Source organism: Botryllus schlosseri, chromosome 6 (genome assembly GCF_051294905.1).
Source record: "Botryllus schlosseri isolate E-star chromosome 6, Bs_hap1, whole genome shotgun sequence".
Lineage (NCBI taxonomy): Eukaryota > Metazoa > Chordata > Ascidiacea > Stolidobranchia > Styelidae > Botryllus > Botryllus schlosseri.
Window position 1 is genome coordinate 21,272,067 of NC_137241.1, and position 277,291 is coordinate 21,549,357.

Sequence of the window (277,291 nt, forward strand, 5' to 3'; positions counted from 1 at the left end):
ACAATCGGAACACAATGACCAATCGACCATGATAATGGAAATTATATCGAGCGAATATTCGGAAAATTGCCGATTTTCAAACCAGGATTTAAATTGTATTTCCGGAATCAGGGCAACGATAGCTTTCGATTACGATCAGTATTGTTAAATTTGACCGCACGGAGGGCCTGGCCAACTATAGGATGACCATGACCAATTATGCTGCTTTTAACTGTCTCATCAGTAGTGTCTGGGTAGTGGGTATTCAAGTGTGACAACTAAGTTGCCCACCTATCCGTAGGTTAGTGATCTATACTTTGGGTTACGATTGGGGTTTGGCAAAATCGAGTACCTGAGTGATTCGATTCTGAATCACTTATTAATAATAATATGCTTCGAGTCGAGTCGAGTATTCCAATATCCCTCTATATGAGGTCAAAACAGAATGCCATATGTCACAGTTAAAATATGTACCTTTTATCCCACCACAAAGAATATAATGCCTGTTATACATCACATTAAAGATACTTTGGTATTTTTTCGACCATACTGATTTCGTTGCATTTTGTGACAATGTTGAGGGGTGATCATGACTTCTGAAATGTGGTATTTCCACTAAACTTAATAACTTTTGCACTACATGTTTTGTATGCTGCGATACGGCCAATCAATGTTTCAAGGCTTCCACAGTGGAAAATAGTATCGAAACTATATTTATCGTTGATAAATTGGTTGATAAATGGCGAGGTGCGTATAATTTCAGTACTCGAAAAAAATCGTCTTTTACTACTCGACTTGAATCCTTAGATTGGAGTACTCGAATCATTGTGCCCAGCCCTAGTTACGATTTGGTACAGCAGACCGAGATAGCTGTGAAGGTAAACCGGTCCTAGGAACTGTATAAGTTGGTTATAATTGTCAGATTGGGCTTAAATTTATACAAGTGTTAATTAAGACTCGAAAATGAAATACATTCGTTCGCTATTTCTTGTCTTTATTATTTTTGGCGTTATTAACGTTGAGGCTGAGACGCGGCATATTATTTGTAATAAATTTTTTGAAAAGATTGCTTGAACATGAATCTATGTAGAAATTTGCTGCGGTCTACTGAGGGGGGCGGCATTTTAAGCGAGAGCCAGGGGCGGCAGCACATGCTGCTACGCCAGTGGTAACAGAGGTAATAGCTGATAATTCCAAACCTCACACGGAATCAGAGAATAAAGTTCTTATTCCTGCCTGCAATAAAATTGTAAATAAATGTTCGCTAAGAATTGAAAACGATCATTCCCATGTCAAATGATACCATTCGTAGACGTATTTGTGACATGTCCGCAGAGATAAAAGAAAAATTAAATTCTTCTTTGAAGCAGAGAAAAGCCTACTTTAGTGCTTCGAAAAGGTAGAAGTACTTCGTCAGTGACCATTTATGTAAGACTGTGGTTGCTGCTATACGTAATCACGCATTCTGGAAGTTTGCCTTTGCTGTAAGCCAAAAGAGTTTAGAACCACTGTGCTAGTGTGCCGCGAACTATTTTTCATTTTCAAAGTGTGTCGCGAGGTCAAAGAGGTTGAGAACCACTGGTCTATTATTACGCCATAAAACTGATGCGAAGGCTGTTGATTAGTAGCCTATCTCGTACTAAAAGTAGCAGTTGGAGAATGTATGTAGAGTAGTAGACTAGACCAGTGCTTATAAAGTGTGTGTATCGCGCAACCATAGGTATACCATACTTTTTAAGGGGTTGCCACTCTGATAGGGTGCGACATTAAAGGTGCGGTTCCTCTGCTTCAAAAACGCTTGGAACATCTCAGACGCATTGACAAAATCTCAAACTTTCCGTTTCATTTGGGATAATCAGCCTCCGTAGGTTAGTCATCTGCAGTTTAATTCACCAGAAGACAGGCTAAGTAAAGCCGATGAGGCTCCAAAATCGGCACCACTGACGAGGACGTATGGAAGCAAGCAAGAGAAGAAAGATGGTGAACGAATGGGTGACAGGAACTCAGAAAAAGCTTATCAAAAAGCAAAGAGACCCTTGAACTTTAAAGCATTTATGTTGTGGCGCAAACAGACGATCATCATCATTGGTTTATTAGCAATTTTATCAGTTCAATACACCACAAAATGCGATACAATGAAAAGACAGGAAGATGTCGAAGCGACTTGGAGTAGTCTATGGAATCAGACACCCATCTTGACCTAGGCGATGTAAATAGGAGGCATGCACAGTAGGGTGGTTCAAAAATAACCTTTTTTCCTGAATCTTGCAGGTTACTTGATTAAATCGTTAGGTTGCCTTAAAAAACGACGCACACCAAATTTGAATTCATTCCAACCAATATTCGCGGATTTCGTAGAGTTTGAAAATTTTGAATTTGCCTAAAAATGCAAAAAAAAATTTTTTCAAATTTTTCTGCCAACCCCATGAAATTGTTGCGCTGTCTTCGAAAACGATGCAAAACAAATTTGACTCAATTCGAAGCCGTAGAAGTGGAGTTATTTCAGTTTTTCTTTGATAATTCTGGGATTATCCTTGATTGGTGGATCATCTCAGAATTATCATCAAAAAACTTGAATAACTCCGCTTCTGCAGCTTGGAATTGAGTCAAATTTGTTTTCCATCGTTTTTGAAGACAGCGCAACAATTTCATAAGGTTGGAAGGAAAATTTGAAAAAATTTTTTTTTTGCATTTTTAGGCAAATTCAAAATTTTCAAACTCTACGAAATCCGCGAATATTGGTTGGAATGAATTCAAATTTGGTGTGCGTCGTTTTTTAAGGCAACCTAACGATTTAATCAAGTAACCTGCAAGATTCAGGAAAAAAAGGTTATTTTTGAACCACCCTAATGCACAGTGCACACTGAATGAAAGTAAAGAAGATAGTATTTCCACCTTTTCAGAGTACTATGTAATATTGCATACTTGCCGAAGTGTTATATTTTTTAAAGTAGTTTTAGGACATGTTTGCGGCACTTTTGTGATGTGTGTATTGATGGATATCAAGTGTCCCTATTCTACCAAATCAAGATCATTAATAGACTTGAGCGTTTAGAAGAAAGTCTTCATTTTGAAATGAGTCGGTGATACTATAGTACCTGCCCAGCATCACAAGTACTTTGACAAGTGCAGGGCAGCTTGTGCATTGCATACTCAAAACTTATGCCATTTATTCATTTTGGACCCGACGATTTCCTCAAAATTCTGAATAGAAGAACTACCTAATTCTGATATAATAATATTTCCACAACAATACTTTCTTAATCTTGCATGCGAGCTAAGAGTGCTGACGAAACCAATAACTGGCCAATAAATTCGACAAATTCACAACTTGAGAATGTATTTCCTTTGTACCGAGAATGAAACAAATAGAATGTAGGTATTGGTCACAGATTAGGTATTCCTGATTAATGTTGCCAACTTGCCATAAACGGATGCAGTTTTGACTTAAGCTATACACTGCTACTGTGGAGGTAGTCTTAAACTGACGACTCACTTAAACACACAGAGTTGGCTTGAAAATGGGCAGCCATAAGCAATACAAATGATAGGACTGTGTTGGTATATCGAAATTGACGAGAATAACAGCAAGCAGTGTAACTGTGAGTACTCCATGGCAATCTGTAGTTATTGCGTTTCTGCATCGCGTCGACGTAAGTATCTTCCATTGACAAGCCAAGATCCTGAACGGCGTTTGTGTGAATTTAGGGTGCTCTGGCCCTGAGAACGACGGTAAGGGATACCAGTGTTGTTGGGTCCGTATGGTTACGAGGCTGGTCTCACACAAATGACCTACTGGTGGCATTGATGTACCATATGTCGACAACAATGTCAGTTCCTTCCCAGCGTTTTGGGTGGATTTCTACCAAGTTCAGGAAGTATATGTGGTCCCGACTTTTAAGGCCGGTAGCGTCTTGAAGTGTTCGCTCCACCTCCCTACGGTGACGTCATTCCGTGAACAGTTGAGCTGCATTTTCTCACAGTTCAAGGGGTAAATAGCGTGCGTGTGCTTCTCGTTCTTGCGATAAAGGAGATGGTGTCTTCTGGAGAGCAGTTTTTGGCAGAGATACCAATTGCATCATACAAGATGCCGGGATCAGAGATGCCCCGGATATGGTTTACATATAGCGCACAGTGCACCTTCACTAGCACAGCAATCAGGTACAGATTAGTGAGGCTAGCATCAATGTTTGCATTGATTTGTTATACATCTAAAGTATCTATAAAGAGAATAAAATGGTTATGAATTAGCCTAGGGCATCCCTAAAAGACGGAGAAGCGGAGGCAGCGGAGACAGCGGAGGAAGCGGAGAACGGACCCTAAAACGCGGAAACAACGGAGACGGCGGAGAGAGCCAAAAATGCCGATTCCTAAAAGACGGAGATAGCGGAGAGCGGAGCTTTCGGTCATTGGCCTTTATAGACACGCGCATACGCAACTCTAACACGTGTAGACGGCGGAACATATAAACTTCGAGCTAAATAACAATTAGAAGACAACATATGAAGCTGAGATCAGAATCTATGTAAGCGAATAGTCAGCCATTCGAGTTCGAGGGATGACGAAGCGGACGGTTATAATATACTGAAAGCGGAGTTCGGGGCGTAGCGAAATATATTTCGAAACAGCAGAGAATAACGGAGAAGTCAGCCATACGAGTTTCAGGCCAATTTGGCGACTGATTGCCCATCGATGAGATGACATAGCGGACGGTTATGATATAGGCTACCCTGTGTGACAGTAACGTAACTAACGTTAGATGAGCAGTTTCGTGTTTTTAGAAAATATTTGAAGTGAATTATAAGTTCTCAGATCGAAAAAATATGTGCCGGTTATATATTGTGGCATACTTTGAAATACGCCTAATTGGCCAGGAACTCGCATGGTTGACTTTTCCCTTTTTCACCGATGTTTCGAAACATCTTCCGCTACGCCCCGATCTCCGCTTTCCTTGTATTATTTAACCGTCCGCTATGTCATCTCATTGATGGGCAATCAGTCACCAAATTGGCCTTGAACTCGCAAGGCTGACTTTTCCGTTATTCTCCACTGCTTCGAAACATCTTCCGATGCGTCACGATCTCCGCTTTCTATATTATATACCCGTCCGCTATGTCTATTTCGCGGGGCCCCGAACTCCGCTTTCAGTATCCGTCCGCTATGTCATCTCATCGATGGGCATTGGGCAATCAGTCGCCAAATTGGCGTGACAATCGTATATGGCTGACTTCTCCGTCTTTTAGGAATCGGCATTTTTGGCTCTCTCCGCCGTCTCCGTTGTTTCCGCGTTTTAGGGTCCGTTCTCCGCTTCCTCCGCTGTCTCCGCTGCCTCCGCTTCTCCGTCTTTTAGGGATGCCCTACCCTCTGATTTTTGTTCAAGAAATTTGTGTAAATTTTGTATAGGGCAACGCAAAAGCTACTGAAGGTAGAAAATTTTAAATTTGGCTAAACTAGCCCAATTTGCTATACATTTCTTTGAAAACTCAACCATTTCATGGCATAGCCAGTAAAATTTTATAAAACAATTTTATTTTTTCAATGAGTTAATTTTTTTGGAAGAATCTGATAGCTTCACTTCTGCATGTTGGAATTGAGCCAAATCTAGTGTGCAACCTTTCTTCGAGCCAACCTAACAATTTTGTTCATGAGACAGTGAAATTTGGAAAAAAAGTTGTTTTTGAACAACACTGATGTATAGAAACTTGACCAAAATTTAGAAAAAACATTGGCAACAGTGCCAGTACTAAATTATACGAAGTAGTGTCATGAGTAACAGCAGGACCTGGTCTTCCATTAAAAGAATATTTACATTCCAGTTAGAATGATACCAAATTGTAAATCGCTGCATCAATACAAAAACCAAGTCGAAAGTACGGTACTCTTGTCCTTGTCCGGCAATAGCAGTCTTCTCAGCACTATCCTTGAAACAATCAATAACTTCCTTCTGATTGGCATGGTTAAACTTAAATTTGGCTGACCGAAATTCTTGATTATCTTTTTCGATAAATGACACAGATATCTTAATAGCTAACCGATGCCTGCAGTTGATGCATCTATTCTTAGGCCAATTTTACTATATAAACACTTTAATAAAAATCTAATAATTGTGGGTTATCTTAAATCAGTTGCTATTGAAGCTGACTCGATTACGCTGTCTTGGGGCACACAAAATACCGGTGTGACATTTGATGCCACCAAACAAACAAGTCAACATAGATCAAATGTTAATTATATTTATCATTCCCACTAGCTTTATTAATTTCAGTCACTTTCCTGTCGTTTTCTGGCAATTCAGAAGACGATGGAAAGACTACTCCGAATTGTTTTCTCATCCATTATAACAAATTGGCACGTTATACCCTGGCATTTTGCGCGGCTGCAAAACAACATAAACCTACCTAGTTAGTGTCTAAAAGTCCTGAAACTAGCTAATAAGTCATAGAAGATAACATAAAACCCAGAACTTTACTTCAAACAACCTCACTGACACAGAAAATACGATTTGAAAACAGACCAATATCGCAAATTAACACAGGGAGCGGCTATCTAATATAGTTGTTTGGCCCCAGCGAACCACAAGTCACGTGACTTTCGAGCCCAATTAATCGCCAGTAATTCCTGTATTATTTCCGGACTAAGCCAGTCGACCTCATGATCTGACACTGACATATTTAATGTTAATAGCTGCATAGATGGAAAGTTCTATAAGTTGCAGAAGAATGCGTGAAGGTTTATAAGGTCCTAATGCATTCTGTGTACCACTATCCTTATACAGGTCAACGAAAGGCTCGTAATGTGTGCGACTATAGAAAGTATCGACACCCGCCATCAACAGCGCAACCTGCCTCTCTGGACCGACACATGTATATTAGGGCTCTTCAAAAATGACTTTTTCTCTCAAATCGGACTGGCTACTTGATAAAATTGTTAGGTTACCTAATTTAAGCCTACTCACCAAATTTGGTTCAATTCCAACCAGTAGCCGCATTGCTACAGGAGAAGAAAGTTTCTATTTATTATATAAAAATAGATAACAAACAATTTGAAAATTTTCTGTTCACCCCATGAAATTGTTAGGTTGTCTACAGAAACGATGTTCACCAAATTTGGTTCAATTCTAAATAGTGGAAGCGGAGTTATTGCCGTCGAAAAATTTGGATTTGAATAAAATAGTATTTACGGTGGGCACCACTATAATAAATAATTAAAGAATTGGTCACCGTAAATACTATTTTATTCATAATCCAAATTTTCGACGGCAATAACTCCGCTTCCACTGGTTGAAATTGGACCAAATTTGGTGAACATCGTTCTATATTTCCCTGAGAAAATTGAGACAGTCGCGAGGAAAACACTGATTAAAAGGAAAAACGAGGGTGAAATAGCAATACCCTATCCTCGAAGAAGAATACTTGCAAGTAAGCTAATCATTCTAAAATGATTAGCAAAGATTGATTAGCCATCAGAATTTTGGCATCGATACCTTATGTATCAATTCGGCTCTAAAATCAAGAGCATAAATTCGGAACTTTATACAAACGAAATACCTCATAAAAACAAACCCGACAAGCATTGGCTTGATATCATCAACGAGAATAAAAAGCTGGGGTGGAATAGAGATGAATGGAGCGAAACGACTTTTAAGTCACTCTACTTGAACCTAATTAAACAGTACGAAAAAGAAAACGAATATACAGGAACAAACAAAAGTTGGCTGAAAGTAAACAAAATAAAAAGGAATGATAAAACATACTTAACGAACAAAGAAAGAGAAATAAATTTCAGACTTGCAAACAACGGGTATATATTTGGGGACCTGAAATACAGAAGAGGAATGTTGAGGGTGAGGAATGGTAGAATGGAAATCTACCATTGTAAATTCTGTGGAATGACTGACACCATCGAACATGTCTTCCTTTATTGCGCAACGACCAGAGACGTACTATCGAAGGCCGAAAAGGCGATAGGTATAGATAAGTTTGGGAATGAAATAATTCTATACAATGAGGGCGATCGAGTCGACATGGTGACGACGCTAACAGCAGTTTACAAAAAGAGGATATTGAAACGAAAAGAAGCTTGGATATTGAAAACTCGCCACTAAAACAGGAGGAGATTTGGAAGGAAAGTATAGTAGCAAAAATACTAACAAAAACGTATAAAAGATTGGAAAACGTACACCAAAATCCAAAAGAAGGAAAAATCATCAAGAAATGGAAAGACAACATCGAAAAATTTATGATGAAAAAGAATGGAAACCATCAAAACCCACCTCTTACCACCACTGACGAGCGACCGACCAGATGATCACCTGAAGCCGATCGAAACAGACGAACCTATCGAAGAAAGGGAAAATGACGAACCGAGCCCGAGCTCGAAACACGACGAAATTGCAAACGACGACGAGCCGCGTGAAGAGCCCGTGCTCGGAACAAGTGATCCCGATTCAACGACGGATGACGAAGTGAGCGCGTGCTCGGACCGGACGACGACGTGCAGAGATGACGAATGTTCGAATCCGGGAAGATGAAAAAAGTCGATTTTTGCAATACTATATATAGATTGAATTTATTTGTATTGAAATTTTAAAGCAATAAATTATGGCGGAAGGCCGAAAGAGAAAAAAAATGAACATCGTTTCTATAGGCAACCTACCACTTTCATGGGGTGAACAGAAAATTTTCAATTTTTTTGTTATTTATTTTTATATAACAAATAGAAACTTTCTTCTCCTGTAGCAATGCGGCTACTGGTTGGAATTGAACCAAATTTGGTGTGTAGGCTTAAATTAGGTAACCTAACAATTTTATCAAGTAGCCAGTACGATTTGAGAAAAAAAGTCAGTTTTGAAGAGCCCTAATGTATATAGCTATACCTAGACGGAAGGTTCTCTATAAGTTGAAGGATATTGCACGAAGATTCGTAGGGCCCAAATGCATTCTGTGGACCCAGTTCTACCCTTACAAGTCAAGGAAAGGCTGGTAATGTGTGCTCGGCTGCTCGCTTTTAGCGAAGCGCCTATAGAAAATATCAACAGCGCCACGCGTCTCTGGAGCCCTACGCAACAAGCGGGCTGAGGCAATCGATATCATAATAATCTGACATATCCAATGTAGACTACTTAGACGTAGCCTAAATATCTCTATAAGTTGAAAGATAATGCGCGAAAATTCGTAGTGCCCAAATACATTCTGTGGACCCAGTTCTACCCTTACAAGTCAAGGAAAGGCTGGTAATGTGTGCTCGGTTGCTCGCTTTTAGCGAAGCGCCTATAGAAAATATCAACAGCGCCACGCGTCTCTGGAGCCCTACACAACAAGCGGGCTGAGGCAATCGATATCATAATAATCTGACATATCCAATGTAGACTACTTAGACGTAGCCCCAAATACATTCTGTGGACCCAGTTCTACCCTTACAAGTCAAGGAAAGGCTGGTAACGTGTGCTCGCTTTTACCGAAGCGCATAGAAAAAGTATCAACAGAGCAGCGTTTCTCTGCGACGCGATTGCACTATAGAATGTAAACGGGCACATTATATAATTTACATTATATAATTACACATTGCCATTAAGCCCATTTACATGGTCAAGTCGTCTTGAAGCCAAGTCGTCTTGGAGCGACGTCATGAGACGGCTTGCCAAAGTGATCGAGTTTACATGGTCATGTTTATCGCAGCTCGAGTGATACACAGCACTGTGGGATTCGGCTCAGGAATATGCTACGGCAGTTGAGATATCCAGAAATACCTTCAACACAATTCTAGAATGACCAAATACGCCGCGTATATATTCTTTCTGATTGTGAGTTGTGCAAGTTATATTGCTGGCTGTACTCGCTTCATAAGTTGTGACGCTGAACAAATAAGACCACGTGCATAATATAAAAGCAGTATCATGTGCTGATAGAGCTTTCATATTCACCCATTTTAAATACGTGCCGGTTTCGTGAAATATGAACATGAAATGTTAGTATGTTGCTGTAGTCTGGATTCGTTTTCAAGTACCGGTAATGTTCAAGTCGTCTCCAAGCGACTCTGCGGAACGGATTGAGCTCAAGACGGATTGAAGCCGTCTGCCTTTTTCTCTTTTTCAAAAACGAGAGAGTCGGATTGACGAGTCAGCTTCGAAGCTGACCCAAACGGCCATGTAAATGGGCTTATTGTCAGCTGATCTCACTCTCGCCGCGCAGCCGCATCCCTGGTCTTGAGCTACTCTCTCATTTCGCCAGACATCATTGTTGCGTCACACTGCCAATATCCTCAACAATGAATAATTTGGGGCTGATTGTGGGGGTTCCAGGGCCACGAGCGAAATAAAATTTATATTTTCGCAAGCAATACAGCGTTAGCTTTCGATTGATACCCGTTTTATCAAATTTGATGCTCGGCAAGTCGGTCAAAAATTACCGTCAAATTGCGTTGAGCCAAATGAAAAGTGTGACGTGGTACAATTTCACTGAGCCGTGAGATTTGTTTGTGTCGAGATGATATAGGACACTATGGTTACAAGTAGTTATTTCACTCTGTGTGATGGCGGGTCACAGCTGAGAGTCACTATAACATTAGGCCCATTTACATGACGCTTTAAGTCAACTTCGAAGCTGACTCGTCGATCCGACTCTCTCGTATTCGATGAAGAGAGAAAGGCAAACTGCCTCAAGTCGACTCGAGCCTCAAGCTGTCGGGTAATGTGGTTTACGATCGGCTTGAGTGTTCGGCCATCGGCGCCCCGCGATTTTCGTTCGACGGCGCTGGCTTTTGCCGCGCTGGCTCTTGGCATCGTAATTCATGTTTTTCATCTGTTGTTGAGAAATTGGCCAAACATGGAAAGGAAAAGTTGGGTTACTTTGTAAGTGCTCGCTTGTTTACGATGGAATGCATATAATACACCAGTACCGGTGTAGCAACCGTGCTCTTTTATGACAGTTTTATTAGCGATTCCCTATGTGTTCTGTGATATTTGGCTGCGACGCTTCGATCTGTAGTAGCCCAGTTACTGTCATCAGCTACATAAATGGCAGACAAGGTAAAACGTTACATCTGTATTTCTGCTTCTCAGACTACATTTCGGAAGATATGTGGATTGTACCGGTATTACAATTCGACTACGACATGCATAGTGAACTGTGCAGTGTGCTACATCGATACGGGAATACATATACGATTGCTGCATTTCGTACATACTGTTCCACTGGCTAAACTGATGCGAGCGCGCGTGTGATGGGATGGAACTGGTGTCTTTCCCCAGAGGATGATATTGAGATTTGTGACTCTCCTGGTGATGATGAAGCGCAGCGGTGTTGAGATTATTGCTTTGTTTTTAGTTCTGGGTTATGGTGTTCTGCTGATATGATGCGGTCGTGCGGGTGTTCACGATTTTCAACTTGCCCTTTTGATATTGTTGATTTTGAGATTGTATTCATGGTAGCCTATGTGTTTGTTGTGAGGGTGCTGAAATTGGCACTTCCCAAAGTTTAATTGGTGTGTTGTAGCAGTTTAGTAGTAGTGCTCTATATTGCTCTTTGTGACAGTTTTTATAGACATTCTTGGTATTGTTAACTTCCTATATGGTATATCATGCCGACAAGATGCTTCAATAAAGTCTCTGCAGTAGTTGCTAATCGTGACTCTTGAGTCACCGTCACCGGCATACATGGGCTAGTCTGTTACAGAGGAGCGGCCGAACAACTAGAGGCCACATGGGGTTTGCAAGTGGGTCACTTGAGTGTTAATGACCTTATTTTAACCGCATCGACAAGTGATGCCTGAAATATCAAAACAGTCGTTACTCCCGCCTACTCCACGGCCCATCTTCGTTGACGCCGAAAAAGCTAGATGATAACTTATACTTGTTGTTTTCCTCTAAAATCATGATATGAACAAGATTATTTTCCTCTACAAATATCGATGTTATGAGTATCTCATCATCCTCGTTAATTTCGAGGATAAGAAACGTTTCAGAGTACGACCATAACATAACATAACATGGTTGGGTTTTATTTTTATCTGAACAAGTCACACACAATGTACAATGCGATGTCATGAACAGATAGGAGGATGTCGAACGACACGCATCAGTAGCGATCCTTTACTCTAACATCCACCTCGGCCTAGAGTGCCCGATGTCACACATTGTCGTTGTACCTTTGCCCACCAGACTTACTACGAATATGAATTTGTAAGCGGTAAAGCGACACCCGGTCGTCCACGGTACAGCTTCCTGAAGGATCATGTAAACAGCGCCCTTTTACGAGTCAGCTCGGAGATGAGGCGTGACGTCACCGGAGACGACTTGAACGCCAAGTCGAGTTGAGCATGTAACCAGGCCTAGTGATTCTCAACCGGGGGTCCGCAAAGCATTTTCAGGGGGTCCGCGAAGGCTCTAAATTTACAACGTAGTTGATAACGTAATTTGTATTTTGTTAATTAGGAAAATCACGATGCAGTTTTACTTCATCAAAAACAAAATAGCCGTCTGAGATGAAATATCCTGCTGTGCAGACTCATTTTAACTGCTAAATTGCCAATAACCTACTGATACAAATATTTTGCTGTTTAGGGAGGTTTTGTTGGGGATTGTGTAAAAATTAAAATTTGAATTAGCAAGGTCAATCACGGTGACTTCGAAATGTTGACAAAAATCCATTTTCTCTTGTGATATACATAGGCCTATACATAGCCTTTTTTCCACAGGAACTTCAAGATGAGCTGCTAGATAGAAATGGCTATTGACCAGGCTTGCTGATATATGTTCATTGTTCATTTAAAAATTTGTTAGTCAATTTTGGAGCCATTGTTGCGATCATACCCAAATGTGTCGTCGGAAGCGCTACACCAGTGGTTCTCAACCGGGGGTCCGCGGACCCCTGGGGGTCCATGAAGCATTTTCAGGGGGTCCGCGAGGCCTCTAAATTTGCAACACGATCGATCACCAAATTTTCTAAGCTAGGGAGATCATAAGGCAGTTTGGCTTCGTAACTTCTAAAACTTCAGGACGTTGTAACAGAAGGCTCGCTGCCGAACTCAGGGGCTCCAGGTAACAGAAGGCTCGTGGTGCCTGAAGCTAATGCGTAGCTGATGGCGACTTGCTATCCTGTCGTTGTGAGTATTCTTAGCCGGGCAGATGCACTCGTTACAGATGTATTTCGGAGAAGCGTACGTCGATGTTGCGTAGATGAATCTCAAGTCTCAAGGGGAGACTTGAGAGAAAACGTGGGTTTTTATACCCGTAAAATTCGTAACAATGCAAGTGATTGTAAGGCTTTAGCCAATGAGAACGGACTATTAAAGTTCTAGCACAGGAAGAAGGCAGCACTATAGCTAGGACTGTTTGGCGTAACAATGCCTACTGAGCATGCGCAATCTAGAAGAGATAGTAGCGTTCTGATGGTTGCTGATATAGTAAAATCCTAATAAGAGCACAGTAGCCTATATTTCCTTCATAGCAGATACCAGGCGTTATCTAGGGACATTGAATCAAAAGGACCAGCGGTCCGCTACAACGTACATAAACAGAATGGCCGTCTGAAATGAAATATCCTATACCAGTGGTTCTTAATCGGGGATTGGCGGGACCTCTAGATTTGCAAAATGACTGATTATCAATCTATAAGTTGTTTTTAAATTAGGGAAATCACGAGGCAGTTTTCACTACGAAACTGCTTATTAAGCTCCAAGGCTCACATGAATAGAATAGCCGTATGAGATGAAATATCCTACCATGAAAACTAATTTAATTGCCTATAAATAGCATGCTGCTAGAAGCATATTGCTGTTTAGAGATGTTTTGTTGAGGTTTGTTGAAAAATATTTTTCCTAAAAAAGGGATAAACCCACGTCACGGAATCCATTTTCTACAGTGATCGACATATTTGGCAGCGTTGCTCTACATTACTGTATCTTATATCAGTTGTATTAGGATTGCGTCGTGCTTTCACTTGCTCTTTTGTATCGAGCCGCTTCGGCGGTCGGACACTTGATAGTTGATAAATTCTCTGCAGCAGTTGCTGAATCGTGTGTGATTAACTCAGGTATTTTACACATATAACCACTATATTCCAAAATATCTTGAAGATGAGTTGCTAGACAGAAACGTGATGACTTCACTGAAATCTGTTTCTCAATTTTGGTGCCAAATATGTTTTGATCACACATAAAGGTGTCGTCGGGAGCGTCAGGCGGTTATGGTACATTCGCCGCCACCTATACCATTTTGGAAATGGATTTTCCGCACTCGTTCATCTCAAATCGATATGCTTGAATTTTCAAGACACGACCACATATATGCAGCTGATGCAGAATTCGCTACGGAATGATAAAAGACCAGCCAATTCCTACATATACTATGATAATATTGTCAGGAACGATCATTTTGTCGCTGTTTCTGACATGCCTAGAGTTGATATTTGCACAAGATAGATGCCGGTTGCACGATTATTGAGCTAAATTTGAAATACAACGTTAGGGGGTCCGCGGGGTTCCGTGACGGATCAAAAGGGGTCCGCGAAGACAAAAAGGTTGAGAAGCACTGATCTAGTAGAAGCAGAAGTAACGCTGTAAATGCACGCTCGATTGCAAAAATTAGAAGTAGTAATTTTCAAGACTTGTCAAAACCACTTCGAGTGGAACTAGTTTATATGTTTGGGTCAGATCAAATCATGATTCATGACTCTACCTCACTGAGATATATGAACACCTATGTCCTTGGCAGTTCTCATTGTCTTCTGATACGTTTACATTTTCAAGTCAAAACCCGAATTCACTTATCCTCTCTGTTCATTCACTCATTCATTGGTTTAGTAGCAATTTTATGAGTTCAATACACCACAAAATGCGATACAATGAAAAGATAGGAAGGTGTCGAAGCGACTTGGAGTAGTCTACGGAATCAGACACCCACCTTGGCCTAGGCGATGTAAAGTAGAGGCATGCACACTGAATGAAAAGTAAAGAAGATCGTATAGAAAAAAAAGCAAGCGACAAAAATGGGGTGGCATGTCATGGAAGGCGAGATCGATAGGTCTGTGGTGTGTTGTGTGGTGAGAAATGTCCAGTGAGCTATGAAAATACCGAAATATGATATTTCACGCGTCTTGAAATTCTAGTAGTAGTCTAGTAAGATCTCGCACACCTCAATCGTGATTTCATTATAGAAAGTCACTTTCTATAATTTCATGAATCGCCTTGGTAAATGGTATGCTTCAATAACCCCTGTATCCAATGACTACGATTGTGACCTATAACCTCAGTCAGCAACAAATAAACAAACAAGATAGAGGGTATTTTGCCTAGCTGGTCGGTGGTCTATCTATATTCGAGCTGAAAAACTCCAGGCTTTCTTCAATCAATTTATAGATAGGCCGTAGTAAGTATGCGTGGCAGATCAAGAGTTCGCATTATCAGTCCAATTCCCAGCATCCCGGAATCCGAAGATTCGGGCGGAGACGATCATCTCGATTCCGGAAATCAGGAGCCCGATGTTCCAGCCCACCACCAGGTCAGTTTCAGTATTGCTGTCGTCCCTTGTGGTTACGAGCATTATATTAGATAAATAAGGGTTGCTCGATGAGGATTATTATATTTTAGGGTTACCATACGTCCTCTTTTATAGATATTGTCCTCTTTTTTGAGAATTTTGGTTGAATATAGCGCAAATTCAACTGAGATACAGTAAATCAGCGCTGAAGTAACGCACCGTAGTAGCCCTATTATATTTATTCAGTCAGGTTCATAGCAAGAGTATACCAGTATCAAATGCCAGATGTTCGTAGCGTTCAGCGAAGAGATGCTATTTCCACCAAGTGAAGCGGTGTCACAAACAGTCAGGAGGTCTCAAGAAGAGGGAAAACAGTATGAACAAAACTTCCCAGTCTACTTTGACTCGAAAGTTATCAGGTAGTGTACAACACAGCAACATAGATGGTAAACATAGATCGCTCAATAGGCCTAGTTATGGTCTCAGCAACACTACAGGGTTGTGTCTATAGGAAATATAGCCAAATTGTTTTTACAGGAACTGGAATATTTTCGAAAGTCCAAACTCCGAGGCAATCATCGGTTCGCAGGGACATGAAGTAACAAAAAAATCATTTTTAGGTCCTCTATGACTTTCTTGGCAAAGATAAAGCAGAATCATTTCTGAACCCCAAAATCGAAGAACCGTCAGCACGGAGGCAGAGCATTCATCCAGATGGGCGGCCAGCAAAGCTTCTTCCTCGTATCGATACTGGAATGGGAGCTGAAGTGATATTGCACACGCTGAAAGTACGCGTCGTGCCCCTCATCTTTGTTATATATGTCCTAATTTTGCTTTGCATTACAGGAAAAATCGGATAAGAAAATACTACGCTTAGAAAGAAGGATTCCTGAGGAATGGAAACAAGCCTACAACTCTTATTTGCGAGATAGACTTGCTAAAGACAAACCATTGCACTTCAGAAGCTTTACAGGTAAAGAAAAGTGACGAATAAAAAATTGTGTAGGCCGTATATCGTATTTGTGTTGCCATTGACTGTCACTTGACATTGCATGGGGGGATTATGGGCTTGGTCGTAATTTTTCTTCGTTCTCTTGGTAATTTGCCTTGTTGCGTTACGAAACACAATTCATGTTTTACTCAATTGTCAGGTGTAATCAAAGATGATCGGTAATAGGGTTGTCATACGTCCTCCTTTATCAGGAAATCGAAAATGTCCTCAGAGGACGCCTAAATGTTCTCCTTTTTGGGAATCCGTCCGCTTTATAGCTTCGACAGCCAGGCTAATGGACAGGCACAACTAAAAGACAGAGTGGGACTGGAAAAATTACCTTTTTTTAGTCAACACGACTGGATTTCCCGTGCAATCTAACTTTTGTGATTTGCAAAATGGGTCCTCCTCTCAAAATATGCTATAGATAGAGGGTTTCTATTTTTCATCCAACAAAAATGCATAAACAGACGGCAATGTTTGTGATACAGAAAATATGCATGTACAGTTTTCGCTAAGAATGATCGATACGACCTTGAAGGTCAACTTGTCTGATCACGCCCGCATCTTTTCATTGTATCGCATTTTTGTGGTGTATTGAACTGAAAAAATTGCTAATAAACCAATGATGATGATGATAAACAAACATTTGTCTCTGTACACATGCAGTAAAAAATGTTAAAAAGGAAAAGAAAAAATTAGTAGCAAATGACCAATGAAGCAATGTCTGGGCGAGGTCGGGCAACAGTGTTAATATGATGACAGGAGGTAATTAAGTCGGTCTTTTTTCAATCTATTATAAAGCGATTTACGGATATGTTGTGGCATGCATTCCAGGATAGGACCTGAGTGGTCTATAACCGTAATCGGTACTGAAGTACGTCTACTTTTTTGGGATACCTGCTTTCACTGCGTATTCGAGTGATTACTTTATCGACTACTTCCACTCTTCTACTATTTCCTACCTGACCGTGATCATTTCCATGCTTCTAGTCGGTCACAGAAATGTCGTTTCCTTGAATATGGGTGTCCTTACGGTGAAAGATTTGGATGCTACGATACAACCAATCACGGTTTCAGGGCACCGCCAGTGGGTAGAACATATTGAGACTGTATTTCCAGTTGAAAAATACTCTCAGTCCCAAGAGTCGGTAGATTCATTGCTCGAAACAGACCGGTTCTCACTGGTCTAATAGAATCAGTTTAGCTAATACCTGACCCAGATTCGAATACCCGAAACGTTCTGCCCAGTCCTAGTCATTTCTCACAAATTAGTCGAACAAATCAACGCTGAAAACATTCGGTGTCCTAAACATAGAAGATCTGCGGAAAATAGAAATTGGCAAATCCATGTATCAGTTCCATTGTGATCACTGCCTTCAAAATTTCAATGACTTCTTTACCTTGGTATCATAACCCCATAAGTAGCCTACAACACAACACGCGTCCACCTCGCCAAACTGTCATATGGTTGATGTCAAAGATCCTCGCTCAATCAAGTACGCCGGACCTGAAGTGTGGAACAGTATCGCGCCGGCTATCCGACAGTCGTCGAGCATGTTCACATTCAAGTCGAAATGCAAGCAATGTCGACGGAATGAATACTAGTCTTGTGGTGTTTTGAAGTATTGAATGCCAGTTCAAGAGACCGCTACTGGTCGTTCGGCATCCTCCTATCTATTCATTACATCGCATTGTACATTGTGTGTGTGTCTTGTTCAGATGTAAATATAATCTGACAATTACTGATTATTGTTGATTTATAAACTGATACTACTAATGGTCAGCTCTCAAGCGTGCCAGACCACGACCTGACGTATCGATCTCGCCTTCCGTCACATGCCAGCTCATTTTGTCGAATGTCCTTGTATATTATCTTCTTTTACTTTTCATTCAGTGTGCATGCCTCCTCTTTACATCGCCTAGGCCCCGGTGGGTGGGTGATTTCTTTCGACATCTTTTCATTGTATCGCAGTATTGCGGTGTTTTGAAATGATGAAATGGTTGATAAATTGATACTTCACAGAAAAACCGGACGTGCCAGACTTGAATGTCTTGACGCGGCACGACTACGTTTACAAAGTTCGGCGGATTCGCAACCACTCCAACGTCATGTTCCGTAGCTCTGAACAAAACCTCGATCGGACCGCCCTCCTTTTGAACAACAACCCACCGCCAGTGTGTCGCCAGGAAGAAAAACTAGCGACGCTCGATAGATATTTTGACAAGGACACCCTGAAGCCGACAGAGCCCAGGCAGCTTGCTATCGAGCCGCCAGAAGAGACAGCTTTCCGGGAATCTCCGAGAAATCTCCACTTTTTATCGGAAGCCGCAGCTCGTTGCAAAGGCACATTCTACGGGAAATACGCCCGTGAGTATTACATATCCAGATCAGAGGTCAAAGTATTCAGCGTGTACTATCTCAAGTAGGAGTAGCAATTCGCAAAAATTGTCAAAACCACTGGAAGTGAGAATAGAAAATGGAAGGTCTGAAGACTGCTCCAGTAAGTAGTTCGTAAATGATGATACAGATAGGTGGAATTTTCGAAATTAAATTCGATTCCTGTAATTTGAGAGCGTTTTCATGCGGTTCTTATGTGAAGTTTACTCATCACAAATCTACATTCTACTTTTGAAAATGTAAAGTACAACAAATAGTTAGTTTCAGTAGAAGTGAAAATAGTCCAAAACATAACCACATGAGCAAGTATTGCCAGTAGGCAAAACCTGCTCGATTACTTGGAAAAAGTACGTTGCTACTGATCGAGTAGAAGTACTTTGCTAATGACTATTTCGGGTATGTGACCGGAAGTACTGCTTGGCAATGATCGAAACCATTGGTGTTCATCCTTTTTCACCTTGAGGTCCGTTAAAACTTCAAAATCAAAATTGACCCTAAATTTAATTGCGACAAATGCATGCAACTTAAATGTAATATTGGAAACTTCATTTAATGATGCCTTTTTGGTACTAGATATTTATGTGGTGCTATTGAAGTTCTGCAAGGTGAAGCTTGCGAAGTGCTGTTAAAAACTGGTAAACTGATTGTGATTGTCTGGTATTCTTTGAAAGAAATGCGACTGATATGGTGTCTGTTATCAGAGGTGGTCAGTAACGAAGTACTTCTACTTTTTCGAAGTACTCAAGTAGTTTTCCTCTACTTCTGGTACTTACTCAACTAGATCTGATTTTCGCTACTTCTACTTCGTAATATTTTGTGATCTACTTACTTACTTTTCGCTATTTTCAGTTTGTCAAGTAGAAGTAGTTCAATCTTCCAATCAGCAAGATAGCCTGAGGAATTTCGGGGCTGTTTTCACGGAGCATCAACATTTAATTTTCATAAAAGTTGAGTAAAGCCCAGAATTTTCGTCGCGCTTCGCGCGCAGTGGATACGGAGTTGCCAGTATGATTTCACGAAAGTATCGATGAATATAATTTGGGTAGCGGGTTGGCGTGATTCCGTTCACACAGGGATATCTCGAACTAGATATCCCTGCGTTCACACCACATTGTCGCCCTTCGCCCATATGAAATAATTCATCACAGTATATATAGCTCATCATATCGTTTGAACCTGATGCTTCGCAATCTATCATTTACTTGTCATATCGTAATCTAACATGTCCATGGCACGTCCTAACCTGGAAAAGTGGACTCCGACTTTTATGTTAGTTTTAGTGCTGTTTTAGCATACCGCCTTTGAAATTTTCTGGACTGAAGGCATGAAAAATGTGTTCCGCTTTTAGAAGTAGTATTTATGTTTTATTTTCAATTCCCAGTATCATATACTTTGAGTTATAATTAATATCAGTTCTTTTGTCCGGATGATAAAATACATGTTGAAGTATAAAAGCAAGTATAGTAATGCCTTTAATTACCGGAAATAAAGCTACACAATATGGCATTTTTGCCATCCTCCATATTTTTATTAACATTTAATAATCGCGCAAAGTGTTTACACCGTATCCTATACAACTTCTCCGCATTGCTCTTCGACTGAACTACGGACCTTATAATATGGGGGATGGCGCCATACCATGCTATTTTCTAAAACGTGCTGTTCGAGAAAACAGAGGATAAGTATCGCATTTCCATAATAATACTATAATTTTCATCCTATGATGTGGACGAATGCTTATGCTATCGCAAATTGGATACCTGCTGGTATGCATCAATATGAATCAAGCTCGTCACCTTTCGCATAGCTCAATTTGCACCTTTTTACAATCCATGTGAACGAATTAGGATCGTTTTTGCAACTACTTACTTACTTGAGTACTTTTAAAGTCAGTAAATTCTACTTCTAGTTCAAGTAGTTTTAGGTTGCTTATGGAAGAAGTACTTCTACTCGTACTTGAGTCGATTTTTTCGTGGCTACTTCTACTTGAGTAGCTTTCTTGACTACTTTGACCACCTCTGTCTGTTATACTGACAAGTGTTGTGTAATTGCATTGTCGTAATTTAACCAAGCTTGTTTCAAAGTCTCCGTAGCTTTCACGTATAACTTGTCCGAAACGAGTTGCGGGTGACTTTTAAACAGTTTCTTATAACACTTGCACCGTTGTGGCGTGCGGCCGAAGTACACCATGAACTCTCTATTGCGACTCCATACAAAAATACGTGCCTACTGCCCTAGGTCACGGTAACTGAATATATTTTCGAAAATTGCACCTATTCGTTGTGTTGTTGGTCACAAATAACAAATCCTGGCATCATCGCACGGCTAAAGTCTGTAGTTTTATCCTCACAGAATGGATTTACCTTTCTTATACAGATGAGGATACCATGAAAATGGTGACTGACGTTCCAGGCCATAACGTGAAATTACCTGACACAATGACTGAACGTATATCGATAAGCGCTCCTATGAATACTCCAACAGCCAGAAAAGTATGGCGCACACACGCAAAGAAAATAACTCCATCCCGAGAGGCAACTTGGCATCCGTTGACTTTCGGAAGCCTGATGGAATATTCGTCGAGCAAGACGGTCGTCGGGACTGGTGAATATTCGCACGGCATTGCGTCCAGGTGGCACAACACAGCAACTGCTCCTAATTGAGGCAGTGCCTGAAAGTACGCCACGTTTGGAATTTCGCAAATCACATTGTCACCTATGCATGTTGTGTGAGATGTTGGCCCGGTTTGTAAAAGGAATTGTGGTCAAAATATTTTGATTGTGAATTTTATTAGATCACCCATATTTGATTTATATCATAGTAGTCTGCGCTGGAGAGTAGGCCTACCTGACCACGATCTGGTGTATCTATTTCCTCTACTGACACATGACACTTCGTATCCATTGCTTCAACTGTTACTTTTAGTTCAGTCTCTTATTTGTATACTGTTTCAAGCCAGGACAGGTGTTCGACACCTTTTTATTTACCACAATCTTCTCGTGTTTTGAAATGATTATATTATTTATACACTGAGCTAATCTAAACCGCATTGGCTTCCAGCTTTGAAAACTTGGTTGACATCACCTGTTGTATTGAAACGGAATCACATGTCATGCGGACACCAACCGTGCCATTCTCAGTTTTGAACAAAATTTTATCATGTAATGCCAAACTTCTGTATAAATATTGAACCTTTGTGCGAACAATATTTTACTGCATATAGTTATCACACTCATGTTCATGCCTAAAAAAATTATTTTGATGATTGCTTGTGCCAAAAGAATGTAAAAATTTCTGATATCTTCTCTTATGAAATAAGGCATGTAGCAAGCAAAATTTTGACAATATAGTATGATTTGTATCAGCGAGTAGAAGTCATGATTGAATCAACGGTAAAGTCATGCAACAGTGATGAATCAGCACTGCAACGTCAGCATCATTACAGCCATAGGAAGCTCACAATGTGCCCAATCTGACAGTTTCACTTTGAGGATTTTAGATCATTCTCCGATTTGCCAGGAAAATACCACATCATTGGCGGCTGGTCACGATATGTCCAAACTGAGGCTCGGTTTGAAATTACTTTATCTGCCATTCCTCTCTCTTTCATCAGCAGTGTTGTTTTGGCTTCAGCGTCATTTTCTGAAATATAGGCCAATGTTAGAAACATTACTACAATTCATGGAAAGCGGCTTGGTAACCATAGCTTGGAAGGTCTACCAACATAGCACTGTTGCTTTTGAAGGCAAGTCAATTCTACAATGAAAATTACTCACGCCAAGTCAAGGACACCTAGAACTCGTTCTGGGCATGCCTGAACCAACTAATCATATCAGGTAGTGTAGGAATATGTACATTGGATTGCCAGCTTAATAGATAAATGGGCTAGGACCATGGAGCTGGAGTAACTGTATATCTGTGAGATTTCAGAAGACAATTAGCCTACCATGGTGAGCGTTTGAAACATAATTTGTGGGAGTAGGAGAATTGCATTCGAAGTACCACGAATAATTAATCTTCACATGAGCTGCTGTTCTTTGATGCTCAAAGTTGTCAGTACAAATATTAAACTTTCCGATCTACCTTTGGTACATCTATTACACAGTTCCAACATTTCTTTCCAGTGTTGGCAGTCTTCTTTCTTCTGATAGTATCCAAACGTGTAATACGTTTGAATTCTGTTTGAAAGCGAAACACAAGCTTGGTGTTCCGCCAGATACTCCGCACAATCTCGCACTTTGAATTCCTTCTTTGGATCTGGCATTGTTACAAGTAAAGTAGCTATGGCGCGCTATTTCTATGAATATATATAGAAGCAAATCATTAGGTATAAAATATATCGAGAAATGAGACAAGATAATGACGCACTCGTAGAATACTTTTTTAATAAGTTGCATTTAACACTAGAATCAAACATGGTAAAATATATCGAGCACAATTAAGTTTTAGAATAGCTTAAGCATTGTTTCAAAACACTTTGAGCATCGAGCGATATTTTACTACGCAACACTTCGGCGAGGGACCGTCCAGGGAACAACCTGGAAGCTAACGGGACGGCCTCGTCATTTTTCGGATTCAACAGAAGTGCTATGATAACATCTTGCTGGGCGCTTTTCAAACTGTGAGTCATATACCTCGCACGGGCGCGATGGACATAAAACTGCGATATCTTCGGGTTGTGATCGATTGCCAAAGTGAAATGTTTCAACGCGTCCTGATATTTTTTGTCCTTATACGATATTATGCCGAGTTCATTGTGAACCACTGCCACGCGACACCTAGTCTCCCAGTTTGAAGGATCCATTTCTAACGCCTGTTGATAGTCGGCTAGGGCAAACGTCAAATCGCCTTGTTTCACAAAGCAGTCCCCTCGATTTATATACAATCCTTTCTCGGTTTTTTCGCCTTTGATACTCTTGTTCAGAAGGACGATTGCTTCATCGTAGTATCCTCTTTGGTAGCAATATATGGCAAAGTCATTGTAGGTTAATAACAGTTGCTTTTGCGATTCCAAGTACACGCTGTCCGTCTCGACGTGACCGGCTTTGTCCATGGCCAGAATGTAATCGTCGATAGCGGTGTTGAAGTTTTTCAAGCGGCGGTGTAAAGCCCCTCGAAAAATATGATATTCTGCCATGGCAGGGTCGGTATCAATCGCTGACGTCGTTCGATTAATAGCTTCGTGTAGCTTTCCTTCCAGTGCAAGGACAGAAGCAGTTTTCCGACTAGCAGCAGCTCGGTCTTTCAGTTCTTGGAGAAGCTTGCTGGCTTGCGGTTGCAACGGGTCAAGTACAATGGCATCCTGAAGGTCATAATAACACAAAGATGAATGACCGAACAGTTCGTGAAGTCTAGCTCTCATTACGTACAGCTCCGGGTTCACGGTAGACTGAGATTCTAAAATCCTTGTCAGGAGAGCTAGGCATTCCTTGTGCTGCCCCAGCGACGCGAGAGAAGCAATCGCTCGCATGTGGTATGTGGTGTTTAAGGGACGCATTTCAGAAGCTTCGGTGAATGATTGTAGAGCGTTTGAGAATTGACCTTCGTCGAACAGACATTGACCTTGAAGGAAGTACAAAAAGGCTAAACGATCAATCAAGTGTTGGTCCCGCGGCTCGAGAGATCGGGCGTACTTGTAGTTCAGGATGGCAGAGCTGAAATCGCAAAGTTGCACCAGCGTTTCCGCTTTTTCAACATACAAATTCACGGATCGACTCTGAAGGTTCGTAGCTTTGCTGAAACACACAACAGCCGCTTCGAACTGTCCCTGCAGAGTGTGCTCCATGCCTTGATAGAAGTGTTGTTTTGACTTGCCGTTAATCACTCCGTCCATCGAGAGTGCCTCTTTAACAGGGTTCGTGATTGGGACTACAGATGTGATTGCTTTTTGTTTTTGATTGAAGTTCTTGCCTTCATCGTGTACGACCAAAGCTTTCTCGTCGTTTTCATCCTCAGATGTTGTGGGTGGTTCGGATAGTGTTTCTTTCAATTTCTTTATAATGACTTCTGTTTCGGAATCGGTTCTGGCAGGATAGGCATTCTGGAGATTTGTGTCAAAGGCTACCAAGTATTTGGTATTGATAACCTCCTTGCTTTCTTCCTCCTCCATTTGTAGCTAACTCAAGAAAATGACGGGGGTAGATGCGCCTGTATTCACGTTACAACCAGAAGCTTAGATTCGACACTTGTGCATTACATAACCGTCCCTTTCCACAGAATTTCACAACCGTCATCAGCCACAGCTGTAGCTCAGTCTTCACAACATTACAGAGTGTCATCCGTGACGGTTACCACGGAGACAGCTTATTCTGCTCAAAGCTGTTTGTCTATAGATAACTAACCTCCGTAGGTTAGTTATCTATAGTTTGTCCATTACATGTCGCCACCGCTGAGCTGATAATATACTGACATGTACTAATTTTAAACTGTGGAAATCGGTGACTTAAACCGCCGTGTCTATATTCTCCCTATATTACCAGCCGTCCGCCATTGCGAGCACAAGCATTGCTGATCAATGTAGTAATCATTGGTACTCAAGTAGAAGTAACGTCGTAAAAGCAGCGATTTCCAAGTAGTGTTTTCTAGGCTTAATTTAGCCGAAAAAATGAAAAATGATGTCAAAGCAGCCTAGAATCACAGTCACTTGAGGCAAAACCTACTGGGAGTAGGCTACTTCCAAAAGAAGAAGCAGGGAGATGGCGTTAGGTGACGATAAGCGCCTACCGCCAGGAGGCATGGGTTCGATTCCGTGTCGGAGGTTTTTATGGGCTTCTCTTTCCCCGCGTCGCTGTTCTTACGTCAAAAAAAAACCAGAAAAAGGCCTAATGAAAGAGCGCACTCACAAGGAACGGAAAGAGCAAGAAAGAGCCGCTGAATAGAGATTAACATCGAAAAAGAAACTGTGAAATCGGGCACTAGGCCGAGGATGCCAGTTTTAAAAAGGCCGCTACTGCTACTGCAACTGGTCGTTCGGCATCCTCCTATCTGTTCACTACATCGCATTATGTCTTATCACAATGTACAGTACAATGTATATTGTTTGTGTCTTGCTCTGACGATTATTATTGATATTTTCGGTACTGACTGTAGAGAGGTCGACTCCCATATACCCATCACGCACCCCTGAACCAATGTTCCCTCTAAGCTACGCGCGCCCAGCTGACAATGTCAGAAAAATGTGTGGCGCGCACAAAAATGCCGAAGTGAAGACCTCTTTTTTAGTCCAAGGGACCGCGCGCAGACTCGTGATAAATGAGGGAACATTTCCCTGGAATAGTCCAATTTCAGAATAGAAAAATTCCGGCATCAACACCGAACGGAGCTACAATGTTCCTAACGAAAATGATATTTCATTTTCTTATCGCCAAAAATATTGCCCTGAACTGATACTCGTAAACAACAAGATATGCTGGTGTGCGAATAGCTGGCACTAGAGTTGAATCGCCACACAACACATATTTTAGTCAGTAATATACATTTTAATAATATATTCATATTAGAAATATATTATTTAAATGTATATTTAAGTTCTGTACCCCAAAAAGTCTCTTTTGTCAGTAATTATGCTGCACTAATTTCAACACCACAATATCATCATAAATATTCATTTAATAACCAATAGCTGGCCACTTCACGTTCAGTTGAAGCCTCGGGATCAGAAAAATAAATCAGGATAAATCCATGATCATAAAAGCTCACTCTACTGCTGAGATGAAGAACCTGCAATATTTACAGGACCTCAACTGCCTATATGTAACCAGTAAAATAAAGAAGGCAACTAAAGATTATATATACAGGTGGAGGATACTACAATGTATAAATAGCCTCAAACGACTTGAGTACATAACTGCGCCCAACAGAAGGTGAACGAAAATTGGCAGCACCAATTGCCTAAGTCCTAGCATGTCTAGGATTCATGGGTTAAAACCAATTGAAATATTACTGCTGTAAAATGCACAGATAAAGTATAAAATGCACCTCGGAAATGTACTGGACCACAGTGCACACAGATAATTCCAACTACATCCCCACAATGAAGATTTGACAACTCAATTCAACAAATATATCACTAAGTGACAGCTATAGCAAATCTTGGATGATGCAGTGACGAATGTAGGACGGAGAAAATACAGTCACAAGTCAAGACAACTCCCCAATCGGTGCATTCTTCAGCCACAAGGAATGCAGGTACATGTACATTTCATCGGAAACCGAGACCTGTGATAAATGCAACCGGTCAGATCATACAAAAGTGGAGACAAGACAAACAATCATAGCGTCATTTAAAATTGCAGCCCACCTTGTAAGGAGTCGGGTTCAACTCTCGTTTGATATCTTGCCGGATAGTCGCGAGAGATTGCATCGCACGTTTCCTAGTTGAAAGCGCAATGTTATCAAAACGATAAATTGCATAGACATTGTGCTACCCAAGTGGACACGTTTTCAGACTACTTCCACACAACTAAGTTCAAAGCACAACTTTGATGAACTTTCAATTTTGTGTACTAATTTACAGAGTTCCCACTGCCCAAGTATTCTCTAACTACTTGTAGGCATACTTGAAGTGGAAATGTTTTCAGAATTCTACCGCTTTTAATTAGTATTTGAAGCTAAGCTACTAACACTTTACGCGTTGGATTTTGTAAAGTAAAAAGTAGATGTAGGATAGGTCTGCACGATATTTTGGAGAGGAATTGAAACTGATTAAGGAACTGAATAAGGAAAGGACGTAGTTTATTTTTGTCCTTGATGTTTTTTGCGGCATATACACCGACTCATGATACACATACACACAATATGTGCATATGCATACCATGAGTGCATGATATGCATATGTCGCTGGACAAGGACGAGCAGATATAGCCTTTACGGCTTCCTAAGTCATGCACCACCCCTCCATGCTATCCCAGTAATGCATGAGTGCCAAGCAGGGAAGTCATGGTTACCAGTGTTAATCAGGTCTTTGGTCTGACCTGGCCGGGGATCGAACCCACGACCTACCGATTAAGAAGCCGAACGCTTCACCATTACGCCCCTACAACACGGTAATTGCATATTTTTTTTGGAAAGTGCACCTGTTAGTCACGCAATCACACATTTTGAGCATTGTGGATGTACTCGAGCATCACTCATATATCGCAGACTCTGTATCATGTCTAGACTGTGTCTAAATTGCGGTCACCGGTCACATCTGCTTGTCACACAGCATCTATCACTTAGGTATCAGGCCTGGGCCGCATCCTGTTCAACACTCCGGCATCGTATTCAGGATGTGCTCAAGTTGATGTAGCACTCAGGCAATATTGAACACACCCCAGACACGATACCTAACGCTCAGGTATCATGTTCAGAGTGTGTCGGGGTATGTTCAAGTATGTCTACTGTTCAGGTACCGTGTCTGGGGTGTTTTCGAGTCAAGGTTGTAATGACTCGAGTCTCAATTTTTAGTGACTCGACTTGGACTTGACCCTCTACTAGCTGACTAGGGCTCGGACTTGACTTGGTGGTGAATTGAAAATGATTGTACTTCAATTGAGTTAAATTTTTATAAGTGAGACTGACTTGTGACTCGGAACCTTGTGACAACCCTGGTTCGAGTTGTGCCGTCTAGAAATCTAGATATCCCTGGCCCATCTACCACTGAGGAGTCGCCTCTGTTTACCGTTTATATCAGTTTGACACTAACATACCGCAGTTATCGCTCAGCTATCATGCGTTACTATCAAATTATGAATCGGGGAAATTTTGCTGCCACACTGAATATTGTGTTATTGTGTCACCGCCTCCGACTCCAAACATGATACCTGAAAAGTTTACAGACTTGGACACACCCCTGACATGATACATGAATACTTGCCGGACTTGAAAACACCCCAGACACATCCCACACATGACACCCGAGTGGTCAACAGACATGAATGCAATCCAGGCCTGATACCCGAGTGATACATGTGTGCCAATCTGATGTGAACACACCCTAGAGCCAAGATGCAGTCTAGCCGAGATACTTGTGATGCAGTGATACCTGCTATACATGGGTGATACCCAAGTATATCCAAATGGCCCACATTTTGTGTTTATCGCGAAAATGGATCCAGCACTTCCGGTCGCAACCCACCTACAGTCCTACAGCAGGACTACTAAAAGTAAGCACAGCCTCAGCCAAATCTACTTTTTCAAACTACTTGATTACTTGTCATACCATTTTCTACCTCAAATTGAGCAAGCTCATCTCGGGAATCACAACACTATTAGACTTCTGCTCGAGCAGCAATGCTGACTGCTTCGACACTTCACCAGGTGCAGTAACACGCGCCTCAGAACACGGCTGAAACGGAGAGGAATCTCAATCTCACCTCAACGCTTTCAGATCGTCGAAAGGCTTCATCAATCCGTTTTTACCCCAATACTGACACAACAGCTTCTCCACGCGATGGGCCGACACGTACGCTCTTTTCGATTCTATGAAGGGATGCCGAACGAGTAGCCTCACTCCGGCCTGTGATGTTCATTTGGAATAGATCAGTGAGATGGTAAAAAATTTCACGTCCCCCTCAAGTTGTCAAGTCAAAAACACTCAAGAGCTACCAAGGTGTCTGCAATATTAACATATAGTTTTTCGATAGTGAAGGCTATAATAGTTTCGGAAAGACAAGCTGGACTCTGTAACCCAGGGAGGTGCAACTTTTCTGGTCAGCAGGTAACATATGGACCGATGTAAAGTAGTCTAATGTAGTTGATAAGGCCCATCAAATCATTAAAAATGTTAACGGTGCTGACATACTTGCCAATCAAACTCTCGACATAATTTGCTTTATTACAAAACTGACAAACATGGAAATTACACGACCAATGTCTTTACCGCTTATTCAATTATATATTTAGATAGAAGAATTCATGACAAGCAACCAAAGTTTTTTTTTACTTCAAATAATCATCGGTATGAGAGGAGTGTAGTGTTGGTGGCATTCCTGTGAAGATTACCAAAACAAGTGATTGTAAATTTATCATAGTTAAACTAAATATACTGGACACTGTTCGTAAGAAGATCTGCCAACACAATTCTTTTAATTGCGAGCACCAGACTCTCATAAATTCCAGTTCTAAGACTGTTATTAGCAAACACACAGATATTCTGACAGTAAAAGGATCGTTTGCTGATCACGTCGGGTTGAAAGGATTATCTGCATGCCAAAATCCAGCGAAACTGCTAAGGTAGGTCAAAATTTGCCCAGGGCTGTGCTTATATTCGGCAAACTCTTTACAGCACAAACTGCTTAAAATTCAACTCTATGAACCAGAGAAACAAACCACGAACATACCCAAGCAATATCGTCAAACAGGCTTGAACAGACATTACGGAATTTAGTGGATTTGGTCAACAACTAAAAGCTACATGTTAGAGTTACGGTTTTGAGCAAACATTCAAATAACTGTAACTGCGTTTCCAAGCATCTAGCTGCACTATTCACACCACAAGGCGGTGCAATGCACAATACAACAATCCAATGTCCGTTGTTAATTTGCCTCGCAATCAAAATGAAAGGATCGAAGCATTTGCGATCGACCGAGAAATAGAAGCAAGCCTCGCCCACCTGAGGATGTTTTTCGTTACTGTGCTGCAGCAGATCCACAATCGCCATGCCGTCATCGCCATAGAGACGAAACACTTCTTTACGTCCTGGAATGTTGATCTTCTGAACGTCCTCGCTCAGTTTAAGGCGAGGTTCCCCGTTGACCTCGACAAGCTGGGAATGCGACAAAAACGATTAGCACATGTCATTTCGGCAATCAACGACTTACTTTGAAAACGCAGCCGAGCGCCGGTTGCTTTTGACAGGTCACGAGATGCGTGCCGATACCGTAGCTGTTGATTTCGTGACCCTGACAAGATGAATTCATTTTGAGTCATATTGGCCGTCTGTGCTTAGGCCGAATGCTGAGCGCCACATTACGAGAGCAGAGCTTCAGCGCATTGACATTGTACAGAGGCGCCATGCAAATGAGCGTGTAGTCTGTCTCATCACGAAATTAGTCTCTAGAATTCGCAATCAGCGATTCAAGTACGATTTCATGTGCACGGTTATCAAGCTTTTACCGAGGCAACCGAAATTTGACATCACGACCAGAACGAAATGATAATTTCAGCTTGCCGGTTGTTGCCAAAATTACCGCGTTCAGTTGAGAGATCGTGAGTAACAACGTGTTTCTACATCTTCAGAGTACTCGAGCATGTATTGTCGAACTGGCAAAACTTACTCCAGCAGTTATAGTGATAGACTACCTCCACTTCAGTTTTTAAACCTTGAATACTCACTACTCTACTACTCACTACTATATCAATTGGCCTCTCCCGTGTGTGGTTTTGCCACAGCGGATCACAGATCAGCATCATGATTTGATCAATGTCAAGAGGAGTGACCGAGTCAAAAATCTCCAGATCATCTGAGTAAGTCATTTTCTGCAACATTCCGAGCACCGTGCAACCTACTGAACTCATAGACGTTGTCTTGTTGCTGAAAACTTTACCAAAAAAACTCTCAATTAGAAAAATTAAATCTTAATGCTCATGGCTATATCACAGGTCTTATGGACATATATCGGTGATCAAATCTTTCAATGCAGAACCTGCACAAGTAGTTCATACACTTTTACAAGTGAAGCGAGGGTTAATGATTATAGTGGTCGAGCCAGGACCACTGATAAAAAAAATATAAAATCAAGTTACGCTCTCTTTAGAAATGTATGTTACTGCCTCAGTGGGCATCCTTTAGCAATAAATTTTCAATGTTGAGCAATTGTGTTACAGTATTTGAAGTCCGATACGCAAGTAAAATGTCATTTCGAAACAGGTCCTCAGAGCGAAGACGATTCCTAACCCCTGTTCTAATAGACAAGACTCGCAAATGGTTATCACTATTCTCAAAACGAATCCTCACAACTCCAACCCACCAACCACATTGGCAGAAGTAATAGATGGTGCAAATGCTGAGTACAGCCAACTACGGGAATTATACGAGGAGCACACTGGCGCCGTCACTTGAAAATAAAATGCAAAAGCATGCCATGCGGAATTAATCAGACTATCAAAGACGCGACCCGTAATCTCTCTCGGTGATTTCATGATATTTATAGAAATAGTCAAAGAAATAGGTCTATCACTTCACAGGCCCATGCAACGAGCAGTTATGAGTAAATTATTCCGACAGGATGAAATACCAAGCACACCTTGAAGGTTGAATTCTGCAGAGGCCTCTGAAACACATGAACTAAAATTGAATCTCGAATCGGGCAATCGATTTAGGCATCAACGCTTTGTATTCGGTCAGTGACCAACATGATCCATGCCACAAGCTGTGCAATTGATTCAGTCCAGAGAGCAACGTGTTTACGTCACATACACAGAACTCGCACTCAATAACTGCTTCGAGACGATGCATGTACTAAACATCACTAACATATCCGATAGTGCCGTGGGAATGGAAATATATTGCTCAATATGCCCATCATTATCTTTCAATCTTACAATACCACCAAAAAGGTTGATGTTGTTATACCTTTTGCTCCTACGAACATTATGTTACAAGCATTATTAAGTTACTCTGCTCAATAACAGATTAATTACATAAATATTTCCTCAATCTCATGTAAGGAATAATTGTGATCGAACTGAGGACTTCTGAGAAAGACTGACAGATTAATTGGTAGAAAACGACAGCCATAAGACATCAAAATTGCGACTACGCAACTAAGTAGGTTATAATAGGCTACGTTTTAAATTACGAAAGCCGGAGCTACAGGTTTGAAGATGTGAGATGTCCGAGCGTATGAAGAGTATCAAATCGAAGTGTTAGTATTTGGAATGCAGGAGTTTACCATTGCAAAACTATACCATGAAAATAACTGGAATACAAACACATTTGTGACTAACACTGATCGAATTCCAGAAAGGAGTCGAATCATACCTGTTCGTTCAAAGACCGCAAAGTCTCTTCGTTGATGTCGTTACTCGCGACGATGGTAATGTTTTTAAACCACGGTAGTTTGTATCTAAATAATTCAACCAACAAATGTATGTTTGATTTCTGAAAATTGCAAAGGTCCATGACCATGAATGGAACTTACTTTCGGGCGATTACAACAAACGCCTCCCTGCATTTTACAGAGAGATAGGCCAGATCGCCGCTATCAAGCCGTACACCAACAGCTTTATAACCGAGATCATTCAGAGCAAGCGAAACGGCCACGAAATTCGGTAAGCCGCTCCTGAAAAATATAGCATAACTTGCCGATCTACAATGAATATAACTGTCACATAGTCACTCACCTAGGGGAGTTTCAGTCTGAATAATGCTATTTTTGTGGCCATAGTGTTGTTACCGCATAAATCATGCTACACTGTACCGTAGTTGTACAATGTACATGAATACAACTATAATTGTCACGGGTTACATTACACTTATTCTGTTATTAATATAGTCACACTGAAGCGGCAATGAATAGGAAAATATCCATTCTATATTGGAAATGATAATATATTGCACGCTTAATTCGTTTTCTAGCCCTAGTAAGGACTGATGTGTGCCTACTGGTGGGCACTAAAACAAATACCGCACCATGTTTACAATGGACTGTTCAAATTTGAATGATGCCGGCCAAGTGGGTTGGGTTGGGTGTGAGACAGATTTGCCATCCCAGGATTATGAATTTCATCGAAATGTCACTTCCTGACAAATCCACTTCAATTTCTTCCCACGTACAACATATCTCATCATCAACTTACCTCAAAACGTTATACGTGTCCAAAAGACACAAGAACAGTTTGGGAAACGCAATCGCATAAGCAACAAACGCCGCCAATTCTCCTTCGTTAGTCTCGTTCGCAATGATCCCAAGGTCGGCGGAAATCTCGTCGCGATACCGTATGCACAGATCCACAAAGTTCACTTTTTCCGTTTCTTGTGTCTCGCAATTTCGACGTAAAGTCTACAAGCAATGGCGAATTAAATTTATCGGAACCCTGCCAAGTATCAAAATACAGAAAGCGATACGAGGGAAATCGCAGGAAGAATTCTGGTGCTGTCCAAATTTTCATCGTATCTAGAGCTTAACCAGTGTTCTTCAACTGAACTGCCGAGAGAAAATGACGTAAATAGTGTTGTATGTGACATTGAACAAAATTACAGAGAGGCATTTGGAAAGCTTAAGAATAAAAAAGGTCGTCAAGTTACACCAAGTCATGTCCAGGCTAATTCTGATGGCGGTAACTAAAAAATTCTCAGTATCATATCATCGTCTCATTTCCGGTGATGAATTTCTTTTCTTAGCCCAATCAAAATCTGGTACCGAACGGGAAAGTAGCTTGCACTTAGAGTACCGGAACTGGTCAGGTGCTACAAATAATGTTTCTATTTGGTAGGGTGCCACAAAGCACAAAAAGGTTGATAACAACTGCGCTAAACCATCAACAACAATCACGGTGCACGTAAAATCACAAGTCAAAGAGACCCGCCTTGATTGGAATCTCAGACAGTCCCGTGAAGCTGTTCACAAACGCGTGGGCATGAGTTCCTTTCACGGGTATGCCGAAGCTCTTGCCGGCCAGGACATTGCTGGTACCGTCAAAACCTGTAAAATTGAAACTGCGTCAGGGACGATGCTGGAAGCCCATACGTATCTCACAACACTCGCTCGCTAGTTAGGAAATTGAGAACAGAAAACTTCGACAAGAAACGAAAATTGATAGCCTATTTAAGAACCACACCGGCACAGTAGCCTACGCCGATTCACAGAGAGTGAGAAGGTGTTCACGAACACTTCAAAAACATCGAATAAATGAAGCTCGCGCTTCGATACGGCTACAGTTGCAGTAACGTTACAAGGTTAGGGCAATCGCAAAACGATTTGAGTACGCAAGTAGAAGTATTGATCGCAATGACTCGAGTAGACCAGTCTGATTTCTGAGTAACAAAACCACTCGATTCAGAATCACATCACTGAGATACAAGAATACCGACCTCCCATAAAGCAGTATTTCGACGCTGACAAGCCGCCATCGGGTCCCTGCGCTCGTCTTAAACCAAACTCCAGCAGTTGAATATTGTCGCCGGCCACCATACGAAATCGGGAAGCGTTGGTGGCGACAAGGCTGCAGATTGAAAATCGTAATTAGCTGTGTAACAGGTCGTTTTCTCTACTTCATAAACCAAAGCAACAAAGTACTTCTACTTCGTGAGAATACTCAAGTAGGTGTTGCCTAATTACAGTACCAACTCACATGGTTATGTTTTACACTACCTCTACTTCTACTTCTACTTGGATTGTCAGGCAAAACTACTCACATTATACACTTTGAATTTTATAAAGTTGAAAGTATAGGATATGCTTGCAATACTTTTATGATTGAGATTGTAATAACTACTGGGGCGAAGTAGCCCCTGTGCCACGGTCTGCAACTGAACACATTTTCGAAATCCGCACCTATCTGTGTAGTGTCGTCAGTCGTTTTGCATCAGTCACGAAAATGTGCCCTGCAATATTGAAAGCGCCCGCCTCCAATTGACTGCTGAAAATAGTGACCTGTCGACCAAATCCACTTCTTAAGTACTTCTAATGCAGGGGTCGCCAACTCAAACTGGGTCGCGGGCCACTTTTCAAATTTCGTAGCATCCGCAGGCCGCATGTATTAAATATCGATATAAACTACGCAACAACGTTTTAAAAGTCAACGTCAGTACAACGCCGTGCTACCTAACTTAGACAATTGGCATAGTGACCACAAAAGAAGTTCTTTTGATTGAATGAATACAAATACAACAAAAATCATTATCATCAGTTTCATTTTATTTTGAACTCTGAGCTGTGCACGATACCTGGAAACGCTTTTCAGCGACCAAGGAATCGATATTGGGGCTGACGAGATACATTACTATAGCTGAAAGACCATCTCCACGTTAAGCTTGACCTTGCGGGGAAGCCCTAAGCCCTCAAACTTTTTTATACACGCCCCCTTTATGATACTGACAAATTTCGCTCCTCCCTTACCGTCATATCACAAAATGCAACCAGAATGCTAGCAATCCTAACGGATAGTTTGGTGGCATGGAAGGTTATAATAGTTAATTGATGACAGAATTCTATTGTACGAATTCTGGACTATACACAAAATATGAATTTGATGTAAATCGCACCGAGCGCAAAAAATTTTTTCAGTTGACAGCAGCTCCGGGCCCTTTTCAGATGCTTTCACACCCCCCACAAGAGGGGTGCGCGCCCCCAGTTTGACAACCACTGCCCTATGCCGTTTTCCAAACGTTTCGGTCTTGGCAGTGTTTGGGCCATTGCACGTCAAGGCAATAGGCCCAGCCCATTCATATCAGCTGGTTATTCTCCCTTGATGGAATGCTGTTGACGTCGTCAAAGCCAAAGCCAGTGACGAATGGTGATGTTGGACACCGGAGAATACCCGTTTTTTGAAACAACAACAACAATATGTTGAAACTGTAGTCAATTTCAGTATTTCAAAATGTTTTCTTAGCTTTCATCCGAAATTTCAAATCAAGTCGCGGGCCGCAAAATATGACCTCGCGGGCCGCGTGTTGGTGACCCCTGTTCTAATGCCTTTAATTTCTACTTACACTTGGAAGTAGTTTTGGGATGTCTTGGAAATCGCAACTATAATTATAATTTAATAGGAAGTTTTTATGATACTTCTACCTATACTCTGAGCACCAACATTCACTACTTTGACCAACTCTGTTTTTAACATGAGCCTTATATCAGCATATCGCTAGGTATGCGCGAGAGACACCGCATTGTCTGGCTTCAGGAGGCAATACGTCTCGAGCGCAAAATAGAATCAACGCACCTGGCGTAATTTACTAGATTCAGAAGTGTCGTTTCCATGAGTTGCACCACCGGCAACGGTCCTTCGATTCGGATTAAGGGCACTTTCGGAAAAACCACACATCCCTCCGGGATCGCCCATAATGATACCTGCGATTACAGAACTGCCTCACAAATTCAATACGAACAATATAAAGAACACAACATTCATACCTCGGACGCATCCAAAGAAGCGAGATATTCAAAAAATTCCTCTTCGATCGGGCCAGGTAAAACGTCCCGGAGATAGTCGATATCTATCGAATGAAATATCGGAATGTAAAGTGGCAAATCGGAAAATAGTGCGTACTGTGCAGCATGAAACGTTTTGAACGGGATTTGAGATGGATAGTGGCTGACAAAGAAAGGACATTAGGGCTATGCACCAAGACGGATCACCAACCGTTCAAATGTATGGTGCATTTGGCTCATATGTGAGCTCTAGCATTTCATAGTAGACGGCACAATGTTCAAATACGGTATGGTATTTAAAATGAAGTCACTTCAAAAAGCATTGCTTTTAACTTGGCCCTCTAGTATTCGCGTGCTCAGCCATACGGTAAACATGGAAGACATTAGGAAGTGATATCAGAGGCTATAATCTCCAGTTAAATGTAATTTGTCAAAGGAGTTTGATTTCAACTATTTTAAACCAAATACGACCATACGTCCTAAGATGCCGCAGCGAACAAAATTATGAAGGCCATATTGAATATGTCGCTACACACTTGACTGTAACAACTTTACAGCGTTGAAGATGATCACCTGATTTTGAAAACTGGAAGTTCATGAGAAATTTAATACACTCCTCAAGACCAGCGAAAATTGTGTACTCCCCTTTGAACGGATTCCTTCGGAAGAAAAGATCGAAAACGGCATGGTCGTCCATCTTGCCATTCTTCCAATATGCATAAGCCATCGTGATTTGATACAAATCTAATAAAAAACATTGCAAGCACTGGTAGAACATTGTATAATCACTAACACTACATATTGATAAGCAGTTTGAATATCTCGAGGGAGCTGTAGGCCTACAGAAAAGTCAAACAAATGGTGCATATAGAAATAGCATATTCTGTGATGTTTCCTGGACATCAATCGGTTATTATGGTAAAAAGCTTATTGCTGCCCATCGCCCATTCAATAATTATAATTACTCACCGATGCGTCAGAGCATACCTACAGAGTTAAGCTTGTGGGTCATACCTGTAAGAAGGGCCTGTACTACACCATTGTTTGGCTTGTCGAATCTGGTTGAAGAAGAACCGTTCTGATGAATGTCTCCTTGAGAATGCAACTCCACCGCATCCATCTTAGCAGAAACCAATCAAAGTTCTCTTTTCTGTGTATACGACTTCTTATGCTTTCGATATGACCTGGTAAACATTCAAGTGAAGAAATTATCTTGAAGTGACGAAAACAGCACATCTAACATTCAGCGGCAGACAGTATAATATTGTTTACGAGGTAGGGATATATATCACAGATACTGAAGTTATACCCTAGGTTATAATATAGAGAGAGAGAGAGAGAGTCTTTATTTTTCATCAAACCAAAATGCATAACACTCGGCAGTGGTGGTGGTACAGAAAATATGCATGCACAGTATTCGGTATTAGATAGGAATGATCGATAAGACCGTGAGGGTCATCTAGTCTGATCACACCAGCATCAAACAGGTACACTTGACTCTAAACAGTCTGGCTGTAAAAAAGTTACAGTAGTTAAAAAAATAAAATAGAAGAAAAATTAAACAATGGTAGCAAATATATATAGTTGGTGTGCTAAGACAGTTACCAGCGTCACACCTGCGTAAGTGTTCTGTGTAGTGACTAGAATCTTGGGTACGGTATGCACGAGACACTGATTCCATGTTGGTCAAATATACCTCACCAGACGCCAGACCACTAATCTAAGTACCGGTAGGCGTAAGTACTATAACCAGAACCCGGAGTCTAACTTCCCTGTTCCCTGTGCTGTGGTACATGGGGAGCCACTTCTCAGTTATGGGTGCATTGTGTTGTGCATATAAAATAAGTGTAAATATTCCCTTCACGATCTGACACATTTCTCGTTATTTCGTACGTTATTTTGCAATAATGGCTGACGAAAAAATATTCCCTCATGATACTACATAACATAACGGCAGAACTCCTGCAACCTGACTGCCGTCTGAGCGAGTGATGTCTAACACACTTGCTACAGCACAGCAGTCCAAGCCAACGACTCGACACCAGGGTATCGGTTCCTGTTTTGCGAATTCCGCTACAGCTGGTGCTCAGATATAAAAAGTTTGCACGGTTCAGACGCTGCATCATTGTCATTGCAACGCTAGTAACTAATGTTAAAGGCTAATCAGCGCACCCGTACCCTATTAGAGCGGACACGGAAAAATTGTCGAAGCAACTTTGTGACACCGATTCTGCCGCTCAGACACGCCATGCACAATGCGATACACAGGACAAATCCGATATATTGTGATGTTAATCTTATGGATGCCGGATCGGAGCACTGCACAATGCACATTGCACAATCCACAATGCACAATTGCACAATGCACAATGCACATGCATATAATTATTCTCTGGACACCGGATCATCAATTGCAATCATTGATGATAATTTTTCGCGACCCGGTCTGGAATTCAGACTCAATCAATCAGGTTTATTAATATTTTCATCGTTTCAATACATCACAAGACTGCGATACAATGAACAGATAGGAAGGTGTCGAAACAACTTGGAGTGGCCTTTAAGATCAGACACCCATCTTAGCCTAGGCCAGTGGTTCCCAACGTGGGCGATATCGCCCCCCAGGGGGCGATTTGGCGGTCGAGGGGGGCGAAAATGACGAAGGGGGCGATAGGGGGCGAAAATGGACAAAGCGGGCGACGGGGGCGAAAAGGGCGAAGGGGGCGATTGGGGGGCGATGACGCGTCAAAACAGCTGACCTTTTTTATTTTTATTTTTCAGTCAACCCACGGAAATTTAGGTACAAAAGTGTCAAATTATTAGGCTTCGAGCCGAAAAGTTGACCTTATTTTTTGTTAGTCAACCCGCCGATGATTATAGTTTGTATGCCCCATTTTCGGTACAGAAAATTTGGGGGCGATGATCGGTATTGAGCTTGAAAAGGGGGCGATGGGTCGAAAAAGGTTGGGAACCACTGGCAGTAAAGAAGAGGCATGCACATTGCACATGCACACTGAATGAAAAGTAATGCAGAGAATATAAGACGCAAGCGACAAAATGAGGTGGCATGTGGCGGAGGGCGATGTCGATGTTAGGTCGTGGTCCGGTAATCCTGAAGGCTGGCTAGCATTCATTTAGAAGAAATTGCTTGTTTTTCGACTTGAATGCGGACATGCTCGACGACTGTCGGATAGCCGGCGAGATGCTATTCCACAATTGGGGTCCGGCATACTTTATAGAGCAATGCGTTTTCAAATATTCCGCCGAGCGAGATAGTGTAATGGTTATGCGTCCGGCTTCTCGAGCGGTAGGTCGTGGGTTCGATCCCCGGCCGGGTCATACCAAAGACTCGAAAAATGGTATCCGCAGCTATCCTGCTAGGCGCTCAGCAATCACGGATAGCATGGAGGAGAAAAAAAACGGGGGCGCAGACTAGATGACCTCATGGGGCCGTATCGCAACTCCGTCGCCAAAGCATCTCGATGATGCAGGCGAAAAAGAATATCTTATCTCTCTCTCTGATCATATGGTCGTTGTTCTTTGTGTACGCGCGTGTGCTGTACTTGTGCGTGTGACTATTTAAAGAAGCGGAGACCGTCTTTCGGTGCATGTCGCCTTACTGACGACCGAACGACGCGGTGCGACCAATGCTATTTATTAAATCCAATATTTTTATCCTTAGTCCGTTGATGTTTTCTATTGTTCAATAAAGTGCAGGCCAACGTATCTGCCGGCTCTCTGTTGTGACTAGGGTTGGGACTTCGGGATCAAATTTGAAATCCCGGGATCGGGATTTCCCGGGATTTGCGGTTCTCAATCCCGGGATTTCCCGGGATTAGTAAAGTAGTAAAATACACATACAAGCTACACACACAACATTTATTCCTTGTAGTATTGACGAAAAAACATGCTCCCGTGAATACGAATGAAACCCAGCCACCAAAGGCCACCCGGATAATGAGCGTTTAAATTCATGTAGGCCTACCGCCTGTTTCGTGTAGAAAATGATTCGTCAAACGTGATCGAAAAACGTCCAATGCTGCGTTTCATTGCCATAAGCTCTTCTTCCACACACTTACGGATTTATTTACTGTGTTCGATCACCAAGTCACGAACCCGTTTGTGACATCTTGACAAGTCATAGCCATAAGCCTTGAAGGCCCGACGAATTCGCTCACTTTAGGTAATTGAATAAATGTTAACCTGTCAACAGCAGTTAACTGGTTAAGAAGTTCATCGAGGCGAGGCTTATGCGACTTATTTTATAGGAATCGATCTTCCTCATCTTCATTTTTAGCTGATGTTGCTTTGACGTGTCCGATTGAATCATGCATGATTTAATTACTATCATTTGTACGGACCTTAAATGCGTTATTATAGTCCCTTTGTGCTAGACACTGAAGCTTTCAAAACGTCTTGACACAAGTTGCATTTGGCTTTTTATGTAGATTTATAAAACAAACAGTTTCGCTAAACATGCGATTTTCTCTTTGTATTGACATCTTCGAAATTCGCCATTATTCGACCTGTATTTCACCTCCACAGCACCGTCCTTGTGACTTTCCGATACTCAGTTACACTGCTACGATTCGTAGACTACGACGGAAGTGATTGTGTAGTACATTGTTATGCCATAGCTGGCTTTAATATCAAATAATTGTGAATTGTTTTAAACTATCAGCAGAGTTTGTGACATTGCTTTATCACCAAAATAAGAGATATGGCGCTACGTGAGCCTTGGAAAATGCTCTTTACAAATCCCGGGATTTCATTGGGAGTAATCCCGGGATCGGGATTGCTTCAAATCCCGGGATCCCGGGATCGGGATTTCCCGGGGTCCCAACGCTAGTTGTGACCCTAGCCTAGAGGGAACGCGACGACGTCTCTCAGTGGACACTAGACAGCCTGCTGAGGCCACGCCATATTCCTTAGCTTCTGGATAAGGATACTTATAGCTAAGTCTCAGTGGTTAGCAGAGGTGGTCAGCAGCGAAGTACTTCTACTTTTTGAAGTACTTGAAGTAGATTTTGTCTACTCAAACTACTTTTTATTAAGTAGTTATGGTTTTGACTACTTCTACTTCTACTTGACAGTTTTCAGTTTTGTAGGCAAAAATAGGCGCAGAATATCTACTTACTTACTTGTGAACCACCACTTCTACTTCTACTTGAGTAGAAATTCCGGCGTTACTTCTACTTCTACTTGAGTAGTGACGGTGACTACTTTGACCACCTCTGGTGGTTAGATGCCATAAATATAGATAATATGTAGAATGACCAATGACAATAGCTTAAATGCTATCGCTACATTATGCATCTATAGAGACTACAGTCACTATAATGCAGGTGTCACCAACGTGGTACCTGCGGACTACCGTAGCCCCCGAGAACCAAATGAGCAGAGGTGGTCAGAAACGAAGTACTTCTACTTTTTGAAGTACTTGAAGTAGATTTTGCCTACTCACAAGTAGTAATAGATAGAGTATCGCCATGCGAACCAATGGCCTTCGAGTATTTAATCACGTGACACCTCTTAGCCAATCAGAACGCAGAACAATGTGGGCGTGTTTCCAATACGAGAGAGGTTTTGGTTGTGTGAGAGATAGCATAGTTCCAGTTCAGTAACGCTGAGATATTATTACATCATTATTGCGTAAGTTTATTACCTTCATTATGATTGCGTATTGCAGTTGAAGCATGTTCAGTAATGATTACGTCATATGCGTAGTTGATTACTTTGGTTAGTAATTATGATTGCGTATTGCGATTGAAGCATGTGCAGTAATGATTACGTCATTATGACTGCATAGTTGATTAGCTTAGTTATTACGAGAGCGACTTTTGCTGCATGAGAGATTGCTTGGTTCCAGTCCAATAACACTGAGAAAGATTTAGAAAGTGAATAGAACAAAATGGCGGATGGAAGCATTTTGTCGCGTGGTATCACTTATAAAAGTATTGCGCTGATTTGGTTGGTGCACATGAGCTCACTGTTATCTTCAAAGCCATGGCATCATTGCGAGTATCACCTGCGCTCACTGAAGAAAAGGATGAAATTATATCCACGGCATATTCCTTAGCTAGAAATTTTATCATGTACGAAATCGACGGCTCAAGCGTTAAAGCAAATACGCAGGTGGAGAAAACCTTACGACGAGTTGCTAATGAAATATTTGCGATTTGACCCGATGAACTGGTATAGGTTTGCACGTCCCACGTGAACACTTGCTCATTGGAACTTAAGCCCAACGCCTCAACCACTCGGCCAACCCAGTAGTCATTTACGGCATTTAGCCTCAGCTATGCAACTAGTATTTAGAGATAGCAGTGATATCCACCGAGTCATTTGCGTTTTTTGATATTATAGAGTATACGATTGAATCGCTACGAGTAACGCACTGTTATCTAACTCATTGGGGAATAGATTTTTCAATGGAGTATTTAGAGCTAGTAATGCTGTATGGGATCCGCTAAGTTCGAACAGCTGCGTTTTGTTATTGTTGAGTATCGCACAGTTGTCATTAGGGAATACATTTTCAACGGTTTGGATACGCTTAGTAGATAAACTGCGATTATGGCTTGATTAAGCCTACCTCTTTCTGGATGTTTCGTGATGTGAAAAATGGCTCTGAGATCATGGCTGAAAAGTACCCACTATCATTTGCCGGAAAAAACTGTTGTCGTAAAATTTGGAGATAAACTAACGATCCGTCAGTAGAAGCGTTGAATAGTCATGGTCGTACACTCTTAGCGAAAAGAGTGGTTATACACACCCCAAAAGGTGGTACACGAAAACAGAACTTACGTAACCCTGCCGTTGTATATGACCAGATTCACCCCCTTCCTTGCGGTGTACATCGGATATTTCACCCTACCCATTAGAATTGATAGGGGTTCAATTTTAATATATACACCCTACTTGATATCCTGTATCTTCTTCCAAATGGCAAACTATTGCAAATAAACAGTCTTGATTGCATATATTCGATATCAATTGAACCATAATAACATAAAATGGAAACATATTTCGTGAAATAACAAAAACAGAGATCCCGGCGACGGAGAAAAAAAAATTCACTGAAAATACTGCTCGAAGAACGTCGCCCATGTAATATCGGGAAGTCGCCTCCTCCAGGTTTTCGCAAAACACTCTTGTACGGCGAAGGTTGAGTCACTATCTTTAGCAAGAACTTGTGGCATCATCCTGAAATCAAAATGCATATTCACAACCCAATTAACAGGCACATATGTTAACATGCATAACTTAACGAATGACCACATAAATAGAAGCCGTTACGAAGTATATATATTTTCACAAAGTACTTACAAAAAATCAGATGTTTCACTTGCTAAGGCATTGCAGCTCAGACTGTGGCCGATAGGGTGAACTTACCGCTATAGGAAACATATTCACACACGATCACTGTACGTGTGGGCAATTAGGCATCGACAAGATGGAAATTTATGGATAGTTTTCATGAAAACCGCCTGTAACAGGCAGACTTGGACAACTAGAAAACGTTCCCTTTTTCCAAATTAGATTGGAATTAGATTACAACTACAAGTTTTTTTGTTTTTTTTTCGAATTAGAGTAGAATTAAAATTATAGCTACACAGTTTGAAATTAGATTAAAATAATATTTCTAGCTAACAGTTTTGTTGTTTTTTTCAAATTAGATTAGAATTAGAATTACTGAAATCGTGAAAAGTTGAATCAAACTCCGTTAATATCAAATCATAGTTCATCTTATGAGCACGAGAATAGCAAATGTCTGTACACTGTTCAAAAATGACTTTTTCTTCCAAATTCTATTGGCTACTTGATAAAATCGTTAGGTTACCTAATTGAAGCCTGCACACCAGATTTTATTCGATTCCAACCAGTAGCCGCATTGCTACAGTAGAAGAAAGTTTTTTTATTTATTATATGAAAATGAATAAAAAAGATTTAAAATTTTCTGTTCACCCCATTAAATTGTTAGGTTGTCTATAGAAACAATGCTCAACCGATTTGGCTCAATTCCAACCAGTGAAAGCGGAGTTATTGGCGTCGCAAAATTTTGGATTTGAATAAAATAGTATTTACGGTGACCGATTCTTAATCATTTATTACAATTGTGCCCACCGTAAATAGTAATTTAGTCAAATCCAAATTTTTCGACTGGTTTGAATTGAGCCAAATTTGGTGGGCATCGTTTTTATAGACAACCTTACAATTTCGTGGGTGAACAGAAAATTTCGAATTTTTTTTTACTAATTTTTAAATAATAAATAAAAAACTTTCTTCTCCTGTAGCAATGCGGCTACTGGTTGGAATTGAACCAAATTTGGTGTGTAGGCTTCAATTCGGTAATCTAGCAATTTTATCAAGTAGCCAGTAGAATTTGAGATTAAGAAGTCATTTTTAACACCCCTACTGTACAGCAAGCTTGGCTTGTTTCGCACTATACAGTTCTCCTGTAGCATTTCCAGGAAAACCAGACATTAGATTAGAATTAAAATTAGACCATAGAAAGATTTCATACATTCGATTAGAATTGGAATTAGAGCATAGACATTGCGCATTACGCAACGCTCAGCGTTGGATGAATATTCTGTTTAGAGATAAATTTGCAATAAAACGTACATTTCGATCACATCATTTTTATGCTTGGGAGATATTATTAACTATACATGTGTATTTGATTGTGTAAAATGTGTTATAGAAGTCAGTCGACGGAAGTGAATAGACAAGTCTGAACATGTATATTACAGCATATTAGAGATAGATTGTGCAATAACCGTTTTCGCTGAGTCATAAAACAAAACAAAATGGGAAGTAGGAGTGATTTGCTAGTTTGACGCACGTGAAATCGATATCATTATAGCGTTCATTTCATAAAAAGTCAATTTTGACTTGCATAAATCATCCTCGAGACTACTCAAGGGTTAAATTACACTCAAAAGCTACGCAAGACGCTAATTTAGTATTCTAGAACTACTGAATTTTTTCGAAATCTACAACTAGAACTAGAATTACTCATTTTTCAATATCCGTAACTAAAACTAGCTTTTCCAAATTATAAAAACCGTAGTCAATGTGTATGACAGCTTTGGGTGTAAATCAAGAAGTAAGCATAAAATAGGTGGCTACTATACTCGATAATGTTACATTGAATTCAACATCTTTATAACGAAACCGCTTGGAGACTGCGTTTAGCGCAGTGCGATATCGCTCAAATATTCCATTAGCATCTCATCGTAAGGAGTCAGACTCGAGTCACGATTTTCTGATAACGTTCATTGTAATTTTGAAATCTGTGGTTAACAACACTTTAATATTTTCAAATCCAAATCCTGTTCCTGCGGAAATCTTTTCGGCTATATTCGCATTGGGCATTACGCAACGTTCAGCGTTGGATGAATATTCTGTTTAGAGATAAATTTGTAATAGAACGTACATTTCGATCACATCATTTTCATGCTTGAGAGATATTATTAACTGCACATGTGTATTTGATTGTGTAAAATGTGTTATAAAAGTCAGTCGACGGAAGTGAATAAACAAGTCTGATGTACACCTACAATCTACATGACTATACATTATGCTTAAATAATTATACAATTGAATAGTATATTCATATTGAAATGAACCCGAATATTTTCGGCTGACACTCGTCAGGGGTAATCGTCAGCAAGTAGTAGAGAATTGGAAAGAACATTGTATATCAACAGTCGTATCACAAAATAGGTACCAATAGCTCTTGGGATCAATAATAGCTCAAACAGGGATCCGAATACGCTTCCGAATATACCTTCGACTGTTTTACCCATGCATTAGCTTGCAAATGTAATCTAATATTAGGTTGTTTGTCAGCCTTAAATTCAGTGACGTAAATATCCTTGTTTTGACACCGCTGTCTAAATGTCATAAATTACCTTACTCGCCTCACGTGCATCCACCAAACAATACCTTCGCTAATTAGTATTAATATTGTTCCACGCATTAGCTCGCAAATGTAGACTAATATTAGGTGTTTTGTCAGCCTTTTCGTTTCACAACATCGGAGTGAATATTAGCGTTATAATTCATTAAGTTGTAGTAGGCAACTGTAATAGCATCTGTATTGCATCCGGTTTCTATGCATCGGATATCGAGGGCTCAGTTGGACTATAGATTACTAACCTACGGATAGATACGCAAGTCCCATCGTTACGCTCCGGCAAGCAGTTACCCTTGTTGCTGAGCAATCCAAAAGCAGCATAATTGGTGGAGGTATAGCTTGCGGCCCGAGGGCTGAAATGTAATGGAACTGGTCTTAATCGAGAGCTACTGCCTCACTGATTCCGAAAATACAAATTAAAATCGTGCCGGGATATGGAACCACCTCAAAACAGCCCTCAAAATCTGAAAATCGGCATTGTTCCAACAATGGCACCACCGCAACAGGATGAACATAACAATGGCCAATTTCGTCAAGCGATTGTTCAGAACAATGCCGATTTTCAGACTTTGAGGGATGGTTTGGCATGGTTCCATTTCCTGACAAGATTTTAATTTGTATTCTCAGAATCAGTGCGACAGTAGCTCTCGATTAAGACCAGTTTCAATAAATTTCACCCCTCAGGTCGCAAGTTGTGACACCACCAATTATGCTGCTTTTAGATTGCTGAGCAATAAGTGTAACTGCTTGCCGGAGCGTAACGACGGGACTTGCGTATCTATCCGTAGGTTAGTAATCTATAGTTTGACCACACCTGCTCTAAACCATAACCATAACAACTTGAGTAAGTACTGTCACTAGGCAAACCCTAGCAGAGTTATGCTCAAATTATATCAAATATTGCATGGAATATGGCAAATGAACACGCTAAGTATTATCAAGTGAAGGAAAACGAACGCCTAATTCCCTCTAGATACATATTTATTCGGAAAATATCTCCTTACCAGGTGAGTACAGTTGCTTTCTCAAGGTCTTCCTATCTTCCCCACTCAAGCGCGGTAAGACGAGTTTGACTTCGCGGCATTCAGGATTATATCTCACGAAGCTCTGAATGGAATTCACGTATTCCAAGTCGACTATCGTTCTGTTGCTATCACTGAGGTCGATTGCCTTTAGCTGTTCATTGAATAATAGGCGATTTAGATCAATTAAAAAAATACAGAAACGAACTGCATCGCTACATCGGATCTACTATTGAGCAGAAAGATCTTACTGTAGCGCATCGCTTTCCCGTCTCTTCGCTCAGATTCCTGATTTGCATGGAAAGCATCTTACAATTACTCAGATTAAATTCTTCCACGTGGGAATTGCACAGGACTTTAGTTAGTGTTTTGTAGCAGGATGAAATGCCAGGATTTCTACTTAAATCCAGCGAATGCAGCTAAAACATGGTGTAATGTTCAAATATTTTACGAGACTACAAACGACTAGACACCTGTAATAGATTAGTCATAATATTATTTATCAACAGTTGAGCAATTTTTGCGAATTCTGCTCCTAATAGCAAAACTGATGCAACACCGAAGACAATAATGAAGCTCGAAAGGTTATTGAAGAAACCATCTAAACTAGCTTTAAAATGAATGAACGATTGAAAAAACCTCTTGCTTAGAAGCAGTGATAGTATTTATTTTCAGATGTGATCATAAACACTTTATTGATGATAAAAGTTCTATCGATCGATGAAATGTCATGCTTGAATATGACTAAAACTCACATAAGCATGACACTGTGATTGATTATTTCAGTTAGAAAACATAACGGATCTTGTTCAAATGATCACCTCATGAATTCCGAGACCTTTATTTAATGAGATTAGTGAGTCTTCGTCCAATTCGCAAGCTGAAAGTCGAACGTTTTTCGTGTTATGCTTTCTTACAAAGCATCCAACTTCTTTCAAACCTGTCGGTTCCATATCCGTATTATAACTCAGATCAAGGTTTTCGACCTACAAATACAGTAATTTATTTCAAAATGACACACAAAACTATAGAAACGAGTGAGTACCTCGATAGAAGCAAAACTTTCAAAAGCCCGCATTTCCTCGGGTGTAAGGTCACACCCCTTCATGATAAGAGTAACCGCTTTGTCTTTACAAAGTAAGGCAGGCAGCGCGGTCATACACTCTTCATCCAGCTGATTGTAGCTGATGTCAAGATATTGGAGCTGAACAAATATAGGAAACTGTCAATTTACGATCAGCATTGATCAGATATAAAACATTTCAAACTGATAACGGAAAAATATGTTGATTAGCCACTCACGTCATAATATACGCGAAATGTGCTAAGATTAAACTAGAATTTGCTCTATCCATCCATCTCCGCACAATCGCTCATACAGAATGTGATCATTAACGACTATACACAGCAATAATCGCGCATACCTTACTGTTTTTGAGCTGTAGAGCAACGAAATCTTTTGACTGCAAGTGCGAGTTCACAAGTGACAAATAGGTTAGATCGTTCGAAATAATAGTCGCGAGTTGCGTAAAGTTAATGTTTTCCCCGTAGCTGAGATTGAGGTTTCGTAATTTCACCTATAGGAATGAGGTATTAGGAAATCTCACTTCGAGAGGTTCTATACTAGATTAGCGCCTAGCTTTTCCCATCATCAATACCTGATGCTGCCTGATAAGTTGATCCAAAATGATTAGAAAATCTTCGGATCCATCACTTTCTTCCAGATTGAGCTCCGTCGAACCACACTCCTTCATCAACTCGCATATTACTGGGAGGAGTTTTTCAATGTCGTCGTGTGCTGTAACGCTGAGTTTTCTTATTTCGACCTGAACGAGCGCAAAACTTAACGCATAAAACGCTAAATGAGCTATGAACAGTTTAACACTGATCAACTTTGGCTATAGCCTATCTAATAACGCTATTGAGACTGATTCCTATACAAGTAGCAATTGAGCATTGTTCGCTACGTTACCTTCAATTCTCGCCTTAACACATTAGTAATAGGGAACAACGCGATTACGATGAAAGTTATTTTAAAGTCGTATCTGAATATTATACAGATAACATACTTATATTGAACGTGAATTTATAATGATCAGTGACTACGAGTGGAATGTGTGAATGCGTTTACCACAAATTCAAATCCACGAATTTTATCCAGTAGTATCTTTACGAGGTTTTCATTGAGATCGCATTGACGAAATTCTAACTCATACACGCGACATTGCTGAATAAGACCATTCGCGATATTATGTATATCCAATTCAGTCGTAGTTTGGTGAAAGAGCCCATAAGGAATATTCACTTCATCATGATCCGTAAGTACTAATTGATGGTACATCCTCTTTTCAGCTTGAAGATGTAAACTATAAAATGTTGTATACCGCCCTGATGAGTTTAATTATAATATACTTATCGTGTTACAGTGATTTTTCAATAACGAAACTCTTTTACAGCATAAGCAGAGTAATTTCATAATAAACATAAAATACCTGCTGTCGATGATTTGTACTAATTTGTGGTGTGTTCAATTAACTCATGCGGCTCTAAAATATAGTAAGCAGGGCGATGGGTCTTCGTTGAGTTGAATAAACATAAAAATATTTCCGCGTCCTCCTAAACCTAATTCCTCCTAACCCTACAACCGAGAGCGCGGAAATATTTTTTATGTTTATTCAACTCAACGAAGACCCATCGCCCTGCTTACTATATTTTAGAGCCGCATGAGTTAATTGAACACACCGCAAATTAGTACAAATCATCGACAGCAGGTATTTTATGTTTATTATGAAATTACTCTGCTTATGCTGTAAAAGAGTTTCGTTATTGAAAAATCACTGTAACACGATAAGTATATTATAATTAAACTCATCAGGGCGGTATACAACATTTTATAGTTTACATCTTCAAGCTGAAAAGAGGATGTACCATCAATTAGTACTTACGGATCATGATGAAGTGAATATTCCTTATGGGCTCTTTCACCAAACTACGACTGAATTGGATATACATAATATCGCGAATGGTCTTATTCAGCAATGTCGCGTGTATGAGTTAGAATTTCGTCAATGCGATCTCAATGAAAACCTCGTAAAGATACTACTGGATAAAATTCGTGGATTTGAATTTGTGGTAAACGCATTCACACATTCCACTCGTAGTCACTGATCATTATAAATTCACGTTCAATATAAGTATGTTATCTGTATAATATTCAGATACGACTTTAAAATAACTTTCATCGTAATCGCGTTGTTCCCTATTACTAGGGTTGCCATACGTCCGGAATTTCCCGGACATGTCCGGAATTTCACTGTTTTTACTGCGTCCGGGAGGAATTTCCGAAATATGCCCAAATGTCCGGAATTTTGAAGACAGCTCATAATATTTTCGTAAATGAACACAAACAAAATTGTTTGTGGGCAGATTTATGAAATTTTTCTTCGCGCTGCGCGCGATTTAGTATCACATATCATCGTTTGGATATCGGGACTACCACCCTCTCAAACACTGCGATAAAAAATATAAAATAGCAATTTACAGAAATAAGTCTAATTGTTATCGCAATTACGAGGTAACGGTATATTCATAGAGTCGGTTGGTGCCGTTTGGATGCTTTATTCAAAGATAGTTTGCCTTTATTCTGGGGTTTACGAAGATGTTGAACGTAATCAGCTTCCAAAATAGGCTGTGAGTATAAATCTGGGCAAATTTGCCGACCATTAATTAGTAATCAGCTGGGCAACACCAAGTTGGAAATGGAGTCGCGACCATAAAAGGTTGGAAACCACCGGATGTGCGGTGCTGCAGTGCGCACCAGCGTTAGGCTGATAAATAATGTTATCGGTGTGACATGATCATGACGACGTACAATTATACGCTACTTGCATTTTCGAAGTCATCATCCTCCACCAGGCACCAGCTCGCCCGCTAACTCTAATCATGTGGGCGGAGAGAGGATCAAAATTATATAATAATATATGGAAGAACCAATATTATTGACATAATTCATAAAATGTCAACATCTAAAAGAACTGTGACGTCGGGCACTATAGGCCTATCTGTTCATTACAACGCATTGTGTCTTATCGCATTGTAGGCTACCTTGTGTGTCTTGTTCAGATGGAAAAAAATATCCCAACGATAAAGTATTATCATTATCGATATTGCTTATCGATTATCGAAGAGGATTAGTTCTCCGCACTCTTCTGTAATTCATTCAAATCATTTGCGACCAGATGCATATAGTAAGCCCCCAGAAGTTGCATCGATTACCGTACGGTGGGCCGATCAGTGTTTATTTGTGCCGGAGTAAGGTGAAAAAATGTGGCTTCGGCCGTGGTTACAACTTACAACACACAGCCACATACTCCTGAACCGGATCGTGACCACCTCTAGTCGGTAGACAAAGCTTTGCTGGTGTGACGTCATATTGATCGAATGTGCTCATGACTCATTTAAAATCCGCTAGTGGGCGCTATAGAGCGTCCGGAATTTGGGTTACAAAAATATGGTAACCCTACCTATTACTAATGTGTTAAGGCGAGAATTGAAGGTAACGTAGCGAACAATGCTCAATTGCTACTTGTATAGGAATCAGTCTCAATAGCGTTATTAGATAGGCTATAGCCAGAGTTGATCAGTGTTAAACTGTTCATAGCTCATTTAGCGTTTTATGCGTTAAGTTTTGCGCTCGTTCAGGTCGAAATAAGAAAACTCAGCGTTACAGCACACGACGACATTGAAAAACTCCTCCCAGTAATATGCGAGTTGATGAAGGAGTGTGGTTCGACGGAGCTCAATCTGGAAGAAAGTGATGGATCCGAAGATTTTCTAATCATTTTGGATCAACTTATCAGGCAGCATCAGGTATTGATGATGGGAAAAGCTAGGCGCTAATCTAGTATAGAACCTCTCGAAGTGAGATTTCCTAATACCTCATTCCTATAGGTGAAATTACGAAACCTCAATCTCAGCTACAGGGAAAACATTAACTTTACGCAACTCGCGACTATTATTTCGAACGATCTAACCTATTTGTCACTTGTGAACTCGCACTTGCAGTCAAAAGATTTCGTTGCTCTACAGCTCAAAAACAGTAAGGTATGCGCGATTATTGCTGTGTATAGTCGTTAATGATCACATTCTGTATGAGCGATTGTGCGGAGATGGATGGATAGAGCAAATTCTAGTTTAATCTTAGCACATTTCGCGTATATTATGACGTGAGTGGCTAATCAACATATTTTTCCGTTATCAGTTTGAAATGTTTTATATCTGATCAATGCTGATCGTAAATTGACAGTTTCCTATATTTGTTCAGCTCCAATATCTTGACATCAGCTACAATCAGCTGGATGAAGAGTGTATGACCGCGCTGCCTGCCTTACTTTGTAAAGACAAAGCGGTTACTCTTATCATGAAGGGGTGTGACCTTACACCCGAGGAAATGCGGGCTTTTGAAAGTTTTGCTTCTATCGAGGTACTCACTCGTTTCTATAGTTTTGTGTGTCATTTTGAAATAAATTACTGTATTTGTAGGTCGAAAACCTTGATCTGAGTTATAATACGGATATGGAACCGACAGGTTTGAAAGAAGTTGGATGCTTTGTAAGAAAGCATAACACGAAAAACGTTCGACTTTCAGCTTGCGAATTGGACGAAGACTCACTAATCTCATTAAATAAAGGTCTCGGAATTCATGAGGTGATCATTTGAACAAGATCCGTTATGTTTTCTAACTGAAATAATCAATCACAGTGTCATGCTTATGTGAGTTTTAGTCATATTCAAGCATGACATTTCATCGATCGATAGAACTTTTATCATCAATAAAGTGTTTATGATCACATCTGAAAATAAATACTATCACTGCTTCTAAGCAAGAGGTTTTTTCAATCGTTCATTCATTTTAAAGCTAGTTTAGATGGTTTCTTCAATAACCTTTCGAGCTTCATTATTGTCTTCGGTGTTGCATCAGTTTTGCTATTAGGAGCAGAATTCGCAAAAATTGCTCAACTGTTGATAAATAATATTATGACTAATCTATTACAGGTGTCTAGTCGTTTGTAGTCTCGTAAAATATTTGAACATTACACCATGTTTTAGCTGCATTCGCTGGATTTAAGTAGAAATCCTGGCATTTCATCCTGCTACAAAACACTAACTAAAGTCCTGTGCAATTCCCACGTGGAAGAATTTAATCTGAGTAATTGTAAGATGCTTTCCATGCAAATCAGGAATCTGAGCGAAGAGACGGGAAAGCGATGCGCTACAGTAAGATCTTTCTGCTCAATAGTAGATCCGATGTAGCGATGCAGTTCGTTTCTGTATTTTTTTAATTGATCTAAATCGCCTATTATTCAATGAACAGCTAAAGGCAATCGACCTCAGTGATAGCAACAGAACGATAGTCGACTTGGAATACGTGAATTCCATTCAGAGCTTCGTGAGATATAATCCTGAATGCCGCGAAGTCAAACTCGTCTTACCGCGCTTGAGTGGGGAAGATAGGAAGACCTTGAGAAAGCAACTGTACTCACCTGGTAAGGAGATATTTTCCGAATAAATATGTATCTAGAGGGAATTAGGCGTTCGTTTTCCTTCACTTGATAATACTTAGCGTGTTCATTTGCCATATTCCATGCAATATTTGATATAATTTGAGCATAACTCTGCTAGGGTTTGCCTAGTGACAGTACTTACTCAAGTTGTTATGGTTATGGTTTAGAGCAGGTGTGGTCAAACTATAGATTACTAACCTACGGATAGATACGCAAGTCCCGTCGTTACGCTCCGGCAAGCAGTTACACTTATTGCTCAGCAATCTAAAAGCAGCATAATTGGTGGTGTCACAACTTGCGACCTGAGGGGTGAAATTTATTGAAACTGGTCTTAATCGAGAGCTACTGTCGCACTGATTCTGAGAATACAAATTAAAATCTTGTCAGGAAATGGAACCATGCCAAACCATCCCTCAAAGTCTGAAAATCGGCATTGTTCTGAACAATCGCTTGACGAAATTGGCCATTGTTATGTTCATCCTGTTGCGGTGGTGCCATTGTTGGAACAATGCCGATTTTCAGATTTTGAGGGCTGTTTTGAGGTGGTTCCATATCCCGGCACGATTTTAATTTGTATTTTCGGAATCAGTGAGGCAGTAGCTCTCGATTAAGACCAGTTCCATTACATTTCAGCCCTCGGGCCGCAAGCTATACCTCCACCAATTATGCTGCTTTTGGATTGCTCAGCAACAAGGGTAACTGCTTGCCGGAGCGTAACGATGGGACTTGCGTATCTATCCGTAGGTTAGTAATCTATAGTCCAACTGAGCCCTCGATATCCGATGCATAGAAACCGGATGCAATACAGATGCTATTACAGTTGCCTACTACAACTTAATGAATTATAACGCTAATATTCACTCCGATGTTGTGAAACGAAAAGGCTGACAAAACACCTAATATTAGTCTACATTTGCGAGCTAATGCGTGGAACAATATTAATACTAATTAGCGAAGGTATTGTTTGGTGGATGCACGTGAGGCGAGTAAGGTAATTTATGACATTTAGACAGCGGTGTCAAAACAAGGATATTTACGTCACTGAATTTAAGGCTGACAAACAACCTAATATTAGATTACATTTGCAAGCTAATGCATGGGTAAAACAGTCGAAGGTATATTCGGAAGCGTATTCGGATCCCTGTTTGAGCTATTATTGATCCCAAGAGCTATTGGTACCTATTTTGTGATACGACTGTTGATATACAATGTTCTTTCCAATTCTCTACTACTTGCTGACGATTACCCCTGACGAGTGTCAGCCGAAAATATTCGGGTTCATTTCAATATGAATATACTATTCAATTGTATAATTATTTAAGCATAATGTATAGTCATGTAGATTGTAGGTGTACATCAGACTTGTTTATTCACTTCCGTCGACTGACTTTTATAACACATTTTACACAATCAAATACACATGTGCAGTTAATAATATCTCTCAAGCATGAAAATGATGTGATCGAAATGTACGTTCTATTACAAATTTATCTCTAAACAGAATATTCATCCAACGCTGAACGTTGCGTAATGCCCAATGCGAATATAGCCGAAAAGATTTCCGCAGGAACAGGATTTGGATTTGAAAATATTAAAGTGTTGTTAACCACAGATTTCAAAATTACAATGAACGTTATCAGAAAATCGTGACTCGAGTCTGACTCCTTACGATGAGATGCTAATGGAATATTTGAGCGATATCGCACTGCGCTAAACGCAGTCTCCAAGCGGTTTCGTTATAAAGATGTTGAATTCAATGTAACATTATCGAGTATAGTAGCCACCTATTTTATGCTTACTTCTTGATTTACACCCAAAGCTGTCATACACATTGACTACGGTTTTTATAATTTGGAAAAGCTAGTTTTAGTTACGGATATTGAAAAATGAGTAATTCTAGTTCTAGTTGTAGATTTCGAAAAAATTCAGTAGTTCTAGAATACTAAATTAGCGTCTTGCGTAGCTTTTGAGTGTAATTTAACCCTTGAGTAGTCTCGAGGATGATTTATGCAAGTCAAAATTGACTTTTTATGAAATGAACGCTATAATGATATCGATTTCACGTGCGTCAAACTAGCAAATCACTCCTACTTCCCATTTTGTTTTGTTTTATGACTCAGCGAAAACGGTTATTGCACAATCTATCTCTAATATGCTGTAATATACATGTTCAGACTTGTCTATTCACTTCCGTCGACTGACTTCTATAACACATTTTACACAATCAAATACACATGTATAGTTAATAATATCTCCCAAGCATAAAAATGATGTGATCGAAATGTACGTTTTATTGCAAATTTATCTCTAAACAGAATATTCATCCAACGCTGAGCGTTGCGTAATGCGCAATGTCTATGCTCTAATTCCAATTCTAATCGAATGTATGAAATCTTTCTATGGTCTAATTTTAATTCTAATCTAATGTCTGGTTTTCCTGGAAATGCTACAGGAGAACTGTATAGTGCGAAACAAGCCAAGCTTGCTGTACAGTAGGGGTGTTAAAAATGACTTCTTAATCTCAAATTCTACTGGCTACTTGATAAAATTGCTAGATTACCGAATTGAAGCCTACACACCAAATTTGGTTCAATTCCAACCAGTAGCCGCATTGCTACAGGAGAAGAAAGTTTTTTATTTATTATTTAAAAATTAGTAAAAAAAAATTCGAAATTTTCTGTTCACCCACGAAATTGTAAGGTTGTCTATAAAAACGATGCCCACCAAATTTGGCTCAATTCAAACCAGTCGAAAAATTTGGATTTGACTAAATTACTATTTACGGTGGGCACAATTGTAATAAATGATTAAGAATCGGTCACCGTAAATACTATTTTATTCAAATCCAAAATTTTGCGACGCCAATAACTCCGCTTTCACTGGTTGGAATTGAGCCAAATCGGTTGAGCATTGTTTCTATAGACAACCTAACAATTTAATGGGGTGAACAGAAAATTTTAAATCTTTTTTATTCATTTTCATATAATAAATAAAAAAACTTTCTTCTACTGTAGCAATGCGGCTACTGGTTGGAATCGAATAAAATCTGGTGTGCAGGCTTCAATTAGGTAACCTAACGATTTTATCAAGTAGCCAATAGAATTTGGAAGAAAAAGTCATTTTTGAACAGTGTACAGACATTTGCTATTCTCGTGCTCATAAGATGAACTATGATTTGATATTAACGGAGTTTGATTCAACTTTTCACGATTTCAGTAATTCTAATTCTAATCTAATTTGAAAAAAACAACAAAACTGTTAGCTAGGATTATTATTTTAATCTAATTTCAAACTGTGTAGCTATAATTTTAATTCTACTCTAATTCGAAAAAATAAAATAAAACTTGTAGTTGTAATCTAATTCCAATCTAATTTGGAAAAAGGGAACGTTTTCTAGTTGTCCAAGTCTGCCTGTTACAGGCGGTTTTCATGAAAACTATCCATAAATTTCCATCTTGTCGATGCCTAATTGCCCACACGTACAGTGATCGTGTGTGAATATGTTTCCTATAGCGGTAAGTTCACCCTATCGGCCACAGTCTGAGCTGCAATGCCTTAGCAAGTGAAACATCTGATTTTTTGTAAGTACTTTGTGAAAATATATATACTTCGTAACGGCTTCTATTTATGTGGTCATTCGTTAAGTTATGCATGTTAACATATGTGCCTGTTAATTGGGTTGTGAATATGCATTTTGATTTCAGGATGATGCCACAAGTTCTTGCTAAAGATAGTGACTCAACCTTCGCCGTACAAGAGTGTTTTGCGAAAACCTGGAGGAGGCGACTTCCCGATATTACATGGGCGACGTTCTTCGAGCAGTATTTTCAGTGAATTTTTTTTTCTCCGTCGCCGGGATCTCTGTTTTTGTTATTTCACGAAATATGTTTCCATTTTATGTTAATATGGTTCAATTGATATCGAATATATGCAATCAAGACTGTTTATTTGCAATAGTTTGCCATTTGGAAGAAGATACAGGATATCAAGTAGGGTGTATATATTAAAATTGAACCCCTATCAATTCTAATGGGTAGGGTGAAATATCCGATGTACACCGCAAGGAAGGGGGTGAATCTGGTCATATACAACGGCAGGGTTACGTAAGTTCTGTTTTCGTGTACCACCTTTTGGGGTGTGTATAACCACTCTTTTCGCTAAGAGTGTACGACCATGACTATTCAACGCTTCTACTGACGGATCGTTAGTTTATCTCCAAATTTTACGACAACAGTTTTTTCCGGCAAATGATAGTGGGTACTTTTCAGCCATGATCTCAGAGCCATTTTTCACATCACGAAACATCCAGAAAGAGGTAGGCTTAATCAAGCCATAATCGCAGTTTATCTACTAAGCGTATCTAAACCGTTGAAAATGTATTCCCTAATGACAACTGTGCGATACTCAACAATAACAAAACGCAGCTGTTCGAACTTAGCGGATCCCATACAGCATTGCTAGCTCTAAATACTCCATTGAAAAATCTATTCCCCAATGAGTTAGATAACAGTGCGTTACTCGTAGCGATTCAATCGTATACTCTATAATATCAAAAAACGCAAATGACTCGGTGGATATCACTGCTATCTCTAAATACTAGTTGCATAGCTGAGGCTAAATGCCGTAAATGACTACTGGGTTGGCCGAGTGGTTGAGGCGTTGGGCTTAAGTTCCAATGAGCAAGTGTTCACGTGGGACGTGCAAACCTATACCAGTTCATCGGGTCAAATCGCAAATATTTCATTAGCAACTCGTCGTAAGGTTTTCTCCACCTGCGTATTTGCTTTAACGCTTGAGCCGTCGATTTCGTACATGATAAAATTTCTAGCTAAGGAATATGCCGTGGATATAATTTCATCCTTTTCTTCAGTGAGCGCAGGTGATACTCGCAATGATGCCATGGCTTTGAAGATAACAGTGAGCTCATGTGCACCAACCAAATCAGCGCAATACTTTTATAAGTGATACCACGCGACAAAATGCTTCCATCCGCCATTTTGTTCTATTCACTTTCTAAATCTTTCTCAGTGTTATTGGACTGGAACCAAGCAATCTCTCATGCAGCAAAAGTCGCTCTCGTAATAACTAAGGCTAAGCTAATCAACTATGCAGTCATAATGACGTAATCATTACTGCACATGCTTCAATCGCAATACGCAATCATAATTACTAACCAAAGTAATCAACTACGCATATGACGTAATCATTACTGAACATGCTTCAACTGCAATACGCAATCATAATGAAGGTAATAAACTTACGCAATAATGATGTAATAATATCTCAGCGTTACTGAACTGGAACTATGCTATCTCTCACACAACCAAAACCTCTCTCGTATTGGAAACACGCCCACATTTTTCTGCGTTCTGATTGGCTAAGAGGTGTCACGTGATTAAATACTCGAAGGCCATTGGTTCGCATGGCGATACTCTATCTATTACTACTCTCACACTACTTTTCAAGTAGTTATGATTTTAGACTACTTCTATTTCTACTTGACAGTTTTCAGTTTTGTAGGCAAAAATAAGCGTAAAATACCTACTTACTTACTTACTTGTGAACCACCACTCTTACTTCTACTTGAGTAGAAATTCCGGCGTTACTTCTACTTCTACTTGAGTAGCGACGGTGACTACTTTGACCACCTCTGCAAATGAGTCGCGGGCGGTCGCAGTAGCAAATATTCAAATGAGAGATTTGAAAGTCGAAGCGTCGAATGGTTTCATATGAGCAGCAGTTGAACATGAGTCAGTCGACCCTGAGGAACACACGAACGCATCAGTTTTCGATCGGGGCGTTGCTCGTCTTCGCCCACGCGGAGAATTAACGGGAATCTAGTAAATATTCCCGAGTCTCTAATATGCGGAGATTGGCGCACAGTGCGGCAACACAACGGAGCCAGCGGAGACGCTGGTGTGAGTCCCGGTGAGTGAGAGTTTTCTGTTGTTGGTAAGGGGCGGAAACCCTGCCCAGTGCTCTGAATGTGTACGTCAGTGGTTCCCAACCTTTCTCGTCTCGTCGCCCCCTTTTAAATCTCGACACAAACTTTCGCCCACATATTTACGGATCCGAAATCGGGAAGTTTATTCACCCAAATCTGATCGCTGGTGAATTCACTAAAAATAAGAGGTCATTTTTCCGAGGTGACATATGCTCGGAAAACCGATTTACGTGTTCCGTTGAGTATAGCATGAGTTTTTTCGCGTCACAGGCAGAATAAGCCGTCTTCACATACATTTTTTGACCGTGTTAATAAAATATATCTCATTGGACGTGCTAAAATTTCCGCCTCGTGGCCCCCTATCGCCTCCACCCCCCCTCAGTCAACCCCTTGGGTATTTTGGCCCACTTTCGACCGCTGCGGTGGCACGTCGTGTGAACTCGTCGCGAAACGCAGATTCTTCTATCTCCAATAACTATTAACCATTTGTAATTAAGCAATTACTATCACACTGTTTCGTTTCCATCGGACTATAGACGTATGGGAAGAAACACTTTTGGGGATGCGAAAAAGTAATTTCAAATTGACCGTAACCCACAAGTGTATTATCCGGAATTACAATGCACGTAGTGGCTTCAACTCACTACTCGGAGATTCAGCAGAATAACACTTTATCCGCATTTGACTTTAGATGGTAATATATTTATAGTGACAACAAATTTAAGCGGACACACTGTATCGAGTTCCAAAATTATTGCATTTGGCTCTTAAACATATATGGGTAGTAGTTGGTGATGTCCATTCTCGTTATTGGTATAGAATAAGGTTACCATACGTCTACTAAAAAATATCGCCCACGTTATGAACCATTGTGTTAAGCGGGGCCAATCTTTTTGCTATTCACGGCCGCATTTCGATTAGGCCTACTCGTGTAGCCTACGGCTGCATTCCAGAACATGATCGTATATGAGCTAACTTGACGCCAAACACCCATGCAAAACTGTCCATGTTCATTTCTGAACTGTCCACTTTCTGGTGAAGTCCAGGCTATTTTATTTATCGATATCGGCTTAGCATACTGCGCACCGAAATCGCGGGTGGCCAATGGTCATGGTATAATGGCTACTGAGGATCCGTTATAGTCGCGGTAAGCGCGAACATTTTTTCTGGTTCACGAATGCATTGATTCATTAATATTAGTAGATTCAAATATTGCGATCAAACACATCCTTTCTCAGTCCATGTGATCTGATTAACTGGTAGAGTTGAGGGAGAGGGTCATCTTTTCGAAAAGTTAGGGGATGTTGTAAATGATGATGCATCTTTGGGTGGGCCAATTGTTGATAGTTCCTTTGTTGCATGCTGTTATTTCCTGACCTTCCATCAGGATTGTCGGTGTACTGTAGTGCAGGGGTACTCAACCCGCGGGCCGCATGCGGCCCGCAGACGTTAATCTTGCGGCCCGCGACATCTTTAATGAAGAACGCATTTACTACTGGCACTGTAATGTTGCTTGATAATTTAGCCACTTATTTCTCTAATGTCATTTGAATACTTATTCTTTGATGTGTTCTGGTTTCTTGATATCTGTTCGAGTTTAGATTTGTTTTAATTGGCATTCCTCTGGACCCTGGTTCGGCGAAAATTGTGTTGGTAACGCTGCGCGTGGAACAATGAATTTTCTTTCTCATATATAATTGGAAAACTGATTTGTCGAAGAACAATTGTTGTAACGAAGCGAATAAGCTTAAAATGTTACAACGAAAGTTTCTTCTGGACTTATACATATCGTCGGATCTTGAAAAACAATGCTAGCTAGGTGTGAATCCCAGCAATCCATATTTTGAGGCATTGTTAATATTGCCGACGACGTTACAGACGCATTGGAATGTCGCTAATAGTGCGGAGCATGGACCGACGCAGGATTGGCTATCCGGCCGGATTTTTACAATTTCGGCCGGACCGGATCGGAGCCGGATCAGTACTTTTTCTGTTACGATCGGAGCCGGATCACTACTTTTTTGATACGGCTGGAGTCTTTATGAATAAGCATGACTTTTATAACTAAATAACTACCAACCAACCACACGCAAGTAACCGCCAAGCCGCTGCGAACATAAACCAGGCATATTTATCAATTCACGGAACCCCCGTACCGTGTAGGGCCGGATTTCTGGCCGGACTTTTCATTTTTGGCCGGAGCCGGATTGGAGCCGGATCGGTACTTCTCCTGATACGGCCGGAGCCGGATCGGAGCCGGACCAGAGAATTTGTCGATCCGCTCCGCACTAATCGCTAAACCCTAGAAATCTGCTAGAGAAGGTGTGATTTCAATAAAACTTTAACATACTGTGCTTATACCCGGTGTTTCCGGAACAGCAAGGACACCATTAGGCCTACATGACAAATTTCGAAGCTTCAGTTGTCTGATGCAACCGCCAGGGCATGGTATGGTATGGTATGGTATGGTATGGAAGTATGGTATGGTATGGATCGATATTTTGGTATGGAATATGGAACAATGCAAGTATGGTATGGAATGGAAGATTTTAATCTATGGTATGGAACGACATTTCCATACTTCCATACTTTGGTGTTTTATACATTTTATCGTGATCTGTGCAAGCTTCATGAAGCGTACGTTGTTCGCTGTTCGCGGAATACTATCGCTTTTATTATGTGTGAACGTGAACTACTGAACGCTGTGTAGGATCAAATACACGTTTGTGCAACGGTTTTAGGAGCACTCGGAATGACATGATTTTGTGATGTAATAATGACAACAGTAATGTTGTTGTTGTTGTTGTTAGTATTGTTCATATGGTGTTCGGCTACTATGGCCTTTTACACCAGGTCTCAAGAGTCTGATAGATCCATTAGCGTCACAACTGTCTGTAATGTTGATCCGATATTCTATTGAGTCTAGACTAGGGTTGCCATATTTTTGTGAAGCAAATTCCGGACACTTTTTAGCGCCCACTAGCGGATTTTAAAATGAGGTGTTACACATTGACCGTCAATATGACGTCACACTAGCAAAGCATTGCTCATCGACTGTATACACTATACAGGAATGAAGTGGAGCATAGGTCATGAATTGGGCCATCTGTAATGTGAGCTCTGGTGATTGCTACTTGCTAGGGTTTGCAATAGATTCCTCCACGGGCCGGATGAAATCATCCGGCGGGCCGTGTTTGGCCTGTCAGGTTTGTGTTTGACAGCCCTGCTATACAGCTACGTCGGTGCGGCTATCTGTTTATGTGTTTTAATCAGGTCCGAAACAACATTTTTTCTCCCCCCTTACTCTTACTCACGGCCTAGGAAGCTGATTACGTCCAACATCATCGCGATCTCCAGCTAAAGGCGGACGACCCCAAGATTTGGAGCCACTGTCTGTGATTGAAGCATCCAATCGGCCTTAACCAACTCTAGGAATATACCGTTAGCTTATAATTGCGATTACAATCAGACTTATTTCAGTAAATGATGGTTATTTATATTTATTTTGATTGCGTTTTTTGGCGAGGGTGGTTGGTGCCTGGATCCCATACTAATATCATTATACACTGCATTAACTCGCCCGCGCCGCGAAGAACAATTTTGAATAGCATAAATCTGCTTGAAAATACTATTGTTTATGTTGATTTACGAAAAACTTTTGAGCCTGCTTCAAGCCTTCAAAATTCCGGACATTTCGGCATATTTTAGAAATTCCTCCCGGACGCAGATTTTTCAGTGAAATTCCGGACATGTCCGGGAAATTCCGGACGTATGGCAACCCTAGTCTAGACGCGACGTCTCCGATCATAGTCTATCATGTGACGCAATAATTGGTAATGTTGGCTACTCCAACGACCTCATTCCTTGAGTGACGAGAGCTTACAAGCAATCATGATGCAACGTACTTAATGCTCAATGTGATTGATGATTACATTTCTTCTGAAACATTATCCGCACATTTATTCTATTCACATACCGAGATATCTTATTGATCATATTTCAAACGCTCTCGCATTAGGATTATAGATCAGGGAGTGGGGTAGATTTAGTTTGAAATTCTCGCCACACTATCCCCAACCAAATACTGTACTAATAATCAGATCGCTGCAGTATTGATCGCCTGCAGCTGGGATATTTTATGGGTGCGCCTATATAAGCTATATTATAAATTATTTTGCGAGTATTTACTTCAAACTGGCATGTGCCTCATGCCAAGCCAATGTACCGGAAATGCGATATATTCTTATGGAGCAGGGGCGTGCAACTTCTCTAGTCAGCGGCCGGATACAGGAAAATTAAGTTTGGCGGCCCGATTGCTGAATGGATAAATTATTCGCCCATATATACAAGGAATAAATCGTATATATTAAATGTATTTTATCGACAGCAATGTCACTTCAAAGCCATTTGTCGCCGATAATGAAAATACAATGTGGATTTGAGAACAGCATTGTCATACAGGCGCCGCCATGTCTGCTTCTCTCTGATCAACTAACTCACAGTGCAATCCCTAATTAAGATTTCAAAGCGTTTGATAAGCCCCTTTACCCAAAAAGATATCAATTCATTAGGGTTGAGTACATCGTAAATGCCGATAATGCAAGTCTTCTCGCTTCGAAGAACTTACCCGTAAGCTCCACTCTCGCACGCTGCGCAGTGCGCAGACCTATGTAATAACATGCGGTCACTAAAATTTGACGTTTAGGCAAGTAGTGGGGAATCTCGGCAGACTGGGGCCGCGGGCCACATTATCATGTAAGACGGAAAACTGTCCGCGGGCAGGACAAAATCTCGTTGCGGGCCGTATGTTGCCAGTCCCTTTTATGGACGGTCCTAGATAACAATCTGCTGACTATCTCAATTTGCTCGCGAGAGCTGTAGAGTAGAGGTACACGGCACCTCACCAATGTGAACTATACCTCACCAAGACAGACTCTGTGAAACTATTACCAGGAGTTAGATTCGCATCATGACATCCAAAATATCAATAATATAGGTGCTAGAAGAGGTACTATACTTACGATATTGAAGTATTTGAAAGTATGGAATATGTATCAAGTATGGTATGGAACAATGTTGGTATGCTATGGAAAATTGCAGGTATGGTATGGAGAGAGTAAGGCAAGTATGGAGTATGGAAAATTCTCGTTCCATACCATACCATACCATGCCCTGGCAACCGCGACCAGTAGAGTAGCAGCAATGGCAGTCTATCTTTTATCGTACGTTGCCGCGTATACCATATTAGCCTATAGCATTGGACGAATCCGCCGACGTTGCATAGCATTTTATCAGAGTGGATAGGAAATGCTGAAAAGGCAAACGTGGGGGGCATGGGGCCAGCGAAAAACATCAACTTGACAAAGCAGACTTCTGGAACTATTGCTGACCCCGAAACGCCAGACTTCTTTTCAAAGTGATAATGGCATCGGTAACGAAAAAGTTACCGTAATATGCCGCTGGGAGATATATATTCTCACAAAAAACGGCAACTCCTAACTTACGAACGCAGTCCATTATTGCTTAAAAATGCATTAAAATGTACTTATCGTCCGTATACGACTGGTAAATAGGCTACAGTAGCCTAAATTTAATAGTAGCCCACAAATACATATTAATAATGATCTGCGGCCCGCGACGTCTTTTGCTGGTAAAATGCGGCCCGTTATACATGTGAAGTTGAGAACCCTTGCTGTAGTGGAAAGTTAGGGAATCGCTCAAACTTAGGGCTACCTGAAACATATTTCTTTCGTGGGGAGTGAAAGATTCCGAGTTGGTATTTTTATATGAGGCGCATCCTATTCCTCTGCTGCTCGCATCTGTAGGCCTACTGTGGGGCTTAGATTTCATAAGACACTGCTATATATTAAAACCGAAAAATGAAGTCGCATGGAATCGCGCATTGAATCGCCAACACTTACTAATTGAATAACGCGTCGACGGCGGCCGTATAAATTTCCTTCTACGGCCGCAGATTGGCCACCCACCCCTGGGTCAGACGTTGTATAATAAACAAAACTGATTTTTTAAACGTTAAGAAATCATGCCGCTATTGCGCAGATATTTTCAAAAAAAGTAGTATGAGCCTACGGTCAAATTGACTTTGTTGGGTAAGATCACCATATTTTGGGATCTGGAAATGAGGACGCTCTTTACAAATCAAAAAGTTAGATTACCGGACTAGAAACCCAGCAAACACATTACGGCAAGCGGTTATCCGTCGGATAACTTGTCCTTTGGCCCAGATTCATCCTAGTGCCATCCGGTTGCACCGAGCGTGTCGACTCCTGGTGTTATCCAATGGGTGACCACTGACCATCCAACAAGTCATTTCTGAGTCACTTCCTGGCCACTGTAGGGACAAAGTCCGGTTGGGACCGATATCCATACACTATCCACTGATCAACCCTCTGAATACTAGCTAGCTCCTGAACCTGCATATTTCCTTACCACAGGTTAGGCGACGCACAAATACACTTACACAAGATTGATTTTCAGGCAAAAAGCTTATATTATCGAATTGTCAACAATAAAAACTAAGCAGCAACGAGTAAAATTAACAACGGCTCTAAATCACGTCAAAATCAATCACTCACTCACTCAAGTTCAAGACATACAATAAAGCAACAGGTGGACTCAAAAATATCACAAGCAGTCGATCAATTAATCAATCAGGCTAAAAATAGGATGACTACGAAGTATGTACACTGGGAGGATTACAGAATACCACACATACACAACTTATCAGAAATACCAGAGGTTGGCAAGTTTTGAAAATCATTATAGGCAATAATAAAAACTGCAGCAAAGTAAAGCACAGCATTGAGTCAAAGCAACAATAATTGTCAATCAATCAAGGTAAAGAAGCATGCACACTAGAAGGATTACAGAATACGACACACGGACAAGTGTTGAAAAATTAGGATAGGTCGAAGCAATTGCCTAGAATTATGCCTATGAGAATAAAACAAGACACGCACTGCATTACACATGCACATTAGGGCTCTTCAAAAATAACTTTTTTTTTTCAAATCTACTTGATAAAATTGTTAGGTTACCTAATATAAGCCGACACACAAAATTTGGTTCAATTCCAGCCAGTAACCGCTTTGCTACAGGAGAAGAAAGTTCCTATTTATTATATAAAAATGAATAAAAAATTTGAAAATTTTCTGTTCACCCCATGAAAGTGTTAGGCTGTCTATAGAAACGATGCTCACCAAATTTGGTTCAATTCCAACCAGTGGAAGTGGAGTTATTGCCGTCAAAAAATTTGGATTTGAATAAAATAGTATTTACGGTGAGCACAACTATAATAAATAAACAAAGAATCGGTCACCGTAATTACTATTTTATTCAAACCCAAATTTTTCGACGGCAATAACTCCGCATTTTTTAAGAGCCCTAATGCGCATACACAAATGTATCAGAAAAACAGAGGCTGGCAAGTTTTGAAAATCATTATGCCAACAAGACATAGCGATACATTCAAAATTGCAGTGCAGTAAAAAAAGCACAGCATCGAGTCGAAGCAACAACTGTCAAATCAAGTTGCAAAATTACGTTCACTATATGAGAATACCATAGGAAAAAAAATTCAAAGTGGCAGGTTGAAGTTCTTCAATGACAGTAAAAAGACATGCACCGTTGCACACTAGGGAAATATCCGTTGATATTTAAGAATTAAGATGGCAAGTTTTAAAGGTGAAGAGGTAATACGAATAGAGATACAAAAAAAAACTGGATGTTTTATTCTGGTCAATTGCTCGTTACGACATCCTCCATGTGCAGATCTGTCACACATTGAGCAAGGTGCAGTATAACAAACAAAGCACTTCTACTCGGGTTTCGCCTACTTGTACTGCATGTTTTTTCACTACTTCTACTTAGGTTTGTCAGACATAACCAGTTAGATAGCTCCTAGAATGTAGTAAATAGTGAATGCAATTTATAAATGGCACTATAATTGGAGTGCCATTATATATTTTTCGCGTACATCCTGCAGTTTTGAAAGCGGCCTCTACCAACTGCAGTAACCTGCAAGTGTGCGACTCGTTCTACTTTTGGAAAATACTCAAGTAGTCACAATTTCAGATCCACCTTTACTTGAGCAGCAAGGATGACTCACTTTCACCACTTTTTGATCGTATATACCGTGTCTAGAGCGGATGAAAATAATAATCAGCAGATTCAACTGTAACTTGTAAAAAATTCCACAGCAAGCAATGCACACTGTCAACCAACAATCTCTCTAGCTGGAAATATCTTCAATCTTCATACAGGTTCAACTTGCAACGAGGTCAAAAGTTGGTATGAGGGAAATGACTTTATACTGCATCCTCTTCCTTGTTTGCGTAAGACTGAGACAGGATACGGACTTGTTCTGCATTCTTGTCCTAAAATAATTAGCAAGAAAATCATTACAAGCGAACATGAAACGATCCTTCAAAATGCTACCAATTCCGAACGCCTTGCAAAATTCATTCAGACACTGACAAAGTACAGCATACTATGCATAAACGCACAAATCATGAATATTAAAATTTATGATCATTATGGAACAGTGGACACTAGGGGTGTTCAAAAAAAACTTTTTTCAAATTTGATTGGCTTAGCTGGCAAATCATTAGGTTACCTAAAATACCTTGCACAAAAAATTTGACTCATTTCAATTCGCAGATGCTGAGGTCATCCAATTAGAAATTTATATCATTTTTCAAATAATAGTATTTACGGTGAAAAATTTCACCACTCCGACATGATCAAATTGCCCAAGATGTAGGGATGCTTTTCCCACTCATTTCCATCTTTACAGGGGCCTATGGTAGAGTTTGGATGAAGACATCGCCAGTTGACCAATAAAAGATATGACACGGATTAGCTGGAAATTAGTAGACTTCATTGAAATAGCTAATAGACACGTTCAAATGATGGTGATATACTTTGCAAATAAACTACTTTTCACACTAATATTAACGACCACGAAAATGAAAAAAAAAAACTGACACATAGGTAAAACAAGGGTAAATATATGAGTATGGTCATGGTCATAGGCGCCGAGTTACGGGGTGGCACCCCATTCAATATGCGGAAACGTCGCCGTCTGCGATTTCAAATTTTCGTATATCTCTATTGTGTAGTCATCTCGATACGACATCAGCGCTGTCAATGAGCAAGTCCGTGATATCGCGTAAATGCCAACAATTTACCATTAACCGATACACACGCAAATAATTGAATACGCAGCTTCGTAGGCGGCGACAAACTAATGCTTGAAACGCCCCAATAAATTGTAACCCGGGATTTCGACATGCATTTGTCGTGTTGTCAGACTAGGTTCCGACCCATTGTGCTGTATTCAAGTTGGTGAATTACTGATTAGATGCGCCAGGTGAGGCCTACAATATCCGTATCGTAGGCCTCGGATGCGTGCTTTTTCGTCTGCTATCATCTGTAGGCTACTAATTCTTGTCTGGTTTATACACTCGCATTTTCTCAATGTCACGTGTCGGTGTTTGATTCGTTGATAATACTGCGCATTGTGCAGTGCAAGGCGTTGAATTACGTTGTCAAATAGTGATGCAACACGAGGTTTTCTGTGGCGTAAATTCTGAATTTATTCGATTAGTTCGAACGGGAACCTTCTATTTTCCAATACAATAAACTTCATTGCTGGACGGACTGGAGCTCAACCATATCGCGGATCGAATTTCAAACCATTTAGCGCGACGCTATAATCGCTGGCATGAAATATCACGTGCGCCAGGCTATGCCTGATATCGTTACCAGCATGAACTATCGAGTCTACAGCAGGACTGGCGCATGTGATAACATCGCTGGCTTAAACTATAGCATCTGCTACAGACATCATATGATTTGCCTGCTATCTCTACTTATTTGATTGTTATGTTATACTGGCTTAAGACTGCCAGCGTCAAATTGAATAAACCTGAATCTGCGCAATTGGCCACGAACAGACGCAAACGAACGTAATTGATTCGCGCTAATACTGAAACATCAGAAGATGCATGTACTTAACCGTAATAAATGATGCTAACTTGGTAAATTTGAAGAAATTTCAAACCCCTCCCTTGTTTCATCTGGTCACCCTATGTAGAAATAGAAGTCGGCGCCTATGAGTATGGTTATGCAATATAACCATTATCCCCTCTGCGCAATATATTAAGACAATCAATATTGCACCTACCTCGTACTGCTGATTTCTGTTTTTGGATGGTGCATGGCGCAACACCGATCTGACTTCAATCTCGTAGTCCTTTTCCGGAACAGTCGTAGGAATATTGCAACAAGCACCTAAACAGGAAGATTATAGTAAACAATTTATAGAGACGACAACTAGTTCAACCTACGATATATAATATATTGTATAAACTCAGTGCAAACAGAGCTTTTTTCCCAGTTCTGCCCAACTTTATCAGTTGCCACACTATTGGGAAACTCAGGGCTACTCAATTAAATATACCATATACTCACCATTTCCAGTAGGAAATTCCCAGCAGAATGAACCTAGACGACTCTCCAGGAAGGGCTACTTGCTGAGACAACGTATCTGAACAGATAAATAACAGTCAGTGGCAACTCAAACACGCAATAACGGGCATGGGTTGATTAAACGCAGTCAAATAATGGTAATCTTATAGCTGGCGAACAGAGCGCAAAATTTAATAAAACAGGTCTCAATATAAAGCTACTTTCGCACTGATTCAGAAAATATAAATTAAAATCTGGTACGGGCACTAAAGCCCCCCGAAAATTGCTTTTAAAATCTGCATTGTTTCTAACAAAGGTAGCGGCAGTAGACAATGACAAATCAAATGTCTAGAACTGATTGTGACATCATTGAACGCCTTGGCGAAGTCGTGCTGAATATAAATTACAATGAAATTCAAGAACCGCTGGGCCGAATGGAACAAACTGTTTTGTAGATCGGCCTGTTGCGTACCAAGAAATATGCGTTGATAGTAAATTCTACGATATATGTTTAAGCTTTTGTGCTATAATTTATACTTATCCAAAATTTTGAATACGCGACGACGCATAAAATACACAAACTATTCACATTACGACTTATTTGCGCTACAGCCATTGATACGACGCGCTATACGCTGAGAATCACGAAGAACACGGCAAGCGACTTCGCCAAGGCGCCCGCCCAATGATGTCACAATCAGCACGAGACATTGAACGGTCATTGTCTACCGACGTTACAATTGATAGAAAAAATACCGACTTTGGCCTTTCGAGGGCGATTTCCGGGGCGTTCCAGTGCCCGGACCAGATTTTAATTTCTCTTTTCTGAGTCAGTGCGAAAGTAGCTTTCTATTGAGACATGTCTAATTAAATTGTTCATTCTGGTCGCCAGCTTTAACATCAACGCTGAGTTATCAAATTGGAAGTTTCTACAGTCATCATTGCATGAGCTGAGCATAGAAAATTTCAAATAATTCATAACTTACATACGGTATACCCAGCTCAGCTTTCTAGACTATAAGAGTTGAATAATTTTTTTACAAATCAAACGGTCACAACTGCAGATGCTGTTTTGATACCACATGGAGGAAATAAGCTCTAACCTGCATTTGGTAAATTGTTGATGCACTGTACGTAAAATCATGACATTACTGGCAGATTTCTTCCTTCACTTTTCTTCAAGATGCTGAGATTTCTTTTCGAACTGTTTCGCACGAGCTGCAGCAAGATCAGTATCACTGGCCGGGTTGGAATCCCGGTACGTTTAGCGTAATATATTTGGTGTGCAGTATCACACCGTGAGAACAGTTAGTAGAATCTTTGGTGTGCACGAGACACCGATTCCATATTGGATCACTGGTATCAGTGGAACATGTGCGTTTTCTTTGAATCTTCTCGTGACCACCCGAATCAGACCTTGAATCGGAATCATATTTGGTAGATCTTCGTATCCGTCGTCTTTTCCCCGCATCCGATGCCGAGCTATCCAAGTTAGTATTGCAATACTCAAACCATAGCGCTGGGTAGAATTGAATATCGGTACTTCAATACTACAATTTGGAAGCCAAGCATTAATATCATGATTGAAATACCAGCAATCACGACTCTTGAGTAGGGATGCCTATCACTCAATTTGGGTTACGGGTCTCATTCAAAAATTCTGATAGCTTGCGGTCAGTCAAGTGTTACCTTCCAATCCATTTCCAGTTATTAATCACAAAACAGTAACTCTTACCTTATGTTGATCAAGAAATCAGGTTTGGTTACAATAAAAGGACGTACTATAACAGTATCAACTCTAAACCTACCTACCTACCTATACCGAACATCCGTCATAATAGCTCTTTAATACTATATAGGGATTCAATAACCAAGCGCATTTTCGTTGTGCACATACGCCACTTCTGACTATGGTTGCCAGTGAACTCGGCCCATGACGAACTCGGCCTATTGAACTCGGCCCATGACGAACTCGGCCTATGACGAACTCGGCCTATGACCAACTCGGCCCATGACGAACTCGGCCTATGAACAACTGGACGAACTCGGCCTATGACCAACTCGGCCCATGGTGAATTTGTTAATAAAAATTATTATAAATGTCGTGAATTGTAATAATTGTGTGCAGACAATGGTGAATTGGTGGTGATGGACATGTCGTATGAATGTTATTACCACTGGGGGCAGTATCGTCAAGAAATAGGCCCTAGACTGAAAAAAACCTCGCACCAACTCAACTATTAATGTGAATTATATTACATAATTATAATATTATCAAGTGATTAGGAGGTTAGGGTTATGATCAGGGTTATGATTAGAGTTAGGTTAGGGTTAGGATTAGTTAGGGTTATGATTAGGGTTAGGATTAGGGTTAGGGTTAGGTTAGGATTAGGTTAGGGTTACGTTAGGATTAGGTTAAGGTTATTATGATTAGGATTAGGGTTATGATTAGGGTTAGGTTAGGATTAGGTTAGGATTAGGTTAAGGTTATGATTAGGGTTAGGTTAGGGTTAGGATTAGGTTAGGGTTAGCTTAAGGTTATGATTAGGGTTATGATTAGGGTTATGATTAGGGTTAGGTTAGGGTTAGGTTAGGGTTAGAGTTAGGTTAGGGTTAGGTTAGGATTAGAGTTAGGATTAGCTTAGGGTTGAGGTTAGGTAATGTTATTTTCTCCGACAAATAATACAATTTACGACGTCTATAATCATTAATAATAAGTAATTCCCCACGGGCCGAGTTCGTCATACGCCGCGTTCGTCATGGGCCGAGTTCGTAATAGGCCGAGTTCGTCATGGGCCGAGTTGGTCATAGGCCGAGTTCGTCATGGGCCGAGTTCGTCATGGGCCGAGTTCACTGGCAATCACCACGTGTTGAAACGGCGGCAAGTAAAATTTCCAATTCCGAGAACTGCAATACTGCCCCCCCCCCCAGCATTCGTACGTCATGTCCATCACTCCCACATTAACCATTTTCTCCGACAAATAATACAATTTACGACGTCTATAATCATTAATAATAAGAAATTCGGGTCAAGTGTAGAATCCGGCCAGTGTTCCCCATGACCACCACCGATCAGTGTTGCACCTGAAACTTCAGTGTTGCACCTGAAACTGTCGGAATTCATAGTGCTTCACGTAGTTACCGACTATGCTCCCCACTAAACCCTATAAATACTTTCAAGGTTCCATATTATATCTTATCATATTATTATATCTTGAATTCACAGATACACATGCCGGTGACGAGCAAGATTACATTTTACATCGCTCGCTCGCATACCAGATGAACGGCTTGTACAAGAAATCGAAGGAAAGGGGAAAGGAAGCGACTTACTCCGATCTCTTCACCACATTATGTATTGTGTATCGCATTTTATCGAAAATTTAAAAAATAAAAAAAAAATAAACGCACGACGCCTATGCTGTCGAGTGTATCTAGTGTACTTTGCGGCTACTAAACTCATGTACAGACACTTGCAAGATGTGGGGAGATGGTAATGGCAACGATAAGCGCTCAAGGAAGCGACTTACTCCAATCTCTTCACCACATTATGTATTGTGTATCGCATTTTTATCGAAAATTTAAAAAATAAAACGCATGACGCCTATACTGTCAAGTGTATCTAGTGTACTTTGCGGCCACTAAACTCATGTACAAACACTTGCAAGATGTGGGGAGATGGTGAAGGTTTATCTGGGCTCCTCTTCACCCGCGCCGTTGCCCAGAAAAGACCCGACGTAAGAAAGCACTCATGTATAAGAAACCCCCATAGTCGTGTATGGTATCTAGTGTACTTTTCAGCCACAAGACTTATGTGAAGACACTCGCATAGTCGCGTATCATACCAAGTGTACTTTTCAGCCACAAGACTTATGTGAAGACACTCGCATAGTCGCGTATCATACCAAGTGTACTTTTCAGGCACAATACTTATGTGAAGACACTCGCATAGTCGCGTATCATACCAAGTGTACTTTTCAGGCACAATACTTATGTGAAGACACTCGCATAGTCGCGTATCATACCAAGTGTACTTTTCAGCCACAAGACTTATGTGAAGACACTCGCATAGTCGCGTATCATACCAAGTGTACTTTTCAGGCACAATACTTATGTGAAGACACTCGCATAGTCGCGTATCATACCAAGTGTACTTTTCAGGCACAATACTTATGTGAAGACACTCGCATAGTCGCGTATCATACCAAGTGTACTTTTCAGGCACAATACTTATGTGAAGACACTCGCATAGTCGCGTATCATACCAAGTGTACTTTTCAGCAACAAGACTTATGTGAAGACACTCGCATAGTCGCGTATCATACCAAGTGTACTTTTCAGGCACAATACTTATGTGAAGACACTCGCATAGTCGCGTATCATACCAAGTGTACTTTTCAGCCACAAGACTTATGTGAAGACACTCGCATAGTCGCGTATCATACCAAGTGTACTTTTCAGGCACAATACTTATGTGAAGACACTATCATAGTCGCGTATCATACCAAGTGTACTTTTCAGCCACAAGACTTATGTGAAGACACTCGCATAGTCGCGTATCATACCAAGTGTACTTTTCAGCCACAATAGTTATGTACAGACACTCGCATAGTAGGGTATGATACCAAGTGTACTTTTCAGCCACAAGACTTATGTGAAGACACTCGCATAGTCGCGTATCATACCAAGTGTACTTTCCAGCCACAATAGTTATGTACAGACACTCGCATCGTAGGGTATGATACCAAGTGTACTTTTCAGCCACAAGACTTATGTGAAGACACTCGCATAGTCGCGTATCATACCAAGTGTACTTTTCAGCCACAATAGTTATGTACAGACACTCGCATAGTAGGGTATGATACCAAGTGTACTTTTCAGCCACAAGACTTATGTGAAGACACTCGCATAGTCGCGTATCATACCAAGTGTACTTTCCAGCCACAATAGTTATGTACAGACACTCGCATCGTAGGGTATGATACCAAGTGTACTTTTCAGGCACAATACTTATGTGAAGACACTCGCATAGTCGCGTATCATACCAAGTGTACTTTCCAGCCACAATAGTTATGTACAGACACTCGCATCGTAGGGTATGATACCAAGTGTACTTTTCAGGCACAATACTTATGTGAAGACACTCGCATAGTCGCGTATCATACCAAGTGTACTTTCCAGCCACAATAGTTATGTACAGACACTCGCATCGTAGGGTATGATACCAAGTGTACTTTTCAGCCACAAGACTTATGTGAAGACACTCGCATAGTCGCGTATCATACCAAGTGTACTTTTCAGCCACAATAGTTATGTACAGACACTCGCATAGTAGGGTATGATACCAAGTGTACTTTTCAGCCACAAGACTTATGTGAAGACACTCGCATAGTCGCGTATCATACCAAGTGTACTTTTCAGGCACAATACTTATGTGAAGACACTCGCATAGTCGCGTATCATACCAAGTGTACTTTCCAGCCACAATAGTTATGTACAGACACTCGCATCGTAGGGTATGATACCAAGTGTACTTTTCAGCCACAAGACTTATGTGAAGACACTCGCATAGTCGCGTATCATACCAAGTGTACTTTTCAGGCACAATACTTATGTGAAGACACTCGCATAGTCGCGTATCATACCAAGTGTACTTTCCAGCCACAAGACTTATGTGAAGACACTCGTATAAGTCTTGTGGCTGAAAAGTACACTTGGTATCATACCCTACTATGCGAGTGTCTGTACATAAGTATTGTGGCTGGAAAGTACACTTGGTATGATACGCGACTATGCGAGTGTCTTCACATAAGTATTGTGCCTGAAAAGTACACTTGGTATGATACGCGACTATGCGAGTGTCTTCACATAAGTCTTGTGGCTGAAAAGTACACTTGGTATCATACCCTACTATGCGAGTGTCTGTACATAACTATTGTGGCTGGAAAGTACACTTGGTATGATACGCGACTATGCGAGTGTCTTCACATAAGTCTTGTGGCTGAAAAGTACACTTGGTATCATACCCTACGATGCGAGTGTCTGTACATAACTATTGTGGCTGGAAAGTACACTTGGTATGATACGCGACTATGCGAGTGTCTTCACATAAGTATTGTGCCTGAAAAGTACACTTGGTATGATACGCGACTATGCGAGTGTCTTCACATAAGTCTTGTGGCTGAAAAGTACACTTGGTATCATACCCTACGATGCGAGTGTCTGTACATAACTATTGTGGCTGGAAAGTACACTTGGTATGATACGCGACTATGCGAGTGTCTTCACATAAGTATTGTGCCTGAAAAGTACACTTGGTATCATACCCTACGATGCGAGTGTCTGTACATAACTATTGTGGCTGGAAAGTACACTTGGTATGATACGCGACTATGCGAGTGTCTTCACATAAGTATTGTGCCTGAAAAGTACACTTGGTATCATACCCTACGATGCGAGTGTCTGTACATAACTATTGTGGCTGGAAAGTACACTTGGTATGATACGCGACTATGCGAGTGTCTTCACATAAGTCTTGTGGCTGAAAAGTACACTTGGTATCATACCCTACTATGCGAGTGTCTGTACATAACTATTGTGGCTGAAAAGTACACTTGGTATGATACGCGACTATGCGAGTGTCTTCACATAAGTCTTGTGGCTGAAAAGTACACTTGGTATCATACCCTACTATGCGAGTGTCTGTACATAACTATTGTGGCTGAAAAGTACACTTGGTATGATACGCGACTATGCGAGTGTCTTCACATAAGTCTTGTGGCTGAAAAGTACACTTGGTATCATACCCTACTATGCGAGTGTCTGTACATAACTATTGTGGCTGGAAAGTACACTTGGTATGATACGCGACTATGCGAGTGTCTTCACATAAGTCTTGTGGCTGAAAAGTACACTTGGTATCATACCCTACGATGCGAGTGTCTGTACATAACTATTGTGGCTGAAAAGTACACTTGGTATGATACGCGACTATGCGAGTGTCTTCACATAAGTCTTGTGGCTGAAAAGTACACTTGGTATCATACCCTACTATGCGAGTGTCTGTACATAACTATTGTGGCTGAAAAGTACACTTGGTATGATACGCGACTATGCGAGTGTCTTCACATAAGTCTTGTGGCTGAAAAGTACACTTGGTATCATACCCTACTATGCGAGTGTCTGTACATAAGTATTGTGGCTGAAAAGTACACTTGGTATGATACGCGACTATGCGAGTGTCTTCACATAAGTCTTGTGGCTGAAAAGTACACTTGGTATCATACCCTACGATGCGAGTGTCTGTACATAACTATTGTGGCTGGAAAGTACACTTGGTATGATACGCGACTATGCGAGTGTCTTCACATAAGTATTGTGCCTGAAAAGTACACTTGGTATCATACCCTACGATGCGAGTGTCTGTACATAACTATTGTGGCTGGAAAGTACACTTGGTATGATACGCGACTATGCGAGTGTCTTCACATAAGTCTTGTGGCTGAAAAGTACACTTGGTATCATACCCTACGATGCGAGTGTCTGTACATAAGTATTGTGGCTGAAAAGTACACTTGGTATGATACGCGACTATGCGAGTGTCTTCACGTAAGTCTTGTGGCTGAAAAGTACACTTGGTATCATACCCTACGATGCGAGTGTCTGTACATAACTATTGTGGCTGGAAAGTACACTTGGTATGATACGCGACTATGCGAGTGTCTTCACATAAGTATTGTGCCTGAAAAGTACACTTGGTATGATACGCGACTATGCGAGTGTCTTCACATGAGTATTGTGCCTGAAAAGTACACTTGGTATCATACCCTACGATGCGAGTGTCTGTACATAACTATTGTGGCTGGAAAGTACACTTGGTATGATACGCGACTATGCGAGTGTCTTCACATAAGTATTGTGCCTGAAAAGTACACTTGGTATGATACGCGACTATGCGAGTGTCTTCACATAAGTCTTGTGGCTGAAAAGTACACTTGGTATCATACCCTACTATGCGAGTGTCTGTACATAACTATTGTGGCTGGAAAGTACACTTGGTATGATACGCGACTATGCGAGTGTCTTCACATAAGTCTTGTGGCTGAAAAGTACACTAGATACCATACACGACTATGGGGGTTTCTTATACATGAGTGCTTTCTTACGTCGGGTCTTTTCTGGGCAACGGCGCGGGTGAAGAGGAGCCCAGATAAACCTTCACCATCTCCCCACATCTTGCAAGTGTCCGTACATGAGTTTAGTGGCCGCAAAGTACACTAGATACACTTGATAGTATAGGCGTCATGCGTTTTATTTTTTAAATTTTCGATAAAAATGCGATACACAATACATAATGTGGTGAAGAGATTGGAGTAAGTCGCTTCCTTGAGCGCTTATCGTTGCCATTACCATCTCCCCACATCTTGCAAGTGTCTGTACATGAGTTTAGTAGCCGCAAAGTACACTAGATACACTCGACAGCATAGGCGTCGTGCGTTTATTTTTTTTTTATTTTTTAAATTTTCGATAAAATGCGATACACAATACATAATGTGGTGAAGAGATCGGAGTAAGTCGCTTCCTTTCCCCTTTTCTTCGATTTCTTGTACAAGCCGTTCATCTGGTATGCGAGCGAGCGATGTAAAATGTAATCTTGCTCGTCACCGGCATGTGTATCTGTGAATTCAAGATATAATAATATGATAAGATATAATATGGAACCTTGAAAGTATTTATAGGGTTTAGTGGGGAGCATAGTCGGTAACTACGTGAAGCACTATGAATTCCGACAGTTTCAGGTGCAACACTGAAGTTTCAGGTGCAACACTGATCGGTGGTGGTCATGGGGAACACTGGCCGGATTCTACACTTGACCCAGAAATTCCCCACGGGCCGAGTTGGTCATAGGCCGAGTTCGTCATGGGCCGAGTTGGTCATAGGCCGAGTTCGTCATGGGCCGAGTTCAATAGGCCGAGTTCGTCATGGGCCGAGTTCACTGGTAATCCTGACTATAACCGTATCATTATCATTGACTGACTACACTGCTACAACCAGTGGTTATGGTTATATAATCACCGAGATAAGTGGCACACAGCAAATGTCGAAAATGCTTCTCGCCGCTGACAACAATTCACTTCAAAGAATCACGTTTCAAACTTCCCAGACGAAAATTTGAATCACGTGAACTGGGCTCACTGCGCAATGCGCCACTGCGCATATGGATGAAAAAGGCTAATGATCTCATTCACTTCACGCATGGCGCGACGCACGAGGAAAGCTCGTCAATCGTTGAGTGGTATTCAGTGGGGTAACATCACTTAGCTATATAACATCGGTAAAACATTATGAGGTACAAAAATTGTAATTGTCAAATTGTAAAGTTTATTACATGCTCGAAATAAAAGTACGAAAGAGAATGTACCATTATGGAAGTCGATAATAGAGTATACCAATATTCAATATACCAGCATATAATCCCTGTAAATTATATGGCGATCAAGTCAGATTCACTGTGCGCAGTCGCAATTTCTGCCGACCCATTGAACGCATTCAAGTGAAAAACGCTAAACATCTCACGGCATGACGCACGCGAAAAGTTCGTAACATCTTTCGGAATTGCGAATGTTCACCGCAGGAACAAACAGTAACATGACAGCTAAAAGGGCACAGAAATGGCAATGTTTAAAAGCTTGAAATGTAGGCCCGACAGTGAATATTGACCGTTCAATGCCAGCATGCATAATCCGGTTACGTGACGTCGCTATGAAAAATCACGTCCAGTGACGATTTTCCTTCAAATTCTATTGAAATATTTTGAAATACTGAAATGTGTGCAATTTGTGCATATCAGCGTCGGGAGTTATTGAGAGGTTGACTTTATAGCTGAAACAAAATGGAGCTATCCTCACACTGTCCGAATATGATATCCATTGGAATTCTGATTCGCGCTTTCAGTGGACTATCCCGAATATCGGTGTGTAAACGTGCGATTTTCTTTCGAACTGTACTCTTGAAACATTTTGAAAGGATGAAATATGTGCCCTTATCAGCAAGAACTTGAGTGGTTGACTTTTTAGCTGATACAACATGGAAATATCCGCACACTGTCAGATTATGATATCCATTGGAAATTGAATTGGGACTTTTAGTGGACTATCCGAAATGATTTTCTGTATGTATGTCCTAGGATATCCGAACTGGACATTTTCCAACTTGGATAGCCAAGTATTAGCCCACGTCTGTCCAACCGGACACTGGGACACTAGGACACTGCTTGGATAGCCCTAGGCAATTATGTGTTTGCTGGGAAACTGCTTATTCTAAAGTTTTACGGGACATCTTGTGTGGACAAATAAAGAGGTCGTTTTTCCGACTCGACTCCGAATGACCCACTTTATAGTAATACTGCTGTGGGTGGTGACTAAAAAAAGTCATTTTTTCCAGTCCTACTCCCGAAAGACCCGCTCGAACATCCACATTACAGAGTTCGTGTCATTTATGCCGATTTTTAATGGCGGCTGTCCATTAGCCTGGATGTCAGAGCTATATAGAGGACGAATTCAAAAAAAGGAGCACATTTAGGCGTCCTTGCTGGACATGTTGTAATCCTATAGTAGCCTACTATATAGCCAATAAGAATGAAACGAAGAAAGGCTGTTACTACGGCACGGCTTGGCCATGAAAATCTGCCAACCTTAGCATGACACAAATTGGTTGAAATTCACGACACGATTTTTCCGACATTGGTTTCTCGGGGAAACACAGTCAGAGTCCTCTGGGATGCTTTATTATTTAGTGTATGGGTGTGCAACGTGCGGGTGCGGAACTACGAGACACATGTATTTCGACGCCAACCCCTTCTGCCCTGTGACGCATGAAGTTTTGGCCGGTACTGGGCAAAGTGCGCTGCCAAAAAGATCGGTGGCGATAAAACCTCGGCGAATAATAACCGTCGCTGGTCGGCCAAGACCTTCGATATTGATATGCTCAGTAGTCAAAATGGTCGGCAGTAGGAACCGAATTCCCATCCTCGCAATCTGAGTAGACGAAGACAGTATAGTATGAGTAGGGTTACCATACGTCCTCTTTTAAGAGGATTTGTCCCCTTGTTTTTACTTTATTGAAAGTGCCCTTGAAAATGTCCTCTTTTTTGCAATTTTCTCCTCAATTTTGAGACTTTTGAATAAATGTACGTGTAAATGGAACTGAGATGTGAAACATCAGGGGGAAAGTAACGGACTGACGGACTTTTTGGGACTCTTAGCCAGAAAAATGACCTTTTATAGAATTTATCATTTTCTCAGGATTTTAGTCCAGTATTGTAAGTCTGGAAATTTTGAAAAAGTGTCCTATTTTCAGATTTCTAAAATATGGTAATCTAGTATAAGGGCAGTACGGATGCGCGCGACGCGCAGAGGTTAATGATGCACTCGAGAGATACCACTAAAACTCAGATTTGGGCCGCGGTATAAAAATTCAAGAACTTTGGTGTTAGTAATCACTGTTTAGGTAATTATTACGCTGCCTTATATTGCACCCACTGTTGTGCCTGTTATAGGTATGGTCATTATTGGTCATTCCTTATTTGCCGAGATGCTGCTAAATTACGTCTCTCTACTATTAAAGTAGTATCGGAGTTAGCGTTATGCGTTCCTAGTCATAGGGCAATCAGGGCAAGAACCACTGACGCTTACGATGTGGTATGGTTGCCCTCGAAATCGTCGTCGGTTCAACATTTAAAGCACGTAATTTATATCATTGGCACGAATTGGGTGATGATCGTTGACCGTAAAAATCCTGCACAACGATGTAGTCCAGGTCAAAGATATTTCAAGTCCGTTTAAGATATGGGTCTAAAGCATTTTTCGTCGAAGGGGCCATATTTACGCTATTTCTTCAGTTGTCAATGTCAATCCACTATGATCGCACAATTAAATATTCCTGACGTGATGGCTGAAATAAATAAAAAACATGTTTTAAATAAGGGCCTTGTTTTAAATATGCTTGTTTTAGATTGATTTTAGTTTTAAATGCAAACCTATATACATATATTCAGGTTTTATCTATACTAACAAATTTATCTCGAAGACAATATTTCCCTCGAGTTTCCAATTACTATTTTCCATTCATACGAATGCTCGGAAATGATCCCAATACTATATCTATCTATAGCAGAGATGAGCATGGATTAGGATTAGGTTTTGAAAAATCAGGATTTGTGTTATTTTGGCGGATTTGGATTGGATTTGGATTAGACATTTTTTTCGGAACAGATTAGGATTTGGATTGGATTTACCTATTTTCTGGGAGATTGAAATGTGGTGTGGCGAATGGCGACAAACTTTATTCAGGTCAGTTAATAATGTACTTATGGTTACTAAGTTATCTTGAATCAAGTGAATCGTTGGTTGAGAAAGAAAATTTTCGAATCTCTCCATTGCATAAATTAGTATTTTTTCTGAATTTCCGGTGGGAATCGGATTAGGATTGGACATGGACTTGAATATGAAAAAGTTATGGATTAGGATTTGGATTTGGATTTGAAGGTTCGGATGTGGATTGGATTAGGACATAGAAATTTCAAATCCGCTCATCTCTGCTATCTAGCCATTCTTTTGGGGATAAATGTACTTGAAGAGAATCGCGAAATCAAATTCAGTACAGAACGATCATTAATTGTATAAATTATAACAAACTGCTACTGTATTTCTACTAAGGGTCTTAAAAATGAGCAATCAAATTTAAGTAAATGGGGCATATTAAGACGAAATTATAATTGTCACCGTAATCTTACTTAATTGACTAATTTCTCATCCAGCGACCGCACATAACGTCGGAGAAGCCGGAAATTCGAGTGAACACGAACGATTAATATCATTTGTTACATGCTCAAAATATCAGATATGACATTCAAATTCACAGAATCTTAGACGTCATCAATGTAAAGCGACAACATACAGATCAGCGGTCGATGTAAGGAATAATAAAGACAAGCCTTTTGCCGTCAATATTGTACTTCTGTGCCTCGTATAGGTACTAGTGAACCGAACTGAAATATTGGAAACCTATATGGTTCGAAGTGAAGCATTTCGCGACTCGCAACCTTGATCTAAAGTCATGTAGGCCTATACATACTTATGTTTCATTTCAATTTATATGATGATATCGTATACGCGTCTAACGGGACATCGAACAGTCAGAGACTAAAGGAATTGTCATTTCATCCGTATTGAAAATATATTTCAGACCTAAGCCTATCACTAATACGTTTTCCTAATGGAAATTAACGATTACCCTAAATAATGACAGTCATCAAGATTTCGGCGCGAGATGATTGTCCAAATTTGTCACCAAACTTCTCGGTGTCAGATCATTAGCACCAGATCAGATAACCCGGCAACTTAATATTACCGATGACTTTTTGAGTAATTGAATTATTACAAAAAATCTCTTTGGAAATCGTCAGACCAATTATCCTCATTATCCGCTCAATCATTGTTTGAAGTAGCTTGAAAGATGATCTGGTTACAGTTTACAGCTCATTAGCAGAAATTATTACCGAATCTCCCAAAATATTCCTCAAGTATAAAGTGCTACCTTCAATAGCATCGAATAATTTACCCATCGCACCTCATAAATATACTCGGGCAGTACGAAAATTTGAAATCAATGCCCATATATTCTCTTGATGACGCATCCAACCTCTCCGTCACTGGGGACGGAGATTAGTCAATTAGCATCGTGTTAGAAATAGATTCTCGGCACCGAAAAAAGAAATATATGATTCCTCAATTGCTATAAAAGGTTACGACGATCGGGATAAGGCAGCAGAGCACGGGAAACATCCAAAGACATTTTAACCTACAATACTCGGCGCAAAGCACAATGAAGTTAGCAACAGCCATCATCGCAGCCATGGTTGGCAGCGTGATGTCCTTTCCTTTCCCGCAAGGTGAGAACTTTTCAAAGTGCGCATAGACGATAATCAATGTGCTCCGGTTCAAAATGTTATTTCATAATTTAGAGACAATAATCTATCTTTGCATTCGATATTTCAGTAGCAATTTGTTTGTTTATGTGCGGACTGTTTGTAATCCAATTTCTAGTTATTTTCGAAGTGGGATTCGCGAATATGCGACGCAGTAATATATGTCTGTAGTACAAAGTATCCAGAATCACAAGGCTTCCTCAAGAAGGGCGATTGATAACGTGATGATCTCAGGCTTGTGACAATCAAGGCAACATGGTCATCATCACATTGTTTTGAATATGGCATCTTGATGCTTAATCTTTTTGATCGCTCAAAGTATAGATAAATAACCTATGTTAGGCTACTTATCTATAACCAAAGCTACCACCGACCAGAGTTAGCTGGGGATTGAAAGACCTGTGGATTTGTTGGTAAAAAATTATTGAAGTGCTATTTTGAATATGCGAGTCGCGCATTGTTCAGCAACAGAGGTCGTTATCACTTCTTCGTATAGTTGCATTGTTTGTTCCCTTTCGGATAGGGCGTATCGATATAGGCATGTATCTGCATAATCGTAGAAACCGATAAACACCCCTTAATCATGTAACAATTAGAATATACAGTATTAACTGGTGACGATCAATCACAGTATGTAGGCCTATGTCAAATTTCTTTCCTTTGTGTAGAGTTTTCGGAATACATGAAACCACAAGAACACTACCCAAACATTCCTCCTCCGGGTCCTCCTCCGGGTCCTCCTCCGCAACAGAAGCAATCGCATTGTGAGGAAGGCCAGACTTTTCACTTTTGGTGCGATGAGAAAAAGCAAGAACATCTGTATGTCAAAATATGCAAGGTCGATTCCAATGGAATACACTATTTAGACGGCGACAAATCAGAGTGCCCTACAGCAGGTAAGTCTTTGCTATCAATATCACCAAAGACAATTCGTCAAAGCTTTCCCTATATTTAGGCTCGCCACCAGTCATGCCGCCGCCACATAAACCATCTCATCAGCAATACCCGAATGAATATCACCAAGCACCGAAACAGCAACCACCCCATCAGCAATACCAGAACGCAAATCACCAAGCACCGAAACATCCATCCCCTCCTCAGCAATACCCTAGTCCAAATCACCAAGCACCAACTCAGCACCATCAACAGAACCAATATCACCAAGCACCGAAACATCCATCCCCTCCTCAGCAATACCCTAGTCCAAATCACCAAGCACCAACTCAGCACCATCAACAGAACCAATATCATCCTTATCCTCACCCTCCTCAAAACCAGCAACAAAACCACTATCAACCCAAACAACAGGGACCTCGTCGACCACATGAAAAATCGCCAACTGATTATTCTACCCACCATCAGAGCCCTTATCACCCGCAGCCAGATAACTCCTATCATCAGGCACCCCACAAGCAATATCCTCATCCCGGACAGCAAGGAGGATACAACGGTCACCCCAGCAACAACCATCACTACCAACAACAAAAACCGCAAGGTAAATATAATCGAAGTTTGATGGAATGTAAGACATTGAACGGAGCAATGGTGAAATGAGCAATATATGAATGGAAATTTGGCATAGAGCAGCCTAACCCAATGTAAATAAATTTTAGGACCGAACGATATGATCAAGAGTTTGATGAGACTGCGTATGTTACAAAAGTAAGTCAATTATATTGCAGTGGGCAGCTGGGCAATGGACGTACATGTTCACTATTCGTAACGTGCGCGTGGGCGAAATACGACCAATTTTCAATTCATAACCATAAACCAGGGGTTCATAAAGTATGGGTCGCGACTAGGGCTGGGCACAATGATTTAAGTACTCGAATCTGAATCGAGTATTAATTCTAATGATTCGAGTCGAGTAGTAAAAGACGATATTTTCGAGTACTGAAATTATACGCTTCTCACCACTGAAAGTTTATTTATCAACGAGAATTATAGTTTCGGTAATAATTTTCACTGTTGAAGCCTTGAAACCTTGATTGGAGGTATCGTAGCATATGAAACATAGTAGAAAAGCTACCAAGGTTACTGGACGTAGCACATTTCTGAAGTCATGATTATTCCACAGCATTGTCACCAAGTGGAATGAAATCGGTATGGTCGAAAAAATACCAAAGCACCTTTAAGTGATGGATAACAGGCATTAAATTCTTTGTGGTGGCATAAACGGTACATAATTGAACTTTGACATATTACATTCTGTTATGACGTCATAATGAGTGATACTCGATTACTCGACTCAACTCGAAGCATATTGCGTGATTCAGGATCGAATCACTCAGGTACTCGATTTTGCCCAGCCCTAGTCGCGACAGTGCATACACTGTAGGGGTGCAAAGAGTGGTTGCGGTACTATGAGATAAATGTATTTGAGACCAGTCCTTTCCGCGACGGGACATATGAAGAAACGAAGTTTTGGGCAACATACGGCTGGGTAAAGTGCGGTGCCGAAATTATTGTCATACATGTTTCATAGGGCTCTGTTGCTTACAACTAGGGTTGCATTTAAAACAAACATGTTTGAAACAATGCCCTTGTTTAACACAATTTTTAGCCATGGCGTCACGCGTCTTTAATTGTGACGTCATAGTGGATTGATATAGTATAGACAATTGAAAATATAGGGTAAATATGGCTCCTTTGATGAAAAGGGCTTCCGACCACTGTCATAAACAGACCATAAATATCTTTAACCGGGACTACATCGCTATGCAGCATGTTGACGGTCGGCGCTCATCATCATCAGAACACCCATTCCGTACCAATAATATATGTCTACTTTACTAGCCTACTTGCTATATCTGTTGAACCGACGAAGATTTTGAGGGTATCAGCCACTCCACAACGTACCATATACGTCGACTATATTGGGCGCAAATCGTCCGTAGGCTCATACTACATTTTTTCGACAGTTTTTACACAATTATGCTTTAATTATACAAAATGTGTGACATTGTTTTGTTTTGGAATTTATAGTTTTAAAGACCGACATAGAGTGAGATTTGATATAGCGTTCATGATCGCTGTGTTTTTCGTCCCTCCATCGCAATATTGACCATACAGCAGTGTTGGGATCAAGTCACTACCTTCGAGTCACGAGTCAATTCGAGTCATTGCACATTTTGACTCGAGTCAAGTCAAGTCAATCGCTTTTCGAAGGTGACTCGAGTCAAGTCAAGTCAAGTCACGAGTCAAGTCACAATTCAAGTCAAATAGCCTTTTCGGGGTACGAGGCGTGATTACGTCATTGTATTTTGCTAGCTGTCTGAAATACAGATTGTGTGGTCATTGAATTTGAACCGATGAACGAATATAGAGTTAAATATACACGCAAGTAAGGCGCTGTATCGCTCACATATAAGGAGAACTTATAAACTGCGTAAGTAATTGTACAGCCCCAGTTTATAGTTACCAGCCAAAATAGAGAATAGAGAAACGAATTGATAAGATGGCAATACATTACCCTTTTGCAAATTGATATGCCTTTTGCAAATTGATATGATACAATTCGAGCCTGCGCCAATGGTTGAGGACTATTATAAACTATTTGCGAATTCAATTTCAATAAAACAAGAGGTTTGGTTAAGTTAAGGACACGGAACAGATATAGACATTTTGCTATTAAATTACTTTACTATACTATAGTTTACGACAACGTATGCTGTCAGTTCGATCACTTCGTTTGCGATCAATATATTTGTGAGAGAGCAATGGAGGCTTAGTAAAACGTACGATCATTGAATGATTGGTCGCTCTCAAGCGTTACACCAGCGTTGCGCGAGCAATCGATCCGAACATATGTAAGATACAGTGATTTCTATCGACACCGATTACTTGATGACTTGAAATTGACTCGTGAATTTTGCTCCGAGTCACGAGTCAATCCACATTTCTGATACGCCGAGTCAAGTCAAGTCATTTTAGCAAAGTGACTCGAGTCAAGTCAAGTCATACGAAAAAGTGACTCGAGTCTGACTCGAGTCAAGTCATGACTCGAGTCATCCCAACACTGCCATGCAGCAGGGTGATTCAACGTTTGCCGTCGCGGTTTAGCCAAGGCTGTATGGTATTAAGCTCATACGTTTACTGAATGATGAGTTTGATGACTATATATAGTCTGGTACCGTAAATCGGGATTTTTCTTGTAGACTAGTCGACAAAGATGATTCTGAACCTGCAGACGGCGACGACGAGGACTCCATGTTCCAAAACCTTCTAAAGTGAGTGACAACTTATGCTTCTTATAATTTGTTCTGCTGCGGTTTAATATTGCTGCATTATTCGTCTGGGATATATCGCAACACATATTAGCTGGTTACAGAGAAAAATATTCCATACTATCCTTATTATTACAGATACTACATGTTTTCCCAAGGAAGCGGAATGCAAGGGTAAGAAATTGATTCACGAAATTTATCTAATAATCATGTGATGTCAATAAATATATTACAATGAATCTCACCGTGTTCGTGTTTTCCTTCACAGAGGTAACAACCCGCAGCTGTGGGCGATGCTTGCAGGGTGAGTATGGGTGCAAGATATTAAATCATGTTCCGAACCTCATTGCCGGATTTCATGTTTCAGATTACCTGGAATGGAAGGTACACCATCCAGCGATTTGGGAAATATATTCTCGTGAGTAAATTCTGACGCATTTTTCACCTGGACGCTATCCCTGTTAACACACCCAGCAGCTATAGAAGGAGTTTAGATTTATTAATAATGTATATTGTCAAGAAATAATGCAGATAACCTGTTCACTGCTCAGTTCTAAACAGTGCGGTTTAATGCGCATAATCGTTTTTCAGGGGTTTACAAGGCAATCCTTTTGGGGAAATGATGGGAAATCCCGCGATGCTGTCTGTTCTGAGCGGAATGGGGGGTGATAATCCAATGGGATTGGGCCCAATGGCGGCAATGCTGGGAATGGGCGGTGATGATTCGATGTCGGGATCCAACCCGTTCCTGCAAATGCTCGGAATGGGAGGTGGCAATCTTCCGCCGATGGGGTATGATCCACTCTCTGCCATGTTAGGAATGGGTGGTGATAACCCAATGTCTGGATCCAACATGTACGAGGCATTGCTCGGAGGTGGTGATCCTTCAATGATGGCTGCTATGTTGGGAATGAGTGGTGACAATCCAATGATGGGTGGTTCTGACCCGTTGGCTGGTCTATTTGGAATGGGAGCCGGGAGCACTCCAGGAATAATGAGCATGCTTAATGGTGGTGGATCCACAGGTTTCAACAGTCCATTGATGCATATGCTAATGGGCAGCATGAACAAAGATGAATGAGCTGCACAGAAACCTACTAGAAGCCGCCCTATCACGTTGTATTGCTCCCAACTGCTTTCTACTGAACTCCCATTACAAGTATACGGAAAAATCACTGAAGCGTAACGTCATAATCGAAAGATGATTATTGTATATTGAATCTATTTGTAGTTTGCTCATAATTTATTCGCCAAACCGTATTTAACGAATACATTTGCATAAATCTCGCATCGGGATGTGATACAAAAAAAATTTACAGTTAGCGCTGTTGTCAGGTGAAGTACCTGTTTAGGTAGATGAGTAATAGAACACAGTGAGCAGTGTGTGAGAGAGAGAGAGAGAGAAGGGGGTATTCGTTCTCGCCTGCACCATCGAGATGCGTGTTTGACGACGGAGATACGATACGACCGTAAGGTCATCCAGTCTGCATCGCCGATTTTTTTCCTCCGTGCTATCCGTGGATGCTGAGCGCCTAGCAGGATCGCCGCGAATACCAGTTTTCGAGTCCCACGACCTATACCGATCAGGAAGCCGGACGCATCACCATTACACTATCTCGCTCGGTAGAACATGCGCATGTTATGCTACATAGAATATACCCTATTAGGATGTAAGCGTGTGAAGCGTCTTTCGTCAAGCAGACAACCCTTCACGACTCGAAACATTCAAAAAGCTCGCTTTTCGAATCCTGAAATCTTCATAAATCCAAACCCCTCAAAAAGGATTGGAATGTTGCTCAAGTTGAAGTAGAAGTAAATTTGTAAGATTCAACCAGACACAAGAAAAGGTATGATGTTGCATTGTTGCTACTCAGTTTGAAAACTATTTCAAGCAGGCGTACAAAATGAGTGGCGAAGGAAGTCACGCAATGCGACGTGTCCTATACCAGTGGTTCGCAACGCGTACGTGGGTCGTCTGATTTATATTTGTTGCGACGCTTGTTTTGAGTTTGTGTGTTGAAAAAATAACAATTTCGTATGTAAATATGAAAGAGATCACAGAACTGGAAAATATAGACCATATCGCGAGAGTTATTTCAAAATCACGTGGTACATCAGGATCTCCGCCATTGGTACAATTAGCTCTCTCGGATGTGATTGTCGCATAGTACCGAGATTGGTATTTCAAAACATTTTTGCGGTCAGCTCAGGTGCTTTAAACTCCCGTCATTGGATACCAACACGCGACTATCCGGAATGAATGCTGAGTTCGCTTACAGTTGGCCCAAGTCGGCAATCTCAGGAATGAACGATGGCTGTATCCCTGTGTCTACTGTCCACAGTACCTAGCTTGTCTACTACTGGATTCTAAAAATGCGCAACTATAACTATAACTACCCACTTTTCAAAATCTGCAACTAACTAGAACTAGATGAACTACTCACTTTTTAAAATCCACAACTATACTAGAACTAGAGCGAGAACTACTCAGTGAAACTCACAACCCTAGCTATAAACCCAACTAACAGCCTTTCAAAATACGCAACTGCCTAAAACTAAAACTCCACTATAAATCTGTGGTTCATGACCGGATTTCCTGGGAACACCAGGGGTTTCCTGAGCCAGTCTCAAAGGATCCCTGTAGATCACGACACACACTCAACTCGAGCATATGATGTGTGATGACACGCCCGTTTTGATCATCATTGGTTGCAGGCAATTGTGCTAGATCAGTATAGTCAAGTTCAAGTTTATTCATAAAATTTCATCACTTCAAAACATCACAAGACTGCAATACAATGAATGATAGGAAGATGCCGAAACGACTAGGGGTATAGTCTCAAGATCAGACGCCCACCTGGGCCCATAGGCGATGTAAAGAGGAGCCATGCTTGTATTTCGACTTGAATGTGGACAGGCTCGACGACTGTCGGATAGACGTCGAATTGTGAATTTGTGAGTGTTTTGTTGTACCTCGTGGGTAAGGTATGGAAGTATGGTGTGGAACGAAATTTCGATATGGAATATGGAAATGTGTATGTGCAATGGTATGGTATGGAATTTATTTCCATACATATACATTCCATACTTTGGCACTTCTGCCAGAACGATGACATTGATCCAACTTTCGATTTGTCTAAATCGATTGCATACCTCAGAAAATCGTTCACTGACAGGTCTTATAGCAGAGGTCTCAAACACGCGGCCCGCGGGCCGCATGCGGCCCGCGAGAGCATTTTGTGCGGCCCGCGACGGCATTTTGGAAATTAAGTATTCAACGATGTGTGGCGAGATAGCGCAGTGGTATAATCCGCGGCTGCAACACCAATGGGTGCGGGTTCGAGTCCGACCGAGGTCGACTTCCGAATTCCGATACGCAAGTGTTGGAGGTTTACCTCCTCCTCGCCACCTCATCCGCGCCAGCGGTGTCTTACAAAAGCCTAGAGGTGGGCCGTGCTATAAGTCGGCAGTTACGGAAAATATGAAGAATATCGGCCTGGTGTAAATGACCATAGCAGTCGACAATCACCGTGAATACCCAAAAACCAACAAACAAAAGTATTCAACGATACAATCAAGTGCCATATATCTTTTTTTACGTATAGGAACTCAAAGTTCACGCTAAAAGTACTATAGAAATCACTGAGATCTCAACAAACATCATTATCACATCACTTTTAACAGCTACCATGAGGTAGAAGATCAGTTGTTACGTCACATTTCTAACTCATGATGATAAAACGTGATCCATTGATGATTCGTGACTGAAAATTGTGATTTGGAATGGGTTGCGACCTTGTCGTGAAATAACTCGAGTTGAGTTGGGTCAAACGCTGAAATCGGAGAAGGACTTGCGACTCGGAATGGTGACTTGATAATCCTACGGACGCAACCAGGGACGTAACTGCCGCACCCCAAACCCCCCAATTGGGGGGGAGCGAGCTCGAAGGGGGCCCAAAATTATTTATCACGAAATAACATCATGTAACGAAGTTATACCAGCGGGTCCGCCGTCCCGAAGATGATTAATTATTATTTACGGGCTCTACAGTTTCAAGACACCTCACTCAGCTCTACCGGTAAATCTGATCACGTGAGCAGAGAGGACAAGAAATTGATAGCAATATATATGCAATTCCCGATCTTATTGACCGATTTTATCATGAATTATCGAAAATTTTCGCGCTTGGCGCTGGCGCACTAAACGGTACGTGGCCAAGGCGAACAACGTGAGGGGAGTCGGTTTATCACCCAATGGGAGCCCAAGATTACCGTTTTTGTTGGGCGGGCTGACGAAGTGTCGTTTCGTTCCTGCCAACGGGTATAGACCCGGAGATGTTTGATTATTATTGTGGGGTCATACACCTTTTCAAGCACACCTCACTCTGCTCTACCGATAATCAGATTACGTGAGCAGAGAGAGGAAAAATTTGCTAGCAATATATATGCAATTCCCGTCCATATTGACCGATTCAGTCATGAATTATGGCAATTTCTCGCGCTTGGCGCGTTTAGGCGAGAAAAGATGACTTCCCAAACGGAACCCAGTGTAGATGTTTAGTAGCGGTAAACAGCGTACAGCGTGATGGGGTCTGGGTGGCGAAGCCCCTCAGAAGTTCGGTTTATCACCCTATATGGGGGCCCAAGACCAACGTTTTGGGGGGGGATGAGGATGACGAAGTGCTGCTACGGCCCTGGACGTAACAATCTACGAAACTGTCACGGGGAATAGTAATATAACAAAAAGTCGTAGCTTGCGTTGCGTAGGGTATATAGCTATCTCATCAGGTCAGTATGGCAACCATATTTTCTTGGCCAATTTATTTAACTGGAAAATAGTGTTCGCACTACGCGCGATTTTTTGAATGGGCTTACTGATTTTAATAGGTACCAACAGAAATTGTGTTGAAAATGGACAGGGGTTACGAGAAATCTTATTTGAAGCACAGGGAGTACGATCGCTAAAAAGGTTGATAAGCAATGCTATTGCTATGGATCAATAATGATTATATTTAAGTTGTTATTGATATATCGAAGGTAAAATCTTATGGTTATTTAATTTGAGTCTGGCAATGACAGTAACAATAGCCTATACTTATCACGACTATCTGACAACCAGGATTAGACAACACTCAAATGCTCTGATATCAGATCAATCTTCAGTAGATTTTAAAATATTCTACATAAAGTGGTTGCTCTTCAAAGGTCCACTAGTTGCAATATTATAACCCCACAGTTTTAGGATGCCCTGATGCATCCTCTCACATGATGTCTATAACTCGAATATTTAAAAAAAATCTGCCCGGCACAAAAACAATTTTATTCAAATATTTGAAAATGTGTTTTTTTCCTTGTCAAGCGTGAATAGTACAATAGTAAATTACATTTCCACGATGTTTGTGGAACGCCTGTCTGCAAGGTCCCGTCAAATAAGGCCATTGATTATCCCTATTATTGATTCTGCGGCCCGCGACATCATCAAAACTAGGAAATTGGCCCGCGAGCACATTTGAGTTTGAGACCTCTGTCTTATAGTATACATCTCAACGTGAGGCTCAGACTCACCTCACCCAACCCTGTCGACATCTATATCAAGACAGAAGAGACAGAAAAGTTGTCGAACTTTCATATGAAGCAAAATAATATTAATGAACATAGTTATTCCAATATGAATATAATGAAAACGAACACATTCGACCGCTGTCGCGCTACAGCTTACATTTCGCTCATCGGTTCGCTTACAGTAACTTCCGCTCCGTAAACTATCAAGAGGAGTTTTGAAATCGTTGACTTTGTGAAAGAAGCATTTATACGAATATTAATATCAATTTATTGACCTTAGAAGTTATTTCCTGCGCTTTGCTCGGATGATCATCACACAACTTATATTTGAGTAAGCATCATTGTAATTCAAGATAGGTTTTTATCGCAGCGACACGCTATTCGGCCTCCAACAGTAGATTAAATCTGATTATCTCTGATAAAAGAATTGACAGACTGATGTTGGCTAGTGAAGCTAATAATAATTAGGGCTGGGCAAAATTGAGTAGGGGAGATGTGGTACCGATGGATCAAAAATCGGAAAATGATCGCTGGCCCTGAAATGTTCAGCCGAAAACAGCAGATCTTTTGCTGGTTCAGCACTTTGATACAAGCTCTACCTATCGCGCACATATACATGAATATCCGTCTTTTCAAAAAATATTTATGGGCGTTCAAAATTTGTTGCTCGAACGTGTCATCGGTCCTCACCCGGTGGGTCCAATGACACACGACCCGGGGACCTATGACACATATACCCTAAAAAACTCAAATGTGACTACTTTTCTTGCCCATCATTATAATCTAAGCTACAGCAAGCCAAAGAAGAATGTTTGGTCGCAACTGTCAAAAAATAGAATAAATATTAACTCAAGTGTTGTCATAAAATCACGTTTCGATTTAGGCTCAGACTTATAAATTTGAGGGTACATACATATTGTCCGAAAATCGACAGTCAGTGTGACTTCCAAATACCTCGTTATAGCTATAAAACATCATATGCAATTATTACATAAAGATTTTCTGTACGTAGACATGTTTCATTTGTTTCATGATTAGTATGCTTGATTATTTTGCTTGATTGGGCTATTGTATCATCGGTCCCCACCCTACGAATTTTTTACATGAATCGAAAAAAAGTCCACTCAAGGAAAGTACTGAAAAAAATAATAGGTGCCATTATATAGCCTGATACAAGCCCTACACTTCACAATAAAAATGATTGCTGGTTTGTTCGTGTTGAAGGTTACAAAGAAAAATGTATATGTCGATCTAAATTTAGTTTACAACCCCTAAAACAAAAATCATCTGTGAGAGACCCCATTGCTCGCGCACGATGAATTTTTTTGTATGTGAGGAAAGATTTTGCCAGCAAGCAATTGTAGACAAGTTCACGGAGTGTAATCATGGAATTATCATAGAGAATTTTCTAAGTATTTTTGGTCCCAATGATCCATCGGTACCACATCTCCCCTACCTGAGTGATTCGATTCTGAATCACGTATTATGCTTCGAGTCGATTCGAGTATCACTCATTATGACATATAACAGAATACAAGATGTCAAAGTTCAAATATGTACCTTTTATGCGTCCACAAAAAATATAAAGCCTGTTCTCATCACATTGAAGATACTTTGGTCTTTTTTGCAACCTTACCGATAGTAGTTAGTATGATCGCTGGCGAACTAACAGGGTTGTTATGGGTGCGTCGGTGACCTGCCTGAAAGCCCGCAGTGATGACCCCATCCTTTTAGACCCCCCAATCGGCGGTGACCTGCCATTGTTTCTTATGGGCGCGGTGATGATGCCACCCGTTCAGGTATAGGTTGTGGTTATGATATACTGTGAAAACTCGTGTTGGTGACCCCACCCTTTTGGTATAGGTTGTGGTGATGACCTGCCATCGCGTTGGTGATACCACCCTTTTAGGTATACATTGTGTTGATGACCTGCCATTCTTGTTTGGTAGCTAACTAACGTATCAGGTATAAGGATATCTGATGAAGTTCAGTCGTAACAAATGATCGAACGTGTTGTCTATTCAAACTCTAATCATTTTCCTGCGCTCTGTGCTTATTCAAATAGGTGTGAAATGAAATAGTTTGCAAAATCTCTCGTGGTTTGGTGTCACAGGGGTAGGAATCACGCGCAAGTAATATTTTGGAAATTAGTTTGTCACAGAGCCATCGTAGACGGTCGTGATTCGAAAACCAACAATAGTCGCGTTCGCAAATTAACACTTATTCAAATAGGTGTGAAATAGTTACAAATCCACGGTCGCAGACAAGATTACGCCTGACATATCGATCTCTCGTGATTTGGTGTTACAGACATACCGATCGCTCACAAGGTAATATTTTGATAGTTAGTTTGTCACGGAACTGGATTTCACGGGCGAGATATAATAGGAATAATAACTATTAAGTGCTAAGTAACGAATGACAGAACCGTCGCAGACGGTGATTCGAAAACCAACATTTTGACACTTTCTTGCCTGTTTTCACACTTCAGAATAGTGGTTGACTACGTTTTCGAATTATTCGCACGCTCCATGCCGCTGTTTTCACACTTATTTTAGAATCAATACCGACTATCTCTGCGCGACAAGAATACCCGAGAATATTCAATCACGGTGTTAATTTATAAACTTGAAATCAAACTCTTAACAAAAACACGCATCTTATCACTTACCAACTCTATCATCATAAAAAATTCTGGTATTGTTTAGTTGAAAATCCCCGAGTCCTTATTATTAAGAACGTTATAGTACGGCGTCGGAATCCATTCGTGAGATGCACTATAGGTAAATTGAGATAATCCGACATGAAATATTTTGAATTTGGCTCAGCGCGGATTGAAATAGGATTGACAAACATGACTACCAATTTTCACCCAGTAACATTTCGAGATTATGCGCATATTGATTTGAAACAAGGAATGAAACCTTACAACTCTATTCGTGACCTGGTATTCGTTTGTCAAAGAGAGTTTCAATAAATACTATCACTATGACATCGCGATATTTTAACATTTTACTACAGGCAATAGAGTCAATCAATGAAATATCACCCGTTGTTGTAATCACTTTCAACTTCGCAACCACTTACACGTATCGCGATCGAGTTGCGATGCGATGGGTTAAATAGGAATTGGAATATTTTAATCGACTTTGTCATATCGCGATTTGAAGTAGGATTGACAGACATGATCGCGAACTTTCACTCAGTTACATTTCAGATTAATTTATTCACACGAGCACCATCTCGCTGTCTTCACACTTACACAATCGCCTACTGTTCCCATTCCCATTCGCAACTTCGGTACGACATTTCAACTTGTCACAATAGCTGGTTATTCACATATTGATTTGAAACCTTGAAAAAGGTATCTGGTTATTTTGTCGTCGCAATTGCGTTAACGGTAATAGTATTACGTCTCGACATTTTGACATCTTACCATACTCAAAAGAGTCAAACACAAAAACATTGTCAAGTACATCCGTTTGTAACTTACCCGACCAACTCAACAGTGTCCTATCAAAAATAGACAAGATTATGCGAGTACATACAATGATAGGTGCCGAGTTACGGGGTGGCACAGCCCCCCATGATACATTTTATGGGGTGGCGGCCACCCCATGCAAAATACTTTAACACCCGCCGTCTGAGCTGTCAATTAGCGAGTCTGTGATATCGCGTAAAAGGGCAGTGTTGAGATCAAGTCACTACTTTCGAGTCACGAGTCATTGCACATTTTGACTCAAGTCAAGTCAATCGATTTTCGAAGGTGACTCGAGTCAAGTCAAGTCACTCGTTTTTTGGAGGTGACTCGAGTCAAGTCGACTCAAGTAAAGTCAAGTTACGAGTCAAGTCACAATTCAAGTCAAATTGGTTTTTCGAAGTATGAGTGATGATTCAAAGTCATTACATTTTGCTAAATTTGTGAAAGACAGATGTATTGGTCATATATCTTGCATTAATAACGAGTATAAAGTCTAATATACATGTCAAAGGGCGTTGTATCGCTCAAGCAGACGTAGAGCAGCTAATAAAATACTTGAGGCAAAATAGAGGATCTAATACGAAGCGTGAAGAAGTTGCGACATTATTGATAAGGTATAATACACTACCCATCTACACATCCGTGAGAATAAACGCATAAACTACATTTGTTCCATTCAATTCATACAAGGAGGTCGGCTAAGGTGGGCACTGCACGATGTAAGCCGTCTAAGAAACAGAGATACGTTTGCTATTAGATTATAGGCCTACTTCTGATTTCACATAAACGTAAGCTGTCATCAGTTCGTTTTCGGTCAATTTATTTGTGATGTAACAAGGTGGCCCACTGAAAGGTACAATCAGTGAATGACTGGTTGCTCTTGTTATGTTCGTGTATTTACGTTGGTATCGTTTCACTCTTATTTGTCTAGGATTATTAATTACCGCCAATCATTATTTTCTCGTGTGTCGTGCTTGTATTTACACCCTGTGTTCTGTTGTGTACTGGTTTTTCGTTTAACTGAACTCTGGATCGTGTCGCCTGTGTTAACGTTATTCTGCTGTTTAATATACTGATTTCATATTGCAACCTCGTATTGAGTTGTTGTTCAAACAAGATCAGGAACATAACAGCTCTCACAAGTGACACATGCGTATCGCGAATAATCTGTACATACAAAAGATACAGAGATTTAATCCACACCGTTTACTTGATGACTTGAAATTGACTCGTAAATTTTGCTCCGATTCACGAGTCAATCCACATTTCTGAAGCGCCGAGTCAAGTCAAGTAAAGTCATTTTTTCAAAGTGACTCGAGTCAAGTCAAGTCATACGAAAAAGTTGACTCGTGTCATCCCAACACTGACTACTAACTATTTACCATTAACCGATACGCGCGCGAATAATTAAATACGCAGCTTCGTCGGCGACGATGAACTAGTGCTTAAAACGCCCCGATGGATTGTAATCCGTGATTGGTAATCATATATTTGAGGCAACCTCGGTTACGATGTCGATTTCGACATGCGTGCGTTGGGAAACACCATCTCCTCTTTCGACCAGACGAGCGAATTCACGTTCTACTTTTTTTTAAATTAGATTGCATTTGCCCGCATATTCTTTCACAAAATAATTCTTGAGTTGGTTTCGCGATAGTCTCTTTAATTGGAGCGCGAAATTGGACAGTGTGTTTGTGTATGCCGGCGATTTGAAAGTCATTCCTGCGCAAAGTGCGCAGATTCATTACTCTAACAAGACTTTGCTAACTTATATCGGGAAATGCAGATCAAACGTCGTTATAATGGGCAAATAATTGTCGCGATCTCAGACTCGGAACTATGGCTATGGGCACAATGATTCGAGTACTCCAATCTGAATCGAGTATCAATTTTCATGATTCGAGTCGAGTAGTAAAATACGATTTTTTCGAGTACTGAAATTATACGCTCCTCGCAACTGAAAGTTAATTTATTAACGAGAATTATAGTTACGGAACTATTTTCCACTGAATGAGCCTTGAAACCTTGATTGGCCGTGTCTCAGGATACGAGACATAGTACAAAGCTACCAACGTTACTGGAAATAACATATTTCCGAAGTCATGATCATCCTACAACATTGTCAACAACTGCAATGAAATCGGTACGGTGGAAAAATACCAAAGTATCTTTAATGCGACGGATAACAGGTATTCTATGTTCTTTGTGGTGACATAAAAGTTACATATTTGAACTTTGACAAGGCACATTCTGATGACGTCATAATGAGTGATACTCGAATACTCGACTCGAAGCGTAATACGTGATTCAGAATCGAATCACTCAGGTCCTCGATTTCGCCCAGCCTTTCTCGGTACCCCATTGTCTTGTACGCAAGTTGAGGAATTAAGATGCGCGCTTTCTCGTTTGCTACCATCTGTAGGCCAGTAATCCTTGTCTGCTTCATACACTCGCATTCCCTCGATGTCACTTGTCAGCGTTTGATTTGTTATTAATACTACGCTTTGGACAGTGCACGGCCTTGAATTACGTTGTCAAACATTGATGCAACACGAGATTCTCAGTGGCGCAAATTCTGAATTTATTCGATTAGTTTGAGCGGGAACCTTCTATGTTCCAATACACTTCTTTGCTGGACGGACTGTATCGAGCGCAACCATATCGCGGATCGAATTTCAAACCATCGGGATTTGTATTTCTATTGATAAGGTTGCGGCATGTGCCAATATTGCTCTTGCTGTAATAAGACCTGCATAATTAAAATCGAACCATTTCACGATCAAATTCGACTGGCTGATCGGGACCTACGTAGGCCGTAGGCTCCGGGCTGATATTTTAACCAGCGCGTCGGTATTAAGACCCTAGTTGCGTAGCCAGGGAGTTTCTCATTTAAAACTAGAAACACCGTCTTTTTGGAATGCCAATTCACTAATTCGTATTATCGATGCTGCGTACTGCAAATTAGCGAGAATTATTTGTATGCGAAATTGGTCATTGATGCGCGCTATCGTCGCGTAGTTGATTTAGCACGTCCGCATGCAGGCCTGTACGCTACAATCGCCGGCATGAACTATCACGAGCACCAGGCTAGGTCTGAGATCGTTACCAGCCTGAACTATCGAGTCTACGGCAGGACCGGTGCATGACATAACTACTCTGGCCTAAACTATAGCGACTGTTACAGACCTCGCATGATTTGCCTGCTATCTTTACTTATGCGATTGTTATGTCATACTGGCTTGAGACTGACAGCGTGAAATCGAATAACTTTGAACTGCGCGATAGGCCCGAACGGACATAATTGATTAGAGCTAATACTAAAACGTCAGAAGATGTGTGTTAAGGTCGAGTTATCAAAAGATACGACAGGCCTGAATTACCTGAAATCGGTGCTATAACAGAACAGATTCCACAGCAGACTTCAATCGTATTAATTTGTTTAGTTCGTCGTCGCCGAGATTGCGTATTCAATTGTTCGCGCGCGTGTTGGTGAATACAGTGAATTATATTGATATTGAAGCGAGATCGAGAAATCGCTAATTGACCGCCGGACTCGCTGGCAATTTCACGCGTACTCATACGCGTACATTCGTCAACACGATGAAACTTGTTCTATCCATGTATTATGAGCATTTACGCAGGTATTTAACAGTAATAAAATTATGCTAACTTGGTAAATTTGAAACAATTTAAAACCACTCCGATCCCTTTTTTCATCTGGCCACCCCATATAAAAATAAAAGTCGGCGCCTATGCATACAATCACTACAATCTAAAATTCATGACAAGGTCGGTTGTATCCATATTCCGACGACTCGTCTTTTTTTTATTCAATTTTAAAAGTCGTTTCTATTCTGTAAGATAAAGTAATTACTGCGCGGTCTATTCTCCAAGACAAAAGTAATTACTACTCGGTATATTCTGTAACACCAAGTAATTACTACTCGATGCACGCGACGTGAGATTCACATATTATGTTTTTAGTATACAAGATTTGCATGTCTGAGCAACGTAGTTTTAAAATTCATTTCTTACGATCGTACGGTGGTGTTACATTGAAAGTTATCATGTTGTAAACATCCTTATTAACACATTGATTTGACGTACGAGATTTCGTAATGGTCGATCATTACTTGATTTAAAGGTATTCTCGTTAATTAGACCCGGTGTTGTGGTAAAGGTTATTACGATAACTTTTCGGAAACATTGTTATTAACACATCGATTTGTAAAACTAGATAAGCGTGTCTGAAATGTTCTTGATTGGAAAATTATTCCATGTTGATACAAAACAGTCGTTGTATTGCAGACAACAGAAAATATTTTACAAATGTAATCGTTTAAAGTTGAAACAACAATGTTGGTATTCCAACAACCAGTACAATTATATAAATCAATCGTTTTTGATAACCGACGCTAAAGATGCAACAACAATTTCGTTATTGATACATTGAACACCCGATACAAAATGCCCTATTATCCCAATTCGTTGTGGATAATTGAAACGACTACGTGTAGAGTCAGTTTATCACAATGTCATGTCGTTACTGTTGAATCCAACAATTGATACAACAATTTACTGTCGGAATTCGTGACGGAGAATTGAAGCATACACAACCTACAGAGTGTGAAAATATCGCTTTGGATATCGAGTACCGTTCGAAGCGCGCGATATCGTCGGTGTCAATTCGTGTTTTTTTTTCTGTGAGATGGAGTTAATTCGACTCGAAGTAACCTATTGGAAATGACCTTCATACAAACACACTCTATGTGGTTAACATTCTCATCGAATTCGATTGTGATCAATGAATACATTTTGTGTTCTGGATTCATTTCGATGTGGTTAAACATCCAACCACGACAGATATGAATTGTCACCCACTCATACCAAATAGTTCTTCACAACAACCAAGACACAGAAAATTTGTTTTGACCGTTTCGATTTTTCAAACGAGGAGAATTTATTACTAGAGGTATACTCGTCACTTCACTTACTACATTCTAGATTTAAACTCCGTCCCATCGGCGACCTCGGCGTTTTGCTCGATACGAATTATAATAATAATACCGTTGGATTATATTTTTCATCTGAACAAGTCACACACAATGTACAATGCGATAAGACACAACGCGATGTCATGAACAGATAGGAGGATGTCGAACGACACGCATCAGTAGCGATCCTTTACTCTAACATCCACCTCGGCCTAGAGTGCCCGATGTCACAGTACTTTTCGATGTTGATCTTTTTGAAGCCGCGGCCCTTTCTACTAGTACTTTCCATTCCTTGTGAGTGCTTTCTTTCGTCGGGTATTTTTCTGGGATTTTTGTCACCGTAAGTACGGCAACGGTGGGGGAAGAGGAGCCCGGACAAACCTCCGACGGGAACCGAACCGCGTCCGTCAGATTGGTGGGCGCTTATCGTTACCACTACACGCTATCTCCCCCGCCAAAAGCAGAAAAACATTTTAGTGTAACAGAAAAAAATGTTCACTCTCTTGACTTATGGTAACAATACGCGAGTCTTCATTCAATATTTTGTTTGTGTCAACTAGTTACTCTGTATGATACGACTGATGATCCCTGTGACTTTTACAGACCGCAGTATGAAAGATATTTACATCACACAAAATACTCCACTTTACTCGATATTCTCATACTACGAAACATATGGAGTATGAACGTCGGAAATTTCCACGCATCAAAAATAGAATTTTATTTGAAAGTTTGGGCAACTGGGAAAGTATGAAAAAAGCAGGGATATGTAGAAGTTCTAGAAGTTCTAGATATCCCTGGGAAAAAGTATCAAATATGGCATGGAAGAATATTGCTATGGTATGGGAAATTGTAAGTATGGTAGGGAGCGATTGAGTCACAGGTATGGAGTAGGGAGATTTCTCATACCACTCCATACCATATAATACCATGCCCTGTTCGTGAGCAGTGATGTACGCAGGGGAGGTTGGCCTTTGAAATCGAAATCCACGCATTGTCTTAGCAAGTGACCATTTCGCTCACATTTTCGTAAATCACTGTAAAAAAGTATAAAGCATATTGATGGATAATTTCACGGCAGATTGACTGAACATGATTTTTATCGCGCTTTGCGCCTCTAGGTTTCTGTCTTTTAGTATCCATCCCGCAATATACAGTATTGAATAACTTCGTAGAATTTTATTAACAATAATCCAAAAAATTGCCATCGACTTGCCAACGGCTAAATCCAACGACAAGGCGAGAAATTACTCCAACACCCACACTGTCTCAGCCCGCAAGTCTTCGGAAAATATCACTTCGGCACAACACCCAAGATATGCATAACCATCATACAGAGCACTCAAACAGAAACTGAACTACAGAGCACAACACAACGCACACCCTACAGGTAACACACACTATAGGCAATCAACTTAATGAAAAAAACAATCAAGAAATCAAAAGCCGGTTTGAACAGCTTCGGCTTGCGTATGGGTGTATCATGCGGCCGTTCGCGATTCGCTTTACAACCAACTGTATTCGAAATTATGAGAGTGGAATATTCACGGCATCACTGAAGGCCGTTTGTAGTTGGGACGCTTTAGTCTAGTGGTGGTACGCAGGACCGTCATTTCGGCGCCTGCCATCACCGAAACAGGACACACTAAAACAGACAAAATGTTAGCAACTCCGCGATTGAGCTCCCTAGAGGATCGTGAACGATGAAAATTTGACCCAAAATGACGCATGCTGGCCGAAGTCTGTCTAGCCCGCAGCCGCCAAATAGCCTACTCAGATCTGGGATCTCATCGCAATCTGAGCCCCTCGGTACATATGTGAACCGCTCACATATGCTTTATATGGAAGTAACGTTATTATCGACCGAATTAATTCGTTAACTTTGAAATATTGTCGGCTTCCGCGCGACTAGAACATAAAATGCGCAGAGGGATGTTCAAAATTAACTTTTTTTCGGATCCCAGCCATTCACCGATTAAATTGTCAGGTTACCCTAAAAAACGCTGCACACCAAATTTGGTTCAATTCTAACAAGTAGGCCTATAAGACTCCGCAGATCCAATTAAAATTTTTAATTTATTAAGGAAAATTAAAAAAAATATAAAATATTTCTGTCAACCCGATGAAATTGTTGAGTTGACGATGCAAAACAAATTTGACTCAATTCCAACTAGTAGAAGCGGAGTTATTTGAGCTTTTCGTTGATAATTCTCGGATTATCCTTGATTGGTGTCTATACTGTCTATGTTCGATCCTGTGTGTAGGATTACTGCTTCGGGCCCAATCCATCCCCATGGATATATTTTTATCATGCACAATATACAATTACTTGGTGGTTCCACTGCTATTTGGCATCCATTCGTGGATTCTTCCTCCGGACAAATAGAAAATATACGGGCCTCGAAAGGAAAAACTAGCAATTTTTGTCGATAATAATTACAAACAAGGATTACACCTTATCAATAATCCAGTGGCCCATTTTCCGATTTGAAAATGTTCGCCGATCCACCTCTTCATTTGATAATAAAGCTTGTTGCCAAAATAGGGTCAGAACACAGGCGCCGAGACCGGCTCGTTGCCCATTTAGGAAGCTGATTGTAAGGTGGTCCATACGCGCTATACTAGCTATGGCCGAGTACTTTCACTTGCCAATAGAGAGCCGCCTTGTTTCATAGATGAAATACGACTATAGCGCCAGAGAGGATTATAACACTGGTCAACGAAATGAAAAAAAGAATGGAAAACATCTGAGAGCCGTTTCTGGGGTTTTCGAGGTTGCTGATTAGGAATATCACATTAGTTTTGCGAGATTGGCTCTTGTTCCCTAGATATTTATACCCCTAAAAAGCCCAAATTATTGTATTCACCCTTGAATATTTCACTTGGTAGGAAGAAAATCGTAGTTTTTCTAATTTATTTATACTGCGCATAAATGAATAATTGACTATGAAGAACCCTGATGTCGTTCTCAGTCATTCAATCACTATTAACATGACCTGTTGCGAAATATTTGTTTGCCAAAAAATCAGTTTGTCCAGCCTAACAATTGTACTTTTGCAAAACGGAAATACACATTATCTTGTATCAATTGGTCATTCTACCAAGATTAAAGAGGATTACAAAGCTATAAAATTTGTCGTTGAAAATCTTATAACTACAATACCCATATGCGTCTTATTTCTTTTGACTTGTAAATGGATAATTTCCCGCTGAGTCAACGAAGTAGGTAATACCTAGTATCGCTATCAAACGAGAAGCTTAAATCTGGTATCTTTGATAGACTTCAGATTTGAATACGGATGCAAGATTCCAATTTCATATTGGGAAGGCGTAGGAATATGGGATATGGAATATATCCTAAGATGTAGTAAATAAAACTGTTTAGATATTCACAAAGCACCCATAGTCGGTCCGAAAATTCGTATCTGCATATGGAAAACTTGGAACCAACGCGAGCATAAAAGTTCACTTCCTGTTCAGTCATCTTGATATATTTCCTGATCATCTTGTTGAATAGCAAGGGGAGAGGTTCCACCAAGACATCAGAAAAACCAAAGAAAGATATCAGGGCAGATGAGATGAACATATTATGACAGACAATTGCTGGAACCTTTTGAGAAACTGCACTAAATTGCTTACAATATTATATTCCAACTGATTATTTCAAATTTACAATTAATGGTTGGTTGACGTAAATCTGATTTAATTAACGTCACGTTATGTGAGTATATCTAGGTAAATACTTATGTACAATATATATGACTGAAGTTTATTCATGTACATTATATCCGCGGAAGTCTATAACTATGATAAATCTAATACCCCTAAATATAGTGCTGTTGCGTATTTTGATTTAAAAGAGTCTTCTGTGTGTAAAAATTACCAAGTTGATTGAATTTCCAAACTTCATAGTAGGCTACGACCGAGCCGACTTTTATCTATAGCCATTACAACGAAAATGAGAGATTTTGGTCAAAATAGCCCCTTGAGTTCAATCTATCAGGTTTATTAATATTTTCATCGTTTCAAAACATCACAAGACTGCGATACAATGAAAAGATAGGAAGGTGTCGAAACAACTTGGAGTAGCCTTTAAGATGAGACACCCACCTCAGCCTAGCCCTAGGCGAAGTAAATAAGAGGCATGCACAATGCACATGCACAGTTGCACACTGACTGAAAAGTAATGCAGAGAAGAATATAAGACGCAAGCGACAAAATGAGGTGGCGTGTGGCGGAGGGCGAGGTCGATATTAGGTCGTGGTCCGGTAATCCTGAAGACTGGCTAGTATTGATTTAGAAGAAATTGATTGTATTTCGACTTGAATGCGGACATGCTCGACGACTGACGGATAGCCGGCGAGATGCTGTTTCACAATTGGGGTCCAGAATACTTGATAGAGTAATGCGTTTTCTTGTATTCACTCCTGATCATATGGTAGTTGTTCTTCGTTGACGCGCGTGTGCCGTACTTGTGCGCTTTTGTCTCCGAGGTGAAGTAGTCGTTGAAACTTGAGTGATATTGACCGCAATGGCATTGAGCCAATTCGCCGCAGTGGAATCAAAGTGTCTTATGTCCAGTTTTCAATTTTTTTTTGGCCATATCGTGGCCATGGTTGTCTGTTTCATTAATTCAAAGTTAATCAGGGCCAATATATGGCTGAAAGAAGATGAAAACTTCACTTAAAGTCAATTTTCTCAAAATGTGTAAAATGGACATAAGTCACTTTGATTCCACTGCAAATTATTTGAATCCACCCATTCCTGGGTTATTCAAGATTGTTCCTAATTTTGTAAAACTTCTGCACCGAAAATCTTGCAATAACGACACCTCTGTTATCACTGGTTAACTATTAACGTCAGCGTCGTACTTGTTTTCAAAGATGAGACGTAGAATGCATTTCATTTATTGTACACAATACTATTGGCTACATAGTACACACGTTTCAACCGTTACAATAATATATTTCCGCAGAATTATACTACAACAGCAATAAAAGGTTCAAAAATTCACGTGGAAGTAGCTGTGTAGAATCTTTAAACTTAAGATAGGGTTCTCGCATATGTAGCAAAACGTGTGGAGAAATCACAGTGCTTGACATGACAGGTTAACACACATCACACGGCGAACGGCAAATCGACCTCGACCTCCGTCTTTATGGCTTTTGAAGGTCTTTTCGAATTATGACGGTATATACCCCAGGGTCTGGTTCAGATTCTGCCTGTTGATATTGTATAGGAATTTTATTAGGTAACAACGTTACCTGGGTGTCAATTCCCAGGGGTATTCAGCGGTAGGGTAGGGTTGCCATACGTCCGGATGCCTAAATGTCCGTAATTTCGAAGGCTTGAAGTAATCCCATAATTTTTTCGTAAGTCAAAATAAACAATATTATTTTTGGGCAGATTTATGCTACATGAAATTTTTCTTCCCGCTGCGCGCGATTTAGTATCACATATTGATTTTAATATGGGCACTACCACCCAAGCAAAAACTGCGATCAGGATAAACAAAAATAACCTTAATTTACAGAAATAAGTTTAATTGTAATCGCAATTATAGGAAAACGGTATAATCTTGGAGTCCGTTAAAGCCGTTTAGATGCTTTATTCAAAGATAGTGGTTGTAAAACTGGGGTCGTTTGCCTATATTATGGTGTTGAACGTAATCAGCATCCAAAATAAGCCGTGAGTAAGTCTGGGTAAAGGTGCCAACCTTATATTAGTAATCAGCTTATCAAATTATGAGCTGGACCACGGAACATTGTAAAAATGGGAATGAATTCGCGACCATTAAAGGCTGGAAGCCACCGGATGTGAGGTGTCTATATAGTAGGGTTGCCATACGTCCTCTATTTAGAGGATTTGACCTCTGTTTTTACTTTTTCAAAGTGTCCTTGGAGGACGCCCAAATGTCTTCTTTTTTTGAAAATTTTAGTTAAATCAAGGTTAAAATTCGACTGAGATATAGGAAATCAGTACTAAAGTAACTTTCCGGCGGGAATTGAACATTACGAACATTACTTATTGATATACAATTACGCTCCCTGCATTTTCGAAGTCATTATCCTTCACCAGCTCTACCAGTAACTCTGATCATGTGGGCGGAGAGAGGATCAAAATTATATAGTAATATTATTGACAGAATTAATTCATTCAAATAATTTGACGACCAGATGCATATAGTAAGCCCCCAGAATTTGCATCGATTACCCTACGGTGGGCCCAACATCAGTGTTTATTTGGGCGGAAGGGGGCTGAAAAAATGTACTCCTGAACCGGATTGCGGCCACCTCTGCGCGATAGGCAAAAGCTTTGTTGATGTGACGTCATATTGGACAATGTGCTCATAGCTCATTTTGAAATGCGCAAGTGGGCGCTAAAGAGCGTCCGGAATTTGTGCCGCCAAAATATGGCAACCCTACGGTAGGGCGACCATATTTTGGAATCGGGAAAGGAAAACACTTTTATCAAATCGTAGAAGTTAGTTTACCGAAATTGAAAACAGCTCATTTTTAAATACTTACCGTACTGGAAATCTTGTTATGTTGACTAAAAAAAGGTTATCACTCTGGGTATGGCTCGACTTCCTAATTACCAGGGTTGTAATGACTCGAGTCATGACTCGACTCGAGTCCGACTCGAGTCACGATTTTCTGATGACTCGAGTCATTTTTTCAAAATACGGAAATGACTCGACTCGACTCGAGTCAATCTGTGTATTGACTCGACTTGGACTCGAGTCATTGCGGATGACTCGACTCAAGTCATTGACTCGAGACTCAGACGGCCAAGACCGACATTTCATTGTAATTCCGAAGCCAACACACTATTGGGATTTCGTCTGTTGGTACAGGTAGGCCTACTTGAAAATGCGACCAGAAACTGCTAAAAGTGAGGAAAATTGTTATATTATAAATGCGAACCATTCGATATCACCAAACAGAGTTATAAAAAGTGGGTTTACCAAGACTTTAACTGGAAACTGATCAGTCAACACAATGACTTGGACTCGGACTCGAGTCATAATTCTATGACTCGGACTCGGCCCTCTGCTCGCTGACTTGGACTCGGACTAGACTCGATGGTGAATTAAAATGACTCGACTTGACTCGAGTCAAAACTATAAAAGGGAGATTGACTTGTGACTTGGAGCCTTGCGACTTGGTTACAACCCTGCTAATTACCCACTTTTAACCTATAGTTCTGTGGTGTTGGCCCAAAAAAAAGATCATTTTTTCGATTTGACTCCCACGCAACCCGTCGTCTATCTTCTATCCCAAAATTTAACGTTTTTCATTGTATTTTTGTGCATTCTAGGCAAAAAAAGGAGGACAAATTGTCAAAAAGTAGGACATTTGGGTGAAGGTAGGACACTTCTTCAAAAATGAGGTCAAATCCGACAGAGGAGGTATGCTAACCCTAGTCGACGGAGACGTAGTCATTGTCAGAATGTCTACTCACTTGCAATTAGAACTAGCGATGGATTTTTAAAACATGCCGAATCTATTTTAGAAAAATCCTCCCATTCTCGAAATTACAAAAATTGATAAACCCGCATAGAAAAATGTGTTAAAAAGTTAGATTTACGATATGTTTCTGGACATTCTAAGAAGTGGACCCATCAGGAATTAGCAAGTAGGTCAAGCAATGTTCATGCAAAGACTCCTACGGTCATGGAATGGTTGCGAGAGATGTACCGAATCAGGGTTTTGAATTCAAACGCGACCGGAATTCGGATCACAATTTTATCGAATCAGATTAGGTATTATTGTAAGATTGCTCACCTGAATACTTCCTGCAAGTGGCGAAGACAGGTATTTTCTGCAAAATCGTTTATCATACTGGTTTTGGTCGGTCGGCGACAAAGATTGGTAGTATTGCTGAAACATAAGCTTTCTATGTGAGCAAATAAAATACGCATCAACGCCAAATAACCCTCACCAAACAATTTCTGGAAACGACCGACATCGATTGCATTATTGACGCGAAGGCTTCGTCTAGAGAAGTGTGTTCCGATGAGTCCTGAAAATATATGGTTTTCAAGACATTGTTTCATTAAGCTATTTTGCCACACAAACATCTACTGAAATTGTTATACACGGATACCTGGATTTTCCTGACCGTGCATATAGGTGATGGGTAATCTACTTTTCTTGCTCGTACTTTCTGCAGAGTGCGGTATGCTTGTCCCGTTGTTCTTTGTAAGGTGTTGGAGCTCCAATATTCCGGCTTCCCAGTCATTTTCAGTGTTGTGGATAAGTAATATATTCTATGATGTGCATGTAAAATCTTCAAACCAACTGATAAATTAGTTGGATCTGGTTGCCAGGCATTCGAGCATGTGACACTCGAGTACGAGACTTGAAAATCATAAAACCAAAACTAGCTCAAATGTTAACTCCCACACTCAACTGCTAAAGTGTCACGTGCTATTGTGTCGCCTGCTCATATATGTCCAAGGACCATTCAATATATCTAAGTACATATAATGATATCCCCGTAGTGACGCATTGCAGCACAAAGAAGATTCGAATGTCACACACTTTACAATAATCAGACATTTTTGATTTCAGGTCCTTTTCAAATGGGTGCAATATTGTAGATTGGTATGCAGGTACGTAAAATCTTCAAATCTCTAGCAACTTTTCGTCAGCAACCTTAAACATAATGCATAGCAAATGATAGCGCTTGCATGATTATAAAATTAGAGCCTAATTCAATACACTGAAAGATCAGTAGCACAACTACTAAGCTATTGGAAGTGCATGCACTTGGCACCTGACAGTTGCCACAAGAAAGCTCGTTTATATCACAAAAATCGCACAATCTGTGATTCCGCTATGGACAACCTAGATTCAATGCCAGTTAGTCATTTTTTCCACCATTTCAGCATATTTAGGCTCACTATCAGGAGAGACAAATCCGTGCCGAATGAGAAACTGAAGGGTAATTGCCGCACAGTTCGGTTTGAAATCATCTTGGACGATCAGACTTTTTACTTCGTCAATATCGCAAAGCATAAATTCTTGAACTTCGCCATCCATTGGCTTGGGAGTGAAGTCTAAAGGAAGTTCCAAGTCGAAGCAGTATTGCATCTCCATGCTTATGCCCCGAAAGCTTTCATAAGTATAACTGACGCATCCGACGGACACCATTTTTTTCGCAAGACTTTCAGGAATGCTGGCTTCCTCGTAACATTCTCTGATCATGGTCTCACGAACTGTTGATCCCACTCCGATTCCTCCTGCGGCTAAATTATCAAGCATCCCCGGAAAAGTTTGCTTTGTAGGTGACCGACGAGCCAGCCACAGGCAAACACCTTTTTCAGGATGATGCACGTACCCATTCAAATGTGAACCGTAAGATCGCACACCAAATAGAGTAGTGGCTGCTCTTTCGAGTTTGAAAAGCGACGGTTCATTCGGACCAGGAGTCACTTCATAATCCTGAAAAATGAAGGAATATATATATATCAGGAAGCAGGTTTAGTAGTTAGTGTACCTCATATCTCCAGCCGTTTAGCGTTTCAAATGATCCGTCCTTTGCAAGCTTGACGACAACCTTGTTTATTGCTTCCGAACGCGCGTCATATGTGTCTAGCGAACGGGATACTTCAACACTCTCGGTTTCTCCGTCCTCGTTTCGAACAAACCGAAAGACTTCAGGAAAGAATATCAAGTGGTCCAACACAGACCCCAGCAATATGCCAACACGCTTTTCACAAACGACGAGCGGGACGCAGGAATGCTTGAGCGCGGACTGCGAAAAATTATCCAAATTTCGTAAAATGCGTAATGCGGAGTCCGACCAACTAATTCCACGTGATGCCATTGATGCCATACTTTATATAAAGCGTGTTACACAAACACAAAGCGCCAACAACACCCTTCATGCATGCAGCTGCAACGCAATTGAAGCACCGTTGATTGAATGCTTGCAAACCCTCTCGCCATGAAAGATAGATTAGCAGGCTCTGAAATGCGCGGACAGAGTCTGACAGAAAATCCAATTCACTCGCTGTCCGCAACTGGCGCAACAGCAGAGCAAAAATCAAAACAAAAAAGGACTAATGACAGCGCCCCCTATTTACTTAAATTTTTACGAAACATATCAGTGGATCATGGGTTTTCAGGATCCGGATACAATCTAGTTCGATCAATAAAATCGATCAATAGTCGTCAGATCATATTTTCATCGGAACAAGACACACACGATGTACAATGCGATAGGACCAAATGCGATGTAATCACCAGATAGGAGGATGCCGAACGACCAGTTACGGTTGCAGTAGTGCAGCCACCTCGGCCTAGTGCCCGATGTCGCAGTTCCTTTTTCGAGGTTAGTCTCTACCCCGCGGCTCTTTCTAGCTCTTCCCATTTTTCGTGAGTGCGCTCTTCCATCGGGTCTTCTTTTGAGCTTTTTGTCGCCGTAAGAACAGCGACGCGGGGGGAGAGGACCCCAGAATAACCGCCGACGCGGAATTGAACCCGGGTCGGTCGCCTGGGCGAAAGGCGCTTATCGTCACCACCACTACTGTACATAATTTTTTATTACCAGAAAGCTAGATGTACTCGACATCGCACGAAGAGAGAAATAGATAGGGAATTTATTCATCAATACCGAACTCGAGTAATGCATGTAATGTAGGGTTACCATATTTCAGCAACCCAAATTCCGGACACTCTTTAGCGCCCACTATTGAATTTAAAATGAGCTATGACGCCACACTTGCAAAGCTTTGCTCATAGATCAGAGGTGGACACGATCCGGTTCAGGACTCAGGAATATGTGGCTGTGTGGTTGTGTTACCGGGACCGAAAGTGCATGTTTTCAGCCCCCTCCCGCCCAAATGAAAAATGATTTTGAGCCCACACTATAGGGTAATCAATGCAACTTTTGGGGGGTGCTTAATTGCTATATGAATCTAGTTTCTATATGCATCTGGTCGTCAAATTATTTGAAATAATTCTGTCAATAATATTGGTCGTTCCATATATTACTATATAGATACCACTCTCCGCCCACATGACAAGAGTTAGCGGTAGAGCTGGTGGAGGATGATGAGTTCAAAAATACAGGGAGCGTAATTGCACATCGTTAAGTCATATGTTCATGTCCTACCGATAACATTGTTTATCAGCCTTATGCCGGTGCGCACCATGGAGCTTTATACACCCCACATCCTGTGGTTTCCAACCTTTTATTATAGAATGTAAATGTTTACATTCTATACTCTTATGGTCGCGACTCCATCTCCGATTTGAAAATGTTCCGTGGCCCAGATCAAAATTTGACGAGCTGATTACTGAAAGAAGTCAGCACCTTTGCCCAGACTTACGGGCTATTTTGGAAGCTGATTACGTTCAACATATTCGCAAATCCCAGAATAAAGGCAAACGACCCCCCGTTTGGAACCACTATCATCGAATATAAAGCATTTAAACGGCCTTAACGATCTATAGAAATATACGGTTCTCCTATAATTGCGATTACAATTACGCTTATTCCAGTAAATGAAGGTTGTTTTTATTTATATTTTATTGCAGTTTTTGCGAGGGTGGGAGTCTCCATATTAAAATCAATAAATGTGATAGTAAATCGCGCGCGGCGAGAAGAAAAATATCATGCATCAGCATAAATATTCCCAAAAAATATTGTTTTTATGCTGATTTACGAAAATATTATGAGCCTACGTCAAGCCTTTAAAATTCCGGACATTTGGCATATTTTAGAAATTCCTCCCGGACGCTAGTTTGACCAGTGAAATTCCGGACATATCCGGGAAATTCCGGACGTAGGGCAACCCTAATGTAATGAAGTTTATATAACGCAAATGACCCGGATGAACCATAGCAATTTAGCCTACCTGGGTACAGTAGTAGGCCTACCAGAAGGCAAACAAGGTAGGCTACTCGCCTAAGGACCAACCAAAATATGATAGGAAACCAGTAATTTCGAAATCATTACCCAATAAAACTGAATATATCCGCGGCTGAATATTGAGTGTGAAAGGTAAAAATCCAACGGACACTAAGCATGCGTAGGCCTACATACGCCACCATGGCTGCACTTGAAGAGTATCAGTTCAAGAATATACGCCTTTATTCCAATTATAAAGATATCTTCAATTGTACAAACTAAAGCCATCCAGTCATAGAACCTTGACAAATGCAACATTTAATTTACGAATTCGACCGGGAAGAAAAAATCAACCAGAGTGAAAATTAAAATTGTAGCAACTGTGGCGATATTATTTAGTGACTCGCTACGTTTCGTGTTAATATCACGATACGAAACAATGTTCCTCCGGGCAGAAATTTCCCAGGAATCAAGCGGCAGATTAACTTACTTCATGGCTTTGTACAATCATCAGCAAAAATTATGCCATTATAATCAGACGCTGGAGGCTGCATAGTGCATGGTCGTGGAATATTGTAAACAAGACGCTACGTAGTACGTACACACAAACGTGGATCTTACTAATTATTTTTCGAATATGCAAATACTGGGAATTTCTGCTATATTCAGCGTGTACTTCGCAAGCTGCTACTGCGATGATTCATTTGGATTGAGTTACCTTGCGGAACATTTGAATAAATATTGCAAAATAACATCGCATCAGAATGCGGAATGCAATACAGAGAAGGGCCCTTCTAATGATAGGTCGATCGTAATGAAAGAAAGGCAAGGTAAAGCCGGACCTCGGGGACCTCCGGGGCCGCCAGGGAACGTTGATGTAAATGAATTGCAGAAGAGCATTGACCAGAAGTTGGCAGGTAGGCCTATGCTTATAATGGCGCGTGTATTTGAAAATGCCGTCTTAGTGTAAGCCGTATAGTTCTTGCTCATGCTCCAGGCGTGACAACACGAGTTGAATTTGGACTATACGAGTAGGCCAGGGTGTTTAGTAACCAGTATCGATGAAACAGCACTTTTTAACCCCTACCCCCCAAAAAAACGTTGGCCTTGGACTATAGGGAGGCCAACAAGCTTTTTGAGGCCTCCTCCTCCGACACACCCTTTTATGACGGACCGATGATGGTGTTGGCCAACATGCATTGGTCATTTTCGGCCATGATTTTCTCGCCACCGAGACCCATTTTTAATTCAAGAAATCTAGCTGCATACAATTTCAAGTAAAGTATGCCTACATCTCCAAATATTTTGGTCCCCCTTCGACCCCCTTAGGATTTTCCGCATTACTACGAAATATATGCGACACCCCGACAGATCTATTTTTATTACTATACTTAATTAAGTAGGCCTATACAGTCAGACACGTTTCATTTTCAACTTCTGCTTGACGTAGTTTGGGAATGTAGTGGAAATCGCTACTTTTACTTGTAATTGGGTATGAATTTACGACATTGCTTCTACTTCTACTTGACTAGCAAACCTGACTACTTTGACCACCTCTGGAGTATCGTGTAATGTGTGCAGCGCGTGTATGTGATTGTGATGTGGTGGATCGGAGCCGGATCATTACTTTTTCTGATACGGCCGGAGCCGGATCAGTACTTTTATGATCCGGCTAGAATCTTTATTGATAAGCATGACCTTTGTAACTAAATAACTACCAACCAACCAACCAACCACACGCAAGTAACCACCAAGTCAGTGCGAAAATAAACGAGCCATATTTATTAATTCACGGAACCACCGTATACCATGCAGGTAGGGGCATGGAACGGAGACGGATTGGATATCCGGCCGGACTTTTTTCATTTTTAGCCGGAGCATGATCGGAGCCTGATCAGTACTTTTCCTGATATGGCCGGGGCGGGACCAGAGAATTGAAAAACAGGATCGGAGAATTTGTCGATCCGCTCCGCACTAGTATGTGACCATCTGTGCCAATAGCTTCATCACAACGGCAAATTATACACTTGACAATCAATTATCAGATTACTGACGGCATGGGTCGCAAAGAGGGATATATAGAACTTCTTCGACCCTAATTTCGTGCTATAGGCCGCGAGCAGTAGTGTCGGCCACGGGCATGACTATGACGTATTGGCGAGAATGGAATTGCTCGTGAATCGGAGGATCGAGAATCAAGTTGTTAGTCTAACAACTTAAACGATTGACACGTCTGCCATACATTTTACATTATAAATCAATAACCATCACTCGTTATGCTTGTTTGATTAGAATTATTTTATTTACAGAATACAAAGAGTTATTCGATAACATACGCACTTTTGACAAGTTTATACTGGATTTAAGAGAAGGTAAGTGCTTGATCCTTCCAATGCAAAACCTGTAGGCCCCATTGGGGTGAAAGCATCGTGATTTTTGGTCTTCCATATTCAATCATATAGGGATACCGATTGTCAAAGTTGACACTTTACATTCCACTCCATATTGAATTGGGTGTGCAGTACATCAGTTCAATTCTCTAAAGTCACATCCGTTATCCGTTCTTCCTGCTCGCAGCTATGATGACGTAACGGACCCTTACAGCTTGTTTGTACGAGGATATATGGTAGCTAATTGAGTAGTATATTGAATTGTATATTGAAGTTCTGTACCTCCATAAGCTCTTCATATGATAAGTAGCCTAACTATGGTAAATTTGGTTAAAATAAGTCATATATATATATATATAAAGCTTTGGTTTTCGCTATTTGTCTTTTAACTACTTTTTGTTTAAGGATATTGTCAAGTGATATACAATCGCAAATGCTTTTGGTTTATCGACTCCAAAGTGAATTTTGAAAATGCCGCCAATCTGTGTAGTGACCGTGGAGGGCATCCGGCGAATATCTACAGCAGAGTGCATTATAATATGCTTGTTAAATATGTTCGAGGACTTCGTGGTGGAGTAACAGAACCGTGGCTTGGGATGACATACGAAAAGCTAGTGAGTTGAGGATTTGTAATCGCGAATAACTCAATGTTCAGTGTACTTTCATATTCAGGCAAATCGTGCAAAATTTCGTAACAACACCTATGTGGACTATCGTATTCCTTGGCATCCAGGGTATCCGAGTAGTTCTTCCGACAGAACGCATATGCTTTTATCAATAAGAACGGATTGGAATGACCATAGGCAAGGAATTTGGACGTCGGCGCCGGACAGTTTGGAAGAGGGAGTTATATGTGAAGTTTAGCGAGATCCACCGGGTCAAAACCCAAACGAATTGTTTCTGCGCGTAGGTGTGTTCACCTCACATATATAGCCTACCGATCGATTGTGACGACGTCATCGGCGTCTCGTCGAAGTTGCCTGATTTACCCGTGACTATTGACCTATTTTGAGTCGTAACAATCGCTGTGACATGAATTATGTAACCATAACGAAATTGAAGTCTATAAAATTTCAAAAATTGTGAAAATTTTGATTTTATTTTGATTTGTTCTTGCGTCATGGCCTTATCTCACCAAAGAAATATATTTCAAAATTTCAATTTTACTGCTGAGTAGTATTTTCTTTTACTGCGAAATGCTCAGTAGTGTTTTTCTTCTCCGTCGTAAAATTTCGTTCGCTTATTTATCACAAACCGAAAATTCGTACGAGATTTTGTCGTAAATGACTCACGCATGTTTTCTTGAAAAGCCGACATCTTGATCTATATTTTGCAACTTTTCTTTTGGCCTAGGTATACCATGGTCTGAGCTACAAAATAAAAAATAAAAAATAAATAAATAAAAACGAAATTTCTCCAAATGATTTGCACATAATCCTTCTTTGGCAACTTTGGCAACATTTAGCACTGTCCTCTGTTACTTCCTAAAACAGGCGTTAGAACGCAAAAGGGGCATCACAATTTTGAAGTACGGTGTCAGACAGGGTTGTAACCAAGTCACAAGGCTCCGAGTCACAAGTCAATCTCACTTTTATATTTTTGACTCGAGTCAAGTCGAGTCATTTTCAATTCCCACCGAGTCAAGTCCGAGTCCAAGTCAGCGAACAGAGGATCGAGTCCGAGTCATGGTATTATGACTCGAGTCCGAGTCCAAGTCATTGTGTTGACTGCTCAGTTTCCAGTTAAAGTCTTCCTAAACCCACTTTTTTAACCCTGTTTGGTGATATTGAATGGTTCGCATTTATAATATATCAATTTTCCTCACTTTTAGCAGTTTCTGGTCGCATTTTCAAGCACCAGTACCAACAAACGAAATCCCAATAGTGTGTTGGCTTCGAAATTACAATGAAATGTCGGTCTTCGCCGTCTGAATCTCGAGTCAATGACTTGCTTCGAGTTATGCGCAATGACTCGAGTCCAAGTCGAGTCAATACACAGATTGACTCGAGTCGAGTCGAGTCATTTCCGTATTTTGAGAAAATGACTCGAGTCGAGTCGAGTCATCCGAAAATCGTGACTCGAGTCATTACAACCCTGGTGTCAGAGCACTAATTCTCCAATCATATTATGGATATATAACCTACGGTAGTATAGTTATCTTATTCTATAGTCATAGTCATATCCACACACTGAGGACGAGAACTACAATTTGTGTTATTTTTTGAATATAGCGACACCTAGCAGATGGGAAAAATCAATGATGATGGGGGTAAATAACTAAAATTCAGCTAGTATGAAACTCCAATCGCAGACAAAGGCAATGTGATTCACATTCGTCATATGACACCAGAGGTGGTCAGTAACGAAGTACTTCTACTTCTTGAAATACTTGAAGTATATTTTGCCTACTCGCACTTCTTATTAGGTAGTTATGATTTTAGATTACTTATACTTCCACCTGACATTTTCAGTTTTTTAGGCAAAATAGGCGTAAAATATCCACGTTCTTACTTACTTGTGAACCGCCACTCCTACTTCTACTTGGATAGAAATTCCAGCCTTACTTCTACTTCTGCCTGAGTAGCGACGGTGACTATACTTTGACCACCTCAGTATGACACTAAACTTATGAGTGGAAGCATATATGTAGTGTTGGCTACATAGTGTATATAAAACTTGTTTCCGCGGTACAGGATCTAAGCAATTGGTGACAATCCTATATGCTCTTGCACATGTATCCAGGGTTGTAATTAGGGCTGGGCGAAATCGAGACCCTGAGTGATTGGATTCTGAATCACGGAATATGCTTTGAGTCGAGTAATCGAGTATCACTCATTATGACGCCATAACCAGAGGTGGTCAAAGTAGTCAAGAAAGCTACTCAAGTAGAAGTGGAAGTAGCGACGAAAAATATCTACTCAAGTACGAGTAAAAGTACTTCTTCCGTGAGCAACTTAAAACTACTTGAAGTAGAGGTAGAATTGATTGACTTTAAATCTACTCAAGTAAGTACAGTTGTGAAAACGATCGTGATTCGTTCGCATGGATTGTCAAGAGCTGCAAATGGCGAGCTATGCGAAGGTTGCAGAGCGTGATTCATATTGATGCATACCAGGACCAGGAGGTATCCAATTTTCGACAGAGTATGCTTAAGTCCACATCATGAGATGAAACTAATAGTATTGATATGGAAATGTGATACTAATCCTCTGTTAACTCGAACAGCCCGTTTTAGAAAATATCATGGTATTGTGCCCCCCCCCCCATATTATAAGGCCCGTAGTTTAGTCGAAGAGCAATACGGAAAAGTTGTATCGGATTCATCGGACTCGGTGTGAACACTTTGCGATTATAAACGTTAATAAAAAATATGGTGGATCGTAAAAATGCCATATTGTGTATCTCTATTTCCGGAAATAAAAGGCATTACTACATTTGCTTTTACACTTCAACATGTATGTTCTCCAGTCAAAAAAACTGAAACTGATTGGAATTCAAAGTATGATCCTGGGAATTGAAAGAGAAGTATAAATACTCCTTCTAAAAGCGGAAAATGTATTTCATGTCTTTAGTTCGGAAAGTTAAAAAAGTGGTTTGCTAAAACAGGTCTAAGGTCATCAGGCTATTTTCCTGATTAGAGGGTTGAAGTACTTCTACTTGACAAACCGAAAATAGCGAAAAGTAAGTAAGTAGATCACAAAATATTACGAAGTAGAAGTAGTGGGAAATTGGATCTACTTGAATAAGTACCGAAGTAGCGGAAAACTACTCGAGTACTTCAAAAAAGTAGAAGTAGCCTACTTCTTTACTGACTACCTCTGGTTGTAACAGAATGTAATATGTCCTGTTATCCATCACATTAAAGATACTTTGGTATTTTTTCGACCATACCGATTTCATTGCACTGTAGCTTTCGATTGATACCTATTTTATCAAATTTCGTGCTCGGCAAGCCGGTCAAAATTTATCGTCAAATTACCTTTAGTAGATTTACCATACGTCCTCCTTTAGGAGGATTTGTCCTCCTTTTGCAGGTTTTTGAAGATGTCCTCCGATGACGCTTAAAGTCATCCTTATTGGGAATTCGTCCTTCTTAACAGTTTTTAGAGCTAAGATAGTGGACGAGCATGTCCACATTCAAGTCGAAATACAAGCAATTACTACTAAATAAATACAGTCCATCCTCAAGATTACCGGACCACGACTGACCTATCGATCTCGCTTCCCATGACATGCCGCCCTATTTCTTGTCGCTTCCTTTTTCTATACTATCTTCTTTACTTTCATTCAGTGTGCATGCCTCCTCTTTACATCGCCTAGGCCAAGGTGGGTGTCCGATTCCATAGACAACTCCTAGTCGCTTCGACATCTTCCTTTCTTTTCATTGTATCGCATTTGTTGTGGTGTATTGAACTGATAAAATTGCTAATAAACCAATGATGATGATGAACATTCGAGTGAAAATGGGCATAAATGGCGCTAAATAGGAAATTCGTGGTTCGAACGAAAGTGTCGACCTTTTTTAGTCAACCAACCTCAAATTTGGGAAAAATTTACCCTTTTTTCCGGATTTTACCCCAGTATTCTAAGTTTGAAAACTTTGAAACAATGTCTTTCTTTCCCTAATCCAAAATATTGTAACCCTACCTTTAGCCAAATGGAAAGTGTGACGTAGGCTAATTTCACAGATCCATGTGATTTGCTTGTGTCCACACCATATAAGACACTATGTTACAATACATTACAATGTGAAAAAATGTGAAGACATGATTGTGGTACTATAGAGTATAGTATATAGTGGTACTGAGCTCGTGTTGCAGTGGAATTGAAATAAAGATGATCCTAACGTATTGCCAAACATGACACTGTAGATTTTTTATGGCTGGGCAAATGAGAGGCAAATGAGACTGCAGTGTTGCCAATTTAGCGATTTTTGCGCTAGATCTAGCGATTTTTCATCTAGTTTAGCGCCAAAAAATATGGATCTAGCGCCTAGCGATAAATCTAGCGATTTTTTAAGAAGCATTTAGCGATTATTTAGCGCTTTTTTACCGAAAATAACTAATAAAGATCAGTTCTGGCCGACGATTGCATTGGCTACACCGGTCACCAGAGTGCGGACTCCGATGATATATAATATTGCATGGTGTTCTAAGAACACTATGATTATAGATTACTAACCTACGGATAGATACGCAACTCCTGGCGGTTACGCATGGGCAAACAGTGTCTCTTCTTGTTGAGTAATCTAAAAGTAACATAATTGGCAGTGCTACATCTGGCGACCTGAGCGCTAAAATTTATTATAATTGGCACCGATCGAAAGCCAGTGTCGCAGTGATCTCGGAAATACAAAACAAAATCTCGTTAGCACAATTGTCCCGAAACAGCCCTCAAAGTCTGAAAACCGGCATTGCTCCAACACTGGCACCGTCGCAACACAATGAACATAACAATGACCAATTTCGTCCAGTGATTGCCCTGATCAATGCCGATTTCAGACCCCTCGGGCTGTTCTGAGGTCGTTCCATTGTCCTTACAAGAACCTAATTCGTATTGTCGGAATCAATGCGACACCAGCTTTCGTCCAAGACCAAATTCATTAAATTTCATAGCCCGGGTTGGTCCCCGTGGTCCACGGATTATTTTCTTAAGGTCTCCACTTATAGTCGCTGGTAAACCCGATTCAAGTCGTGTTGTGTCGGGTCAAGTCGCTTGTCGTGTACAAGTGTGTCCAGTGACATGTCGTGTTCAAGTACTCACACACAGTTTAGAGAAGTCAAGCGCATTTCCAAAGTACATCGCATCACGTATTCACGGACGCATCGAGCAAGGCAGGCTTATATAGTGAGCTGTTATGCCTGCAAACCTGGTCAGTGGTCACGTATAGCGATCATTGCGCAAAGCGATCTCCTTTATCGAAATGCACTGCACGTTTTGTCCCGCTTAGAGATGACTATTACGTATTATGAGCAAGAAATATGATAAGTGACTTTGGCCCCAGACGAGTAAAATATAGCTGAGAAGAATGTATTGATATTATGGTCCAATTTAACACCTTTAGCAATTGTTGCAGATTTAGCGCTATTTTTTAGCGCTTTTTTCTCAATATTTAGCGACATCTAGCGATTTGTGACACCAGTTTTAGCGATTTTATTCCATCCGGAGTTGGCAACACTGAATGAGAGGCAGCTTTTGCTCGCGCGCACGGACGAATTAAACCTAAACGCGATAGCATTGTCACTTGTCATGTCAGAACATCTAATGGATTCCGTTTCTTGTACCACCACCGTGGTACGAACATTAAGCAATGAAGAGAAAATACGATTAGCTGATCAGGATAAGAAACTGATCAGTGAATTCAAGAGGAACAAGTTGGATGCGGAATCGAAGAAAATGTGGGACTTATTTTACAAGAGAAACAAAACAAACTTTTTCAAGGATCGCCACTGGACTAGTAGGGAATTCCAGGAATTGCATGACACAACTATTGCTAAGAACAAACCTGTCCTACTAGAAGCTGGATGTGGTGTAGGTAATTTTCTATTTCCCATTTTACAAGAATTTCCTAATTTATTCATACACGCCTGTGATTTTTCGCCGAGAGCTGTTGAATATGTACAATCGAATGAAAAGTATGATACTGCACACTGCAACGCATTCCAATGCGATCTTACGAATGAAGATTGTTTTAACGGTCATATTGAAAAATCATCTGTCGATATTGTTTCTCTCATATTTGTTGTATCTGCGATTAGTCCTGAAAAGTTCAAAGACGTTTTCAGAAACTGTTTCAACGTTCTGAAACCAGATGGTCACATTATATTCCGCGATTATGGCATTAATGATTATGCGATGATTCGATTTGGCGCGGGAAATAAAATTTCGGACAATTTTTATGCACGTCAAGATGGAACTAGGGCATACTATTTCTCCATTGAACTTATTGAAAAGCTTGCCACGAATGCAGGTTTCAAAGTGGTAGAAAATCAGTACGTTTTGCGCGAAACAATCAATAAGAAAGAAGGCCTATCAGTGCCTCGTGTATTTTTACAGGGTAAATATATGAAGATGTCTTGATAACTTCGAGCCGTTCGAGGGTATCATGTTTTTCAAATTCGTTGTTTTAATTAGGGTTACCATACGTCCTCTTTTAGGAGAATTTGTCCTCTTTTTTGACGTTTTTGAAAGTGTCCTCGGAGGACGCCCAAGTGCCCTCTTTTTTGAGATTATGTCCTATTTTTTAAAATTTTTGTTTGAATATAGGGTAAAATTCGAGTAAATCAGCACCGAAGTAACGCTTCGGCTACTATTTCGAAAGCTGAGCCGCAAAGTTGACCTTTTTTTTAGTCAACCTAAATTTACCATTTTTTTCGGATTTTACTACACAATTGTAAGTCGGAAAATTTTGAAAAAGTTTCCTCTTTTCACATTTCCAAAATATGGCCCTGGTTTTAATATCTGTCGAAAACAACGTATTTGAAGTTTCTCATCTATGGTTGCCAAGGCCATCGGCAGTGCCTGCATTTTTATGTGATTTGTGGAATTCTCTCAAACAACAGTCAAAACCAACAAACTTTCCACTTGTTGTATTCTTTCAAATAGGAAGATGTTTCTGTATGATGTATCGACTCGCTTTTCTGAGCAGAATCATCTCTTGTATCAAGGTCTCTTTCTCTCTTTATTATTATAATATATATTGAACATCGTAAAACATTTTAGCACTATTGTCCAACCCGGAGGTTCACTAGAAAACTTCATAAGCTATGCGTTATTTGCGAGAACTGTCCTAACCACATAGCCTCAAAATACTTGACTACTTTGAAATTCACGTATTTTCCATTGCTGCTTCGGATAGATTTGGCATGCTATTCGTGGCGTGAATTCTACTTTTACTACCTTTTTGCATTTCTGTGGCCAGTTTTTGTTAAGTAATACGGCTCTGTGTACTGTTAGCAATACTTTGTAATGCACTGCATGTTAAATGTGAACTGTTTTTAATTTTTCTGCTACATTTCAGAAATTAAAGTAAACCAACACTGCATACTGTTTGCAGTAATTTGTCTCACACTTGTCTGTTGGAAGTGAACTAGACTCTTCACTCCACAATGATTTCTGGATGTACCTCTTATCTATGGGTGGCCGGAGTATGCGTTGTTGCATATTATTTATTCAAAATAGCAAAGTATTTCGCTCGGTTATGCAATGAATCCCTTTGGAGCAAGACTTTTGATTTTCAAAAGTACGGCAATTGGGCGGTTGTTACTGGCGGAAGCGACGGCATTGGGAAAGCATTGACGATGGAATTTGCTCAAAGCGGAATGAACGTTTTTATCCTTGCCAGAACCAAACAAAAACTTGAAAACATGGAAAAGGAGATCAAGTCGATGTACAAAGTTAGTGTGAAGACACTTGCGGTCGATTTTTCCAAGGAAGATATTTACCAAGCTATACAAGATGAAGTCAGTGAACTTGATATAGCTGTCTTGGTGAATAATGTTGGAATGACACATCCTGAGCCAATAGCTCTTCTTGATGTTCCAAACGTTGAGAAGTATTCGAATGATGTGATTCATGTGAACACGTTCGCTTTAATGAAATTAACCGCCATGATTTTACCACAAATGACTTCACGTAAAGGTGGAATTGTGGTTAACGTTTCATCTGTTATTGGAAGTACGATTAGTCCATTTTTTGCCTTGTATGGGGCGACTAAATCCTGCATGAATACTTTCACCGAAGCTATGCGACAAGAGTATTCCGACTCGGGTGTTATATTCCAATGCATAGCACCCGCGATTACTGCTACCCCGGCAGTCGCCTCCCGTACTAAAAGCAATTTTATGATTCCTTCCTCAGCGCTCTTTGGTAAATATGCCATCAAGGCTATTGGAAAGTCGGCATACACAAATACAAGTTTTCTTTGGCATAATGTATTTCAGTTGATGTTGTATGTACTTCCGAACGTCGTCTTTTTTAACGCAATGAGAAAAGGGGTAGAAGACGCTTTAATAAACACAAAGAAGGAATAATTGAATATGAATATAATATTCAATTGTATATTGAAGTTTTGTACCTCAAAAAAGCTCTTTAATGAGGTTATAAACCTCTACTTTCAAAATATTGCACTAATAAACACACGACTCGATTATGTTTTCTTAGATTCGCTGGCTTATTTCTTTTCATGCTGGCAATGGTGTTTTTCGAACATTGTTCTCTGCAGTTAGTGGGCGCTAGCGTCGTCGCGTACTATGGGTTCAGAGTACTGCGTTTTCTTGCTCGCTTGTTCAACGAGTCACTCTGGAGCAAGACGTTAGATTTCAAGAAGCATGGAGACTGGGTTGTTATCACTGGCGGCAGCGACGGTATCGGTAAAGCTCTGGCGTTTGAGTTTGCAAAGTGCGGAATGAATGTGTGCGTACTCGCGCGGACTAAATCTAAGCTCGAAAATCTGGAACAACGGCTCAGGTCTGAGTATAACGTTGAAGTGAAGACCGTAGCCGTTGATTTTTGTGCGGAAGGCGTTTATGAGAAAATCACAAATGAGATACACGGAATGAACGTCGCAGTGTTGGTAAACAACGTCGGCATGACCTACCTTGACCCTTGCGCTTTTCTCGATGTTCCAGATCCTCGAAATTTTTCGAGCAACCTTACTAACGTAAACGTGCACGCGTTGATGAAATTGAGTTCCATCGTCTTGCCTAACATGGTGCACCGTAACCGAGGTATCGTGGTAAACATCTCATCTGTTATCGGTAAAAGAATCACTCCGTTTTTCGCGGTGTATGGGTCCGGAAAATCTCTTATGATTAATTTCACTGAGGCTCTTCGACAAGAATACAGCAAATCGGGTGTGCTGTTCCAATGCATCGCCCCCGGCATTGTCGCAACCCCTCCTATCGCCGCCACAATGAAAAGCAATTTTATTGTCCCCACTCCGGAGTTATACGCGAAATACGCTATCAAGGCAATTGGAAAATCGTCCTACACTAATACTGGTTTTATTTGGCACAATGTGTTTCAATGGATTTTGACGGCTATGCCAGACGTCGCCTTCTTTAGAGTCATGAAAAACGGTGCAGACGAGGCAATGGCGAAAAGAAGTGATTAAAAAGCTCACAACTTCGTTATGTTAGCAAGTGTTGCTGTAGCGTGCATGTATACTTTGATGTAAACAGTGGGTCCTTTAAAATGTCGACTTTCACAGAAAAATTAGTGGAACGAGAATTCTTAATGCACAAATGCAAGTGCACCTTTGACTATTTTCAGTATCATTGTCATTTTGTGAACTATATACTGGTAGAACTTATCCTTGACTATTCATACATAATGTTACTAATTTTTATTCTAACTCGCGCTTATTGAACTAGAGAACCAATAATACGCAAATATCCCGAATTGAGAAGTCCAGCTGTTTCGTCAAAAGATGACGACTCTGAGCAAGGAAGAGTACTTGAAGAGATATCTCGATCCGGTTAAAAGTGGTGATTACAAAAAGAGAAAAAAGAAAAACAAAGAGAAAGCCAAGGCGTGAGTCATTCAAATAGGAGGCAGTGGTAGTTAGACTTGTGTAATGAATGTTCGTTATTGTATTTTATGAAACCCGCCTCAGTGTTGGGATGACTCTATTCACCACTCAACCCGAGTCACGTTTTTGAATGGCTTGACTTGGATCGGACGACACAATTACTGAAAATGTTTGGTGACTAGAAATTGACTCGAAGTCGGAAAATTTGACATGACTAGACTGCGGTGTAGACAGGGGCAGAATCGGGGAACCCTCTACCCCCTTTTCACGCTCCATTCAACCCCCTTTTGAAAGGCCTTATTGTTTTCTCCGGAGAGAGCAATCTGCTTATCCTGAATGTATTACCATGTTATTTCTTCAAGCCTTTGTACTTGATCCCAACTTTGATGCGCGTTTAGGCTACAGAATCGTTGGCACAGTGTGCCACACAGGCGATGCTTGGCGTGCTATCGAGTTAACAATATTTAAACTGAAATCAACAGGGTGCGTGGCATGAAAATTGTCGACGACGACATCAGTTGGAGCAAAATAACCCCACAAGAAGAGGACGATTTACCCGAAGAACTGCTGGTAACTAAAAAACTTCAATGAAACAGGACTCGGTACGAATAGCGCGCAATCATATTTTAGATGAAAGAAGAGAAACCAAGTATCGAAGAAATCGACGAGAGAACGGAAGCGGAAAAGGCGTTGGATTTATACCGGAAGGGCGACAAGTGGAAAATGGTAGACGCGAACAAGGACACCAAGGTATGTCGCGCTGCAACAGCCAGAATTCGGAATTCCGGCGAGTAACAGGGTACTCTATGTGTCAGACGACTGATTCTTCCAGGACGGCCCGCAGGCACGACTCGGACAGCGACATCGATGTTCCACGGCGGTCCAGACATGATTCGACCGATGAGTCCGCGGACGGTCGCCCAAAACGTGAAAAAAACGTTAGGCAAGACTCGGACAGTGACTTGGACGTTGATCGAAGACGTCCGGGGCGTCACGATTCTTCATCCGACAGCACAGAAGGTCGGAGACATGACTCTTCCAAACGGGACTCGAGACGTTCGCATAATTCAGAACGGAAAAAACACGACGACAGCGGTCGGTATCGTAAATCTAAAAAATCAGCGCGCCGGCGATCGTCTGATTCTGATGGAAACTCGGAACCTTCAAAATCGAGACACGGTTCGCGCCACAGTAAGCAGAGGCCTGAGTCTGATTCGGACTTGGAAGTGCTTAGGCCGCGTACGTCGGGTGACAATCGAAAAGAATTAATGAAACAGAGGCTTGATTCGGATTCGGATTTGGACCTGCCAAGGCCGGGGAGCAAACATGGGGCTAAAAAGGTGGGTTGTGCGTATTTGGCTTGGGTATGGGAGAATAAATTCTTTTCATCCTCTCCAGACACGCATCTGGAAGTCCAAGTGCAGTATTTCTGCCACCTGAGTGCTGGAGTTTTATTGTGGTTCCTCCAATCCAGAGATATCCTATATTATCTCTCTGTGTGATTAGATTTCAATTCACACCATCGTTCTGTATAGCATGTGTTCATTTTTTTACGTGAGTGCTTTGACCTTATTAACTACAATCACCGTGGCTTGATTCTCATCCATACCAGACACTTCCTCTTGGGAATTATCATGATGAAATTGCAACGGTGGGTAATATGTGTTCTTTTGTTGTCATGACTTGGGAATCATCCACGGGCCCTCCATCCCTACTTAACTTCCACAACCATGAGCACGGATTTCCCGAGTCATGACAATTGGCTGTAGGCCTATGTGCCTGCGTCTTGGCTTGAATGTCTCGATAGCACTAAAACAGATTTGGATTGCGCGAATTGAAATCACTCAACCCTTTCAGAGTTGGTTTTGGCATTTCAGCTGAGTTCGGGTGCTGTTGGAGGTCTAACGAGTCGGCACGAATTGAAGAAGGAGCTTCGAGAAAAGAGGAAGATAGACTCGGACATGGATCATCTTGCTAGAGAGAGTCAAACGGCAGGTAGGCTACACGTGTGGTCTAATTTCACGGTACCAATGTTGTGTTATCGAGATTAAGTGGCAGGTACGCGATTTGCTGAGGTGATGTAAGTTTTAGTTACCTGCATTTCTCGAATGGCTATGTTTTTGACTACTTCACAGTTTTGTAGACAGAACTAGGTGCTTTTGGAATACAACCGGTTTTGAGATCCTTGTATCATTTTAGTAAGCGAAATAGCCCCATTAGTAGTTTACCTAAATAAAACTGTTCGGTGGAACCAGTAGTCTCAAAACAACCTACTTTAATGCTCAGAAAAAGTACTTCGTTACCGACCACCCTTGAATATGACAAACCTTTAGTTCTAGGAGGAATCCAACCCTCACCGGCTGTGACCAAGCATTCCCTAATGTAGATCCAGACTGGCGAAGTAATATGGAGAACAAAGATTGCTGCTCAAAATTTCTCACACTTTACATGTTTGTACATAGGGTTGTTACAACTTACAACTTCAATAACTTCGCTTCTGCCGGATGGAAGTGAGCAGAAATTGTTGTGCGTCGTTCTTTTAGGCAATCTTACGATTTCATGGGGTTGAAAAACAAATTCGAAAAATTGAATCGGCTCTGCGGAGGCTTCTACTGCTTGGAATTCAGCCAAATTTGTCATGCAGCGTTTTTTTAGGCAACGTAACAATTTAATCAGTGAATTCCCGCAATTCGGGAAAAAAGATACTTTCGAAGAACCCTATTGTACATCCTCTTTACAGCAAGGCTCTAACCTTCTTTTCTTTTCCAGCCACAATATTCCGAGAAAAAGGCGGCAAGAAAAGAGATTTAGTAAAAGAGAAAATACACAAAGAAGCGCAAGACGCAGAAAAGAAAAAGAAATCTGACAAATACAATCAGTGGGGCAAAGGGTAAGTGTATGCCGTCCTTCTGACGTTACTGAGATGCGAGATTCAAAATTTTTTCCGACAGATTGGCGCAGACCGAAATGAAGGATTACGCTCTCGAGGATCTCATCCACGAAGCCAGCAAACCGCTCGCCCGGTACGCCGACGACGCGGATTTGGACGCGCTTCAGAGGTCGAAAATGCGAGATGGCGATCCGATGGCGGAATACCTCGCCAGGAAACGCACTAAGGAAACTGGAAACGCGCCAAGTGGGTTGATATAGGTTTTGTCGTGTTGAAATCAAATTTGGTACCTGTCGTGTCAACCGACTCTACGTCCGCAACGTGATAATTTACGGGTTAAGATTATACGACGATGGATATTCCTATGGTTAGAATCGAACACGAGATGGATTTGGGATGACATGAGGACAGTGTGTGCACATCGAATTCAATATGAAACAAATTCAAGTCGTAAACTGTTTAATTTCGTCTCAAAACCCGTAACTTTAAAAAAAAAATTAGATAATATTATGTCCTATGTTTTCGAAAATTGCCTGGTGTCAATGAATATATTCTGTTTCGGATTTCAGCTGCAGTTTTATGCTGGCAGAGTAAACCTCCATATTTCATTTCTAGCCATTCCGACGATGTAAGAATGTTCAGTACCGGCGCTATAGTATCAAGTGGAGTGTTTTATATCAGTATTATGTGTAGCTTCAATACTTCATTTCCGCCGTTTGAGCCTCGAAAACCTCGGTTAGCCGTATCTTTGCGTGAAGAATCGCGTTACACAAAGCTACAAATATTCATGGAGTGACATTTCTGTAAAGCAATGATTATTATCACGCCACAACAGTGGGTACCCGAACACTCGAATCTAATCACCCAAGTACCCGATACGGCGCAACATGTCAATTGCATGTCTTATTATATCTTCAGCTATGCCAAAGTACAACGGTCCCGCCCCGGCTCCAAACCGTTACGGAGTCCAACCAGGTTACCGGTGGGACGGAGTCGACCGGTCCAACGGTTTCGAAAAGAAGTACTTTCATTCCAAATCGGAGAGAGGTGCGCTCGATCAAGAAGCGTACAAATGGAGCGTCGAAGATATGTGATACCGTTTCGCCACGTTTACTTCCACTACGATATTTTATACTTGTCCTTGAGATTTTAGTGTTTCGCACGGAGCTTCACTTATTCGAAAATAAGGACATATTTTGTATCATTTGTGTTTCGAATTATCAGTGACTCTGTACACTCTGGGAGGGTAGCTATATTAGGCAACAGCAGTGATAGGACCAGTGCATTATGCAAAGTTATACAGATGCAGCTGTGGGGACCGATATGTTGCAAATGAAGATAGCAGTTACTTATTGGTAGGGCGATTTTTTTTTTGACCTAAAAATGGAAGATTGTGACCAAAGCTTGACCTCACGTATGCAAATTAGGTGTTTTTCGCACATAATGGTAAAATTGTACTACTTTTCTTCATTTCTGCTTGGAACTGTCTGTCCTTACGCAGTAGTTTGGCCTGAGAACACATTTTTGGTTTAAAAACTGACAAATTTTTACATGACGAAACTAGTTTTTTAACGAAATCTGGCCCTGTGAAGAATTCCGGTAGTTACATCACGTATTATGGTAGAAATAATTTAAATTTGTTGTAGTACAACGAAAGATACTTTCCTACATTCTCGGGTAGAAAGTGCCTGTCCTTACTAAGTAGCTTGCCAAGAATGGAAAAAGAACATGCGACAGCACCAGTTGCTGGCTGACTACGCTGAAGTTGTGCGTACGCTGCTGGTGACACACCGTGTTGCTTCATTCCGAATATGCTATCTACATCACAATTTTTCATCATGCGCTTATTGTTATATGAACCATGCAATGCCCAAGCAGTCTTGCTTCAGTTAGCATATTGCGGTACGTTGTCCAATGACCATAACACCATGTCAACCTATTTGTCTCATTTGACCGTTTATGACTCACACGGAGCAGACAATGGACCGCCTAAATGAGCATACAAACTGTAATCACCGGTGGGTTGACTAAAAAAAAAAAAAAAGGTTAACTTTTCGGCTCGATGTCGAATTTTACACTTTTGCAACAAAAAAAAGGGCATCATTCCGATTTGACTCCAATACAGCCGTTTTCCTGCGTCATCGCCCCCTTCGTCATTTTCACCCCCCTAGACCGCCAAATCGCCCCCTGGGGGCGATATCCCCCACGTTGGGAACCACTGGTGCAAAATATCAAATGAAAAGTTGACTGACAGTACAATACAAACGAAATACAGAGGTCAAAACTTTTTCGACTTGTTATACAATTTTGACCCAACGTTACAATTTTGTCAAAAAAAATCGCCCTGTCGTAAGGACCCTTTCAGGCAGCCGTGCTAAATACAACACATTGCGATGTGACAGACAATTCTATTTCAATGACATTTTGAAATGATGCAGTGAAAACAGCATTTGCAAAAGTTCCACAAAATTGTAAAAGTTTCGAATGTTGAGTGAACTGAGCTTCTGTTGAACTGTGCAACTCGGATTACAGAACATGAAACTGTGTAATGTAATTTGATGACAAAATATAAAAACACAACGCTCCACCGGTGGATCCCACATGCATATGTACAGTACAGTGAATAAAGAGCATTGTAGTGTGTTAACTCACAACACAACAGGTACAGAACAAAGATGGACTGTCTTAACAGAGTTCGACAGATGCATGGCGTCGGCAGGTGATTGACCAGCAGCTAGCTGAGGACAACATTCAGGGGAAGAGATTCCATGCTTCAGAAAATGCGATTGTCAAGCGCTATTCTTTAGATCATTTTTTATCAAGTGGCATGGAAATAACAACCTACAATCACTTTGTGCCCGGTAGTTGAACTTGCAAAAAATATTGAAAAGCACAAAATAGGTAAATGTCATATCATATTTTATCACATACACAATGACTTATAAATTGCTTCAACTTAAACATATGTCAAACCATCAAAGATGCAGCAGCTTCTACTTGACAGATAGTTATCGGCTTCGTCGAGATTTCCATGCTTAGAGACCAAGATGCATGTCTAGAATGCTTCAGAATTTAAGTAAAATCATTATTTATCGGTAAATCTTGGACACGCGGAGAAACAAGTTTGCGTTTGGAGTAAGTCCACATTCTTCCAACTTCAAAGAATCGTCCGAGTAAACTTTTGACGGAAATGAGGAAAATATCTCGTACTTCTTGTTCTGTTGAGGCCTACAAAACATTGTACATGCACAAATTGTCAAAGTATGCTATTCAGGTCCGCCTACCTTTGCTTATCGATATATCTTCTCAGGTCACCCACAGTCTCATGAAATTTCATTTTGATCAGAAGAGTCTTATCGCCTTGTTCTGATTTCACTCTTAGCGTTGTGACATTTCGAGCAGACAGGGGTCGAACAGAGTCGGGCAATGACATTCTAAACATGTAAACTTCATTACCAAACAGTCATGGAATACCAATCTTCTGTATTTGGATACGCAGGGTCGAGCAATTTCTACTGAATTAATACCAGTTAGCCCTCAAGTATACCGGACATATCGATCTCGCGTTCCGTCACATGCCAGCTCATTTTGCCGACTGTCCTTTTATATCATCTTGTACTCTTCATTCAGTGTGCATGCCTCCTCTTTACATCGCCTAGGCCAGGGTGTTTGTCTGATTTCAAAGACTACTCCAAATCGTTTCGACACCTTCCTATCTTTTCATTGTATTGCAGTCTTGTGGTGTTTTGAAATGATAGAAATTCTTAATAAACTGAACCAAGTTTAGAGAAATCTTGCCGAAACACGACTCATCTCACGGATTTAGGTCAGTTCAGTTTTTTAAGTGTTGTGACTGCTCTTTACAAAAACTTCCAGAAAAAGACGCGATGAAGAATGAATACAAGGAAGAGAATGAAAAGAGCATGGCAGCTTTGAAAGGAAGACATCTGAGATATCATGATCAAACACTGTTACATTGGGCAGTAATCAGTGGTAGGATTCAAGATTCTTGTTAGTCGGTTACATCGCAAAATCGCATCGCAAAATTTTAAGCTGGATCTATTACAATAGGAGATTGACAGTAATTAGCAGGGTTGTAATGACTCGGCCCGAGTCACGATTTTTTGGTGACTCGAGTCATTTTTCAAATGCGTAAAATGACTCGACTCGAGTCAAGTATCAGTACTGATAGACGAAATACCAATAATGTCGTGACTTTACTAATCTTTGAAATTACAATAGTTCGAGTCATACACAATGACTTGAGTACAATTAAGTCGAGTCAATGCACAAATTGACTCAAGTCAACTCATTTCTTCACCTGCGTAAAATGACTCCCCTCGAGTCAATTTGTGTATTTGAGTTACTGGCGCAATTTTCCAAGTATTAGGACTGATAGACGAAATACCAATAAAGTAGTGACTTTACTATTCTTCGAAGTTACAATTGTTCGAGTTAAATTTTCAAATTAAAATGACTCAACTCGCGTCAGATTGTGTATTGACTCGCGTCATTGTGCATGACTCGAGACTAGAACGGCCAAGACAGAGATTTCATTGTAACTTCGAAGAATAGTAAAGTCTCTACTTTATTGGTATTTGTATTTCGTCTATCAGTAGACTGCTACTTGGAAAATAGGGCCAGACACTGTTAGGACTGAGGAAAATTACGATATTATGAATTTGAGCCATTCTATATCACTCGAGCCGAGTTGAAAAAAGTGGGTTGAACTGGATTGAACTCAAAACTGAACAGTGAACATAACGGCTTAAGCTCGGACTCGAGTCAATATACTATGACCCGGACTCGACCCTCTACTAGCTGACTTGGACTAGGTCTCGACTCGGTGTTGAATTGAAAATGACTCGGGTCAAAACTTTTAAAAAAACAAGATTGACTTGTGACTCGGAACCTTGTGACTTGGATACAACCCTGGCAATTAGTGATGCTAAACTGTTCGCTGACTTCGTCCGTCGGTTCTCTAGAGCTGGTGCGAACCAACCAAATTCGACCACTGGCAATAATAATTATAATTACTAGTAGACCGAGATATCATTGGGTACCTCCTTCCACCATGGTGGATTTGAAATCCCATTTGATGATGTCACAGTATACGAAAACACATAGCACATTTTGCGAATTTTCTGTGATGTAGTGATCAGCCAGCAGCATCGTCACAAAGCACCACAAAACGGTATGATTGAGAAATACCAAAATGTTTTTTATGCGATGTGACTGGTCTTTTATCTTGGTAGTCCCATAAAAGGTAGTCATTCGAATTTTCAAAGTCATGCTCTTATGATGTCGTATTGATTGGTTTTCAAATGTCCAACTTGAATCCTAACATCTTAATCTAATCAGTCAGTTACCTGGCCCAACCCTATCACCAACTCAAGTTAAATTCGAACTACACAAATTCAACAAACCTTTCATGCATTTCCCGTACAGCCTCAGTCTCCACAAGTTCAGTCGAACTGGCGCTGGCATACCCATCTGCAGGCAATGTAGCAAGCAGACTCAATTACTATTCCAATTCCCAACTCCATAAATACAAACCAGTCAGTTGTTCAGCAATCGATTCTCGAATATTTACAATATTCCCGTTTTTGATCACTGTTTTGGGTAACTTGCTCACAAACTGCTCCACCGACATTTTTGAACCGGGAAGATCGCGGGTCACTAAAACGTCGAGATGGTTATTATTTCAAAATTGTCAATCGCAACGATGGCGGCAACCTTGCTTGGTCGATGATCCAGTATCGAAGTTGCTGAAGGTCGGGGAAAACACGCTCGATTCAGCTGACGTCAATGTGCTTCCGCCGATATTAGAAGGTTGCTCTTCAGCGCCGAGTAAATTCCCTACTCCGGGAAACTTAACGAGTTTCCGAGGATCTTCGAAGACGACAAACCGCTTGTCCGTGATCTGTTTTTCGTGTGAAATAATCAGATTGAAATAAACCATAATATTTTTAGTCGGCAATGACGATTACTCCTGACGAGTGTCAGCCGAATATATCCGGGTTGATTTTAATAAAAATATATCATTCAAGTGCATATTGAAGTGCTGTACCGCCAAGAGTCTCTTGCACTGCTTGCTTGTCAGATATTGAGGGTTTTCACTATTTTTGTTGTTGTCACACTAAGTTTTGACATGTTAATGGAAATCACTACTTCTAGTTGTAATTCAGTTCAGTTTTATTAAAAATTTCTTCATTTCGAAAGACCACAAGATTGCGATACAATGAAAAGATAGGAATGTGTCGAAATGACTTGGAGTAGTCTTTGAAATCTGACATCCACCTGGGCCTACGTAATGTGTAGAGGAGGCGACAAAATGAGGTACATGTTACGGAAGGCTAGATCGATATGTCGGGTCGTGGTCCGGTGAACTAGAGGGCTGACTAGTATTTATTCAGTGGAAATTGCATGTATTAAATAATTGAATAGAACATTAGACTCTGATTACTTGTGCAACTTACTCATGTGAATATGGTTTAGACTACTTTATGGTTTTGGGAGCAGAACTACTTAAATAAGAATCCACATATTGAAAATATTTACTGGAGTATTTTTAAACTTGCATTTTAATCTCCCACTTGAAGTAGATTTAGCATGCATCAGGGTCATTGTAAAAAGAAAGCATAAAATATTTCACCCACATTGATCGGAATACCATCAGGATACCGTGTCTGCAGTTCAGAAGGGAAATAGCCATCCATGATATCCTGCATACATCGCTGTGTGGTGGAATCTTCAAACGACCTAAAAGGTCCGTTGAACATCACAATACCGTTTTGATAGAGTGTAAGTGAAATGGGGTCGGTCATCTAAATGAAAAGTCAGATTGAAAATTGATATTTTGTACGGACAATATAATAGTTGAATGCTCATTTAACCGTGTCATCCATACAGTTAGTAGCAATAGAGTTATCATAATATGACGGGACACATGCAGATTCTGGTGAGAGTGACTGATTACCTCAATTCCACATTTGAATGGGACATACGTCCAACATAATTGTATGATTATGAAGTAGCCTACTCAAATAAGAACCCTATGTTTATGAATGATGTTCCAGTGGCACTTCAAATTCACTGTCTTTGAGTGTACGGCAAAACCCAATATTACAAGTGTACAGTACCGTTGGATGTGGGGAGAATTAAGAAGACAGAGTAAAAAGCCCAGAATTCCTTTGCAATGCCAATAAATGCGAAGCCTAACCATATTACACACAATAAGAGAAGCAAATCAAACCTAAACGTGGTGGTTACTTTCCACTGAAATCATATATAACAAAAAAATCCAAGTATCTATGTCAGTAAGCACTATTGACATGACAGAATTTCGAATCACTAGGGATATTACATCATTGTATTGATATATCTACTATCTAGTATTACCAGGTACAGTAACGTTATGTGCAATGTGAAGTATTGTGAGGCACTGTTCAAAATATGATTAGTGATTGTCATCAATGATATGCATTGGTACATTTCAGATAACAATGTTCCAGACGAATTAGCCTCCACTGTAATAACCTCATAAAAATGAAGCTCAAATTGAATACACAAGGAAATAACGTAGGTTATTTTTGTCCTCGATGTTATTTGCGGGATAAACACCGACTCATTATATACATACACAGTCTCGATATGTGCATACTGCATATGCATACCATGAGTGCATGATGTGCATATGCCGCTGGACAAAGAAGGTGCAGATATAGCCTTGTACGGCTTTCCAAGTCCTGCACCACCCCTCCATGGTATCCCAGTAATGCATGGGTGCCAAGCGCCGGATGGATACCGGTGTTACTAATCAGGACTTTGGTCTGACCCGGCCGGGGATCGAACCTACGACCTACCGATCAAGAAGCCGGACGCTTCACCATTACACTAACTTGTTGGTAATTTAATTCTTAAGCAAATAAAGATGCTTTGAAGGCATCGTCTCAATATCAAATATGGCCACCTTCAGTTTTGCACCACCCGTTGTATTAACAACCTTCGATTCGCCATCTCCAGCAAGAGAATTGAGATCCTTTATGTTTTCGATAATCACATCATAATTGGGTACAAAATCGTTCCCGGTCTTTGCAGAGTCTGAATTTGAAATGGTACACATTCATTGTCTATTCTAAATTAGAATTTATTCGATAAACGATTAATACTAACGGGATCGCCTGGCTGAGTATGAAGTGGCCGGACAGCTACTGTCGATGTCCTCGTCGAGGTATCTGTAAGAGCCTGTCTGTGACTTTTCGCCGACCCATATCATTCCATAGTCAGCCAGAAATGCCTGAAAACAGGTAATTAGCTCACCCAGCCTGGACAGTTGGTCAATGTGTAAGGGCAAGTTTTTGCAACTTTTTTTACAGCTTTGTGAAAAATAAATGCAACTTTTTACTGCAACTTTTCTGAAAAACAAATGCAACTTTCCACGGATTTGACTGCAACAAAAACTTGCCCTATATGTTGATTCACAAGAAAGTTTCATACTTTACGGGGCACTACCAACTAACTACCAAAATAGAAAGAACAAATCATCTTAGAGGCGCTTAAATATGAAGCCTTCAAAAGCAAAGTGTAAATATTATTGTCAGCTTCAATTTTTCCACATGCCTTCGAAATCGCCAACTTATTTTTCGAGATTTATTTATAAACAAACTGTGCTACTAAAGTGCAAATATTACTTTTAGCCATATCTGCATGAAAGCAAGCATTCGAAAATTTTGAATTAAATATTAGCAAGCAAGTGATGAGCACGGTTACAGCAAAATCTTATTTTGTATAACATGGGACTTCACATCTAGATTTACGACCGAGCTCAATGAGAATTAAATGAGGCACTGTAGCGACAGCAAGATACCTTAGCAAAATCAAAGTGAGTAAATTGAAATTTTGTTGTGGCACGACAATAATGATAAAAGTAAGATGTTAGTTATATAGACATAAAACTTGATAAATATGAAATAACCAATTCAAGTTGGCAGTGTTTGATTAACCGAGGTAACCATGGAGAACATTCAAGGAGACAAAATCGAGATCAGCAAATTGAAAATCCAACCTCCATTTCATGCACTTGTTGCCTCAATTCCAGACATTTTGCTTCAAGCTCGGCAATTAGCGGCGGCATTTCTCTCTCGCCTGACTTCACGTTGCGTTCCAATAACTTATTCTTTTCGTCCAAAACCTGGTGAAGGACCACGGGTCGAATATGGAAAATAGGATCACTACCAGATGGCAATTGTACGCTTTTATGCTCGGCAATATAGGCATGATAAAAGCCAGCATCTTTCACGACGGAGACAAAGGCTTGCGGTGGCTAGATTATGAACGTGTTGAATGAGATGGGCAAATGAGGGGCCCCGTGACAAACTCATACCGGTAGTTCAAATTATGATGAGGAACCGAAAAATCGTTAATATCCACAAACTTAAAAAAATATAGAGGCTAATTTACTATATATATCCATACTAGGAGCTGACATGTGAAACTGTGATAGTGGATGCTTAGAGCGTACCTTAATCCGTTTGTCTTTTTCGATAATCTCTCTCGAGTAATAAAGGTTAATCTTTTCCAATTTAGTAATTTTTTGCATCATGGACGATAGTAAATCGAAATCCGATGGGATCCCAGAAGGGTTTTGATCTGCAAATGAACAAAAATGCATTACGCGAGCACGAAGATACTGTCCTAACGAGATAGCTCACTGTCGTTGAATGTTGTCGGCATATCCATGAAGGGTGTTTCCGGCGGGTTGCTGTGTGGCGTGAGCGATGGAGTTTCGCGAGATCTTGCGTCGGAGTTTACAGAAACATGGCCGTGTATGTCATTGAATAACTGCCTCTCGTTCATGCTATAATCAGGCGTACGAAAAGGCATCGATCTTCTCCTGTGTATAGAGCAAATTGAAAGAGATGGATTATTAAAGAAGATGTAAGCAAATAAACAATGGATAAAAATAGTTCGTTACACGATATTTATGCATCATATCGATTAAATTATAGCTTCGTTCACTACAAAAAAAAATTAGACAAGTTTGGTCTCAAATCGATTTTTTAGCAGAAAAAGTCTTAAAGACAAATTAGTCTTACCAAGTAATTTCTGTCTCAAATCGATTTTTTAGCAAAAAAAGTCTTAAAGACAAATTAGTCTTACCAAGTACTTTCCGTCTTAAAAGTAAGACCAGAATTGATCGAAAATAGTAGGGGTGCTTTGGGGGCATCCTTTTCAATGTTAGGGTCTGAGCGAAGGGGAAGCATGAGAGAGACCAGAATTCGCAGTGTTGGGATAATACTGTACTAAGGAGTTTACAAGATATTCACTAGATATATAGTTATCAAGGTACATGCCACTTACTACTCACATGTACTATTCAGGTCAATATATATATGGTTGTCTGAGTCGAAAATAGCATTTATGGTGAGTGGGTAAAATGAGACCAAAAATACTGCACAATTCGTCTTACAAACAAGACCAAAAAAACTGAAGCATTAAAAATTATCTCGATAAACTAGCTGTGTCTGTGAAGTCCTTAGATAAGTATTGTCCCATGGTCTCTCTCACTCTCCCCCTTCACTCAGAACCTAACATTGAAAAGGATGCCTCCAAAGCAGTGCTTCTATTATCGATCAAGTTGGGTCTTACTTTTGAGACGGAAAGTACTTGGTAACACTAATTGGTCTTCAAGACTTTTTTTGCTAAAAACCGATTTGAGACAGAATGTAGGCCTACTTGGTAAGACTAATTGGTTTTGAGACTTCTTTTTCTAAAAAATCGATTTGAGACCAAATTTGTCTAATTTTATGCTCTTGGCCGATGTCAACTTTCCGGTCTCATTTTCAAGACCACAAACCATGTTGTTTCTTGATTAGCGAAATCCGACTTAAAAACAAGACCAAAAATACTGACACATCAAAAACTGTCTCAAAAAGCCAGTTATGTCTTATGTTCTTGGCCCATGTCAACTTTCCGGTCTCATTTTTAAGACCACAAATCATGTCATTTCTTGATTAGTGAAATTTGTCTTAGAAACAAGACAAAAAATACTGACACATCAAAAACTGTCTCAATAAGCTTGTTATGTCTCAGAGCTCGTGACCCATGTCAACTTTCCGGTCTCATTTTTAAGACCACAAATCATGTTGTTACTTGATTAGCGAAATCTGTCTTAAAAACAAGACCAAAAATACTGACAAATCAAAAACTGTCTCATTAAGCTAGTTATGTCTTAGAGCTCCTGACATATGTCAACTTTCCGGTTTCATTTTTAAGACCACAAATCATGTCGTTTCTTGATTAGCGAAATTTGTCTTAAAAACAAGACCAAAAATACTAACACATCAAAAACTGTCTTAATAAGCACAATATGTCTTATGAGATGCTTTTTATTGGTCTCATTTTTAAGACCAAATAATTGTGACAATTATATATGGTCTTAAACAGCTGAATCAGTCTCAATTTTAAGACCTCAATTCATCAGTGAGACTGAAATTGCTGAAAATGAGACCAAATCATCCTCATTTCTTAAATTTGAGACCAAATTTGTCTAATTTTTTTTTGTAGTGTTGGCAATTAACCAAACATGGGACAGAATTAGCCTTGTTGTTTCATATGTCATATGGAAGGGGGGCGTAGACGTTATTGAACTAGATCTATAATGCGTTTTATTATATTCATAATTTTACAACTAACCCAGCACCGTTTGACATTGCGAGCGGCGTCCTCCTGCCCTTCTTCAGACTGCTCAGGGGAGAACTCATACTCATTCCTGAAATTCTTGCTGTTGATGCTTGTTTGGCGTCACTTCGTCACGCATTCTGAGTTCGCCAGGGGTGGGAGGTCATGTCCTGCAAGAGAACCGAATACAAAATTTGATATCCGGATATTGCTACAAACGGTACAGTCAGTCAGTCAGTCAGGTTTATTAATATTTTCATCGTTTCAAAACATCACAAGACTGCGATACAATGAAAAGATAGGAGGGTGTCGAAACAACTTGGAGTAGCCATTAAGATCAGACACCCACCTTAGCCTAGGCGAAGTAAATAAGAGGCATGCACACTGAATGAAAAGTAATGCAGAGAATATAAGATGCAAGCGACAAAATGGGGTGGCATGTGGCGGAGGGCGAGGTCGATGTTAGGTCGTGGTCCGGTAATCCTGAAGACTGGCTAGTATTGATTTAGAAGAAATTGCTTGTATTTCGACTTGAATGCGGACATGCTCGACGACTGACGGATAGCCGGCGAGATGCTGTTCCACAATTGGGGTCCGGCATACTTGATAGAGCAATGCGTTTTCTTGTATTCAGTCCTGATCATATGGTAGTTGTTCTTCGTTGACGCGCGTGTGCTGTACTTGTGCGCTTTTGTCTCCGAGGTGAAGTAGTCCTTGAAATTTGAGGGACATTGACCGCAATGGAACTGATACATAAACTTGGCAATTTCTAGCTTCCTCATATCTTCTAAGTTTAGAACACCAAATCTTTTGAGAAGCGATTTATCAGTTGCACATCCAGGCCCCCGTGGGGCTTTGGCAATGATACGGATGATCCGATGTTGAAGTTTTTGCAGTGGGTCAATTGTATTCTTGCAGGCAGCACCCCAACAAAGAATTCCGTATTGTAACTTTGATAGGAATAGAGAGTTGAAGAGTATCAACAGCACGCTGACTGGCAGAATGTAGCTAAGGCGGCGAAATAGACCACATACCTTCGATAGTCGTGGTTTGAGTGATTGTATGTGACTCTTCCAGGACATGTCCGAATCCAGTAAAACACCAAGGTATTTGGCATTTTTAGTGTTGGAAATTGGTTGGCCAGCGATGTCAACGGTTAGGTTATCGCAGGAGTTTACGACCAATAATTGGGATTTCGCAGCATTAACCCGAAGGCTATTATGGGACGTCCACTCATGCACTTTGGGCATTTGATCACTGGTGACGGCATTCAAGCTTGCGGTAGTAGGTGCGTGAGATAGGAGGTGAGTATCGTCAGCGAAGAGTGTGGTATTCAATGATGAGGTTTCAAAGATATCATTGACATATAAAGTAAAAAGGACAGGTCCAAGAACAGAGCCTTGCGGAACACCACAGGTAACAAGGTGGGGGGAGGACAAAGTGTTGGATATCGAAACCATTTGATATCTCCCAGTAAGGTAGCTTTTCATGAGCTCTAGTTGTGGACCCCGGAACCCGTAGCGCGCCAATTTTGAGAGAAGAATACTGTGATCGACGCAGTCAAATGCTTTTTTTAAATCAAGAAAAATGCTACATCCCACACACCAAATCTTCACACACGCTGTAATGAGAGGTGATTTGATTAGCTAACTATAGATAACTTACCTACGGATAGATGCGAAACACGTGAATCGCGGTCAAGTAGGCTACCCAAAGGGAGCTACTTCTGGTCGTTTCGTAGACAGACATTGTATGTCAGCGGCCGGACAGCATTATGTCAGGGATAGATTCAGACTGTATTACCATATTCGGATTTTGAATTTGTTTTGATAGTCTGACTTTGTGATGATTTTTTTCGCCAAATGTGAAAAATTAACAATAACATGGTTTATGCCGTTTTAGTGTGGGAATCAATTTCAAATTGCCATCAGGAGCTGGGTGGATTCGGATTACAAATTTTGAGGATCCACTCATTCCACTCATCTCTGACTGCAATGCCAAAAAGAAAGATCAAAACAAAATTTCTGGTTACGACGAGCCTATATTAGCTATCGTAAAAGTTGTAATTCTCGGTTGTCAAGTAGAAGGAGAAATATCGCTGTAAATTTCTACGGTGGATAAGGTGGAAGTGGCGATTTCCAAGATGTCAAAACTACTTCAAATGAAAGTAGAAATAGAAAATATGAAAAGTACTGTCTGAAGCCGTCCAAGGCCGCTTCTGAAAACCGAGAAAGAAAATTCTTGCAGACTAGCGTCAAACGCGTGGATGAAAACCAGTCAGACGATGATAAGAGTTCTGCGATGGTCATATACCTGTATCGTCTCTGTGAAGGGTAAATTTCGACGAAATTTTACTAACATCAAAATAAATGGATAATAGCAGGGTTGTAACGGAGTCAAAAGGCTCCGAATCACAAGTCACTCTCACTTTTATAGTTTTGACTCGAGTCAAGTCGAGTCATTTTCAATTCAGCAACGAGTCAAGTCCGAGTCCAAGTCGTCGAGTAGAGGGTCGAGTCGGAGTCAAGGTATTATGTTATGACTCGTCGAGTCCGAGTCAAAGTCATTGTGTGGACTGCTCAGTTTCCAGTTAAAGTGTTGTTGAATCCACTTTTTATAACTCTGTTTCGTGATATCGCATGGTTCGCATTTATAATATACTGATTTTCCTCACTTTTAGCAGTTTCTGGTCTCATTCTCAAGTACCAGTACCAATAGACGAAATGCCAATGGAATTGGTTACTTTACTATTCTTCGAAATTACAATGAAATGTCGGTCTTGGCCGTCTGAGTCTCGAGTCATATGACTTGGTTTGAGTCATGCCCAATGACTCGAGTCCAAGTCGAGTCAATACACAGATTGACTCGAGTCGAGTCATTTCCGTATTTTGAGAAAATGACTCGAGTCAAGTCGAGTCATCAGAAAATCGTGACTCGAGTCGGACTCGAATCGAGTCATCTTGAGTCATTACAACCTTAGCTATAATAGTCAAGTATAAATTTTTAATAAATCCAATATTACTCAGCTTATAAGTGCTGAAATGTATGAAGAGTGCTATCACATAATGTCATAATAGTATGTTGTAGTAATGATATGCATTTTCAGTTTATTTCAATGTAGGCCTATAACACTCGCCATTCTTCGTCTATTAATGCTATTATAACCGATACAGAATAAATAGAAGTCTATGTGCAATTGCGCGAGCTTTTGCATTAGCTGCCATGGTGAGATCCATAGAGGTAGGCTATAGCTACCTTTAAATTGTCGTTAATATGAGTAGCCTACTCAAGTGTTTTCATGCGGCTTCATACGTATACTCTGAAGTTTGAAATGCACGGCTCCGACATCCAAAAAGGTTGGGAACCACTGTTCTAAATTTAATCTTTCTTGGCGATCCGACGGAGGAAATTTGATTGCGACGGACCGGCGGTCGAGAAACACTCCGTCTCAGATTTACATCGTCGCTAATCACAGGGATTTTGCGAGAGAGGATCAAATATCCGATTCCTTACCCAATGGGTGAATCATACTCATTATAGCAGCCAACACCAGGGTGTCCTGTCCACCGTTCAGTCTTTTATCAGATTTAATAAAGTTACAATATAATGCAGGTTGGTGGCCGGCCGCAGAGGTGGTCAGTAACGAAGTACTTCTACTTTTTCGAAGTACTCAAGTAGTTTTTCTCTACTTCTGGTACTTACTCAAGTAGATCTTTTTGTCGCTACTTCTACTTCTACTTCGTAATATTTTGTGGACTATACTTACCTAATTTTCGCTATTTTCAGTTTGTCAAGTAGAAGTAGTTTATCCCCGAATAAGAAAGATAACCGAAGGAATATCGGGGCTGTTTTCACGTAAGTACCAACATTTAATTTGCATAAAAGTCATGTAATACCCAGAATTTTCGTTGCGCTTCGCGCACAGTAGAAATAGAGTGACTAATATGTTTTAACGAAGGTATCACTGAATATAATTTAGATACCGGGTTGCGTTGCCATGCCATGATATTCTCTAAATGGGGTGTTCCAGTAAACAAAGGATTAGTATCGCATTTCCACATCAATACTATCATTTACATCCCATGAAGTGGACGACTTCTTATTCTGTCGAAAATTGACACCTCCTGGGATGCATCAATATGAATCAAGCTATCCAAATCTTCCGCACAGCTCAATTTGCAGCTTTTAACAGTCCACGCGAACGAATTACGATCGTTTTCACAACTACATACATACTTGAGTAAGTCAGTCAATTCTACTTCTACTTCAAGTAGTTTTTGGTTGCTTATGTAAGAAGTACTTCTACTCGTACTTGAGTAGATTTTTTTTCGTCGCTACTTCTACTTCTCTTTGAGTAGATTTCTTCACTACTTCGACCACTGGGCCGGCGTAGCGTAAGGAGGTCGCTCCGAGAAAAGCTATACGACATATAGGCTATATTTTCGAATTAGAATGATATGTTTACGTCAAATAGATGTTGCGTGATGATTATTATCGGAGCAAATTGCTGTAAACGACTACGACTCCCAAGTTTAACAAATCGATATTTATATTCACGGAACTGCTACATTACGGAGTCTACGTTTTTAAGACTCCTCTGGTAGTTTACGGAGTAGAAGTTGCGATAAGCGAAATGTAAACTGTAACGCAGCTGTAACGCGACAGCGGTCGAAATCATTATATATTTATGATATTTATGAGAATCGAATAATTATCATTAATATGTTTCCGAGTTGCACATTTTGTCTTCTAATAAGTCGACCAGGGTTATAGTGCGTCCGAGTCGCAACTTGAGATATTAACTTGAACATAAAGACCTGACAGTGAACGATTTTCTGAGATGTGCAATCGATTTGAAAATTGAAAGTTGGATCACTGTCATGGTTATGGCAAAACTGTCAGAGTATGGAAGTATAGAAAAATTTCATACCATACTTGGAAATTTTCATACTATACCATGCTTGCATTAGTCTCGCCGTCGGGGTTATTCTGGGCACCTCGTCAGTCGTCACCCGTATCGCTGTTCTTACTGCGACAAAAAAGACCCGATGAAGAATGAAAATAAGACATGAGCAAGAGGGAGAGAGAGCGACTAAAAGGACCGTCGAATAAAGATTAACATAGAAAAGACCGTGACATCGCGGGCACTATATAGGCCGATGGGCGATGTGGATGCCAAATCAAGAGACTGCAACTGGTCGTTTCGGACTTTCGGCATCCTCCTATTCAGCTCAGTTAGGCATATTAGCAATTTTATCAGTTCAATACACCACAAAAATTGCGACATAATGGAAAGATAGGAGGGTGTCGAAACGACTTGGAATATAGTCTTTGAAATCAGACACCCACCTTGAACTAGACTAGGCGATAGGCATGCACACTGAATTAAAAGTAAAAGAAAAGATAGTATAGAAAAGCAAGCGACAAAAATGGGGTGGCATGTCACGGGAGGCGTGATCGATAGGTTAAGTCGTGGTCCGGTAATTTTGACGGCGGACTATAGTATTCATTTAGTAAAAATTGCTTGTATTTCGACTGTTATTAGGCTACTTACATCGCATTGTGTCATGTATATCGCATTATACATTCTGTGAGTGTCATGGGCAGACGCCTAGGCCAGCTTGGTGTCTGATTTCGAAGACTACTCCAAGTCCTTTCGACACCTTCCATCTTTCATTGTATCGCGAAGTCTTGTGGTGTATTGAAATTATTAAATTTGTAGCAATAAATTGAATTGAATTGAAAATATAATTTGACGATTATTGAATATATTGATACGGATTCCATACCGAAATTTCGTTCTATACCATATCATACATGCACATTGCACATGCACAATGCACATACACGCCCGGGCAGCCCGAGTTTGATTCCGCGATGGATGTGATTCTGGGCTCCTCTTCCCTCGCGCCGCTGTTCACGGCGACAAAAAAGCCCCAAAAATACCCGATTAAAGAGCACACTTACAAGGAATGGAAAGGGCAACAAAGAGGCACGGAATAGAGACAAACATCCAAGAAAGAACTGCGACATCGGGCACTAGATCGAGGTAGATGCCAGTTTAAGAGATCGCAACAGCAACCGCAACTGGTCGTATCAGTATATCAGTATCAGTTTAATAATATTTTCATCATTTCAAAACTCCGGTAACGAGCACTGAATGAAAAGTAAAATAGATAATATAAAAGGCAAGCGACAAAATGAGTTGGCACGTGGCGGAAGGCGAGATCGATGTTAGGTGGTAGTCCGGAAATCCTGAAGGCTGACTAGTATTCGTGCGGCATCCTCCTATCGCATTGGACATTGTGTGTGTCTTGTTCAGATAAAAATAGAATCAGACGATTATATTCCATACCAAAATTTCGTTCGATAGCATACCATACCATGCCCTGATGATCACAAAAATCTGCGATCTGCAATCATCAGGCAAAGGCATTTGCGAAGTTTCGTTGCAATAACGTTCGATACGCTCTAGTAAACTCATGCTTCATCGAATGTTCTTTGCAAAGGAGAACATGTGATTGGATCGAGCTCAGGGTCGGCGTGACATTCGCGATGCACCAACCGTCGGTCGCGTTTGCGGCGCAGATCGGCATTCGATGTCGCGGTCTAGATTCTGTTTAGGATTTACCTCTCGACACATGCACTGTGGTGATTTACTGCTCTAGTCTACCTGTATTGTACGGACCAAGGTATCGTACGTTTACTGTTGATTTGCGTCCCATTATTGTGTATCCTTACTTCGTTCAACTTTGAAGTGACTTGAAGTACTTCCCTTTGTTATCGTGGTGCCTTGCTTTTTATATAGACCTATGAAATTTGCGAATACTGCCGTACTGGTCATTCCACGATGGCCTACTCATCCTATATACTGTGCTGACTACTAAACAATGTAGACTATATTATAAATGCACGGTTGCACGTTCAAAAAGACTTGTTGCTTTGTTAACTTAAGCAAACTTTACAATGAAGGTCAGTATTTACAATAAAGGTCGGAATATATTGGTGGAATTGCATTGGTGGGCATGAGATGTCATACCGTAGTACATTGAAATGAGATGGTTTTTCCCTGCTATCCCCCGACTGGAATCGCTGGCCGTTTTGCCTCATATATCAGGTGAGCAGCGATGATTTTTCAAGTTGAAGTAATTGAATGAAAAATAAAATCTAGTGTGAGTAAAAAATATAACATAGTGTGAGCACAGGACACCGATTTCATACACGGCTATCCCTATAGCCTACCAAATTATTTTCATGTGAAAACCTATGCTCACAAACTATATACCCTTGACTGAAGTGCGCGCTCTTGTGCTCCGTACAATACAACATGGTACTACGCTTAAATGCTGTCGGTTACGAGTTGTATCAAGATTACACCTATTATATATTGTGTTTGATCATATAAACGGCTTGTTCTCGAAAGAGCCAAAAAGGCATTCTCTCAATCACTGTTTATCATGTTTAATTGTTTAACATCTCGATCTGTGATCTGAAGCGTTATTTTTAATACATTGTGAGAAGCACACAGAATTTGCTGTTGACTTATCATGAAAATGTATCTATTGTTGTTATTGCTCGATTACAGATATGTTGAACGAGTTTAGGCAGTTGCGCTTGTGCATACTATAGCACAATATCAATGTGTTGTAATGAACTTGCATGTTTGTATTGCTACAGGTCATAGGATCCTAGTTTTTCTTTGTCATATAATTTCACTTGTCCAAAGCATGCGACAGTTCAGCTGCATTAAGGTTAATTCCGCATTGTTTTACTGCATTGCCAAGTTTCTACAATGTCGCATTGGGGGAATGGTGTCCTAACATGTAATTTATGAATAAGCATTATAATAGCTTACCAATCATATTCAATTATTTTTGCTCGATGCCGCCAGCTGTAAGATTGCGGCAATCACTGATCATCATGTATTCAGGTCATTTCATGGTTTGAGAATCGTGGCATATAAATTCGAATGAAGTTGTTTCTGCTAACAAGCTGACTGTAAATACTGATATAGTCATTATAAACGAACCAGTAAGCTGGAACATTATTATTATCTGCAATTCCATTGACGATGAGCCAAAAATGCGGTGTCCTGATTCGGTTGCCTGAAGAATTTTTCCACAACCAGTGAAAGATATCTTCTTTTTGAATATCAGCAGGTCCAATAACTATTTATACATAATTTTCATCTCTGCCTACCAGAAGACACCACACACTATGCATCGAGTATCGAATATCGTCCGAAAAGTTGTTTCTCATCCATCTCAAAACCTGTTCTTCGCCAGAAGCTATGCGAAGACAGTTACGTTCGGCTCGGCAGCCAGAGATGAGATGCTCGAGGGTGTCAACAAGCTTGCAGACGCGGTAGCAGTCACGATGGGACCGAAAGGTCGCAATGTCATCATCGAGCAGTCGTGGGGTAGTCCTAAAGTTACGAAAGACGGTGTGACAGTAGCAAAATCAATCGAATTCAAAGACAAATTGAAAAATATTGGTGCAAAGCTAGTGCAAGACGTCGCGAGTAACACCAATGACGAGGCTGGCGATGGGACAACGACCGCCACCGTCCTGGCGCGGGCCATTGCAAAAGAAGGAACCGACAAAATCGCAAGAGGCGCAAATCCAATCGAAGTGAGAAGAGGAATACAGAAAGCTGTGGAAGCCGTCACCACAAAGTTGAAGGAATTGTCCAAGCCAGTGACCACTCCTGACGAAATCGCTCAAGTCGCCACGATATCAGCAAACGGCGATAAAGAAATAGGCGATCTTATATCAGAAGCAATGAAAAAAGTAGGCCGCAACGGCGTGATCACTGTCAAGGACGGCAAAACCTTGAATGACGAACTTGAAGTCATTGAAGGAATGAAATTCGACCGAGGCTACATATCGCCGTACTTTATCAACACCGCCAAAGGCCAGAAAGTCGAATATCAAGACGCGTACGTTCTTCTCAGTGATAAGAAAATTTCTTCGATTCAAACAATCGTGCCGGCATTGGAACTCGCCAACGCGCAACGCAAGCCGCTCGTAATCATAGCGGAAGACATCGAAGGCGAAGCACTCACGACGTTGGTGGTCAACCGACTGAAGGTGGGGCTTCAAGTAGTGGCAGTCAAGGCACCGGGCTTTGGAGACAACCGTAAAAACACACTGAAAGATATGGCGATCGCGACTGGAGCCATTATCTTTGGCGACGAGGCGATGGATCTGAAACTGGAGGACGTGCAAGCTCACGATCTCGGCAAGATCGGCGAAGTCGTTATCACCAAAGATGACACGCTACTCCTGAGAGGTGGTGGCAAGCAAGAAGATATCGACCGAAGAATTGCACAAATCCAGGAGCAGCTCGACGAAACTTCGAGCGATTACGAACGTGAAAAACTTAACGAGCGCCTCGCTAAACTTGCAAGTGGTGTTGCCGTAGTCAAAGTCGGGGGCTCCAGCGAGGTGGAAGTGAATGAAAAGAAAGACCGTGTCACAGATGCTTTGAACGCCACCAGAGCTGCTGTTGAAGAAGGTATTGTCCCTGGAGGCGGTATCGCGCTACTGCGTTGTTCTCCGGCACTAGACACAGTGCAGGTAAGCAACAAAGATGAGCAAATTGGTGTTGACATCATCAGAAAAGTATTGAGGATTCCAACATCAACGATCTGCTCAAATGCCGGAATGGAAGGTCAGCTGATTGCCGAGAAGTTACTGCAAAAAGAGGGCGATTACGGCTATGACGCGAGAGAAGACAGGTATTGTAACATGATCGAAGCAGGCATCATCGATCCAACAAAGGTTGTCAAACAAGCGCTGGTCGACGCGTCTGGTGTTGCTTCTCTCTTGACTACGGCGGAAGTGGTGGTTTCGGAAGAGCCCAAGGAAGAGTCGGCCATGCCTCCCATGGGTGGCGGTATGGGAGGAATGGGCGGCATGGGTGGAATGATGTAGATCTAACCGGCTCGGCACACACTATCAAGTACTGAACAGCGAGATAATACTTCATAATACACGAAGCGGCAGTTGGCAAAGACGGGCGTCGATCCCGGATGCTGTGAATTTGTTCGAAATTCCATTTAATTTTTTTGAATCTGTTTTTGTATTTTCATCAAATCTAATGGTCCATTTGACACTATATGCTTGCTGGTTGCGTTCACCATGATTTGCAGATTTGAGTATGTCGTGTGCTTATCTGATGTGGTCACAATATCACCGAAATCATGCAAATAAACAATAACTGGTACATATTTTTGAACTATCATCAGTTTTGTTGGTTTAATCCAAGTTATCGGTGTGATTAGCGGGCTTCAGATATGAGTACATGTCATGAACAGAACGGTTTTGTCCTACGATTAAGGAATTCAGCTGTCTGTCAAAGACCTGCAAGTCTTGACTCTGATCCATAGTGATTGCGAGCTTACGAAAGCGAATGAGGTTCGTACTGGCAGCGTAAATCATGTCCAGCCACGCAAGATCGACTGCTCAAGGACGGTGCAGTGGGGTATCATGCAGGGGCGTTCAATATCAAAAGGTCATTTATTGGCGAGAATCGTGTGACTATGTAGCGTTTGAGAATCATGTACCCATTACAGTATTAGACCGTTTATGAATAACACGGAATGGCAGCTTCTGTAGAATGTACGACCCAATGATACATATCATTGTTACGACCAGAGCATCGTATCTTTCGGCATAGACATCCACAAGATAGTTGTAGCTCAGAGACTGTCAGGATCCTAAGGTGAATATTCATTAGTCGGATGTGGAATGCTAGGTTTTGTGCTATTATCCCTATTAGTTAAATTTCATCGTTCTAAAGAGATTTGTATCCGATTTAGTCGGTTATGAATTTGAAGCTCCGGTTTGATTTGCCTCACTGCACATGATTCCTTCTCCATAACAACAGCCGATGCAGGTTTTGTTTACCAATGCACGGTGATTTTGATTAGTAAGTAAGGGCCCGGTTTCGGAAACAAAGATATGTCAAACATAATCATTTATATCTTGATAATGGCCCTACGCGTTACTTTTAGTTAGCGTTAAACACATTGCTATTCATGTTACATTGGCGTTCTAGAATCTTACCAATATTTTGAACACCGGTCATTTCAGTAGCCTCAAACGTTATGGCCGAAGCCGAAGAAGCTAATGTTAGTGTGGAAATATCAGGTCCAACGCCTGACAATGACGTAAATCCAACTGAGGAATCGTCTACTCCTCAGCCCGAGCAACCGGCAGCACAAGATGCGATACCAGAAACTGATGAACCTGTCGATCAAGAGAAAAAGTCAGATGATGCACCAGCTACAGCAGTACCAGACGCAGAAGAGAGTGACACACTAAAAGATGGAACGCACGTAGAAGATAATCCAACCACAGAAGGCACACTTCCAGATGAAGATACTGAAAAGAGCAGCGAGAAGGATAAAGAAGACACAGAGAAATTGGAAGAAACTGAAAAACCAGGTACAGAAAATATAGAGGGTGGCGAGAAAAAGACAGAAGAGGAGCAAACGCCTGATACCACTGAACCTTCTGACACTAAAGCACCTGAAACCGAAACCCCCTTACCCCAAAACGAACAATTTTCCGCAGGCGAAAAACCAGAGGGAACAGGCATCGAAGTCACCGCAGAAGCTCTATCCCGTGGTGGGAGTCCCACAGAACCGTTAGATGTACCAGGAGACGACGTCCCGCGTCCAGGCACTCCTGAAAAAGAATCAGAAGAAAAAAACGTTATTTTCGACGACGAACAACCTGCTCCGAGATTCACCCGTGACGAACTAATCGAGCGTTACCACGTCGCCTTACAAGAGCGCGAACTCTTGAACCAGAAGAATAGTGCTCTCCAGCACAAGCTGGCCGAATATTTCCGGAGGAAGAAAACGGAGGAAAGCCGTCAAGAGGTCGACAGAAATGTCACCGACCAGGAGCAGCGCTACATGAAGTACATGAGCAATTTAGAAGAGCTCAGGCAGCAGGAGGCTGGGGAAAGAGAATCGTACGATGAACAGATTGAAGAAATAAAAGAACGCAGAGCGGCGAAGCAAGGCCTCGTTGAGGAAGAATGGAATAATTATTGCCAATTCAAAAGGTCTGCCGCACTGTCGTCTGCGTACAGCCGAAGTGGACGGCAGCTGACTGCGAAAGACTTTGAACCATACGAAATCAACGAGGCAAAGAAGGAAGGGGAAGTATCGCAGGTGCGTTTGGAGAACATAAAACTCAGAAACAGGTTGAGGAAACGCGAGCTGCAGCTGAAGCAGAAGGAGGAGCTTGCCGAAGGCCTGCACTTGATTGATTTCGAGCAGCTGAAGATCGAAAACCAGACGTACAACGAAAAGATTGAGGAGCGCAATGAGGAATTGATGAAGCTCCGTAAAAAGATCACGAACACGGTACAAGTGCTGACGCACCTCAAGGAGAAACTGCAGTTCGTGCAAGGCGAGAACCAAGTCGCCAGGCAAGATTTGGGCTGCGTCGAGATGGAGGTCGCTAAAAAGAGAGACATTTTGTCGCGGACCAAACAGGCGCGCGACGCGCTTCGTCACGACAACTCTAAATTGCGTCAGAAATGCGGCCTGCTTGGCAATCCGCTTTTGTTGAGAGACTACGAAGAAGGCACCGACGAAATTACCGATTTGAGTCACAAACTCGATCAGCTCAAGCGTACGCACGCCGAGCTCACCTTGAGCATAAGCGGCGTGAAGAAGAAGATCGAACAGACGAAAGCACTCACACAAAGCTGAACCTTTAGAAGTCATTTTTTGCGTTATCCAATTTTTGCTGTTTTCATGATGCTACTATTAAAAGCATGAATTTCACACCACCATGGTTCCTTCTATACTTCATTCAATACCCGAAAAGGATAGGGATTCCAAACACAGTCACCAGTGTTCTTATCAGAGTGTCAGCCAGAAATAATTGGGTTTATTTCAATATGAATTACTCAGATGGTTGTTTTTTAAGTATAACTACATACTTTTTTGCAAAGTAGAAAGTTTTTATCTTCAAATGTACGTTTTTAAAACTTCTTGAGTAGCCTACTTTCCAAATCTTCATTTTCTACTTCCAGTTGAAGATACTTTTAATGTTAATCTCATTTTCTACTGAATTTATGGCGTTACTTCTAATTCTGATTTGAGTAGTACCAACAATAACTATTCTAGTTCTTACTCATAATTGGCAATGCAACAAGACATTTATTTCCTTCCAGGATTAATATGATAATAACATGGTCTCAGTTACTGCTAGTAAGGTAAATACCTACTCACCGATGATGCTCGTTTCATTTGTGAATGCCGAATGACCCGTGCGGGAGTAGGTTTACCAGTCTTCCCCGGAGCATACGCTGCCTAATGCTCAATCTGCAGTGCACCACAGATTTTACAACTAGTCTTCTTGACTCGCACTTAGGCTAATATAGGATACGATATATCCTCCTTTTTTTTGAAAATCGAAAGACGCCGAGATGTCCTCTTTTTCACAATCTACCCTCTTTTATTACGTTGATTCTTAAGCGAGTATATAGATACAACCCAAAAAGGTCATATCGCTCAAAAATACACATGAAAAATTATTGTAATGTAATTGATGCGAAGGCTGTCTAAAAAATATAAAGGTCAACCCATCGTAAATTAGACGTGGGAATTCCTTTTTTAGTGCCGACTTGTTTTTAATCAACCTAAGACCGATCACAACTTTTCTTACAAATATCCTGTTGTAATGTCTGTTAATGTTCTTTATCAGAAGTGTCCTGTTTCTCGGATCTCAAAATATAGTAATTTTAGACATTGAGCAATAATTGCGTCATGACTATTAGATGCCACAATGGAATCGTGCCATTCAAAATTCTTTCATTGCGTCACCGAGATAACCTCCGATACAGAAAACAAACGATGCACGTCAAAGTATGTGACTTTGACGTGGAACAGCGCTGAATACATAAATCCAGAGTACTCGAAAACATAGCTAGGTCTCGTTGAATAGCACTTCACTGATGCAAGTCATCACGATTCACGTCTGGTAAAATATCAGAACTCTCGACCACTGAACTTTTCTCAAAAATGACAAAAAATGTATTCAAGACACATCGACGAAGTAAACAGTGAAAGGAAGTCGTCGCTACAAGTACGAAGCATTGTCCGCAGCACCACGAGAACGACATGTGCCACACAGCAGCTGTACATATATTTTACTAGTCTTATCTCAGTAAATGTGTACATGCATGGAAAAATATGATATATACAACGCCAGAAACTTATAATTGAGTGCATAAAGATTATGGGAAATTCAGGAACATGCAGAATTGCAGGAATATGAGTTCAATGGATTCCAACGAGACAGTCTCGAATTCAGCATATATCTATATATGGTCATAACCGAATAACTACAAGGGGTGGGCAAAATCAAGTTTTAGAGTATCAATGACCATGATGTCACGACAATATGAATGACTTGGAAAGTTCTAATAAATGACTTTTACGCGATCACAAATAATATAATCCCAGTTACACTACTACAATTCTGAAATTTTCGACATTAACCATTTCATATAGCGCTTTTATGAACAATTGAACATTTTGCGAGTGAATCGTTATTTCACAGGAACGCCTCTCCTTCCAACGTGAGCAGCCTTGTGCCACAAGTTTTGGATGGTGCGATGGTTTCAAGGCTTACACGGCGAGAAGTAAGTATCAAAACTGTCATTCTCCTCGGTAAAACAACTCGTAATGGCAGGAGGCGTATTATTTCAGTATCAGTAAAAATATCTCTCTCATTACTCGACTGAAATCGGTATAATTAATACCCTATTCAGATTCAAGTACTCGAGTCGTTGTGCCCAGCCCTAGTCATTCCCTGTTAATGGAACGATCCAACTTTGACATACTGTATGATTACCGCCGGCCAGTAGCTTTCTTCCCCTTTTGATTCTTTGCGTTCTTAGCTTTCATCCTGCTGATATACTGCTGCCGTCTCGGGTTTTCGGGACACGCGTCCCTCCCTTGACCCGTCAGATGCGACTTCCAGCTTTCCTCGCCCAGCGGTATGTTCTTGTGACACATCGGACATTTCGCCTGCTTGTCGGCCTTGTTGATCTCGCATTTCTTATCGGCGACGTGCTTCTTCAGGGTGGACACCGGCACGGCCTCGTTACACCGGACGCACTTGCCGAAATCAGATTTCTTATCGCACTCAGACAAGAGATGCTCGTTGTAAGTGGATATCTCCACCACCTGCTTGCAGTGTTCGCAGCGCTTCAGCATCGGACAGTTTTTCCAGTAATGCTGATCGAGGCCTTCCTCATCAAATGCCTCATCGCGTTCGCCACAGAAAATACACAACCTATCCAGGGGGTCGTCCTGCTCTGCATTGTCCGCTGCCTTTTGTTCCTGTGGTTTGGCTTGCGCTTTTTCCGCAGGCTGCGTTATTTTCGCGTTGTTCTGCCGCAGGATGTTGACCTGAGCTTGTAGCTCGTGGATTTCCGCCTGTTGCTTCCGTTCTGCCTCCTTTGCCTCTCTCTCACGTTGTACCTGCAACTCGGCTTTTGTCGGTTTGCCATCAATGCGGTCCAGCTGGTCAAAAATGTTGCGGTACAGCAGATTTCGACGCGTCGATGGTTCATCAGGTGGCAGGTATGCCTTCACAGTGTCCCGGTCTAGACGGTAAATCTGGTAAATTAACTGTGCTGTGGCATCTCTAACACTGCCGGCGATGTGTTCCAAAGCAGGCATGCAGAAACCCATCGCTGATTTTGACGTTAACGCCGCACCACCGAGCCCTATCGCTTTCACGAGGCGACTCACAATCTCAACCCGGCCTTCTGCGAGTCTTGTGGCCATATCTTTCGGTATCGGGGTAAGCGCCGCTTGCGGCACCAGTTGTGTCGCCTTTACATTGGAGTACGTCGACATTTTTTCTATAAACTCGAGCGCACGTTGTCTAGCTCGCACTTGCGACTCGCCTGTCTTAGATATTAGTTTCGGCAAAGTTTGATTGATGGTGTAGGTCAAATCTGCTTTACTGAGGTGATGTTGAGGGATGTACTGTGTCAGCAGGTAATCCAGTATGTTCAAAGCGGAATTGAACACAGAGAAGACGTTATCGCGCACTAAACACCGCCTCACTATGAACACTGCGGCGCGCAAGTAAGATTTCAAGTCATCCTTGCTTGCGTCGGCCGGTATCGCCTTGAGTTGCTTTTGAAGTGAAATCAGCGCGTCCTCACGGTAGGAGTAGGTTTTCGAATACGCTCCAGACACGAGGTCTAATCCGAAAACTTCGATGGCGGATGAAGCCTCGCGGATTGCTTTTTCTGACATCGGTTCTGGACCGTCTCCTGCCGGAGCTTCCTGCCTGACAGGCGGTTTCACTTGCTCCTCCGGGGTGGGCGGGATCTCAGGACGCGGGCTTGTCTTGCTCAGCGCTGGTATTACCTTGTCATCGTGTGACTTGAGTGGTTCGGGGTCAGGTTTTGGCGATGGTTGCGGTGTGGGCTGCTCTGCAAAGGTTTCTTCCTGCGCTTGAGGGGGTTCTTCGAACTCGCGAGGGGTCGGAGAAGGTTCACGAACCGGGATTGGAGTAACAATATCGCTTACTTCCTCTTCTTGTATGTTGTCTCCGGAATTGTAATTAGGCCTTCTGTTGCGGGGGTAGTTGATTTCATCGTCGAACGTCGACTGGTAGGCGTTCTTTTGCTGTTCCGGCGCTGGTTTTTCCATTTCGAAATAGTTATGGATGCCGGCTTCATCGACAAGTCCATAGTTGCGTAATTGCTGGTATACTTTGAGACGATACTCCTCCATCTGCGTCTTTTTCATCTTTGCGATGTCGTAATTCTCTTCTTCGACGGCCCGGCGTTTTTCGAGCTCGTATTTCGCGAGTTTTTCGCCGACTTTTCTCAAGTCGGCCATGGCCTGCTTCAACTTTTTGGCGGCATCAAAATTCTCCTGCCTGACGCATTCGGACTTGCGAGCGTCGAGACGACGGATGATCTGTGCCACTTCCGGATCCTGATACAAATCGAAAGCCAAATCATCCATCGGCGAGACATAGTCTGGATTTTTGCGCGGGCTGTCGTTACCCAAGCCGCTCACGGCGTCGTGCTTCGAATTCAAGTCGGATCTAGAATCGCCGATGATATTAAGACCCATGATACTGATTTGATTGTAGAGGTTCAATTTGTTGAGATGGTTTTTGTGCAGCACCAGCTTCAGCATGGTACCTTCCGTGTCGACGTGGACCGACTTCAACTCTCTTGATTTGTAACCCGTTTTCTCATTGCTCGAAAGGTATATGTAGCCCAATCTTTTGAAACTTTGTGCGCCGCCGGACCCGCCGATGTAGAATTCTACTTTGGAAGGAATCAGGTATTGATGAGCGAGGATTTGAAGCTTCTTGATTTTGCACGGTTCTCTCAATTGGACTATGATTTCTTGCGGATACATACAGAATCGAGGTGTCTGCCATCCCGCTACGGTGGGACTGTGCTCCTCTAAACTCTTCGCTGGGTAGCCTTCGGCTTCGCCGGTTGCACCCACGATAGCATATCGCAATTTTCGAGGCATAATGGCTGCTGTAATTGACAAGCTTATGGTGTTACATGTGGCCACAGAAAACAGTGGTAGCCTACAACTATGACTAGTCTGAATGAAACATTGTCAGCGCTTACTAGTAAGGATTCCCCAGTCGATTTCAGTCCAAACAACAGAAATCCGATACTAGTAGACACTAAAAGTCATTATTAGTATATAGTTTCACTAACTTATAACAATAACCACATAGGCGATTTTCAAAACCTTATTATCCAGCAGCACTTGAAGCAGGTGTTTCAGTATATGAACTAGGTAATTCCTTCTGACATCACTAATTTAAGAAAACCTGCATCACATACGGCATCCCCACATTATCCAGCTCACATAACATTGCGAGAAAGCGTGAAAACTTATATAGCAATGTCGGTATTTTGTCAAATATTATATATTGGTATGTTTATTGTTTTCATACTTATTAATTACAGATGTTGATGCTGACGAAACACAATTCTAAAACAATATAATTTTGGTTTGTGGTGTCTGCATTAGTATCAATTTATTATTAATATCATAAATTCAAAAAAACTCGAAGATTGCAATAGAATGAAAATATACGAAGTCACATCTATAGATAGTCATATTTTATCAGGTACATTAACATTACAAATAAACATGATCCAAATGAATTCGTTCAAAGCTTTCAGAAGTTTTTGGCCATTCGCGATACTGACGATCAGGCGCTTTCATTACCTTACGGCAAGCGTCGCAACTCTTAACGAGATTTTCAATGTCGCGATTAATGGAAGGCCATGCGATGTAACGTCGAGCCATCTGCTTCATTTTCGCGATACCCCAATGTCCTTCGTGCAACAACAAGCGAAGCAGCAAGAAATTATGGCACAACAACAAGCGAAGCAGCAAGAGATTGTGGCTCAACAACAAGCAAAGCATGACGAAGCAATGGCAAAAGTCATGACAGAGATGGCGCAATTGACGCAGAGGTTGAATCCCGGTGCATCAACATCTGAAGCCACCGCTCCCAAGTTTGATTCATTTGTAAAATCAAAGGAGAAATGGGACCAATATCTTCAACGATTCAACCATCACCTTGCAATTTACGGCATTTCCAACATGGAGAAGAAAAGAGCGTGTCTACTCTCATGGGTCGGACCTGAAACGTACTCGCTCCTACGTAATTTGTTTGGTGCTGCTGATGTCAGTGCACAATCCTTCGACGCGTTGACTGAGAAGTTGTCCACACACTTCAAGGACTCAATTCATGTGCAAGCAGCCAGGTACGAATTCTACAATTGCAAAATGCAGCCGGGGCAATCGTACGCCGATTGGATCGCAACTCTACGCGGAATCTCCAAGGATTGCAACTTCATATGCTCAAGAGATGGCTGTGATCAGAGCTACGTTGATGAGCTAATGCGCGATCTCATCATTAAAGAAACGCCGCACGCGGATGTGAGACGGCATTGTCTAACACAAACCAATCCATCCCTTGACGACGTTCTCAAAGTAGCCGCAACCCACGTGAGAACGCTGGAAACCGATAGGGTTATCCAGGGTGAGAGAAGCAGTAAAGACACTTCTATCGTCAACAAGATGACGGGAAGTTATCAAAAGGGGAAAAAACCTTCCAAATCCAACCAAGGCAACTTCCCGGAAAGACTGAAATCCTGCAGCCGCTGTTTCATCGATCACCAGAGAAAAGACTGTCAATATCGACATTCAGTATGTCAGAAATGTGGTCGTAAAGGCCATATCAAACCTGTGTGCATGTCTACCAAACCTAGTATCACGCAACAGGTCACATCCGTCAATTTCTGCTCAGTGCCACTCCTCTCCTTCGACATCGATCAACTATATCGACGCGTAGGTAACCAGCTCTGGATCAACTCCAGCATCAACGGCATTCCGTTGCCGACACAGTGGGACACTGGTGCACCCTCCGCCATGGTGGGATTGACTGGGTACAAAACTTTAGGCTCTCCGAAACTCTCAGCATACCATTGCTCTTTCGTAGCGTATGGCGACAAGCCACTGAAAGTGAAAGGTATTTGCACTGTAACCGTGCAGGTGGGTTCTGAAGTTCGAGTTGGCTTAAAATTGGTGGTTCTCGACGAACACCGTGGGCAAAACATTTTTGGTCTCGATTGGAGCGATGCTTTCTCCATGACCGCTAAGGGAACGTCTGCTTTGGATGCAATTTCCTCGCAGATGGTCAAATCGAAATCATGTAATACTATTGACATTTGTGATTCGAACGACAAATTGGTATCTTTTCAGTCCAAATTTCCCTCCGTTTTCTCTAATGTATTAGGACGATGCACCAAGACGAAGGTGACAATTCACTTGAAACCTAATGCCAAGCCCGTATTTAACAAGCCACGCCCTTTGCCTTTCGCAAGGCAAATCGCTGTTCAAACCGAATTGGATAGATTAGTCAATCAAGGTATCCTCGAACCAATCAATTACAGTGATTGGGCAGCACCAATTGTTGCCGTCACTAAATCAAATGGATCAGTACGCATTTGTGGTGACTTCAAAGCATTGAATCAACAAATTCAGATAGATCAACATCCCCTGCCCTCCTTGGATGAAATTCTTCACAAGTTACAGGGTGGTTGTATTTTCACGAAAATGGATCTTGCCGATGCTTATTTTCAGCTAGAATTAGATGATGATGCGAAGAATTTGTGTGTCATCAACACGCAATTCGGTCTATTCCGTTATCGACGCATGTGTTTCGGAGTCGCATCTAGTCCCGCAAATTTTCAACGTTGTATTGATGCCATGATCGCCGGCTTACCCGGTGTTGCTAGTTTTATCGATGACATAATCGTTACTGGCATTGATGAACGCGATCATTTTCGCAACTTATCGCTACTCTTTGAGCGCCTCACCGAATACGGTTTCACCGTCAACTTCGCTAAATGTGAATTTTTCAAAAGTAGTATCGAGTACCTTGGTCATATAATCGACAAGGATGGCAAACGCCCGTCTAACAAATCCGTTGAAGCAATCAAACAGTTGCCTAAACCTCAGGATGTTCGCCAGCTACAGGCATTCCTGGGCAAAGTAAATTATTATCGCGCGTTTATTCCTAATTTCACGAATAAAGCCGCTGCCTTGTACCGTCTTCTTCAAAAAGACGCGGAATTCATTTGGAATGCGGACTGTGATGCAGCTTTTTGCATTCTCAAAAACGACGTAATCGACGCTACGCAGTTAGCTCATTATGATGTAAACAAGCAGCTCATTTTGTCAACTGATGCTTCTCAATTCGGAATCGGCGCTGTCCTCTCAATCGAGCACAATGGCGAAGAGAGACCGATCGCACACGCGTCGAAAACACTTTCCGATTCGCAAAAATCCTACTCTCAAATAGAGAAGGAAGCTCTGTCAATCATTTACGGAGTCACTAAATTTCGTCAATTCTTGTATGGTAGAAAATTTACGCTCGTAACGGACCACAAACCGCTTTTAGCTATTTTCTCGCCGGACAAGAAAATTCCCGTGATTACAGCGCAACGCTTACAGCGATGGGCACTAACGCTCATGGCTTACCGATACGATATTCGCTATAAACCGACTAATCAGCACGGAAACGCCGACGGTTTATCTCGCCTACCAAAGGGTCCAGACCCTGAGTTTGACGAACTGGAAATTCGTGAAAATGCGGAGATCGTTCACTCTATTAATATGGCATTCGATGGCTTACCGTTAACTCGCAATGAAATTCGCGACGCGACGCTGAAGGACAAAACCATGAAACTAGTAAAATTATCTGTCACTCATGGTAATTGGAATCCAAAGGTGCACATTGATGATTTTTCTTGGTTTTCGACTCGCAAACATTCGCTTTCTCTGCACGAAGACATAGTCATGCTCAATATTGATGGTTTTCAGCGCGTAGTAATTCCGCAGTCACTTCGCTCGCGAGTCTTATCATTGTTGCACGAAGGACATTGGGGTATCGCGAAAATGAAGCAGATGGCTCGACGTTACATCGCATGGCCTTCCATTAATCGCGACATTGAAAATCTCGTTAAGAGTTGCGACGCTTGCCGTAAGGTAATGAAAGCGCCTGATCGTCAGTATCGCGAATGGCCAAAAACTTCTGAAAGCTTTGAACGAATTCATTTGGATTTCGCAGGTCCAATAAACAATAAAATGTTTCTTGTCATCGTCGATGCGCATTCGAAATATCCTTTCGTTAAAGTAATGAATGTCGGATCTACCACGACCTTGTGTGTGGTCAACGCTTTGAGGGAAGTCTTCTCTATCGAAGGCTTGCCCATAACAATTGTTACGGATGGCGGGCCGCAATTCACCTCGAATGAATTCGATACGTTTTGTACGAATTTAGCAATCAGCCATATCGTATCACCCTCTTTTCACCCTGCCTCGAACGGGGAAGCGGAGCGTTTCGTCCAGACTTTAAAAGCTGGATTGATAAAAAATTGCGACGGGGGAAAAGATCTCAACTTCGCGCTCCAAACACTTCTCGCTACTTACCGATGTGCACCGCACCCGGGCATAGACTGGAAAACGCCTGCCGAGATTTTACATGGTCGACAGCCGCGCAATTTGTTAAGTTTGTGCTCGCCCTTCGACAAATCGAAACCCGTTACGCCTAGACAATCAGTCACTCATTTTGAGATTGGTTCCTCGGTTTACGCTCGCAGTTACCGAAGCGGACCAAAGTGGGTTGCTGGCGTAGTGACAGAAATACTGGGGCGTGTTGTGTACATCATAAAAACAGATCATGGGTATTGGAGGAGGCACAAAAACCAACTCCAACCACGCTTGATTTCCACTGGTCATGATACAGCCACACAGGAAGTTGCTCAGCCTCAACAGTCCCAAGCTGAGCAACCATTGGTCAGGAATAGGGCACAACGTCCTGCAGCTAGTCCTGCTCGATCGTCGGGCAGACGTTATCCTCTAAGAAATAGGAAACCCACCGATTTCTATAGACCGTAAATGTGGGCAACCCTCTAACTTACAAGGGAGGACTGTTATGTTCGTGCATTTACGTTCGGTGTCGTAGAACTCTTTCTTCCTATAGGATTAGTAATTTCAGCCAATCATTATTTCCTCGTGTGTCATGCTTGTATTTATACCCTGTGTTCTGTTGTCTCGTTGTCTTTTCATTTAACTGAACTCTGGATCGTGTCGCCTGTCTTAAAGTTATTCTGCTGTACAATATACTGATTCCGTATTGCAACCTCGTCGTATTGAGTTATTGTTCAAACAAGATCAAGAACATAACAACTTTCAGCAATTGGGTTTTCGAGGCGTTTATGCAAAGGTTGTTCTGGGCCGTCCAGATCTTGTTTGAACAATAACTCAATGCGACGAGGTTGCAATAAGAAATCAGTATATTGTACAGCAGAATAACTTTAAGACAGGCGACACGATCCAGAGTTCAGTTAAATGAAAGACAACGAGACAACAGAACACAGGGTATAAATACAAGCACGACACACGAGGAAATAATGATTGGCGGTAATTACTAGTCCTAAAGAAATTAGGAGATGAACAACACTGAACGTAAATGCGCGAACATAACAGTCCTCCCCTGTAAGTTTAAGGGATACCCACATTTACGTAGGTCTATAGAAATCCGGGGGTTTCCTATTCCTTAGAGGATAACGTCTACCCGACGGACGGGCAGGACTAGCTGCAGGATCTCGTGCCCTGTTCCTAACCAATGGTTGCTCAGCTTGCGACTGCGGAGGCTGAGCAACTTCCTGTGTGGCTGTATTATTATGGCCAGCTGAAATCAAGCGTGGTTGGAGTTGGTTTTTGTGCCTCCTCCAATACCCATGATCTGTTTTTATGATGTACACAACACGCCCCAGTATTTCCGTCACCACGCCAGCAACCCACTTTGGTCCGCTTCGGTAGCTGCGAGCGTAAACCGAGGAACCAATCTCGAAATGAGTGACTGATTGTCTAGGCGTAACAGGTTTCGATTTATCGAAGGGCGAGCACAAACTTAACAAATTGCGCGGCTGTCGACCATGTAAAATCTCGGCAGGCGTTTTCCAGTCTATGCCCGGGTGCGGTGCACATCGGTAAGTAGCGAGAAGTGTTTGGAGCGCGAAGTTGAGATCTTTTCCCCCGTCGCAATTTTTTATCAATCCAGCTTTCAAAGTCTGGACGAAACGCTCCGCTTCCCCGTTCGAGGCAGGGTGAAAAGACGGTGATACGATATGGCTGATTGCCAAATTAGAGCAAAACGTATCGAATTCATTCGATGTGAATTGCGGCCCGCCATCCGTGACAATTGTTACGGGCAAGCCTTCAATGGAAAAGACTTCCCGCAAAGCGTTGACTACACACAAGGTTGTGGTAGATCCGACATTCATTACTTTAACGAAAGGATATTTCGAATGCGCATCGACGATGACAAGAAACATCTTGTTGTTTATTGGACCTGCGAAATCCAAGTGAATTCGTTCAAAGCTTTCAGAAGTTTTAGGCCATTCGCGATACTGACGATCAGGCGCTTTCATTACCTTACGGCAAGCGTCGCAACTCTTAACGAGATTTTCAATGTCGCGATTAATAGAAGGCCATGCGATGTAACGTCGAGCCATCTGCTTCATTTTCGCGATACCCCAATGTCCTTCGTGCAACAATGATAAGACTCGCGAGCGAAGTGACTGCGGAATTACTACGCGCTGAAAACCATCAATATTGAGCATGACTATGTCTTCGTGCAGAGAAAGCGAATGTTTGCGAGTCGAAAACCAAGAAAAATCATCAATGTGCACCTTTGGATTCCAATTACCATGAGTGACAGATAATTTTACTAGTTTCATGGTTTTGTCCTTCAGCGTCGCGTCGCGAATTTCATTGCGAGTTAACGGTAAGCCATCGAATGCCATATTAATAGCGTGAACGATCTCCGCGTTTTCACGAATTTCCAGTTCGTCAAACTCAGGGTCTGGACCCTTTGGTAGGCGAGATAAACCGTCGGCGTTTCCGTGCTGATTAGTCGGTTTATAGCGAATATCGTATTGGTAAGCCATGAGCGTTAGTGCCCATCGCTGTAAGCGTTGCGCTGTAATCACGGGAATTTTCTTGTCCGGCGAGAAAATAGCTAAAAGCGGTTTGTGGTCCGTCACGAGCGTAAATTTTTTACCATACAAGAATTGACGAAATTTAGTGACTCCGTAAATGATTGACAGAGCTTCCTTCTCGATTTGAGAGTAGGATTTTTGCGAATCGGAAAGTGTTTTCGACGCGTGTGCGATCGGTCTCTCTTCGCCATTGTGCTCGATTGAGAGGACAGCGCCGATTCCGAATTGAGAAGCATCAGCTGACAAAATGAGCTGCTTGTTTACATCATAATGAGCTAACTGCGTAGCGTCGATTACGTCGTTTTTGAGAATGCGAAAAGCTGCATCACAGTCCGCATTCCAAATGAATTTCGCGTCTTTTTGAAGAAGACGGTACAAGGCAGCGGCTTTATTCGTGAAATTAGGAATAAACGCGCGATAATAATTGACTTTGCCCAGGAATGCCTGTAGCTGGCGAACATCCTGAGGTTTAGGCAACTGTTTGATTGCTTCAACGGATTTCTGAGACGGGCGTTTGCCGTCCTTGTCGATTATATGACCAAGGTACTCGATACTACTTTTGAAAAATTCACATTTAGCGAAGTTGACGGTGAAACCGTATTCGGTGAGGCGCTCAAAGAGTAGCGATAAGTTGCGGAAATGATCGCGTTCATCAATGCCAGTAACGATTATGTCATCGATAAAACTAGCAACACCGGGTAAGCCGGCGATCATGGCATCAATACAGCGTTGAAAATTTGCGGGACTAGATGCGACTCCGAAACACATGCGTCGATACCGGAGTAGACCGAATTGCGTGTTGATGACACACAAATTCTTCGCATCATCATCTAATTCTAGCTGAAAATAAGCATCGGCAAGATCAATTTTCGTGAAAATACAACCACCCTGTAACTTGTGAAGGATTTCATCCAAGGAGGGCAGGGGATGTTGATCTATCTGAATTTGTTGATTCAATGCTTTAAAGTCACCACAAATGCGTACTGATCCATTAGACTTAGTGACGGCAACAATTGGTGCTGCCCAATCACTGTAATTGATTGGTTCGAGAATACCTTGATTGACTAATCTATCCAATTCGGTTTGAACAGCGATTTGCCTTGCGAAAGGCAAAGGGCGTGGCTTGTTGAATACGGGCTTGGCATTAGGTTTCAAGTGAATCGTCACCTTTGTCTTGGTGCATCGTCCTAATACATTAGAGAAAACGGAGGGAAATTTGGACTGAAAAGATACCAATTTGTCGTTCGAATCAGAAATGTCAATAGTATTACATGATTGCGATTCGACCATCTGCGAGGAAATTGCATCCAAAGCAGACGTTCCCTTAGCGGTCATGGAGAAAGCATCGCTCCAATCGAGACCAAAAATGTTTTGCCCACGGTGTTCGTCGAGAACCACCAATTTTAAGCCAACTCGAACTTCGGAACCCACCTGCACGGTTACAGTGCAAATACCTTTCACTTTCAATGGCTTGTCGCCATACGCTACGAAAGAGCAATGGTATGCTGAGAGTTTCGGAGAGCCCAAAGTTTTGTACCCAGTCAATCCCACCATGGCGGAGGGTGCACCAGTGTCCCACTGTGTCGGCAACGGAATGCCGTTGATGCTGGAGTTGATCCAGAGCTGGTTTCCTACGCGTCGATATAGTTGATCGATGTCGAAGGAGAGGAGCGGCACTGAGCAGAAATTGACGGATGTGACCTGTTGCGTGATACTAGGTTTGGTAGACATGCACACAGGTTTGATATGACCTTTACGACCACATTTCTGACATACTGAATGTCGATATTGACAGTCTTTTCTCTGGTGATCGATGAAACAGCGGCTGCAGGATTTCAGTCTTTCCGGGAAGTTGCTTTGGATGGATTTGGAAGGTTTTCTCCCCTTCTGATAACTTCCCGTCATTTTGTTGACGATGGAAGTGTCTTTACCGCTACTCTGGCCCTGAATAACCCTATCGGTTTCCAGCGTTCTCACGTGTGTTGCGGCTACTTTGAGAACGTCGTCGAGGGATGGATTGGTTTGTGTTAGACAATGCCGTCTCACATCCGCGTGCGGCGTTTCTTTAATGATGAGATCGCGCATTAGCTCATCAACGTAGCTCTGATCACAGCCATCTCTTGAGCATATGAAGTTGCAATCTTTGGAGATTCCGCGTAGAGTAGCGATCCAATCGGCGTATGATTGTCCCGGCTGCATTTTGCAATTGTAAAATTCGTACCTGGCTGCTTGCACATGAATTGAGTCCTTGAAGTGTGTGGACAACTTCTCAGTCAACGCGTCGAAGGATTGCGCACTGACATCAGCAGCACCAAACAAATTACGTAGGAGCGAGTACGTTTCAGGTCCAACCCATGAGAGTAGACACGCTCTTTTCTTCTCCATGTTGGAAATGCCGTAAATTGCTAGGTGATGGCTGAATCGTTGCAGATACTGGTCCCATTTCTCCTTTGATTTGATGAACGAATCAAACTTGGGAGCGGTAGCTTCAGATGTTGACGCACCGGGATATCCTTTCGTTAAAGTAATGAATGTCGGATCTACCACAACCTTGTGTGTAGTCAACGCTTTGCGGGAAGTCTTTTCCATTGAAGGCTTGCCCGTAACAATTGTCACGGATGGCGGGCCGCAATTCACATCGAATGAATTCGATACGTTTTGCTCTAATTTGGCAATCAGCCATATCGTATCACCGTCTTTTCACCCTGCCTCGAACGGGGAAGCGGAGCGTTTCGTCCAGACTTTGAAAGCTGGATTGATAAAAAATTGCGACGGGGGAAAAGATCTCAACTTCGCGCTCCAAACACTTCTCGCTACTTACCGATGTGCACCGCACCCGGGCATAGACTGGAAAACGCCTGCCGAGATTTTACATGGTCGACAGCCGCGCAATTTGTTAAGTTTGTGCTCGCCCTTCGATAAATCGAAACCTGTTACGCCTAGACAATCAGTCACTCATTTCGAGATTGGTTCCTCGGTTTACGCTCGCAGCTACCGAAGCGGACCAAAGTGGGTTGCTGGCGTGGTGACGGAAATACTGGGGCGTGTTGTGTACATCATAAAAACAGATCATGGGTATTGGAGGAGGCACAAAAACCAACTCCAACCACGCTTGATTTCAGCTGGCCATAATAATACAGCCACACAGGAAGTTGCTCAGCCTCCGCAGTCGCAAGCTGAGCAACCATTGGTTAGGAACAGGGCACGAGATCCTGCAGCTAGTCCTGCCCGTCCGTCGGGTAGACGTTATCCTCTAAGGAATAGGAAACCCCCGGATTTCTATAGACCTACGTAAATGTGGGTATCCCTTAAACTTACAGGGGAGGACTGTTATGTTCGCGCATTTACGTTCAGTGTTGTTCATCTCCTAATTTCTTTAGGACTAGTAATTACCGCCAATCATTATTTCCTCGTGTGTCGTGCTTGTATTTATACCCTGTGTTCTGTTGTCTCGTTGTCTTTCATTTAACTGAACTCTGGATCGTGTCGCCTGTCTTAAAGTTATTCTGCTGTACAATATACTGATTTCTTATTGCAACCTCGTCGCATTGAGTTATTGTTCAAACAAGATCTAGAACATAACAGCTCTCATCTGCATAATCATTCGTAAACCGATCTTTCTAGTCTGCTTTTCATAGAACTGCAATCTTGCTAAATGTTCTTGAAATTATAGTATTCGAGAAAAATGAGATTTCTATCAGAGAACAAATTGGTTTGTAACATAATGTGCCGTACTGCGCCACTTTGGAACTGAATAGACCGCCATTAGGATTTTGATTTACTACTGGTGAACAAGAGCATCCGTTGAGTGTCGCAGAAGGCGAAATGAAAACGACATACTGCTATATATATCTTCCGCAATTCTCAGATGAACTTCACTGCACTAGATCAAAACGAAATGTTCGGAGCGTGATATACGGTAACGATGCAGCTCGAACAGCTTATCCTTATTCTCCTGTTTACGTGAGTTTCCCGGGTAGCCAAATAGCTAGCTGTTCGAACCGCTTGAATTACGCAGGGTAGTTGAAGTAATAAAATAAATATTCTATCTGTTTGGCTCATTGCGCTGGGTCATATTGGCTTGGTGGTAAAGATATCAGTTGGTCAATCGAGGTAAATATCAGATGGCTGGGATGGGAGCAATTTCAGACTATAGATAGAGACATACTGAACGACTGTTTGGGTCTGCAGTGTTTAATTATTAATTCAAATCTTTGATGCTCTCTTTTTTCGATGGATACTTCCATCACCTCGGTGATGGTGCTCTTCGTCTGAACGCAGACAGAGCTGGACCTATATATATGCAGAGGTGGTCAAAGTAGTCAAGAAATCTACTCAAGTAGAAGTAGAAGTAGTGACGAAAAAATCTACTCAAGTACGAGTAGAAGTACTTTTTCCATAAGCAACCTAAAACTACTTGAAGTAGAAGTAGAATTGACTGACTTTAAAAGTACTCAAGTAAGTAAGTAGTTATGAAAACGATCCTAATCTTCGTTCACATGGACTGTAAAGCGGTGCAAATTGAGCTATGCGATAGGTGACAAGCTTGATTCAGATTGATTCATACCAGCAGGTATCCAATTTTCGCTAGCATGAGTATTCGTCCACATCATGGGATGAAAATGATAGTATTCATATGGAAATGCGATGCTAATCCTCTGTTTTCTCGAACAGCACGTTTTAGAAAATAGCATGGTGTGGCGCCAATCCCCATATTACAGTGTTGGGATGACTCGAGTCACCTTTTTCGCATGACTTGACTTGACTCGAGTCACTTTGCTAAAATGACTTGACTTGACTCGGCGTATCAGAAATGTGGATTGACTCGTGACTCGGAGCAAAATTCACGAGTCAATTTCAAGTCATCAATTAATCGGTGTCGATAAAAATCACTGTATCTTGCATATGTTCGGATTGTTCGTGAAACGCTGGTGTAACCCGTGAGAGCGACCAATCATTCAATGATCGTGCGTTTTACTGAGCCTCCATTGTTATCTCACAAATGAATTGACCACAAACGAAGTGATCGAAGCTTGCAGCTTACGTTGTCGTAAACTAGCAGAGGTGGTCAAAGTAGTCAAGAAAGCTACTCAAGTAGAAGTAGCGACGAAAAAATCTACTCAAGTACGAGTAGAAGTACTTCTTCCATAAGCACCCTAAAACTACTTGAAGTAGAAGTAGAATTGGCGGACTTTAAAAGTACTCAAGTAAGTAAGTAGTCGTGAAAACGATCCTAATTCGTTCACATGAATTGTAAAAAGGTGCAAATTAAGCTATGCGAAAGATGACGAGCTTCATTCATATTGATGCATACCAGCAGGTATCCAATTTTCGATAGCATAAGCATTCGTCCACATCATGGGATGAAAATGACAGGATTGATATGGAAATGCGATACATCCTCTGTTTTCTCGAACAGCACGTTTTAGAAAATAGCATGGTATCGCGCCATTCCCCATATTATACGGTCCGTAGTTTAGTCGAAGAGCAATACGGAGAAGTTATATAGGATACGGTGTAAACACTTTGCGCGATTAGTAGAGAGAGAGAGAGAGAGAGAGAGAGTCTTTATTTTCATCGAACCAAAATACATAACAAACGGCAGTGATGGTGGTACAGAAAATATGCGTGCACAGTATTCGGTATTAGATAGGAATGATCGATAAGACCGTGAAGGTCATCTAGTCTGATCACACCAGCATCAAACAGGTACACTTGACTCTGAACAGTCTGGCTGTAAAGAAATGTTTAGTTAGAGGAAAATAGAAAAAAAATTAAACAATGGTGGCAAATGATCAATGAAGCAATGTCAGGGCGAGGTAGGGCAACAGTGTTAGTGTAACGACAAGAGGTGATCAAGTAGGGCTTTTTTGAATCTATTATAAGGCAATTCACGGATATGTGGTGGTAATGCATTCCAGATGATAGGTCCCGAGTAGTCGATAGATCTCTTAGTTAGGTTGCTATTGGGTGGGGGTAAGTAGATGTTTCCTTTAGACGAGGATCTCTTGTAATGGGAATGGACATGTTTAGCAGGTATGAAAAAGTCATCAAACATATTAGGCAGACTATTGGAAAAATATTTGTGAACAACTTTTGATACTTCGAAGCGATATAGTTCATCAACTCGCAAAATTCGATGCTTACGGTAGTAAGTAAATGTTAATAAAAAATATGGTGGACCGTAAAAATGCCATATTGTGCAGCTTTATTTCCAAAAATAAAAGGCATTACTACACTTGCTTTTATACTTCAACATGTATGTTATCCAGACAAAAGAACTGATATTAATTATAACTCAAAGTATATGACACTGGGAATTGAAAATAAAACATAAACACTACTTCTAAAAGCGGAACACGTTTTTCATGCCTTTAGTCCAGAAAGTTTCAAAGGTGGTATGCTAAAGCAGGTGTAAAGCTGAAAAAAGTCAGAGTCCACTTTTCCAGGTTAGGACGCGCCATGGACATGCTAGATTACGTTATGACAAGTAAATGCTAACTTGCGAAACATCAGTTTCAAACGTTATGATGAGCCATATATACTGTGATGAATCATTTCATATGGGCGAAGGGCGACAATGTGGTGTGACCGCGGGAATATCTAGATATCTAGTTCTAGATATCCCTGTGTGAACGGAACCACGCCAACCCGCTACCAAATTTATATTCATCGATACTTTCGTGAAATCATACTGGTAACTCCGTATCCACTGAGCGCGAAGCGCGACGGAAATTCTGGGCTTTACTCAACTTTTATGAAAATTAAATGTTGATATTCCGTGAAAACAGCCCCGAAATTCCTCAGGCTATCTTCCTGATTGGAAGATTGAACTACTTCTACTTGACAAACTGAAAATAGCGAAAAGTAAGTAAGTAGATCACAAAATATTACGAAGTAGAATTAGAAGTAGCGAAAATCAGATCTACTTGAGTAAGTAACAGAAGTAGAGGAAACTACTTGAGTACTTCTACTTTTTTAAGTACTCAAGTAGTTTTCCGCAACTTGGGTACTTACTGAAGTAGGTATAATTTCCCGCTACTTCTACTTCGCAATATTTTGTGATCTACCTACTTACTTTTCGCTATTTTCAGTTTGTCAAGTAATTCCTCCAATCATGAAGATAGCCTGAGGAATTTGGGGGCTGTTTTCACGGAGTATCAATATTTAATTTTCATAAAAGTTGAGTAAAGCCCAGAATTTTCGTCGCGCTTCGCGCACAGTGGATATGGAATGACCAATATGATTTCACAAAAGTATCTGTGAATATAATTTAGGCAGAGGTGGTCAGTAACGAAGTACTTCTACTTTTTCGAAGTACTCAAGTAGTTTTCCTCTACTTCTGGTACTTACTCAAGTAGTTCTGATTTTCGCTACTTCTACTTCCACTTCGTAATATTTTGTGATCTACTTACTTACTTTTCGCTATTTTCAGTTTGTCAAGTAGAAGTAGTTTACTAATCGCGCAAAGTGTTTAGACCGTATCCTATACAACTTCTCCGTAGCCTATTCCTCTTCGACTAAACTACAGGCCTTATAATATGGGGGAGGGCGCCATACCATGATATTTTCTAAAACGTGCTGTTGGAGTAAACAGAGGATTAGTATCGCATTTCCATATCAATGCTATCATTTTCATCCCATGATGCGGACGAATGCTTATGCTGTCGAAAATTGGATACCTCCTGGTATGCATCAATATGAATCAAGCTCGGCATCTTTCGCATAGCTCAATTTGCACCTTTTGACAATCCATGTGAACGAATTACGATCGTTTTCACAACTACTTACTTACTTGAGTAGATTTAAAATCAGTCAATTCTACTTCTACTTCAAGTAGTTTCAGGTTGCTTATGGAAGAAGTACTTCTACTCGTACTTGAGTAGATTTTTCCGTCGCTACTTCTACTTCTACTTGAGTAGCTTTCTTGACTACTTTGACAACCTCTGAATTTAGGTAGCGGGTTGCGTGGCTCCGTTCACACCGCATTGTCGCCCATGGATATGAAATATTTCATCACAGTATATATGGCCCATAACGTTTGAAGCTGATGTTTCGCAATCTAGCATTTACTTATCATATCGTAATCTAGCAGTCCATGGCGTGTCCTAAAGTGAACTCTGACTTTTTTAGCTTTAGACCTACTTTATCATACCAACTCTGAAACTTTCTGGACTGAAGACATGAAATACATTTTCCGCTTTTAGAAGTAGTATTTATATTTCTATTTCAATTCCAAGTATCACACTTTGAGTTCTTTTGTCTGGAGAACATACATGTTGAAGTGTAAAAGCAAGTGTAGTGATGCCTTTAATATCCTGAAATAAAGCTACAATATGGCATTATTACGAACCACCATATTTGTTTATTATCGTTTACCAGAGGTGGTCAAAGTAGTCAACGAAGCTACTCAAGAAGAAGTAGAAGTAGCGACAAAAAATCTACTCAAGTACGAGTAGAAGTACTTCTTCCATAAGCCACCTGAAACTACTTGAAGTAGAAGTAGAATTTACTGACTTTGAATCTACTCAAGTAAGTAAGTAGTTTTGAAAACAGTCTTAATTCGTTCACATGGACTGTCAAAAGCTGCAAATTGAGCTATGCGGAAGGTGCAGAGAGCTTGATTCGTATTGATGCATCCCAGGAGGTATCAATTTTCGACAGGATAAGCATTCTGTCACATCATGGGATGCGAATGATAGTATTGATATGAAAATGCGATACTAACCCTTTGTCTACTAGAACACCCCGTTTTAGGGGATATCATGGTATGGAGCCCTACCCCATGTTATAAGGCACCAATTTTAGGCGAAGAGCAATTCCGAGAAGTTGTATCGGATACGGTTTCAACACTTTGCGCGATTAGTAGGCTATAAGTTAATAACAAATACTGTGGATCGTAAAATTTATATTTATTGTAGCTATATTTTCAGGAAATAGAGGCATTAGTACACTTGCTTTTATGCTTCAACATGTATGTTCTGCAGACAAAAGAACTGAAAGTAATTAGATACACAAGTAGGTATGATACACAGAATTGAAAGTGAAATACAAATACCATTTCTAAAAAGCGGAAAATATATTTCATGTCTTTTGTCCATAAAGCTTCAAAGGTGATATGCCAAGACAGGTGCAACGGTCAAAAAAGCCGTATTTTCCAGATTAGCAGGGCACGTCATGGGCTGCTAGAGTACGATATGATAGGTAATTGCTAGATTGCAAAACGGTAGTTTCAAACGTTATGGTTGGCCATATTTACTGTGATGAAATATTTGATTTGGGCGACAATGCGGTGTGAGCGGAGCCAAGCAATCCTGAACCTAAATTATATTCACTGATACTTTCCCGCAAACATATTTGTTACTCCATAAGTACTGGGCGCGAAGAGCAGCAAATTTTCTGGGCTTTACTTGACTTTTATGAACAATAAATGTTGGTACTCCGTGAAAACAGCCCCGAAATTCCTCAGGCTATCTTTCGTATTGGGGGATTAAACTACTTCTACTTGACCAAATGAAAATAGCGAAAAGTAAGTAAGTAGATCACAAAATATTATGAAGTAGAAGTAGAGAAAATCAGATCTACTTGAGTAAGTACCAGAAGTAGAGGAAAACTACTTGAGTACTTCCAAAAAGTAGAAGTACTTCGTTACTGACCAGTGATCACCTTCTGTCGTTTACTAATCGCGCAAAGTGTTATACCGTATCCGATACAATTTCTCTATTTGCTCTTCGACTAAACGACAGGCCTTATAATATGGGGCAGGGCGCAATACCATGATATTTTCTAAAACAGGCTGTTCGAGTAAACAGAGATTAGTAGGCCTATCGCATTTCAATATCAATACTATCATTTTCAACCCATGATGCGGACAAATGCTTATATGCTTTCGGAAATTGGATACCTTCCGGTATGCATCAATATGAATCAAACTCTGCACCTTTCGCATAGCTCAATTTGCTGCTTTTGACAATCCATGCGTACGAATTACGATCGTTTTCACAACTACTCACTTGGCTACTTGAGTTGGCGATTTCAAGTCAGTCAATTCTACTTTGACTACCTCTGATAGGCTATATATGTCAGTGAAAAATGCATAGCATTTTCTTTATTATTGGCGAAGATATCTGGCCAGTAATGCAGGCATCATTCTATCTTAGATTAAGAAACATTCTATGCCATTGTAAAACATGACGATGATGATCATCACCGATATCGAAAATGGGGTAGAAGATGGTCTCTGCAACTCGGCCCATAGCCTTGCCCCATGGTAACGCCATGATCAAGATTATGCTAACACAGCATCAACCTGTTCTGGACCACCACATCAAAATTATTACCTGGCAGCAATGCTGAAAAGCCAACATACCCAATTACAATCTTGTGATGTTTCGAGCTGATAAAAATACTATTAATGAACGACCGAAGACTTACCTCGCTAGACCACACATTACACGGCCGAACGAACCAGGTTCGTGTCTCGCCAGCAGTCTGTTTCTAAGCATAGGAGGTTTTATATGATTTATACGCAGTCTTTAACAAAAATTTCCAGAAAAAGTCCCGATGCAAGACTCTTACAAGATAGCGAATAAAAATAGCGAGGAAAGCACGAAAAAAGTAATGACAGTTCAAAGATGGAACATTGTTACATCGGGCGCTAGGCCAACGTGGTGTTAGACTGAAGGACCCGTAAACTTGGTCGATTCGACGCCCTCCTGTGCGTTCATTACATCGCATTGTAAATTATGTCTTCGGCGGATGAAAGTATATGGACCATGATTGATTGAGACAATGATATAGATATCACTGATTGAGCTAATAGAATTTCATGTTTACGAGATGCAACCTGCATACACTGGATTAGAAATATCGATTACTTTGCTTTCACCGCTTGTTCGGACCTGACACACATGTTATCAATACATGCAGCGTGTGGTAGGAATACAATGATTTACTTGGCACTCACGAGCATTGGAAGCAGAGCGCGACACAACAGGAACAACACACAATGTCATGAAAGAGCAGTAACAACATTTATGCGGCATTATTCAAGACAACAATATATAATTGTGAGTTGCAATAATTGCACTGGTGTATGTTACAACGTGTACTGTGTACGCCCAGAAAACATGCGGAATGGAGCTATCAATAACGAATAGGCCTAACATGCATAACCAACCATTCAATCTGATAGAATCTTTTACTGCTGTCATAAAAGTCCATGAGTTGAGAGTCGGCGGTGAGAATAAGATTGGTCAGTGCTGAATACGCACTGTCGCATTCAATCATAGCCGCAGCTGGCAATTACGAGACAGAGTCTGGACTCATGGATAGGGCATGGAATTGAATAAATATAAAACCTGTGCTGCCGTCGGACTAGGGGGATCCTGTCATTGGAATTTTAGTAACTTCTACCAGAGACTATTGACGTGCATAACTCGGAATTGATAGCCATGCAATTGCATTCGCGTTACAAAAAATTATCACTACACACGCACATAAAGCCAGATCAATGATAGCAGTTGCCTACAACACGGGCATGCATGACACACAAAAAACTCGCTACCAATCCTTATATTTATTTTTCGATGAAAATATAAAACAAATTTACGAAAACAATGCATAAAGCTTTCTACAATTATGTTACTACATCGGTGTAAACGCGGGAGCGAACGTGCGACTTGGCGATAGAGGCTTTTATCGTTGATGCGTTTGAATGGCACCTCAAGAAATCAATCAGAATACCAGGTTTCGATACAAAGATCGTCGTCCTGTCATCAGTGTTTACAAATGGAAAGCTGGAAAGATAATTTAAAACGCATTCTACACAAGCGACCGAGAACCGTTGGTCACAGAATTCAGAAATGCTGGATGGAAATCAATTTCTAGTGCTTGTATTCAACACTGTAAACATGATGTAAATTTGAAGAGCGGACGATAGTTTTAAAATGGTGACACGACAGCTCGATATTCCTTGTGGCGTCATAAGTAATACACAAGTCGAGAGTTTTGATGTATTCGTCGTTCGCTTAACGGGCTATACTATCAATCTATGGGTGGAAATAATGCGTATTTATCAGCGTGGATTGAATCGGGTAAACGGCACTGTCAGATACTATAAATTGAGCTTTCACACCCATTCAAATTGGTGAAAATGAGTCAAATACACTATACTCTTTATGATGTGGGTTCTGCTTATATGACCTGTTTGGGATTTCTTGGGGTGATACACGAAAACATAACCCACTACACCCCTGGGATATATATCCATAAAAATTCGAGTGTTTGACTCACTTCCACCCATTGGAAAGGTGTAGAAGCACAATTTGGTACCTGAAAGTGTCGTTACCTGGTTTGCACCTGATTAAGGGTGAAAATTGGCGAAACACACGATTTTCGTTTACAGTGTACGTCACTGGTTGAACTGGAAGAAATGCAGTAAACCTGTTGTTCTGGAGTAAGTATTGCCTCGTAGCAAAGAACGCAAGAAAAGTTTTGATTCGCCCATTGATTAAAACCGTACCTCCATTTTTGGCAACATTAACTTCACCATGCTTAATGAGCTAATGCTAGTTCACTCGATATGTTTTGTACCAGCGCTACACCCAAACGTAAAGTAATATGCGTTAAAAGGCAAAAGCTGATATGATATATCAAGTAGAATGTGCTCAATACTACAAATAAGTAACATCAAAACTCTTCAAGGCCATTATAATCACATTCATCGCCACTTTGCACATGGAAACACACAGAAGAGAGGTTCCCGGATTCATTCGAATCTTCTGTCTCATCCTTCTTTTCAAAAATAACATGATCTTGGGACAAAATCTTCATAACGCCAAGGCTTCCAACCTTTTTTAAGTGCGACTTCTTGTTATATTCATCTCTGTAAAAAAAATGGTTCAGCATATTATACAAGCATAAAACTACATGCACAGGAAGGGACTAGATAAGATCAAAAGGTCAGTGTTGTGAAGAGGTTTTGTGAATATTCAAGTAGTTGAAACAAAATTTTCATAGAGTCAGCGGCAGATAGGATTCACAGATCTAAATGATGCAGATATACTACATGCGTGCCAATACACATATTGTTAAAAAAACAACTAATGAATAGTCTACGATATATAGCCATGGTGTTCGTGTTTTGTTGTGGATGATAAATGTTCCCTGGGTTTTAATGATACTGCTATCGACTTTTGAAGCAATCACAGTCCTCAGGCGTTAAGTAGTTCATAGAACTACAAGCCTGGTTTGATCAATATATTTTAGTTGTACAGGAAGTGATATCGGTACTCAAGATAACTGAAGAAATCAGCAATAACTGCTTGACCTCGATTCCAGTATTCAGATTGTTATGACCATCCCCAGGGACCTGTTTTGTTTTATTTGAGATCACTTACATTTCATTACCATGACAGACAGTTATAAACCCAATACTAATTTAGGCTGAGCCATATGGAGTACCAAAATCTGAGTTAATCTTCCCACAGTCAAGTCCTAAATAGGTCGCAACTTCTTGCCAAAACAAGTTGGAAGCGGCAGTTCTGCGAAATAGTCTTAGACTTGCAGCGTGGTCACAAAGCTGCAACGATATATGGAATAGTCAACATTGGCATAGAAATACATTTTCAAAGACATGAACAACTAAGTTTGATATTTCAACTTTTTAAGTCACTAGTGTTGAAATGATGGCATAATAAATATTATTTGAGAAGCTCCTTACTTGCTTTCGAATTGAGTCTCACAGGTACTTGATATTGATCAGTCCTAATAGAAGGCTACTGTAAAATGAAGTGTTTCAGGTTGTGTAATGTGCAGTGATGTAAACCATATTCCCGAATAAGATCAGAAACGACCAAGGGTAGCAGAAAATATATATATGTGGTAAACAAATACTATGTAGGTCTCACCAATAGTCAAGTATATGTAACCTACTGCGAGAAATATCAGAGTCGATTAGAAAGACTTGAAAAGCCCCGTCCTACTTTGTAAGAGTTTTGCACCTCGGGCAAAGTGAAAATCTGTGGATTAGACATGCTACATCATTGTGCCTTATGTGCAGCAAGTCCAATTTCACGAGGAATGCATATGAATCGAACAGCATGTTTGACCAAGATTATCAAATGAAGGAAATCACGCTTGTATTCAACTACCTGTTCTGAATCCGACCAAGAAATAAATATATCTTGTAGAAATGTTTATAAGCAATTTATGTGTTTAAGGACAACACTCCTACAAAATATCAATTTAACCAAACGTATGATTCAACTCGGCTGAATTCAAGTGTATTGGCAGAATAACAGGACCGATGTTCTATGTATACTTAATAGTGCAAGCAAGCAGTTGTCTTCTCTATCGAATGCTGGAAGGAGTAATAATAGGCTACGTTGCACCAAATATGTCAGAGATTGGATAACAGCAGCAAAGGAACATTATGTCAATTCAAGAAGCATAATGATACGCTTGCATGGAACAAGAACAAATAGATCAGAATCGTGTCCGAGCTTTCAACCCATACAACACAACTGGCTATTGTAAGCTTATTCTGTAGGACATTATCACGCTACAGACAAATCAAGCAATTTTTGGATATGTCCAATAACAGTTAGTCTAACAAATGATCCGTGAAACAACCTCTGGTGCAGTCTACCACGACGTTCAAATCCCTTTAAATTTCCACAAGATTGACAGCTAGCAATAAGAACAGTTGAAAACACACTAATCTATCACAAAGGTTCAATGTTTTTCGGTGTTGCAAGCAACGCTCTGACAACATGATGAATATTTCATTACTCACTGCGTGATCCCGGATTCAGAGTTATGTCGCTTTCTCTTCTGCAGATCTTGCGGCTTGTAGGACAACAGAAACTTCTTGTTGGAGCCGGGGAAACTAATTTCTTTTACAATCTCTTTTTCTTCTACTTCCGAAAACACAACCCCACCTTGTAACGGATAACAATACATCGGTTAGTGACCAAGCTGTAATCAAACGCAAATGTCTCACCCAGGCGCGTAGCCAGCCGAAAAATATGGGAGGGGTTTGAAATGAAGAGGGCGGGGTTTCGATTTTTATAGCATCAATTCATTAGGGTTAAGTAATGCGTAAATGACGATTATACAATCGCCTCGCGTTGACGAACTTACGCGTATGATAAGCTTGCCAACGTGTCCGGAAGTGCTGTTAATTAGCGAGTCCCTGATCTCTCGCGAACAATTGAATACGCGAGCTTTCTCAACGCGTATTACGCGCATATCAACGCATATTACGTGTAACCTCGGCGACGATTTGCACAAGTCAAAATGTCCGAGTTGTTATGGAATCTGTTCTATAATGGCACCGATTTCAGGTGGTTCAATTTTAAACTTTTCTCATCTTTTATAACTCAAGCATTGACACACATCTTCCGATGGTCATGTTCAAGTATTAGCGAAAATCAATCAAGTATGTACGCACCGTCGCACGACAGACTTGGACAACTAGATAATTCTAGTTGTCTAATTTCACTAAATTAGAGCGAAATGCTAGTAATCTAATTCTAATCTAATTTGTGAACTATTTCTATGCTCTAATTCTAATTCTAATCTAATTTGTGAAATGTTCTTATGCTCTAATTCTAATTCTAATCTAATTGGTGAAATGTCCGTATTCTCTAATTCTAGTTCTAATCTAATTATTGTTTTCCTGAAAATGCCTCTTTGTCCGAGGCATATTGCACTATTGCAGTAATATTTAAAAAGAATATCCCGCTTGCGCAGGGAAATCCAGTGCCAAGCCGCCATCGCCTTACTTACACCGTGCAGTCATAGTAGATATTATGACGAATATGGCCTGCTAGAGTAGCTTGTAGTCTGCAAACAACATTCTAGTTTCCAAAACTTTACGTTAGTACATCGCCATTCTGACTAACATGGGCGATGCCCACGGTTACCATAAAAGAAGTAATATTTTATTAAAGTATAGTAAAAATCGAGCCAAGCTTGGTGTACAGAAGTTGACCATTCTCATGTTTATGGGAATGCACTGTTGTTGTTGTTTATTAAACAAAAATATGTGGCGCTTATCGCCTCACGGCCTTTTGCACCACGCACTGTGATTAGATGTGAACTGCATTTTGCTGTATTCATTTCCCATATACAATTTCATTCAATTTCCAAGTTTTTGCGAACTAAGTATAGCTCTAATTCTAATTCTAATTTAATCTGGAAAAAGCTTAGCAGCTCTAATTCTAATTCTAATCTAATTTGAAAAAAGCTGTGTAGCTCTAATTCTAATTCTAATCTAATTTGAAAAAAGCTGTGTAGCTCTAATTCTAATTCTAATCTAATTTGGAAAAACTGTGTAGCTCTAATTCTAATTCTAATCTAGTTTGAAAAAAAACTGTGGAGCCCTAATTCTAATTCTAATCTAGTTTGAAAAAAACTGTGGAGCCCTAATTCTAATTCTAATCTAATTCAGAAAAGCTGAAAATTTTCTAGTTGTCCAAGTCTGTCGCACGTACATGTTTGAGGTCGATTGCGGACATTCCATGTCATTCAGTTTAGCGATGTCATTCTTTAATCACAATCGCAAATCCGCATACAATCCATCGAGAGATAGGAGCCAAAGCATGCTAGGCCTGAGACGCGATCGTTATTAGGCTAGCGATGATATCTTTCGTATCAGGCATATTGCGGATGCGATTGTTGTGTAAGCCAACGATGATATAGTGCGGGACAGGCAAAGCAGATGCGATTGTACAGGCGATGGTATAGTTCGCACCGGGCCTATTGCAGACGCGGTTCTTCAAGCCAGTAGAACTAGGCTTGGTAGAGACGTGATAAATCAGGCTAGCAACGATCGCCGAGCGCGCGCCAATCGATGACTTAAAGGGGCACTGCGCTCTAAAAATGATGTGGTCTCAAATTGAAGGTAAAAATGAACAAAAATTTTTGGCCGCGGCCATTTCCTTCAGAACGCCACCGTAATGGAGCTGCAATTTATTGAAATTTGTGCAAGACCAGCTGCCGCGGCTGCTTAACCCGTTACATAGCACGATATCTTCACCGTCGCACTTACTCGACGCGATTAAGCAGTCACGCAGAGAACGAAATTTAGATAGTTGTCAGCCGATGTTATGAAGGAAATGTGTCTAAGTTTCGTTCTCTGCGTGACTCCTTTATCGCGCCGAGCAAGTGCGACGATGAAGACATCGTGCCATGTAACGGGTTAAGCAGCCGCGGCAGCTGGTCTTGTAGAAATTTCAATAAATTGCAGCTCCATTACGGTGGCGTTCTGAAGGAAATGGCTGGGGCCAAAAATTTTTGTTCGCTTTTACCTTCAATTTGAGACCACATCATTTTTAAAGCGCAGTGCCCCTTTAATTTCGCAATCATCTCAGCGAGATCGATTCTCGTTAGTTTTTGCCGTGCTGGATGCAATCGTTGCTAGCCTGATTTATCACGTCTCTAACAAGCCTAGTTCTACTGGCTTGAAGAACCGCATCTGCAATAGGCCCGGCCAATTGGCCGCGCGCAAGCCTGGCTTGGCTGTGTTAAAGGATTTTAGCAAAAAAATGTTAGCGTAGATTGAAGAATGCCGTTTGAATACAGTGTTCTTCAGATAACCTGTTGCTATTTCTTTGTTCTTTGTTGATATTAAGCCGTCAAATTGTAGATCAAAGTTGCGTTGCCGTGTATCGGTGAATGCGTGAGATTAAGCATCCAATTGTTGAAGCATAGACCTAATAGAGTTCTAGACTTGATGAGATCGCGGACCACGCGACAATTATGAATTACGCGCCGCCAGTGAGGTGAATACTGCAATAGATCTGATATTATTAATACTAATTACGCGCGTTCGGAAAAGCGACGCGACGAGTTGTAGCTACACTGTGACTGTGATTACATTAAACGATATAACGACCTTGTCTCCCTTGCACGCACGTGAAAAAAAGCCCTCTCTCGTCTACTGTGCACACGAGAGAAGACGCGAGAAAAAGGCCATCATATGTATTGGTCATATCATTGCGCAAGAGCGTGCTACAAATTAGCTAGTGCTACCGACCGACGAAATATTGAAATGCATCGAGAGGGGTTTCGCGTGAATGGAAGGGGTTTCGCGCTTCAAAAGTTGGGGGTTCCGACCCCCGAAACCCCCCCCCTGGCTACGCGCCTGGTCTCACCATTAAAATAGTGGTGGTCTTTGTCCGGGAATGGTGGAGCAGTTTCCAAAGCCTCGTCAATACTTCGATTCATCGATGTGGACGATGGCTTTTTCCTGTGTGTGTCGACGGCAAAGTCCGCTGAAGAACAAACATTTCGATACATGATCCACGCATCATTAAAACTAGACTTACCTCCGAGATCAAAAGCTTCGACATTGCACCCATACGCCACCGGCGTTAACTTTAATACCGTGTGTAGTTTACATTCGATGTATGGTAACTCGTCGTAATTCTTGTCCATAAAATACGCGAGCAAACATCTCATCACAGCCTGGTGGCAGATTACGAGAACATTTTCGGAACGTTCCAGCTCCATTATAACGGGCTCGAGCCTTTGCACGAGGTCGAAGTAAGACTCGCCCATCGGGTAACGGTAGTAAAATTTGTCTTGGTCTCGCAGAGCAAATTCTTCAGGAAAACTGTCTTGTATCTCCTGATAAGTCATCTCCTCGCAGACGCCGGCGCTGATTTCGTTCAACGCTTTCCAGTTTTCCTTCTGAACGTCGATATGCTTTGCGGTCTCTATCGTACGTTTCAAGTTGCTTGTCCATATTTTCAAGCCTTCTATGTTTTGTCCATCGATAAACTCTTTCAACTTGTAGGCAAACTTTTGGCCGTTGGCGGACAAGGACGCGTTTCCGCCAATTTGTCCGGTTAAGTTCATTTCGCTCTCTCCGTGGCGACAAACGTAGATCGATCTCGGCGTGAGATGGGTATTCATGATGTAGTAGATTATCCGACTTTGTATGTGATCCTGCACTCTGTTCACTATGAATCTCTGCCCGACATCGAGTATTTTTACAAACGACAAAGCATCGTCTAGCTCCGCATCCAAAGGTTCGTACGCCCTCTCGTAGTTTTTAATGCGAATCGCAAAATCCTCTTTCGCTTGTTCCGGACTCACATCTTTGTAATCGGGGCCATTGATCTTGACTTCTGCAATGTTCTGCTCGATCACCTCGGGATCATCGCAGACTATTTCAATGAAAAACAATTTGTAACCCGCCTGCCTGCAGAAATCGATGATTATCTTTCTTCGTTCTCTCGTGGAGTTGGTGCCGTCGAAAACGGCGATTTTTCCGTCTTCGTCCAACCAGTTTTTGACGTCTTGTAACGCTCTCAGGGCGAATTCTTTTCTGATGTTTTGCGCGGTGACATTGTCCGGGCGGAAGAAGTCGTGATCTTGAAACGATAACACTGTCTCTCGACGATAGACCCCCAAATTGAATACTTTCGTAGGCACGCCGATCCAGTTTAGGTATCTCGTTAATTTTTTACTCATGTATGTTTTTCCCCTGGCCGGTAAACCGACCATTACAATCATAGACGGGGAGTTTGTCAGGTTGGGATTGTGCTTCCTCCCTTTTTTCGGCATTTTGTTCTGCGAATCGCAATGTCAAAGCTATAGAAAATCCATATATATGGGCAAATACTGCCAATTAGCCTGTCAAATACAATAATACGTTACCGCATAATGTAATGAAGCTGCAATATCCATGATGCAATTTCTTTATTGACTTAGCATCACAACACTGCTACTTTAGCGTACCGGTACAGTAACAGTTATAAAATCATACTTTAGAAAAATGTTCATTGCGAGGCAGGGATATGACGAGTTCTGTAATATCGAGAATTTATAAGATGCCTTACTGATTGCATCGTGCACAATCAATCAACAGTACAAAAAATGATAAACCATAATTTGGGAAATGCGTGGCATGCCGCGTGTTCACCGAGGAATATTCATTATGACATGACAAAATCAATACAAAAATGTAGTTTTGCATGTAGTTCCAAACACAGTAGTAGGCCGATTCTTTATAACCAACCACGCCATACTAATCCTCAACATAAAAGTTACAAAAATTTGATACCCTACCAATTGAAAACTGTCTTTTGGACACGACTTACTTGGATAAAAGAGGTACCATAATTGAAGCTCAGATACAATTTCATTAACAGGACTTTGGTCTCTATGTTAGCCCATGGGATTTATTGGTTATCAATAGGCTATTTCCTGTTGCTCCTTGGATAATGTTTCATCAATCAGGCCTTTGAGAAAATCACAATAAAATACCCTATTTTGCTATTGCCTAACTCATATATCACACCGTGATATAATTTGACAACCAAACTGAGCTAAATGTCATCAAGTATGTTGGATAACTTGAGGTCTTCTTACGCCCATCATCCGGTGTTTGGAAGAAATGATTCTTTTTTTCATTATTCACACTTGTAAGGTTGTGCGTAACAAAAGAATCATTCCTTCCAACTGCTGAATGCAAATCTAATTGTGCCATATTATCCAGATTAGCTTATTGTTCACCATTGTACCTCATAATATAATATTAGCTTTTAAGGGATCTGATGGTCAATTGGATCTCCCTAAAGAATAAGGTAGGCTAATTCAACATACACAATGACATTCAGCTCGGTTAAATTTCAATAAGACGGCTAGCTCAGTGTAATATAGTAGTTTGTACTGAAGCAAAATGAGCATAACGTCTTATTCATTCAAGACTTAATCATCCTTCAAAATTGAAATGACAGCTTCTAAACTGAATCAGGATCAAAATGCTTCATTTCTTACGCACATGGATAGCAGAGGAATATTTATTAAATTGTGCGTAACTAATTTGTTGCACCAAGTCACACATAATCAGATTAATTGATTCAAAGTAGCCTATCACTATCAATATATGAAAATATTTATACGTAGGTCTATCATTTATTCTATGAATCCTGTTTAGGGTTAGGCCTACATTTTAGAATTATCGCTTAAATGAAGTCCCACGATGCCTGTAAGTGGTAACTTTAATAAATGATGAGAGAAGAGGGTGATGAATTTACTCGATTGCCAACGTGCAAGGTACACAGAAATATTCTGAGAATCATTGAGGTGGTAAAATTTCTAATATTTGTTATCAACTCTAGTGTGGTAACAATGTATTTCTATTGAAAGCACACAGATAAGGATCCATAGGGAGCTATTGGATTTTAATCGACCCCATGGTCATGCCAGTATTGTCTCGCTTTCAACTACTATATCTATGTGTAGGTAAGACATTAATACAATGTTTCGAATTGAGAACAACCGATCGAGAAGCCGGACGCATAACCATTACACTATCTCGTTGAATAGTATATTCATATTGAAATGAACCCGAATATTTTCGGCTGACACTCGTCAGGGGTAATCGTCAGCAACTAGTAGAGAATTCGAAAGAACAGCGTATATCAACAATCGTATATCGACATTTCGTGCTCGATATTTTGTGTTACGATTGTTGATATACGCTGTTCTTTCGAATTCTCTACTAGTTGCTGACGATTACCCCTGACGAGTGTCAGCCGAAAATATACTGGTTCATTTCAATATGAATATACTATTCAATTGTATATTGAAGTTCTGTACCTCAAAGAAGCTGTACACTATCTCGCACTTGCACATGCAAAAAGAAATATTTACCTTCGAAGAAGCACAATAAGGCAGTCCAACTTTTCGGTTACACATTTATTTTCATGCTTAAATATTACTAGTTCGCTTCGAAACCTATCGATTATTTCTGACTCTGAATCATCCATTTGCACGGCTTTCGGTGGTTCAGGGAAGTCGCTAACTAAAGTAAGCTTAGCGTCAAGGGACAGCTGGAATTACCCATTCTTAAAAAATCAGTGAACCATTTTGATCATGGAGCATGCTCTCTTCGCTTTCATTTTGATACCATTAGAATTACAGAACCATGTACTAAAAAAAGCTGCACATTATACGGAACAGACCGTTGAAGGCGGTTTACATTTCGTCTGCTCCATCACTGTGCTTTGATGATGGAGCTGCGGAGGAACCGTAAGGTTCTCAAGATAAAAGTCATATTGTTGCAGGATCGGTCAGTCCTACCTCCCATATTCGTAAGCAATGTGCGTATATGGCATTGCATGCGTAACACTATAGATCACTGGTGCTCAACCGCCGTACCAGTGGCGGTCTTTGACAAGATTCCTGCCGGACCGTAAGATATATTAGAACTTTACATCTCAATTCCAGAATGAAAGAAGTTGGGTGCTTGTCTATTGATTAGAGAAATGTTGCAATGGTGTTTAATGTTTATAAAGATATGACAGCAACGTAGAGAGAGACGCAGTGCTCAGTGATACAGAGATGACTTAACAAATTAAGAAAATATTCTGATTGATTTAATGCTATATCATCGAAATGGTAGATTCAAAGTATGGTCTTCATTGCTCGCAAAATCAAATTGCTCCATCGCTAGCATAGGCTATAAAAGAATTCATACTTTTTCTCTGTCGTCCACATATTATTATTTTGTCTGCGCAATATGAGTGTATTATACGAATGGTTGGTCTTCCCATCGCATCTCCAAGTTACCCAATGATATATACACATTGAAGTTACCAAACTGGTTAATATCCGAGATTTCAAACGCTTCAGTTCTTTTGATTGCATCATTTTTTGTAACAATATCCCCTCGTAGTTTGAAATGTCAACAATTGCTTCGTAATGTGAGTCATTTCGCAGGTAACTATTTAGATAGGGAAGTTACAAGGATTTCGACCCCATGGTCATGCCAGTATTGTCTCGCTTTCAACTACTACCCTATATCTATGTGTAGGTAAGACAATAATACAATGTTTCGAATTGAGAACAAGTACCTACTAGACTAGTGCAAGCACATCACTGACACAGAATATGGATTTTTATATTTAGGACTACAATAGGGTTAGGCCTACAACTTGTAATCTGTTTATTCAGGCAAATACGCTCGCAAAGTTATCTCAATGCGTACAATTGTCAAATGCAATTCAAGCGAGAGAGAGAGAGAAATATTTATTGATTCGTCCAACCGAAACGAAAATAACATTGGCGCATGAAATTATAACAAGATACTTAACGGTGTAGGACAGGGTGTAATCGATATGACTCTGGGTAGGGTCAACTAGTCTGATCACACCCTGCATTAACAGTGACAGATATTCTTTATAAATTTGGTTGCAGTACTCGGATGGCAATAAAATTTAGAAGGCAATGGCATATTCACCAGAAAACATATTTTTCATTGTTGGAGTGTGACTGCATAACAATGTTCAAAATTTTATCAGCTGTCTGAGAAAACTGTCAAGGTGAATACTGGTGAGGCAGCTGAAGTCGGATAGTCAGAGAAAAAGGGGGCGATGGATTATTTAAAACTAAACATTGGCAATTGCCTATGAAAATTGGATTTCAATTCGAGAGGTTGAACAATAATGGGATGTATAACTTTCAAGCGAACAGTTGAGCAATCACAATTCAGTTTCAGGTTCACACAATTGTTTGGTCTATGACTCAATCGTGAAATTTGAATTCACACTAAAATGAGGTTGGATAAAACACATCGCACAAGGCACAATAAGATACAGATACAACAATAGAAAGGATCCTAAGAGGCAAATTAATGCAATTGCACAGGTATGTGTGCTATACAGAAAGATAAGTGAATTTAGAAGAATGAGAAACAATATAACAATACTACCAAACTACAGTAATTCTTCGATAGCCTACAGGGGTGAAGGGGGGGGGGGGTCACTTGCCAGCGTCTCCACTTCGCATCACCCTGAACACACCTATCTATACTCACGAACTTGAGCATGGAATGGTATGTTAGTGAATTCCCAGACTTGATCCTAACCATTGAGTATCGGCCAAGTATCAAACTCATGTATTTTGTGATTTTACAATTAGTTATATATACGATTTATAATAAACGTCTAGAATTATAATCAACTTCTACTGTACCTACATCCCTTATGTTCTTATTCCACAACAGTATAACTGCATTAGGACAAGCATTAATTAACAGTGAGATTGAGAAAAGGTTACTGTATCGGATGCGATATTTGAACAAGTTTATGAAACGGAATTCAAGTATATTTAGCCGCTAGGCTTCTACTGCTATGTGCTATCTCTCTATTTCTAACTGAACCACTACCACAACAAACAACGCGTACCGTACAGACAGCGTGCGGCGGCACAGAAAGCCGACCGAAATGCCGGCGCTCACAGCAGACAGACAACTGCTGACGGTCGACAAAAATATAAACAAAGTCATTCCGCTGCTACGATAGGCCAATCTTGCGGGCGCGGTTTCAATTTTCCTGAGAATATTGTAGATAACAATAGGCTTGCTACGGATCTGTCGTGTCGTCAAGCGAAAAAATACCTGCATTGCCGAAATCCTTGTAACTTCTCTATCTAAATAGTTACCTGCGAAATGACTCACATTACGAAGCAATTGTTGACATTAAACTACGAGGGGATATTGTTACAAAAAATGATGCAATCAAAAGAACTGAAGCGTTTGAAATCTCAGATATTAACCAGTTTGGTAACTTCAATGTGTATATATCATTGGGTAACTTGGAGATGCGATGGGAAGACCAACCATTCGTAATACACTCATATTGCGCAGATAAAATAATAATATGTGGACGAAAGAGAAAAAGTATGAATTCTTTTATAAGCTAGCGATGGAGCAATTTGATTTTGCGAGCAATGAAGACTATATTTTGAATCTACCATTTGGATGATATAGCATTAAATGATAGAATATAAACGTTAACATTCTATAATTAAATCGGTCAGAATAGTTTCTTAATTTGTTAAGTCATCTCTACATCACGGAGCATTGCGTCTCTCTCTACGTTGCTGTCATATCTTTATAAACATTAAACACCATTGCAACATTTCTCTAATCAATAGACAAGCACCCAACTTCTTTCATTTTGGAATTGATATGTAAAATTCTAATATATCTTACGGTCCAGCAGGAAGCTTGCAAAGACCGCCACTGGTACGGCGGTTGAGCACCAGTGATCTATAGTGTTACGCATGCAATGCCATATACAGAGGTGGTCAAAGTAGTCACCGTCGCTACTCAAGTAGAAGTAGAAGTAACGCCAGAATTTCTGCTCAAGTAGAAGTAGGAGTGGAGGTTCACAAGTAAGTAAGTAAGTAGGTATTCTACGCTTATTTTTGCTTACAAAACTGAAAACTTTCAAGTAGAAGTAGAAGTAGTCTAAAATCATAACTACTTAAAAAGTAGTGTGAGTCGGCAAAATCTACTTCAAGTACTTCAAAAAGTAGAAGTACTTCGTTACTGACCACCTCTGGCCATATACCCACATTGCTTACGAATACCGGAGGTAGACTGACCGATCCTGCAACAATATGACATTTATCTTGAGAACCTTACGGTTCCTCCGCAGCTCCATCGTCGAAGCACAGTGATGGAGCGGACGAAATGTAAACTGCCTTCCACGGCCTGTTTCGTATAATGTGCAGCTTTTCGTCTTAGTACATGGTTCTGTAATTCTAATGGTATCAAAATGAAAGCGAAGAGAGCATGCTCCATGATCAAAATGGTTCACTGAATTTTTAAGAATGGGTAATTCCAGCTGTCCCTTGACGCTAAGCTTACTTTAGTTGGCGACTTCCCTGAACCACCGAAAGCCGTGCAAATGGATGATTCAGAGTCAGAAATAATCGATAGGTTTCGAAGCGAACTAGTAATATGTAAGCATGAAAATAAATGTGTAACCGAAAAGTTGGACTGCCTTATTGTGCTTCTTCGGAGGTAAATATTTCCTTTTACATGTGCTCCGCCGACTCTGGTATAGCTGTATCCATATGGGAGATTGTCAGCAATAAGGTCATTTTAGGCGTAGAGCCGTAGATTAACCTGTGTAAGTGTACATGTTCAGCGGGGATGCCCGTGTTAATAAACATAGGCCATTATTGCGGGGAAGATTTGATGTCTCTCTGCTACAGCCCAGAGCCCAGTAATCACTTCTTTCTTTTGTTCATGATCTATTTATTGTAAAAGTTGATTGGTTATTTAGTACCATTATAAACCCCTTTCTAGTAATGACTTGTCATATGGGGAATTTTCGAATCATTTTGTCACTCAAATTAACCTCACAAAACCTACTAAGATCCTGTACGCAAGCAACAAATTATGATGCCTCTTTCAAAGATTTTTCACAATGCGAAAATGCACGCTGTTACGAACATTATGGATTAGCGTGTATTCACATGCATAGTTGTTCTGCAGTTGATCTACAGCACCAGTGCACGACACTCGTGATTGCTCGAAATTGTATTAGTTGCAGCATTGTAAATTCTGTTTACAGTCCATTTGTTGTTGCCGCCTACATCACAACATTCATATACTACACTTGACTTCTTCAGAAATTTAAAGAGTATGTATTCCAATTCTGAAATGTCTTTCATAGAATTTTTAAAGGGTTACATGACAGTGTGTGGCAGACCTGTATGATTAATTCCTAATACCCAGCAGTCTTTCTCTGTAATCACAATAAATTGTCATTTACACTCACTGTACTGTATCCTGATACCATTTGCCCTTGAATTCTGAGCATTCAACATTTCAGAGCTTGGCGTGGTGAGAAGACTGCAATAGAGAAGATATCCAAGATAATTTCACTGCCTTCTCCGACAATAGTGCCAACCGAAATTCACATGCCTGAGGTACTTGCGAAGTTTGCGTTTACCACCCAGCACTAATTCACACTTCATAACATGCGTACATTTTCAGAGTGACATATTAAGTCACGAATATCTTCAAATCACATCTTCTTTGCTCGATGATCAACTGAAAGATGATGTGGAAGTAAAGAAACATACCACAGCGCTACGTTCATCATCTGCCAAATCACGTAAATCATCTGCTCATGTGCGGTCGGCTCCAAATTTTATGCAGGTTGGTATGTGGTCGTACTGTAGTATACTACTCATTATTGATAAGCAACAAGGCATGCATGATGACAAGCTTAGCTGAATTCACTTCAGTGAATTTGTAGTTCGGGACAAAGTTCAAATGATGCGTAGTGGATTATGTTGTGGTGGAATCCTTGTAAAATAATTCTGCATTAGTTTAAGGAACGTTGTGATATTTTGCAGTTTTAACTTTAACTCTTGGTCATGGACTTCATGATATTTATTGTGACAAGGTGATCGATTTTTCATAATTGCTTACTGCTATCATCGGTAACTGTATTCTTTGAAACCTTTTATACTGATCCTCTGCACATAAAAGTATATCTTTGATGCATGTTATCCAGCGTTCTGGGGGATTCACTCAGACACAAGTGCATGATGAATTTGGAAATGAATCGGAATTAATGCGAAAGTTGAAGACATGTAGATTATCGAATGACGGAAAAACCAAACACCCGAAAAGGCTCTCGGAACTCTTGACTCCATCACCACGTAACAATTGTCCAATACCGACTTTTCAGTCAAATGATCAATTTCGTAAGGTCAGTAATATCGCATCTTTCCAAGGTGTGGTACATTCATAATCTGTAGCTTACAGCGCATCGAGATTAAAGATGTACCCCAGCGAGTGTTCCTCACTGGTTAAGAACAATTGATATATGATATACTATACACTCAGCCGAGAATGTGCTTAGCATAGGATATTCGAATACGGCACATTAAAATTGAGGAAAGTTTCTTTCAAGTACCGTAACGTGAACGTGTAAAATGAATTGTTCAATATAATAATTGTTTTGAAAACGGTTAGCTTGGCGCACTGTAATTCTTTTCTGTAATGGCAAGCACCAGCCGAGTGATCTAACGTTGTTTCATATGTGAATAGTACAATTTATAACATGAACAGCTGAACATAGGTGATTAAAGTAAAAGTAGTGACAAGAACCATTCGCTTTATAAAATGAGTTTAAGCACTTGCTTGAAGCAAGCATCTTGAATAGAGGCACCCCCTTGACAAAGTTACATGCACCCAGGCTGGATGAATTCCAGGTGATTCAATTCCGAGTACCTTCTGTCGAGTTGATTATATGAATACCAATTATTTATATCATTATGAAAAGGTAGAAGATCAAACTGTCCTCATGTATGATTCTGGTACCAGAAACAAATTCCACCCTGCTACATTTTATTGAAAAGAAAGTTCAAAGCAACGGGTAGAGCAGCGGTGGCCAACCTTTTTGATCAAAAGGTCAGATGCGGTTTCCAAGCCGTTGCACAGGCCACTTGAGTATTGATAGGGTTACCATGTGTCCTCTTTTAAGAGGATTTGTCCTCTTTTTTGACATTTTTGAAAGTGTCCTCGTAAAGCGGCCAAATGTCCTCTTTTTGAAAATTTTGAGCGGTTTGTAAGTAGTTGAGAAAAGCGATGATCTTCTTTTTAGCCACCACAGAAGTTTTGGTCGGAAAATTTTCAAATTCAGCAACTTTCTTAGTCGGTACTAGAGCTTTCAGGATTTTCGATTGATTGATGACCTTTTGTTTGGAGCTAGATTGGGAAACAGTGAACACAAGACTAATCTTAGGCCTACTGTACATTAATGTTTCAGAATAACACGAAACAATAACTTCATATTGTTAATTTATTTGCTAAAAGCTTTTCAACCGACTCTCATCAGTAGCGAACGTCAGTAATAGAATGAATCAAATTCGAAATGTGGGAGCTATTTTGTCTGTATGACGTAATAATAACAAAAAGAAACAACTAGTAGACATGCAAGATACGGTAGTAACGATACAAAACAAATGTTAACAATTACATATTCAGTTATAAATAACCGAAAATAACAACACAGAACATTAATGAAATATTCCAAGAGTATAGAGGTGTTCCTTCTGCCGGCAGAGAATCGGCTTTCACAGCTTTATGATCGTAGACTCCAGGACTTTCAAATGAAAAAGAGAACGGCCACGAGCAACTATTGACAATTGTCTGTCATTGTGATGATTAGCACATTCAGTAACTCTTTTTTCACAGCGTCACGAATTATGATGCGCATTGAAAAATAGCACAAAACGAATAATGTGATTATTTTCAAATCAAGTTGAATTTGTTTTTCTTGTGCCGAGCACAACGTTACTGGGCGTGGAAACTGCTTACAAATAGTGCTGTCAGTGCTCGACTCAAATAAGCAATGACTGTATTACTCCGTGTTTTGAATCATTACCTTTCAACACCTTTGTAAAGCAATTGATGAACTACTACTAAGTTATATGATGAGTAGGCTAACAGCCCATGCAATGGACTATGTTATACATAAGACAATGGTGTAGTATTGTTACTGGCCACCTATGAACATGAGAAACTTTATTTTTAGCGTGGCGCAGTTTCAACAATATCCTTGAAAGGTACCACTTCGGAGCAAACGAAACCAGCTAGAATTAGAGACCATCAAAGAAACAGGCCACTTAGTGCTGCTCTCCAGCGAAGACAAGACTACTTGAGATTCCTAAATAGAAGTAAGTCAATATCCAAGTGCTTTAAATGCTAGGTTTTTTACTTCATACAAACTAGACATATTAACAGATTTTTGGAGATATGTTACAGCCCTATCTATGCATATATGTTATAGGAAAGCAACAAAGGCCAAAGTCTGCAAAGCCTGCGTTTGAATTCAAAGAGGTAAATGACTTCACCAATACAACATTCCAGTTCAATAAATTACTGATGCTCGCTTCTCTGTACTATTAGAATAGTTCTGAAGCCTTTATCAATCTGGACCACTTCACATCAAGTATTTGGCACGGTGTCACTATGTATTTAGGCCAGGGCTTTGGAGCAGGCGTAAGTTTTACACTGCTCAACCTCTTTTGGGAATCTGAAAAGAGGACACTCTTCCAAAATTTTCAGACTTGCGATATCGGAGGAAAATCCTGAAAAAATGGTATTTTTCCCCCTTCGTGGTCGATTGACTAAAAACAAAAAAGGTCAACTTTCCGGCCCAGCTCCCGAAATAGCCGCCGGAGCGTTACTTCAGTGCGGATTTACTGTATCTCGCTCCAATTTTACCCTATATTTAAACAAAATTCTCAAAAAAGAGGACAAAATCTCAAAAGAGAGAACATTTGTGCGTCCTCCGTTGGGACTTTCAAAAGTCAAAAAAGAGGACAAATCCTCTTGAAAGAGGGCGTATGGTAATCCTAGATGACGTATGGTAACCCTATCAACCCTCCAACTCCCCTGAAAATGCACGGTTTCGGGCCCTGAGCCCAAGGCCCTGATTAAGGCAATCAATTTAATTTTCAGAGTTCAACTCAACAACTGCGAGACTATTGGCTACTCATCTACTGATGTTTCCTCAGTTTATTTGCCTTGTTATAATTCAAATGGAATTAAAATGTCCTAAGGTTCATTCCTAATACAATTAACTGTCTAGGATGAAGCCATGTTGTTAATGGCTCCTTACTTCTGATTCACCGTGGTTGGTATCTGATAGATTTTTATTTTAGGTTGAATCGCCAGTATATGAAACAGCTGGTCCTAATGAAGACATTGCTTGGACATCACGGTCCGCAATTAGTCATGATAATGATCTACGTCCTGCCATATCAGTTGATATCTCCACCAAAATTACTGGACGCAACATTGTTACAACGATGCGCGATGATTTTCCTGATGAGAGGGATGTAGAGTCATTAGGAGATGTGTCAGAAGCATTGCGACGAGTTCAAGAAATGCAAACTATTTTTAGACGTAATACTAAAAGGTTGCAGCAGAAAATTGGAATTCCTGAAGCTGGTTGCGTATAAAAATTCAATGTTTTATGTAGCATTCCATAAGTACCTGTACCTTGACCTGTAATTAGGCCATGTATTTGTTAAGTTTACTTATCCAAGTATCGCACATAACTTCCATACCAGCTTAAGATACCATATTGCAATACAGCAGATTCCAGAGTGTTTAATTAATAACTCATTTGCCATGAGAGATTCTATATCAAGGCTTTGTAAGAAATTTTTGTCACGTATCCTGTGTGCTGTAATACTCTCGTAAAACTTAAAAGACGCTAGCAAAGTGATTCTTCTATCAGCGTTTGTTGCTTTGGCCTTCAATGACGCCGTACTTCAAGGGCATTGCAAACATGTTTTATCATTTCCATATCTTTAGAATTTATTGTTTTTGTATTGTAGTCTCAATTTTCGTAAAGTGTTCCCCATTGTGAGTCATCGGTGAAATATCGTGGGGTGTTTGCGATGGGATAGTACCAAATTGGCACAACGAATCCCTGCAATTGACATTATAAACGTGACGCAACATATTTTCAAATATATCTGAATTTCCGCATTTCTTATGTCAAGGCCTACATGAAAACGAATTTGCATTGATGTACATTGTACATGATATAGCCTACAATTTGGCTTGTTCTTATCAATAAAGTTCTTTACGCGGTATGTAGACGATGAGCAGGAAATATTTACAGATAAAAGATGACCGACTTAAATTGTAATATGTAGAGGAGACCTGATGAAAATGCAACATGGGAGCTTGCGTTGTTGGTTAATTTACCGGTAAGAACGCCAATATAAGGTTCGAGTCTTGCCTGTAGCAAGTTTCGCAATGTCGGAGGTTTATTCCGGCTCCTCCCCTATTCCTTATTTACACAAAAACCTAGAGAGGCCGGGCGAAGAATGAATACACTAACAGCGCCAAGAAGCAATTGGCAGCGTTATTATGATTGGCATTAATTTATAAATATTACTACCAATAGAAGCATAGGCCACACGTAGTCGTTCCGACATCATCCTATCCGTCCATTACATTGTCCAGTCCATTTCGGTTGCGGGTTCGAGGTCGACACCATAATCACATTCCAAGTGTTGGAGGTATATCTATACACAGGCTCCTATACTCGCCATCTCACCCGCGTAAGCGTTGTCTTAAAAAGTCAAGAAGTGGGCCGTACTACAAGTCGGCAGCAACGGAATCAAAATAAAGAATACCGGTCTGGTGTAAATGACCATTGCAGTCGAAAACACCATGAATACCACAAAACACCATTAGTTCTGTCATATCTCATGCGAGGTGTGCCGCAAACTGAAAAAGGTTGGGAAGCACTGCCCTAGACCTCTCATGTCACGGTTACCCGAAAGTCCGACTTCACTGTCAAATAGGCTCACCCGGGATACCGAAAATATTGCCGCGAGGCGCAAAGAAATTTTTTAATTCAAGCCTGGTCAATAATATTATTAATTGCATATCATATAATTGCCCGCGTGGTCAAATTTATCGGTCGAGCTAAGGGAGGTGCATGGTGTCTTCGAAAGTTCAGGGCACGTTTTAATGATATACAATTATATTGATTATACATCTACTCTACAATCTACATCTACGGGGGGACGGGCGTTGTTATAAATAAATCTGTTGCATCTTTGTAGTTCGTGACCTCCCGGCTGTTATATCTTTATAAAATGTTGGAATAGCACAAATGTACCAGACTGAACAAAATGTAGAACGTCTTTCGTGAGACGCGCACAGCCGCACAATTCAAAGTTGACATTTCATCACGGGGTGCGGTATTTTCTCAGATTGCCAAGACAGGAACTATTCAGTGCCACCAATTAGGCACGTATATGAACATCTGACATTTGAACATGTATATTGTATATGAACGGCATCAAAATGCCTAATCATATATATTAAATTAAATTCATTTTTTTCTTGGGGATGGAGTAGGCTACTTATTAAAATCAAGACATTAAATCGCGCCATGCGCGAAGAGAATTTTCAAGTATATTTAATCTACCCAAATTACTCCATGTCTATATATTTATGTTTATTTACGGAATAATTTTAGACCGCCATTCGAGCTTGCCACCCTCCCCACTTAATTGAGGGTTAGGGTGCGACTCTGCTACGGTCCTGTATATACGTTGCCATTATAAGATTTACCGGTAGAGTTGATAGAAGCGGTAACTTCACAGATTTAGAAGGCCCGCAATCATTCAATATTTAATATCTCATCTGGTCGTCGCATTCGTAGGCCCACGGTACCACGTGGGACTCAGGTTAGGAATACAGAGCTCTTTTTCTCTTGAGCTACTCTCACGTTTCGCCAGACAGCATTGTTGCGTCGTGAGCTACTCTCTCGTTTCGCCAGACAGCAGTGTTGCATCCCAATGCCAATCTCCATAACAATGAAAAATTCGAGGCTGATTGTGGGAGTTCCAGGGCCGCGAACGGAATAAAATTTATATTTTCGTAATCAGTGCAGAGTCAGCTTTCGATTGATACCCGTTTTACTAAAGTTAATCCTCGGCAAGCCGGTCAAAAATGACCGTCAAATTGCCTGTAGCCAAATGGAAATTGTGACGTGTTACAATTTCACTGAGGCGTGAGATTTGCCTGTGTCGACACCATTGCACATTGCTATTGCCGCGACGTCAGCTCATCTCACTCTTGCCACGCAGCCGCATCCTTGCCCTTGAGCTATTCTCTCATTTCGCCAGACAGCATCGCTGCGTCACACTGCCAATATCCTCAACAATGTACAGCGTCAGCTTTCGATTGATACCCGTTTTATCAAATTTGATGCTCGGCAAGTCGGTCAAAAATTACCGTCAAATTGCCTTGAGCCAAATGGAAAGTGTGACGTGATACAATTTCACTGAGCCGTGAGATTTGCTTGTGTCGACACCATATAGGACACTATGCTGATACTTTACGATATACTGTACAACCATAGTGTCCTACAAGGGTGTGGACACAAGCAAATGTGACTGACGGCTCACTGCGATTGGTCTACACGTCACACTTTCCATTTGGCCAAAGGCAATTTTACGGTAAATTTTGACCGGCTTGCCGCTGCCGAGCGCGAAAATTAATAAAATTAGTACCAATCGAAAGCTACCGCGGTACTGATTGCGAAAATACGAATTGTATTTGGCTCGTGGTCCTGGAACCCCCAAAAATCAACCTCAAGTGTTGCATTGTACCGGAGTTTGGTATTATGTGACACAGCCATGCCGTCTGGGAGCAGGTGAGGAGCAGCACAAACCGCTAGCTAGCGTATTGGCGATTGTTGCGCAACCGATTGAGCATTCACCTTTCACACTCTCACTCTCAAGCGGACTTGCTCCTGAGCCGCGCCGTAACATACCAGACGGATTTGGTGCGTCACAATACCAAACTCCGTTGCAATGCAATATTCAAGGCTGGTTTTGGGGGGTTCCAGGACCACGAGCCGAATAAAATTCGCATTTTCGCAATCAGTACCGCGGTAGCTTTCGATTGGTACCATTGTGGGACACTATGGTACAACACTGACATGAACTTGACTGTAATCTCTGATGACGTCATATTTGATGAGTCAGCAACGATTCCATTGCTATATCAGATACGACTCGTCTAGATATATTTTAGATACTATAACTATTAAAAACAAAATTAATAGTAGATTATACTCAAACGAAGTACTCCACAAAGACAAACCAAACGAGGAATGGACTAGAATACTCGCAGAAAACAAAAGTCTCGAAGTAGTTTTATTGCCCTGGCGAGATTTCAATTCGTATTTTTGGAATCAGTGCGACACTTGCTTTCGATAAACACAGACATATCAAATTATTCGGACGCTTGGGTCGCGAGCTATAGGACTACCAATTATGCTGCTTTTTGCCTGCTAAGCAGTACGCATCTCGGCGTATTCAATCGTGAGTCACTTGTTGCACATCTATCCGTAAATTAGTTATCAATACCCAGGGCCGTAACAGCACTTCGTCAGCCCCCCCAAAAAAAAAACGTTTCTCTTGGGCCCCCATAGGGTGATAAACCGAACTTCGAAGCCCCCAGACCCACTCAGGCTAGATGACTGTTGACCGCTATTTATCATCTAAATCGGGTGTCCGTTTTAGGCAGCTTCTCTCGACAAATCGCGCCAAGCGCGAAAAATTTCTATAATTCATGATTGAATCGGTCAATATATAATCGGGAATTGCATATATATTGGTATCAAATTTTATCCTCTTTCTGTTCACGTAATCAGATTGACCGGTTGAGCCGAGTGAGTTGTGTTTGAAAAGGCAGGACCACTCAATAATAATTAAACATCTTCGGGCGTATACCCGTTGGCAGGAACGAAACAGCACTTCGTCAGGCCCCTTAAAACACTTAGGTATTGAGCTCCCATAGGGTGATAAACCGACCCCCCGTGCCGTTGTTCGCTTCTGCCACGAAATCAGGATCCCGTTTAGTGAGCCAGCGCGAAAATTTTCGATAATTCAAAATAAAATGGGTCAATAATATCGGGAATTGCATATATATTGCTATCAATTATTTGTCCTCTCTGCTCACGTAATCAGATTTACCGGTAGAGCTGAGTGAGGTGTCTTGGAAACTGTAGGGCCCGTAAATAATAATAAACATATTCGGACGGGAGGACCCGTTGGTACAACTTCGTTACATGATGTTATTTGGTATTTCGTGACCCCCAGTCTGCTATATCAAAAAATATAGAATCGCCCAAACGTACTAAACTAAAAGATGCACACGATTTCAAATTGGTAGTTCTTCACTGGCATATAATTCTTCCCTGAGGGATGGCAGCCTATTTGTCTCGTGACGTTCAGATTGCCAAGACAGGAACAGTTGACGCCAGTCATTTAGGCGCCTATGGTCAATTATATGTATTTTGAATACACATAACGAAGTTTTCGGTCAGCGTATAAGGGCAGTCCTTTTCGGCCAAGGTTTTCTCGCTGCCGATCGTTCTGGCACACTCCTTGGAGTCGCATGTTACATGGCCTAAAACTTTATATGTCTTCGTGCGTCGTGGTGCGGTAATGGCCAACGCCAATATGCCCACTTCTATAAATCTTGCGTAATTTATCTTGGTCGAAGAGTACCCAATAATTAAGGTACTTGGAAACTTGAAACAGCAGTGACGTAATCTTAGCAGTCTACTCATAACTTGCCTGTAATCCTAATTGAAAACTACGGACTCCAAGCCAAGCAAGAGTATTTTATAAATATAATTTTTTTTCATAAATCGAATTCTCAATATTTTTGTGTGGGCCGCAAAAAGGCTAGCTGGGGGCCGCATGCGGCCCTCAGGGCCGCGGTTGGGAATCACTGATGTATACTGTGTATAGCTTATTACCGGTATTCATTTTTTTATGCAGGTACGGTACTCCAAGCAGACTTGGACAACTAGAAAATTTTCAGCTTTTCAGAATTAGATTAGAATTAGAATTAGAGCTCCACAGTTTTTTTCAAACTAGATTAGAATTAGAATTAGAGCTGCACAGTTTTTCCAAATTAGATTAGAATTATAATTAGAGCTACACAGCTTTTTTCAAATTAGATTAGAATTAGAATTAGAGCTACTAAGCTTTTTCCAGATTAGATTAGAATTAGAATTAGAGCCACTTAGTTCGCAAAAACTTGAAAATTGAATGAAATTGTACATGGGAAAGGAATACTGCAAAATGCAGTTCACATCAAATCACAGTGCGTGGTGCAAAAGGCCGTGAGGCGATAAGCGCCACATATTTTTGTTTAATAAACAACAGCAACAACAGTGCATTCCCATAAACATGAGAATGGTTAACTTCTGTACACCAAGCTTGGCTCGATTTTTACTATACTTTAATAAAACATTACTTCTTCTATGGTAACCGTGGGCATCGCCCATGTTAGTCAGAGTGGCGATGTACTAACGTAAAGTTTTAGTAACTAGAATGTTGTTCGCAGACTACAAGCTACTCTAGCAGGCTATAATTGTCATAATATCTACTATGACTGCACGGTGTAAGTAAGGCGATGGCGGCTTGGCACTGGATTTCCCTGCGCAAGAGAGATATTCTTTTTAACTCACTGCAATAGTGCAATATGCCTCGGACAAAGAGGCATTTTCAGGAAAACAATAATTAGATTAGAACTAGAATTAGAGAATACGGACATTTCACAAATTAGATTAGAATTAGAATTAGAGCATAAGAACATTTCACAAATTAGATTAGAATTAGAATTAGAGCATGGAAGCATTTCACAAATTAGATTAGAATTAGATTACTGGCATTTCGCTCTAATTTAGTGAAATTAGACAACTAGAATTATCTAGTTGTCCAAGTCTGACTCCAAGGAACGCCAAGAGAAGGAAATTGGAATCTGGAAGAATAATAAAGGCTCTAAGCGACGACCTCGACGAACAGCTGGAATTCTTGAAGGAGTGGGCGGAACGACATTTGCAGCAAATTGCCAGCATGTGGAATGTGGATGACGCAGCCCATAGTCCGCCTTCACGACTAGCTATCAGGCTAGAAGGCTAACATAATATTCGAAACATGCAAACAGAGACGAATTTGTAGCCTATAAAATTATAGTCAGTTGAAAGGATAGGCTCCAATGGTGGGCGACCTGCGCTACATCGGCGGTATTTGGTAGGACGCATCAACAACAATCCTCGGCGGGATATCAACGTTGCTGATTTAAATACTGTCCTGATATTATCCATAGCTATACGCTGTAGCACCCTACAGCAAAAGTTCCTTTTGGAAGATTTTCGCTGTATAGGCCTTGTTCACCACTCTGCGGGTATCTTGACAGAATCATCTTTAAAAGCTATAGAATTCCACAAATTATTTAGCAGTTACTTTAATGTCGATATCCTCCAGCACGAACTTTTTACCGCTAAGTACCGGTACCGATTGTCAATTTTTGTTCACCGAAGTTTATCGGCCGCTGATCATGTACTGTAGGCTACAGTGTGCAATTTATACATGGAAACGCGGCCACCATTCCTTGGCTCAGCCAATGCGGGCTAAGCCAAGTAGTGGCCGCACATGGAAACGGCTTATTTGTTGGAATGAACAAGATTGGCAATAAACAAATTTCAAACAACTGTACCTAGACCTAACAAAGTTATACGCGAGAGCCGACATATCCAGCCCGGCAATAAATTGGTATAAAATAAATTCGATTGAAGGAAATTATGAAGACAGATTGACAAATAAAGAAAAGGTAATAAACTATAGAATCGCTAAAGACGGATTCCTTTTAGTTTATATAAAATTCAGACGAAGCCTGCTGAAGATATTTCATGGCAAATTTGAATTTTATGAATGTAAATTTTGCAAGAAAGAAGATGACACTATAATACATGTGTTTACAAACTGCAAATCGACAATAAGAATACTAAATGAAATAAAAAATATTTTGGGACTATAGATACGATAAAACAAGATAAATTCCCATACAATAAATCCAATGATGACGGTCTACTTCTAACGTTAATGTCAATATACAAGAAGAAGATTTTGAGATCTAAACAAAATTTCGATATCAAGAATGAAGTCTCAAAATGTGAAGATAGATGGGTGAAAAATACAATAAAAGGTATATTCGAAAAATTGTACAGAAGAATAAAACCGAACGACGACATACTAACCACGGAAGCAACCAAAGAATGGATACAAAAAAGTGAGTCTTTCATTATAGAATGTAAACGTTTACATTCTATACTTTCATATCCGACCAAGCGACGATGACATAAAAAGAAAATTCAACACGATTGATAAAAGAAGGACAAGGAAGAGGATGACTCAAAGAGATGAATGGATCGACGAATGAAGAAGATGGATAGACTGTCGAATCAAGGAGATGATCGAATGGAAACGAAGAATGGAAGCAAACGAAAACTGGAACGACAATCACTTTATTTTGCGCGGGTGAATCGTGTTTGAACATTTTGAATTTGTATATCTCATGCGTATGAATGTGAGTGTGAATGCATAATATGAATACCTGGATATTTTTAATAATATTGATTTTCTTGTATTGAAATTATAATGAAAATAAATTGCTTTGACAAAAAAAAAATAACGTGCCGATTTCTGTAACATGAGAAACCTTACGATATTCCGAATTTACGATGACATGTTTCCATATCTGTATCCTATTCTTCTGATTCTACAGATACAGTCGCTTGTTGCAGACTTGGACAACTAGATAATTCTAGTTGTCTAATTTCACTAAATTAGAGCGAATTGCTAGTAATCTAATTCTAATCTAATTTGTGAACTGTTCCTATGCTCTAATTCTAATTCTAATCTAATTTGTGATTTGTTCTTATGCTCTAATTCTAATTCTAATCTAATTTGTCAAATGTTCCTATTCTCTAATTTTAATTCTAATCTAATTTATTGTTTTCCTGAAAATGCCTCTTGTCCGCGGCATTTTTCTGCGAATTTACAAGAATATCCCTCTCGCGCAGGGAAATCCAGTGCCAAGCCGCTATCGCAGTACTTACACCGTGCGGGCGTGCAGTCATAGTAGTTATTGTGCGACGAATATTAGCCATTGGCATAGTAGCTTATAGTCTGCGAACAACATTCTAGTTTCGATCACAAACAGAACAGCAGCAAAGAAAAAGAGATGGTTATCACAGGCAGTTTTCTAAGCGTCTCGGTCTTGGTAGTGTCTGGGCCATTACACGTCAAGGCAATATGACCTCGCGGGCCGCGTGTTGGTGACCCCTGGTATAGTACAAAACGAGCAGCCAAGCTTTGCACAGAAGTTAACCATTTTTATCGTTATGGGAATGCACTGTGATTCGATATCAATTTTTTGCCGTATTTCTTTCTCATTCACAATTCATTCAATTGTCAACAGTTTTTGCGAATTCGGTAATTCTAATTCTACTCTAATTTGGAAACAACTGTGCAGCTCTAATTCTAATTCTAGTCTAATTTGGAAAAATCGCGTATCTCTAATTCTAATTCTAATCTAATTTGAAAAAAACTGTGTAGCTCTAATTCTAATTCTAATCTAATTCGGAAAAGCTGAAAATTTTCTAGTTGTCCAAGTCTGGCTTGTTGTTCGCGGTTGGTTACTCATGTTTTTAGCGGTTAGGATTTTTCAATATTTTTATTTTTTTCAGTGAATACTTCATTGATGAGTCGTTCTTGGGATTTCCGCGTCGATTTACGTGCTGGACTGTACCATACGGTACGTCGGTACCTTGAGCTCTGTTTGAAAAGATATGGAAAAGGGAGAAGTGTTTACCATGGATGAAAATTGCAACTACGTTAAAATGTTCAGTGCGATCGGAATTTTATCTCTGCTCTATATTGCTATTCGACTGGTATACGGCATTTGGTCCTATTTCATCATATATCTAACACCAACGAAGCTGAATTTCAACAGCTTTGGCAGCTGGGCTGTGGTTACGGGATCTACCGACGGCATTGGGAAGGGTATCGCGTACGAGCTTGCTAAACGAAAAATGAACATTCTTTTGATTAGTCGGAATAGTGAAAAATTGAAGACAGTAAGCACTGAGATTGAGCAAAAGTTTGACGTAAAGACCAAAATCGTGGCCCTCGACCTGTCTGTTGTTGATGATACGACTGAGGCAAATTATTCCAAGATAGCAAATGTCGTTGAAAACCTGGACATAGCAGTTCTTGTTAATAACGCAGGACTAGGTGCCAATGGAGAATTTCTCAATGCCTTCAGCAAGTCAAAAGACAGTGATATCAAAACTGGCATTCCCAAACTAATTTACTGCAATGACTATGCAATGGCTATGGTAACTGCAATGGTCCTACCTCAAATGCAGGCCAATGGAAAAGGTGGGATTGTCGTTAATCTTTCATCTCTGGCAGCATCAGTTACAATGCCTAAGCACGCACTGTATTCTGCTTCAAAAAGGTTCAATGATACATTTACCAAAGCAATGAATGAAGAGTACAACGGTTCTGGTATTCTATTCCAAAGCATTTTGCCAGGTGTGGTCAGTACAAATATGACTTCTAACAGTAAAACTTCATTCCTTGTGCCGTCTTATGAGGAATTTGCATCCCATACGATTGACACGCTAGGCAAAAATGTAATGAGTGCAGGGTATTATCGACATGGACTTCTTCATATTTTACTGACTATGTTACCAGAACCTCTTGTTTCAAGAGCATTGATGAAGCGTTGAGTTTTTGTACTGATATTTACTGAAAACCCCCAAGTATATTTGGCAGACATATCAGCATATGACGCAATGAAAAACGGCAATTCAACAAATAACTTTATAACCAATAACCTAACCTTAAAACTCGACAATAACTCTGAAAGTAGCCCTCATAGGCCTATATATCCCAACCATAACCATAGACCCCCAAGTTCAGCATTGCAAAATTAGCATTAATGATGATGTTTTTTCAATCTTAATTGTCAAGTAGTAGATCTGCTCTTGTCAATTCAGCACACTGGTATTCTTCAACTTAGTTACTAGTTGCAACCATTCAGCAAATTCCGCAGACCGTATGGATATTTTTATGTGATCCTGGAACCAAATGAATACGGTTGCGATCAATACTTTACAATCCGGTAGTCTTTAGTCTCTTTGTAATGTTGCAAAGTTGTATTCGAACTTCTTTCCGCCAACGAATCATACATTGAGCATTAGCAAAGCCGTGACTATGTACTAGTGTACTTGCTACTTCATGTTGTTTTTCGATCTACTGAGCCATTAAAATGAGTAACACTGTCATTTTGATAGCCAGATAGTCTTGAAAGCACATTATGAAATTGCGCCAATAGATGAATCCAATTCTTCACAGATGACATGACATGGCACCTAATAATCATAATCAAAGATGTGTATTTTGGAATAGGATATGCCGTAGTATTTGTTGTAGATCAGTGGTTCTCAACCTGCGGGGCGTGAAAGCATCTGAAGGGGGGGGGCGCAAAGAAGCGGTCAAACTGAATTTTTTTTGCGTTCTGCTCGATTTACCTCCAATTCACGCGTGTTTCTCTCTATATATAGACCGAATTCCATATTTTTGAGTTCTCTCATCAACAGTCATAACCTTCGATGCCATTAAACAATCTGTTGGGGTTGCTAGCATCCCGGTTGGATTTTGTGATATGACGATAAGAGGGGCGCGAAAATTTTCACTACCATAAAGGGGGGCGTGTCTAAAAAAGGTTGAGAACCATTGTTGTAGATTGACCAGTATATTGTATCATCCTCTGTATTGCAACGCCAGGATGAAGCTGCTATTACATGATGTTGATGTGAATCTAAGCTGAGCAGTTGATGTTTTTTGTCTTGTCTTCTGTACTATGTGCCAACTGCGAAGATAACTATTCATATATTTGTAATTCTGATTTTTCTATGACCACTGTAATAAGCAAGGGTCCAGTTGTATAAAGAATTGATGGATTGCTTATTATCACCTTATGCACCCCTTTGAATATGCACAAATGCATTGGTGCAAAACGACATTTATGAATTTAATGCGCTGACATTATGATCGTATTATTGCGTGCACGCATATTATTGATCTAGTGCTTAAAAAACCTTCGATAGAGTTGACGAACCTGAGCTTGTATGGGTCTTTCAAATTTCTCTGATACAAATCCAAATCTCTGATTATTCAGTTAAGTGAACCCTAATCTCCTTCAAACTGCAAAGATTGTTTGGGATTGCTATAATGATAATATGGTCATTTGACTAGGTGCATGGTAAATTGAAATGTTTGACGTGACTTGACCATTGCTGTTTCTGCCTTCACCGTTTACCAGTTCAAATCCAATTGCTAGTCAAGCTTGTAGCTAGTGTGTATTGTACACGCCTACAGGGCAATATGCAACACTTCGTATAATTGTTGACTTTCCTTGTGTAATTTTGGTGTTGATTAGTAGTTGAGTAGGCCTAAAAGGTAATTTACCTACTTACTATGAATCAACTTATCTTGATAACCAAAGTTTACTGTTGTTTTGCTACTGGTGGTAATTGTTTGAGCTGCTGAGTCATTTACTTTGGTGTTTGTGACCCTATCTGGAATTTATGCTATTCACTTGTGCAGACTTCGACCTTTTCCAAATATAGAGGTTTCTCAAACAGAATTCACCTACTAGTTCATCAGCTCCTGATCAAAGTTTGCTACACAACAGCAACCAGTGTGTGTGTGTATTCAATTATTATTATTCAATATTTGGTCTTTGCTAAACTTTTCCGAAGTATGAATGATCTCCAAGTTTAGATGTGTCAATTGGCATTCGAAATCTAGTAGTTTCATATTGCTAATTATGCAGTTTCACAACTCTATGGGAATTGCTTGCGGAGGTCACCTTTGTTGATCTTTCAATTTGAAAAATTTAACTGCTATTTTATTTTGTTTGCGTTAACATCATTTTAGCATCGTGCACTCGTCATTTGCGCTTGTGTCCACTGACTGTTTTCCATAGGATTCCAAATCTATGTGATTGGTGCTTACCATCTTACTAGAAAGTACTGACGTTTACCATCTGGTTAGAAGGTATTCTGTTTGTTACTAACCAGTAGCCACTATTGTATTGGTTTCATTCAATCTACTAGCCTAGTTCGTATGGAAATCGAGAGGCGTTTACTGGGATTGCCTTCACAGCATCTCCGGATGTCACGCTCTCCTTGTGAAGGATAATTATGTAACCATCAGTACAGATCCCATGTAAGATATATATCCACATTTCAAACATGACCTCATCAGGAGCTCAGCGCATGGCACCATTGTTGAGACAAGAGACTAACACGAGGTTGACTGCTGGGGAATTATAGCATGATCAATAGGTTACTTTGTGTCACTCCAAGCACCTTGCCTGAACACATGTCATTCCATACAGATATAACCATATCACAGATTTTTACGACCTGCTATGTGGGAATTGAAACTAGATACCCCGGAATGCTATTTGTGGCGATAATAGCATACAGTGAGCTATATATAAGCCGGTAGCATACACACTGTTGATATCATGTTCATAAATATGCCTTGCAAAGATGCTGGTTAGTTTCATTTAATCATGGATATTTTTACCTGCAGATATGTAATTTAGGACCTATCAATTAAACCTATTGTACAGCAAAATAATTCATCACAGCACAATATACGAATATGTCAAAATCCCGGATGAGATGCAATCCAAACTTGACTAATTCGCCGACCATCATTGTAATGGTTGGCTTGCCAGCAAGAGGGAAAACGTACATTAGTCAGAAGCTATGCCGCTATCTCAACTGGATTGGACTGCAAACAAGGGTATTCAATCTCGGAGCTTACAGACGGAAGACCGTGGCTTCCTTTAAGTCGCACGATTTTTTCGACCCAGCCAACGAAGAAGCGTTGCAACTTAGGAGAGAATGTGCGCTCACTGCTTTTAAGGACATAAAAAAATGGATTGAAGAAGGTGGACAAATCGCGATTTTTGACGCCACTAACACGACACGTTCTAGAAGGACTTTAATCGTTGATTTTTGTAAAGAAGAGCGATACAAGATTTTCTTTATTGAAATTGTATGCGACCGAGATGAGATCATTGAGAACAATATCACAGAAGTGAAAATTAACGGCCCCGATTATAAAGGGATCAATCCCGAGCTGGCCCGGCAGGACTTCACAAAACGAATTGACAATTACAAGAAGTGCTACGAGAAACTGGACCTGACTCACGACAAAGAACTGTCGTTCATTCAAATTTTCGATATCGGACAGCGCTTTGTCGTGAACAAAGTAATCGACCACATACAAGGACGAATCATTTATTACTTGATGAACACTCACTTAACGCCACGCTCCATATATATGTGTCGACATGGGGAGAGCGAAATGAACTTAACCGGGCAGATTGGTGGTGACGCAAATTTATCTGCCAACGGGCAGCAGTTCTCCATGAAATTGGCCGAATTCATCGAGCGGCAAAGCATACCCGACTTGAAAGTATGGACCAGTCAGCTGAAAAGAACCATCCAAACCGCCGAGCATCTCACCGTCGAAATCGAGCATTGGAAGGCGCTCAACGAAATATTTGCCGGAGTCTGCGAGGAAATGACCTACGAGGAAATCCAGCAAAATTATCCCGAGGAATTCGCGATGCGCGACCAGGACAAGTTTTATTATCGGTATCCGATGGGCGAGTCCTACTATGACCTTGTTCAGCGGCTGGAGCCGGTCATCATGGAGCTGGAGCACTCGGAAAACGTGCTCGTCATATGTCATCAGGCCGTCATGCGGTGTCTGCTCGCGTATTTCTTGGACAAAAAGTACGACGAGCTGCCCTACATCGAGTGCAAGCTCCACAGCGTGCTGAAGTTGACTCCGATGGCGTACGGTTGCAATGTGGAGACTTTTGATCTCGGAAGTGAGTCGTCATCCTCTACTGCTAGCATGCCAGAAAATTTATTTGCACCGATCGCTACAGCTGTTCCTACCGTTACGTGAAGTGTGTTGTTCCTGTTACGAATCTTACGTTTCTGTACAAATTTACTGATTAACTTATCACTTTGAGCATATTTATTGCTGATTATGATTGGCAACAAAATATTTATTTGTGCGAGTGACCCGAGTTACTTGAAATATTTTTTTATTTTCTATTTCTTTTACCGGTAACTCCTTTCTTCATCAAGTCATTGCCACAAAGTATTCTAATCCTTTTCAGAGTCAGACTCCCGAATTTCAATACCAGTACATAGCTTCTCTGAATTAAAAGATACTACTGAGATTTTTAGCCAACCTAAGCATTCAGCAATGTTCTGAGTAGGCTATCTATGTATTTATGTATGGGCCTACGCACGTGGCCGGAAGCCCGAAATCGTAATTGTGTAGCTCTACCAGAGTATCTGTACGGTATGAAAGATCCGGCTCTGTCACTGGTGTAGGCATCCTGAAATTTTGGAATTTGTACGTTGTGACATCATTGTAGTCAAAAAATGAAATTGGAGCATCCAAGGCCGCTTTTACCTCTGCCTGCCTGTTTGACTTTGCATATTTACCATAGCAAATTGTTCCACCATCTCCAATAGTGTGGTCAATATTTCAAAATCTGATTTCGAGAGCAACTACTCACTGCGATATTGCCTCGACATATTGTTCGAGTAAATATTATGGTTATTGTATTAACAAGTACTTCTCACACCTTCCCTTCACACACTGTGATAGGACATTCATTCATTCATACTTCCTACTTTCCATTTACTTTTCATGCAAGTACAAATGTTGATGAATTTGTTACTAAAATAATAGAGTCGTGTGAATGCTTAACCTGTTTCAAGGTCAATTGAGCTTGGGCTGCGTTGCAGGCTAGTTTGAAGAATTCTTGGGTGTCTTGGGTGCTATGATAGTGGCCTAGTGGGTTTCATAATTTCTAGAAGGCTCTTGACTTGATATGTTGCATATTCGGCACCAAGCCTATCACGAAGTATGCAGTTAGATCAGTGGTTCTCAACGGGGGGGGCCCGCGAAACCTCTAGATTTGTAAAGTTATTGAAAACCTTATTTTATACTTTTCAATTAGAAAAAGCATGAGACAGTTTCGCTTCATAATTGCTAAAACTTGATACTCAAATCATTAAAATGTTCGTCTGAGATCAACTATTGTTCGTCTTAGATCAAATATATGACTGTGCTGTGATAACTCATTTTATTTGTCAAGTTACCAATAGCCTGCCGATGTTGTTGGGATTTGTGGAAAAATGAAATGCTGGAGATAGCATTTTGAATTTGGAGTTGTCAGTCTCATCAAATTAGTAAACAGTCGTTTGAAATGGAAATTCCTGAATTTTTTTCCTAATCTGTCCTAATGAAGGAATTGAAACCTCGCCACGAAATCCATTTTCCCCTGTGTATAACCACTAAATAACTTGAAGATGAGATGCTAGATAGAAATGACCAGGCCGGATGTGATATATTCAATAAAAACTCGTACAAAAAGCTGTTGTCGGAAGCGTTATGCGTTAATATTACATTCGCAACCAATATATCTTTGTGGAAATGGATTTTCGGCACTCGTTCATATCCAATTAAAGATGCGGATTTTCAATACAATAAACACAGCAAACACAACAATTCGTTTTGAGACTATAAAAGTCTACCCAATTTCTACGAATAGTGTGATGTTATTTTCAAGAAAAGTCATTGTGTGGCTGTTATTCAGTAGACACGACACATATGACGGTTACGCGATAATTGAGCTCATTTTGAACGAAAACTTGAGGGAGTCCGTGGCGGTCCAAGAGGGGTCCGTGTAGAAAAAAATGTCGAGAACCACTGAGTTGGATAGATAGGCACGTAGCCAGAGAAAATATAGATTTATCAGCTTTGGGACATAGTCCAGACATTTTCTTGATTTCGAATGTGTGCTACAGCAAAAAATATGGGATGGTTTTTCTGGCTGTGGTCCTGTCCTATATTTGGCAAGAATTAGGGGAATCGTAACTGTCCAATTCACCTCATGGCTATTTTGGCTAAGTTTGGGTCATGAACTAGTCGATACCAATCTCTGATATATCACCATCTCAAATCAAAGGTACCGGTACCACTCAATATTTCCCCGTTTCAGGTGGTACAGCGGTAAGCACACATCGGCCCAAACCTAGGACAACATCCACCCATCGCACGGACGAAGATGCGTTGATAACTGCTCCATCGCATCCTAGCTCCGACCATCTGGTCACTGGCGAGGTAGAAACTGTAGTAGGTGAAGTCTTGAGGGAGATCAGCTATCCTGGATCGCAAAAGAAATTCCTCATTCCTTGCATACATGGTGTCAGCAGGAAGCAGGTGTCCGAAAAAGCAGGGTGAGATAGCTAGCTGTGTTCTGTTGGAGGTGTCAGTTCAAGATAGTTGCATGCACGTCTGCCCTGTGACAATATCGTTACTTCCTGAAATTGATGTACATTAGGTTTTCATAGTCAGGTGTGGCCTCATTCTGAAAGCAGATGTTCCTTTCAAAGCAGTAGTTGTTTGTGATTCATTGATACCTATAGAAACATATACAGTATACACCATCATATTTCATTTATCACATACGTCCCGTGAAATATGTCCCAGAATGTATACTTAAGTAGGCTAATTACCAGCACATGGAAATCAATACATGAATCAGAATCATTAGGAACTATGGTTCAATAAGTCTTAAATGCCATGTTTAATATGATGGCTTAGTACGTACACAGGTGGAACTCTGGGCATTGCCCATATATCGGTAGATTATTGTAACCTCAACCGTGCTGGTTGAACTGCTGTAGGGGTTGGAATACACGCCATATTGTTTAGCTTATGCTCACTGCTCAGTCATTGGCCCAACAAATGTTTCAGATACACCACTCCAAGCATGCAATTCTGCATATGCGTTGAAATATTGTAGAAGTCAAGTTTTTTCCGATTTCAAATGCCATAATTGCAATACAACAAAAGGGTGGAGCATGGTGTATAGAGTATTCCATCAACCAAACTCCCAGCTTGGTTGCCCACGAATAAAAGTGCTTGTGTAAATGAATTAAACAGACGCAGTGGATCGTACATCTCCGGTCAGATTTTTTTCTCGATCAACACCCCTGTTACAGTAGGTAGTGCTCATTTACAAAATCCAATTTCTCCTAAAATTCAAAGGACCGACGTACAAAATGGCGGATTCCGTTACCCAAGACGCTCAGGAAGTATGAGCGTAATCGAATTATCCGACGAGAATGATGCCGGTACAAGACGGGAAAGATATCAAAGAAGAACTCTGAGCGAGATTATTGAAACAGACAACGTCGACACTAATACTCTACCGAACTTGGAACAGAGGGTTAAGTCGATGTGACAGACTGGATGGAATGAAGCCTCATTTTAGCGAAACAAAACTGAATTAAATGAGATTTTCGGATATTCTGTCATATCTGATCAAGGTTTCTGTTTTGTGAAGTATTTTTCGGCTAAGTTGTCTCGATCAAAGTCACCAGCGCAATGATCAGTGTTATTTAAAGGATGTGTTCTTTCTTGAGAAAATATCAGCATTGTTTTGCAGTGGACGACTGAAGCAGTGTTCAATTGCTGCTGCATTATACACGGGTGCAAGACTTTCGTGATATGTTACTGCTAGTGAACTTATGTTGCCTATATAATCCACTGTAGTATTGAGTGTTCTGCGTATACTGCTGCAATCTTCTCACCAAAGCCGCTCATTTCATTAAAATATGTTCTACATGATACGTACGATTCAGTAATCAATATAATATTCTAATGCGTAGCATTGCTTGAATTATTCGTTCAGAAACTTTCTATCGCCTCAAAATAAGACGAAGCTGTCATGTCCCACAGCGCTCAGTTCAAATTGAAGCGGATATCAGTATCAAAAGAAATGTAGAAAAATCCGGGTGGCGTGTGAACGTTTGTGTATCAATAGCACACCACTTGTATGTATATTTTCAAAGTACTTTTGATGCGCAAGTGCAACACATGCTATGGTACTGGGACTTTCACGTTGGCATAACACTATGCAATGCATTCTGGTAGCCTTTCGTGCAATTGACTACTGGCGAGATGGTACTGCGTATCGAAGATATGGAATTTTTAGGACCCCGTTTCAAAGACAAGCTAATATGTTGTGTAAGATCTGTCTTCCTAGATGTTTGAAAATATAGACGTTGGTGTTGGACATCCAGTGTATATGAAAACTGGAGGATTACACCAAACGATCTCGTCCAAGATATAAATGATTATACTTTTTGTTCATTTCTTTTTCCAACTAGATTTTCTCAGCTGCGAAATTATTGCTTTAGACCTTCCCCAGATCATATACTTGCTGCTGTAGAATCCGATTCATAATTATCATAGGTTCCGCATTAATGTTGGCAACACCACATGTATTTCTCCAATGACACATGACCACTAAATCAATGCCTTGGAAATGTACCACACTGTTGATAACTCTAGAATTAGCGCTGTGCTGCTGAGAAGTTACGTATACTCCAAAGTCAAATGAGTGATATGCAATGTGACGTATTATGTATAGAGTGTTGCTGCTTTATTCAGAAAAATTGTGGTCATTTTCAAATAAACCAAGTTGTCAAGTGAGAAATTTCTTCATTGGTATCACAAAACGTCAAGAGTTTAGCTGGTACCTCGCATTTCACCATGGTAGGCAGGTCTCCCAACCTCCTCAATTCCACCATCCAGTAGGAATGAATATAGCCTGAAGCAGTCAACGCTCGATAAAATAAATTCGACGATACCAAGGTAGCAGTGTTATCTAGTAAACTTCTTCGCTCCCTTCTTCTGAACAGGCTTATAGATTTTACTTTTATTTTCGTTTTTCTTGTTTCCTTGATAACCGTATCCCTTCGAATTCTGCCTTCTTGCGATCGCCCGCCTCTTTCCGTGGACGTCCAGATCAACGTGCGGGGGAACTTTGAAACCGAACGAGTTGGCCACTTTGATCAGGTCAAGCTTTTGCACGTCGTAAATATCCTTCAAGCTGTGAGACGAGTAAGCGCGCACGTACGACTTGTACGCCTCTTGGGACGACTTGTGTAAGAAATAGTTCTTTTCGATCAGCCTTTCCAGTTGCGGTTGTATGTTCGCAATTTTCGACCAGGAGAATTCAAACTCGTTCAGGGCCACTTTGGCGTGTCGAAGATATCTTAAAAATCCCAACTCGTCAGGCAAGAGAATGAGCAGTGCATGCCCTTTTCCGTTCACGCCACGCGCAGTCCTGCCCACACGGTGAATATATTCTTTCGGATCATCTGGAGGATCGCACTGTACGATCCAATCGACTTCCGGTATATCCAAACCGCGCGCGGCCACATCAGTACAAAGCAGAGTACCTTTCTCTTCGTTACAGAACTGGAAAAATGTCGCAGTCCGTTTCGTCTGCTTTTGCCTTCCGTGAATCGCCATACACGGCAGATCGATATAATTCAACAGCTCGAAATGGTACTTGACGCTCATGCAGGATGAAAAAAACACCATGATCTTCTTGTCCCGGTTCCGTTTCAAGAAAGTGAACAACAGAAGAAATCTCTTTTCCGACGGGCACACGACATATCCCTGTTCCAAACCTTCAACTGTCGCTTGGTCCTTGTTGTCATCGACACCCACGTATAACGGCATCTTTTTCAATGATATCCTCGCTAAATCCTCAATGCGCTTCGTCTGTGTGGCCGAAAACAACATAGTCTGCCTCCTTTGCGGCAGAATCCTCACAATCTGTTTCATCTCTTCTTCGAAGCCGACTTCCAGGATCCTGTCCGCTTCGTCAATGATTAGACATTGCAAGTTGCGAAACATAAAATCACTGGTGTTTTGCAGGTGGTCCAAAAGCCGTCCCGGTGTCGCCACCAATATATTAACCCCGTTACCCAACTTCTTCGCTTCAGAAGCTCTGCTGCTACCGCCCATGATAAGACCGTATGTATGGTAGTGGTGTTTCATCACATCCTGCATCACGCCGTATATTTGCATCGCTAATTCACGGGTCGGCGATATGATAATGGCGCCAGTGCCATTCCGTGGCATGAACTTCAATTTATTTATCAGTTCGATAGCTGGGATCAGAAAGGCTAGCGTTTTACCGCTACCTGTTTTGGCTGCGGCGAGTAAGTCCCTTCCTTCAAGTAGAGGAGGAATTGACTTGTGCTGAATCTCTGTCATGTGTGTGAAACCGAGTTCGTTTATGCCTTTCAGAGTCTGTTCGCTCACCCCCAGTTTTTCCAATGATTTGAATGATGTATCGATAACGGTAGACTTGATCACCTTCACTTTCATATCACTTTCAGGTAACGTTTCTTCCACGAGCTGGTTTGAGCAGGCATTTACGTCAGTGTTATCACCGCTAGGATCCGTTTCCTCTTCTCCTTCCTGATTTGACGTCACGTCCGCGGATTCCTCGTTATCAATACTTTCAGCATCTCCTGCAGCGGTTTCATTTTCTACATCATCGCACTCATTGGCATCGATAATTGTTACATCATCATTGGATATGCTTGAAGATTTGCTGTTTTCGTCTTTGGAAATCGTTTTTTTGGATGACCTTTTCTTCTTCATGCCATTCTGAACTTCGATTTCAGAATCAGCGTCTTGTTTTCGTTTTTTCTTCAACTTTGGCGTGTCAATTTGTTTTTTCTGTGGCGTTTCACCAAGTTCATTTCCATGCAGATTCGAGTACTCGGTTTCGGCTGTCTTTGTGGGGTTTTCTTCTGCCTCCAGAAGCAACTGTCTCCTTTTCTGCAGTTGCAACTTGTGCTGCTTCTGCTTCGCCAAGCGTTTTCGAATCCGTCTCATCTGATCGTCCATGGTTAGTTTGGAAGTGCAGAGAAGTATGGTAGATATACCAATATATTAGTATTTCTGCATTGACAGAAAGTCTCAAGTATGAATGCATGAAATGGCCGGACCACAGAATCTTTCGCGCTGGAGTATCAGAATACTGATACACTGGCATAACAGCATACATACAGAAAAAGTGAGAAATGAAAAATAATTCACAAACCAAACTGTAGTGATGGTCTACTCATTAACTCAGATACAGTTTTTTGAGTTTCAAGTACGGGTGTCTCAATATAAAACATCTTTTAAGGAGCTAAATGAAATTCCATCCGCAAATCATGGTATGCGAAATTTATATATTCATGTTTCGTTTTTTTTCATCATCATGATTTTTTTTATCAAATCAATACACCATCGCACACGATTGCGACACGGGTGCCGAAAAGACTCTGGGGTAGTGTTTAGTTTTCAAATATCTCTATTTTTTCTAGGGGAGTTGGTTGATCAATTACTATAGTGCAAGTTGTGGAAGGTTATAGATGAGTCACTGGTAACAGTCTTGTTTAGGACTCCCGGAAACAGCTTCCAGCCATACTAGTTTAATTAGTTCAACTCTTGGTGCTATACTGCTTGAGTCCCCCACAGCTACATAATGTCACTTTTTCACTAGGGCAGAGAGAGGTATCTCACGGTAAACCACTGATGCCTGAAACTTCGTATAATCTTGGCGGTACGTGGCCTAGTACACGGCTCCTCAGAACTATCCCTTCATGCGCAAACAAGCAACGACCCATTGCAACAAAGCTAACAAAACTAACTATTACAGCTAACATATCTGAAGGATGAAGCAAAGAAACCACTTTACGCGCTCACCGACGGGGAGATTGCGCAATAGTGTTCGGCCATTCGCATTCCACATGTGCTGAGCTGAGACCTGTGACGTACCATGTGCAGTAGTGCACCACCACACCACCACCACAGCTTTCATATATAATCACTAGATGGCGCGATGTCACTGATCCCCATTCCCCGGACCATTGTTATATTATAGATAACTAAGGTAAACCGAATGACTTATATACGACCTATGTCTGCAGTTTTTGCTGATATCTGCGATAGCTGGGTATATCCACAGTAGTGATAGATGAGTATATGTTTGTGATGCGCACTATTTTAATCTGGACATGCTGCGGAGCTGATAACTGCGCACCAAATACTCCCAGGCATGGTCCGGACCTGATATCTGCGTGCTGAATGGCCAGTGGCCACAGACATGCTTCAGACGTGATACCCGCGTCCTAAATGACGCGTGACCTATATATGGCCTCTATGTTTGCGGTTTTTGGTGATATCTGCGATAGCTGAGTATATCCACTGAAGCGATAGCTGAGTATATCCAGAATTTCACATCCACAGTAGTGGTATCTGTGATAGCTGAGCATATCCACAGTAGTGATAGCTGTGGATATACTCAGCTATCACTACTGTGGATATACCCAGCAATCGCAGATATCAGCAAAAACCGCAGACATATAGGCAGGGTTGCCATCGACATGGACCCAAAAATAAGGACAGTCGAAAAATTAGATTGACATTTAAAAGCGTTTTCGTGCATACTGTGTATTTATACGAGGCGTGGCATATCATTTTCCATACTTTCGCCAAAAACAATCTGCTCCAGCAACTCCTTGTTATCAGAAAGTGCTTCATTGATCTCACGACCGCTCACGTCTAGGTTTACCTTTACTCAGGGCCGAAACAGCACTGCGCAGATATCAGGTCTGAGGCATGTCTGGCGCAGCACGAACATATCCCAGACACGATGTCCGAATGGCAACACAGTCCGAACACATCCCAGGCATGATGTCTGAACATCCCCCAGACACGATGTCCGAGTCACAATACAATCCGTACACACCCCAGGCATGATGTCCGAACACCCCCAGACACGATGTCCGAGTGGCAGCACAGTCCTAACACCGCAGACATGATGTCCGAACACGCCCTAGACACGATGTCCGAATGGCAACACATTACGAACACAGCCTAGGCACGATATCCGAGTTTCAAAACTGTCCAAACGCACCCCAGACATGATGTCCCGAACACACCCCAGACACGATGTCCGAGGGGCAAAACAGTCCGAACTCATCCCAGATACGATGTCCGAATGGCAACACTGTCCGAACACACCCCAGACATGTTGCTCGCACACACCCCAGACTCGATGTCCGAACACGTCCTACTAGTACTGCATTTCCATGTGCAATGAAGTGTGCTCTTAAAACTGCAATTTCATCCCTTTACAGTTTCAAAACCAAAATCAAACAGTTATGAACGAATTCTCCTTGAAGCAAACTTTCATTTAAGATCGTTTTTTCCAAAATATTTTAATATGTTTTGGAGCAGTCCGCTGTCTAAATCGTGTAACGCTTGACTGAATTTAGATTTCTCCCTCAATTTAACCTTTGACCCTAAGCTACAGGGTATTAAATTTCACTTGAAAATATAGACGATCAGACAAGCTTCAGATAAATCCAAGTGCCGTATCTCAACTCTCGTTCAACATCTAGCTACACCTTCTTGAATATTTCATTGATAAAACCTGAGATGTGCAGACCCGAAATGAGCAGAAAATTGTCAATTTTCAAAGTGACGTAACTTTTGACCCCAAAGTCCAATTTTCATAAAATAAAGTTCATCCTGTTTGGAATAAGCTCATCTCTGCGTGTACCAAATTTCAAAAGATTTGAAGAGGTAGTGATGTGAACATCGTTTGTCTGTGTATGGAATGGCCCTAATGTGTTTTTGATGAAGGATTGTCCATCTACGCAAAATGAAAATGACTTCCAAACGATACATAAATGCTATACCATATTGTGTGTGATCTGCTAAGGTAGGGATATGAACAGCTCGAAGAATAGCGTTTCACGCGGCAATGCGGCACTCTGCTAAGACACACGAGCAGTCGAGCATGCTCTGCCCAGTGTACCGCGCAAACCCGCACCCGCAAATTTTCTCCAATAAAATGATAAAGGTAATCGATACAATGATAACTTTAACTCAATTCGATAAACGAGTAGGACTATATAATGAAGTTATAGGCTCAGATAGATTTATGCTAGCCAAGGCCGATCATTAGTTAGCTCTCATATAATTGATTTATGTATTTTTGTTTTGGAACAATCATAGTCTATGATACCAGTGATGATTTTCATAAGAATTGATTATGAATCGAAATCTAATCCCAATTTCAACAGTTAATCAGAAAATCTGTTATTTCTGTCGCTGATTTCAACCATGACTTGTTCATTAGTTTGGCGTACTATCCAGTAACTACTTCATAGTCGCTTTTGCTACACTAATAACAGACGTTTTCGCTCTCCCACTACTTTCATCAACTTTTTCAGCAGGGCTATTTCAAATATGCAGAATAACTCGTTGAACCGATAGTAACCAAAATCTTATTATTAAAGACGCAGAAGTTATTCCACGGTTTGTATTTGCAATAGCTACGCGTACCATCGTAATTTCATACAGGATCAAGGATCTATAGTCCGAGGGCTATCACCACGCGGCCCGCAGACGCTTCTTCTGCGGCCAGCAGCATCTTTCACCATTAAAGCAAATTCTACTGATGCGGTATTGTTACATATTAATTTAGCTACTTAGAATCTTTAATCGCACCATCTTTGTTTTGTATATTGCCTACTCATCATTTGATGTGTTTTGGTTTCTTGATATGTCCGAGTTGTAATTGTTATTGTTTTGATAATAATAGGTATTCGCCTGGACAGTGGACACATGCAAAGAGTGTTACGCGCACCACAACTAGCTAGAACAGATCGCGACAAGGCAAGGGGAATTAAACGATGAATACAGGGTTTTCAACTCTGCATGTTACATGGAATTTGCGTTCGCAGAGATTTCGCGAGATAGTGTAATGGTAATCATCATCATTGGTTTTGTTAGCAATTTTATCAGTTCAATACACCACAAAAAATGCGATACAATGAATAGACAGGAAGATGTCGAAGCGACTTGGATTTGTCTATGGAATCAGACACCCACCTTGGCCTAGGCGATGTAAAGAGGAGGCATGCACACTGAATGAAAGTAAAGAAGACAGTATAGAAAAAGAAAGCGACAACAATAGTGCGGCATGTCATGGGAAGCGAGATCGATAGGTCAGTCGTGGTCCGGTCATCTTGAGGATGGACTGTATTTATTTAATAGTAATTGCTTGTATTTTGACTTGAATGTGGACATGCTCGTCAACTGACAACACAGTCCGAACACCCCAGACATGATGTCCGAGGTTTATCGGACTGTGTTGCCAGTTCGCAATAACGTCAGTCATGTTTAAAATAAGAACAGTCTCATGTTCACAATAAGAACAATCTTATGTTGACAATAAGAACAGTCATGTTCACAATAAGAACAGTCTCATGTTCACAATAAGAACAGTCATGTTCACAATAAGAACAGTCTCGTGTTCACAATAAAAACAGTCGTTGTATTCACAATAACGTCAGTCGCAGCACCAACATATCCCAGACACGATGTCCGAGTAGCAACACAGCCCGAACACACCCCAGACATGATGTCCGAACACTCCCCCGACACGATGTCCGAGTGCCAAAGCAGTCCGAACAGACCCCATACATGATGTCCGAACACGCCCTAAACACGATTTCCGATTGGAAACACATTCCGAAGAATAAATTCCTGCGTTTTGGTAGTCTTAGGGCAGTTTTCTTTCAGATATTGCAAATATTCTAGAACTGGGAGTGACTAATACAGTCAGATGAATATCCGCTCAAATAGTGACCAGACTTCAATCTTGTTCTTGGTGGATCCGGCACAACCTTTCTCCGCTTTGTGTCAGGCATTCTTCTTCTACTAAATTGCACTTTACCATCTAATGAGATAACTCGTTATGTTACAGATAAATTTAAATTAAGGTAAATATTACTGACATTCAGAGGTGGTCAAAGTAGTCAAGAAAGCTACTCAAGTAGAAGTAGAAGTAGCGATGAAAAAGTATACTCAAGTACGAGTAGAAGTACTTCTTACATAGGCAACCTAAAACTACTTGAAGTAGAAGTGGAATTGACTGACTTTACATCTACTCAAGTAAGTAAGTAGTTGTGAAAACGATCGTAATTCGTTCGCATGGACTGTCAAAAGCTGCAAATGGAGCTATGCGGAAGGTCTAGACCAGGGGTGTCAAACTCAAATTGCCTCGCGGGCCGGATTCAAGCCCTAAAATCGCTCGCGGGCCGGACCAGTCGACTGATTCCAAAATATTACATCATGATGTCATTGCTTCTCAGTTGAATACTTTATTATATAAAGCATATAAAGATAACGCACGGAACATGGCTGTTTTATTCTAGCATTATTATTTGCGAGCAATGCAATTGGCAAAAATAATACAGTTACGAACCGCTAAAATAGTGGGGCTAACGACGATATAAGTTGGCATATTTCCATGCTCCCCTTGCTTTAGTCGTAGAATTAGCCCTGCGTATGCGTTGTGGTGAATACACGATATTTAACTGTAAATGTGGACGTTGGGATTTGGTTTCTTGTTATTAAATCACTAGTCGGATTTCTGGGGACCTATTCGGTCGGAAGTAACACACAGCATAGCGCATAGCACAGCGACCATAGATAGTTGAACTATATTTGCGTAACTAATATATTCTCCATGTATACTACATATAATGGTTCCTCATTGGCGTTTTCGCTTCTGTGAATAACTACTTTTTGGTCCATTTTTACACACAACTCTCAACTCAGTGTGCTCTTTTTGCCGTCTTGAAATTGGGTGTCAATGTCACTGACTTGTTCCCAGTGTCCACTAGTGTGAAACCACAACGCCGCGGTCAGGTGGTATATATGTGGCCTATGAGCATACTCGACATTTTCTGTATTAAGGGTATTTTCTCTAGAATATCTCCACATTTGTTACAAATGTGCTGGATAATGTAGCCTAATCATTTTTCAATCAACGCAAAATTGCTACGCGGGCCTGATGAAATTGCCTGGCGGGCCGGATGCGGCCAGCGGGCCGTATGTTTGACACCTCTGGTCTAGACTCTAGAGAGCTTGATTCATATTGATGCATCCCAGGAGGTGTTTGACAGAATAAGCAGTCGACCACATCATGGGATGTGAATGATAGTATTGATATGGAACACCCCGTTTCAGAGAATATCATGGCATGCCGCCCTCCCCCATATTTTAAGGCCCCTAGTTCCGTCGAAGAGCAATACGGAGAAGTTGTGTCGGATACGGCCTTGACACTTTGCGGAATTAGTATACGTTAATTAAAAATGCCTTAAGTGTAGGCCAATAGCTTTATTTTCGGAAAATATAAGGCATTACTACACTTGCTTTTATACTTCAACATTTCTCCAGACAAAAGAACTGAAACTGTAATTATAACTCAACGTATAATACTCGTAATTATAGGAAAAATACAAATGCTACTTCTAAAAAGAGGAAAATATATTTCATGTCTTTTGTCCAGAGAGTTTCAATGGCGCTCTGCTAAAACAGGTCTAGCGTTGAAAAAATTCAAATTCCATTTTTTCAGAATAAGACACGTCATAGGCTGCTAGATATAAAGGTAATTGCTAGATTGCGAAACGGTAGTTTCAAACGTTATGGGGGGGGGGGGGCATACTTACTGTGATGAAATATTTGATATAGACGACAGTGCAGCGTGAACGGAAACCGGTATCTAAATTATATTCAGCGATACTTTCGTTAAAACATATTTGTATCTCCATATGTACTGTGCGCGAAGCGCAACGAAAATTCTGGGTATTACATGACTTTTATGAAAATTAAATGTTGGTACTACGTGAAAACAGCCGTGAAATTCCTTAGGCTATCTTTCATATTGGGGGATTAAACTACTTCTACTGAAAATAGCGAAAAGTAAGTAAGTAGTTCACAAAATATTACGAAGTAGAAGTAGAGAAAAAAATATCTACTTGAGTAAGTACCAGAAGTAGAGGAAAACTACTTGAGTACTTCAAAAAAGTAGAAGTACTTCGTTACTGACCACCATTGCTGACATTACATATCAAGTACGATCCATAACAAACCAGTGTCACTCGTGCGACTACTAATGCTTCCCATGAACACGATAGACAGGTTTTGAACAGGAAAACGGAGATACACCTGACATTTATAAGACAACATCTAAGTACAATTTTGAAAACAGATATATTACCTCGCAATTTCTCATGTCTGCACAACTGTTTTCAACTGATAACATCACAAAAGCTACAAACTGGTTACACGGTCAACACTACAGAGCACTACGTCACCGTAAACGCTCTGGTGTATTAGCTGTAATAAAGAGAAATGACCTTAAGATCTTTGGGAGCTTTGCGGAAAAGTATGATCACGATGAAGATGACCAAAATTGCCCAGAGACTTGTTTTTATGTACTAAACCATCATTTGGATCACAATGGCCGAAGTTTCCTGACAATTCTTCAAATCTGAACAACCCTAATGAACATGAACATTAATCAGTGCATAGTTCGGGGCAGTGGCACGGAAGTTGCTTACTTCAAACCACACCAATATTGAAACATCAGTATGTTAATAATCTCTATCCTTTCAAAATCAACACAGAATTGCGATATAGGGTTGCATTTAAAACAAAAAATAAATTTAAAACAAACATGTTTAAAACAAGGCCCTTGTTTAAAACATGTTGTATTGTTTTTTTGTTTTTTTGTTATTTAAAGCCACGATGTCACGAATATTCAATTGTGGTGTTATAGTGTATTGACATTGACAATTGTAAATATAGGGTAAATATAGCTCCTTTGACGAGATATCTACGTACTAGCTGTTGAACCGACTATTTTGATGGCTCCAACCATCCCATATCGTGTAAGTCGGCAATATCGGGTGGTAATCGTCCGTATTTACACAACAATGACATAATTATACAAACACTAAAAGAAAACAATTTTTTTTAAAAAGGTCTTTGCTTAAAACATGTTTTAAAAAGTGTTTTAAACAATCATTTATTTTAAATGCAACCCTATTGCGATACAATGAAAGGCTGGGAAGGTGTCATCTAAACAACTTGGAGTAATCAACATTCAATGTGTCAACTGCGAAGATGAAGGTATATTGCATGTAATTCATTAAACATGTGGACATATGCTATGCATGCGTAACAATTTAAATAAATACTTTATCTATATACTCTTTATACTACGGGATGTCGTCGTTCGTTCGGGAACTCTGCAACTATATGCCACTACTATAATGCATTCCCATACTAGGCCATACATACATTTTACAGATCTTTAAAAACCATCAAGATCTTATTATGCAAACGTAGGCTATCGGCTCAACAAAATAATCAATTATTACGCATGTATAAACAGTAGGCACCTATAAATGGTTGCATCGACATTCGACACGAGGTCGAAGGTGTTAATAAATTTTTGCTGCCTTATGAATAAGCATTTGAGCAGTCCTATAGTTGAGCGGAAGCGGACCGTTGTGCAAGCTGTGCTACCGATTCCTGTTTATGTCGTTTCCACCATTCTTCATTGTTAGTCTACTTGAGCAATACATAGAGCTGGACGTCTACAAAGACGCAGCCAACGTCACTCATACTTTTTGTGCTTATCGCTGACTTTTTCATTTCGTTTTCTCGGGCCCAAGGTCCTGAATGATAATATGGTCCACGCTGCCATCGTATTTTGCGGGATCCAGCTCATCAACCAAACCTGCAAAGCATGCAACCAGTACCCATGGCTGACTTGAACTTTTCCCACCGATCTCATTGTATGATTTGCATATTTCTTCCAGCTTGGGGCGAAAATACTTTTGCGAACATCTACCGCGGAATTCGCTAGATTCGTATCGACAAACGCTGGCTGCAAGCTTTGCACTATAATTCCGTTTTCTTCGTATTCAAAACTGAGTGCTCGGGAAAAATGATCATTGAATCTTTTAGATGCTGAGTACATGGCTCCGGTGGGTAGCACGATCCGCGCCGCAACTGACGATACGTTGATAATTAGTCCTTTTCCTCGCTTCACCATTTCTGGCAAAACAATTTGTGTCACTTTCACCTGCGACATGACATTGCAGTTTGTCAAGTTCATGTTCCCTTCGACAAGTAACTTGCTGTCTCCCTTCGAGTTGAAGCAATTTAGGAATCGATTTGGCTTTCCTGATCCCATGCCAACATTATTCACCAGTATTCCAACCTCTAAATCTCTTATTGCATTCGAGATAACATCATACACAGAAGGCGTCATTTCCCCGCACGTTCGGTCCGAATGCGTAAAATCAATAGCAACACATTGTGTCTCGACTTGGAATTCACTCTCTATTTCACGAGCGACGCGGCCCAGTTTCTCAGGATTTCTACTCACCAACACGACGCTAAGTCCGCGTTTGGCTAATTCCCGGGCAATTCCTTTGCCTATACCGTCCGTTGCACCAGTCACTAGAGCCCATCTTCCGAACCGTCGGTACTCCTCTTCAGAATTTTGGAAATAAATAACGTAGAGAGTATATAGATTGTAAACCACTTTCGCGAACACGCAGATAATCGTCGCTATTCCGATTGCGTGGAATGCCGAGCTGTCATGGACGAAATCCATCATTATCGAGCATATCTACTATGTGGCATTCGCATATGTATCGATAAATAGGGCAAAGTACAACCGGTCTATGTTGTCAATGAATAACAACGAGCGTGGTTTTGTCGATCTGCGCAGGCACGTAAGCTATAGGCTCAATCGACAATATCTGTTGACTTTCCATTGCAAAGTTCACCAGCGAAATCTACTGCTAGTGCTATACCTGCTCAGCATTCACATACCCATCCTTGCATACAGAATTATAAGTAGGATCCGCAATAGCGCTATTTCGACATGTAATTTAGTGTTAGTGGAAACCGGAAGGTCAACCCTCTGTCGAGGCATGACTCATGACTAGGGTAGGGTTGCCATACGTCCGGAATTTCCCGGACATGTCCGAAATTTCGCTGTTCAAACTAGCATCCGGGAGGAATTTTTAAAATATGCCAAATGTCCGGAATTTTGACGTAGGCTCATAATTTTTTCGTAAATCAGCATATAAAAACAATATTTTTTGGGAATATTTATGCTGATCCATGATACTTTTCTTCACGCTGCGCGCGATTTACTATCACATTTATTGATTTTAATATGGAGACTGCCACCCTCGCAAAAACTGCCATAAAATATGCATAAAAACCACCTTCATTTACTGGAATAAGCCCAATTATAGGAGAACGGCATATTCCTAGAGATCGTTAAGGCCGTTTGAATGCTTTATTCAAAGATAGTGGTTCCAAACGGGGGGCGGGGGGAGGGGGGCGTTTGCCTTTATTCTGGGGTTTGCGAATATGTTGAACGTGATCAGCTTCCAAAATAGCATGTGAGTAAGTCTTGGAAAAGGTGCTGACTTCTTTTAGTAATCAGCTCGTCAAATTTTGATCTGGGCCACGGAACATTTTCAAATTGGAGATGAAGTCGCGACCATTTAAAGGTTGGAAACCACTGGATGTGAGGTGTTTATAAAGCTCCGTGGTGCGCACCGGCATGAGGCTGATAAACAATGTTATCGGTAGGACATGAACATGACTTAACGATGTGCAATTACTCTCCCTGTATTTTCGAACTCATCATACTCCACCAGCTCTACCGCTAACTCTGATCATGTGGGCGGATAGTGGTATCTATATAGCAATATATGGAGCGACCAATATTATTGACAGAATTCCTTCAAATAATTCAACGACCAGATGCATATAGAAACCAGATTCATACAGCAAGCACCTCCCGAAGTTGCATCGATTACCCTATAGTGTGGGGTCAAAATCATTGTTTATTTGGGCGGGAAGGGGCTGAAAACATGTGCTTTCGATCCCGGTTACACAACACACAGCCACATACTCCTCCTGAACCGGATCGTGACCACCTCTGGTCTATGAGCAAAGCTTTTCTAGTGTGACGTCATAACTCATATTGAACTCCACTAGTGGGCGCCAAAAAGTGTCCGGAATTTGGGTTGATGAAATATGGTAACCCTAGACTAGGGCAAGTTTTTGCAACTTTTGCAACTGTTTTTACAGCCTCCGGCAGCTTCCTAAATACTCGTAGGATATGTAGAATGCTGTTTTAAGCTGTTTAAAGGAATCTTATAGTGCAACTTTTTGCAAATTTTGTCCATTTTTTTTCATGCAACTTTTTGCAACATTTTGCAACTTTTTTGATTTTACATGAAAGTATTTTTGATTTTGGTCAAAATCGACTGAAATCACTGAAGCAACGCTCTTACGGGTGTTTCGGGAGCTGAGCCGTCAAGATGACCTTTTTTATTCAATCAATGGAGAATGCGGATGAAAAACTGTATATCGGGAGTGGAACTGGGAAGTTGACCTTTTTTTTTTTAGTCAACCGAGCAAAATGTGGTCTTTTAGTGCAACTTTTGTGAAAAAATTAATTCAACTTTTTACTGCAACTTTTGCCAAAAATAAATGCAACTTTCCACGGATACTGCAACAAAAACTTGCCCTGGCATGACTCACGAGGAATCCGTTCGAGCCGTAAAGATGTCGGTGCACTTCGGTCGATATCTCGCAACCAACACACCGACATATACGGGGATACGCGACCACCGGATTACATTAACTTAACATACTGTAATATGTATAAGTTTTATTAGTTATCAAACCCTATGTCCTTGCAAATACAGCGAAAAGTTACTTTTGTTGACCCTTTGTATCAATAGAGCAGAACTGAAGATTGCACGTAAGCTCGACAGTTCCCTTGAATCGATATACGTCCCTGAATTATGGGTGGCTCGGATATCTTCGATACTGATCAACTGGATAATAGGTTCCATAATACGAAGAGAGAAATTATGTTTTCTGCTATAATATATATAGCAATATATAATATTTCGGTCTGATATTGACCGTGTTGTATATAGGGCTTGGCAAAATCGAGTACCTTAGTGATTCGATTCTGAATCACGTAGTATGCTTCGAGTCGAGTCGAGTAATCGAGTATCAGTCATTATGACGCCATAACAGAATGTAATATTTCAAAGTTCAAATATGTACCTTTAATGCTACCACAAAGAATATAATGCCTGTTATCCATCACATTAAACATAGTTTGGTATTTTTTCGACCATATTACCGATTTCATAGGACTTGGTGACAATGCTGTGGGATGATCATGACTTCGGAAATATGCTATTTCCAGTAATGTTCCTAGCTTTGTGCTATATATTTCGTATGCTACAATATGAAAAATCAGGTTTCAAGGCTTCAGCAGTGAAGATCAGTATCGAGACAATAATTCTCGTTGATAAATTAACTTTCAGTGGCGAGGAGCGTATAATTTCAATACTCGAAAAATTCGTCTTTTACTACTCGACTCGAATCATTAAAAATAATACTCGATTCAGATTCGAGTACTCGAATCATTGTGCCCAGCCCTAGTTGTATACAATAATCACAAGAGGTTTGCTTCGTTACGCCTAATTCACAAACACAATTTCTCATTGATTGTTCCGTCATGTTAATGTATAATTGCATCGATGGGACTGTTGTTTGGTGCTGGTGCAACCTTACCCAGTGCTGTAGGTTTATCCAGGCTCCTCAACGCCCCCCCTCCCGCCGACCCGTGCAAGCGGTAAAGCAAAGGCCTCAAACTCAAGTGTGCTCGCGGGCCAATTTTTTAGATTTTAATGGCGCCGCGGGTCACAGCACCAATAATAATAGGGGTATTCAATATATTTCCAAATCGGCCTTATCTGACGGGACCGTATACAGACTGGCATTCCGCATACATCGTGAAAATGTGAATTCACGCCTGATTGCACGAAAAAAAATCACATTTTCAACTTAGCATAGTTTGTCAAAATAATTGGTTATAGACACGATGCGAAAGTACAAATGCTGAAATGCAGCATGAGCAATGTTCCCTCTTCTCCTGTAGCAATGCGGCTACTGGTCGGAAATGAACCAAATTTGGTGTGTAGGCTTAAATTAGGTAACCTAACAAAATCAAGTAGCCAGTGCGATCTGAGGAAAAAAGTCATTTTTGAAGAGCCCTAGTGCACAGTATAGTGCAAACTCGGGGCATACGAGGGGACAATCTTCCTTATATTTTGGTTTTGAACGAGTGATTTCCTTCAGTTGCATTTTCGTAACGCCCGGATCAGATGGAACAATTTTGTGTGATTCTTGCAGTATGTCGTCAACTTGTTCGTATTGACATTTGACACGTACTCGGCTTTCAAATACACGCGCTAAAGCTAAGGAGGATCGTAACTCTATGTGGAGGTTCATGTTAAGTGGTCCTACGGAATTTGGTCTGTTTTATTAATTTCTCCTAGGTAAAGTAAGTATTTTACATAACCAGGAAGTAACGGCTCTTGCGAATCACGTGTACATCGTGATTTTTTTCATTGCTAAATAATTGTCCGCTTGTAAAGGCGTAAAATGGAAATTTAAGTTCAACCTCACATTTTGCCTAGTTAAATCAAGAAGGGTATGCTTAACCATGACATGGGAATCGAAATTTGATGACATAAATGACAGTGTTGGGCGTAATTCAAGTCTAATCACGATGACAGCGAGATGCTTTTCGCTCTCGCGTTTACAGAATTACAGCTTTTCTCGATGGCGGCGCGATAGCTGCATGCAGTCTGTATTGTAGCAAGTTCTCAAGGACAGAACGTTCCTTATCTAAATCGCAACTGCTCTATTTGTAACTATATGACTGATTTGACGCATTAAATACTCTAATCTACGCACGCTCCCTTTGGTATTCGTCGATTGACGTTGTTGCTCAAACGTATAAAGAGAGCAATTCCGTTTTTGAGATAAGTATAATAATTTATCTGAATCGGTCATATTTACTCCTGCCACAATTTACAATCCTAATTTATTGTCAAGCTGAGATGCCAACTCGCATCGCAGTGTACACTGTACAGTGTGCAGTGTTCTTGCACAAGTACACATTGCTGTGCGTAATAGTTCTACCTTCATCATTGTAGGCATCGACCAGCTCTGGTCATTTTTTGTTCTTGAATACGAAAGATAATGGAATATTTTGTGGATGAAGGTTAGTTATTTTATCTGCGTAGTATAAGAGTGGTTTCCATACGAAAAGCATTCATTGAAAACTGGAAAATCTTTGAAGAGCTGTGTCAGGTAGGAGGCTGTAAAACAACACGAGGTTTCGGATTACTGTTTTTCGGAATTACTTTTGAGTGCGATATTATTGTAAGTAGAAAGTAGGCTACGCATAAAGTGAAGCCTCCTTGTTGACTATATGCACAGTATTGACGACTCATACAACGTGTTCTAAATTCTCAATGCAGTCTCGCTACTATAACCCAACACCAGTCTAAGAGCAACTTGACATAACTGAGCGGATTCTAACGTGACGAAGGACTATATCCTACATCTCTTCCGGGCCACTTGAGTATAAATGTGAAATGCTATTTACTGTTTTTACAATACGAGGTAGGTATATAGCGGACTTATCAAAGCGATATAGGTGATAGATTTAGTCGGAATTGGGCAATGTCAGGACACAATAAGTTAGCAGTATATAGAGTAGGCCTATCTCGATCTATTTGGTATGATCAATGCTATGCCTATCTTGCTGCGAAATCTCAGTGTGTATTTTAATATGCATTATAGTTGGTAATGTAATGTATAATATGCAAACATCCACGACGGCGTTGCATGCATAGAGTTATAGCTGTTGGAGCTTTTAATAATGTCTGCATTAATGGCCGGGCCATACATTTATTCAGGACAAATTAATATAAAATCGTACGAAATCGTGAAACGCCTAAGATTTCCGAAGTTGTGTTGGTCAATGGTCAATGTGTACTTCAAAATTTTGGTGCCAATTTTTACTACAACCGGCAGAACACAGTCAATTTCATTAACCTTCCCTGCTGCTGATCGTTGTGATCAAATGTCGTATTCACATCGCGATACAGTTATTGGGATGAAAGTATTGATTACTAATATGATAGAATAGAATATTGCACTCCAATTACCTTAGAGCAAGGGTCGGCAACCTACGGCCCGCGGGCCGGATCCGGCCCGCCAAGCGAAATCGTCCGGCCCGCGACATGAAAATTAGTTATCACAAGAATATACGGCTCGCCGTTTCATAATGAGTTTCAATCTGCAGTGCAGCACTGCATGAAAAAATGCGGCATTGCTTCGATATAATAGTAGCCTACATCGTATTAGTCTATTGTTACGCCATAAAACGAAGGTGGTTGAAGTAGGAGATAGACTAGACTGGATCAGTGCTTATCAATCTGGTGTATCTCACAACTGAAGGTGTTCCATACTTTTTAAAGGGTTTACCACTCTAACGGGGTGTGACAATAAAGGTGTTCTTCCTTTGCTTCAAAAACGCTTGGAACATCTCAGACGCAATGATGGAATCTCAAACTGTTCAATTATAGATAACTAGCCTCCGTATGTTAGTTAGCCTATCTATAGTTTAATTTTCCAGAAGGCATTGTGTGCCAAGACAAAAAACCTGAATAGTGTTTTGGCCACAATGGTGAAAACTGTTAATGTGATTTTTGTCTCATTAACTGAATCAGTTATACGCCAGATGTTACTAGAAGCAGAGAATCAATATGGCGATGTCATGCAGGCCTATATCTGTCATGTTCTCTCATTAAGTCGAGCAGCTATGCTTACTCGAGTGTATGAACTGAGAAATGAAATAGCAACTTTCCTCGAAAACACAAATATCGCCGATTCAGAATCTTGTAATCGAAAATGGGTATCTCATCTTGCTTTCCCGGTACATTTAACGTCACATCTGAACAAATTGAATTTGCAACTTCAAGGGAAAAACAACTAAATACATGAGATGTTGAGGCGCATTCAAAACAAATCTGTGACTCTGGAAATGTCAACAGTACAAAGAAAATTATGCTCACTTTCCTATACTGGAGGAGAGAAAACCTAGTACCAACACTAAATTTGTAACTGTGATACGAAATTTATCAATTTTGAATAGGCTCTGATTCAGGTTTCATCTGACTTGTTACCAGAAGTTGAAAACCTTTCACAAAGCAAGCCGCGTCAATTATTCTGTGTTGTTGAAGTGTAAATACATGTGTCTTCTGATTGGTATGATTGAGATTGCAGCAATGTAGGATAATATACCGAAGTGAGCGCAAAATAGTACTAAGAAAAAATCCGGCCCGCCAAAAAGTTGTACACCCGAAATTTGGCCCGCGACTAGCAAAAGGTTGCCGACCCCTGCCTTAGAGCATCGGTCAGTTACTTTCGCACTCGCACGCGCACTTGTATGAGAACGAAATCACTACAAATGGCATACGATGCGACCTGATATTCTGTAGACTGAACCCGTGTACGGGTTTACTGTCGAATTTCACCTTACAATGTGCTTTGTCCATGGAATGTTGGAAATCCATAATGCGAACAGAGTGTTTGACTATCGTGTTACGATAGACATGTAGTGGACGACGACGTAGAGGGCGGATCGTTAATCTAAGAATGTTGCATTGACGGAAGAAACGGGATGTTGAAAAGAAATTGGAGGTGCGTAATTCAAGTGTTACGTCGTGTTTCAATTGTGACGCAACTAGTGCAAAAATTCGTTACAATCCAAATATTAAATAAACACGAGAGATGGAGAGCACCACGAGCTCTATCTTTTCCCCATGAGTTTGTTGTAAGGTATATGTATAGAAATGGATACGGTTTTATATGGAAATATGCACAAAAGTCGGTTTCGGAACGGAATGAAGTCGACCGAAATCTACTGACTACGGTAGGCGCAAATTTCACATTAAGTATACAGGATTTGTTACACTATTCAACAAGATCGAGAAATGAGATTCACAGCAAAAGCGGATAAGGGACTTGAACCCTTGACCGTTGGATTAAAAGTCCAACGCTCTACCGACTGAGCTAACCGGGCGCACGAGTGCTGCGTTTATCCCGTTGATACATTCAACGAATGACTGTTGCAATAACTCAAGTTCAAATTACATTATTTTTGATTGCTTTTGTCTCGGCGATGAGAGAGATGTTTGTCAGAGATAATGGTTGGTTATAAATCGAAAGGTGGCAAGAACAATTACTATATGCCGAAATTCCTTCTTCGCTTGCATTTTATTCGACAAAGTGTCGGTAGTGCACGATTTGTTGATCGATAAATGTACTGGCATGGTAATCAGGTTGTGCATTGTCGATTTGGTTACTGTGCAGAAGTGGCTCGGCATCAGTCACGACACAGATGAATGCGTTTTGTTGAACTTACTACGTGCATTCCAGTCATCCAAAATAAAATCGAGCAGCTTCGCGACGATGTGTCGAAAATATTTCGAATCATTATCCTGAGGTTGTAATAAAAAACCAAGTGGCTGGTTTCTGTGTGAAGTTGAAATTTGATATTTGTTGCTTCCGTAGGCTTCCAACTAATCTCATGGTTCTGATCCTGCATATTGAACCGAAGATGGTGATGTTGTTGCACACTTCCCTCTAAGATTTTATAGGCGATGCCTGCATAAGCGTATTCGGTTTATAGATATGTGAAATTAACTTAATTACATTCACACGGATTCATATAGCGCTAATGAGTTGCTGATTTCAAAAAGCACCGCGATACCGGATAGTCTCAGAGCTATAGTCTTTCATTTTTCTATTCATGGCTGCATCATTTGTATTACTTATAGACATTCTAATTGTCTATAAGTAATACAAATGATGCAGCCATCGTATAGAACGTATAGATCGTACAGAACATTTCGACACCCCCCGCCAATTTTACTTTTTGATGATTTCATATTTCACAATATTTAATGATCTGAAATGCGGAGAATGTCCGTGAGAAACGGGTGCTGACTTCAGAGTATCTCAATAGAAAAATAGATAAATAGATAAATATGTAATTTCTCTCGGTGAATTATTTCGCCTTAAGGCGTATAGTATCGGGCTAAACGTGTCTAATATACTGTCTATGTTTGTACGACGCAAGTCCATTGTGTATTTAAGTACAGTTGACTTCTGTTTATTCATGGTGACGTGACAATTATAGTTGCCTTATTTGTTACATTGATAAACCGATTTCCGTACAGAGCATATGCTCTTTATAAATTTCGAGCACCCGAAGACGCATTATTACAGGCCTAGTGCTTGCTATAGCTGCTCTGTTTCAAATTTACGAGTTTCAACTGATGCATCTGACACTGGCAATAAAGCGTTAATTTTGATCTTGAGTTGTAATTCATGCAAGTTGCATACCCACTGACGAAACCGTGGTTTAGCATATTGTTTCGTTCCAAAATACCTAATAACAAGTAAGTAAAAGTTTGCGAGTTTGCGGCTGCACACACTACGTCATATCTTACATTCCACAAAGAATTTATATTCCCACTACATTGACGTAAGTTAACGTGCGACTAAATCCGATTTGAGCGTCTTGCATTAAGATACATGATACATATTGTTAGTTTCGTAACTATGTCACAAAGTATGCAAGGGTTGAATGTGCATGTTTTCAGCGTTCAACGATATCATTTTTTCATGTTCATTGACCGTTGAAATAACAGAAAGTCATTTTGGTATCACTATTTGCTGTCTTCGACCTAACTTTACTCGAGCCGATTGTGTTTTTAGAGAACTTTAATTAACCATGGCTAAGCTGCGTACCTGTCGGTATAATATATTATAGCAATAGCCAGTCACAGATGAATAGAATCGACTCAGCGGGAATATTTGCTCAAATGAGCCTTACCTATGGATTTATGACGATTCATAGATTATTATTATTCCTAATAGCTATTCGCAAACGACGAACTGGCGCTGCGGAGTTTTTCAATAGCTCTTATAACTAAGACTGTCATTGTAACATTGTTATACATAGATAATACAGAGAAAGTAAATCATATGTTTACTGTCCAAATTGTTTGTTCTAGTTACCTTTTCCAGATATATATATATTTGAACTATACCGATTTTATGAATACACTATTATTCCTGGGCACAACTGGCCTTATTTGAATCGCACCGTGCGGAGCTATGGCTGGCCCAGTTGAGGTTCGACAGAGGAAGAACATCGCGCGCAATACCAGACCACTTACCGCATGCAATGCGAACGACATTGATGTGTCTGCAATTGATTCGACAGACCTGTCGCAATTAAAAGAAGTGTCACAGAGATTGAATTTATCAACCAGAAGACCATCAACGATAGAATGGAAACGGGTAAGCGCGACTGCAATTCACATTTTCTTCGTCTATAACTATAATGCTACGTCGGTTACTTCACACCACAATTATTATGTTACTTGAGGGTGAACTCAAGACATAATCAAAGCAGTGATTGAATAATATATTTCAGGTGATAGACTTCCGGAAGTCAATGGGATTATATGGCTCTTCCGATGCCGTTGATTTTGTGAACGGAATTTCGGAAGTCGAACTTGATGTTCAAAATCCCGAACGAACTGAGACACCCGTGACGTCAAAACTTTCCGAAATGCAAAGCCCGTTCATATCCAGCGAAGTTGACCTCGAAACTACGAATGAGGCGACAACGACGGGAATGAATACGCCGAGTACCAGGGACCAAAGACTTGCAAATAAAGCTGGGCTAGTAGGGCATCGCGAAAATATAAAAAAAAGACCCCTATCCAGTATTTTCAAATTTAAAAAGAGAAAGCACGAGCATAAAGAGCCTGTATCGAATAGCAGGAAAGTGTCTGATACCGCTTCTGGCAGCCCTACCGCCATAAACACCTCAAATGAACCAATTGAGTGTAAGTCTTGCGAAATAGAAGATTCTGCTTCAAGACAGTCGGTCATAGAGAAGGAAGATTGTACTGATGAACACAAAATCGTGCAATACTGTGATACAGACGAGGAATTCGACACCGGCGTTAGAAACGGGATGAGCAGAGTCACCGTTCGTTATTACAACATCACGAGGGCTTTGGAAAAGATCCGAAGAGATTTGGTAAGCTACGGCTTTTATATTGTTAGCGCAATACTTATGTTGCGAATGTGCAATTCGTGGCGATTATATTGATGGTCGATACGCTCAAAATTGAATAATGGTTGCCTCATTGATTGACTAATCTTTCTTATCAGCATTTTCAACTTCTGGTAGTTATTGATCAAATGCGCAATCCACATGTTTAGTGTTCATCGAAAGTTTCCTGTGAGTTAAGGGTCTAATCAGTCATTAGGTAGGGTTGCATTTAAAACAAAAATCAATTTAAAACAAACATGTTTAAAACGTGTTTTATATTTTAATTTTATTTCTAGCCATGGTGTCGCGAATCTTCGATTGTGACGTCACCATCAACTGACATCGAAAATTTAAAATATAGGGTAAATATGTCTCCTCCGATGAAAAGGACTTCCGACCACTGTCATAAACAGACCAAAAATATCTTTAACCAGGACTACATCGTTATGCAGCATTTTCACGGTCGGCGGTCATTATCATCAGAACACCCATTCCGTACCAATTTCTATCTATATATACTTGCTATAATTGTCGAACCAACGACGATTTGGAGTGTTCCAGCCACTTCATATCGTATACGACAACTTGGGTGCAAATCGTCCGTAGGCTCATACTACATGTTTTTCGTAAGTTTTTGCACAATTATGTCATAAACAACGTTTGACAAAATCACAATTTTTTAAAAGGCATTTGTTTAAAACACTGTTTAAAACATGTTTTAATCAAAGTGTTTTAAAACGCCGTTTGTTTTAAATGCAACCCTAGTCATAGGAATAAGACGTCATATATTTTTATAAATACATGTACATTATACACGGCCTACCGATCAAAAAGCCGAGCGCTCCACCGCTATCTTGTCATTATATTAGGACTGGCCCACAGTCCACACAACAATATATTTGATGCTGTACAGGGAACATAGAAGAGCAGATATCCAGTGATACACCTATTGCGATCTAAGTCACTGAAAAGTAAAGCATATAGCTAACGCTTATTCCATCAAAAACAATTATTCCATCGGAATGGACTCATTTTATACTGGATAATAGTCGCATAAAATAATCACTAAAGACTTGGTTACATTCGCTAATATTTTATCTTTATCGATCATGCTGCACCTAAGCATTCCTTATTAACTGGAAGTCAATTCGTTTATAATATTGTGCTCCAAAGAAGTTGCTGGAATTGGCACACTTTTTGGCGAATACAGGTTGAAACTGAAATTTGCGGTTTCCGAAAAACAAGAACTTATAGTCAAGTAACGCAATATTTTGTCTGGTAACGTAACAGTCACCGGAAGGATATCTGGAGATTTTTCGTTATTTCCCAGATAACGATGAGGATTGAAGATAATCAGCTGGCCCAACGATTGTTGGTGACTAGAAGCCAAATGAACATGCTCAAGCTGACGAAAAGTTGTGATGAGCACGCGGAAATGCTGGATGACGCAGCATTTGAACTTGAAGAAGAAGATATGTTGCCAGGTTTAATTAAAGGTAGGTTTCGCTTATATCGATGCTGGCCTTTTCAATACATCTGTTATTGAAAACTAGTATATTCCCATGTATATGGATATGGACTATTTTGACCTAGCGCAAATCCTGCTTTTGTTGACAGCTTGTGACCTACCAAATCGTCCACCACACTCTCTATTCGCTGCATTTTCTCCTTTGCGAGATATTGGAGTGAGCCGGATGAACCTCAACAGGCGACGATTCTCCATACGTTAACCGACAAACACGAAAGAGCTGGAATAAAAGCCAAGCGGTTGGAGCAGCCTACATCGTCCAGAATTATCGTGATTACCTCTCGGCACAAGGAAAATATGGTTCGGTGGTGAGCTGGTATATCGCGACCAAGAACTCCGCTGGACAGATTCGCGAATTTGGCACAGCCAGGTTGTCTGATACCAGGATGTGATGGAAGTTTACAGAAACCCGACAACACTGTGTTCCCACTTATATTTGATGTCTGCTTGTGAAGGTCAATGATTTTGAGCCCTCAAGCGGTGGATCCTGAGTCCCGACGACCACCATTCTATCATGCTACATGCATGTACCGGGATTATCCATCGTATCCAAAAGGGAAATAGTTTCGAATTATTATAGCTGACAACCTCCGAGCTTCATAATTTGACCGATGGTCTCTCGGAGAGGGCCATGATATTCCAAAGAGTCTGTCACTTTCACTTGTTGAAGTATTGATATACCACAATTACCACATAAATACAGTGTACTATAATATTATAACAATTCTCGACCAAAGGTTCAAGGATAGAGCGGTGTGTTTTTCTTTAATCTGTAGTCCATCTCATCAAATGTCTGCTCAGATGACATGCAATGGTTACGAAAGAACAGTCCAAATGAAGATTATTAAATGCAATGTCGTGTTTCTTTTATTACAATATTCCATATATAACATGGACCGTACCGTATGATCTACTGTTTGTGCAGTTTCCTATACAAATAAGTATTCGTATATAGATGATTATTTCATCGGAGTTTTTCTGAAATAGAAAACAAAAATTATGACTGGAATTGATTCGAGTTACTTAGAACTCGCGACTCGACTGGAAAAATTCTGAACCTTTGATATTATACTAGCGTCAAAATAGGGGGATAGTGACTTGATCCCAACACTGACATGCTCATTATGCCTACGACCTATACGGTCACGGCGAGTCGATCACTATCGATATCCCCAGAATTGCATTTGCAAATTAGAAATCAATCCATACATATACTATAGGAATACTTTCCATATGGATTATAACAGTCGTAACTCTAATGTCGAACGGAAAACCGACATAAACTTCCAGTTTTCGGATGCTTTGTCAGTTATCATAGACCTTTTTCAAAACCTTTTTCAGGTTACTTGAAAATGTTCCCCGAGGACGCCTAAATGTCCTCCTGTACAGCTTTTAAAGCTAAGATAGTGAATAGATTCGAGTGAAAATGGGCATAAATGACGCTAAATAGGAAATTCGTGGTTCGAACGAAAGTGACGACCATTTTTTTAGTCAACCAACCACAAAGTCGGGAAAAATTTACCTTTTTTTCCGGTTTTTAGTCCAGTATTCTAAGTGCGAAAATTTTGAAGAAGTGTCCTTCTTTCCCGATTCCAAAATATGGTAACCCTACCCATATATCGCTTGAACAGAATAGAACACTGTAGAGAACCTATGGCATGAAACTGTAACGGTCACGAAGGAACTCCCTTCGAGCCTGCCCCCTCCAAATCGGGGAGTTTGGGGAATGCTGTTACGGCGCTGGCACAGACGCTAATTAACCTGCAGTTTACAATCTGGATACCATCACGCTATTTCTCAGATTTTGACAGCAATAAATTTTATTTCGGCAAGAAATGGTAAGAGAAGTTGGATATAAAACTTTGATTCGTTGGTTTAAAAAGTATAAATATCAAAAAGAACAAAGATGAGTAAAAAATGTATCATATCGAAATTGCTGTTATATACCGATATGTATATGCTCATTTTTTCACTCACATGTTATAAATTCCATCTTTTCCAGCTATACATTATGTATATATCTCTATAGGTATTGAAAAAAATTATAACCAGCATCAGTGAATAGCCATTTCTAATTACATTCAACAGTGGTGACCCGAGAATAAATTACGAATTGAAGACTACAATGGAAATCAGTACAAACATCACAAATGCGCAATAAAGGAGTTTGAAAGAACGGTACAAAACGTGCGATTTACTCAAATATTCAACAGCGTTAGAAATGATGAATGGTACAAAATTAGCCACGGCCAAGAAGTTTGTTCACAGCCCAGTATTCTCTTCAATCCAATCGCGAAACGGTGCAACCTGCATAACAAGAAGCTCAATTGGTGGGTGGCTTAAATACAGGTATTAGTGGTTAGATGTTAAGTCTGTGACGTCGTGTTTGGTGACGTCAGATATCCCTGGATTGTTGATACACAATTATCCTTTCAATTCTCTACTAGTTGCCGACGATTACCACTGACGAGAGTCAGCCGAAAATATTCGGGTTTATTTCAGTATAAATATTTATCCTTCAATTGTACATTTACGCCTAAATAAGTGTATTGGTATTGAAACAAAGTATCCCGAAACGGTATTCGATAATAGCATTTACCTTGGTGTAAATTCCCGGGTGTTTCTCTCTTCCGCAACCAACTCCCCACGACACAACCGCTATCAGGTATTGCCTTGTACTGCCGACGGTAGCAGTAAGCGGACCACCGCTATCACCCTGTCGCGGAAAATCAGCAAATTAAGCATTTCAGCAGTGACAAAAGTCCACCAAATTCACGCAATACGCCTCCGTTAGGAGAGTATAAACTGACTTACGTCGATTTACGATTTACCACATTGGGACGACAAAAGGTCTAACACCAATTCCTCATACCTGGCACGAATCCTTTCCACCTTGTACATCCCCGGCGCAAATTGCGTTGTCATCAATCTCGAATCCAGATTCACTCAGCCACTCAACGCATTTAGCTTTGCTTATCAACGACAGCGAAACCTTCTGTAGAGTTTGAGAATGGCTTCCCGCCTCTAAACAGATCGATTTGTACTTTACACCGACATCTTTCGCGCAATCCATTGTCAGCACAAACTCTACCTGTGGTATCACCCCATCCGGAAGCGATCAGTGGGTCGAAGTTGTCAGAAGCCCAGCCTTTATTCGGCAAACATGCCGGAACAACGTAGTTGGTGGATGTTACGTCGCTGTCGAGCTAATAAAGTACATGATTGGTTTCATTTAAGTTTCTTTTAAAGCGTGTGGTTTTCGAATGTATTCCTCACCTGGAGTAGAGCTATGTCATTTATCATCGCACCGCTGCTGGTCATAGGCCGATAGTTCTCATGCCTGGTGATGGTGACGACTCCAAACGCTTGGACTTGGGGTTCATCGATGTTGTCTCGATCTTGCAATCCCAATAGCACGGTGTAATCATCGGGCCTTCCGCTGGAACATTCGATACATGGTTGGTAAGGACGGGAATGCGAGAGAAAGCACAGACACGTCGGACTCGGTGTGTCATGCCGAAGGCTCAAGAATTATCCTGCAACTGCCTTTGGCGCCTAATCTACGCACTCGAGAACAGTCTAAATGTGGAATATAGGGACTTTAGCCTGGCATTGCAAATTGGCCTATTGCAGTAGTAGGAGACATCCTGTCTCAGACGGATAAGAATTAGTAAGCTTACACCATGCAATGAGCAGCTGTCAGAATCCATCTCTCCCCAATATATGTACCGCCGCATACGGAGAGCTCTTTGAATCGTATATTAGCTTGCCACGGAATAGATCCGGCATCAGCGTCTTCGCCTGAAAATTAGTTATTAAAACTTCGCGGATGGATAACAGTTATATTCTACCTCGAAGTCAGTGATTAGTGGTGAGGATACTGCAGAGCCACCAGGTATAGGTCATGGAATGGTGTAGCTAGCTAGCTAGCTACATGGATGTAATGATTCGGCACTCAGAAGGGCGTTTCCTAGGTTTAGCTTCATATGATATGTGTATTAGGTTATTCTCTGATTTTATGGCTTATGACCCATAGTATGACCCAAGTACTATATTGCTTTATTGGTGACAAGCCTTGCAGGTTGGGTGCTCAACGCGGAGATCCAAGTTAAAGGGAGGCTTACCATATTTTGAATTTCAATAGCGGACGAGAAAACGGGAAATTAAAAAAAAATATATATTTGCGGGAAATATTATTGGAATGACTAATGAATAAATAAATTTCAATTTCCAACTCGACTACCGAAAGGCCCACTTTCACGTAAACTCGGCTGCGTTGACCTTTTTTTAGTCAACCTCGCCGTCACTGCCCCCGGAAGCCAGATGTTGCGTCATTTATGGCATTTTTTAGTTGTCCGTGTGCAAAAGCTATACAGTAAGACGAATTGCCCAAACGGAAGACAGTTGGGTGTCATCAAATAACATTTTAGATTTCTTGAAAAAGGAGGAGAAATCCTCCCAAAGGAAAACGTATGGTAACCCCATTATAGGGCTCGTTATTAGACTTTGGAACTCACTATGAAGGATTACGCTGGTGCGGGGAGTTCCATTATAGTATATATTGCAAGATATACGGTTTTCGCATATACATCGCGTACATCGTAGCCTACCATCGCATATGGCGTACACTACAAATGTACACACTACACATGTTGCTAACATTCTAGCATGCGAATCAAACTTCAAAACAGTAGAACCAGTAGGTTGATTTACCTCCGACTATCCTGGCGTATAAGGAATTCGTATAAACTGTTCCGCAAACAGCATCTGAAATTGACAGTGCCGAGTTGGTTAACAAAGTAATGGCCATTTGTCACAATGTGATCGCGCACTTACTGTTTATCTTGCGCGGTGCTGCTGTAGTTTTCGGTGCTTTCGTGGTGAAAATTTCAGAACCTGTAGTATTTGTCGCGGTTAGCGATTTGCGGAAAGATGCAAGTGAATTCCTAGTCACTTACTGACACAAAACGCACAGGTTTTCGAGCAATATACCCTCATCCACGATTCATGTATTCCACGACAGAATGTACTGAAACTGTCGCATCTGAAATTGTTCAAGGTCAGCACCGTAAATTGAGATCTTTGCTATCATACAGCGTTTTTGAGCTAAAATCTGAATTTTGCTGGTTGGTCAAGATAGTTTCGAAAGCAATGAAGCATCTTCATTTCAACGCGCGCTTGAAAATTTGCAGGCTGCCAGAGTTGCGTAAGACTGGTTTATATAGTCTAAAATGGCTCATAACATAACCACTTCAGATGGAATCATATGAAAGTGCCAATGTTTTAAAGTTACGATACTTACCCACGTACTCGATCCTCGCACATAGACTGGGGTATATTTCCTATAGAAATATAATTTTCGTTCAGTAAGTCAACCCCGCGGAGAAGGAAAACCGGAATTTATGCCAGCATAGAGTGAGCCTTACCATTATTGCCATCAGTCGGTTGGCATATCCCGCATTCCTTTTCGCAATACTGTTGCATGAAGTCTTTATATGTGTGACTGCAGTATCCTAGTTTCTTCCAATATTTACAACTGAAAGGGATATACAGGTTATTAGTGTCAAATCGATAAATTACAGCCTATACAACACTATTGAGTGATTTTATCGCGAGTGTCTTACAGGGTGGATGACGGAAGCTGGAATCATAACAGGACCAATGGGCCTTGCTTCAAGTCTGTATTACAGGAATCATAAAAACGAATACCGGTCTTTGACGCAACAATCGTTGGTATCAAACACTGGTATCAAACACTGTGGATGCAAATAATCAGCAACAACAACAATAACAATCCTATTGGTTTTCTTTAGCGCCGAAATGGTCATATGCATCGAAATTTAAAAGGTCCTGTTCAGAATTTAGGGCCAGAAAATGTTCTTACAATACTGTCGAGTATTCTCTGTTACGGAGTCAATCACGTCATAATGATGTGTGGAGACAAGCGCATTTAGCCCTCGTGACTATTAAGGTGCCTATGATCACAGAACGATGCTTACTTTGATTCGGAGTATGTATTCTTGCAACCTGTAAATAGATGTAAATTTTCGAATTTCAGAACAAATAATTGCCAAATATAGCAAGCTATATTTTAAGAGCAATAGAATGGGTCTCAAAGTGGGTCCCAAGTTCCTTTGCGGACCCGGTTTTACAATAAATATATTCGAGGAGCATTAGGCGTACCGCTCAACTAAATCACTCCATAACTGAGGTGAATATTACCAGCGGAATAGCGGGGCAAAGAATAAGGAAACGAAGTCGCGTGAGTGAATTTCGATACAGTGTGATCAACTACGGATCACGCATAGTGTATGAGCCAAGTGTAGGCCTACATGTGACGGCAAAGGCTATACGAATGTAGGTCAACATTCAATATATATCCATTCACACTTATTCATACAGCTGCTGCTGTATTCCATCGCGCATTTTATAGTATCCGTAGGAACTAAACAATTTTTACCGGTCGTCTTTGGTACTGCTGTTGTCGTGGTACGAGCGGTCGTCCAAGTTGGGCTTGTAGTAGTTGCGGCGACCGATGGTTTGGTTCCAGAAATGCTCCCTCCGCCTTGTGAGAAGAGAATATTTACGCTCTTTGAGATTGAGTTGGGGGTAGTGTGTACACTGTACATTTAGTGTACAATGAACTGTTGGGCTACACAATTCATTACGATTGCTTACAGTATCTGGCGTTTATCTCTTCATAATCGATATCAGTTGGACCATCTCGTTGACCCATTCGACTCGTGTCCCCGCCGTCATTTCTAGAGCAGAGTTATTGTAGAGTTATGAGTTGGGCATGCTTATATTTCTAGTTCGCGCCAAAAATATACGATAATACTGTACGGGTACACGCATATGTGACTGGTACACTCATGGCCGTAGCGCGGCGTAGCCTCACAAGGACGGTGTTCATGCTCAATGTTCATTGACGTGGATCCTATAATAACCACTGCGGAGAAATCCAATCTTCATAACCGATATGATCCACTTTTGGTAATTTGGTAAGAAGACGCTCTCATGAATACATGAAAAGTTGAACATTGCTGGGTCATCCTCATATTGCGTCATAATAGAAGATTGTTGTCATAAAATAACTTGAAATACTTTCGAAAACACCTTTTCTAGTTACATGTCGGCGCTCTTTGTTCAATACATCACGATTCACACATAGCATTTACAATGCCCGTTATTTGGCCCATCTCACCTCGTGATTGTCTGCCGAGAATTTGAGGTAAACGAATAGCTACCGTAATGCATCACCGATTCATAATCGTAAGGAGAAGTTGTAGATTCGATATCTGTGGCGATCTCGAAGTTGTTATCGAAACCTATGAAGAAATATCGCATGAGGATCAGAATCAACTGAACGCTGTGACGGAAGTTTATAAGATTACGTTACCTGACATGACGTTCTGCATGTGGATGGTGACGTATCTGTCTCTGTCTTTTCTGGATTGTTCGTGGAAGAAACCTAAGCAATGCATCAGTTCATGCATAACAATCCCATCTTTACCGCAAGAAGCGCCGACTGAGACCTGCAAACGCAATTAGATTTGTCTTTTTTCATGATTCCATTGCTGAAATTATTTGTAGCACCTCCTGGCGACCGCCAACTTTCCCGATAAACGCCCAACAGCCTTTTTCGTTCACCGGAGCAATATAATCCTTTTGATTCGTGCGTGGGACAAACCTCACACAGGTTCGATCGTGGAAAGCTTTGATGGCGCGATTGAATCGCATCGAAATGTCACCTACATATATATATGTATACAGTATATATTATTTCCAGCGCATGTAATCTTATTTCAATGATGAAACGAAAGGTTTGTGACATAAGGGTTTCATTTAAATACAAAGGCATTTAGATTTGCTTTTTCTTTTTCAAGTTGTATGATTATGCGATAATTGTGGGAATACTTTCCAAAAACACGTTGTATGAGCTTACGGACGATTACCACCCGATATAGCCGACGTATACGACATGGGATGGTTGGAACCCTCGAAATAGTAGGTTCAACAGCTATAGTACGTAGATATAGAATGATGATGATGATGATGATGACCCCCGACCGTAAAAATGCTGCAAGACGATGTAGTCCTGTTTGAATATATTTTTGGTGCGTATATGATATGGGTTGGAAGCCTCCGTCAAAGGAGCTATATCTACCCTATATTTTAAATTGTGAATATCAATCCACTATGACGTCACAATTGAATGTGCATGGCGTCATTGCCTCGAAAAAACAATAAAAAACATGTTTGAACAAGGGCCTTGTTTATGTTTGTTTTAAATTGATTTTTATTATAAACACAACCCAAATACTAAGTATAATCGTCATAAAACTTGCTCGCGTGCCTTATGTTGGTTTGTGGATTCGTATTCAAACAAACGCGATCAGAGACCAGTGAGCACACTGTGCGTCAAATACGATGACTTATATCCGTTGATAACCAATATGCCAAAGTGATTTACGACGATAAGTCACTCATCGCTAAAATCATGCTGGTTCATTAGTTGCTATGAGAGTGTCCGCCAAAACATCGCAACAGTTAATGACATAGGCATGTAGCACAGAGATGCACGCTCGTCGTTAGGACATAGTCAGTGATCACAATCGTCAATCGCCACACTGCCATGTTCATGTCTAATAGTCTGTGTCGACAACTTACAGTTGCAATTTACATGCAACTCTCAAAGTGTACGAGATCTCGAGTGACGTCGCAGAGTGACAGTCATTTGTAAGAGCAACAACGCTTTCTACGTTATATCGGATGCTGATCCACCAGCAGCATATTCGTCACTCAGGGAAATTAGTATCTCTGTTTTCGTGGTTTGGTCATTCAGTTCAAACCTATGGGCCTACATGGTATTCATTCGCAACCACCTTTCCCAATTAATAACTTCTGTCAATAGGAATGTTCTTACCGCCGGTCTGCAAAAAAGCACCCTCCAACTGGTAAGGGATTATCACGTTATTCCTCGCATCTCTCGGCCATTTGTATCGATCCCCAGATATCGTTCCTCTCTGGAAGGTGGGCAATCCGAACGCAGAGTTCATGTACTCTCGGTTACGGTCTGCGACGATAAGATATGTACGCGGTTTTCATATTCTTTCAGCATGATATTTGAATTTTTTTCCAAACGTACCGTCAATCATGATGTCGCCGTGGACAAGATTTCCCGTGATTCTCACGCATTTGCAGCTTATATAGCGGCCGTGTACGCCTCTTTCGTAGTCCTCGTCTATGGAGCACTGCAGACAGTCGGCCACATTGAAGAACTCCGGTTCCTCGACATCGTACTGTTTTACGACCACTGCAAATATCACGACGAAATCAAAACCGAGGAGATGGGTCTTGAAATGTTGAAGCTCAATCGAGCAAGTGAAAAATGTCATGGTATCCACATTCTGGTCTGAGAAATACCGATCTACAAATGATATATCCGGTCTTGCATGGGTAGGGATTCGGATGGAGTTATCGTGATGATAGTGGGTAGACGACCGCCCTATAGTCTTCATTGGCTCGTTGCTATTATAGAACTAACTGTTCGAAAAAGGACGTTTGGCACCGTCTGAAATAATCTAGTCTTTCACTGTTGATTTTATGTCATTGAATAGTATATTTATACTGAAATGAACCCGTATATTTTCGGCTGATAGTCGTCAGGGGTTGCTGACGATTGCCCCTGACGATTCGGGCTCATTTCAATATAAATATACTATTCAATTGTATAATGAAGTTCTGTATGTCATAGACTTTTCCATAGCCTAATGTCATTCAACTGCGAACCATATAGTCAAAATGTCTTACTTCGAGATAAATTGATGTCATTCTCATCTTGATGATCACAATCGCCCCGCGGTATGTAATGGTGATATATTTCCGCTGGTTTTCCTTTGCAGAGAAAAATATATGGATGAAAATATATCAATAGCGACAATTTCTTGACTTAGTCATTGCGCACTATCCAATCAGACCGATCAAAATTCGCGCATAAGCATATTAATGTTCATGTTCAGTAGTACCAAAGTCGAGTGTGCCTTTGCCCACCTTTTGTACCTGTGCCTATATTATCGTATTTACAATGAACATTGAACATGCACAAACAAGATGAATGAAATACTATGCATCGCTTTTGATTCCTTGTCCCAATTTTATGATAGTTTGATTAATACAATGATATCATAATGGATATCAAGTATTATTGTGAAGATACTTTTACCTAAATGAGTAGATATATATATATAATAACTCAATAAACCGACATATGCGATCAAATAATCTGATCAAACAATTTGATATTCTAACTTAAGTCAAGATAACCTACTGTAGATTTCATATCATTGAGCAAATATATACAATATACATATACATACCTTCTGTACCGTATATGAAAAATATGATTGTAGTCGTAAAGTATGATAAAACAGTGATTGTATTCATAATTGTTGAACCTTTTACGGTATCCTATCTCCTGTGATGTTCTGTAGGCTAATGTTATATCCAGTAGCGTATATGATCAAACTTCAGCCCCTCAATGAATTCGCTATTGAAATGACATTCCGGAGTCATGGTATGACTTTTATACATTTCCGTTCGAGATAATCGACTATTCTTTGACTGCAACCTCACGCATGCGTCATGCAGATCGCGGTGATTTTCCTGGTATGCTTCATGACTTGCCTCGGCTTAGGGAGACTGTCATTACGAAATTTACAATGTGATGATTCCATTACAAATGAATTCACGCTTATCTGTGATCTGTTGTCTTTTCCACTTTCCCACTCCCACCAAATGGATTGCTTACCTCATCCTCGCTGGCCTATATTTTGTATGGGAAGCGTTAGACCAATGACTTTTTTCGGTTTTCCTATACCTATCAGATCCGTGAATATGTTCTTCTCACCAGCAGGATTGTGTAACCCCAACGAACTTTCAGACTATTTCGAACAGGCGTAAAAGACCATAGTAGCCGATGACCATATAAAAGTACTAACAATAACGACAACAACAACAACAGCAATCGTGTATCTCTCCATATGGACTATAGAATGATGCACCAAAGCAAGAGTCTTTGGTGAAGTTGGGTAAAACAATCACGAATTGTGGTTCTATGTCGACAGGTAACACTTGCAGCTTATGAGTAGTTGCATTGCTTAAAATGCATTGCAAAATGAAGTAGTTACTATTCTATGTTACGGAGGGGGGGGGGGGAGGGGTGAAACGATTCGTCTAATTTTCAAGCGCTCAAAACATGCGGTGTGGTACTGGTTTAAGCTGCGAGCTGTGCAGGGTACAGAAAGGTAGTAAGTGATAAGTTGTAACATACATTACCATCGAGCAAGAAACGAGTTAATGTCAATTTTTACAAGTCCAAATATGTTCATGTCGTACCATATATATTTTCAACGTGATTGTGCAAACACGTTCATGACCTTATCAAAAATTCCCCCATAATGATCGCTTAGCAGTCAACAACGAAGTACGAACGTAATAATGGCAAACCAATTACACGATTTCTGTGAAATCAATGATTTTCTCACTTTCACTCTTATCGGCAGAGTATTAATTTCGTCAATGTTTCGGTAGTGACAAAGATATGGGGATTTTGTTCAATTTTTCATGAGTGATAAGAAAAGTATATATGGTCTATTGTCTTGGACCAATTGCCTCATTAACATTAATTTTTTGACTTGATTCGCTGTACATTTGATTTACATATTTTGGTTACGAGATTTTAAGCATCTCTAGTTTATACTGATAGCGAACGAACACGTCTTTATTTCGGAAATAATTTGCAAATTGCAAGGTCTGCACCGACTGGCTACACACGGTTCACCTATGATATATAGATACATCACCGACCGATGTGACATCATTTCCAGGCAAAAATCTATTAAAATCGCGGAACGCGATGACGAAACATCGTCGCCTATAGTGAAGGTGTGATATGTCATTAAAGATTTCTGCAAAATGCTCGCAGTAATCCTATTTCAGGGTATTCGATAACTGAAGTTTCATTGATCATAGAACATACATATAAACTGGCTCTGAGAGATGAAGTCATGATTCATGATTATAAACAACAGCATATGAGAAAGTCTTGGAGATAGTAGAAATGACAAGACCTACGGTATCTATAGGATGAATGATTTATGTTAACCGTATAATAACCACTTTAAGTAATACAGAAAGTAAACACCTAAACACCTCATCCGAGCTACATGGACTTGGACATGGTACTTCCGAAGTACTGATCTCCAACTAATTGTACTAACGGCTAGAAGAAAATTTGAGTTCGCGAGTTTTAAAACTGTTCAAGATAGACGTAACGCTCGTTTCATCGGGCACGGGTCGTCTCATAAGTGTACAACTATATTTCTTTTATATCACATGACGAGAGTTGTGAGAATGATTTGATTTATAGACGCGCTGTTACATGTGGTATCGCTTTATGTTTCTAAGGCTATAAAAGCATGAAGAATAATATGAAGGAAAAACGGTGCGCAACGATGAAATCATGCGATGCTATCTTCGTCAACGTCGTACATAGCGCTTTATATTCCGGCGTAGCCTTGGATCCAGTCTCTATAAAACGTTACCTGCAAATATACAACATATCTTTATGTAACGGTCGTTGAATAAGTCACAGTCGACGTATATTGCAGAAGGATAGATATCTAGATATCCCTGATATTGCATAACAACGTGCGTTAAATACTTGTATGGTATTCGCATGTGCTATGCCCGACCCGGTTCATATACCTTGGAATAAACTCCAGGTTTTTCTTTCCGAGCACATCCAAGGCCCCACGATACCACGCCTACCAAATAGTCCGTTCCATCCACATTCTGAGTAAGAGGCCCACCGCTGTCACCCTGAAATAGTATTGCAAAAATGTAGAATAAAAAGGTAGCCTATAAGCCCAATACACATACAATATCGAATTGAAAGCCATGACATTAATATGTGAAGTTTGCAGACGGAGCCAAAGTCATAAAGCGTTGCTATTTAAGTAGAAGTAGAAGTACTGCAGTCAATTTATATTCAATCACAAATATTTCCAAGACTGTCAAAACTACTTAAAGAGGAAGTGGAATGTGAAAAATCTGAAAGTAGTTTCGAAACGTAGATTTAGTCGAGGAAGTTAATCGGTGGTCACTGCTTTGGAAATTGCAATATGCATTTTCGAGACTAACTAAAAATGACAAATGAGAATATTGGTACAATTTTCGAGAATATATTCAGCAGCAACGATTTCACCCATATAACTGACGCAAACCAATCCCCAAACTACTTTTGTATTTTGGTATAAATCTGGAATGTCAGTTCTCTTTCTCCTAAAAAATTGTTGAAGTAAAAGTGAAAGTTTCGAAAAACACAACCATTCTAGTAAACAGTGCAGGTAGGCGTGCCTGGTATACTCTAATTGGGTACTTGGTAAAAGCAAAAGTACGTCGATTCTGGCTACCTCTGAAAGGATGAGGATATCTGTCATCAATAACGATAATATTAAATGCGGAGATGGAGGTGACTAATTAAGCTTGAGTTCGACGTTGACTTCGGCATAACAGGATGACTGAGACGGTCAGTAACGAAAGCATCTACATTTTAAAAGTACCTAGTATATTTTCCTAATTTCACTACTTTACAAGCAGAGGTGGTCAGTAACGAGGTACTTCTGCTTTTTGAAGTACTCCAACTATATTTTCCTACTGGAACTATACTTACTCAAGGGGTAAGAATTTTAGATTACTTCTTCTACTTTTCAGATTTTAGGCATACCTATGCCTAGAATACTTACTTTTTTACTTAATTGGAAATTACTACTTCTACTGCTACTTGAGTTACAATGATGATAACTTTGACCATCTGTTGTCAAATGAGGTGTTTTTAAACTACTGCCACTGCAATACTATGCTAGCAGTTTTTCAGACAAAACTACACTCTTACATTTCTGATTCGAAGAGTTTCTGGTAAGTACATATCTGCAGTATACAATTGAATAGTATATTCATTACGAAATGAACCCTACTATTTTCGACTGACACTCCTAATTATGTAAAGTAGAAAGTAGTTTTGGCGTATGTCATCGTTATGTACGAGATTTTCATAAGAACAGGGCAAAATACTCCCGATGTGTCACGGTAACTGAATAATGAGCATGTTTTCGACAATCGCACCTATTTGTAGTGTCGTTTATAATTTGGCGTAAGTCGCTGACATACCATTCGCAGTTTCGGAAGTAGAAATATCCGATTAACCGCTAAAAGTAGGCTATGCGACCCTTCGGCAAAATTTATTATTTGAAACTACTTACTTGTGTAAGTTTCAGACTTTTATTTTATACTTCCACTAGAAGTAGTTTTGATGTTTTGAAAATAGCTACGACTACTTGTGCTTGACTATAAATTCAAGACGTTACTTCTTCTTTTACTTTAGTACCAACGCTCATTACTTTGACCACCTCTGAGTAATAATCGTGATCGTACGGTAATAACCTCCTAAGTCGTAATGTAAGTATACAGTGGGATTCACATTTATTGCGAGACGACAAATATAGCTTATGCCATTACTATACATAGGCCAAGAAGTCACGATCCACGTTTATATGCATAGATCTGTCCGTACGGATCACCTGGCAGGCGTCTTTATTTCCGCTTTCGTATCCAGCGCAAATCATGCTATCGCGAATGGCATGCGGCGACAGCCAGACCGCGCACGTCTCGCTGTTGACAAGCTGGAGATCCACCTTCATTAGATGCGTGGCGCGAGTCCGCAGCTCTAGACAAAATGAGGTAGTGTATCACATGAAAGAGGTGATTTCCCGGGAATATTTGTGATTTGGAAAAACATAAAATCTCAGAAATCGAGGTGTTACGTTGCCAGGGACATCTTCTTGCCTTAGACAGGCAATTAAACACTCACGAGCATCTGTTATAGCAGACTAAGGAACTTTATTAGGTCGAAGAGTAGAAAGTCACGAGTTAATTTGCTTATCGCTGCAAAAATTGCCTTCGCTGATGACTGGAAGTACAGTAATGATTCTGCAATCACATTATATCATTAACTTTCCCGTACATAAAATTCGTCGCGATAATAAACATGCCGAATTTGAATGTACCGTAGCAGTAAAGGTATAATGCAGAATTATCACGTTATCACGGGCTCATGTTTCAATCGTGATGAAAGTTATTTTTTGCTATTTGTTCGTGGTTGCGTCACAGTTTCCACATTACGTCATTATATTATAGAAAATAAATTTTGTTTCGCATACACCCCGTCCATCGATACACCCCATTTCGGGAAGCCGTTTCCATCCGCTGAATAAGAGCATCAAACGGGATTTTCAATTTCAAAATACCAAAGGAATATCTTCGCACCCGATGTGTCTCCCCACCCTGAAACGGTTACTTTTTGACCTTCCGGCATTTGATGAGTGGTCGGAGGGAGACAAATTGGCAAAATATAGTCGTTATATTGCACCGGTTCCCCAAGCTAAAACGAAGATTGATACGGTCAATACGCATATATGTTGGTCTTCATTTAATCTAATCGAATGCAGCACAAAATATGAAGTCAAACTCAAGACACTTGCCTGTAGCAAGGCAATGTCGTTCTCCATTGTTTCGGAATTGTAGTCATCATGAACTATGACCTTTATTACGTTTATTAGAATTGCGTGTTCAACTTTTGACTTCGATGGATATTTTTCGTGAATACCGAGATAGACCTTGTAGTACTTAGTCAGTTTTGTCCTGTAGTACAAGAAAAGGGTTTTAATATCGATTCGTGTTCTTGTCCGACCGATTGTATATTAATAAGGAATAGTAATAATACTAATAATTAGTCAATACGGGCCTCGGTTATGAATTGTTGCATGGAATCGGCATCGTTCGATAGAGATAGAGGCTAGCTAGCTTTATTTCAAATATCCGGCTATTTGTATATTTCTAGGTTTAGAATAGTAGTATCGTATGCCGAAGAAAGCATGTAGGGTGGGATTCTTGATATTCTTTGTCGAAACCATTATATCTAGGCTATATTGCACATGGTGCTAAAGTCACTTGAAGGTTATCTTCAGTCTCGATTGAGATTAATGACTACTATTTTATTCCCGCCGTTACGCAAAAGTTTGATTATGAAACAATTGATACAGTATCTGGAGTCGAACTGTCATCCATCAACCGTGACCTTAGGTTTGGCCAACATTCAAGCTGATGCGTCACTGTACTAAAACACAACAAAGTACCACTAATAAAGGATAAAAAAAGCAATATTTAGCAGATAATGTAATGCAGACAGACATGAATTTTATAAGCATTGCCAGCTCATATTATGGAATTCCCAATCAAATAAAAGAAGAATGCATGCATACTTGACGCAATGCGCCGCAGTCAGTATCCATGTCTGGTCTATGAGCGAACCGCCGCATATTGCAGCGTTGTTTCTTCCGAAGCGAATACTGATTTGCCACGGTATCGCACCTGGGTCGACCATCACTCCTGTCGAATAAATGATTTAATCCTCAGCCCTGGAACTTGGGATTATATGCCACGACTTGGCTCTCGCCGCACTTGACTTATATAAGCAACGAGATTTTTTGGATGACATCATCAAGTTAAAAACAGAAAGTGAGAATGGTTCTTAACTAGTACAAGTTTTAGGGTTACAATGCGTTACATCGACCCCTCGATTTTACATTCACGATAAGCGCTTGATAACCATGTCTATCAAATCTCTGTAAAATAAAGTTCCGACGCAAAGATTTCAACCATAATCTTACCCCCAACGATTCTTTGGTTCATATTCGGCTTGATTTTAGGTTTGCCGCATTGACCTAAAAGTAAAATGTAAATAAATATATTTCTATCAGATCGCAAACTGTCAAACTGGTGGCTCGCGGGTCGAATGAGGCCCACCAGGTCATCTTAAGTAGCACACGAGGGCTTTGGCGGTTGTAAAATAACTGGATCAATAATTGATTGTGACTGAGTGGGATAACATTGGTAGGGCGCCCGGCTTCTTGATCTGTAGATCGTAGGTTCAATCCCCGGCCGTGTTAGATGGGGGACTTGAACATAAACTTGCTAGGCGCTCAGCATTCCGGGAGAGCATGGAGGAGAGAAATCATTGTGGTGTGGACAAGATAACCTTTACTAAAGGTTGTAACTAGGGTTAGTTCGGAAATCAATAATTTTCACTATCCGGATAGCGGATATATCCGTAAATTTCGAATTTATCTAACCGGTTAACCGGATAAAAACTGCTAAGTGAGACAGTCGATTTCACTAGGTTTGCGTGAAAAATGGATTGTAAAATCATTACACAGTGTTATTGTAGATCTGCGTACACGCGCAGTACAAGCAAATACGAGAAAAATCACGCCAATTTCATGTTCACTGCTTCTGCAATGCCCTCCTTATAAAACACAATGCATCAATTGTGGCATCCTGTAGCCGTGAACGGGATGTTATGGAAAAGAGTCCACATGCATTGAATGCTCTTCCTGCTTCCACAGAAGTGGGCTGAATAGTAAGCAGCGCTTCGTATAGATAGTCTAAAGGTTGACCGGTCGCTTCCCGGAAGCTTCAAAGACTTTACGTTCCTTTTTGGCCATTCTTCTGTTTAGGTTTGGAGTATTCTAATGGAACGAAGAGTAACTGATACTGGAATTAATACCGACCCGACATGATATCTCGCTCTAATTCCCCCTTGCAAAATTCACGTGATCAGGCGCGTAACCAGCCGAAAAATAGGGGGGGGGGTGTTTGAGATAAAATGAAGGGGTTTCGTTTTTTTTTCCTCTTAATTTAGTATCAGCGGAAATCAATTACGCTATAGCACGCACGCACGCACATGTTTGCGAACATTCGATGTCATTCAGTTTCGCGAGCCAACGCATGCTAGGCCCGAGACGCGATGGTTAGGCCATCGGTGATATCTTTCGTACCAGATCTATTACAGATGCGATTGTGTAGGCCAGCGATAATATCGTAAGCACTAAGCCAATGCAGATGCGATTGTGCAGGCCAGCGATGGTATAGTGTGCTCAGGGCCTATTGCAGATGCGATTCTTCAAGCCAGCGGAACTATCAGCTTGTTGACGCGATAAATCAGGCCAGCGACGATAGCCGAGGGCGTGACAACCAATAACCTATTTCGCGATCTGCTAGCACTGACGTATCTCGCTAATTGGCAACACGCTTCCGCTAATTGGCCGCGCGCAACACGATACATTAAAGCTTACTAAAAAGTGTAAAACGGATTAGCAACGACACTCTTTTATCCGGTTAACCGCCAGAATCATATCAGGATATCAGATATTTAAAAAAAATGCACAAGAGTCACATCAATTGATCACATTATGTAGAAGTATACTGCGTTATTGACCACCTAATCCCATAATCAATAATATAATAATATATAATCCCATAATATCCACCTACAATCCATACAGTTTAATAAAGCGTGTAGGCCTACATGGTCACCATGTCCTCAGAGGTGGTCAAAGTAGTCAAGGAAGCTACTCAAGTAGAAGTAGAAGTAGCGACGAAAAAAATCTACTCAAGTACGAGTAGAAGTACTTCTTCCTTAAGCAACCTAAAACTACTTGAAGTAGAAGTAGAATTTATTGACTTTAAAAGTACTCAAGTAAGTAAGTAGTTGTGAAAACGATCCTAATTCGTTCACATGGATAGTCAAAAGGTGCAAATTGAGCTATGCGATAGGTGACGAGCTTGATTCATATTGATGCATACCAGCAGGTATCCAATTTTCGATAGCATAAGCATTCGTCCACATCATAGGATGAAAATGATAGTATTCATATGGAAATGCGATACTTATCCTCTGTTTTCTCGAACAGCACGTTTTAGAAAATAGCATGGCATGGCGCCATCCCCCATATTATAAGGTCCGTAGTTTAGTCGAAGAGCTATACGGAGAAGTTGTGTAGGATACGGTGTAAACACTTTGCGCGATTAGTAAACGTTAATAAAAATATGGGGGACCGCAAAAATGCCATATTGTGTAGCTTTATTTCCGGAAATTAAAGGCATTACTACACTTGCTTTTATACTTCAACATGTATTTTATCCAGACAAAAGAATGGATATTAATTATAACTCCGAGTATATGATACTGGGAATTGAAAATAAAACATAAATACTACTTCTAAAAGGGAAACATGTTTTTCATGCCTTCAGTCCAGAAAGTTTCAAAGGCGGTATGCTAAAACACCACCAAAACTAACAAAACTGTCAGAGTCCACTTTTGCAGGTTAGGACGTGCCATGGACATGCTAGATTACGATAGGACAGGTAAATGATGGATTGCGAAACATCAGTTTCAAACTATATGATGAGCCATATATACTGTGATGAATTATTTCATATAGGCGAAGGGCGACAATGTGGTGTGAACTCAGGGATATCTAATTCTAGATATCCCTGTGCGAACGGAATCACGCCAACCCGCTACCTAAATTATATTCATCGATACTTTCGTGAAATCATTGGTAACGCCGTATCCACTGCGCGCGAAGCGCGACGAAAATTCTGGGCTTTACTCAACTTTTATGAAAATTAAATGTTGATGCTCCGTGAAAACAGCCCCGAAATTCCTCAGGCTGTCTTCCTGATTGGAAGATTGAACTACTTCTACTTGACAAACTGAAAATAGCGAAAGTAAGTAAGTAGATCACAAAATATTACGAAGTAGAAGTAGCGAAAATCAGATCTACTTGAGTAAGTACCAGAAGTAGAGGAAAACTACTTGAGTACTTCTAAAAAGTAGAAGTACTTCGTTACTGACCACCTCTGGTCCTGCCTGAAGGTTTTCATCGTAGTAGTCATAGATACTCAAGTAGTAGCAACGTAGGAAATTCTATTCAAGTATCAAGACAAGACATGGCAAAACTACAACAGATTTACGGACATATAATGAAGGTATGAAAAGTGCTCTAGTACTTCGTTGCAAAAAGTAGATGGTCTAACGTTCGTACACTTTTAGCAGTTAATCGGAGGTTTCAACATCCGAAATTGCTAAGTGTCTTTAACGCAAAATCACAATGGGGATATTTTTCACAGTTGGTGTGATGATTTCACTGAAAAAAAGTGATGCAGACATAGGGTTACCATATTTTGGAATCGGGAAAGGAGGACAATTTTACCAAATCATAAAAGTTAGTTGAGCGATGTTGAAAACAGTTGAATTTGAAATATCTACTAGAAAACTTTGTTGTGTTGACTAAAAAAAGGTCACCACTTTGACTCGACTCCCGAATGACCCATTTTATACGTAAATTTTGTGGTGTTGACTAAAATCAAAAGTATTTAATCACTTTCATTCGACTTCCGAATGACCCGCTCGAACGTCCGCTTAACCTATTTCTCGCTGTTTATGTCGATTTTCAGTTGGCCGTAATCCGTTACCCTAGCTGGAAAAGCTGGAAAGGAGTACGAATTGCCAAAAAGGGAGACATTTAGGCATCCTCGGAGGACATTTTCAATTTCCGCAAAAAGAAGGACAAATCCTCCTAAAGTGTGGTAACCCTATGTAAACATGCCCTAAAACTACTTTCTAGTTTACGAAATCTCAAGACTACAAATTAAATAGTTTCGCCTAAAAAGTAGAAGTGGAAGTAGTCTAAATTAAGTAATGAAAGTAATAAAATATACTTGAGTACTCCGAAAAAGTACAAGTCGTTTATCACCACGTAAGTGATACAATGATTATAATTAATACAAAATGGGGATAATATAGCGAGGATGTGCTGCCGTGTACAGTTCTTATCATATTTTGACCAGATCTAAATTAAATTACACTTTTAATATATCTGGCCGGTTGAAGGCAACCAACACGCTGTGTGGCTCTAGCTACACTTGTTATGACGCTTCTGGAGTAAATAATGCCTTTTTATGATTCGAGATCATCAGACTTAAAATAAACTGATATGTTCGTAACAGTGATACGGGATAAGGAAATAATCAAGCTAGTATCTAGTTTCAAAATCTATCGACATCACTAATACAAAGAAATACAAATGCGCATACCAGTAGATTCACTTGAACGCATTTTACGTGCTCCTTTTTCTTCCTGGAAAGGCTTCGACTTCGGGCCTGAGAAGTCACAATGACAATGCAACATCGAGCTTGCCTGCTGATTTGCTATACTCACAATAAACTTGATTAATTTTCCTAATGTCCAAAGTTGAGAGTTGATCTCTTTGACCGATTTGAACGCGGTGCCCTACTCCATTCCTACATGAAAAGCAAAAAGAATGCGTGTCTAGACCTGAATTACGTTTGACCGTATACGAAGAAGAGATGGTGGAATGGTAGATCACTGATCAGCAAGCCTGGGTCTATATATTACCGAGTTACTATACGTACCGTATGAGTGGGGTTGCATTTAAAAGAAATGATTGTTTAAGACACTTTGTTCAAGACATGTTTTAAACAGTGTTTTAAACAAAGGCCTTTTAAAATTTTTTTTCAAGTTGTAGGTCTATAACTATATGTGAATACTTTCCAAAAACATGTTTTATCACCCTGCGGACGATTACCAACCGATATGGCCGACGTATACGATTTGGATGGTTGGAACCCGCGAAATAGGCGCTTCAACAGCTATAGTACGTAGATATGTAGATCATTGGTGCGGAATGCATGTTCTGATGATGATGACCGCCGACCTTCAAAATGCTGCATGACGATGTAGTGCTGGTTAAAGATATTTTTGGTCCGTACATGACTGGGCTTGGAAGCCTATTTCGTCGAAGGAGCTACCCTGTATTTTCAATTGTCAATGTCAATCCACTATGACGTCACACTCGAAAATTCGTGACGTCATTACTTAAAAAACAAGGGCCTTGTTTCAGACATGTTTGTTTGAAATTGATTTTTGTTTTACACACAACCCTAAGTATGAGTAATGAGTATACTACATTTCCTGGCTCATTATTTCTGTCGTGTAACATTAATACTCGATTCAGAGTCCATTGCTCGAATCATTGTGCCCTATATAGCCTTATGCATAACAAACACACGTGCAAAGCATATGAACTGCATGTGAAGATAAATTCGACCAGTGGAAGACTTACTTCACTTGTAGAGTCGTTTCATTGTTTTTTGAATACGCCCGTTCTCCGAAATGCAACACCGAGTTATAGTCATATGGCTGTCCGCCGAATACTTCAGAAACAGTTATTTTGTCGAAATTACTCTCTTCGCCTGTAAAGTGTAATTCCATGCTACAGAATTGGAATTGAAGTTCACGCTGTTGCTAACAAAAAGGGTAACCAATTTGCACACTAGATTGTTAGATTTGCGGTATCTTTCAATGGCAATTAGGCTGATATTTGATGAAATCTCTCACCGGGTATAACATTCTTCAATTCAACTGATACATATTCATCTCTGTCCGGCCTTGAATGTTCGTGAAAGAAGCCTAAAGCGTGTAAGAGCTCATGGAGGATGATACCCAGGCGATTGCATCCCGTTCCGAGCGATAGCTTCAATTGATTGGCACTGGAGTTAGCTGCGTGGTTAATTGTTCAGTTAGAAGAGAGGCAAATTATACCTGCTGCCTGCCGTGGCGCCTTCCTAAGAAAGACCAACAGCCATCTCCTTCAATTATTTCGATGAAGTCATCCTCAGTAGTCCGGTCAACGAAACGGATGCATGTTTTGCTCTCTAGTAGGCTCAGCGCTTGCTGAAACAGTCTTTCATTCTTTCCTGCGACAATCAATTGTTTTTGCTTAACGCATGAATGTCAGTGTGTTGTGAACGATAAGTGTAGTAGCGGCGCTATTTGACTTGCGTTTCGGCGGGTCAGCCTGTCTGGTATACAAGCTTTTGGGAACACTGATCACTGCACGTTAGCACAATCGGCTTTTTAGTAGTACCTCTTTTATGGACTATGTTTTTACCTTGGATTTGGATCGGACCGGAATGTGATTTCATTCAAAAAGGTTGGATCCGGTTGGACTTGGACGGTCTTTGGGATTTAGCATACCCAGATTCTGACTGGGGTACGCTGGGTTCGCATCCAGAAGCTCGGGACAGTGGAAGAATAGAGGAGAAAAGTTGCGATCATATTTTGAGATCCCCAAAAGAGGACACTTTAGCCTACTTTTTACAAGTTACAAAAGAAATAATAGCAGACGAGAAAACGGGTAATCTAAAATTTTTTGGGCATCCTCGAAGGACATTTTCGATTTCCACAAAAATGAGAAGGACCCTATAGAATAGGACTTTGGATTTTGAATTATTGTTGGATCTGGATGAAGTTGGACTGCGAATTTGAAAAATAGTTTTCTGGATCTGGGTGGAGTTGGACGGAAACGGTTAATTTCCGGGATGGACTTGGACCGAAAAATATCACAGTCCGCTCATCACTGCTGTACGTGACATGTACAATGCAGGGTTGTGATGACTCGAGTCACGATTTTCTGATGACTCGACTTGACTCGAGTCATTTTCTCAAAATACGAATCTGTTTATTGACTCGACTTGGACTCGAGTCATTGCGCATGACTCGAACCAAGTCATGTGACTCGAGACTCAGACGGCCAAGACCAACATTTCATTGTAATTTTGAATAATAGTAAAGTAACCATACCTATAGGGATTTCGTCTATTGGTACTGGTACTTGAAAATGCGACCAGTAACTGCTAAAAGTGGGGGAAATTAGTATATTATAAATGCGAATCATTCGATATCTCGAAACATAGTTATAAAAAAAAGGTTTAACAAGACTTCAACTGAAAACTGAGCAGTCAACACAATGACTTGGACTCGGACTTGAGTCATAATACCATGACACGGACTCGATCCTCTGCTCGATGACTTGGACTCGGACTTGGCTCGGTGGTGAATTGAAAATGACTCGAGTCAAAACTATAAAAGTGAGATTGTCTTGTGACTCGAAGCCTCGTGACTTGGTTACAACCCTGATACAATGCAAAGTACAAACCGCCAACAAGCCTTTTCTAATTGTCACTAGATGTCAGTGCGGAGTAAGGTAAACACTAAACAGAGAGTAACAGACGATTTAAACAAGGCAGTGAGGAATCAGTTTTAGCATCATCGAATAACACTTATTCTAATATCTAATCCATGCTGAAGTTTTCCTCAACCTTGGAAGGAAGGTCCAATAATGTATGGTATCTGAACATGCCCGTCCTTTTCCCGCGGCCAGTACAGATTTGTAAGGTCTGCTGAGCTTGAAGATGAGGCTCTGCCAAATATATAGTTCACCAAGTCTCTGTTAGCCTCTGTAAAGTACGAATAATGTCTGTTATCGGTTCCTGGCCGATTATAAAATATGGCCCACCATCGACTCTCATATCGGATTGGACTAAGCCGTCAACACTTCTTACGCATTTGCAACTTATGTATCCACCATGCGTTCCTTTCTCGTAATGCTGGTCGATGCTACATTTAGGACAGGTGGAAATATCAAAGAAGTGTGGTACGTCGACAACGGAAGCTGTCACGTCTCCTGTAAATCAGATAAGCACCATAATATTGCGTCAAAGTGAAATATGGCACCGTACTTTCGCCTTGATTAATGTCAGTCTCGTCTTTGATCTCGTTTGAGTCGTTGCCAATATCATTAACTTCTGAATAAGAAAGTATATATTTAAACCTTTTCAGAAGTTTGAAAAGGTAACGCAGTTTGATGTTCTGCTAATATACGATACGTCTCTATGAACGCTATATCCCTTCGTAGCCTTACCATCCAGAGCATGGATGTCAAATACAATTTTGGTCGTAGTAGGCCGCATTCAAACCTTTAGATCGGTTGCGGGCCAGGTCAGTCAAATTACACCAGAATGTTAGCTGCAAATCCGTACCTTTGTTTTTCAGTGGGTGCTTCATTATCAAGCCTGTATGCATAAGACCACCTAACAGTATTTTTGTTTGTTTCAGTTTTTGTGATTCCACTTTATGTGTTATGCGGAATCAAGTTAAAAATATAATGATTTTTGGTATCAACGATATTTTTCGATTTATCACCCTCTTCGTTTTATTTTTTTCAGACCGAGTAATGAAAAATACCCTTTCAAAAGTGTTCATGAAAAGCATTTTAGACCAACCGGGAATCAAATATTCCCGAGTAAAATAAGTCGGGTAGGCCCACCTTGTAGCCAGCTTTCATAAGATATTTTACAGTCCACTTTTCTTGTAGACGAAATCACTCTAAAATATTTAAAATCAATGTTACGCATGACCGATTTTGAAAGCGATTGGGTTCTAATCCTGGTTAGTGGTCCCATGTCCCATGATCCCATCTGTGGTCTGTGATCGGGGTTCAATTTTGACGAAATTAATTTTGTCGCACTTAAGTGCAAGATACAGCGCTAGATAACGTGTTATATGGGCGTGTTCGACATTTACTGCGCTGGATAATACAACCATTTTTCTTGTAGGCTACTTCTTCATTTGATTCGCGAGGCAGATCCAGTCCGTGCCCTATGTTTGCCATCCATCAGACCTACAGAGGCTTCAATCCTACTTACCACATTCGGCATAATATTGAAACCCGAGCACAATCACTGTGATAACCGTCTTCCACGGCAGCATGCTTACAATCTGGATCTGACTCGAGCTGTAAGTAAAAGTGAAACCGGTAAGGAATATTTATTCAAATGAAACATCCGGAACCTGTCGGCCTCGTCTGATATATTTGACGTGCAATACAATGATTGCCTTCTTTGTCGTTTGGAAATGAGGATAGCCTGTGACACACAGCTGCGATGACTGAGTGATACCATTACTTCATCTTTCATACAATCTGACAAGACTAATGAAATGAAATTTACATTTGCAGTTCACAGTTGGCCATAATGGCATGCCGTTATAGGTCCTATTGGTATTTAAATTGTATATATCAAGCACCACAAAAACTATTCAATTAATTAAAATAAATAATTTTATACGACTTCCCCGCCATTGGGATCCAGCATGTAATCAGCAGAGGTGGTCAGTGAAGAAGTACGTACATTGCAAGTAGCTTTTGTCTACTTACCCTACTTCTTCAAGTGGTTACGGTTTAGAGCAGACTACTTGTACTTCTACTATAGACAGTTTTAAGTTTTCGATAGGCGAAACTTGGTCTAAAATACTTGAAAATCGCTAGTTCTACTTGCACTTGAATAGAAATTTTAGGACATACTTCTACTTCTGCTTCAGCACCAACGATGACTACTTTGACCAACTCTAGTAATAAATCGCGAATGAATGACACGCTAGCGGGTACGCGGTGATTCAATATACATACATGCGTATTGCGTATGCGAAATCGGGCCGTTATATCTGGCTTTATTCGAAGCCGCGACGAAGCCTAACACTTGTTTAGAAGACTGTGACGGCGGCAAGAACATCCACACCTAAACACTCACACAGCCGAACTCATGAAGAGGTACACAACACACTATATACTACACATTTTAACACCGGTTAGTAATGTAGCTAGATAGCGTAGTGGTAGAATCCACGGCTGCAATACCAGTGGTTGTGGGTTCGAGGCCGACTACAGAATTCCTACTTAAGTGCTGGAGGTTTATGTAGGACTAGGCTTCTCCTCGCCATCTCATCCGCGTATAAGCCAGTGGTTCCAACCTTTTTGTCTTCGCGGACCCCCTTTGGACCCCCGCGGACCCCCCCCCCCCCCCCCAAGCTTTAGTTCAAATTCAGCTCTATTACTGTGCAACCGTCATCTGTAGTCTAGTGATAAACAGCAACAAAATGACGTTTCTTGAAACAAACATCATACTATTTATGTAGAAATTGGGAAAACGTTTATCATTTCAAAGCGTATTCTGTCGCTGCGTTTTTTGAAATACACCGCCGTGTCTCTAAAATCCGCGCCCTCGATATGACATGAACGAGTGGCGAAAATCCATTAATTTACACAAAGATAGGTGGTGGCGAATGCAATAACGCGTAACGACACTCTTGAGCCAGATCGCAACATACATGACACCAATATCATCATCATAACGCCTAACAGACACAGTCATTTCTGTGTAGCAGCTCATCTGGAACTTATTCTGGAATAGCGATTATGTATATCACAGGAGAAAATGGATTTTTTTTGCAAGCGAATTTATTCCGAAACTTGAGCCAAACATCTCTAAACAGCAATATGTTTGTATCAGCAGGCCATTGGCAATTTGGAGATTAAAATGAGTTTGCACAGTAGAATATTTCATCTCAGACGGCCATTCTGTTTACATGAGTCCTTAAGTTTTAGCAGTTATGAAGCGTAACTGCATCGTGATTAAAAAAAATAGAAACTAGACCATCACACATTTTGCAAATTTGAAGGTTTCGCGGATCCCGGTTGAGAACCACTGGCGTATAAGCGTTGTCTGAAGTGGGCCATGCTATACGAGTCGGAATCAGTTACGGAATTAACAATAAGGAATATCGGCCTAGTGTAAATGACCATTGTAGTCGACAAAGGACAAACACAATGAATACCACAAACAACAGCAACACCACCAATCAGTACGATATCTTTTACTATACTATAACCCCTCTACATCGGGTCGAATAGCACTTGGGCAATTGGTAATGCACTAATGCGATATTTTCCATGAATGCTGTTGACACTGTGAACGCTTCGAATCCTTGAATGCGAATATATATTTATACGAATATATGTACGAAGGAGTGTAACGATTCGATATATGCTTATTGCTTATTGATTATGCATAAAAATATATAAAATGACTAACATTACATGAAAAATCTTGCTTCTGCAGTGTTTATAATGAAACAACCATAATGAAATTCTACATGACGATCTGGTTAACTAAAGCCGCTTGACTCGAGAGCAAAGTATGTTCAGAAACAAATATTTCACCCAACTTACAAGATATCTGGAAATTTTATGCCCGCAGCAAAACACTTGTAAATGGGTCTTGCATTCGAAATAATATTTTCAGCAGTCAGACACGCCGAGTTTAAATATGTCACGAGTGGAGAGTCCGAAAGCGAAAATCTGATCGTATGATACAATCCATGAAAAGTGATGTATTTTTCCAGAAAATGTGCCACACGTCAACTTGTCATTTTTTGCTGACTGATATCACAATGAAAAACAATTTCGGCGTAACTGATATTCAATTATAATATTTCTTCATTATGAACACTGAATTTGTCATCCTTCTATCGCGAAGACGTCAATCATTCATATGACGATATTTACCGCATTTATATAACCCTCGTGCATGCGATGTTATCCTCACTAGCCAGGGCATGCTAGTAGAGAAGGTGCGAACCCCAATATGGGTCTGATTCGTGTGAGAACGAACTTTTATAAAATGTTCGCTGTGAACATGAGCATATGATGATAAGTGACGACACATTGTCAATTCAAACACAATATCACATTTTGTCTTCCTCCGTGTCTGAATTAGATATTACCGGAGAAGTATAGTCATTAATCAATAGGGGAGACCGGGGATAATCGTAACACTTTTTGTAGGCTACTTTCTAACAATACGTGTTTTTCTCATGGAAATTTCATTTCCAAAGTTTTATATAAAGAAACCAACAACTCGATAGTTGATATAAAAACTAAAATGGAATTCAATAACAATCAATCATGGAAATTTTGGCTCGCGAAAACCGTCGCTCAAATGTTACAATCCCCCCGTACCCAGGGGCAATTGTACCGCCCATATGGGGCAATAATAACAGTGTTATTTATAAATAAAAACAAACGAAATGAACAACGAAAACGGGAGCACAAATTGTATTATTGCATTAAACTAAAGAAAGAGAAGTTTGAATGCTTCAAGGCTACGCCCCAACGCATTTTGCCATCTTAATACGGGATCACCCTTCGCGCCTTCTTCATGAGCTCAAAGTGTACAAGAAACTAATTCATTCCATCATATCCCTGCACACATTCCGCCTCTTCTACCAAGGTGCTGCTGATCAGCGTGCATAATGGGTTGGGCATTCGGTCATCTGCGAAGGTGTGAAACCGACCTGACTAAAATATCTTGGTTGAATTGGCTAATGATAGTGTAGTAAAACGAGGACACATCATTGTGTGGCGTCAAAGCTAATGGAATTATTGTGTTCTGTTCACACCACATGAAAAAAATGTAAGTGGGCCATGCTCAAAGTCATAGGACGAGGATTCAGTCATGAGCAAGTTCTTAAGTGACTATTGAAGGTCGACACAACAAAAGTCGATCAACTTGAGAAAGGGTAGTAGAACCACGGAAACAACCTAACCCTAAGATTCACATCACCACTTCTGTATGGCCGTTCCGACAGATGGTCATGTTAGAATTGGTATGGCGAGGTACTGTCTGTTCTGGTATTGAACTTCTGGCTGTTGCAAGATTCATCTGCAGTAGATAAATGGTTATACCAACATATGAACAAAGATTTTCAGCATTGAAATGATATTGTAACGGGGCAAAAGTAACATAGTGTTACAATTGCCCCTGACACGCTCGACCATGATTAGTGTCTCAGTATATGGTACCTTCCCGGCGATGCAAGTCGAGGTTTTCCTATCATCACGGTAGACTGTGGTAACATTGTTCCAGCTCCATATATTACGCTGTAACCACTTGAGGTATTATTCTTCTAAACAAATTATTCCAGACCAGAAAATATTTACTCAAGTGTCCAAAATTTCGTGTTTTTTTTTCAAATTATTTCGGGCTTTAGCGTTTTAGTTTAACGTAACTTTAGGTATGTTAGGAGACATAACTGCCGCATGCGAACTCAAAACATCAATATTATTTGAGCACCTTTCTAACGATGAGATCGATTGTTACAGTTGCCCCTAGTTACATTTGTTCCCGGTCTCCCCTACACTTGGTGTCATTCATGACGATGTGACTATCTTGCTGGTCGGAGATGGTTTTCAGCCCACAATCCGCAAGTGTCAGTGTATTGCAGGGATTCTCAAAAAAATAATCTTTTAATCTTAGGGTCAATTTGACTCTGAGGAACCCAAATATCATTTATGACATCTTTAGGGATGAAATACAGCGCGGAAACTGTCTCGGTATACCCTGCTATTACCGGGTCAAGCACGTATAATATAGCGGAGGCGGAAGTCATCATATTATTCTCAACGTCAATAGTGTAATTGGTGTTATGTCTCAAGCAAAATGCTCAAGAATCAATAATATATTCGACCATGGTAGGTTTATCCCAGTTTTGAGCTCATGTTCCTTTCATGTAGTCACAGTCATGCAGAGATTGACAGGAAGTTGAACTTCAAGGACTTTCGATCATAGGTTTTCAGATTGCCGAAAATTCTGGTATTTCAGAATAATTTTCTAAGTTCAGAACATTCTAAGTTACGTTTGCGACTACGGAGCTTTGAAATGTCCGGGTTCGCACACCGAACATAAGTCATGTTATTCTGGCATCAGTTAAAGTTGAATAATAGCTTTACATGTATTGCATATGATATATTCAGAGAAGATGGACGCGGTTCCCTTGTCCATATGGGCGACGATTTTCATCAAAATATATGCGTAAAACCCAATAATAGAAGAAAAATAGGAGTAGTATTTAGAGTTGCATTCAAAACAAAAGGTGTTTTAAAACACTTCGTTTAAAACATGTTTTAAACAGTGTTTTAAACAGAGGCCTTTTAAAAAAAATTTGTCACTTTTCAAGTTGTGTAAATACTTTCCAAAAACATGTTGTATGAGCCTACGTACAATTACCACCCGATATAGCCCACGTATATCGATATGGGATGGTTGGAACCCTCAAAATAGTCGGTTCAACATAAATAGTACAGATATTTCGTCAAAGGAAGCTATATTTACCCTATATTTTCAATTGTCAATGTCAATCCACTAGGACTCCACAATTGAATATTCGTGACGTCATGACTTAAAAAAAAACAATAAAAATCATGTTTTAAATTAGGGCCTTGTTTTAAACATGTTTTTTTTTAAATTAATTTTTGTTTTAAATGCAATCCTAAGTATTACTACTCAAATAAAAAAGAAGTAACCATTTCCAATGCGTGTCAAAATTACTTTAGGTCGCAGTACATAATGGAAAGTACTCGAGAAAGTACTTTCAAAAAGTAGGTTTTTGATCGGAGGCGAATACTTTCCAAAGTGGAGGATATGTATTCGCGACTAACATAAAATGAGTAACCACACTCCAATAGGTGTGATTTTCGAAAATATATTTAGTCACCGTGATACAGGGGCTATTTCACGCTGTTTTTAATACAATTTCACTCATAGAATTGATGCGAACTTGTCCGCAAATTACATTCTACTTTTAAAAATACAAAACGTAAAAGTTAAGTGGTTTCGCCTGAAAAACAGTTCAACTGATAGTGAAGTAGTTCGAAAACATAGCCAATTGAAGGAGTAGGGCATGTAAGCAAAACTTAAACTACTCTAATATTTCGAAGAAGTAGAATTGCTCCGCTATCTGGCCACTTCTGAGTGATCTGGCACATGACGTGAAAACATTGTGTTTTAAATTATGTGATATTTTGCGCGTGTTTGCATAGTGACTCCTGTTTCATTTCTGCGATGCTAAATATGAATATGTGACGCAGAAAACTTTCCAGACTGTGTTTCGTCTGCCCACTATGTTCAAGTAGACAGACTGATAACAACAATTGCGCCGTAACAATGATGCGGCGACCTGTCAATGATATGCATGGAATCCTTCACCAATTTCTACAAGGAGATGACAAGTTTCCTCTCGCATCAAGTAGGAATTGAGTACCTTATCCGGGTCAGATTAATCATCGTTACGTTGCATTTCCTTGACAAGTGATATGGTACTCATGACATGATCGGGAATACTTACAGCTCTATTTTTTCCGGCAGAATTCACAATCCTTTAACCAACCGATGCCTCTCAAATCATCATAGTTTCTTGTGGTCCTTGGTCATGGTCATGGTTATAGTGATTGGTCATCACAAAATTTTCCAATATTTTGAAGTACTTTTTTTCGACCATAATACTGTCTTGTGCTGGGTCTAAATAGCTGTAATGAATGGTTACTTTTTGAGGTTCAACTGCTTTTCGGAATAGAGAAGTGTCGCTAGCGTAATGATGCTATCTACTCCCCGGGCCAGTAAGATAATCTCCCAGCATGTACGAACACCCGGGGAGTAGTGGCGAGATATCGTAGTGGTACAATCCACTGCTGCAACACTAATAGGTTGCGAGTTCTAGTCCGAACGAGGTCGACTCCTGAATTCCTATTGTGTGGGAGGTTTATCTATAGGCTCCTCCTCGCCATCTCATCCGTGTAAACGGTGCCTTGTAAAAGCCTAGAAATTGGCCGTGCTACAAGTCAGCGTTTAAGGATTAAAAATGAAGAAAATTGGCCTGGTGTAAATAACAGTCGTCGACAAACACCATGAATACCACAAACAACTACCCGATGAGTTATATTGAATTATGAAAGTCATCTTCCCTTTGCGAAAACTACACAAAACGTGATTAAACATATCAATTTTGAACTTGAGGACAATGAACTTAAGAAGTTTTTAAACCAGTATGGTTCCCAAACTTTTTTGGTTTGTAGCACACTAAACTTATAAAATGCTCGCGACACACTTACAAAAAATTTGCTTCAGAAATATTTTCACGTGAGCGGTACGGTGTCTATATGTCGCTTTATGGAAACATATATACGAGTATAACGGCGTTGCATTGTCGACAAATATACCCACATTTCGTCGCCAATTCCTATATTTTCGCGCCTGAAAGACCTACGACATCGTATATCACCCAGCGAAAATGTCATGGTCAGAATCGCATCAAATCTTTGTTCCTAATCCAACATATCTGACGATAATCGAGATTCCATATCATTAATCCGATTAAGCAACTTCGTACAAGATATTCGGTTTCTCGTTGGCTGCGCATTGGCAATTACTCACACTGCGTTCGCCGCAAAACGGCAAAGCATTCCTAATCTTGGCAAATATTTATCTGATCGTGGTGATCTTGACATAGCACATAACTTATTTCGTGTTTTCCAATTCGCAGATATCAATCCAAAACGGGATGTATATGTAAATGTTCAAATATCCCTTCAGACTATAGTAGAGCCAAGAGAACTGCAGTACCAGCATATTTCTCTAAGCCTTATCGCTTTACGGGTTTCTGTTTCACTGTTGCATCCGTCAAACTTCCTCCATTCAGTTTCCAGCCTGACGCGGGATATGGAAAGTAATGCAATAAACATGTCCGCCGTGAATATATTTGGCGACTTCGACGACGTATGATCGATGTCAGCAAGTATTTTAGCGATATCCCCGATGTATCTCATGTCAACATATTATACGTTGGCCATGTCACCAACCGAATATGTAGTATGTTAATGACGTCAGGATATAGGTTGATGATGTCACTTGCTAATGTTTTAGAAAACCTCTGATCCCTCGCATTAAATCTATACTATCACCAGTTGTATTTTCTTCGATGATCAATTCCACACCATACTATCAAGTAAGCCTACTGTAGCTTGCTTGTATAAAAGAGGGAAGGAAAGTCTATGAGTTACCAAATTCTTAGTACGGACACCAGGTGTAGGCCGTGCGGGGGATGAATTAAGTGCTGCCGCAAAGATTTTTGTATCGAGAGATGGAAGATGTTACGTGGTGTTGGTGGTGTGGATGATATAGACTACAGCAAACACTTAAGCCTTATTGCCACTTCCTCGGATCCCATTTCCTTCGAGGTAGCATGAGATAAACACAGCATCAGTTATGTAAGCATATGCAGACCTCTGGCCTAGGCAGGTCGAATGCAAACAAATTTGGCTACCTTTCGCATCCGACGTAGTACAATCAATAACAATAAACAAGGTATCAACTTCAGGTTTGCGCACTGCAACAAGCCGAACATGTCCTCAATGGCAAAGGTGAACCACCATACACGTATCACCAGTCATTACCGTCTGCTGTGTTTATGTTCGCGGAGATCAAAAAGTTGCGGTCTTACTAGATTGCTGTAGATACAAATTGAGTAAGGCGATCATTAATAAAGAGCGGAATGGAGGTGTGATTGTGCAGTTCTTCACAACGTAGTTGAAAGTGAACATTTAGTGGAAATTGTGCTTCCTCAATAATTACAAAGAAATGTGTGGAAAGAGATGTGCGGCACGGATAATCTAATGGGCATGTATATACTAAAATAAAAATAATGTATATAATACTGGAAAGTGCTTAAATATCATTGCATGCCGCGATAGTGTGTTTTGGAAAACACCAATAAATTTAATGATATGAATGTTTCACAATTCCGCTAATAAGATGCAATTAACACTTCGATGGTTGTGTTGATAAAGTCAGTGGAGTAGAGATGTTCACGACCTCATAAAAAATTTTTGTCTTGGGAACGTGTTCATTCGTTGGCGAAATGTTTGACAGTTTACACGTTCATGTACATTCAGCGACACTATAATGACTAGGCAAATTCGACAAAATAACTTGAAAGTATATCGACGAAATCCTATGCCGACTGAAAAGTCCATAGTCGCAATCGGGGTGGGTATGCGCCTCACACTGGATTTTTTCTTCGCGACGTGGTCGATGAAACTGCCGCGACTCCATTTTAGATCCAACGAAGCGGATCCAATTTGTTCTCATGTAAATCGTATTTTTTCCTCTATACATTCCTGAACCCGCGTATTGAATATCCTTGCTGTAATCAGATTGAAAATTGACAGGGAGTCGGCTAAAATATCCAAGACATTTATGCAATCACCTTTACAGGTGCGCCAATGCAGTTATATTTTTACGAAATAACAAAATCGCCTCCTTATTACGTTTCCGCAATCGCCGTCACCCGTCACCTATATGGTTCCAACTCATGACGTCATACCAACACTCGAGACACCGTGACTGTGAGCATGTCATACCGATATGAAATTTGATCGCCGTTAATGGGCACATGTTGTTGACATAGGCTTCGTCACAAATCCGTTAATTCGTAATTTGATCGTACAATTTTCGAGCGCCGATATCAGATAGGCAAGGCTCTCCTGCGCTGGGGTGGGATCAACGAAATGGTATCACTGTCGCGGGTCATTTGATATCCGAACCGGTGGCTTTCCGCTTCCTCGTTTCGGTGTCATGTCTAATGTAAGATCCTCGGAAATTCAACGAAAATGACTGAATTCCCCTCTGACAGATCAATAGTAATATGTTGGTTGTTGGTGGATAGGTATAGTATTACGTACAAATTGTCATAATTTGCATGACAATTCGTAAATTGAGCGCGGTCGGGAGCCAGAGGGAGTTACAGCGCTTCCTTATACTGATTTACAAGCAAATCGATGTCATACACGTCGCTTCAAGTAACTTTAACTGGCTCTCGCTTGCCGTCCCGTCAATTAGGATGGCGGCCGGCTTATAGTCTTGAAATTGGTAGTTATAGTGCAATGCATCACTTGTGTACGCGGCAATTTTTGAATATGTGGTATAGTGCATACGCAAGCATAGCTAAAAACAGGTCATTGGTTGTCGTATTGAATATATATGCCCAACCGTCAATATACTGCATATGGCGGTTACTGGTGCTGCTTGATCAACATTGATCAGAATAATGATCAAGCACAGTTTTTTCGGGATGCAGTGGTACTTAGTTGCAGGTCATGTATGTATGAATTAATTTTGGCTGACGAATAGCGTCAAGTGCGTTGTACGTGACGCGAGGCCAGTTTACCGCATCAGTCGTATCTTTTGCGGCGTATGGCATGATGTTAAGAGTAGAAGTGGTTAAGGATTAATTGAGGTAATAAGTGTCTTATGGGTATAGCTCAATATGAACGTAATTAGATAAAACCAGCACTTCGAAATTTAGAAATGATACAGTACTTAGAAAACAGCTAAACAATGTGGCTTATTTGCAATAGGAAACGGACAATGTATCTTGAAAACTCTGCGCATTCAAATATTCTGTTTGTAAAATCTTGTTTTCATCCTCATAAATTCATGGTATAATCGAAAATTGAAACCTGATTTTGAGCTTTTAATTCGGTTTCAATCCCCTTGATAAAAGACACGCCAAGTGGGTCGTGATGTGACTACGTTGATTTCCAGTTACTTGGATGTCGATGAGTAACCATAATTTTGATAGCAGCCCGATTTAATCGCACAATTTCGTTTTTTACTTAAGCGAATTGTGGCTTACGATGTTCAGGCTATTCGCGAACGCTAAGGTTCAGTTTCAGTTCCCCGAGAGGTTAATGCCTCTGTAATCCGCCGAATACTTATCGAGACCTCAGACACACGTACTTCACGTAAACATCGCACTTGCAAAACGCGAAGCACCAGTTACCGTATATCTTAATCGCTTCCGGTACTTTATAGCTCATCATATAGACCAGTGGTTCCCAACCTTTTTCGACTCATCGCCCCCTTTTCAAGCTCAAGGCCGATCATCGCCCCCCAGATTTTGTGAACCAAAAAATCGGTATACAATCTGCAGTCATCAGCGGGTTGACTAAAAAAAAAAAAAAAAAAAAGGTC

General features: G+C 40.6%; 23 protein-coding genes, 4 long non-coding RNA genes and 2 pseudogenes across 39 annotated transcripts; 14 read left to right on the forward strand and 15 right to left on the reverse strand.

Annotated features, from left to right (window-relative positions):
• The first annotated feature begins 15,225 nt into the window (after nucleotides 1–15,225).
• Nucleotides 15,226–22,214, forward strand: LOC145441498 (uncharacterized). The gene is made up of 5 exons (XM_080319382.1): nucleotides 15,226–15,475; nucleotides 16,075–16,242; nucleotides 16,301–16,427; nucleotides 18,472–18,816; nucleotides 21,223–22,214. Exons 1-5 carry the CDS (start codon nucleotides 15,350–15,352, stop codon nucleotides 21,507–21,509), a joined length of 1,053 nt encoding a protein of 350 aa, XP_080175508.1. The 5' UTR covers nucleotides 15,226–15,349; the 3' UTR covers nucleotides 21,510–22,214.
• On the reverse strand, nucleotides 22,183–25,158 carry LOC145441495 (tetratricopeptide repeat protein 16-like). The gene is made up of 2 exons (XM_080319380.1): nucleotides 22,930–25,158; nucleotides 22,183–22,488 (listed from the first exon to the last, which is right to left on the reverse strand). The coding sequence occupies exon 1, from the start codon at nucleotides 24,953–24,955 to the stop codon at nucleotides 23,285–23,287; it is 1,671 nt and encodes a 556-aa protein (XP_080175506.1). The 5' UTR covers nucleotides 24,956–25,158; the 3' UTR covers nucleotides 22,183–22,488; nucleotides 22,930–23,284.
• Nucleotides 25,159–26,436: 1,278 nt separating this feature from the next.
• Nucleotides 26,437–142,639, reverse strand: LOC145441493 (nicotinate phosphoribosyltransferase-like). Of its 5 annotated transcripts, XM_080319372.1 has the most exons (16): nucleotides 142,484–142,638; nucleotides 140,500–140,681; nucleotides 140,310–140,437; nucleotides 139,854–139,979; nucleotides 138,962–139,085; nucleotides 138,759–138,889; nucleotides 137,446–137,613; nucleotides 33,629–33,831; nucleotides 32,971–33,111; nucleotides 32,811–32,895; nucleotides 32,074–32,100; nucleotides 30,649–30,729; nucleotides 30,441–30,593; nucleotides 29,202–29,344; nucleotides 27,146–27,218; nucleotides 26,437–27,063 (listed from the first exon to the last, which is right to left on the reverse strand). In XM_080319372.1, the coding sequence occupies exons 1-16, from the start codon at nucleotides 142,555–142,557 to the stop codon at nucleotides 26,986–26,988; spliced, it is 1,917 nt and encodes a 638-aa protein (XP_080175498.1). In that variant the 5' UTR covers nucleotides 142,558–142,638; the 3' UTR covers nucleotides 26,437–26,985. The 5 variants fall into 5 exon arrangements, with proteins under 5 accessions (XP_080175498.1, XP_080175500.1, XP_080175501.1 ...); XM_080319374.1 differs by lacking the exon at nucleotides 32,074–32,100; XM_080319375.1 differs by lacking the exons at nucleotides 137,446–137,613; nucleotides 138,759–138,889; nucleotides 138,962–139,085; ... (2 more) ...; nucleotides 140,500–140,681; nucleotides 142,484–142,638 and adding exons at nucleotides 34,358–34,473; nucleotides 34,863–34,993; nucleotides 36,713–36,840; ... (1 more) ...; nucleotides 37,495–37,665; nucleotides 37,936–38,165.
• LOC145441500 (uncharacterized) lies at nucleotides 33,833–34,351 on the reverse strand. Its single transcript, XR_013915841.1, has 2 exons — nucleotides 33,958–34,351; nucleotides 33,833–33,924 (listed from the first exon to the last, which is right to left on the reverse strand). It is a non-coding gene; the product is annotated as an uncharacterized LOC145441500 (long non-coding RNA).
• LOC145441475 (uncharacterized) lies at nucleotides 43,875–49,770 on the reverse strand. Of its 5 annotated transcripts, XM_080319345.1 has the most exons (7): nucleotides 49,290–49,770; nucleotides 48,911–49,069; nucleotides 48,806–48,851; nucleotides 48,687–48,745; nucleotides 48,117–48,284; nucleotides 47,848–48,019; nucleotides 43,875–44,124 (listed from the first exon to the last, which is right to left on the reverse strand). In XM_080319345.1, exons 2-7 carry the CDS (start codon nucleotides 49,022–49,024, stop codon nucleotides 44,120–44,122), a joined length of 564 nt encoding a protein of 187 aa, XP_080175471.1. In that variant the 5' UTR covers nucleotides 49,025–49,069; nucleotides 49,290–49,770; the 3' UTR covers nucleotides 43,875–44,119. The 5 variants fall into 5 exon arrangements, with proteins under 5 accessions (XP_080175471.1, XP_080175473.1, XP_080175469.1 ...); XM_080319347.1 differs by lacking the exon at nucleotides 48,117–48,284 and having other exon boundaries at nucleotides 49,290–49,768; XM_080319343.1 differs by having other exon boundaries at nucleotides 48,687–48,851; nucleotides 49,290–49,763.
• Nucleotides 52,515–59,500, forward strand: LOC145441477 (uncharacterized). 5 transcript variants are annotated; one of them, XM_080319350.1, is made up of 7 exons: nucleotides 52,515–52,968; nucleotides 53,189–53,347; nucleotides 53,407–53,452; nucleotides 53,513–53,571; nucleotides 53,974–54,141; nucleotides 54,239–54,410; nucleotides 58,133–59,500. In XM_080319350.1, the coding sequence occupies exons 2-7, from the start codon at nucleotides 53,234–53,236 to the stop codon at nucleotides 58,135–58,137; spliced, it is 564 nt and encodes a 187-aa protein (XP_080175476.1). In that variant the 5' UTR covers nucleotides 52,515–52,968; nucleotides 53,189–53,233; the 3' UTR covers nucleotides 58,138–59,500. The 5 variants fall into 5 exon arrangements, with proteins under 5 accessions (XP_080175476.1, XP_080175479.1, XP_080175474.1 ...); XM_080319353.1 differs by lacking the exon at nucleotides 53,974–54,141 and having other exon boundaries at nucleotides 52,516–52,968; XM_080319348.1 differs by having other exon boundaries at nucleotides 52,804–52,968; nucleotides 53,407–53,571.
• LOC145441478 (uncharacterized) lies at nucleotides 66,860–72,769 on the reverse strand. The gene is made up of 4 exons (XR_013915837.1): nucleotides 71,967–72,769; nucleotides 70,867–70,942; nucleotides 70,580–70,686; nucleotides 66,860–68,768 (listed from the first exon to the last, which is right to left on the reverse strand). It is a non-coding gene; the product is annotated as an uncharacterized LOC145441478 (long non-coding RNA).
• Nucleotides 84,493–90,364, forward strand: LOC145441479 (uncharacterized). The gene is made up of 9 exons (XM_080319354.1): nucleotides 84,493–84,814; nucleotides 85,519–85,746; nucleotides 85,806–86,345; nucleotides 86,464–86,512; nucleotides 89,008–89,079; nucleotides 89,215–89,250; nucleotides 89,345–89,380; nucleotides 89,444–89,494; nucleotides 89,668–90,364. Exons 1-9 carry the CDS (start codon nucleotides 84,748–84,750, stop codon nucleotides 90,155–90,157), a joined length of 1,569 nt encoding a protein of 522 aa, XP_080175480.1. The 5' UTR covers nucleotides 84,493–84,747; the 3' UTR covers nucleotides 90,158–90,364.
• On the reverse strand, nucleotides 108,005–111,357 carry LOC145441482 (uncharacterized). Its single transcript, XM_080319356.1, has 4 exons — nucleotides 111,223–111,357; nucleotides 111,058–111,138; nucleotides 110,901–110,996; nucleotides 108,005–108,335 (listed from the first exon to the last, which is right to left on the reverse strand). The coding sequence occupies exons 1-4, from the start codon at nucleotides 111,355–111,357 to the stop codon at nucleotides 108,270–108,272; spliced, it is 378 nt and encodes a 125-aa protein (XP_080175482.1). The 3' UTR covers nucleotides 108,005–108,269.
• On the reverse strand, nucleotides 108,969–110,894 carry LOC145441483 (uncharacterized). The gene is made up of 2 exons (XR_013915839.1): nucleotides 110,289–110,894; nucleotides 108,969–109,699 (listed from the first exon to the last, which is right to left on the reverse strand). It is a non-coding gene; the product is annotated as an uncharacterized LOC145441483 (long non-coding RNA).
• Nucleotides 111,405–113,762, reverse strand: LOC145441481 (uncharacterized). The gene is made up of 2 exons (XM_080319355.1): nucleotides 112,618–113,762; nucleotides 111,405–112,562 (listed from the first exon to the last, which is right to left on the reverse strand). The coding sequence occupies exons 1-2, from the start codon at nucleotides 112,954–112,956 to the stop codon at nucleotides 111,972–111,974; spliced, it is 930 nt and encodes a 309-aa protein (XP_080175481.1). The 5' UTR covers nucleotides 112,957–113,762; the 3' UTR covers nucleotides 111,405–111,971.
• Nucleotides 115,489–119,444, forward strand: LOC145441485 (uncharacterized). The gene is made up of 4 exons (XM_080319357.1): nucleotides 115,489–115,892; nucleotides 117,285–117,347; nucleotides 117,771–117,979; nucleotides 118,038–119,444. Exons 1-4 carry the CDS (start codon nucleotides 115,613–115,615, stop codon nucleotides 118,227–118,229), a joined length of 744 nt encoding a protein of 247 aa, XP_080175483.1. The 5' UTR covers nucleotides 115,489–115,612; the 3' UTR covers nucleotides 118,230–119,444.
• On the forward strand, nucleotides 123,552–124,595 carry LOC145441489 (tRNA N(3)-cytidine methyltransferase METTL6-like). The gene has a single exon (XM_080319361.1). It carries the CDS (start codon nucleotides 123,615–123,617, stop codon nucleotides 124,443–124,445), a length of 831 nt encoding a protein of 276 aa, XP_080175487.1. The 5' UTR covers nucleotides 123,552–123,614; the 3' UTR covers nucleotides 124,446–124,595.
• On the forward strand, nucleotides 125,361–126,473 carry LOC145441488 (very-long-chain 3-oxoacyl-CoA reductase-like). Its single transcript, XM_080319360.1, has one exon. The coding sequence runs from the start codon at nucleotides 125,474–125,476 to the stop codon at nucleotides 126,395–126,397; it is 924 nt and encodes a 307-aa protein (XP_080175486.1). The 5' UTR covers nucleotides 125,361–125,473; the 3' UTR covers nucleotides 126,398–126,473.
• On the forward strand, nucleotides 126,471–127,625 carry LOC145441487 (very-long-chain 3-oxoacyl-CoA reductase pseudogene; annotated as a pseudogene).
• Nucleotides 127,705–131,990, forward strand: LOC145441486 (uncharacterized). The gene is made up of 8 exons (XM_080319358.1): nucleotides 127,705–127,898; nucleotides 128,379–128,466; nucleotides 128,527–128,646; nucleotides 128,712–129,236; nucleotides 129,774–129,891; nucleotides 130,666–130,786; nucleotides 130,848–131,032; nucleotides 131,705–131,990. Exons 1-8 carry the CDS (start codon nucleotides 127,795–127,797, stop codon nucleotides 131,878–131,880), a joined length of 1,437 nt encoding a protein of 478 aa, XP_080175484.1. The 5' UTR covers nucleotides 127,705–127,794; the 3' UTR covers nucleotides 131,881–131,990.
• Nucleotides 142,640–150,590: 7,951 nt separating the features above from the next.
• On the forward strand, nucleotides 150,591–152,700 carry LOC145441501 (60 kDa heat shock protein, mitochondrial-like). Its single transcript, XM_080319383.1, has one exon. The coding sequence runs from the start codon at nucleotides 150,686–150,688 to the stop codon at nucleotides 152,402–152,404; it is 1,719 nt and encodes a 572-aa protein (XP_080175509.1). The 5' UTR covers nucleotides 150,591–150,685; the 3' UTR covers nucleotides 152,405–152,700.
• Nucleotides 152,701–153,459: 759 nt separating this feature from the next.
• LOC145441502 (cilia- and flagella-associated protein 184-like) lies at nucleotides 153,460–155,282 on the forward strand. Its single transcript, XM_080319385.1, has 2 exons — nucleotides 153,460–153,919; nucleotides 154,049–155,282. Exons 1-2 carry the CDS (start codon nucleotides 153,580–153,582, stop codon nucleotides 155,200–155,202), a joined length of 1,494 nt encoding a protein of 497 aa, XP_080175511.1. The 5' UTR covers nucleotides 153,460–153,579; the 3' UTR covers nucleotides 155,203–155,282.
• Nucleotides 155,283–156,508: 1,226 nt separating this feature from the next.
• Nucleotides 156,509–160,492, reverse strand: LOC145441503 (centrosomal protein of 104 kDa-like). Its single transcript, XM_080319386.1, has one exon. The coding sequence runs from the start codon at nucleotides 160,018–160,020 to the stop codon at nucleotides 157,351–157,353; it is 2,670 nt and encodes an 889-aa protein (XP_080175512.1). The 5' UTR covers nucleotides 160,021–160,492; the 3' UTR covers nucleotides 156,509–157,350.
• A 17,529-nt stretch (nucleotides 160,493–178,021) lies between these two features.
• LOC145441504 (6-phosphofructo-2-kinase/fructose-2,6-bisphosphatase 1-like) lies at nucleotides 178,022–187,775 on the reverse strand. Its single transcript, XM_080319387.1, has 4 exons — nucleotides 185,426–187,775; nucleotides 185,252–185,371; nucleotides 181,888–182,032; nucleotides 178,022–179,976 (listed from the first exon to the last, which is right to left on the reverse strand). Exons 1-4 carry the CDS (start codon nucleotides 186,666–186,668, stop codon nucleotides 179,781–179,783), a joined length of 1,704 nt encoding a protein of 567 aa, XP_080175513.1. The 5' UTR covers nucleotides 186,669–187,775; the 3' UTR covers nucleotides 178,022–179,780.
• A 4,943-nt stretch (nucleotides 187,776–192,718) lies between these two features.
• Nucleotides 192,719–198,530, forward strand: LOC145441505 (uncharacterized). The gene is made up of 7 exons (XM_080319388.1): nucleotides 192,719–192,921; nucleotides 193,739–193,835; nucleotides 193,903–194,067; nucleotides 194,429–194,626; nucleotides 196,457–196,598; nucleotides 196,712–196,761; nucleotides 197,589–198,530. The coding sequence occupies exons 1-7, from the start codon at nucleotides 192,806–192,808 to the stop codon at nucleotides 197,886–197,888; spliced, it is 1,068 nt and encodes a 355-aa protein (XP_080175514.1). The 5' UTR covers nucleotides 192,719–192,805; the 3' UTR covers nucleotides 197,889–198,530.
• Nucleotides 198,531–206,986: 8,456 nt separating this feature from the next.
• Nucleotides 206,987–210,939, forward strand: LOC145441508 (very-long-chain 3-oxoacyl-CoA reductase-like). Its single transcript, XM_080319391.1, has one exon. The coding sequence runs from the start codon at nucleotides 207,116–207,118 to the stop codon at nucleotides 208,058–208,060; it is 945 nt and encodes a 314-aa protein (XP_080175517.1). The 5' UTR covers nucleotides 206,987–207,115; the 3' UTR covers nucleotides 208,061–210,939.
• A 71-nt stretch (nucleotides 210,940–211,010) lies between these two features.
• LOC145441507 (6-phosphofructo-2-kinase/fructose-2,6-bisphosphatase 4-like) lies at nucleotides 211,011–216,126 on the forward strand. Its single transcript, XM_080319390.1, has 3 exons — nucleotides 211,011–212,253; nucleotides 214,450–214,687; nucleotides 215,502–216,126. The coding sequence occupies exons 1-3, from the start codon at nucleotides 211,011–211,013 to the stop codon at nucleotides 215,695–215,697; spliced, it is 1,677 nt and encodes a 558-aa protein (XP_080175516.1). The 3' UTR covers nucleotides 215,698–216,126.
• A 752-nt stretch (nucleotides 216,127–216,878) lies between these two features.
• Nucleotides 216,879–219,314, reverse strand: LOC145441506 (uncharacterized). Its single transcript, XM_080319389.1, has one exon. The coding sequence runs from the start codon at nucleotides 219,168–219,170 to the stop codon at nucleotides 217,122–217,124; it is 2,049 nt and encodes a 682-aa protein (XP_080175515.1). The 5' UTR covers nucleotides 219,171–219,314; the 3' UTR covers nucleotides 216,879–217,121.
• A 5,372-nt stretch (nucleotides 219,315–224,686) lies between these two features.
• On the reverse strand, nucleotides 224,687–225,119 carry LOC145440216 (uncharacterized). Its single transcript, XR_013915469.1, has 2 exons — nucleotides 224,990–225,119; nucleotides 224,687–224,911 (listed from the first exon to the last, which is right to left on the reverse strand). It is a non-coding gene; the product is annotated as an uncharacterized LOC145440216 (long non-coding RNA).
• A 1,247-nt stretch (nucleotides 225,120–226,366) lies between these two features.
• Nucleotides 226,367–228,862, reverse strand: LOC145441510 (very-long-chain 3-oxoacyl-CoA reductase pseudogene; annotated as a pseudogene).
• An 8,138-nt stretch (nucleotides 228,863–237,000) lies between these two features.
• LOC145441513 (uncharacterized) lies at nucleotides 237,001–242,451 on the forward strand. Its single transcript, XM_080319395.1, has 4 exons — nucleotides 237,001–238,469; nucleotides 238,606–239,220; nucleotides 240,566–240,731; nucleotides 240,853–242,451. The coding sequence occupies exons 1-4, from the start codon at nucleotides 238,284–238,286 to the stop codon at nucleotides 240,963–240,965; spliced, it is 1,080 nt and encodes a 359-aa protein (XP_080175521.1). The 5' UTR covers nucleotides 237,001–238,283; the 3' UTR covers nucleotides 240,966–242,451.
• A 114-nt stretch (nucleotides 242,452–242,565) lies between these two features.
• Nucleotides 242,566–251,427, reverse strand: LOC145441511 (uncharacterized). The gene is made up of 21 exons (XM_080319392.1): nucleotides 251,143–251,427; nucleotides 250,577–250,660; nucleotides 249,912–250,079; nucleotides 249,690–249,839; nucleotides 248,360–248,514; nucleotides 248,163–248,298; nucleotides 247,968–248,091; nucleotides 247,442–247,524; nucleotides 247,224–247,328; nucleotides 246,763–246,790; nucleotides 246,190–246,299; nucleotides 246,066–246,105; nucleotides 245,722–245,807; nucleotides 245,600–245,659; nucleotides 245,477–245,530; nucleotides 244,444–244,564; nucleotides 244,040–244,202; nucleotides 243,855–243,969; nucleotides 243,636–243,787; nucleotides 243,363–243,479; nucleotides 242,566–243,070 (listed from the first exon to the last, which is right to left on the reverse strand). Exons 1-21 carry the CDS (start codon nucleotides 251,207–251,209, stop codon nucleotides 243,026–243,028), a joined length of 2,163 nt encoding a protein of 720 aa, XP_080175518.1. The 5' UTR covers nucleotides 251,210–251,427; the 3' UTR covers nucleotides 242,566–243,025.
• Nucleotides 251,428–251,806: 379 nt separating this feature from the next.
• LOC145441512 (uncharacterized) lies at nucleotides 251,807–266,411 on the reverse strand. Its single transcript, XM_080319393.1, has 16 exons — nucleotides 266,297–266,411; nucleotides 265,331–265,396; nucleotides 265,108–265,275; nucleotides 264,911–265,048; nucleotides 263,352–263,506; nucleotides 263,148–263,283; nucleotides 262,873–263,002; nucleotides 261,948–262,030; nucleotides 261,824–261,889; nucleotides 257,554–257,607; nucleotides 257,146–257,272; nucleotides 256,366–256,525; nucleotides 256,151–256,265; nucleotides 255,406–255,551; nucleotides 253,532–253,645; nucleotides 251,807–253,368 (listed from the first exon to the last, which is right to left on the reverse strand). Exons 1-16 carry the CDS (start codon nucleotides 266,358–266,360, stop codon nucleotides 253,324–253,326), a joined length of 1,767 nt encoding a protein of 588 aa, XP_080175519.1. The 5' UTR covers nucleotides 266,361–266,411; the 3' UTR covers nucleotides 251,807–253,323.
• Between the last annotated feature and the right edge of the window lie 10,880 nt (nucleotides 266,412–277,291).

Coding starts and splice junctions, on each gene's coding strand:
- LOC145441498 (XM_080319382.1), top strand. CDS start 15,350: ATGCGTGGCAGATCAAGAGTTCGCATTATCAGTCCAATTCCCAGCATC. Junction 16,428..18,471: donor GCACTTCAGAAGCTTTACAG/GTAAAGAAAAGT, acceptor GATACTTCACAG/AAAAACCGGACGTGCCAGAC. Junction 18,817..21,222: donor ATTCTACGGGAAATACGCCC/GTGAGTATTACA, acceptor TTTCTTATACAG/ATGAGGATACCATGAAAATG.
- LOC145441495 (XM_080319380.1), bottom strand. CDS start 24,955: ATGGAGGAGGAAGAAAGCAAGGAGGTTATCAATACCAAATACTTGGTA.
- LOC145441475 (XM_080319343.1), bottom strand. CDS start 49,024: ATGACCGCGCTGCCTGCCTTACTTTGTAAAGACAAAGCGGTTACTCTT. Junction 48,285..48,686: donor AAGGTCTCGGAATTCATGAG/GTGATCATTTGA, acceptor ACCATGTTTTAG/CTGCATTCGCTGGATTTAAG. Junction 48,020..48,116: donor CGGGAAAGCGATGCGCTACA/GTAAGATCTTTC, acceptor TTCAATGAACAG/CTAAAGGCAATCGACCTCAG.
- LOC145441477 (XM_080319348.1), top strand. CDS start 53,234: ATGACCGCGCTGCCTGCCTTACTTTGTAAAGACAAAGCGGTTACTCTT. Junction 53,572..53,973: donor AAGGTCTCGGAATTCATGAG/GTGATCATTTGA, acceptor ACCATGTTTTAG/CTGCATTCGCTGGATTTAAG. Junction 54,142..54,238: donor CGGGAAAGCGATGCGCTACA/GTAAGATCTTTC, acceptor TTCAATGAACAG/CTAAAGGCAATCGACCTCAG.
- LOC145441479 (XM_080319354.1), top strand. CDS start 84,748: ATGAAGTTAGCAACAGCCATCATCGCAGCCATGGTTGGCAGCGTGATG. Junction 84,815..85,518: donor GTCCTTTCCTTTCCCGCAAG/GTGAGAACTTTT, acceptor TCCTTTGTGTAG/AGTTTTCGGAATACATGAAA. Junction 86,346..86,463: donor CCAACAACAAAAACCGCAAG/GTAAATATAATC, acceptor AATAAATTTTAG/GACCGAACGATATGATCAAG.
- LOC145441482 (XM_080319356.1), bottom strand. CDS start 111,357: ATGACTGGGAAGCCGGAATATTGGAGCTCCAACACCTTACAAAGAACA. Junction 110,997..111,057: donor TCGTTTCCAGAAATTGTTTG/GTGAGGGTTATT, acceptor CTTATGTTTCAG/CAATACTACCAATCTTTGTC. Junction 108,336..110,900: donor CACTTGCAGGAAGTATTCAG/GTGAGCAATCTT, acceptor CAATATCAACAG/GCAGAATCTGAACCAGACCC.
- LOC145441481 (XM_080319355.1), bottom strand. CDS start 112,956: ATGGCATCAATGGCATCACGTGGAATTAGTTGGTCGGACTCCGCATTA. Junction 112,563..112,617: donor TAAACGGCTGGAGATATGAG/GTACACTAACTA, acceptor TTCATTTTTCAG/GATTATGAAGTGACTCCTGG.
- LOC145441485 (XM_080319357.1), top strand. CDS start 115,613: ATGCAAATACTGGGAATTTCTGCTATATTCAGCGTGTACTTCGCAAGC. Junction 115,893..117,284: donor CATTGACCAGAAGTTGGCAG/GTAGGCCTATGC, acceptor TTTTATTTACAG/AATACAAAGAGTTATTCGAT. Junction 117,348..117,770: donor TATACTGGATTTAAGAGAAG/GTAAGTGCTTGA, acceptor TTTTTGTTTAAG/GATATTGTCAAGTGATATAC.
- LOC145441489 (XM_080319361.1), top strand. CDS start 123,615: ATGTCAGAACATCTAATGGATTCCGTTTCTTGTACCACCACCGTGGTA.
- LOC145441488 (XM_080319360.1), top strand. CDS start 125,474: ATGATTTCTGGATGTACCTCTTATCTATGGGTGGCCGGAGTATGCGTT.
- LOC145441486 (XM_080319358.1), top strand. CDS start 127,795: ATGACGACTCTGAGCAAGGAAGAGTACTTGAAGAGATATCTCGATCCG. Junction 128,647..128,711: donor ACGCGAACAAGGACACCAAG/GTATGTCGCGCT, acceptor TCTATGTGTCAG/ACGACTGATTCTTCCAGGAC. Junction 130,787..130,847: donor TACAATCAGTGGGGCAAAGG/GTAAGTGTATGC, acceptor TTTTTCCGACAG/ATTGGCGCAGACCGAAATGA.
- LOC145441493 (XM_080319372.1), bottom strand. CDS start 142,557: ATGAGTATGAGTTCTCCCCTGAGCAGTCTGAAGAAGGGCAGGAGGACG. Junction 30,594..30,648: donor CGCTCGGCTGCGTTTTCAAA/GTAAGTCGTTGA, acceptor TCGCATTCCCAG/CTTGTCGAGGTCAACGGGGA. Junction 29,345..30,440: donor GTAACGAAAAACATCCTCAG/GTGGGCGAGGCT, acceptor TGAACATCACAG/GCCGGAGTGAGGCTACTCGT.
- LOC145441501 (XM_080319383.1), top strand. CDS start 150,686: ATGCATCGAGTATCGAATATCGTCCGAAAAGTTGTTTCTCATCCATCT.
- LOC145441502 (XM_080319385.1), top strand. CDS start 153,580: ATGGCCGAAGCCGAAGAAGCTAATGTTAGTGTGGAAATATCAGGTCCA. Junction 153,920..154,048: donor GGAAGAAACTGAAAAACCAG/GTACAGAAAATA, acceptor AATTTTCCGCAG/GCGAAAAACCAGAGGGAACA.
- LOC145441503 (XM_080319386.1), bottom strand. CDS start 160,020: ATGCCTCGAAAATTGCGATATGCTATCGTGGGTGCAACCGGCGAAGCC.
- LOC145441504 (XM_080319387.1), bottom strand. CDS start 186,668: ATGCCGAAAAAAGGGAGGAAGCACAATCCCAACCTGACAAACTCCCCG. Junction 182,033..185,251: donor AGACCACCACTATTTTAATG/GTGAGACCAGGC, acceptor ATCCGTTACAAG/GTGGGGTTGTGTTTTCGGAA. Junction 179,977..181,887: donor TCTGAATCCGGGATCACGCA/GTGAGTAATGAA, acceptor TTTTTTTTACAG/AGATGAATATAACAAGAAGT.
- LOC145441505 (XM_080319388.1), top strand. CDS start 192,806: ATGGATGATTCAGAGTCAGAAATAATCGATAGGTTTCGAAGCGAACTA. Junction 196,599..196,711: donor CTTGAGATTCCTAAATAGAA/GTAAGTCAATAT, acceptor TATATGTTATAG/GAAAGCAACAAAGGCCAAAG. Junction 196,762..197,588: donor CTGCGTTTGAATTCAAAGAG/GTAAATGACTTC, acceptor TTTTTATTTTAG/GTTGAATCGCCAGTATATGA.
- LOC145441508 (XM_080319391.1), top strand. CDS start 207,116: ATGGAAAAGGGAGAAGTGTTTACCATGGATGAAAATTGCAACTACGTT.
- LOC145441507 (XM_080319390.1), top strand. CDS start 211,011: ATGTCAAAATCCCGGATGAGATGCAATCCAAACTTGACTAATTCGCCG. Junction 212,254..214,449: donor GGAGACTTTTGATCTCGGAA/GTGAGTCGTCAT, acceptor TCCCCGTTTCAG/GTGGTACAGCGGTAAGCACA. Junction 214,688..215,501: donor CAGGTGTCCGAAAAAGCAGG/GTGAGATAGCTA, acceptor TAAAATTCAAAG/GACCGACGTACAAAATGGCG.
- LOC145441506 (XM_080319389.1), bottom strand. CDS start 219,170: ATGGACGATCAGATGAGACGGATTCGAAAACGCTTGGCGAAGCAGAAG.
- LOC145441513 (XM_080319395.1), top strand. CDS start 238,284: ATGGCTGGCCCAGTTGAGGTTCGACAGAGGAAGAACATCGCGCGCAAT. Junction 238,470..238,605: donor CAACGATAGAATGGAAACGG/GTAAGCGCGACT, acceptor AATATATTTCAG/GTGATAGACTTCCGGAAGTC. Junction 239,221..240,565: donor AAAAGATCCGAAGAGATTTG/GTAAGCTACGGC, acceptor GTTATTTCCCAG/ATAACGATGAGGATTGAAGA.
- LOC145441511 (XM_080319392.1), bottom strand. CDS start 251,209: ATGAATACAATCACTGTTTTATCATACTTTACGACTACAATCATATTT. Junction 250,080..250,576: donor TGACATCAATTTATCTCGAA/GTAAGACATTTT, acceptor TGATATTTGCAG/TGGTCGTAAAACAGTACGAT. Junction 246,300..246,762: donor AATACATACTCCGAATCAAA/GTAAGCATCGTT, acceptor TATCCCTTTCAG/TTGTAAATATTGGAAGAAAC.
- LOC145441512 (XM_080319393.1), bottom strand. CDS start 266,360: ATGCTGCCGTGGAAGACGGTTATCACAGTGATTGTGCTCGGGTTTCAA. Junction 253,646..255,405: donor GAAATAAAGACGCCTGCCAG/GTGATCCGTACG, acceptor ATACTATTTCAG/GGTGACAGCGGTGGGCCTCT. Junction 253,369..253,531: donor AACCTGGAGTTTATTCCAAG/GTATATGAACCG, acceptor GTATATTTGCAG/GTAACGTTTTATAGAGACTG.